The following is a 236,748-nucleotide window of genomic DNA, read 5'->3' as shown; positions in this document are numbered from 1 at the left end:
TCGGGATAATGTACCCACCACGGCAAGTACACCCTCAATAGCAAATGCCAAGATGTCTAGACAACCCAGTCAGTTTATCTGAGTTCATTACTGAGATCCACATAACAGAGAAACTGCTTGTTGAGCTGATTTGGACCAGTTATTTATAGAGGCACTTTGGAAATAGACCAGGATCTGGAGACAGAAATTCTGGAAATGAATCTTGATCCCCAATTTCTGTTTGTGTAATGTAAGCATTGCTTTTCAGCTCTAAAATGGGCACTCAGTTGGTTAAGCGTCTGACTCTTGATTTCTGCTGAGGTCTTGATCTCAGGGTCATAAAATTGAGCCTTGAATCCAGCTCTGTGCTGGGCATGGAGCCTGCTTAAGATTCTCTCTCCCTCTCCCTCTGTCCCTCCCATTCCCCCACTCCCAGGAGCGCATGAACACACATGCTCTCTCTCTCAAAAAAAAAAAAAAAAAAATGGGATGATAACTCTGTTTTGCCTGTGCCCTATAACCCAGCAAGGCTGCTCTTGAATGATATCCCAGGGAAATTCTCTTATAGGGAACCTGGAAGGGGATGTGTAGGAGGATATTCATGGTGGTGGTGTCTTGTTAGCAGAGAGCAAAGGTACTGAATGTTTTCCCTACCGGAGGAATAGATAGGTCAGCTGTGGGGGCTGCAGCTGTGGGATTCTGACAGCCGGCAGAGGCCGTGGCTGGACACACATACACCAACGGGGGCGACTGTGCAAAACAGTGTTGGCTAAAAACATGAGAAGCAGAACACTGGTATCACAGTACCGTGAACATAAACACAAAACACAAGCACACACAAAACAAGAGAACACACTTTACAAGAATACATGCCTACGTACAGATGGATCAAAGGAGTTAGAAGAGATGCCTGTGAGAGGAGGGGAAAAGGAGTGGAGATTAGTGGTGGGCGCGGGGGATCAAAGCAGAAAAGAGCATCACGGGGACCAATGACAGCAATGAGCTGTTAACCAAGAGGTGTGATTGATTCAACTTCCTGCATCAGAGGTTAAAGAGAAATGCCACCTTGATGTGTTTCCAGAATTGTACAAATGTCCCTAAAGGTCCCTGGCATGGTGCAGGGCAGATGGGGCATGGCCAGCAATGACAATGTTTTTATTATTCACTCATCAAACACTGAACCTATCAATTGTCTGTGTGGGAAGCTGTGCAAGGAGCTAGGGAAGAGACAAAGACTGAGTGTCTCAGGTGTGGGGGTGGAACAGCATCATGAGGGGGGCCCTCATCTGGGATCCCAGAAATTGTGCTGTCAGACCCCCTCACTTTCCAAACGAAGGCTGGAAATAGTCACTTTCTTGGGGTCACATGGCAAATTGGTGACTGAGTTAAGGGCAACTTTCCAGGTCTCCAAGGCTCTTTCCAGAGCTTTATCCAAGTGAGGACCTCTGAATCCTAGACCACTGGAAGGCTTGTATCTCTTTTACCCCAACATTCCTCTCGTTTATATCTCCAGGGGTGTGTGTGTGTGTGTGTGTGTGTGTGTATAATGGAAAAGTGAATAAACACTTTTTAAAAATGCAGTTTGGTAGCTAAAACCTTTGAGGTCTATGGGGAAAATATAGAAATGTTCTGAACCCTGGCAGAGCTGGACTCCAAGCATCTCTCTTGCTCTCCATCTCCTGGACCTTTGCAGTTGGGTTAGTGGGTCCCCATTCAGTCTCGCAATCAGAAGCAATCTCCACTCCCCACCTTCAAAATTGGCTCTGTTAAATTTTTTTTAAAGATTTTATTTATTTATTTGACACACAGAGAGAGATAGTGAGAGACAGAGCACAGGCAGGGGGAGTGGCAGACGGGCAGGCAGAGGGAAAGGGAGAAGCAGGCTTCCTGCTGAGCAAGGAGCCCGATATCGGCCTCCATCCCAGGACCCTGGGACCATGACCTGAGCTGAAGGCAGACGCTTAACTGACTGGGCCACCCAGGTGCCCCGTGGCCCTGTTAAATCTTCCTACCTAAATGCTACTCTGACGAGGGGGAGACATGTTCCTGTAATCCCCTTCTTTCCTTTCTCACCCTTTACTCATCTCTAAAATAGCCTGTTCCCTAAAAATGGCAAGAAGGCCTCCAGCCAAGGAGTAAGGACGTTTCTAAGGGAGTGCAGCTCTCTGAGACTCAGTGGAGGGGCGGGAAGAATGTATCCAGGGATGTGAGAAGGTGGTCAGAGAAGGCCAGAGAAGGAGGGGTGGACATGGCAAAGGGGAAGAACAGGTCCCTGAAGACTCTGCCAACATCTTGCCAGCCTTGATTCATGGGGCTATCACAGCCTTTCCTACGATTTCGGGAAAACTCAAAAGTTTTCCCACAGATTCCAAAATGAGATTGGCAAGGAACTAAATAACACGCTGATTTTCCAAGAAGAGTGTGGTTAGTTTTGTGTCAGATATGAAGAGAGATGAAGAGGAAAGAATTCTCTCTGATGGGAACTCTCCATCTCTGGGGGATTTGGCGTGGCCCTAAGCTGGGACAATGGCTCACTGAGGAGGAGTGTGGCTAATACTTAAGGAACACTTACTCTGTCCCAGACACTGTGATAGGCCCCTACTAGATTGTGTCATTTAGCTCTCGCATAGCAACTCTGTGAGCCAGGCCCTGTTTAGGGCCCAGTTTTCTGGTAAGATGTGGGGAATTAATGAGTTGCCCCAAATCGTGCTGCTGGGAAGTGGTGGGAGCAGGACTTGAACCCAGATTGTCTCTCCCTGGTCCATGGGCCTAACTGCTAAACGAACCAGCAGCTAAGCCACAGTCTGGTCACTAGGGATCTCTCAGAATAAGGCTGGGGATGTGCCCTAAACAAATGCTTTCCTCTCAGGGCATGAATCCAAGTGCCTGTCACTCACTGCTCATTTTCGCTGAAGTGTATTTCTTAGGGCAATGCATTGTAGGAAATGATCAATCATCAGCCTCTGTAGCATACTTTTGCTTTGTATATTCTCAGTATTATCTCTAATATTTTATGGTGTGGTCTCTGCTAATGAGCAAACAGCAGAGGGTATCATGGGGTTATACACAGCTCCCTTTATTATTATCGATATTCAGCTCTCTCAGTAGCACTGCCCCTGATGGAAGGTTTGGATGACATCGTTATAAGATATTTAAAGAGATTTTAAAGCACAAAAACTACATAAAAGCCACCACCATTATTAGAAGACACTGTAAATCCCAGCCTGGTTTAGACAATACAGACAGGACCCCGCAAGGGTTTCTGTTTACTGGCTTAAGTGGCGCCACCGTGTGGCAGGAATGTAAACACCATTTGCAATTTACCCCAGCTTTGAAATTATATCCTGATATATATATATATATATATTTTTTAATTCCAGTGAGTTGCTTTAAAGTTGTATATATAAAATCAGGCTTTATTGTTATCTCCTATTACACTATTTCAAATTTTTAGGGACCCTGTAACATACAAGGTCACGGTTCGAAATTGCTCAAGCCATGTGAGGTAGATGGAAATTCTGATAACCTGACATTAGGTGTATCACAGAGAGGCCTCGGCTGCACCCCACCTAACAGATCCTCAAAAATATGGTAACGAACTGACTTAAAGTAGCACTCTGAAATTGAACCAAAGGACCTTGGGATCTCTGGGCCAAAAAGAAAGTGTCAGACAATATGGTGACCCTTCCAGAAGGCACATGTTAATCGTGTGAATTTAGTCACAGTCACAAGCTTGTTCTGGCTCAGTGGGGTGTCTTCAGATCAGTCGGATTTGATACTTTTATCTGCCTACCCAGTGCCTCCACCATTTACCTTCTATGTGGCATTGCTATCTGTCTATGTCCTCTCCCTCTCCACCTGTCAGTCATCCACCTATATAACCTAATAGCTGTCTCTATCCAGGGGTCTGTCCCTTTAACCTTTCTCAGATAACCCTGTTAACTGTGAATAATTAGAATGTGGATATTGACCAGCCATTTCTTTTATTTCAAACCAAGATTGTTCTAAAGGCCATCATTTTATTGGCCTGTCTGCAGATACTCACCATCTTTGATGGGCACCTTTGCTTCTGGGCACCCTTAGGAAGCACTCATCTCCCCATAGACCTGGAAGTTGTATGTGATTTTTTAAAAATGCCAGATTCTTGACATCAGCTCCTTTTGTCATTATTTGTTCTTTTCTCATATAATCTTTAAAAAAAAAAAAAAAAAGCTGACCAAGGTGTCTGTGTGGTTGAATTCTATGAGGTTTTTGCCAGAACGCGCACATGCACACACGTGCGCGCACACACACACACCACACTCCCATAAAGGTTCTTGCCCACTGAAATTGGCAAAGGGGCACAAAAGAACTGGGGCCTAAGGACCCAGTAAAGACAAAGGTTTTCCTCAGAAAACGGTCTTTTATAATAATAATTGCATCACACCTAGGAGGTGGGACAAGGCAATTATTTTTGTGTCTTGAGAGTACCTTCTCTCTTTCGCTCCAGTGCTGACCTGTGTCTATGGGCAGAGAGGCCTGCTCCTACCAGAGAAGTCTACAGGGGAAAATGGACACATTGGGAAGCAGCTGGAGGTAAGCCTCACCTTCCGCACTTTGGAAGAAGAATGCACGCAGGAGTGCCCCAGAAGTCAGGACTCTATTGCCGTGGGGTCCAGAGAGGGGAAGTCTCCCTTAGGAGGCGTGCTCAGCTGTGGGTGCAGTTTCCACCTCACCCTGGCCCCGCTCAGGCCCCTTCACAGCCCCTTCTCCAGTGCGTTCTTGTACCCAGGGACCTAGAGGCCTGCCAGCTCGGATGACCAGAACCCATGTCTGAGATGCTTGAACTCAGTCCTCTGGACCCCTCAAAAGGTGCACCTTCCAAATTACCTGGACCTTGTGAGACCTTTATGCTCTGGCCCTCTGTTCTTTTCCTCTGGTAGTTCTGATGTGGAGAAGAAAGGCAAAAGAAAAAGAATTAAACTTGTTTATACCTTACTGCCCATTCACAAGTCCCAGAGACAGGCAGAGTGACCGTCTCAGAGAGCTCAGCTGCCTCCATGTTAACACATTACTGAGGCAAAAGGCAACTTTAGCTTGACATTAGCCCAACCTCCAGGATCCTGTAAAAATCTCTCTGGAAACTTCCTTTACCCCCCCCCCCCCCCCCCCCCCCGCCCCAAGATGTATGTTAGCAATCATATGCCCCATTGGTACGCATCTGAAGGGTCTCAGGACCAAGGTTTTACTAGATAGTAAATGACCTTTTTCTAACAATGGCTAGCCCCTCAAGGTCGTGGAAACCTTGCTTCCAGATTCCTTAGAAACTTACACTATCCCTAACCCCCTCCCAACTTAGAAGTATGTAATCAGTCACTCCTCACAATGCCAGTGCCCCTCTTTCTGCGTATAGGTCCTGTCCCCGTGCTTTAATAAAACCACCTTTTTGCACTGATCTGGGCAATGCTTCAGAAAGTGAATGTTAGCTTAATTATAAGTTGAAAGGGCAGATTTTTTTTTCACATACCATGAATTCCTCATTCATTGGTTTTATCAAATATCTAGTGTATCCACACATGAGTTTAAAAGGTCTTTTAATGAGTGTATTGGTCAGGGTTCTCTAGAGAAACAGAAGCAATAGAATATATATATAGATAAACAGAAAGAGATCTATTATGAGGGATTGGCTCATGAGATGATGGAGGCTGAGAGGTCTGTCTGCAAGCTAGAAGTCCAGGAAAGCTGGTGAGGTAGCTCCAGTCCAAACCTGAAGGCCCGAGAACCAGAGATATTGATGTTCTTAGGCAGAAGATGGATGTCCAGTTCAAGCAGAGACCCTTCCTCCACCTGTTTGTTCTATCCAGACCCTCAGTGAATTGAAGGATGCCCCCTGCACTGGTGAGGGCAATCTTCTTTACTCAGTCTGTTGATTCAAATGCTAATCTCTTCCAGAAACACCCTTTCAGACACACCCGAAGTAATGTTTTGCCACCTACCTGAGCACTCCATAACCCATTTAAGTTGATGCATATAACCAACCATCACAATGGGGCAGGGAACACATTTTTTATACTTCAGTTTTTATATTTAAATACTTTTTCACATATTGTTTCTCTTTAAAGGTTTGGGGTTCGTTACAACAAACTGCACTAAGTCAATTTTGAAGCCTGGCTTGTGAGTTTCCCTATTTTAAGCAATATTTGGTCCAGGTAAGAGCCAGTAGAGCCGAAGAACATGGGGCTGACAGGCCAAGTCTAGGTACTAGTTCCTGTCATTTCTTTCTTTCTCTTTCTTTCCTTCTTCCTTCCTTCCTTTCTTTCAGATTTTGTTTATTTGTCAGAGAGAAAGATAGAGAGAGAGCACAAGCAGGGGGAGCGGCAGGCAGAGGGAGAAGTATGTTCCCCACTGAGCACAGTGCCCAGTGTGGGACTCAATCCCAGGACCCTGGGATCATGACCTGAGCTGAAAGCAGACACCTAACTGACTGAGCCCCCCAGGCACCCCTCCTGCCATGTCTTTAAATACCTAGATCTCTTTTCACCCAGATGTGAAATCTTCTGATGTTTCTTTAAAGTTCATTGTCCTTAAGAACTTTGATTTTGAATGAGAATATTACTTTAAAGGCCGTCAGTGTGGCTCAGTTCATTAAGCATCTGACTCTTGATTTTGGCTCAGATCATGATCTCAGGATTCTTGGATCAGTCCCCATGCTGGGCTTTGTGGTCAGTGCAGAGTCTGCTTAAGATTCTCTCTCTCGGGGCACCTGGGTGGCTCAGTGGGTTAAAGCCTCTGCTCAGGTCATGATCCCAGGGTTCTGGGATCGAGCCCCGCATCGGGCTCTCTGCTCAACAGGGAGCTTGCTTCCTCCTCTCTCTCTGCCTGCCTCTCTGCCTGCCTCTCTGCCTACTTGTGACCTCTGCCTGTCAAATAAATAAAATCTTTAAAAAAAAAAAAGATTCTCTCTCTCCCTCTCTCCCTCTCCCCACATGCACACATACTCTCTTTCTCTCTCTCTCTCTCTCTCTCTCTCACGCACACACACACACAGACCCCCCCAAAACTATTTTAACTTGATCACCATGTTCTGCTGTTTCATATTAATTTGAAGCAGAGCAGAACTCTGGGATTACTTCAATACAAACAGTGTACTCTTTAGGATTTTTTTCTCTAAGCAGAGAAAAGCAGAGAAGCTTTCTTGACCTTTACATAGCCAAAGCTGATGTTTCTAGTCTTCCAGCTCATAGTTACCCTTAATGTGAACCGGGCACCAAGGCCATCCCAAAGAAAAAAGAAGGAAAGCAACCATCCATGACAGGCCTTGTGTTAGGCACCTGGGTGCATTAATAAAAGCAAGAGCCTTATCTTAGAGGACCTCAAAGTTTTGGGGGGAGATGCACTATAATGAGATTAGTCATAACCTAGTTAGGGTTTACAGACACGACAATAAAGGAGGGTGAATGTGCAGTGAAGGGAGGGGTGTGTTCTTGTGAGAAAGAGGAGAGATGAGGACTGAGGAAGACTTCCTAGAGGTTGTGGGTTTGGAAGTGGGATTTGGAGGATGTTGGGGTATATGAGGCAGAGATGCATGGAAAGAACATCCTTGACAGAGGCACAGCTAAACAAAAGGCACCGAGTAAGGACAAGGCTGGGAATGCAGAGTGGTTCGATGTTACTAGGGCATAAGATCCCTGGGGTGACATGATGGGCTTGAGGAGAAAGAATTCCTCTCCCTTTCAAGGGTCTTTCTAGTTGGACTAAGAATCAAATTGACATGAGACAGAGTAACAGGGGAAAATCAGATCTAATAGGAATCCACACAGACATGGATACCCCAAGGACAGTCAGGCAAAATGAGGTATATATCTGAACTGCCTCATGTCACATAATGTGAAATAACTATCAGGTACATATCGGAAGCATCCTGAACTAAGGAGAAGTAGGATAAGAGTCTTGGACTTCAGAGGAAAGGAACACAATTCACAGGCCAATAAGAAGAAGAGCAGATGTTTGGTAAATTAGATGTATGTTCTGTAACACAGGTGGATCACTCAGATAAAATCTCTCTGCTAATAACCCTCATCCTGGGAAAAACTGCTAATTTAGATTCTTCTACATAGTTATAGGAGGGGCGAAAGTTTCTCTTGAGCCTGCAGGATCTTTAAAAAAATTTTTTATTGGGGTGCCTGGGTGGCTCAGTGGGTTAAAGAGTCTGCTTTCGGCTCGGGTCATGATCCTGGGGTTCTGGGATTGAGCCCCCCATCGGGCTCTCTGCTCAGCAGTGAGCCTGCTTTCCTTCCCCTCTCTCTGCCTGCCTCTCTGCCTACTTGTGATCTCTTTCTGTCAGATAAATTAAAAAAATTTTTTTTTAATTTAATTTTTTGTCACAGAGAGAGCGCACAAGCAGATGAAGCAGCAGGCAGCGGGAGAGGGAGAAGCTGACTCCCTGCTGAGCGGGGAGCTTGATGTGAGACTCAGTCCCAGGACCCTGGGAACAAGACCTAAGCCAAAGGCAGCCGCTTAACCCACTGAGCCACCCAGGCATCCCTGAGCCTGCAAGGTCTTGTTGCTTTCAGCTCAAAATAATTTTCATGTCAGAGTGGCCCGTCTTGCGGTGGCCTGCCTTCAACCCTACAGTGGGAACTGGAAAAGCAAGTGAGGGCCAGAATTAGAAGGCCTTGGCTACTGGTGTGAGTGGTTAGATTTATTCCTATCAGCTATGCACCTATGGAAGGCTTTTGAGCTGTTATATTGGATGCACACCCTTCCTTGACCCTCTGTCTCTAGAAGGAAGCCTCTGTTCTTCTGCTGGGCCCACTGATCCCCTTAGCTCTACATAGCTCCTAATGATTGCTTCAGGTTTCAAGGCTTTGAAAACTCTCTGGATTTGGTGGAATGATTTTTATTATTATTATTATTATTATTATTATTATTTTTTTTTTTTTTTAAAGTAGACTGCATGCCCAGTGTGGAGCCAGTACAGGGCTTGAACTCACAACCCTGAGATCAAGACCTGGCCTGAGATCAAGAGTCGAAAGTTTAACTGACTGAGCCACCCAGGCATGCCTGGTGGAATGATTTTTTTTTTTAAGATTTTATTTATTTATTTGACACACAGAGAGAGAGAGAGAGATCACAAATAGGCAGAGAGACAGACAGAGAGAGAGGGGGGGAAGCAGACTCCCTGCTGAGCAGAGAGACCGATGTGGGACTCAGTCCCAGGACCCTGAGATCATGACCTGAGCTGAAGGCAGAGGCTTTAACCCACTGAGCCACCCAGGCACCCTGGAATGATCTAAGAAAAAATTTGATATTCTCTCTCTGGCTCTATACACTGTAGGCAAATAGTACCAATGTTTTAGGTTTGGGTTAGCTTTGTCTGTTCTCCCCTCAGGGAAGGAGGCTTGGATATTCAGTATTTTTGGGTTTTATGTTCAGTTCTTTTTTTTTTTTTTTTAAAGATTTTATTTATTTATTTGACAGAGATCACAAGCAGGCAGAGAGGCAGACAGAGAGAGAGGAGGAAGCAGGCCCCCCGCTGAGCAGAGAGCCCGATGCGGGGCTTGATCCCAGGACTCTGAGATCATGACCTGAGCCGAAGGCAGCGGCTTAACCCACTGAGCCACCCAGGCGCCCCATTATGTTCAGTTCCGTAGGATTTGTAGTCACCACCAACTGAGTCAGAGGTGGTTGGTGATCTTTCTGTTCAACCAGGGGCACCTAACGAAGTTAAAGACAGAGCTGAGACAAAAGCTCAGGTCTTTTGACTTCCAGTCCAGTGCTCTTTCTGATGTGCTCCAGCTTCTGCCACTGCTGAGCCGGCTGTGGGACAGACCAAACGTGCTCAGCTACCTCAGACACACAGGGCCATGACTGCGAGAGCTAAAAGTAAGAAAATCCAAGTTCCCACAATGGAATTCTGTACCTCAAGCCAGCCAACGTCGTTTTATGTTTTTTTTTTTTTTAAAGATTTTATTTATTTATTTGACAGAGAAAGTACAGCAGGGGGAGCAGCAGTCAGAGGGAGGAGAAGCAGACTCCCCACTGAGTCGGGAGCCCAATGCAGGACTTGATCCCAGGACCCTGAGATCATGACCTGAGCCAAAGGCAGCCATCCAACTGACTGAGCCACCCAGGCACCCTGGTTTTATGTCTTTTGATACTCCTCCTTCTTCTGTGGAATGGGAGCAGAGCCTACCTAATAGTTCAGCTGCCACTGAGAGCAGGGATTGAAGTGTAATAGGGTTATTTGTTTTGTGATGGGTGAGGGACAACAGATCTCTGTTCCAGTCCTATAATCTTTTTTTTTTTTTCAAAGATATTTATTTATTTATTTGAGAGCGAGAGCGAGAGCGAGAGAGAGAGAGCACGAGAGAGAGCAAGCCCAAGCAGGGGGCAAGGGTGGAGTGAGAGGGAGAAGCAGGCTCCCCGCTGAGGAGGGAGCCCCATGCATGGCTTGATTCCAGGACCCAGGGATCACGACCTGAGCCCCAAGCAGACGCTTAACCGACTGAGCCACCCAGGCGTCCCCAGTCCTATAATCTTAGAGTCAGAGTTGGAAGGAAACTCGGAGGTGATTGGTGGTGACAGGTAGCTTCATGTAGTTCACAGAGCCCAGATGTCTCCCTAGAACCAGCGGCAGAGCTTCCTGCCTTTGGAAGTATTCAAGCTGAGAAAGCATGTTCGAGCAGAAGAGAGCCTGCTCAAAAGGAGCGTTCTGCACAGAACAGATGACTGGGCAGGCGACTCCATGGTTTCTGGCTCCTGCACACATTTCCTCTAATAGCTGTTATGCCCAAGTTTTCGCGTCTGAGAGACCACCAAGGAGCCAAGCACCGATGCAATCACACGAGGGTTTATTTGACAAGCTTAAGCTTGGGCCGAAGTATACCTGACACAGCAGAGTAGGGACTTGGACCCGGAGCCGGATTACAGTCAGAGTTTTTAAAGGCAGAGTAGGGGTTATGGATGATGTAAGTCTCTAAGGAATTTTGGATGAGAGGTCTCCAGGACCCTGAGGGGCTAGCTGTTGTCTGGGGAAAAGGTTATTCATTACCAATAACAAAAATTTCCTGTGAGACCCTTTAGATGTATAATATCAGTGGGTCATATGCTTGGGAATGATCACTGACACTATCTTGGAGGTTTAGAGATAAAGTTTCACCTTTCTCCTATCAAGTGTTCTTGTGAGATTTAGGTTTAGAAGAAATTTAACTTTATTTAGGGCTTGAGGAACTGAGTTATTTGCCTCTGGAAATTGTACTATTGTTAAGATAGCTTCTTTGTTGTAAATCTCTGGGACATTGGTAAAGCGAGGGAGACTCCTGTCTTGCAGGATTGTGATCTCTGCAAGTTAACTATTTGCTTTTCCCCCAGGGCAGCCAGGGATGGCCGAGGAATGTCACACATACTACCCAGGGGAGGGGAGCAGGTGGAGAGGGGGTGCAAGGTGCCAGCCTCCGCTTTGCCAAGATGGCTGTACTTATGTCAGGGCTAGGCTCGAGGTGGGTACAGCCTTGTTTTTCTTGGCCTCCACAGTAGCAGCCACAATAGCCACCACTCACAGCAGCTGGGCTGTGAACCGTGGTAGGTCAGGGATCTTCCACAGGGCGAACGTCAGGGGTCACTAGTAACAACAGCCCTCATCACCATCTACCGCTCACATGCCAGGCACTGCACATACCAAATTACCTCATTTCATATCTAGGATGGTGAAAAGTACGTTGAATGATCAATCACAAACCTCTGTTTCTTAGACGAGGAAACGGGTTTAAAAAACGTGCCCACAATCTCCTTGGGACAGACCCTAGATTAAATTTAGGTTTGTCAGATTCTTTCTTCCTTCTTTTCTTTCTCCTTCCTTTCTTTTCCTTCAGCTCCAGTTTCTGTCTTGCGCGGAAACAGAAGGGAGTGGCTTGGAAGGTCCGCTTCCCGCCGTCCTGGGAGCTGAAGGATGACCCGCAGAAAGACCTGCGGAGGAAGAGGCGGGGACGCTCCCTGCCCGGAGCGGGGCTGAACCCGGCGAGCCGCGGGGGCGCCCGGGGCGGGGCCAGCGGCGGGCGCGCCCACCCGTGGGCGGGGCCAGGGGCCGGAAGTGGCTCGGGGGACTGACGCGAGCGGGAGTGGAGTTCTTGACGCAGCGACCTGGGGACAAAGTGGGTGGCGGCCTCGTCTCCGTCCCCGCCAAGTCCCATCCCCCCGCCTTCTCGCCGCCTCAGCCTCCCGGGACGATGGTGGCCCGCCTGCTGCTGCTGCGCGCCTGGCCCCGGGGCCCTGCAGTTGGCCCGGGATCCCTGTGTCGGCCCCTTAGCTCAGGCTCGGGGTCCCGCGAGTACCTGCAGCGCAGCATCGTGCCCACTATGCACTTCCAGGACAGCCTGCCCAGGTGAGCCCGGCCTCCCGGTCCCCGCCGCCCGCTGGGATCGGCCCCAGCCTTCACACCAGTCACTCACGACTCGTGCTGAACCCGCTCCCACCCCCCCAAACACTTAACCTGGGACGCTGTTACAACTCGGAATCTGGAAACCCTGTCACTTTGAGAATCTCCTGACACAGGAACCTCAGAACGTTTGCATTCCCTTCCAGAACGCCCCATTTCTCGTTCAGATTCTCCGTCTGGAGCCCTTTTCAGATTCTCTCCAGTGACCCAACTCCCATCCAGATACCGAGGAGTCCCTCACAGTTCTTCCTGAAAAGTGCTCACCCTGGTATCTCCAGCACCACCCTTACCTCTCCAGCTAGGGTGTCCCCTGAAGTACTTTAATGACTGCCCCTCCTCTTTGCCCAGAATATAGACAGGCCAATTCCTGATACACAGTAGCTCCCCTCCCTCAACTTTTCGCAGCACTCCCACCTTCTTCAGGCCTGTTTCTCAGCTCCACTCACCATGCCTCCAATACTCTGCTCTTTTAGCAGCCCACCCAGCACACTCCTCAAGGACTCACCTTACCCTCCTCCGGCCTCAGCACTCCCAAGTCCTGTCTTCACCTGATGGCCTTTCACCCCTTCCAAACCTTCCTCAACTACTGACAAGGTTTCTCTCCCTAATATATCCTCCCCAACCCACAATTAACTTCTGCAGCTTCAACCCCCTCACAGAATTCTAGACACCACCCTCAGTGCCCCTCCCAAACTCTAATTCAGCTTAGATCCAGAAACCCCCCTTCCCCAATTTTTCTGTGTTCATCTTCACCTGAGCTACCCGCTCCTTCTAACACTTCCCTGGGAGTTTCCTCTGTTGGGAAAATAGTCCCAATAAATCATCCTCTCTTTTTCCCTCATGCGGTATTTTCTTTTCTTTTCCCACCTGGTATTTTCTTTAAGTCGACTTTAAGTTTTCCTAATCTTTGAACTGCCAGCCTTAATCTGAGCCTACCTGGGCTCCTTTTCCAAAGTTAGAAATTTCCTGAAATTCATTTACCCTCTAAAACCAGACTTTAACTTCTCTGCTCACTCACCGGTTAGTTCCTGGTGCCAAGTCCCAAAATTGCCTCAAAGACCCTTCTCACTTCCTTTCTCACCAAACTGCCACCAGGGATCTCCCAGTCCAGGGACTGGAGGCCGGGGCTTTTGTATCATAGGGGTAACCCCAACTAGTAGGTTGCTGTTTTCTCCACATCCAGCAACAGTGTAACCCACAGTCATCTTTGCCCACCCCCACCCTCTCAGGAATATCATCTGAGGTGACACTTGTGAAATAACCTCGTGCAGACATCTAACGTGGACAAAAATGAGATTATCTAGCTCCAACTCCACTGCTTCAATTTAGCAGGAGGAAGGGAGGAAAAAAAGTTGCCTTTATGCCTGTGGGCGAAGTCTCCTTAACAACCTACGGGTGAGCTGAGCGAGCCTGTATGTGGGGGAAAGGTGAGGAATGACAGAACCTGTCTTCACTTGCCAAGCCCGGGAGCATTTGACCTTCTGGCAGCCCTGTGCTCCACTCGGGTTTAAGATCAGAGGGATTTTCTCCATTTTAGAATCAGTAAGCTGGGAATAATATGCAAGATCATTTCCTCCACTCTGCGACAACAAAAGGCTGTAGGAATTGAGCTACGAACAGTAGTACTGACTCATCACCTGTGTTTAACTTGGAACAAGGACCACCAGGCCTCCATTACCTTAGCTGTAAACTGGTGGTTAGATAAGATGAGATTCCTTTTATCTCGGTTCTGAACAGGTGAAATGTATTATCTTTGACATTCATTTTGATGTTCTGCTTGGTGAAAAAACCCTGGCTTTAAAGTCTGGTAGAACTTGTTTTCAGAGTCTAGATGTGATACTTAGCAATTTCAGGCAAGTAACTTCTTTCAGCTACAGTTCTTACCAGCATGGAAACGAAACACATATTTCATAGGGCTATTGTGAGCACAGAGTGAGGTAAGATGCCAAAAATAGGGAACTCTTCTAATTAGTTTTCCTGGGAAGGGCTAGTCTCTTTGTGGTAGTTCAGCTGGATCTCCTTCCCTCCCTCTTCCTGTTCCTGTCCTATCACTGCTGCCTTTTTTTTTTTTTTTTTAAGATTTTATTTATTTGAGAGTGAGGAAAAGAGAGCAAGAGCTGGGGGAAGTGGCAGAGGGAGAAACAGGCTCTCCGGTGAGCAGGGGGCCTGATGCAGAACTCGATCCAGGACCCTGGGATCATGACCTGAGCCTAAGGCAGATGCTTAGCCAAGTGAGCCACCCAGGCACCCCATCCCTCTTTCCCTTTGGCCGCTTTCATCTATGTACCCTTGCATGGTCATTTATTTACTTTTTAAGTGTTAACGATTTTTTCTTTGCTCCTTTTTAGTGTGCTCAAATATGCATCATATAAAATTTAGCATTTCAACTGTTTTTAGGTGTATAGTTCAGTTAGGTGTTATTTTAAAGGGCCATATTTATATACACTGAAGAGTTAACCTCAGAATGTAAAACTGCAAGTCCTGGGGGGACAAAGGGTGGGCCAGCCTGACCCACTCATTCACAATATTAATTTGAGAAACATTTATTGGTGTGGATTTATTTTTATTTATTTATTTTTTAAAGTTTTATTTATTTATTTGACAGACAGAGATCACAAGTAGGCAGAGAGGCAGGCAGAGAGAGAAGGAGAAGCAGGCTCCCCGCTGAGCAGAGAGCCTGATGCGGGGCTCGATCCCACAGGACCCTGAGACCATGAGCCCTGACCTGAGCCGAAGGCAGAGACTTAACCCACTGAGCCACTCAGGTGCCCCTATTGGTGTGGATTTAGAGACCAAATTGGTTATCGTAAGGAGCACACCACACAGTGGGGAAGATTTGACAGATAAACAGGTAAAGATAAAATGTGATAAATGGGAAGCAGCATTTCCTGATGGTTAAGCTTGTCATCCTGAAAAGAAAGAGCTACAACGGGAAGCAAATGAACATTTATTTGGATCAAAGAATCACCATGTGGGGAGCACAAATTCAAGTAAATACCCAAATAGGGTTCCCACCTGTAGGGTGAAAGCAACAAGTTCTTATGAGGAAGAGAAAGGGGCAATTACATGAGTTGAATAAAAGGGGAGAAATTTTTTTCTATGCATGTTTATAAGTCAAACTACTCCCGGTTATACATTAACTGCTGACTTTTTTTTTTCTAGACAGTCCGTATCCACCAGTCTTATGATCAGGATGTCTGTTCTTCCGTTGACTTCTCAAACAATTGCTCAAAGACAGTTGCCATTTTGTCCAGAAGGTTTCTGGCCAGTTCAAATAAGAGCAAGTAAGGCAGTTTCTCTACAGTGGCTGCTCCAACTCTATTTTAAAATGGCTCCAGCCTTTCAGTTTTCCACAAGATCATGAGTCAGGAGTCAGATCTGATTTTTAATCCAACTCCACTTCAGACTAGCTGCATGGCTATGAGCAGGTCTTCTAACCTAAACACTGGGATAGTAATATTACCTTTCTCTCAGGATTGTTAGAATTAAATGCCCTGATATGAAGCACTTAGTACACATCTGGCACTTAGTGACAAGTACTCAGTTGATATTCACAAGAACTATAGCTGCATCAGGAGTGTGTTTGCAGGTTACTGTGTTATGTCTGTGTGCAGGTCAGGGTGACAGTGCCTGTGCGAGCAAGGGAAGCTTCACAGAGGAGGTGGCATTTGAGGACTTTGAAGATCCCTAAGTGAGAGGCGTGAAGGAAGGGTAGAGTAGCTCATGCCCAGAAACAGAAGCCTGAAAATACATGGCATGTTCAGAGATGTTGGGAAGTTTCTGGAGGGTCCAGCTCAAAGTAAAGAATCACCATTTGGGCCCTAAGTTATTAGAATTGGCTGGGTGTATGTGTGTGCGTGTGCACATGCGTGCTTGTGATGGGATCATGGGATCATGATTGGGGGTGACCCATTGTGTCTTTTAAAAAAATACCAGTCACCATTTTAGGCCTATAGTTGATTCACAATAAATGTCAGTCTGTTTTTGTCTTTTACTCCTAATCACTTTAGATGATAATTGGTGTTTCAGACAGAATGGGCAGAATTCAAATGGGAGGCTAGGGAGGCCAGAATTTCCAGAGTGTGGAGGATAACAGGGCCCCAGAGGCTCGTCCTTAAGATAGATTGGCCTTATCTCAATGATAACTAGATTGTGTATAAATACAAAAGGCTGTTTAGCAATGTTCTTTTCTTCCGTCTCTATAGCAGTTCATGTTCAGATGGGGATTCTCTAGATGGCAGGTGGGGAAATGGAACCCATGTGGTTCAGCGGGGCCTGCCAGGCCTCTCTCAGGGCCCCATCTCTACCCACTTCAAGGCATCTGGTGCCTTACATTGCAGGGAGCACGAGGGACTGCAGGTGTACGTGGGCATGGGAAGCCACTTTTGGTGTTCTTTACAGAACTGCAGGGACACAAGGGGTGACCTCGCAACTTGATTTCTAAAGATTAGTGAATCAGTGTTGATTGTAAGGGGGCACTTACTGAAAAGCAGTAACTGGCCTTTTGGGTAACAAGTTATAGAAACCCCACTTACATTGACTTAAGCAAACCAGAAGAGAGGGACTCACAGACCTGAAAAATCTAGGCTGAGTTAAGGGCTCAAAGGATGTCATCAAGACTTTTTGGCCTTTCCATTCAACCCTTTGCATTGCTGTGATTTCATTCTTAGGCAGGCTGTCTCCTTATGGTGACAAAATGGCAGCCACCACTTACGACATAGTTTACACCCTAGCCTCTTAGTGACCTCAACTAGTAGGGATTTCCCCTTCCTGACAGTTTAAAAAAAAAAAAAATCCTGTAATTTTGTTTTATGGGTTCTTCCCGGTCTGAACCAGAACGCTGTAAGCCCACTCCAGGGTCGGCTGGTAGGTCAGCTCCATGTGAATCAAAGGGACTTGAGTAGGAAGGAGCGCTGTTACCAGAAGAAGAGAGAACATGTGGCAGGCAGGCAGAACAACAGAAATGGTGAGATGCCATGCTAGGCAGGGGCGATGTGCTAGTTCCCTGGGGATATCAACAGTCTAGTGGCAGAGTTGGGATCTATAAGACTTGAGTCCTGAGTAGTTAATAAAATGTAGTATTTATTGACTGCTTACTATGTGTCAGGCACTGTTCTAAGATAGTGACATGAATTGCCTCATTTAATCTGCACAGAACCTTAGGAGGTACATATTAATATTATCCCCATTTTATAGATGAGGACAATTACATAGAGGATGGTGTGCCCAAAGTCACGGAGCTGGGAAAGAAGAAGCGTGATAAACCACCATGCAGTTGTGCAGGCTCGCCAGGGGGCGGAGCCACGTGACTCCTGAGGCTGCAGCCACAGAATTGTGGAGGGGCCTTGGAGACCCCCCCTCTTTCAGTTCCTTCAACTTACTGAAGACAAAACTGATCACTAGAGATGAACTTTTTTTTTTTAAAGATTTCATTTATTTATTTGACAGAGAGAGATCACAAGTAAACAGAGAGGCAGGCAGAGAGAGGGAGAAGCAGGCTCTCTGCTGAGCAAAGAGCCCGATGCGAGGCTTGATCCCAGGACCCCGAGACCACGACCTGTGCTTAAGGCAGAGGCTTTACCCACTGAGCCGCCCAGGTGCCCCTAGAGATGAACTTCTTAAAAAAATTTTTAACAGCTTTATCGAGATACTGTTCACTTTTTAAAAGTATAAAAATTCAGAAATTTTTTTTGTATAATCACAGAGTTGTGGGACTATCACCACTGTCTAGTTCATTCATTCCCTTCTGCACCCTCCCCCCAGAAAAAGACCACCTACACAGTGACTGCACAGTAGCAGTCACTCCCCATCCCCCCTCCCACCCCTAGTAACCACTGATTTAATTTCTGAAAAGTGACTTGTTTATAACTAAACTCAGGTTTGTCTGGCTTCGAGGTTTCCCTGTCCCTAGACAGAGTCACTTTGCCTTTGGCAGGGTCACGCTCCCTTGCGTTCCTTGCATTTTCTCCCTCAGTCCCTGCTTAGAGGAGCCTATGGAAGTGTTAGAGTTGAAAGTATCAGAGCAGAGGGGCTCACTGACAGAGTGTACAGTCAGGAGAGGACAGAGGACCCAGTCTTGAGAAAACATGCACTTTTAAGGCAAAACGACATAATGAGGGGAAAGAGACTCAGAAGAAGATGATGAAAGAAACCAACAGGGCAGAAGAGAGAATAATTTCTAACTCCATCTTTGATGTCCTTCAGGACCTCACAGTTGGCTCTCTGGTGGGGGAGAGGGTCATAACACATAACCCATTAAATGTGATAGAGCAGAATCAAGGATGGGGAGTAGGGGCAAGGAAGGAGTGATTAGTGCCTATTCTCTGTCAGCCCATGTGCCGGTGGAGGTCGGAGAAGAGGTTTTGAGGAAGGATCTTGGTAAGTGGCGAGCTCCCCTGTGTGTGTCACCGTAGTCACGAGAGCCAGATCTGCGGTTCTTCCCAGCTCCGCGTTCAGTGACATCATGTTGGTACCTTGAATTTGGCCTGGTGGGAGATGTCTAGAAATTGGTAAATAATACAAACCAGTGCTTCACCCCCCTGCCCACGTGAGGGCTGGATTACTAATCCACTGGCCCTTGGAGCAGCAAAGAGATGAGGATGGGGAGGAGATGGTGCAATTGGCTTGGAGAGGAAAGAGGCCTGTTTAATGTTGATGGCAGGTGGTGCGAGCAGGAGGGTCCTGGGCCTTCTTAGAAGCTGAGGAGTGGCTTTTTTGGGAGAGAAATCTGAAAGCAAATGGTATTTTCAGAATAGTCAGATTTTAAGAAAGCTGAGGAGGTAGAAGTCCTAAGAAAGTTATAGAAATAGGGTAGTTTATTCAGAATGGAATGGGGGTTCTGAAATCTAGTGGAGGGGCACTGGGCTGGTTCAGTTGGAAGAGCATGTGACCCTTGATCTCGGGGTCATGAGTTCAAGCCCCATGTTGGGTGGAAAGATTACTTAAATAAAAATTTTAAAAACTTAAAACACAGAGGCTCCTGGGTGGCTCAGTTGGTTAAGCATCTGCCTTTGGCTCAGGTCATGATCTTGGGGTCCTGGGATTGAGCCCCACATTGGGCTTCCTGCTCAGCGGGGAGCCTGCTTCCCCCCACCCCGTTCTCTCTCTCCCTCTGCCCCTCCCCACTGCTCATTCTCTCTCTCTCTAATAAATAAATAAAATCTTTAAAAAGAAACTTAAAAAATACATAAAAGATCTAGGGGGAATGGCTAGGGAAGAATAATAGCTAGTCAGGGCCAAACTGGAAGTCGCTGAGCTGACGGAAGGAAATAAATAACACATCGCCAAGTTCCTGGATATTACTTCAGTTTGATCCCCTAGTAGCACAGTGAGCTAATATTTCACAAATGGAGAAAGAAGGTGGAAAAGTGGTAACAAATGTGCCTGAGATCACATGAATAGTAAGTGACAGTCCCGGGTGCAAACGCAGATCTATGGGATTCCAAAGGCTGTGAACTTCACCTTTCCATATGCTAGACATGTTGGTGATGAACTTGTGCTAGATGGAGCTGGAACTTGATAGGTAGGATTTCAGATGTCTCTGTGAGGCAGTTCTCTCCATCTCCTGCCTAGGACATCAAGAAATTTGCCACCTATAACCCTCTAATTAGAAATGATGTGGTAGAGTTATGAGTTAAGCCTGAGTCTCCATGTCAGTCTCTCTCTACTGTGCCAGTAGTTCTCACACTTTTTGCGTTTGATAAATCACTAAAATTATGGGGGAGAATATTGTTATTTCTTAAAATAAAGGACCACCGTGAACCAGTAACTCATAACCATGGCCATCATCTGCCAAAGAACTAGGTAATCCAGTGATGTGTTCGGTATTGCTATTTGGCATTTACACGGAAATCATTTTATACAAGGCAGAAATGAAAACCTGCTAAATTTTGGCATATTCTTTATCTTTTTAAAAAAGATTTATATAGAGGGATGTCTGAGTGGCTCAGTTGGTTATGTGTCCAATTCTTGGTTTTGGCTCAGGTCATGATCTTGAGATTATGGGATCGAGTCCCGCCTTGGGGCTCGGTGCTCAGTAGGGAGTCTGCTTCAGATTCTCTCTCTTTCTCCCTCTCATTCACTCTCTCTCAAAGAAATAAATAAAGTCCTCTTTTTAAAAAAGATTTTATTTATTTATTTGAAAGAGAGAGAGCGAGCACAAACAGAGGGAGTGGAAAAGGGAGAAGCAGGCTTCCCACTGAGCAGGGAGCAGGGAGCCCAATGCGGGGCTCCATCCCAGGACCCTGGGATCATGACCTGAGCTGAAGGCAGACTCTTAACTGACTGAGCCACCTGGGTGCCCCAATAAATAAAATCTTTTAAAAAATTTTTATATAGAAAACATGTGACTTACAAAAAACTGGTATCCGTGAAAAAAGTTTATACTTCCTTTATCCATACTTCCTTAATTTAGTTCCACTGAGAAAATTCAGTTTCTGTTGTATTAATAACCCCAAAATAAATAATCATCCTGAAAACGTGCTTTTCCCACTTTCATGACTGTCTCTATTGTGTAAAAGTGTTGAGAAAGGTAAGTAGGTAACTTCATAATTATGAGGTAGCTGAGGTAGTATTTGGGATTTGCTGTGTAAGTCCATGAATATAAGAGCAGTACTCGACCATGTTAAAATGTTGTGAGTGGTTACTCAGTGCAGCCCAAGTCCATATTGGCTGTAAATAATGCAGATTATTTTTGACATCCTGTTTTTGATAAACATGCATTGAAAAATAAACTGAAGAATCACAGTATATCTTACAGTGAGGTTTTAAAGTATATTTTATGGATAACTTTCCAGTTTCCCGAAATGGCTGCCATATTTAGATATTTTGACTGTATCAGTCTTAATTTTAAGTTGGCAATGCTAACTTGGCAACTCTGAGTATGTTTTGGTACAACAGGATTTATGGTTCAGTAAAATCACTGACATGAAAAAGCAAGTACACCTCACTAGGCTGTCCATGTGTTTTCATCTTGCTGTGGACCAGTAACTCGTCACCATCGCTGTGGTTGGGAATGCGGTGGTAGAGAATGATGAGTAAGGAAGCAAACGGGAAAATCTGGTTCTCCGAGTAGGACTCTTGGTGAGTGGGTTTTGCTTGATGGTCAGTCCCATATTTGGCTGGCCCTTGGACAGACCTGTGTTTCATTTCTGTATGATTCTCTGTCATAAAATGCCTAAGGAAATTTAAAAAGAGAACTTTCTTTTTTCATCTTGGGGGAGAAGAACACAGTTATTCATACTTCAAGTAGAATTAAAATCAGTGCGAGGACAGGCTTAGCAGAGGTATCATACTTGTGAGCAGGAAACAGAAATGCTTCGGGCAGCTTCTACTTCCCCATTTTGAATATATTTGAATATTTTGCTTGTAAAATCCATCATGAAGACATTAAAAAGTTCTTATTTTACTTAAAAAAGTTACCATTGATATTTGCATTAGTAAATCCTATTCTAATTGGCCTGTGGCATCCCATTTTTGGTTTTTGGAGGAAGGAAATTAATTATCCAGTAATTATTTATTAGTTTGGTTTATGAAGCTAACTGACTTCTTCCACATATTGTCACCCTTACACTTAACTTATTTTCTTCCCAGGCTGCCTATTCCCAAGCTTGAAGACACCATGAAGAGATACCTGTGTGCGCAGAAGCCTCTCTTAGATGATGACCAGTTCAGGTAATGCTGAGACCCCCAGAAGACTGTGGTTGGGTGGTTCAAGAGAGACTGGCAAGTGCTAGTGGGCCAAGCTTCAGGGAGTGTCTGTGATTTAGTCGGAAAGTTATCTAGGCCCTGGGACCTAGTCCTGCCCTTTTCAAGTTCAAGAAATGGGTTTTTGCTCTGGAATGACTGTGTAGACCCTGGAGTGAGATTCTCTTTGACCAGACACAACAGGCAATGGTTTCTAAGCCAGAATGCCAACTTTGTACTGTATGTTGTCAGGTGGACCTGGAGGCAGGCTGGCCCTGGTCATCAGCAGAGGACATGTGCTCTTGGTAGGGAGTTCATTGAGGAGAGCATATGGCAGGCCAGAAGTTTGCTTGGTGAGCATGTGCACTGCATCGGATAGTATGCCCTGCAGATTCATTCCCTTCTTGGAACCATGTATATGACTTTATTTGGAAATAGGATCACTGCACATGTAATTATTTAAGGTAAGGTCATACTGGAGTAGGATGGGTCTTAATCTGGTATAACTAGTGTCCTTATGAGAAGAGAAGAGACACAGACATGGCCATTGATGGCGGAGGCAGATTGGACTGTATCAGTAGACTAAGGAATGCCAAGGACAGCTGGTAACACCAGAAACAAAGAGAACAGGGTCTCCTCTAGGGTCTTGAGGGAGAATATGGTCCTGTCAACACCTTGGCTTTGTACTTCCAAGAACTATGAAAGAATAAATTTCTGTTGTCTTAAGCCGTGCAGTTTGTTGGTGTTATGGAAGTCCTAGGAAACTAATTCAGCTTAGAATTGGACAGTAGTATTGGATATTGTCAAAAGTGGGTTGTGTTAAGCTTTTATATCCCGGTGTAGTTCACGTGTTCCATATTGGAAGGTTTTATACAAATAAGTGGCATAGTTATTGGGATCACATCCTTCCCTGGGCAATGTTGGAAAATATAGATGGATTGTTCATGATCTAGTCCTCTAGTCCTTTGCTTTTAAATATTCTATTTTAGTCACTTGAAGCTTCTCTTGACATGGTAATGATTTAATAGCTACCAGTTAATAAGTATTATGTTTCAAACTATCCTGAGTCCTTAGCTTTAAAAGTATTTTTTATCCTTATAAGGTGGTATATTATCCCTGTTTTATACATAAAGAAACCACGACTCAGAGATGGAGTAACATGTTCAGGGTCACATAGTTTGATGGTGACAACGCTAAAATTAAGACTCAGCTCTTCTGGGGCGCCTGGGTGGCTCAGTGGGTTGGGCCGCTGCCTTCGGCTCAGGTCATGATCTCAGGGTGCTGGGATCGAGTCCCGCATCGGGCACTCTGCTCAGCGGGGAGCCTGCTTCCTTCTCTCTCTCTGCCTGCCTCTCTGCCTACTTGTGATCTCTCTCTGTCAAATAAATAAATAAAATCTTTAAAAAAAAAAAAAAAGACTCAGCTCTTCTGGATTCTAAGGCCCATCTCCTTTTCCTCATGCCAAGCTGCCTTCTAGATTACACATTGTTTTATGAGATGTTGATTGATCGTCCCAATCAGTCATTTTAAGAAGATATCTTAAATTTATCTGTTTGGATTGATTGCTATTCTTCTGATCAGAGGGCCTTTCTGATTTCAGTCCTATTTCTAGGCGTATGCTGCCTGGGACCCAAGTCTTAGTGTAAGAGTTCTTGGCCATGAGTCTAGAAATCATGTATTCCCTTCCATGGATTTATTCTGTCTTTTCGTGAACATTTCAGAAAAACAGAACAGCATTGCAAGAGTTTTGAGAACGGGATTGGGAAGGAGCTGCACAAGCAGCTGGTTGCTCGGGACAAGCGGAATAGACACACGAGCTACATTTCCGGTAGGTGCACCGGGCTGCAGGCGTGCTAGTCCCTGAGCCCTCCACAGTGGACAGGAAGGCATCTTTTCTCCTGGTTTGGTCTCAGAATATTTTTGGTGAGACCAGCCCACCAGTAGAAGGCCTCATCTGCTCTTTCTGAGGTAAACTTCAAGGCCGAGGGAGCTCCTCCTCCACTAAGATCTCACCTGAAGTTTGCCCTCAGGAGCAGTGTTTTGCCTTCTCTGCAGGTAGGACCCAGGCAGAGCCTAATCACTGGTTCCATGAAAAGGATGCAGGACTAAGTCCTGTGCCCCGTATGTGTCGCCCTGGATCCTTCTCAGTCTGGCATAACTGCCCTTTCCAGCCTCATCTCTTGTATTACCCTGATACTCTCATGCCTGACAAAACTCTTTGACAGCTCACCGTTCCCTCAACCCTTTAGTCTTTCATTCTTCTGTGTCTTTGTCCATGTTGTTCCCTCTACCATTTTTTAGCCTAACAAATTCTTTAAGACCCAAGTATGTGGTTGCCATAGGTGCTGGCAAGGGTTGGGGGGGCATGGGGAACAAATGGGGTGAAAGAGGTCAAAAGGTACAAACTTCCAGTTAGAAAAGAAGGAAGTCATGGGGTAGAATATATAGCACTGTGGCTGTAGTTGATGATACTGTGCTGTATATTTGAAAGTCGCTAAGAGTATAGGTCTTAAAAACTGTCATCACAGGAAAAGACAGTTTTGTGACTCTATGATGACGGATGTTAACTAGACCTATCATGCTGATCATTGTACAATATATGAAGATACCAAGTCACTGGGTTGTATACCTGAGAGTTGTAACATGTTTTATGTTAGCTGCATCTCAATTTTAAAAAGAAAAGAAAAAAAAAACCCACCCAGATGGGATGATTTTTCCAGGAAAACTTTCAGTCCTCCTCCTTCTCCATTCAGAGCTGGTTGGTCCCACCTCTGTTCCCACAGCACTTCTTTTAATTTACTGTGTATTTTGTTTATTTTTTTAAAGATATTTTATTTATTTATTTGATGGAGAGAGCACACAAGCAGGGGGAGCAGCAGACAAAGGGAGAGGGAGAAGAAGGCTCACCATGGAGCAGTGACCCCAATGAAGGGCTCAATCCCAGGACCCTGATATCATGACCTGAACTGAAGGCAGACACCCATCTGACTGAGCCACCCAGGCGCCCCTATTTTAATAAGGTTATACATGCACATAGTTTAAAGAATCAAAGAGTTCTACCAGGCTGGCCTGGAAAAATAGCAAGTTCCTGACCCTCCCCTGGTTTCCCACTCCTCACTTTCAGCTGCTCCCTCTTCTGACCTGCCCCCAAATCCCATGCCTGAACCACTGCGTCTTCGCTTGTTCAGTTGGAGGCGTTATCTCTGACGTCTCACTGTGGAAGACTAGAATCGGGCAGTCTGTCCTCTCCCTGCCACGTGCACAGGTCTCGTTCCGTGATGATCACGGGGCTCACTTGTCATTTTGGTTTGCTCCATACTTAGTGTTTACACTATTAGGACCATATAAACACTATCGTCAGCTGAGCTGTGGAGCCTATTGAAATTGTTTTTCCTGTTCCTGTATGAACTTGTTTCCCCTGAAGTTAATAATTATTTTATGCTTTCTTTTGTTTAGTTTTCTATGTGCTTAATAAGTTATAGGGGAAGGTTTTTAAAAAAAAATTTTTTTTAAAGATTTTATTTATTTATTTGACAGACAGAGATCACAAGTAGGCAGAGAAGCAGGCAGAGAGAGGGGAGGAAACAGGCTCCCTGCTGAGCAGAGAGCCTGATGCTGGGCTTGATCCTCGGACCCCAGGATCATGACCTGAGCCGAAGGCAGAGGCCTTAACCCACTGAGCCACCCAGGCACCCCAGGGGAAGTTTTTTTCCCCCCTTTTTTAAAGATTTTATTTATTTGACAGAGAGAGAGAGATCACAAGTAGGCAGAGAGGCAGGCGGGGAGGAGGGGGAACAGGCTCCCTGCGGAGCAGAGAGCCTGACTCGGGCTCGATCCCAGGACCCTGGGATCATGACCTGAGCCCGAAGGCAGAGGCGTTAACCCACTGAGCCACCCAGGCACCCCGGGGAAGTTTTTTTACGCTCTTTTATTCCTTCATAGTCTGTCTCCAAGGTGCATTTTTCTTTCCTGTTTGTTTTGTCCTCTTTTCTTTCTTCAGATCCTTCGCATTCCTTCTCTGATGCCTTGGATTTGAGTGAGATATTAAAAAGCTTTTGGAAGCTCTATGGATGAGGGTGGAGCCAGGCCGCCCCAGCTTCACTGTAATGGGACCTGGCTACACTGTTTCTTTGGAGGGCCCCTAATGTTAATGTTTCTGGATCAGACTCCCAGGAAAGGCTTTTCCATTTAACTGCCGGTTGCTATTGTTGAAGGAGTAGGGTACGGGAAGAGGGCTTGCGATCTCAGCTGTGACTTCTGTCCCCCAGTTGTACTTTCTCCAGAGATGAAAACTTAAGTCTTCTACTGGTGCAGGAAGGGAATCTGGGGAGTGGGAGTGGGGGTCTAATTAAATAGCCTTTCAACCAATTCCTGAGCCCCCTGGGGTTCTTCTGTGTACATCATGTTATCTCCTGACATTCTCGGCCACTGGCTCAGGCTTGGCGTTCTCGAGTCTGCCTTAGTCATTACCAGTTGTCTCAATGCTTTCCGACGGCCAGTATTCTCCTCTTTCATTCTCTTTGCCTTATAGCTCTTTAAAATTCTTTTACTGGAGGGATCAGAGACATAAATTCTTGTCTTCTTTCATCAAATGGATCTTACCCCAATACCTTTTCTCTTACCATTTCATTGTGTTACATCATGTTTTAATTCTGTTGGTGTCCTTCACTAGAGTTCATCCAAATCAGAGTCCTGGTCCTCTTCTCTCTATCACCTAGGCTGGGCAGGGCCTGGCACAGCATGTTCTCAAGCAATGAAACGGAATGAGTAGACCAACAAATGAATAACAGATAGATGTGTGTCCATTAATCCTGTCCCCAGTGTTTTACATGTGAAAATTATTTCCTCCAGTGGGAGATGGTTTTTATTTGTAGACTTTATCCATGCTTGCTAATCTCAAAGGAACTTTCCCCGAAGACACATTTTCTGATAAAACGTTGCTTCTGGAGTTTTTATAGGTAAAGAGTCCACAGGAATGCAGAAGGCTAGTTTAGATGATCCACATGAACTGACTATTATTTCTAATTGCTTTTCGGACATTTCTTAAGAGTGAGGGCACAAATGTACAGAGTATACAGAATGATGGTGAATACTCTCCCCCACATATGTGAATGTTGGCCCCAAGAGGAGATGAAACAAGAGAAACCTAAGGAAATGGGGTGGGAATGAACAACTATTCTGTTCGAGATTAATGCAAGTGAGGTATTACTTTACTTCTTTAAGAGTCAAGAAGGGAAACAGAATGAGGAAGAAAAAGTGATAAGCCTAGGAAATGCAAAGCCAAACCACAATGATACACCCACGGGAATGGCTCCAATCAAAAGGACAGACAGTAGCACTAATAAATGTTGCCGAGGACGTGGCGAAATTGGAACCCTTGTGCACTGCTGGTGCTAAATGGTACAGCCACTTTGGAAAACAACCAGGCAGTTTCTCAAAAGGTTAAACTTAGACTTACCCTGTGTTTGAGCAATTCCACTTGTTTCCCCAAGAGAATTGAGAACATCCATCCACACAAAAACTCATACAAACCAGCATTATTCATAATAACTAAGAAGTGGAAACAACCCAAAGTCTACCAACAGATGAATGGATAAAAAGAATATGGTGTATCCATGTAATGGGGTGTTATTCAGCGATGCAAAAAAGCGAAGAACTGATATGTGCTACCACGTGTCTGAACTTCAAAGACATAGTAAGTGGTAGAAGCCACATGCAAAAGACCACATGCTGCGTGGACCCATTTATATGTCATGAATTACTGCAGATCAAAAAAATAATTAGGAAGTTTCACCCTCTGAGATTGAGGTTTTTCTGCATCTGCTTGATTATTTTTCTTTTCTCAAATTTTATTTTTAGGGACTGTGTTAACTTCTTATGATGTTCTCTTTTTACTTTTTTTTTTTATCTTTTAGACCCCTGGTTTGATATGTACCTAACTGCTCGAGACTCTATCGTCTTGAACTTCAATCCATTCGTGGCATTCAACCCTGACCCAAAGTCTGAGTATAATGACCAGCTCACCAGGGCCACGAACATGACTATTTCTGCCGTCCGGTTTCTGAAGACTCTGCGGGCTGGTCTTTTGGAGCCAGAGGTTTTCCATTTGAACCCTGCCAAAAGTGACACTGATACCTTCAAGAGACTCATACGCTTTGTGCCTTCCTCCCTGTCCTGGTATGGGGCCTACCTGGTTAATGCATATCCCCTGGATATGTCCCAGTATTTTCGGCTTTTCAATTCAACTCGTTTACCCAGACGCACTCGGGATGTACTTGTCACTGATGAGAAGGCCAGGCACCTCCTGGTCCTAAGAAAAGGACATTTCTATGTTTTTGATGTCCTGGATCACGATGGAAACATCGTGAGTGCCTCGGAAATCCAGGCTCACCTGAAGTACATTCTCTCAGACAACAGCCCGGCCCCCGAGTTTCCGCTGGCGTATCTGACCACTGAGAACCGAGACGTGTGGGCAGAGCTCAGGCAGAAGCTGGTGAGTGAGGGCAATGAGGAGACGCTGAGGAAAGTGGACTCCGCTGTGTTCTGTCTCTGCCTGGATGACTTCCCCATCGAGGGCCTTGTCCACTTGTCTCACAGCATGCTACACGGCGATGGCACCAACCGCTGGTATGATAAGTCCTTTAACCTCATTATAGCCAAGGATGGCACTGCCGCCTTGCACTTCGAGCATGCTTGGGGCGACGGGGTGGCAGTGCTGAGGTTTTTGAACGAAGTGTTTAAAGACAGCACTCAGGCCCCTGCCATCAGCCCACAGAATCAGCCGGCCCGCACTGACTCCTCTGCGGCCGTGCAGAAACTTACCTTCAAGTTGAGTGATGCCCTCAAGACTGGCATCAGCACTGCGAAGGAGAGGTTTGATGCCATTGTGAAGACCCTCACCATTGACTTCATCCAGTTTCACAGAGGGGGCAAGGAGTTCTTAAAGAAGCAGAGGCTGAGTCCTGACTCGGTAGCCCAGCTGGCCTTCCAGATGGCCTTCCTGCGGCAGTATGGGCAGACCGTGGCCACCTATGAGTCCTGCAGCACCGCAGCCTTCAAGCACGGCCGCACCGAGACCATTAGGCCAGCCTCCATCTTCACGAAGAGGTGTTCCGAGGCCTTTGTCAGGGAGCCCTCCCAACACAGCGTTGGCGAGCTTCAGCAGATGATGGCTGAGTGCTCCAAGTATCATGGCCAGCTGACCAGAGAAGCCGCCATGGGTGAGCTGGGGGTGGGGAGACTGCCCTTGGGTCACGTTGCCCTCTGCTCTGGGGTAGGCCTCAGTAAGATCCTCCTCTGTGTCTGATTTCCACCACTTCACCAGTTCAGTCCGTCTGCCAACCCCCAGATGGTGATTATTCTCTGCCCTAGCAGTCTGAATGGCCAGATTAGCCATTAGGGATTAGAATGTTCTTTACTTCTACACAGGGATAGAGAAATGGATCTTTTTTTTTTTTTTAAAGATTTTATTTATTTATTTGACAGACAGAGATCACAAGTAGGCAGAGAGGCAAGCAGAGAGAGAGGAGGAAGCAGGCCCCCTGCTGAGCAGAAAGCCCGATGCGGGGCTTGATCCCAGGACCCTGGGATCATGACCTGAGCCGAAGGCAGAGGCTTTAACCCACTGAGCCACCCAGGCGCCCCGAGAAATGGATCTTAATTTATCCTCATTTAAAGTCACCTTTCAGCTGTGACACACGATTCTCTTTCTGTTGTTTGTTGGTCATCTGACTTGCTTTTGACAGGTCAGGGTTTTGAGGCCTGCAGCCCCTCTTACTTTGCCTCACTTGGCGTGTGTTGGCTTCCTAGAAAGAAGCCATTTCAAAAGCTCTTCCCAAATCCAAGTGTCATCCTTCCTTTGCCTCTCTGTGGTAAAATTTGAGACCTGGAAAGGACCTGGAAGGTCACACAATTCCGTCTTTTCCTGCAGCCAAAAGTCCTGGAAGGAAAAGAGATCTCTGTGACATTCTGGTCGGTAGGTAGCTCGGGCCATGGGCTCCACATTATCCAACACATGAGCAGTAAAGCTGAGATTAGAAGAGATTAGAAACCTCAAAACCCTTTCCATTTTGTTCCAGCAACTCAATCTTGTCTTTTACACTAGTCTTAGACTTTGGATTTTATTTTAGTTTTTGAATCCATAGCTCTCTTGTTTTTTTTTTTTTTTTTTGACTGACTAAACTGATTCAGTTTCAGAATTTTAAAAAATCATACTTTAATTTTAGGCTCAGCTGCAGAGGTTAGTGAGTTGGATGTGTGCATATGTAAGCAGACAGAGCCTTCTTCTACTCTCAAAGATGCTATGAAGGGGACTCCGACAACAGGCAGGGGGTTTTACTAGGATCCCTTTCCATCCTGGGATTCTGAGACTCTGGTTTTCTATATTTGTCTCTGACAGGCCAGGGCTTTGACCGACACTTATTTGCTCTGCGGTACCTGGCAGCAGCCAAGGGGACTGCTCTGCCTGAGCTCTACCTGGACCCGGCATATGGGCAGATAAACCACAACATCCTGTCCACGAGCACCCTGAGCAGCCCAGCAGTGAACGTCGGTGGCTTTGCCCCTGTGGTCCCTGATGGCTTTGGCATTGGGTATGCTGTTCATGACAACTGGATAGGCTGCAACGTGTCCTCCTACCCAGGCCGCAATGCCCGGGAGTTTCTCCAATGTGTAGAGAAGGCCTTAGAAGACATATTTGATGTCATAGATGGCAAATGCATCAAAACTTAGCATCTGGATGGGTGAAAAGCCTTCATCGCTTCATTGACATAAAAATTGGGGCCTAAAGGTGCTATTCTGTATATGAAGGAAACTAACCATGAGGTGCCTAGGCAGCCAGTGCTGTAAGGCTTGAGCTTTAAAATGCAGTTTTAAAGCTAAACATGTAATTGCCAAGTGGTAGATCATAACTAAAGAGAATGGGAGATTTCAATTTTAAGGGCATTTGATCAGGAGGTGGGATTTGGAAGGATAACTTAGGTGTATCTATTGTTGAAACAGAAATAAAAATTAATTGTTGCTTGGCAATGGTTCCTTTTAGTTGCTGTTGCTGTCCAGCCTACTTTCCTAATCCCCACAAAGAACTTTCTAACATTAAGTTCGGTAAGTTCAGGTAACACTAAGTTCCCACTGGCTCCTGGCTTTTTGGGTGAGGTGGGAAGTGCTGTTTCATCCTCGCTATTAACTTCTCTCTCTCCTGGGACATCCTTTGTAAAAATCCTCTTCATTTTTCTGGAAAGTGCTGGTGCTTGATTCTGATAGTCCTGCAGTAGTAAAAGGTATTCCTATGGATTTGGGGAGTACTATTTGACTATCCAGCCAAATGAAGATTTATAATTGGTGTGCATTTAATCAGTTGAATCTTTCCTGCCATCTATGGCCTAATGTACACATGACCACTCTACATTGCGGACTTGAAATCTCTGGTTTTGAGTGAACACAGAATTTTTGTTAACAGTCTGTTGTTGAACACTGCTATAACATGAAAGGAAGGGTGTTTGGTTCTGTTCAGTCTTGGGTTTTGAAAAGGAATGGTTTTTGTTTGTGTTTAATTTTAGCTGTGTTTATGGTGGATCGCCCAGGGGCTTACTGGACATCGGGATTTGAATTCTCATATGAGCCAGTCACAAAGCACTTGCAGTGTATTATCTCAGTTCCCCTTACAGTTCACATAAACCCACCTGCACGTCTTCTAAGTTGCCTCCACCTGTCCTTCACTCAGTAGTCATTTAGTGACTACCCAACAGGTACCAGGTTCCCTGTATTCCATGGTTTAATCCGAGCGGAACATCTGATAGCTGCCAGTGCACGTGAACATCACGTTGTTCTCATCTGTGAAGCACGATCAAGAAAACCTGATCAAGAAACCTGAACCAGATGTTGGTTGCGCATGCGCGCGTTCGTCACCCGGAAGCACTAGCCGGGGCCCCGCCCCGCCGCCTGTATAGCTGCCCTGGTGCTGCGCTTCTTGCACTCCCACTCTTAGCTCCTACTAGTGCCTACCTTATGCTCTCAGCTGCAGAACGACACTGTGGGGTTTGTCCACCTGTGCAGACTCAGGAAATGGTTGACAAGGCGACAGGCAAGTCCAAAGGTAAGTTTAAAACCTATGCTATTTGTGGGGCCATTTGCAGGGTGGGTGAGTCAGATGCCTCCTATTCTCTGGCTGAGGCTGACGGCGTCGTGTAAAAGAGTTTCTGACAGAAGAGGATCTTAAGTGTGTAATATTTGTCATAAATAGTGACCCTTCCCTCCAAAAACTGGTATCCTGGTTCTACCATGTCCTCCCTACACGACCAAAGGCAAGTTATTCCGCCTCTCTGGTGTGTGTTGCTCCTTGTGATTGAGGACAGTTCCTATAGCATGGAGATGTAATGAGGGCTAGCTCTAGTGATGCAGGGAAAGCACCTGGCAAGTAGTTGAGGCTCAGTTTGTGTTCCCTTGCTGCTCTGTGTTGTCTGTGCTGCTGTTGCTCTATTGCTTATCGAAGTAGTATGAGCTTTTATTATTTTTTTAAAGATTGTATTTATTTGAGAGAGAGAGAGAGAGCATGAGAGGAGAGAGGTCAGAGGGAGAAGCAGACTCCCTGCCAATCAGGGAGTCTGATGCGGGACTTGATCCTGTAACTCCAGGATCATGACCTGAGCCAAAGGCAGTTGCTTAACCAGCTGAGACACCCAGGAACCTAGTATGAGTTTTTAAAACCAAAACCTTGATTGGAACTTGCAGGGCTGAAATGTCATATTTCATGCATCTGTTCAGGGTGAATGTACCCTTCGGCAGTACACCTTGAGTACATGCAGTTCTTTAAAGGAATCTCTTCTATGGTCTGTCTCCTTGTTCAGCATTCCTACTTAAAACTTACCCCGCCCTTCCTCCTGGTCTTGGATTCGTGCTGTGAAGGCTTCTATAGTGGTACCTGGGATGGCAGAAACCCTTAAGTCTCAACCCGGTTGGCGCTCATACACGTCTTGCACATTTGTAAAGTATTCAGCTGATTTGATCCCCTCATCTCTGGAATGGACAGAAGTTACTGTCTCCAGTTTACGTATAGAAGATGGATAGTTGGGGAATGTAAGGTCATTTGATAAGTGGTAGGCTCAGGACAGGCTCTTTTGATTCATTGTCCAGGGCTCTTTCTATTATGTTTCTGTTCATCTAAGCTTCCAGTAATTATCTTAAACTAGTTGGCCTCCCAACTCAGGAGAATGAACTTTATTAAACACATCTGTGCTCCTCCTGACCCTAAAGCCGTTCCCATGTGGAGTTTCCCATGTGAGGAGTGGGCTTTGGGAAATCAGCAAGTTTTGTCCAGGTGGCTTTCTCTCTTCATGACTCCAGAACAAGTGTGGCACAAATTCAGATTCACAGCCATACCAGCCTCTCTAGAGATTATCTTCTTCTCATTGAGATTCATTCGCCCAGAAGCCCCAAAGCGAGTTTTGCAGATACCATGTAGCTTTTGTTTTTTTAAACAGCTTTATTGAGATATATTTCACATATTATATATTCCACTTATTTAAATGTATCATTCAGTCATCTTAGCATATCCACAGTTGTGCAACGATCACTACACTACAATGAATTTTAGAACATTTTCATCCCCAAAAGAAACTCTGTACCCATTAGCAGTCATTCCCCTTTTCCCTCAAATCCCTGTCCCGCAACCAAACACTAAAAATACGAATCTACTTTTTGTCCCTATAGTAATTTTCTTATCTTGGACATTCCGCATAAGTGGAATTATACTATATATGTAAGGCCTTTTGTGACTGACTTCTTTCACTTAGCATAATGTTTACAAGGTTTATCCATGCTCTATTATTTATCAGTACTTATTTTCTTTTTATTGCTGAATACTATTTCAGAATGTGGGTATATCACATTCATTCACCAGTTGATGGTCATTTGGGTTGTCTACCTTTGGCTATTATGAATAATTCTGTGAATACTAGTGTATAAGTTTTTGTGTGAACATGTTTTCATTTCTTTTGGGTATAGACTTAGGAGTGGAATTGCTAAGTCATGTAGTAGCTCTCTTTCGTCATTAAAGGAACTGCTAGGGTGTTTTCCACAGTAGCTGAACCATTTTACATTCCCACCAGCAGAATATGAAGGTTTTGGCTTTTCCCATGTTCACCAGCACTTACATCCATCTATTTTTTTTTTTTTTAAAGATTTTATTTATTTATTTGACAGAGATCACAAGTAGGCAGAGAGGCAGGCAGAGAAAGAGAGAGAGCAGGAAGCAGGCTCCCCGCTGAGCAGAGAGCCTGATGTGGGGCCTGATCCCAGGACCCAGGATCACGATCCAAACCGAAGGCAGAGGCTTTAACCCACTGAGCCACCCAGGCACCCCTCCATCTATCTTTTTTGCCATATAGCTACTCTGGTGGGTGTGAAGTGGTACCTCAGTGTGGTTTCTAATAGCTTATGTTTTAAGTTAGACCACATCAAGCATGCTTTCCAGATTACCTTTCCAGTTATCTTCATGTGACACAATGACAGAATGGGAGCCAGGATTTGAGGAGGTAGACACGAGATAGGTGGTAGATGGAGAAAGGAAGGTTATGGTGTTGCAGGGTCATCCTGCCCTCCATCCTCCTCCTCCTAGCTTGGACTTCTGTTTTAGGCATTAAGGAGCCTGACACAGGGTGGGTTATTGCTGGAGATCTGTCTTGTTCCCTCCTGGCACCCATACCTCTGAAGGTAATTTTGTAGCTCCTCCTATCAAGAGATGGAGTCTATTTATTCACTCCTCACTGGCCTTCCTGCCTCCAGATCCCACTCATTCCCTCCAGTCCAATCTCCCTCCTCACTGTAGCCAGTGATTTTTCTCATGTTCAAGCCTGATCATATCCCTGCGTAAAATTCTAAGATGGTTTTTCATTACATTGGAAAGAAGTTCACGCCCCTTAATGGAACAGTTGAGTCTTGGATGGAGCTGACCAAGTTCATGTTTTCAGCCTCAGCTCTTTTAAAGGCTTACACTCCCTCAGGGATGCCATTGCCTCTGCTTGGAACACAACTTCCTTCCCGCCCTTCTGATCATCTGCTCAACTTTCAGGTTTCAGCTAGATTTCACTTCCTCTAGGAAACCTTCCTTCACCCCATCCTTGGAGACTGAGTATGCCTAAAGCTTTTTGGCTGTCTCACCTTTCCCACAGTATTTTGCAGTTTCTGCAGCTTTCTCCACTGTTAGACTGTGGGCGACCAGAGGGGCCCCAGGGCTTGTTAAATATTTGGGAACTGACTATCCCTCTGAAGCCCGGTACTGTGATTGATTGTCGCAGCAAGCATCTCGAGGGCTGAAGGCCATATCCTGTATCCCCACGTTCAACACAGTGCATGGCATGGCACATGAACTGTGTAGTACGTGGAACAGCAGGATGGTGACTGTTGCTGTAGTTAGAGGTTTTGGAGCTGGGCAGAGTGAGCAAGCAACAGTGCTTCCAGTTAAATATGTAGAATGTACAGAAGCAGCCTCTCCACACCACTGCTGGCTGAGCAGGAAGAGCAGCAGCAGCCTGGTGAGTGCCCAGGTTGTCCAGAGGAGCTAGCGCATTGAATTGATTGCAAATTCATTTCCCTCTCTAGTCATTGTTAAAACATATTTCAAAAGGGAGAAAGAAGTTTCCAGTTACCCTCTGACAGTTCCACTGTACTTGTAGCAGTAGGGATTTTTTTTTTTTTTTTTTTTTTACAAATTAACATGTAATGTATTATTTGCTCCAGGCGTACAGGTCTGTGAATCATTAGTCTTACACAATTCACAGCATTCACCATAGCACATACCCTCCCCAGTGTCCATAACCAAGCCAACCTATCCCTCCCTGTCCCCTGCCCCCCAGCAACCCTCAGTTTGTTTCCTGAGATTAAAAGTCTCTTATGCTTTGTCTCCCTCCCCTGTCCCATCCCATTTCAAGCAGTAGCGATTCTTAACTGAAGGTTGTGGAATTCCTTGGATTGTCTAGCACAGTAATTCCTGCCTGGATGTATCAAAACCAGAATTCTGATGTGATAAATCTGGTCTTGTGTAAGTTACCTGTGAGGCCTGAATCCTCACAATCTTTTTCTTCTTGAATATCTCCAGGGATTAGGAGCTCCCCATCTATAATGTATCACATTCCGATTTTGGACAAACATTAGGAGAGTCTCTCTTGTATTGTGGTGAAATCTATCTTCCTGAAACTCTACACTTGGTGCTTGTTTGCCCCTATGGAGTGTCGCTGTCTTTGCTCTTGCCCAGATGGGACTCCTTCAGCTCTGTAAAAACTGACCATGTCTGCTGCGCACACACCCTCCCCGCCCCCGCCACCTCTTGCTTTCTTTTGGATAAACCTCTCCTGTTCTCTTGCTGTACCCCACAGGAACCATCTCCAGGCCTAGTGAGTTTTGTTTATAATTGCACTGAAATGGAGAGCACCAAATGAAATAGCCCCACAGCATGGACTGACCAATGGTTGGGGGCACTGCTCTCACCCCCCGTCTTGCCATTATTTCTTTTGATCTAGCCTGTGACCACTTTTAATTCAGTCAGTTTGCATTTGGCATAGGTTGAGTTTATGGATTAACCCAAAGCCCCCACGTCTTTCTCACTTAATCCATGTCTGCTGTAAATCTAAGTAATTGGCTTTTATAATCAAGCCTGGCATTTGTCCTGGCTCATGAGATTGTATCTTTTGGTTCCAAACCAATTCTAAGTAGGAAGCAGTAGGCTCAGAAGAGGGAGCTGTAACAGCCATACTTGGGGAATTAGGACATGGTTAGTTATTCACTGCTGTTTCCCAATTCAGGGAGCAGCAACATGTTTAGAGAACAGCACAGATGGTCTGCATTTCTAACCAAGTCATCACTGCTTCCATTCCCTCTGTATAATGCCCCTGACATTGTGCTGAACATGTTGCCTTCATTATCTCCTTTAGTCCCCACAGCAGACCAAAGCACACCCTGCTGTGAAATCAGGGTGTGCTCTGGTCATCTGGATACAGCATTCATTCGAGAATGCTTTTAAATTAAAGGAAATCTCAGATCTTAGCCCAGAGATTCTAATTCAGTAGGAATGAAGTAGAGACAGGAAATGTCTTTTTCAAAAGTTTTCCCAGTGATCCAGTGCACCTGTTTGGGATAACTGTTTTAGTTAGTGGGTTATAGTTGCTTGGCTCTTGAACAGGACAGCTTGGGTCTCATTCATCTTCTCCCTGTAGAGCCTATTGCAGCAGAGGCCCTCAGGGAAGATGGCGGAATCAAAGTTCAGATGCATAGTTAAGTGTCAGGAGTGTGGAAATGGTCCTTGTCGTGAGTCCCGAGCTTTCTGAAGGCCAGGCATGCAGCCTTCTCTGGGGCTCTGATGGCTAACCAGGGATAGGGCTTAGCCCAGGGTGACTTGGCTTACAAAGGAGTGGGGACAGCATTGTGAGATGATCAAGCTGCCTGGTCAGGCAGAGATCCTGGGTGCCTCTGCCCTTCCTGGGAAATAACGGAAATGACTGCTATACACGAGGGTGCAGCTTAATGTTACCCAACCTTCAACTTGTCATTCACCAAAAGCCAAGTTTAAAAAATTCTTTTGGATAAAGATGGCACCTTTTAAACAGCTGTGCAAGGATAGTGTTAGAAGGGCATACTGAGGACTCAGATGGTCTCATCTTCCACTTGTCCCTGCATCCAGCAGCTTTACCATCCACAATGTGGACAGGAGACCAGTCCTGGAGTGTGGGGCAGGGAACTAACTTTCCTGGTGATGTGGGGCAGGCCTCAGACATGCCACCACCATTTTGACTAATTCTTATTTAGTAACATAATGTCAGAGCTGAAATTGCCCTTATTTTAGATGGAGAAATTGGGGTCCTGAGAGGGACAGGACTTGCCCAGCGTTTACAGTGAGTCAGACACTGAGCCCAGCGTTCTTCTACCCCACCGTGCTGCTGCACCAAAGCACCCAAGATAACTAATGGCGGAATAGAATTTCATATGCAGAAACAGAGTCCCAGTATCTTTTACTGCTCATATTCAAACATTTGCCCCAGCACTGTTTATTGGGGAGTTAAAAATTTAACTGATCTGCAACAGCACCTTTCCTAAACCAGTTTTCACACATGCTGGGGTCTGTCTACTATCCCACTGGTCTGTCCCACTTGTCCATCACAAGGCCAGTATGGTGCTGGCTTCATTGCCACTGCTGTGTCACTACATCGTGGCATCCAGTAGAGGGCATCAGATTCAGAATCAACCTATGTTCTGTTAAAAAAAAAAGTTGAGATCTGAATAAGAACTTTATAAATACATTTGTTGAGAAGGATATACTACCAAGTCTTCCTATCCTCCAGTAATAGTATATAGGTCTCCATTTATTTAGGCTTTAACACCTTTCAGCAAAGTTTAATAATTTTCTCATATACTAGAGTCATGAACATTTTTGATAGATTTAACTCCCAGTTACTTTTGGAGGTATTTTTTATTACTATTATAAATAGTACTTTTTTTTCGATTTTTATTTTGCAGAATGTCATCGGTTTTATTTGATGGATGGATTTGATTTCTGTATGGATTTGATTTCTGTATATTGATCTTAAATCCAACACCTATTAATGCTTTTTTGTATTTTGTAAGTGGAAAATCACAATCCATGAAAATGAGTTTTCTTCCTTTTTGATACCTTCCCTTTACTTTTTTTGTTGTCTTAGGGCACTGGGTGGGACCTCAAGCGCAAGGAAGAGTAGTGGTGATCAGGGGTATCCTCAGCTCACCCTGACCCTGACTGGACTACTTCACACATTTCATTTGCTCTACATTTTCTATAAATCTACTTTGTGAGGTGAGGGTAGTTCCTTTCTATTCCCAGTCTGCTCAGAGTTTCTATAGTTCTGTTGTTTTTGTTGTTGAATGAGTATTAAATTTTAGTGAACACTTTTTCTGAACACTTGCATCTGCTGACATCATCTAATTTTTCTTCAATCCCTTAATGATTATTTGGGTTCTTCCACCTCCTGAAAAATGAGAAAATAATCTAAAATATAAAGGAAACCTTGAGATCCTTTTATTGTCTGTCATTGTGAGCTTCACACACATACTGGCTATTGCGTAAGAGACTAAAACCCAGAAAAGCTGCTTTCTCAGGCAGCTTCCACTTATTTGCTTTCAGGCTGGGCAGTGGACTGGACCCTGGGGGTGACAGACTGGACAGACCTGCTGGCGGACGGCGGGCCAAAGAAGTTCTACTCTGTCACATACTGGAAAGAGCAGGTCCAGGGGCCAGGAACATAGGGAACCTAGAGGAAATATGATGTAGATGCCAGACTGGAGAACGGACAAGGTTGGAATCACTTTACCACCAAATCTGAGGTAGTAGTGCTACTTTCTAGTGCCCCCCACAACCAGTCTGGAAGTGGGCATACTTTTTCCTAATGGGCCTCTCAAAAAATGAAGGTAATCATTTTTACTTCCAAAAGACTGACTCCAGCAACACTGGTGAAATAAGGTGTCTCACAACAGATTTTCCGAATGGTGGATTCACCAGTGTGAATGCTTGAGCATACCCTCACCATCTAACTGCACCGAACAACTCTCTCTACTCTGCAGGGGATCCTCAGCCCCAGGGAACCAGGCCTACGAGATTTACAGGGCCCTGACTCCTGTCTTCAGACCTCCACAGGGCTGTCCAGGGGCAGAACATGGAAGCGTGACCACAAAGGTGACAAACCAGGACAAGCAGCTTTAGGGAGCAAAGATGCTGACTTGGCAGAAGGAAGAACTTTCCTATTGATTCCCCTGGTGGGAGATGATTGCCCCATCACAGCAAATGGACAAAGACTTGATGACTGTCCAGCAGGAACTTCACAGAGCAGATTCATGCCAGTACTGGGCTGCTGCCTCTAAAGTCCCTGCTAGCCCTGGACTATGAAGTGACACCAGCTAGAAATGCCTGGGTTTGCTTGGGAGCCAAGGTGATCAATGTAGTGTTTTGGCTCAGGACCATGGGGCTCATGGCATCGTTCCACAGGCCTAGCTGCTCTTTGCACTGTTGGCTTTGACACCATAGGTCCGTTGGGTTAACCTACCTGCTCCCCAAGAGCTGGAGAGCCCTCAGAAGCTATGTGCTCCTGCATATTTTACAAATTGGATCCTCTACTGTGGGAATGTGCCAGGAAGCAACCAGAGACTTCCAACATGAAGTTCTTATTTGTGGCTGGCATTGCTGTTACCTGACTCTGCCTTCATGCACCAGTGCAGTATGAACAGGGGCTTTATTGGTGGGACTTGGGAAGCTGTGACAGAGCCCAGCATGCAGCGGTGAGGGCTTGGATAACTTCCAGGAAACAAGGGATGAGAGGACTCGCCTCAGTGGGCTCTGCTGCCTGGGGCACGTTGTCCCTTCTCAGTTCTTAGAGGCAAGTGTGCAGGAAGAAGGTTCAGCACTTCACAAACTGGTGGGTGACCTCGTAGATTCCCACAGATTCCTGAGCCTTTTCATCATAGTCAGTCCAATCCTGTGGGGAAAAAATGGCCCTGTCAGCCTCGTGAGATGGTTTAGGACAGTGGGGACTATGGCACTCTGGGACTTTAAAGGCCCAGTTCAGGCTCTTACTGAGACATTCATGAATACGTATGACCTAGAACAGAGCTAGAGGCATTCTGGGCAAGTTCACTTAACTTCTCAGAGCCGCAGTTCTGTCCTCTATTAAAAAAAGGGACAAAAACAGGTTGAATGTTGAAAGAAGCAAATGGGGAAACAGGTATAAATACTTAGCATCATGTCAGGCACATATAACAGCTCGGTAAATTCCAGTTGTTGTTGTTATCAGGTGCTATGCAAACTGAAGGAGGTTTCCGTCCTCCTTTTGAAGCCTGACCACAGGCTTATTTAAGGTAGTAACATGTTCAGTAATACAATTGATTTTCAGTATTCATGGTGGTTACATTCTACAAAATCACCACAAATTAGTAAATTAGTAAATTAGTAAATAGTAAATAGTAAATTAGTAAATAGTGAACCATTACCCCCAGGGGAAATACAGGGTTATGTTTTTGGAAGCCTCTGATCACATTTTCTTCAACCAATCAATATACAACTCTGTTTTGGGTAGGTTTCTGTTTAAAAACACCTTATATATAGTTGACTTATAGGCAACAGCACTAGAACTCATGCCTACACAAAGCTTATCTAACATGCATTTTCTCCATTAGGCATATCCAAGCCTTCTCACTTATGGAACACTAGATAACATTTTAGCACTATACTTGGGGCCATTTAAACACCAAAATCACCAACAAAAATAAGAAGGCAGAGTCAGCTTTCTGTTGATCTTTGTTCACCGAAAGGGTAGTTCCCACCAGGTTCCATACAGTGCCCCCACAAGGCCCCAAAGTCCTGTACCTTCTCCTGCAGATTAATATCACTGAAGACTGTCCCCGATTCCACACCCTCAGCAGCAAACCCAGCCTGGGGGTGACAGGAAGGCAGTGGTTAGTTACTCTGGGGGAAAGGGGGCAGAGGCCTGGCCAGGGAACTGGCTCTTTTCAAACCACCTTTGGGATGGGAGGACAGAGATGCAGTGTGAGCACCTGTTCTGGAATCATGTACTTCCCAGGCCTGGCAGCCTTCCCAGTACTACAGCAGTTCCTCTCAACTAGAGCCCTGGACCAGAGGCAGGAGGTGAAGGGTAAACCTTTCCACTACCCCTGAGCTCCCCAAAGACTTGGGGCACATCATTCCCCTCTCTGGACCTTAGTTTTGTTTAGGGATGAGAACGGGATCTGGAGTCAGACTGGGGTTCAAATAACTGTTCCCATGCTTACTGTCACCCTGCACAAGCTGCAAAATCTTTAAAAAAAGTTTTCACTTGTCCAAACAATAGGATGAGTAACTTCACAGGGTTACTGTGAGGATTTAAGGAAGTAATATGTAAACGTGACCAGCACAGTGCCCAATATACAGTAGGCACTTAATAAATAACAGTTACTACCCTTAGGAGAAGTCCTAGTCCACAGTCTCTGGATAAAGCAAAGTTCTATTATTACTTCCTGTATGAGCTCCCCACAGATAGCGGTTACACACCTGGGGCTGGAAATCAACTGGTTCAAGGCCTCGGCATTCAAACTCTACAATTGTCTTGAACTTCTCATTGTCTTCAGCCTAGAAAAGAAGTGTGTTGATGGCGCTTGGAAAGATCTCAGTGCTGCTGCCCTTCCTGCCAAAGGGGCCCTACAACCCGTTAGCCCAGAAGGGACTCGAGAGCAACTCCTCCTCTTCTGGAAGAGGCCTGCATTGGGTACTGCTCCTAATGAGACCCGCCTGGACAGAGCTGCTGCAGAAGAAAGACTGAGTACTAGAGTCGGCCTGCCTGGATATGATCTCAGACAGCTCTACCTCTCTTCCCAGCTAGGGCCCAAGATTGTCAGACTGGGCTGAGGTTCGCTGTGAAAATCTGAACTATGTGTAAAGTTCCTAGCTATAGTACCTGACACTGTGCTCAATAAATGGCAGATAAAGTTATCAAAATTAAAAAATGTGAACAAGAATGTTATACTATAAAGTTTCCAGATCTTCCCAATGGCCCGGACACTTACTACAGCCTTTGACTAAAACTCTGCCATATTGTGAGGCAGGAGGATGACTTAAATAAAAGCCTTTGAAAAGGGGTTTTCACGTGGAACAGGCACCTCTGAGGGGGCTGGTAGAACGAGGAAATTCAAGCCTCCCTGACCCATGGGCTCAGAGATACCAAGCACCACACCCACACATTCAATCTCATTCTGTCCTTCATTGTAAAATCATTTCCTACACACCAGTCATGTGCCCGGCACAAAGGAGGCACTCTCTGTCGGCCCTGGTTTGCTTTTTGTTTGCTGGTGTGTCTCATCTGCCATATATTATTTACTTGAAAGCAAGTCCTTGTGACTTCTCTAACTTCAGAACAAAGCTGAGAATTTGGCATAAATCAGACATGTTTCAAAAATACTAAGTAAGGGGGGCCCCCTGGGTGGCTCAGTTGGTTAAGTGTCTGACTTCAACTCAGGTCATGATCCTGGGGTCCTGGGACTGAGCGCCCAGTGGGGAGTCTGCTTCTCCTTCTCCCCTACCTTCCCCCTGCTCATGCTCTCTCATATAAATAAAATCTTAAAAAAAATACTAAGTAATGGGTGAATATAAGTAACTACTCTTTAAACAAAGAGACTTAAAAGCACACACTCCCTCTTTCCCCTTTGGACTAATTTGTTACACAGTAATGTAAAACTAACTAGCTAATGTCAATATCAAGGGTGCCAGAGAAGGCTCACAAGTCCCCCAGTATAGAAAGAGCAAGTGCTCCCAGAGATGGAACCTGAGTGGAAGGGTTGGGCCAGAGGTACCCTGAGCTCCCACAGCCCAGTGCTTATTAGAGAAGACACTGTAATAGCCTGATTATGAATCTTCTGCCTACCAGGCACTCAGCCAGTGTATGGTGACAGAGTGAGTGAATGAGTGAACAAGTGAGTATATGAATGAATATCCCACAGAAAGTCACTCTGGTACAGACAGAACTCTAGAACCCCAACCTCCTAGCTCCCAGCTTAGATTTAATCCCACCACCTGCCACCACAGCAGGAAACTTACATTGTAAGATCTGATGGTGCTGCTCAAAATCTCTGAAATGTAAAAGAGAAGACAAAGTTGACTTCAGTCCATATGCTGCCCCCATCCTGGTGCCCATATGTGGCTCTGGGGAAAAGAGTCGGCTGCCACAGCCTGGGCATCTCAGGCCTGGGTCTACCCACAGTAACATGAGCCTGCTTTGTATCAGGAAGATGTAGCCCCAGTTGGTACAACTCAGGATTTGTGACCTGACCTACCGATGGAGTTTTCCCTCGCACAAAGCTTGCACTTCTGGACCATGGAGGCGCTGCCACGACCTCCCTTCAGTGCCACACTGTCCTGGCAAGGGTAAACAGAATCTGTAGTCACACATTAATTAGACATGGATCCCGTCTACCACTTACTAGATAGGTGAAGAGATCAAAACCCAAACAGGGAATGCCATCAGCTACGACAAGAATCCTGAGGAGCTTCCTGAGATTGAGAGAGGGACTCCCCTTGATTTTGAACTCTGCCTCACATTCCGAAGAAGCCTGTTCTTCCCGGTGTTGACCATACTAATGGCTGCCCTTCCAAACCACAAAAAGCAGGGTCCAAAGACCTGAGAGATCAGGGCCACTGGTTCCTTCCCCAAATCCCTGAGGAGAGGCCTATATGTGTTTGTATGTGGGTATGGTGGTAGGGGGAGTAGTTACCATTAGCCGAATATACTGCCACTTCTCTGAAACCTCACCACAGTTGCCACATTTCATCTTGGGGGAGGAAAAAGAAAATTAGTAAAGTAGTTTAGCTCAGTCGGGCAGAAAGGGGAAAGACAAGAAAGTGTGACGTAGACAGGCTCAACCTATCTTCCCATCGACTACCGCACCTCATCCTTAGAACAGCCCCACCAAGGACATAACCAAAATTTCTCTTTGGGCAAAGAACAGGTCAGAGTTTCTCCTGCTGCTGCGCCCACCATCCTCTAAGAAGTACCGTCTGGCTGGAAATTCAAGGCTCCTGTAGTACCGAGATGGTCTCAACAACGCCAACCCCCACCCCTTCTTGAGTCTGGAACTTCCCTTGTGTTCTCACAGGCCTTGTAGGTTCCTAGTAAAAGTACTTATCACTGTTGTTACTCTATTTCACTGTCTTCTCCGCTAGACTCTGTGCTTTTTGAAGTGGAAGAACATCAACTTCTCAACTTCTCAACTAAACCGTTGAAACATCAACTTCTCAAATAAACTTCTCAAATAAACCGTACTTGAGCTTCAAAATATTTGGTAGTAAAGGTGGCGAGAAAGCTTCCTAAAAGGAATAGAGCTATTGCCAGGATCTGAATGATGCTGGGGTTCGGATGAGAAGGGAAACAGATGATGATCTGGAAGAGTTAAGGCCGTCTGTAGACGGAGCCACCAGAGTACCAAATTCACCAGTATGGGGTGGGGAGGGATGGAGGAAGCCACGATCAAAACTAAAGGGATTTCACAATAAATAAAGCCTGATCAACTAAAACAGAAGGTGAAATTCCCCTCCTTACTAAACAATCCCAAGACCCCTTCAAGTAGTCTCTCTATTACTGTTTTCAAAACAAAATATTTCACGGAGGAAAAATTACAAAAGATCTCCGAGATGTTAGTAATTAAGAACTAACCAATAGGGGCACCTGGGTGGCTCAGAGGGTTAAAGCCTCGGGTCATGGTCCCAGGGTCCTGGGATGGAGCCCCCCATGGGCTCTCTGCTCAGCAGGGAGCCTGCTTCCCCCTCTCTCTGCCTGCTGCTCTGCCTACTTGTGATCTCTGTCAAATAAATAAAATCTTTTTTTTTAATTTTTTTAAAGATTTATTTATTTATTTATTTGATAGAGAGCACAAGTAGGCAGAGAGGCAGGCAGAGAGGGGGGGGGAAGCAGGCCCCCCGCTGAGCAGAGATCCCGATGCGGGGCTCGATCCTAGGACCCTGAGATCATGACCTGAGCTGAAGGCAGAGGCTTAAACCGCTGAGCCACCCAGGCGCCCCCAAATAAATAAAATCTTAAAAAAAAAAAAAGAACTAACCAATACATTTAGAAAAGCGAACAAATTCTATTCAGGAAAATACCACTTGGCGGTTACACATGTCCGTTCTTTTTTTTTTTTTTTTAAAGATTTTATTTATTTATTTGACAGAGATCACAAGTACTGAGAGGCAGGCAGAGAGAGAGAGGGAAGCAGGCTCCCTGCTGAGCAGAGAGCCCGATGCGGGACTCGATCCCAGGACCCTGAGATCATGACCTGAGCCGAAGGCAGCGGCTTAACCCACTGAGCCACCCAGGCGCCCACACATGTCCGTTCTTAATGGTTTGAGACAAAGCGGCTCTCCGAGCCGCACTTCGGCACCGAAAAACTCTCTCTAGGCCCGGCCCCCTGGCGCCCCGCCCCCTTCCGGAACCTCGCAGTGCCTACCTCCCCTCCGTTGCCCCTCCCTTCTCCCGCCTAGGGTCCCGCCCCTCCAGTCGCACCTTCAGGTACCACCGGAAGTCCTCACCCAAGGGGCGGAGGTTGGTGACATTCTCCAGCGTGGCTTTGAGCTGTAGCGCAATTTTCTGTGGAGGGAGTGCCAGAGCAAGTGCATGAACCGCGCCTGCGCAGTCCTACCGAGCCCCGGCCCTGCCCCTCCTAGATTCGAGCTCTGCCTCCCCACTCCTCAGCGCGAGCCCACTTCTTTCAGTCCCTCCTGGCACGAACTCCCGCCTCCCAGGTCCTCACCACCTCCCCGTCCCTGCCCTGGCGGCACTTTGCCTGCGCCTCACCCCCATAGTGGCTCGGCTCGGCCCAGCCCCAACCGGGCTGGCGAAAGCTGCCGCCGCTACTTTCCGGCCGGTCGTAAACGTGGGCGACGCCGGCGCACGGGGTGCGGTCCTCCGGCGTGCGTACCTCCGGCGTGCGTCCGGCGGGGGAGAGGGCGGGGCGTTCACGCGCGGTGGTTAGCATCCCGGGCTTGTTTTTTTCTTTCGTTAAGTGGACCTGTGGAGGTCGCAATTAGTGGACGTCGCCGAAGCCTGCTTCCAGATCCTTGCGGAACGCCGATCTCGTGCCGGCACTATGCTAGTCTGTTTTTTTTCTTTCATTAAGTGGGCCTGTGGAGGTCGCAATTAGTAGGAGGTCACCGAAGCCTGCTTCCAGATCCTTGCTGAACGCCGATCTCGTGCCGGCACTATGCTAGTCTGAGGGATACCGTAGCAAGCACAGTCCTTGCAGGAAAGCTCTGCCACGGCTTCCTCCTGCCCCTCAGTTCTTTCCTGACTCTTCACTACTCGTTCTTCTCTCACCCAACTGCTTGGTCCCTGCTTGCCTTCTGAGGCTTCTTAGATCGCGTCGGTTCCGCCTGCATGCGACCAGCTTCGCAGATTTAGGGGATGGGGTCCAGGGCACATCTGAGACCATAAGGAAGCTGTGTTTCAAGGAACAGCTTATTTGCGACAATTACCGCCTTTGAGGTTCTCACGGCCTTTTAAAAATTGGAGTTACTATTCTTGTCTACTTTACCACCAGCTTAACTTCATTGCCCCAGGTACCCTTCTATAGAGGGGAATACACTGGATTTAGGAACCCTGACATCTCTGGTCCCAGATCCCGACCTAAGCTGCTGCTATCTTTGAAGGAGGCAGCGTGTGTATAGGGGCGGGGATTGCAGGGAACACTGGCCTAGGTGTCAAAAAAGACAGGACACGTCCCAGTCTGGCCTGTCTTGTGGGATGTGAGCTTATCCTAATCATCTCCCCACAGATGAGATTTACCAAGCCCAGTTCCTTTCAGCACCCACAATCTGGTCAACCGGCAATTTGCTGAAGGAAGCAGTGCAATTTAGTTTAGCAGCAAGGAAAATTCCTACAGATCTACTCACAAATTCCCACTGTCCAAACCAGCTAGGTCTCAGTTCCTAATGACTGTTGGTATTGATTTTAAGATGGATTATTAGAAAACTTCCTGAGGAATATATTGTACTAAAGCAAAATGTTATCCTTCATACTTAAATACCTACAGATGTATCTATAAAAGAGGACTTTAAAAAACCCCAACCTCAAGTCTCTCTCTCTATATAGAGATATAATATATATATATACATATTATATCTCTACCCAATTCTCTCTCAATAAAGGTGGAGAGGGAAAAACACTTCACACCTAAAAATTTAGCAATACTTCATTAATATAAAATACCCAGTGCTCAAATTTCTGTAATGATGTCAATATTTTTTGAATCATGATCCAAATAGGGTCCAAACAGTACACTGATTATGTGTTTCTTAAGTCTCCTTAAAAAAATTTTTTTTAATATTTAATTTATTTATTTGACAGAAAAAGATCACAAGTGGGCAGAGAGGCAGGCAGAAACAGAGAGAGGGGTAAGCAGGCTCCCCGTTGAGCAGAAAGCTCGATGCAGGGCTCGATCCCAGGACCCTGGGATCACGATCTGAGCCGAAGGCAGAGGCTTTAACCCACTGAGCCACCCAGGCGCCCCTTAAATCTCCTTTAATCTACCAGTTCCCACACCACCTCTATTTATTTTATGTTTGCAATTTGTTTGTTGAAGAAGTCAGATCCTCTGCCCTGGATTTTCCTTTGGATATTGATGAGATTTCTATTGCATTTTCTTTCTCTTTTTTTAATCTATTGTATTTTCTAACTTTTCTCTCTATTCTCTTATTCCTGTAAAGTGGTGGTTATAGCTACAGTGATTAATAGATTTTTGGCGATACTTCAGATTGGATGTTAGTGTTTTAAAAAATATTGAGGAGAGTTCACATGTTTAGGTCTTTATAAAGTAACAAAAAAATGCATTTTGCTATATATTTATTAAAGACAGTCATTTATGGTTTATAAAAAAAAAATATTGCCCTGATATACACAAAGACTTCCTGATAATGGTAATTAAAAACAGGTACTCCCAACCCCCCTTGTGTCCACACCAGTTTTCAATCTAGATTGGCTTAATCTTGAAGTGTAATCCAATAAGACTGAAGACCAAACACTTCAGGTCCTGGACAAGATAATAAAATACTCGTAAGCCTTCTGGATCCCTATAATGCAAAAGGAAAAACATGTTTAAAGAGCTGGAAAAAAGTGGCAAAAATACAAAAACATTAACTCAGATTAATTTACATAAAGGTATTTATAGAACTAAAACTTTAAAAACCACCAAGTGCCCATAAAGAAGGAAAAGGCTATGCGTTATATATTAAACAGGGAAGACAGTTACACCCAGCATGTACTAAAAGTGAGCCACAGAGAAGGCTGGATGGCTCAGTCAGTTAAGGTTTAACTCAAGACCTCAGCTGAGACCAAGAGTCAGTCCACAGCCATCCGACTGAGCCATCCAGGCACCCCCAGAGGTTACCAAATTCTAAGGACTCTTTGTAGCATAAAGACTCATGTTTCAACTTTATAATTTTCCCTACTCACAACATGAATTTTTAAGTTTGTATTCCATTTTTTTAAAAGATTTTATTTGGGGTGCCTGGGTGGCTCAGGGGGTTGGGGCCTCTGCCTTCGGCTCAGGTCGTGATCCCAGCATCCTAGGATTGAGCCCTGCATTAGGCTCTCTGCTTGGCCGGGAGCCTGCTTCCCTTCCTCTCTCTCTGCCAGGCTCTCTGCCTACTTGCGATCTCTGTCTGTCAAATGAATAAATAAAATCTTAAAAAAAAAAATTTATTTATTTGACTGACAGAGATCACAAGCACAAGATCACAAGATCTTAGGCAGAGAGGCAGGCAGACAGAGCGGGGTAAGCAGGCTCCCCACCGGGCAGAGAGCCAGTTTTGGGGCTCAATCCCAGGACCCTGAGATCATGACCTGAGCCGAAGACAGAGGCCCAACCCACTGAGCCACCCAGGTGGCCCTTAAGTTTGTATTCTAAATAATTTCAAGTTTCACCACTGTCAGAGTATAAGATGTGCTAGTGTGAATGGCCAACCCTGAAAAGCTGTTCAGATAGACCCAATGATTCTACAGTTTATCTCAGGCACCTGTTCTGGCATATTTCATTTTCTGTTCTGGCCAGGTTCTTATTTTGGCTACTCCTATGACACTACTCTGCATGTGTGTCACTGAGAAACTGTGTGGAACAGTGCCTAAATAAAACATCAAAAGCAACAGGACAAAGCCCTGGAGAATAATCTAACAAAGCCCTGGAGAATAATCTAAAGTTTCTCTCTAATGATGACAACAAAGTTGGCCCCTTCTTTTTTTTTAAGATTTATGCCTTTTAGAGAGAATAAGTAAGAAAGAGAGACCATTTATTTTTTAAAATTCTTTTCAGTGTTCCAGAATTCATTGTTTATGCACCACACCCAGTGTTCCAGGCAATCTGTGCCTTCCTTAATACCCACCACCAGGCTCACCCAACAACCTCCCACCGCCCTCCCCTCCAAAACCCTCAGATTGTTTTTCAGAGTCCACAGTCTCTCATGGTTCATCTCCCCATCAAATTTCCCCCAACTCCCTTCTCTGGGAGAGAGATTCTTAAGCAGACTCTGCACTGAGTACGGAATCTGACATAGGACTTGATCTCATGACCCTGAGATGACCTGAGCTAAAACCAAGAGCTGGACGCTTAACCGACTGAGTTACCCAGGCACCCCGACCCCTTCTGTCTTGTATTTATACCAGATCTTACCATTATGGTCCCAATTTGGTTAAGGGCTTCCTATTGGTCTGTTTCAAAACAGACACATCTGGCTATAAGGGTCATACATACTTACTTGGATTGATTGACATCAATAAGAGAACCAATTTTTGATGTTGTGAAAGATATGTGTTCATCTCCAATGACAATTTCAAGCTCCTAGAAACATTTAAAAAAACTAAGTCAAGCCAAGTTGGATTTTCCATCAACCACACAGAAGATATACCACCTGTCAAATCACACCAACTCTACAATATAAACAAGACCAGTTCACTCTACCCACTAACTTATACTGACTCTAGAAACAAAAAGAGAAATTAAATATTGGTTTAGTCCTTGAGTAGCTCATACTTTTATTAGAGGAAGATGTGTTTGTGAGACTCTACCATTTCTGGGATTTGGAAGGATTTACAAGTTTTATATAGGAGTTTTCATTGTTAAGAAAGTGGAGTAAAAAAAAAAAGAAAACAACAACAAAAAAGAAAGTGGAGTAACATGTATACATTTTGTGTTTGTGTTTTATAAATACCAAGAATCTAACCTTTCTGGGCAACATGGGACAAGGAGCAGTCTAGACCTTGGGTTTGATCCCAGCTTTGTCACTACCAGCTACTCACTGTTGTGCCTCCATTTCTAAAGAGTGATGCAAGTAGCATAAGTCTTTAAAAAATTTCTATGGGGGTGCTCACTGTGTACCAGCTATTGTTCTTGGTGCTTGGGACAGATCAGCAAAATCAAAGGTCTATGTCCTTGTAGAATTTACAATTTAGTGAGTCCCACTTCTTTTTTCTTCATTTTTTCTTATTTCTTTTTGATTTATAGTTTTCAATTATGAAAAGAATTCTAACAGAAAATATAGAAAACTATGAAACCAATGTTCTTAACACCCGGGTGTGAAAATGTTAATAGTTTGTCAGATTTTTTAAATAAGTAAAATATTACACATACAGGAGTTAGGTCCACCTCCAATTCCATTCTCCCTCCCGCATCCTGGAAGTTCAGGTGTATTCTTTACCACTCATGTTTTTAGATTTGGTAGTATGTTTTAAGATTTTTACATAAATGATCATACTCTATGCATCCTTTTGCTTTTTTCATTCAACACTGTTTTTGTAAGTGATCTAGTTCATTAGTTTTAAATTCTTTAGAATATTCCATTTATATCCTTATTGAAGCAGACTTAAGTTCCCAGTTTATTGTACTATAAACAATGTGGTGAGAATATTCTTCTATGCATCTCCTTGTATGCATGTGAAAATGTCTCTAGGGGTGTTCTTAGAAGGAAGGTATAAGGTTTTTTCAATTTTGCCAGTTACTACCAAATTATTTCCTAAAATAGTTGTACTGATGTTATTCCACTAGTATGTAAGATCCCCTTTTTCTTTCTCATATCCTTTTTGAAACTTGATGCCCCCTACCCCTATTTTTTGCTATTCTAATGGGTCTGAAATGGTATATCATTATTTTCCTAACATTCACTTTTCAAAATATAGATATTTATTGGCTATTTGTTTTCCTAGTTCTGTAAATTGCCTATGCAGAACCCTTACACATTCTGCCACCGGGCTGTCTTTTATTTTTTTCCAAGTTATCTTTTTATTAAGTTGTAGTTCTTGATATATTCTAGATATAAACCCTTTGCCAGATAGGTTTTGCAAATATCTTTCTTCAGTCTGTGGCTTATCTTTCAACTTTATCATAATGTCTTTAGCTAAACAAAAGTTTTAACTTTAAAAGTCAAATTTATCAATCTTTTCCCTTGAGAAAATATTCTTTCTCTACCCAAAATAATAAAAGATAGTCTGTATTTTCTTTTATGTTTTAAAATCTTGTTTTATTTCTACAAATGGTCTAACTTAAAAATATTCTATAAACATACTGCCAACTGATGTAATTTTTTAAACAATCCATGGTTGGGCGACTGCCTTCGGCTCAGGTCATGATCCCGGAGTCCCGGGATCGAGTCCCATGTCGGGCTCCCAGCTCCATGGGGAGTCTGCTTCTCCCTCTGACCTTCTCCCCTCTCGTGCTCTCTCTCTCTCACTCTCTCTCTCAAATAAATAAATAAAAAATCTTAAAAAAAAAAAAATAAATAAAACCTGCAATAATAAAGACAATGTTAGATAGAACATTCCAGGCAGGATGCAGCAAATGTAAATGTCCTAAACTAAGAACAACAACCTAAGTATGTCTGAAGAAGAGAAATAAGGTCAGTGAGGTCTGAACACAGTAAAAGATTATAAAAATGGTAGAAAATAAAGTGGGAGTTCGGATTTTATTTTATTTTTTAAGATTTTTAAAAATTTGACAGACAGAGAGAGAGAGAGTGCACAAGCACGGGGAACAGCAGGCAGAGTGAGAATAGGCTCCCCGCTGAGCAAGAAGCCTGATGCAGGACCCTGGGATCATGACCAGAGCCAAAGGCAGATGCTAACTGACTAAGCCACCCAATCATCCTGGATTTTATTTTAAATGTAGTGGGAAGGCAATGGAGAACTTAAAATCAGTGGACTACATCGACATTTTAAAAAGATTAGCCTGATTTCAGGACAGAAAAACAGGCTGTACAGGACAGAAGAAAAAAGGATATCAATTACAAGTCTAGATTAGGAAGGTAGCAGCTGAGGTGGAAAGAAACAGCTTCCCCGTTAACACAGTCAAATATGACAGTGGTTTTTATTTTAATTACAATAATGGTGTTCAGAATAAATATATAAGCCATCAATTTAAACACATATACCTAGCCACTTGCATGACTTTCCTTCTCTTAGATTGCTGAAATAACCATGTTCTATTTCTCTTTGTATATTCACAATACTTTGTCCACAGCAGTTATTCAGTAAGTGAGGTGGGCAGCAAAACCTCTGAGCAGGGCTGAGGGGAGAGGCACATGAGGAAATCCAGGGCTGGATCTAGGTGTTCAGAAGTACCACTGGCTCTCTGTTCCTCTCTGTGGGATTACTGCTTCCTTAGATAAAAGTGCTGTAATCTGCTTTGTGTAGGTCCCCCTCAGCCCACGAATTCAGTTGTATGCAGGGCAGTAAAACTCATCTTAGTTGTAAGATTTCTGCACTATAGGACAGTTGCTAAAACACTCACCTGCCGGCCCACTCGGTCAGGGGGAGGCCACAAGGCATCATCCTCTTTGGTAATTTCACTATCATCAATTATTCTCTTCAGTTCCTCCATTACACTTTTATGTACATAAGCCTGAAAGCAAATTTAAAAATGGAATTAAGCTGTACCCCTAAGCAAGTGTTCTCAGATAGTGATACAAGATTTAAAAAAAAAAAAAAAAAAAAAAAAGCCCCTTCCTAAAAACTAGTTTCTAGCACCTCTGTAAGGGGCGATGGCATTCAGCCGTGAAGAGGGCAAGGCCAGAAGTGCCCAGTGACTACACCTCAGACCTCATCTGTTTCTACTTCTTGGGACATGCTGTTCACTTGGACCTTTTCCTTGCTTACAGACCCAACTCACACTTGAACCCAGAACAAAAGATCTGTGAGAAACTCTGGTTATTCCTAACTAGATGACATGCTTATGAAGAGCAGAGACATGTCTTTTAAAATACCTTTTGCATATTAGTTCCCATTAAAGAAAATATAAGGAGGCTGACATGTGTGGGTAAACATAAAACCGAATGCTAGTTAAACATAATAGTCTGAAAATATATTGACAAGACATTTTCAAATGCGACAAAGTGGTTGAAAAGAAAGAGAAGCCTTGATGAAGCCTCAACAGTGTGGCAGAAGTTATACAAAATGGAGCACATGGACTTGACGGAGGCAGGCACGGCTTTGAGCTCCCACTCTATCTCTTGCTAGCCAGGGAGAGGTGACCTTGAATACATCTCATAATTAATATCTGGGGGCTCACTGTAAAGGGTATATAATACCACCCATCAAACAGGCTTACACTCAGGGTTACATAAAATCGTATGTGTGTAAAATACCAAGTGCCATGCCTGGCATCTAACATGCATTCAATGATGTGAACTGCTTTCCCACGCTCCCTTACCCTGTTCAAATGCAAATTAAAGAGCTCTAGTGAAAGCTATGCACCAGGGAATATACCAAACACTCTGCGTATAATGTATTTAATTCTATGACAGGACTGGACAGTGGGAGATAGGTTTTATTATTTGATTCTGCAGACAAAGAACAGGGAATTTGCCCAAGGGCACATAGTAAGTAGCAGATTCAGGGTTTAAACCATTTTGCAAGACTTTAAATGATTACCAGTAAGTGATTCAGCACTGTTAAAGTAAATATAAACTGAAAGATATGAGAAAAATTTTAGAAGGTTTCTACAGATATGTCAATACTTCTCTATTCTTTTTCAATACTACTCCCGGAAAGAACAAAAACAAGACAAAAGGCTAAACTGTAGTAAAAGAAAGGCTCTCAAAAGGCTCATTACCTCTTTTCTGATCATGACATCATTTTTGTAATTGCTGTTGTTGGCATATCTCAATTTCCCTATAAGAAACAAAAAACCAAATTCAGTGTATATTAAAAACATATGAAGAAAGTGTCATTAGTTCACAAGACTATCAGCTGTTGCTTAAAATGTATCCCAGCTTTCCCTTCAGTGTCTACCAGATTTATTATCTGTGCTCTGGTGTTCCAACAAGAGCAGTCTTTTCAGTTCTTCGCTATTAAATAGCCTCATAGCCGAAAATACTGCTGACACTGAATTAGAATCTTGCAAAAGGCAGCTCAGGTATGATTAAAGAACACAAGTAGACTCTTTTGTGACTCTGGCAAATCATATCTCTGCAGGTTAATGTCCTCAGCTGAAAACAGGGAGAGTGATGGTAGCCTACTAGCGTACACGGTCTCCTGAGGTTCAAATGAGTTGTGAAAGGAGTTTGAAAACTGTAAAATGCTGTTTACATACTATTCATGTGACCATGCAACAGTCTGAACTATTCCTGTGATGGAAAAGTTGTGATTTTATTATTAAGCATATTTGGTATACAAGGCCCTTTGTGTGTAGGTGCATCCACAAGGCTAATCTAGGTATATGCTGGGTATGAAGGAAAAGATAAAAGGAAATAGATGAGTTTTTAACCTCAGAATAGAAGGCATACATGTAAACACACTACCTTGTCACCATTTGTTTATAACCTGGGTCTGTCAGATTCATCTTTGTGCTCCCATTTAATGAGAGTTTTCTGTCATCACCACAGTGGCCCTTCCCCCAGATCTTATCAAACAGCAAAGTCATATTGGTTCTGCCTCCAATAGTATCCTAAATCCTTCTATCTGCTTTGACTGCCCCCCTAGTTCGAACCAACTTCCTTTTTGTCTTGACAACTATAACTGTCTCTTAATAAGCAGCCCTCTCTCCACCCTTGCCCATTCTGCACCCAATGATTAGAATCTTTTTCAGGAAGAGGTCACATCTTTCTCTCTTTAAAACTTTCCATTTGCTTCCTGCTGGATTTAGAATAAAATCCAAACTCTTTGTCATGGCCTATAAAGACCTACATGGTGTCCCCCTGCTTACTGATCTGACATTGTCTCCTACAATTCTCCTCAGAGCTCACTACTTCCTCAGCCATACTGGCCACCCGAAACATGCCTACTAACTCATTCATGCCCTACAGCCTTAACCCTTCTTACTCTCTGTCCAGAATGCTCTTCTTCCTGAGCTTCACAAGCCTGGTTCCTTCTTGTCAGTCAGGGTTCAGTTCAAACACTACGTTTTCAGAGAGCGCGCCAGTGGTCACTCTGCTTAAAAAAGCAGCCCACCAACAATTATTCCATCATTTTGTTTTATGTTCTGACCACTGGTAACTATCTGGAATTTTTTTGTTTATATCTCTCCCAGCACCAGAATATACGTTCCATGAGAGGAAGCTTGTCTGTCGTTCACTCCTGGATCCCAGATTGTGGAAAAGAGCCTGGTACGAGGTAGGTAGGCAATGTTTCCTGCGAGAAGCATTCTAATATTAAAAAAAGTCATCAAACAGAAGTCCCTGCACATGGAAAGAACCAGTGGAGCGGTCACAGGAGTGATTCTTTCTGATCCGCGCTGCAGTCATCAGTCCCTTCCTCTTCCAGCTCCTCGCACATTCCGGAATCCCGGCCTCCCCATTCGCCCGACCTCAGGCCCAGTCCTTGCTCCCCGGGTGCCAGGGGCCGCTCTTACCGTCGGGTCGGAACTCAAACTCCAGGAACTCGTGGCCGAATTTGCCCTTGTGACCCACGTAGTAACGCAGATAAAAGTCACTCTCCATGGTTCATAAGGAGGCAACCGAGACGAAACTTTACCAGCAAGCCACACCGTCGCTGTTTGCGCCCAACACTGACGTCTCCCTGGGCGCGCGGAAGTGACGTTAAGGCAAGGCCGTCGGCCGCGGCGAAGCTGCCCCGGTCTCCCCCGCTCCCGGAAGTGGGGGCAACTTTGGCCCATTACCCGGCGGAAACAAGGCTCCTTTCACCCGAAGGCGGGATCAGTGCAGCCCCGCCTCCTCAGCCCCAGGCGGGAATAGGGCTGAAGTTCGGCCTCGGAGTTTGCACCAAGCTTGGAGCGGCGGGTTTTCTGGCTCGACATCCATTTAAATACACCTGACTTGGAGTCGGACAAAGCTGATAACCGCCTCCGGACCTAGGTCTCAATAATAAAATGGGGTTAAATGAGCCGACCTCACAGAAAAAAAAAGAAAAAAAAAGTTAAGTGACCTGATTCCAAGGAACTCAGCACACGCTGTGTCAAAAATTGGCTGCAACTGAACTTTGCTGTTTATGGACTAGTTCAGGGAAAACTTTGGAGATTGTCATTTCCCTGGAACTAACTTATCTCCCATTTTATCTCTTTTACTTTTTATTTCTGCCTTTCCCTTTCTACTTCACTGGTCTCTAGAGTAGGTGCTGTGAGTAGAAGTTAAACGGAATATTTAATTTCCCATTCTCATTTTCTATGCACTGCTTACCAAGCAGTGATTCAGAGTCCTGGCTGCACAATGGAATTGTTTGGGAACATCTTAAAAATACTGATGCTTGAGGGACCCTGGGTAGCTCAGTTGGTTAAGCGTCTGCCTTCTGCTGCGTAGTGATCCCGAGGTCCTGGGATTGAGCCCCTCATCTGGCTCCCTGCTCAGGGGGGAGTTGGGATTGAGCCCCTCATCTGGCTCCCTGCTCAGGGGGGAGTCTGCTTCTCCTTCTCCCTCTGCCTTCCACTCCCCCCCACTTGTGCTCTCTCTCTCTTTCAAATAAATTTATAAAAACAAAAACCAAAACAAACAAAACAAAACTGATGCTTGGGCCATACCCCAAACCAATTAAGCAAGTTCTCTTGCAGTGAACCTAGGCGTTGGTATGTTTGTGCAAAGCACCCAGATGAGCTGCAGTTGAAGACTGATGCCCAAGAGGCCCTTGTCTTTTCAGGCCAAAGTGGTTGACCTCTATGAAGTCTTTATGGCTGTGGAAAATTTTTCCTCCTGGAGTAGGCAAAGGACAATCAAAATTCTAATTATTAGAAGACTGCTTTAGCTCATTGAAGTTCCAGCCAGAGCGGGGAATGAAATCAGTTCTAGAGACAGGGCTGAGATGGCATCATTCTTGGGGCCTGGCTACTCAAATTGTATACTGTTCTGTATAGAGGTCAGTGGTCTCTTGATTCTCACTCCCATTCTTACCAGTACTCCTCTTCTCCCCCTCCCAAAAATAATTGGTAGCACAGTGTAGAGTAGGTGTGACGGGGGGAAAAAAATCACTGGAAGCTTGTGTTAAAATAATCCTTGTGCAACTTGATTCACTGTGACTGAAGATGAACTGATTAACTTTTTGGACCTCAAGTTTATCTTTAAAATGAGAAAAATAATGTCATACATCTGGAAGGGCTGTTGTAAGGATAGGAAGCAATATCTTGGAAATTGTGAAAATACTTTGCAAACTGTAAATTGCTATTAAGCCATAAGGCATTTTATTAAAAAAAAAAATACTGGGGGAGGCCTAAGTGGCTCAGTCAGTTGAGCATCAAACTCTTGATTTGGGCTCTGGTCATGATCTTGAGGTCCTGGGATCAAGCCCTGAATCGGGCTTTCTGCTCAGAGGGGAGTCGGCTTGGGATTCTCTCTTTCTCCCTCCCATTCTCTCTAATAAATGAATAAATCTTAAAAAAAAATGTACTGGTATGGGGGGGGTAATAAGGGAACTGTATAAAAAAGAGAAGGGAACTACTAGGTATTAGGCACCTAATAAATGTGAATCCATTTACAAATATGCTGTTCTTTGAATCCTCACAACAATCAAGGTGGTAATTGCAATTAAGTATATAGATTCATCAGGCAAATGCTGTGAGGTTATTTTCCAAGAATGAAATTATAAAAATTATATGGTAACTGCTGAATCTGAGCATCTGCAGATGTGGCAAATAACAAAAGTTTTGAGTAAATGTAAAGGACACTGGATTCGTCAGGCTGTAAAGTGATCCAGGTTTGGGGGCGTGAGATTACATGGTATAGTTGAAAGAACATGGTCTGTGTATTTGATTTGTCTGAATTCAGCATGATTTACTGTGCATTTACTGTGCGATATGCTGGGAACATGTTGGTAAGCAATACAGACCTTTATAGAACTTGCAGAGGAGGCCATTAGGGAGCATACAAGCAATTATAATGTAAAGGTAAAGGTTGCAAATAGGGGAAACACAGAATACTATAGAAGCACAGGGGATGGTTCATAATCCAGTCGAGGGGCCTAAGGGAAGTCTTCCTGATGGAAATGGTCCAAACAGAGGGCCCAGAACCACAGGGTTAGAATACAGAATGAGGTTTTGCATATAGTATGAGGTTGGAGAAGGGGCAGAAGCCAAATGGCTTACAAGCCATATTAAGGAGTGTGGTCTAAAACAGAATGGTATTGGATTTTAATGCAAGAGAAACAGATGAAGAGCTTTAAGCAGGAAAGTAGAAAGAATAGTAGTGACATGACCTGTTGCATTCTAGACAAAATCACTCTGGCTGCAATACTGTAGAACAGATTGGAAAATGGAAAGATTGAAAAGTATGAAGTTCAGATATGTAGTTGCTAATCTACGATGACGATTGTCCAAAATAATGGTAACCTGTACTTGGGTAGTGGCGATGGAGATGATAAATGTGGATGGATTTGAGACAAGACACCATAATGTAAGGGATAGGTGAAGGAGATTATGATATGGCCAGAGAAGTAGGGAAAAACCAGGAATATGGCGTCATGAGCCAAAACTCCTTCCAAGGAGTGCCAACAGTGCCAACTGCTTCCAGGTCAAGGGAGATAAAAGACTGAAAATATTTATGATTTATAATCAAGGAGGTCCTTGGTAAAAACAACCTCAGCAGCCTGGAAGCAGGGATGGGGGGAGGGGCAGAAGTACTGGTATGCAAATAGGCAAAATTTGCTGTGGAAGTAGAAACTACCTAACCCTGGGAGTTAGGTCTAAGAGAACAGAGATTTGTGGAAGAGGAGTCCTAGTGGAGTATCTAGGACAAGCAGGAGTCAAACAGATGAAGAGCCAGAGAAGGACAATCTAGGCAGAGAATGCCACATGTAGCATGTGCTACAGGCACTTTGGGGATACTAAACATAATTGTGGGACTCTGGGTAGTCCCTCACCCATTTCCTCATCTACGTAATGGGGACAATAATATTGATATATATTTTTTAAGATTTTATTTACTTATTTGACAGGCAGAGATTACATACAAGTAGGCAGAGAGGCAGACAGAGAGAGGGGAGGAAGCTGGCTCCCTGCAGAGCAGAGAGCCCGATATGGGGCTCGATTCCAGGACCCTGGGATCATGACCTGAGCTGAAGGCAGAGGCTTTAACCCACTGAGCCACCCAGGCGCCCCAATAATACTGATATTGATAGCATTTATCCCATAGGACAGTTGAAAGCTAAAATAATTACTGGATACACATTAGGGACTCAATCAATGACAGCTCACCACACCCCCACCCCTCATTAAAGCATCACAATGGAACAACACTTTCAGATTTTAAAAAATGAATTTAATCTCTCTCTAGAAACAGTGCACTGATTTTACAAATGTTCACATTTGGTTTTTTGTTCACCAAGATGATGTCAGTACAGCTAGTGAGATGCAGCACACCACCCTCTCCTTCTGGAACAGAAACCAGACTGCAAAGGGCACTGAGTACACAAGCTAATGAAACTCGGAATGACAAGACAAAGAGGGCAGAAACTGTTAGTGTGACCCAACATTCTAACATGCCTGTTACATCAAATATGGTCATTTGAGGGTGTGGGGAGAAGACAAACGAGGAAAATTCATTTGGGTACAAGGTGATGGAGTCTGCAAACCAGTACTTCACCCCCAAATGAACAAGAGCTGTTTAGAACAAAATGCTATTTTAAAACACATGGTTTGTACAGGTATGTTTTCTCTTGTAGTTTTTGTAAAAAAGTATCAAAACCTCCATGTTTTTAAATATATATATACATATACAGGTGGCTTTTTTAAAATTACTTTTTATAGCACAAAGTGTTTGCAAATGCAGAGGGTTTCTGCTGATTCTTGACTATGCACATGGTGCATAGCCTGAATGAACAGAGCTTCCTGATTTCTTATATTAACTGAAAATTTGAAGCTATAATTCTTCCACCTCTAAGTTCTCTGTATCCTGAAAATCCCCAATACCCTAAAAATACAGTGTGAGAAGACTCCGATACTCTATCTTCATGCATTGATGGGAAAGGAAGTTATTTACTCTGAATGTTTAATTGCTAACTCATTTATATTCTGTGAAACAGTCCAGCTGGAGTTAGGAAGAGGAGGGAGGCTCACATTCCTGTGCTCTCTCCCGACTCCTACCAGCATCTGACTAGACAGTGCTTGGGGTTCCCTCTGCAGACTACCCATCCAAAATTTCATTTTCTCAATGTTGAGAAAAATCTCAGAGGCTCTTGACAACACAGAGTGCTTCTGTGAAATTCCATTACCCTTATATTCAAAAAAAGATAAACTCAAACATATGAAACGCAGTCACTACTTCCCTTTGGCCACTGGAAAGCTGGAGGCTAAAGACTGTCGTGTCTGCAAAGTGCTGGCGATGCATCCTGATGAACCCTCCACGATGCACTCCGTGCCTCGTATGCAATAAATGACTAAGAAATGTTTGCATAATGGAATCAGAAATTAAACAAAAGTATTCTATAAAGTGCTTACATTGAACCTGTCTTTCCATTCAGCCTCATTTCTTGCTAAGTCCCCTTGAGCCTTTCGCTCATTACAATGAATTACATGCAGTTCCCTACAGTCCCCATGCTGTTTCATGCCTCTGTGTCCTCCACGGCCTGGAGCAGCCCGGACACCCCGACTTAAGTTTTTAAGACTTAGCATAAGGTCACTTCCACAATGCCTTTCTTGACCCCATTCCTCATCTCCATACATAGAAATGACCTCTCTCTCCTTTGTGCCTTAATAGTACTCTGAAAAGAATCTGTTCCTTTTTTGTTTCCGCGGGTCTTCCTCTACTGTTACTGTGAACTCTGTAAGGGCAGTAAACACTTGAGTGCAGTGCCCGGCACTTAGCTGGTACCTGGCAAATGGTTTCAATGAATGGATATACTGCAACCGCAGAGAAAATTAGAAGGATCATAGTACTTATTGCCATAAATTTAATTCCGATCTCATCTTGAGGTTAGACGTTTCCTCAACCTATTTTATAAATAATCATGCCATCAAGAGTATATAAATAAAATTTTAGTTTTCTGTTTCTGGCAGGCTATTTCTACCAGCGTCTTCATAATTCCACTAGAAAGATAGGCCATTAGATAGGTAGCAGGTTTGGTACAATGCTCAGGCAGCCCAAAGTAGTCTCTTGGAGAAGGAAAGGGAGGATAAGGTCTGGGACCAGTTTCTCTGAAACAGAGGGGAAAATAAGTTTCTGATAAATCTTCTACCCTCCAGGCCTTATGTCTAGATTTCCTTCCAGCTCTACAGTCCAATGACTCTATGATCTGATATTGGCTGTAGATACATGATAGCACAGAGGCAAAAGGCAACAGAAATGCAATTATACCTCAAAATGAGGTTCAGGAGCCTCCAAGACTAGAGAGGGAGGATGGACCTGACCGCCTCAGATTTCATCCTACGGACTACCATCGGACACGTGAGGACTCTGCAATTTGTCTTCTGTAGCCGCTCCCAGAGCCGCCTCTTCCAAACTGCACTTGTAGCACATTCAGGAAACATGGACGTCTCTGAGAAAGCTGTGTTTCATCATCATTTTGAGATCTCAGGCTGAACCATCCTGACTCCATTTCTGTTTGTGTTTGTTTTGCTTTGTTTGTTTGTTTGTTTTTTCTGGGAAGGCCAAGATCTGATTCAAAGTTTAGAAACTACACATTAGTCACTGTTCTCATTTCCCCCAGGAAATTCTATTTCTTTGGAGGCAGGTCATAGAAAAAGTTGCCTGTTTTCTGTAAATCTCAATGACTTTTTTTTTTTTTTTGTCATTTTTCTTCAGTCAAAAATAATTTTACTTTCCATTCTTGAAAGAATAGTAGTAAGTGAATAAGCTCCATAGGAGTTGGCCACCTGTTCTTAAAATTCTATTTGGTATTGGTCTCTAGGTCAGTTGCCTCTCAATGAGTGTTTCAGGACCACAACACATGCATATCGTGAGGAAATTGCTTGTTTACGCAGAGCATAGGGCCGAGGCTCCAGAACACAGTTGATTTTCTCAGAAGTGAGGAGCTCACGAGTGACGTGGAGAAAGGTTCTAGGAGCAGGGTATTAGAACTCCTGAATACCTGCCTGGGAATGCGAAGGGTATCAAGCTGGTGAGATATCCAAGCTTCACTGAGTTGGGGGCTGCTGCGGGGAGGGGTGTCAGAATTTGTTCAGTTTGTTCACATGTCTTGTCCCTGGCTGTCTGGTGGGAGGGAAGTGGCAGAACAGCAGAGTTAAGAAAAGCTCAGATCTTGGATGAGAGAGCTGGCGGGGCCAGAGTTCCTTCTGGGACCATGTTTTCAATGGTAGATCCCACAAAGAGAAAAAAGCACTCCTCCCACCTCTCCCAACACCCAGGAAAAACAATGAAAAGTGTCCATAATGAAAAAAAAAATCTATACATATACCCAGAGTTTTTTTATTTACAAAGTAGTAAACCAAATCCCTGTGTGAACATATATATCCAATAGGCTATAACATTGTGTATGCCATTTCCCTCTTGTAGGACTTCAAGTTTGGCCACTTTTTCTGACTTCAGCCTAAAGCTACTTTCCTCTATATGAACACATGATGGTAGCAAGCCTGTGTTGTTTCCCCCACTTACAGGAAATGGCAGAGAATAAGGGAAAGGGAGAAACAGAGATGTAACAGAACCCACTCCACTGTCCTTATCCTCACCCACTGCGTGTCTCAGAGGTTCAGTGCCTGAACGAGTCTCTACAGGAAACTTGGGCTGTTCTAGAAATGCCTCCACTTAGCTCTCTATGAGTAAGGATGGCACTCTACCTGCGTCAGAGGAAACATAACGAATTCAACCCAAGCATCCTGAAGGAAAAGGAAGTTACTTGAAATGTCAAACTTTAAAATAAGCAGTAGCCAAGGTTCGGGCATGTTCTCGCCTGAGCTCACGAGAACTGGCACCGTGTGACGTCTGTGCACTGGCCTCAGCCACAGAAGAGAAAGCCCAAGTGGGAGTCATGGCAGGCATGGGTGAACTGAAAGGTTTTGCCTGACTGACTGGGGTCCCAGGAGTTGCCAGAGGTGGGGAAGACCTGCCTCTTCCACCACGTGTTTACCAAACCATGGCATCCATTTTTTTGAGCCAAATTTCCAGAGGCTTCTCTGAAAACTACAGATGCCCCTCCGTGGACTGTTTTCCCATGTATTTCTCTGTATGGATTCGAACAGCCCCAGGCACGCCTTTTTCTACAGATCTGTCTCTCTCACACACATACACATAGGAATATCAATGCACGCGGAGTCTGCATGGTGGGCCAGTCATACCAAAAATAAATACTCTCATGTCTCTAAATTATTTATAGAACTAATCTTATTTCTGAAATATGTTAATAAATAATCTAAGTGGGGGAGGGAGTTGAAGTGTTTTCTTCTTTTTTTTACTTATGTTGATGGAAGCCACAAAGCATCATCATTCTATATACTTGAAAAAAAAAATCAACCCCAAACTCCAAAACCTAAAAAAGCCCCCCCAAACCAAACACCCTCTGTAAATATAGTTTTAAAATGATGAGTAAGCTACTGTACCATCAGCCCCATTTGGTTATGTACATCGTGTCAGTCACTCGGCAGTAGCCATTCCATGAAGTCCCCATGGGCAGTGCAACCGGTTAAAAAGTGTATAAAACATTATACATATAAAAACTCTCACATCCTTTGGATGTTTGCAGTTCATCATAACTTTGTGGTTACCTTTCCGCAACATAAATTAAAAAGAAATCACACACGCGCGGACACACACACACTCACTCACTCACACAGACCCATATACAGAAACCCCTTCATGCAGGCATACACCATCCAGAAAGTGTAGTGGATGGGACTGAATTCCATGAGGCACGAAGGGAGTGGTCCCATCCTCAGGGCAGTCCATCATCTTCAAGGCTTAATGCCACTCGCTGGGGAGACAGAGCAAAGACATCACCATTAGACCCACAGGAGCTGTTTACTGAGTCCCCACAAGACAGCAGACAGGCATCAGCCCACATAATCTTCACACTACCCCGGGAGACAGGTTTGTCATATTTATTTTACAGATGAGGAAACGGAGACTCAATGAGCTTTAACAACATTTGTCCTGGATCACATAGCAAGTGGGTGAACTAACATTTGAACCCAGACCTGGGTGAATCTACAGCTGTCGCTTTCTCCAACATTCTTTTCTGCCTCATGGTAAAGGAGTGCTGCAGAGGTCTCAACTTTCTCAGTCCTTCCTTATAGGATTTTAAGTTTGTTCAACATCAGTGGGTTAGCTCTGGCCAATGTTTAATCCCAGGCCATTAGCTACTTGTCTTGAGCTTTTGAGTCACCAGTAGGCAGGCGATCTGCTGCACCCCTCGTAACTGATCATACAGAATTGGAAGGTGGTACAGGTCAATTAAATTCAATCCCTCTTTTTCTCAAGCCTACTTTCTAGTCATTAGATGCTAGAATTCCCCTGTCACAAATGGCTGACTGTTAGTGGGCTGAGCCCATTAAGCCCTGAGCTGGTTTATTCCACTGGAAGAGCAGACAGTGGACTTAACCTCTTTCCTCTACTGACGAGAAATCTCTTTCTCTAACTATTTCAATGTTCCCCGATTCTCTTAGATTCTGAGAGTTCTATACAGACCACCCTTGAATCTGCAGACAGTGTCTCAGTTCCCTTCCTTTCCTTCTGAGTGTTTTCTCCTCCAGGCTACCTCTCTAGCTTTCCCCAACTGGGTCTGTCGTAATCCTGTCTTCCCACTCTTCCATTTCCTGAGTACACTTATTTGGGCAGACCCATGTTTCAATATCTTTCTCCTAGCTAAGTGAACTGGGGTAACCACTTTACCTCTCTGAGCCTTGGTTTTACCATCTGTCACATGGGAGTAAGAATAGGACCTACCACAGAGAGTTGCTGAGAAACCAAATGAGATCATCTCCGTAGAGGGGGGCCACAGTATTCTAGATCAGCCTGACCAGCATAATACAATAGAACCAGACTATCACTTCCCATCCATGGACAGTCTACAGACATTATCAAGTGACTCCACTGCCTTTCAAATCATCTTTGGGTTATTTGTGGTTTGGGTGAAGGCCATGGCCTTGCTCTACTAGCAAAGACACTTGAGACCCTCTTCTTTTGTCCAGGTGCCCTCCCACTCTCTCCAAGACCAATCTCTACACCAAAGGCAGGGACGGTGGAGTGATCTGAGAAAAGGACAAGGGGGGACAACAGGCTGTCGAGGAATCTGATTCTCAGAACTCCCAGGCTATTTACCCCATGATGTAAGTGGAAAGAGCACAGACTTTTTGTGTGCATACAGACTGGAGTTTTTGTCCTGGTTCTGCTACTTCTTTGTTGTGACCCTAGGCAAGTTATTCAAATTCTCTAGTCTCAGTTTCCTCATCTGCAAAATGGGGTTAATCATCTCAACTCTATCAAGTTACTGTAAAGACTATACGAGGAAATGTACATAAAACACTGAGTCGTGTCTGACACACAGGAGGTTCTCACTAAATGTCGATTTCCTCCCTCTCCTGCTCTATTTCCCTGCAGCTGACAGGAGCTTACTCCTTGGGCCTAGATGCCTCAGGAATAGCTCCTCCAGAGGGGTTACTGGCCCCTTGGGATACAACGCCGCATGACATGTGTAGAGTGCTTTCTAACTCACAAAAGCTCTCTCACCTACGCTGTCCCGCCTGAACGCTAGGAATTCAGGAGGTGGATAGAATGGGGGTTATCATTCTTATTTTACACATAGAAGTGAGCAGAGAGAAGTGACTAAGACCACAAGGCTATGGAGCAGTGAAACTGGGAGCCACCTCTGTAAGCTGAGCTCCACCCTTCTTCCACTGGGCACCCCCCCACCCCCGCCAGGCTGTAAAACTTGGTCAAGCCCCTTCTTCCGTGATTGGCCAAGGTTAAGTCTCAAGGCCCTCTGCCAGCCCTCCTCACCTGCTCCACTTCATGTCCCCTGCTTCCCCTTCGTGAATACTGCTTCAGCGGCAAGGCAGTCTGCTCTGCCCCATACTCGATCATTTCTTCCACGCGCCATTTCCTCGGTCTACACCAAGCTCATCTTTCCTCTTTGTCCCAACACCCAGCTTACAATCGGCAGCCTTCCAGGACCAGAATGCCATCTAGGATTGGCTGCACCTGCCTAGGCTCATGCCCTCACTCACCAGCCCCTCAGACTCAAAGTGGCACTGCCCTACCTTGCACTTGACGACAGGCAGCTCGGAAAGAGAGTTCTTCGGGAGTTGGTGCAGCTGTGACCTTGGTTCCCCCGGCAAGACAAAAAGCTCCTTGAGGGCAGGGGCTGGGTCTTCCAGTTCTCTGGTCTCCCCAAGACAGGGCTCTGCCCACAGTGGGTGATCAAAGCTGCTGATTGCCTGACAGGGGGATGGACTGGATGACCTATGAGGTCACACTCAGCCCCCTGACTCTGCTATAGAACCATGACATCTGCTCCCCCAACAGGCCAGGCCCTATTGTGCCCCTCAGCCTTGGCACGTGCTTCTTTCTGGAATGCCATTTCCCTCCTCTTGCCGAAAAACTGCTATGAACCTTTCAAGGATACAGTTCATCTATCACAGCCTCTGTGAGACATTCCCTGCCTGGCTTCCCAAATAGAATTCACAGCTCCATGGATGGTCCCACAGCGTCTGTTCAGCTAATATCACCGGGAGCCAGCTAGGCAGACCTAGGCCCCAGGGAAACCAATGAATCGAACGAGCCCGCCCTCAAGGAGTTCATAGTCTAGTGGGGAGACCAATGAGCAAAAAGACAAGTTGACTACAGTGTGACAGGTGCTGGGACGGAGAGAGGCTGTGGAAGAACAGAGAAACTGGGGAAAGCTTCCTGGAAGAGACTCCTGAGCTCCACCAAGGCACTCCGCGCACAGCTGTACAACAGTAAGTGACTCTCCCCCCCACCAGCTCCTCAGAAGTGGGAACCTTCCTTCCCACCTTGTGAACACAGCGTATCTGGGACTGTGCTTGGCTCGTGTGCGATGAATGCATGTGAACTGCATGGCCACAGTTACCCTTCCAGGCCGAAGGTTCTGAAAACTTACTCAGTAGAAACAAAGACCTTGGCTTCTTTACTCTAGGAATAGCCTCTAGCTGCGGGGGGGGGGGGGGGGTCCTGATCCATTTCCACCCCAACCACCTGCCCTAGAGTGTCTGTGTCCCCAGGGCCTAGGATAGTGCCTGGCACACTTGAATAATGTGGGAAGGAGGGAAGGAGGAAGGAAAAGAGGAAGGAAGAAAGGGAGGGGAAAAAAGGAAGGGAGGGAGGGAGAGAGGAGGAAGGAGAGAAGGAATTCTCCAAACAAGGGATACTTACTGCAGGATAGACATGGCCAATCTGAGCAGTTCTCCCTATGTGGAGCTCATCTTCGTCCTCCTCTTCCGTTGTTTTCCTGTACACTGGGTTGTCAAAATTCATGCTTTTGGTGTTCTTCCGCTTCCAGTTTCTCCAGATCAGGTAGCCACTCATGCACAGCAGGGCTATTACCGCTGGAGAAAGGGACACAGCATGCTGAACTTCCAGGAGGCTCTAGTCCATTGTTCAGATGTCAGTGCATTTCACGCCCCCTCTCCAACTTTCCTGCCCCTGGTTCCTCAGGTGGTTCTGTGTGTCCTTTTTCTGCCGCTTGGAAGCCCTTCTCCTATCTCTTCCTTGGACCAGTCCGTTGCTCCCTCCTGTGTGTTCCCAGCCTGCGGTCCTGTCCTTTATATGTGTGTAGCCCCAACTAGACTGAGCTCTTTGTGGGCACAGACTGTGTCTTCACCTCTCTGTCCAGCTCAGTAACATGTACGGAGTGAATGACTGAATTTCCTCACCACACCTTTGTCCTAACGCTGCTGCCACCTTTTAATTCTCTGAGAAAACCGTTCTTACCCCAAATGGAGGGTGGATGGTGGGGTGGGGTGTTTCTTTCCAAAGCAGGGGCTCTGCAAGGAGAGGGCGCATCTCTGGAAGGGGACACAGGAGGGAGACCCTGGCTCTAAGGGGCAACCAATGAATGTATTAATGAATAAAGAAGTAAGTTCTCTAACAAGTCGGGCAAAAATGGGGCCTGAGGCTTCATGAGATAGTAGGTGGTCACTGTGAGCTTTCAAGTGAAGGCTACTGACAGATATCCAGGCTGCTTGAGAGGGAGTGTTTTACTTTGGTAAGACTGTGATCATCAATACTCATTAAAGATGGGGACAAGGCCAGGACAACCGTCACCACCATTTTATGGTTCCAGAGACCTAGCTCTGCTGTGAGACCAGAGCAGGAATGGAAGAAGACACACAGGGGAGTGCGAGAAACCAAAGTGTTAATATCATCAGTTCTGTATGTTCAGAAAAATCTGAAAAAAGCAGATGAAAAACTATTCGAAATAACTTCAGTTCATCAAGAATTAATATAAAAAAATCAATAGCTTTCTCATCAATGAGCAATAACCAATTAGAAAATGGAACATTCATACCAGCCCAATGGAAAACTACAAAATACCTCGAATAACCTAACAAGAAATGCTCAAGTCCTATTTGATCTATACAATTTTACAGAAGGATATAAAAGAAGACTCAAAAAAACTGGGAGATGTGTCATGTTCCTGGATGGGAAGCTTCAGTATTATAAAAATGTGACTTCTCCCCACATCAACTTATGTATCCGAAGCATAAGATTCCATCATGAAAAAAAAAAAAAAGATTCCATCATGATTTGGGGCACCTGGGTGGCTCAGTGGGTTAAAGCCTCTGCCTCTGGCTCAGGTCATGATCCCAGGGTTCTGGGATCAAGCCCCACACTGGGCTCTCTGCTCAGCAGTGAGCCTGCTTCCCTTCCTCTCTCTCTGCCTACTTGTGATCCCTGTCTACCAAAATAAATAAATAAATAAAATAAAACAAAATAAAAGAAAGAGAAATCCTCTTTTTAAAAGATTCCATCATGATTTTTGAAGAATTACGATGATTTTAAAGTTTATCTAGAAGAGAAGTTGAAAAAAATCTAATATTGCAAGCACAATAATGCCCTACTAGGTATTAAAATCTAGTGTGAAGTTGTTCTTGCCATATAAAGGAATGGACAGGTAACCGGTGAAGGACAATGAACAGCCCAGAAGAAGATCAAAGTATGGATAGGCATGTAGTTTATTTTTTAAATTTTTTTATTATTATTATTTTTTTAAGATTTTTTTTTGTTGTTGTTGTTTTTTGTTTGACAGACAGAGGTCACAAGCAGGCAGAGAGGCAGGCAGAGAGAGAGGAAGGGAAGCAGGCTTCGCTGCGGAGCAGAGAGCCCGATGCGGGGCTCGATCCCAGGACCCTGGGATCATGACCTGAGCTGAAGGTAGAGGCTTTAACCCACTGAGCCACCCAGGCGCCCCAGGCATGTAGTTTATAATACAGACGACAATTCAAGTCAGAGGGATGGATTATTCAATTATGGTCTTGGGAAAATGAAAAAGACCTGTAGAAAAAAAAAAATAATTAAATCTCTCACAGCATACTCTAAATAAATTCCAAATGGATTTCTGTCTAAATATAAAATAATGTTTAGTAGAAAAATATATGTGAAGATATTTTAACAATTTACATTGAGACAGACCTTCCTAAGGAAAACACGAAACCCAGAAATCCTAACATGAAAGAGGAAAAGATCGGACACTTCAAATTTTCAAATTTGTGTGTAGCAAAAAACCACAAACATTTAAAAATCAAGTGGGAGTAAGGAAGAGAATATCTGTAATGTATATTACAAAGGTTTAATATTCCTTATGTATAAATATTTCTACAAATAAGAATAAGATCAAGAACCAAGAGAAAATCAAGACAAGACTGGGAGTGAGCAATGCATTAGGAGGCAATGTAATTGGCCATCAAGCGTATGAAATGATACTCTATCTCATAGGGAAATGCCAGGGAAACAATACTCATCTTTCACCCCTCAGAAGAGCAGAAATTTAAAAAATATTAATTACATTGGAGTGGGTTCTATCAGGGAAACAGACTACACATGCCCTTCCTTCTATCGAGTAGAGGATGGCAGGAAAGGGCTTGGTTTCTCTTTCACTAAACAATGATCAGAGTATTTTCCATTCACTCTTCTCAAACTCAGCCTGCCATAGTCTCCCCATCATCTTTATGGGTAAAGCCTTACAAGGCCAATTCAGAGGGCCCCTTCTCCGGAAGGACCATTCCCTCTCCTCTGCAGGGCCCCACGTAGCTGTATGTATGTAGTATGTGGTAACACCTCTCTTGCATCACATTTTAGGACCAAGTCTGAGTAAAGACTGAAAGCTCTTAAAAAGTCTTTTTTATCTTTCTCTTCCCTGGACCCTTGGCATCCAGCACAGTCCCTTGCACGGTGTAGGAGTTTTGAAAACATTCACTCATTAGCTCACCACTACACTGGGGATTTCCAGGATAAATGGGCAAAGTCCTGGTCCCTGAGGTGCCCGTGGGCAAGCAAGGGGGATCAGCCTATGAATGGGCAGTCACAGTTCAAAGACCCCACCAAGAGATGAGACTAGAACAAGACAGCATATTCAGGATACCGTGCGAACCGCGGCGTAGGAGAGACTAAATCAGCCTCCGTGGTTCTCCGAGAGGTTGAACTCAGTGTTATATTTTGGCCATATTGGACTTCTGGTCCCAAGCCCACCCCCACCTTGCCCTCCCATGCTTGTTCCCCTTCCTGGCTTTACTTCATGCTGTTTCCACTGCTTGGACAGCTCTGGATTCTTCTTCATTGGGCTGACTCGGCGTGAGTCATTTCCTATCATTTCCACTCGGAAACCTTCCCTGCTCACTTCCCTTCTCTTCCGATTCCAAGTTAAGTACTTCCTTGGCACTTCCCCAGACCGCCTATGGCTTAGACTTCCCATGTCATGGTCAAATTATCTGCTATGTGGGTCTCTCCGACAATACTAAACTTTCTGAGGACAGAAACCGTGTCTTCTTCATTTTTAATCACCTTCTCTCTGCTTATCACAGAGTCTGGTACATTGCAGCTGCTTGATAAATGTTTGTTGAAAACCAAACTGAAAGGAAGCAAGATAGCATGATTTCCTAAAGGAATGGCAAGCAGCGCTCCTCATTAATTCAACAAATATTTTATATCCTACCATGTGGCAGCCACTGCTAGGAGCTGGGGAGAGTGGCAAACAAAGGGTGAACACTGGGGTACAGTGAGGCATTAGGACAGCTGCTGGGAGCCAGGTCCTGAAGGGTCTTACGTGCCAAGCTAAGATACCAAATGATCACACTGGGAAGTGGGCTGGAAATCTCCTGGGGCAGAAAAGTTCTCTGAGCCACAGTCTCCTCAATGCGACAGGTCAGTGTGCTCAGGGCTAAGGCTAGTGCTTTTCCCCAGAGCCTGAGCACGGTTGCTCTTGTCTCCCTGGAGACTTGGGGCCACACTCACCCATGGGCACGAGGATCCCAATGACCGCAGCGGTGACGGTTGAGTCCATCTTGCTGCCTTCGTTCCCATCTGCAAAACACAAACGTGCCTAACGATGCTCCATCGCCGTGAGCCCAAGTCCTTGCTTGCCTCAAGCTGTAAGAACTGCCAGCTGCTTCTTGCTCTCATTCCATAGTAAGGCGCCTGACTAATGCCTAACAATTCAGTCTCTCCAGTTCCTATCAAAACTCCCCCGACGTGAGCACAACAACGGTTATCTTCACTTCACACATGGGGAAACACAGTCTCACTGGGGTTCTGCGGGCTCACAGAGAAGCTGCAGAGCTGGGACCCAAACCCAGGATGTGTGCCCCACGTCCCTTGGCCATCCCACAGGACCACAGTGCTAGGAAGCTGGGTGGTGGTGGTGGGGTGCTTGGCAGAGTGAACACTTAGGTCTCTACATTGTTGACTAAGGCAACTGCCTTTTCCAGCCCGTACCTATTGCTTTGTCTCTGTTGCTTGGGTGGTCTCTCTGTCCATCTGATTATCAGCTTATTTTCAATAAGTAATTAAAATGGGAGGCACTATAAGTAGTGGAACCAACAGCACAGGCTCCTGGGGTCAGACATCCTGGGTTCAAATCCCAGCTCTCCTATTCCCTACCTGTGTGGGCCAGTTACCTACCTCCAAGGGTCACTGTGACGGTTAAGTGAGGTAATTTAGGCAGAGCGCTCACTACGCCCGGTGCCTGGCACAGCCTTGTGGGCTTCAGAGTGAGGCACTGCTGGGGAAGTCTGTGGCCGCAGCGCCCTCACTGCGCATGAGCACACCCTGAGCAGCAGGAGGTGGGTGCAGAGACCTGGATCAGAGGCTCTGCCCCGCTGGAGAGGTCCTGGAACTCACTGAGCTAAACCTCCAAAAGTCGGGGTGAGCGCTCAGCTCTGCAAAGCCAGCTTCTGCCGGCAAGATGGGCCCGATGAGAAAGGTGCTACCGGGCTGCTTGGTTTCTGGGCCACATATGGGAAAATGTTTTAAAGATGGTTTATCTTCTTAAGTGAACTTGCCCTGGCAGGTGACTTAATTAAAAAGGTATTTCCTGGCTCATGAGACAGAACATTTCTAGCCATGACAAGTATTGCTTCTGATGATTTCATAAGTGCTGAACTTAATTATTTTCATGCCAGGGTTTGGAAAGAGGCACAAGCAGACCATAGTGACGGGTGTTACTGGCTGGGGAACCGGCTAAGAGAGCTAAAAAAAGAGACCAGAGCTTCTGAGGTTTCCAGATCAGAGGGACACTCCCTCATCCCTGCGTCAGTAGTGAACCCAGGCCCATGCCCAGCAGCAGCAGAGGCTGTGCGCACGAGCCCTTACTGTTTACACCACCTCCTTTGTCTCTCTAGGCAAGCTTGTGAAGCAGGTGAGGGAAGGGCAGTTATCAGTCCCACTTTGTAGGTGAAGAAACTGAGGCTCAGAGATAGGAAGTGGCTTCCCACAAGATCCTCTACAAGTCAGGGGCACCTCAGACTCCTAAATCATAGGTGGGCACTTCTACCAGCTCCCTCAGAGAGATCCGAGATTCTGCTCCGGTGTGATCTCTTCTTCCACATATCTCCCCCCCCAAACCCTCTCAGCCCTCCCCAGCATCTCCCCACCCGCCCAGGCTTCCCGAAGGCCCCTCCCCTGTCACCAAAGAATGCAGAGCTCATTTCCTTACAGTGCTGGGAGTGGTTGCTGGTCGCAGGGCTTGGGGCAGATGGCTTGATGCTGGGAGCCCTGGGGACGCCAACTGAGCTTGGGACCACAGCTGCCAGGCTTGGTGTCTCTGTGCTGTGGTTCTGGTACGTGAGGCTGTGGACAGTGGTCCCAGGGGCTCTCGTGTTTTCCGCTGGTGTCCTCGCTGTGGTAGGAGCTAACGTCGTAGTTGAGGTAGATTGAGGTGCTGGAGGGGAAATGCCAAGGAGGTCACTTGCACAGAGAATTCTCTTGCTAAAGGCCTAACTCACTGCCTCTATAAATTATACTTATGAAGTCATTCTCAAGGCTCAGCTCAAATGCCACTTCCAGGAAGCCTTCCCTAAACCTCCTGAATGGGCTCTGACCTTTCCTCTAGCTGAATCCCAAGTACTTTGTGTTTAAACCGCACATTGATTTGATTAAGACAAGTCATTAAAACAAGGCTATAGAATTAGGTGTGGGCAAGACCACTGTAAAAGACTGGGGGGGGATACATAAATCTAGAAGAATTTTGCATGCATATTGTTACACTACTAAATTTAAGTTCTCACTCCACTTTAAAGAACTGGACCTGGAAATCATAATTCATAAATCTGATGTAGCAGATCTGTGCTTACGCCAAAGGCCTTGGCCCTGTATCAACACTGGACAATGAACAGAGGCTTACACGGCCCAAGTATTAACTATTAGTCCTAATCATATCACAGAAGGGCTTCTGTGTCATGTGTCCAGTTCTAGGTAAGGAATGGGCAAGCTCACAGTCACCTGCATAGAAATAGGAACTGAAGCCATAGGGAAAAGGATTCTTAATTTCAGGTCTTCAAGGGTCTCCAGAAAGCCCCTGAAACTGAGTTTAAAATGTTGTCTGTAAATGTGCATTTTTTCTTGGAAGTGAGAAGAGAAAGCCTTGGAAGGACCCCGTGGGACACCAGCATTCAAGGACGGTAAAGAAGGCAACACGCAGCCAGAAAAGACAGACAGAAACCGGGAGCATATGGCGTCCCGGAAGCCAAGGGAGGAGTTTAGCAGGAGGGGATCTCGCTTTGCTGGGGGCCTGCCCCCCCCGGAAGGTCTGCTTACCTCGGTAGCACCTCTTCATGTCTGGGCCCAGCCACATTGTGTCAGGACAGGCACATGTGTACTTGGGAGAGGGGCTGGAGATCTGAGGAGCAGGAAGGCACAGGTACTCACAGCCGCCATTGGGCTGGGCACTCAGCTCGCAGGCATCTGCAGCTAATGGCACAGAGAGAGAGAGGGAGAGAGAGAGAGTTGGAGCAAAGACAAGACATGCCAAGTCCTCCCTTCTCCCAAGGATGAGGCCCTTCCCAGTCGGCTTGCTCCAAAAGCTTTCTCTCCTACTCTTTTTGGGCATATCCCAGCCTTGGACCTGGTGTTCCTCCCCTCACCCCCAACTTCCCTCCAACCCTGACGACAATGTTGAGAGGTGGGTGCATGGCCCGGAATGACAGGTACCAGACGTCTGGGCTCACTGACAAACGGTCCAAGTTACAGTTCTAGTAATTTTACAGTTGGAATTTAAACTGAGGTCTATTGGATTCCAAAGTCCATGTTTCTCCCTCTATGCCATGTGCCATGTCTCTTTCTTATTTAAACTTTCAGGTCTAGAATCAGGCACCATGCTCATCCCCTCTTTCCCCTGTACCTTCCACTGTCACCCTGGTGGCCACAGCTGAGTTACAGGTAGCCTGATCACTATATCCTAGCAAGAGAGCCTGGGAGCCCGACGAGCAGGATTCTTGGCTTCTGGTCCCAACGAGCTGGATTGCTCCATGGCCCGGGGATATATTAGCTTATATAGCTGCAAAATGGGTACACATCATAAATGAGAGGTGATGTGCTCCCTCCCGGCAGAAGCAGTTCTTGGAATCAGACAGACCTGAGTTTGGGTTTTAGTTCTGTTGTTTTACCTTTCTGAGCCTCAACTTTCTAAATGAGAAAAGTAACACCCACTTCTTATAGGCACACATGGAACTTTATATTATAGTTTTTATACCCAGCCTTATTTCACCAAGAGCTGAAGGAAATGAGGTAAAATGTGTGACAGCAAAGCATACTCCCAACGAGAGTGGCAGTCTCCACGTGTCCTGGGAACGCTGGGACATGGCGTTAGGGGAACCACACAGCCCAACTAGTGCAGGGAGAGGGTGTGGGCAGGGGCTGTGGGGCCAGGCAAGGCTCACCTCTTGGCTGCTTCAGCTCATGGAAGATGACAATATCATGTGGGTTATTGAGGTTCTCAGCGAGGACAGAGATTTCCAGGCCATTGAGCCGATTTGCACTGAAAATGGCCTCATTCTCCAGGTCTGTCCAGAACACCTTGTCCTGTGGGGGTACAGATGCACAGGATGGGAGGCCTAGGGCCTAAACCCGTGACCTTAGTCTCAGGGCTTGGCCCAAACCATCATCATAAAAACTGCCCTAACCTCTCCCCTGAGCTCTCCTGCCCACAGATTCACAGGGGGCCCAGGGGATAGGCTCTCAGCCACTAATCTGTGGCACATACTCTTGTTCCCCTCTATCATGGAGGATTATTTGTTGGATCTGTGCTTTGGCCTGAAGACTGTTCATTAATGCTGAGCTAGGCCTGCTTCCTGGAGCCGAGGAGAAGCCCAAGGTCTGGTCTCAATGGCTGCTACCCCTACCGGGGCCTGGGACCAAGATTGGAGGGGACTATTCCCTGGTATGTCCTCCTACAGCTTCCGGGTACACACGGATCTGTATGCATCCAACATTCTGTCCACATAAGCCTACAGGTGCACCTGCAGGCAAGTCCACAACAACAGGTGCAACCATGCATCTCCATGCACAGATCTGGACACCTACCCACAAAAGCACACTTGGACCAGAACAGACACTTGGCCAAGTCTTGGTGTAAGTACTTACATATTCACAAGCACCAGCACATACCAGAAATGCAAGCTTGTAAATGGCTGGATTTCTGGAGACACACGCATACACTTTACACTATGTGTGTGTGCAATGCTACACACACGCACAAGCACCTACATGTGTCTGCACACACCTGTCTTTCCAAGCGGGCGCTGGACTTGGAGGTGGGGTTCTGCCCAGAATTTCAGAGCAGTGCTGAGTGATGTCACTCCAAGCAAATATGGCCCAATAGCCACCACAGACCATGGTCCCCTTGCTTTCCCTCCCCTTGGGGGCAAAGATCGACGTGGTGAGACCTGGGTTGGTTCTGGATTACTCGTTCTCCAAGAAGAAAGGTTGTTAGGGCCGAACACAGGCACAGGACGGGTGGGACGCTCCACCCTCCGGGGAGCTTCGTGAGGACTGAGTTAACATCTGATTCACTTCAATGACCCCAGGGTCCAGCAAAGGTCAGCCAAAGTGTGCTGAGCTGAATAGCATCTCTCAGGCTATTTCCAACAGCAGAGTCTAAGGAAATGTATATTTCTTCTTCCCTCCCTCCCTTTATTGTGTACCTTCTGTATAGGGGTACAGTGCCAGGCGCTGAGGGCACAGAAAGGGAACACACGTGGTCTAGTAACCTCCCTGTGACAAGTGCTCTGAGAGGGGTCTTGGGGAGGAAGCACAGGACAGTAGGCTGCGAGGCCTCTGTGTGCGCACAAGTCAGCTGGCTTCCCTCTTCCTTTGTTTCTGTTTGGACACATCTCAGAGAGCCATCCTATTTGAAAAGCCTTTTCTAGGCTTTAGTGTCCTGCTAGGGACATGTCTCCCCTCCCGGAGCTCACCTCAAACACAGCTATCCCGAAAGGGTGGCTGAGGAAGTCGGGGGAGGAAATTAGCATCTTCCTGTTGCCTCCGTTGAGGTCAATGCTGGAGAGCTGGTGAAGCTTGGAGTCTACCCAGTACAAGCGCTGGTTCAGCAAATCTGGGGACAGGGGATCAGGTCTTGAGTTTGGGATCCCAACCAGGGTCTCGGCTCCTCTGTGCCCACTTCCCCTACCCACATTTCCAGGCCAGGCCTCCCATGGAGGCGAGCCTGGGGCAACCATCCAGAAATACAGGCACAGGTACTCTATGGGGGATATAAACACAAGACCCGTGGGGCTCCAGATGGTAGTCAGCACTGGGTAGTGGAACAGGGCCCCAATCCAGGGAAGGCAGGCCTCACCCAGGGTGATTCCATTGGGCCATTCAATGTTGTCTGATACCAGTGTTTGCCGGTCCACACCATTGAGCCCAGACTTCTCGATCTTGGCCTGGTATCCCCAGTCAGACCAATACATGAACCTAAAAGAGAGAAGAACTCAATTGGAATTTTAGTCAGGGGATGGGGTTGGGGTGGTGTGGGTCAGAAGGCTCAATGAGCCACTGGATATTATGTTTGGTGGGGGCTGGGGGGGCCTCTGAAATCCATTGGAACCATCGAATCTTAAGAGTTAGCAGTTGCATTAGTTTCCCCTCATCTGAGAGCCCTGGGAAGCTTGCGTTCCCCAAGAGTCCCCCCAGCTTCAGCCAACCAGCCTCAGAGCCCCTCTCTGCCACTCTGGCAGCTCTAACCGGAGCCCCGAAGGCCAGAGCAGGAAAGGCCCTCGTCAACCCTCTCTTACTTTCCTGGTCTGCAAAGGGAAAAGTAGACGGCTTCCCCAGGGTCACACAGCTAGAACTCAGCCCGGGGTTTCGCTCGCTTCATTCTTGAACATTAATGAGTACCTACTGTGTGCCGGGCAATGAACTGAGAGGTTTTGCCTCACGTACTTATAAACACAGCCATCACTGCCCCTCTAACCCCATCCCTCTAGAGCAGGCAAAGGAACTCTCAGAAGCAGAAATAAATCATCACTCTCTGGTTTTTAAACTTTACGGTGGCTTCTCCTATTGCCCTTAAAACAAAATCCCAAATCCTTCCCACGGCTGACAGAGCTCTGCCTGCTCAGGCCTCTCTCCCACCACCACCCCAACCCTTCCCAACCCCACGGGGCTGCAGGTACCAAGCTTTGTTAGTTGAGAGCCTCAGGCCTCCACCCGTCCCCTGGCTCCTTCTCAGCGTGAATGTCTTTGCTGTACAGAATCATTCTCTGTAATAGGGCCACCCTGTTATTACCTCCGAAAGCACTAGTTCTTGCCTTCCTGGCACTTAAAAAATGGTTATTTCTGTGGGCATCTGGGTGGTGAGGTGTATTTTCCCATCTATTTCCCCCACTAGTCTGTAAGGTCCCCTGAGGGCAGGCTTGTCCGTCTTGCCCCTCGTTGTGTACCTGCAGGTTGCTCATGTGGGACCCGGAACAGGCTCTCCTTTAGTATTTGTTGGACAAAGTAATGTGTCCGTCCCAGCCCCACCAGAGCCCCTGGAGAGTGTAATTATTAGTCCCGGTTTATAAATGAGCACACTGTGGGTCACAGTGTTGACTTCCCTCAGATCACGCTGTTAATAAGCGGCGGAGCCAGCATTGTACTTTATATAAAATGCAAGCCAAACTCTAAAGCCTGAAGGTTTCCTTCTCCCCAAAACCGCCTCTGCTGGAATCTGGTGTCAGGCCAAGGCTGCCTTGGCCTGGGGGCCCCCTTCAGCTGGGGGGCTGAGTGATTCTGTTAGTGGCTTTGGAGTCACTCTCTACCCTTCCCCATTCTGCTCTGTACCCAAAAATCTGACCCGTGTGCGAACCACATCAGTGGGCTTGGCTCTCTAGTCTTCTGGCTTCCCGCTGCATTCAGTGACATGTCTGAGCAGGAGGACGAGAGACTGAGCTCAGGGTATTTGTTCCAGACTCCTCTCTACAAAGTTGCCCATGGCTGGCTACTGCTCTGAAGGTGGCCCTCTTTCCTTCCCAGCCCGAGTACCTGACCCTGCTCTTGCCCCTTGGGCCTAGTGCTGCTAAGGGCACAGTGTTAGGAACAGTGCATCAGACCTCACCCACTCCTCTGTAAAGAGACCCCCCGTTAAGCCCTCCCCAAGTCATCTGGATTCAGGTGTGCAGCGGGTTTCCTGCGGGGACTCCCGGACCCATCCACATTGGACTGGAGCTGGGCTGGGTGTCACTACACACAGGGAGCAGGGCTGAAGTGGGGATTAAGTGAGATGACTCATCATTGGTCGGGTGCCTGGTTGTTCCTAAGCGTGCCCAGTAAAGCACAGTGGTCAGTCCCTGCCCAAGGCCTCACACATTCTGTCAGGGGCCAGTGTGGCCCCCAGCCACCCTCACTGGAAGAAGAGGGTTTTCTTATCCTTGTTTACAATTAAAAAAACAGTAACAGGAAGAAGCTAGCGATCCTGGGAAACTTAATATGGCTACCGCTGCTGAGAAACCATGCCTTCCTGGGACATCCCTATTGGGGAAAGGAGGGAAGAGTCTTGCTCTGTTCAGAATCACTACCCCCAAAATGGAAGTGTGGCCACAGCAGGGCAGCCTGGGTGGTGAGGGGCCCAGAGGCTGTGCACCCAGGGATGCACCAGACCTAGTCAGTGGTCTCAGTCCTCGTTATCTTGCTGGCTGTCCTGTAGGGCAGGGAGTAGATGCGTCTGATGTAACTCCAGAGGCCCATGGAGAAAGTCAAAGTTGGGCAGATTTGGGGATATGAGAAAAAAAATAAAATCCTAAACACTCTCTAATGGGCAGAGCTGCCTTGAAATGAAATGGCCCCCGTGGGAAATAATGAGCTTTCTGTCTCTGGGAGTGTGGGAGCTGCCACCAGCAGCATGCAGCAACCTGAGGAAAGACTTCCTGCCCCAGAAGCTTCCACGAGGGCCATCCCTAGAGCCCAACTATGCTCTGCGATGCACTGATTCTGGGATATGAGTTAGTGGCAGAGTAAGGAGAACCCTGATGACCACTGCCCACAGAACCCTTGGTCAAGGGTTAATAGTCTGAGGACCCCACACAGACTTTCTTCCCTTGGGCTGTCTGAGTGGCCCATGGCCTTCCAAAGTCTCCAAGATAACTCTTAATGATAGACACGGTAGGACCAAGTGCCTCCTCAGGGAAAATGGGAAGTTTGGGTGGAGATACTCACCCTCTCAGGGGGTCAACCGCGATGGCCCGGGGTTCGCTGAGGTCCTGGCTGAAGAGAGTGCAGCGGCGGCCACCATCAATTGTGGCCACAGAGATGGTCTTGTTGCCTGAGTCAGTCCAGTAGATGTGCTTGTGGACCCAGTCCACTGCCAGGCCCTCTGGAGAGTGCAGCTGCTCATCAATGAGGACCTCCTGCTCTGCCGGGTCGCTGGCCTTGTCCATGTAGGCGCTAGAACAACCAGAGCTGGTCATGGGGCAGGGGTTCCATCCAGGGGTCCATCTGGTGCTGCCCGGGCACCCCTCCCATCTCTCTTTCCCCTCTAGACCATGGCAGTGGATTTTAGAGGAACTTGGCTAGTTTCTATTCTTCCCATTTCCTAGGCCACCAGAAGCAAGTATACAGGCTTGAGTCAGCCATAGTCCCTGGCCTGGAGGAGCTCAGTTTAGTGGGGGACAGGAATTTCTAGCCAGGTAATCACAGTACAACGTGATTATGGAAAGCATCAGGGACTCTAGCAGTCAAGAAACAGAGACTCCATTATCTTGGAGAACTGGAGAAGGCTCTGTAGTTGAGTCCTGAAAGACTAGCTCACCAGGAGCACAAGGAACAGAAAGCACAAGGAATGGTATGTGTGGGCACCCAGAGCTGTGTATTCTGGAACAGCGAGGCATTCGATGGGGGTAGAGCTGAGTATGCGGGACACAGACTGGAAATGAGTGTAGGCAGGGCCCTGCAGGCCAGGCCACGCAGTCGGGATTTTATTCAGGAGGGAGTAACTGAGCAGTTGAGAGGTCATGGTCAGATAGGCATGTTGGGTCACTGTGGCGCTGATGCATGGAAGGGGAGGGGAGGAAGGCAGGGAGGCCAGCTAGGGGGCCACTACCACAGCTGGGTGAGAGGCGAAGAGAATCTGCAGAAAGGCTGTGTCAGTGAGAATGAAGAGAAGGGGCTGAGAACACAGCAGACACGCAGGAGGCAACGCTACCAGGACTCTGTCTCCCAAATGCTGTTTTTCCCCAATGCTCTCTCCTCCCCCACGTTTTCCCTCTGGCTGATTAGATCCACAGTGCCCACTGCCACCCATAACTCTGATTCTCCCATCCTGACTACTCTCTGAAGCTCCAGACTGTAAAGCCGACTGGCACCCCTTGGATGTCCCATGGACCTTGAACTCAACACATCTCAAACTGCCCCCCATTCCTTTCCCCTCAGCCAGCCAGAATGGCCAACACCCCACCCCACCCACTGCTCCCATATCAGAAAATGGCAGGCTTCTGAGCCAGAAATCCGAACCTCCCAGAATGCACCTCCTTCGGCCCCATACCCAGTCTGTCATCAAATCTTGCCTCTTCCAGGCATACCTGGGGGGCAGACATGGCCCTAGCTGCTTCTGTGTGTGAGTCTAAACTGAGTATGTGTCTGTGCGTTCGGGGTGTGGTACGTATCTAGCTGTCTGTGAACAGCACTTGGTTTATCTCCATCCATCCATCCATCCATCCATCCATCCACCCCATTGTTCTTTCAACAGTCTACCCTGGGCCTGGTCATTGGCAGTCCTGCCACACAGATCTCAGAACAAAGAAAGGATATGACGTCAAAAAAGGGGCCCGGACACACAGGGAGGCAGGCTTGTGGGATTTGAGAAAGACCTACCAGAGGACCTCCTGGTGTGTGTGAGGGGCCTTCTAGAGAGTGGAAGTCCACTGACTATGGCGTTGGACAAAGGAAAGGGCTGGGCTGGGGGTAGTGCCATCCAGGAAGAGTTCCCTGACACCCCAGAATGGGTAAGGGGCCCCCTCTGTACTTTCCTCTTGGGAGCAGCGTAATAGACATCACTGTGTTATGAGTGCTGTCCTCCAGGCAGGACCAGGTCTCAGTCATGTTGGACTGAGTTATCCGCAAGATCTAACCCACAGACAGGTAAGCTGCCTTACAGTCCTCACGGAGGCTGGAGTGTCATCCCTCCTGGCCTGGTGGACTGGTTCTCAGGTCTGGTGCTGCCCCCCAGACCACCAGAGGTCAGTCAAAGCCCAGGAGTGTGGGCTCAGAGGGGCTCTCCCCACAGACCTCTCTGCCTGGCCAGCCCCAGGGAAGGAGACGGTCTGGGAGTTCCATATCCGTTGTGACCCTGTGTTTCTGCCCAAGTCCCTGTCTGTCCCCAGCGGATTCTGGAGGCGGAGCAGGTACAGAGGTCCCCCTTCCTCTCCACCTGTCAGGCCCCCCGCCCCTGCCCCAGCCTGGCTGTGGAACACCTGCCTCCACTCACCTGTAGATCTTGCGGTAGGAGAGGTCACACCAGAAGATACGATTGGTGGCCACTTCGACATCCAGCGCCACGACATTCTTGAGCATGGGGATGAGGCGGGAGTAGTCCCGCTTCACCAGGTCTATCCTCCGCACTTCGTGCCGGTTCGTGAAGATCAGCGATGGGCTTCTGCCAGCTGCGGTGCAGGAAGGGTGAGAGAAACGGTCAGTGCAAGGGGTGGGGTGGGGGGGCGGTGTATGGGGAGGCTTAAGGTGCAAAGTGCCCTGTGTAACGGAAGATCTGTATTCTTTGTATTAGACATAAACTCACCCCAAATCTTTTACGACTCCCCATTTCCTCCTTAGGCTTACACCTTCTGGGATGTGACCCTAAGCCCCATCTAGCCAACACACCTTGACTCCAGCCACCAGACCAGTATGATGACCAGGCAGAGCCTGGCTGCCTCGGGCCTTTGCTCAAGTGGTCCCCTCTGCCTAGAACGCAGGGCTCCCCAGCTCCCCTGCTTAGGGCCCCACTGCAATAGCTCACAACAGGGCAATGTGAGCATCAAGTGTTTTAGGAAGGGGACTGAGGTTGGAGTGTGAGGATGAACATGAGAATGAGGGTGAGGTTTAAAAGAGGAGATGCAGTGTGAGACTCCTCTCCCTGAAGACTCAGACTTTAGTTTACGCAGAACGTGTTTGGGGACATGACTAGAGATGATGTTTCAGGGACATGACGTTTCAGGGGCTGGCAGGGATCAGGAGGGTTCCTGTGAGCTGGGTGTCGTTTGGACTGGACTCTGAAACAGTAGCAGGGGTGGGGTACATGTAATATCAGCACGGGTCATATACGTGCAATGGGGACAACACAGGGCAACCCATGCACACGAAAAGCCATTTTTAAACTTAGGAGGCTATTTTAGGAAGTTCACTAGTGACCGAGACATTCCTGGCTACTCAGCACGAAGGTCACTACCCCAGAGGCCTGTGAGGGGCCAGCACTGAATTCCGGGTTTCCTTCCTGTGACCTGGTTCTACTCTCACGTCCCAGCCCCTGTACTTGGAGCTACCTGGGCCTTCTCCCCCGTTTTCCAGCGGACATTTCTGCAGGCCACCTGGTCCCTGTCACTGTGCATCTGTGTCAGGCTAACGAGTTCCCTGGGGACCAGGGAGGACCAGCAGAGAGTCCTGTGTGGCCTCGGCCTGTGACCTGCGTGTGGTGATGGGGCAGGGGCGGGGGAAGAGAGGATCTGGTACCCAAAGAGGGTCCAGAGAAAGAAGAACTCTGGGTGTAGGAAGGAGAAAGAAGGAGAGCCGAGGTCAAAGCCCTTCCCCTGACGGTTCCCTTTTCTTTGTCCCAAAACGAGAGCAGCAACACGATCCTCTGAAGGCAGGAGCTGGGTTACAGGGTATCTCGAGGTGCTAGGAACCCAGTGTGCAGGTGGCTGGGATTTAGTGTGACTGCGCTTCAGATGTTCCTCTGCGGGGCCTTGTGATGACGCGGCAGTCATGTATTGTCTCTGCTGCACGTTCACAGTCCGTGCATGGAGGACACGCGTCCCTTGGGGGGATGGGGGGGCAGCGAGAACAGGCAGCATGGGATGCATGACGCGCGAACATACATGTGGCATCGGGCACAGTAGGGGCGGTAGGCTTTGGGTTTGCAGGCTTTGTGTCCCTTACTGTGGCCGCACACCATGCATCGTGTGTGTGCGTCTGAGCTCCGCTTGTGCGTCCGAGGGCCTCCTCACAACCCCCGCTTGGATGTCAACACAGCTTTCTTGAAAACTTGACATGCTCAAATCAAGCTACTGTTCCCCCGACCCTGCTTCTTGCACCATCTTTCCCAGCTCCGTAGATAGCAATCCCGTTTTCCCAGGTGTTTGGCCAAAACCCTTGCTGTCATCTTCGACTCTCTTTTTTTAACTCTCACATCTTACATTCAATGGGTACGTGAATCCTGTTGCTTCAAAATAAGTCTTAACCTGCAAAGTACGTCCAGTCTGCCTGCTTTGTATCATTCACACTGCAGCACGATGGTCCTAGCCACCATCACCTCTTCTGCATGACGCCAAAAACCTCTTAGATGGTTTCCCTGCTTCTTGCCTGTCCCCTACAGTCTCCTCCCAGCACGGCAGCCAGAGGAAGCCTTTGGAAATGAAAGGCACAGCACATCCCTCCTCTACTCAAAGCCCTCCAAGGCTTCCCCCTGACGTGGGGTGACAGCCCTTATGATGGTCTAGAAGACTCTGTGATCTGCCCAGAGTCCCCTCGATGACTTCATCTCCTGTGCTCTTTGCTACAGCTACGCCGGCTTCCACGCTGTCATCGGAACACACCCCGCACGCTCCTGCTTTAGGGCCTTTGCACTTTCTGTTCCTTTGGCCTGAAATGTGGTTCCTACTGATAGCTGCATGTCTCCTTCCTTCACCACCTCCAGGTCTTGACTCAAATGTTACTTTCTCACAGAGGTAATTCCCTGACCACTCTGTCTGAAACTGTACTCCTCTCTGCCCTTCTGGACTTCCCTCTCCCCTTCCCCGGGTTGTATTCCTCCTTAACCATGACCACCATCTGCCATGCTAGTTCACTTATTTATCAGATTTCTTTTTTTTTTTTTTAAATCAGATTTCTTGTCTGTCTCATGCACCAGGATGTAAGTCCCAAAGAGCACGCAGGGATCTGTGTCTGCTTTGCTTACTGCCGAATCCCCAGTGCCTAGAACGATGTGTGGGTCCGTGCATGTCATGCCCTCTCCTGGGAATGCCTGTGCTGTATGCGTGGTCTGCACGGTCAAGCATGTGTCCATACATGGTGTGACTGTGAGTGCCGTGTCTGTGATATACTGGGTGGCTCTGGGCAGGGTCTGTGCAGGTGTTTGTGTGCAAGGTACACTTATAATCCAAGCAACGCATGTGCCCCCTGCTCCGTGTGTATGTGTGTGTGTGTGTGTACCTGCGTACCCATCTGCTCCTCACAGAGGTGGCAGCAGCCGGCTCTCTGCAACCCCATGGAGCTGTCCCCGTACCCCCACCTTGGGGTGCCCATACCGACAGCCTTGCAGTTCTTGGTCAGTGTGTCCATCTCGTAGCCGGGGTGGCACTCGCACTTGAAGTAGCCCTTGTAATTGACACAGATCTGGCTGCAGGCATCAGGGTCCTCACACTCGTCGATGTCTGCCGGGATGAGCACAGGTCAGAACCTACAGGGTGCTCTGCCTCTGTCTGGGGGAGGGGGAGGGTGGGGAGGGTCTCACCGCCACAGGTCTTCTGGTCCAGGAGTTGATAGCCTGCTGGGCACGTGCACTCAAAACCAATCTTGAGGTCCGTGCAGATGTGGGAGCAGCCACCATTGTTGTGCAGACACTCATTCAGCCCTGGGGAAGGACACAGGCTCCTGGGGGTTCAGGAGTCCTGGCTGGGGAGGTGGGGGCAGGACAGGGGTAGGGCCTAGAGCTGAAGCAGAGACTCCGGGCGGCAGGACCCCCGTGGGGCCAGGATGCTCTCCAGCTGCACTGAGCCGCAGCCTTGTTAACCAGGTGACTGCGCAGAGGAGGCTCAGAGAGAGGTGCAGGTCCTTGCTCCAGGCTGGACCCAAAGACAGGGACAGAGTGGAACTCAGTTCTTTGCCTCCCAGGCCAGGGCTCTGTGTACGCAGAGGCCAGAGGCAGTTAGGCCGCCTGAGGTCTCTCCTTTCACAAACACAGATCTCACAGCTCCTCCTTCCTCGTGACCTCATTGTGCAGGGACCACCCCTCACCCTCAGGATACCTCAAGAACCCCTTCTGAAATGCCCTTGCTTAAACATCTCCAGCCTCAAGGAGCCCCTTCCCTCCCAGGGCAGCCTTCCTCACTGGACTGGCCTTCCTGAAGCTTTTGCTCCCACTCCAGCTCTACTGGCTGGGGCTGGCCAGAGTCTGATGGTTCCCTCTGAGTCTCCTTGAAGCGCTGATTTCTGACGCCCTGCTATCCAAGTGCCTTCCTCCGGACACATCCCATCTGTCCATGTCCCGACCAGGACAGGGCCCAGGGCTAGTTCACTGCCGCCCAGAGGGAGTCTGAACAACAGAGCCTGACCCCACTGAGCCTGTGGTTATCTAAGACCCCAGGTGCTTTCTACACAGAGCTGCCGCTCTGGCACTTCTCTCCTACAGTGAAATATGATGGATTATTTCCACCTTCTCCCCTCTCAGCCCCATCCCTCCTTCTATACTCAATCATAGGTCTGGTCCCATTGCTGCAGGGGCTGAAGGAAGCCAGAAGCTCATCGGGTCTCCCCACCCTCTGCTTCCTCGCCCCCTTTGGCAGAGTCCTAGGGGAGGTTAGGGAGGCCGGCACCAAAGCTCACCATGTCCTCACAGCATCTTCTGAGCTTTGGGATCACAGGTTAATTCTGCAGGCCAAGAGAAGGTGCCCTGCCACCCTTCTACCCCCCAGGTTCATGCACCGCCACTGCAGCCAAGCCAAGCACAGCTGAGCCAAGCCAGTTGTGGCCATGCACACAGCTGGTCTGAGTGGTCCGCCCCAGGCCATGCACAGCGGCGAGTGCCCACCTCCAGCCCAAGCCATGCGTACGGATGACTCCCCTTTACCCCTGGGCCGCCTCCTGTTTCCCCGGGATGTTGGTAGCACTGAAAGAACAAGATCACAGCAACCCCATGACTGGAAGTTCTGGGGGGTTGGGGGTACTCAGCTGGGTCCAGCCCTGGGAAAAGGCCCAGTCCCCTGGGGTGGGCTGAGCCACGGCAGCTTTGAGGGGCACTCTGTGGGGCACCACCTCCGGGAATCTTCGGTCACTCCACGCCTCCCCTGACCTCTCCCACACTGTATTATTCCCTCAGTGCCGTCCATCCATCTGCTCTGCTCACCGCTCGCTCACTGCCTCATTCACGCACCCACTCGCTGCCCCCTCCCTCTGTTCGCCGCCCCCCTCCCTCTGTAGGTAGCAGCAACTCCACAGCTGTATTTACCAAACCCTTGACAGACTAGCATGTGTAGGATGGCTCTGAAAAGGGAAGAGGGAGAGCTTGAAGTGGCTCAGGTTTCTCTGATAGAGGAAAGCACAGAGTCCCTTCGGGGTGAGAGAATGAGTAGTGGGTCCTCGTTGACCGTGCATTGGAAGGCCAGTGCCAAAGCAGCGCCTGGAGGGGCTTCCCTGGGCCTTCCCAGTGCTATCTATGCTGGAGGCGATTCTGCTGGGTGCCTGCAGGGGAGGTGGGGGTGGTCCAGAGGCTGCCATGGAAGGGAGGGGCAGAGTCACTGTCCCCAGCACATGCGTGTCCCTGCGTACATGCTCCCACACACTGGCGGGCGCACAGACCCCACAGACAAATTCCCACGGATGCAGGGACGCACAGAGACACAAGATGCAGTCCCCTTGCCTTACTCCAAGGAGGAGCCGTGGACACAGACACTGGGCTCTCCAGCACACAGACACAAATACATGCGTACATACTTCTCTTAGATGTGTCGTGCAAAAGACCAGAAAGAAGAGATTTAGTAGGTTAGCAGCCCCTGGCTAACTCCAGATCTGTGAGGGGTGAGGGGGTTGTTGGTGGTGGAGGCTGGGCTCCGTTGTTCCCACTTCCCCATTATCTTTTGCTCACGTTCCTTCCTCTGGGACTTTTCCTGGCAGGGCGTCTGAGGGAGCAGGAAGGCCTAAGATGAGCGCGTTCCCGCCAGCTTCGGTGCAGGCTAAGTGACCTGCAACCGACCACGCTGCCTTCCAAAACCAATTTTTAAATCTCCAACAGGGGTGGAAACATGCTGTTCCTGGAGAGTTCTAGAGAATGAAACTCCCCGGAATCTTCAGACTGGCAGCCTGGTCTGCCAGAAAGGTAGGGTTGGATATAGGCTCCGTCCTCCCAGGAATTCTGGGCCCAAAGCTCTGAGCTCAGACATGAACCTTCCTGGAGCCCACAGTGGGTTTCTAGCATATTCTGTGGGCTGCTCACCTCACCTACAGCCCAGACTCTCCTGTTCTTTTCAGCCTGGAACCCTCTGTCATAGCTCTAGCTCTAGGACAGCTGCCTCATCCCGTCCTTTACTCATGTCCAGCCTGTAAGTCATCTCTCTCGGAAAGCCCAAGCTCCTTGGGGCTCAGGATGGTGTCGCCTTCCTGTCACCTTCTGCTGCTGGGTCTGCCTTACCCTCATTCGGCCTGGCCCGAGCCAGGTGGCTTTGGAATGTACCTCAGTTGGCTACTGTCTGCTGTCCCCTACCTCTCCCTCTCTTCCTGGATTCCTGCAGAGACTAGAAGGCCTCAGAGGCCAGGACCCTGGCTAGGTTAGCAAAGGTCTCAATGGGGAAGGAGAGAGGAGGAGAGGCCGAGTTTGTGAGAGGAAGCATAACTGAGAATCTGGGTTGGAAAGGAAAGGCAGCTTGATTTGTAGAGATGCAGAATGAGACCACAAGGCAGAGTCCCGCCAGAGGACAGTGCACAAGTCCAGAGAGAGAGGGTCAGAGCAGAACGTGTGCAGAGGGGCAGGTGTGGGCCTTGGCCTGGATGCCAGGAGGGGGCATGGTGGGGCTGAGTCCAGCAGGCAGAAGGAGACAGGTACTGTACCACACTCTTTCAGAGGTTCATCCGACCAGTCCCGGCAGTCTCTCTGAGCGTCACACACTTTCCCGCCGTCCACGCACTCGCCACTCTTACACTGAAATCTGCGGGGGCCCTCACATGTTGATTCTGTCGGGCCGGACAAGAGAGTGGACAGGGCCTGTGAGACCTTGGGCAGGGAGGGCTAGGCTGGTCTAGGTCCGTGGGAGGTGAGCGAAGCTCCAGCCCCAGTCCCCATAGGTCTCTAAAGGACCCAGGATAGACAGTGGGACACGGGGCTGGTGGGAGTTCTGCTCTCAGAAGGGCAGAACCCCAGGAATAAAGTCAGGATGCCCACATATCATTTAGCTGGGCAAGGCTGGTGGGGGGGAGGGGGCGATATGCCTGATCTGGCAGTTCTGGGCCCTGAGAGGAAAGGAGAAACCCTAGAGAGACCCTGGGGACTGGACTGACCATCTGAGGGGGACCTGTGTCCCAGAGGCCCTGTATAGGGGAGGCTGCCTCACTGCCCAACCCTTTATCCATTTTCCCAGATGACCTGTGGTCAGGGTCCTGGTTCCTACAGGTGGGGAGTGATGACCAGAGGCAGAGTCCCACCAGAGGACAGTGCACAAGTCCTCTGAAGTGCACAGAGAATGAAGGGAGCTCCCTGGGGACGGAGGTTACGCTTATGCTAGAAGAAAGCCACGTGGAGGCTTGGGCGTGGACAAATGGTGCGGGTGGACTTCCTGCAGTGCCTTCTCATGCCCCACCCCCCCAGGCCTCTTTGAGCTTTTGCAAAGTCCTTTAAAATCCTGTTCTGGGGCCAGCAGGACCTGCAGGGAGTAAATCTGGGTAATTTAGTGGCAAATGATGCTTTGGGGGTACACACATCTCAGGCACCAAGGGGAGACCTCTCTGAATTCTGCTCTCTCTGGAGTTGGGAGAGTTCAGGGCTCTTCTTCGGGGAGGGTGTCACCCCTTTGCCTCCAACCTCACGCACCCTGCGGGCAGCCGGCTTCATCACTCCCATCTGGACAGTCCTGTTCCTGGTTGCAGCGCTTGATTGTAGGGACACAAGTCCCTTCCCCACACTGGAACTCGTCCCCACGGCAGGTTCCCAGGGCTGCCAGGAGAAGGCAAAGCAGGAGGGTCAGGGCCAATGTGGTATTGGAACAGCCCTCCTCCCACAGACCCCAGCCCCAGCCCATATCCGCGCTTGGCAAGAAGAGAACCAGGGGCTGAACTTGGGAGTCCTCAGAGGACACCTGGCCAAGGCACTTGCAGTGTACAGATGGGGAGACTGAAGCTCAGAGAGGGGGGAAGGCCTCACCCAGGATCACACAGCACTCTGGCTGACAGAGCCAGGACTGAAACTCAGGTCTGCTGTTTTCTCATCCACTGCCTCTCCCCAGGGCCACCCACCCACAGCACACCGCCGCCTTCTTTTCAGAATCGGTGCTCATGTCTTAATGACTTCATCCCTTCCCCAAACCCTTCCTGAGCACCCTCTGCATGACGGGGACTAGGTGGGACATGGGGAACCCAGAGACGACTGGGAAGCTCCCCATCCTCTAGGAGCTCAAGGGGCAGAAGGGAGACTGAGGAATGAACAGGTGACATTACAGTGTAGTCTGTGCTGTAGGAAAGGGCGGCTCCGGGTAGGGGGGCGGGCAGGGGGCGGGGGTGGGGGGGGGGGAAGACCCAGCCCAGCTGGGAGGGTTGAGGCCTTGAAGGACAAGCGGGCTGGCAGGGGCGGGGCGCAGGGGCAGCTCCTAAGAGTACCAAGGTCTGGGGCACTGGAGCCAGTGGGTGAATGCCTGAAATGGGGAAGGGCAGGGGGCGGGAGGCAGGACTGGGAAAGCAGGACCAGGGAAGACCCTGGGCCTCTGGGGTCAGACCTGAGCTGGGCAATTTAGGAGCCTGGGGACCTCCAACCTAGGGACTCCACCTTCCTCAAGTCCGCGCCCCACCTTAACCCAGGTAACCCGGGCGGGCAGGACAGGTGGGTCCTGGCAGCCGGCGCCTCAGGCCGGCCGGGGGAGAGCAGTGGGGCCACGCGGTACGGGGGTGGGGGGCGGAGGCTTACGGCAGTCGGCCTCGTCCGACTTGTCCTTGCAGTCGCGGTCGCCGTCGCAGCGCCAACCCAGGTGCACGCACTCGCCGCTGCGGCAGGCGAACTGGGAGGCCGCGGCGCAGGCGGCGGGTGCGGCGGTGGCCCCGGGGCCCGCGCGGCCGCACAGCTCGGCCGCCTCGTCCGAGCGGTCCTCGCAGTCGAACTGGCGGTCGCAGACCCAGCGCTCGGGGATGCAGGCGCCGCCGCCGCCGCTGCAGCGGAACTCGCGGGGCCCGCAGGCCGGGTCGGCGCAGCCGCGCTCGTCGCTGCCGTCGCCGCAGTCGTCGTCGCCGTCGCACACGAACACGGCGGCCAAGCAGGTGCGGTTGCTGCACTGGAACTCGTGCGGGGCGCACACTGCGCGGGACAGAGAGCCGGTCGGCCCTGCTGCTGCTGCGGGCGGGGGGGCGGGGGGGCTGACCCTTGCCCACCCACCGCGGGCGTCCTGCGGGGGGAGGGGCGCCCGACAGCACAGGAGGCTTCCGATTCGGGGCCATGCAGGGGGACTCAGGGCACTGCGCCTGCCCACCCTGAGCCTCGCAGCCTCACTGGGAGCGAGAATTCCCGTCCCCGCGCCGCCAGCAATGCGGTGGGGCTGGGAGTGCTCCTGCCGCGGGGTGCTGCCCGTCTCCAAGGGCCTTGTGATGTTCCCAGGAAATAATACCGAACATGACCCCGACCCATCCCAAGGAACAAGATCTGGAGCTGTTTCCTGATGTCATGACTCAGCTGCCTCCCCATCCCCATGGGCCCGCACCAGCCAGGCTCAGTCCCCTGGCCTGGCATCCAAGCCACTGGCACAGAGCCACTGCTCCACCCGAGCTCCTGGTGCCCGCCATACTAGACCACTGGCCCCCCTCTTCACTTCCAGGCCTTCGCTCAAGCTCTCCCCTCTGCTGGGTGCTCTCCTCCTGCCCAGCACTGTCTCCGTATATCACAGTGACCAGTTCTCATCCTCCAGGGGTCCAAAGCCCACCTCTTTCATAACACACTTATGCTTTCCTACTTGGCAAGCCTCCCTCTACCTCTGTTCTGCGTGCCCTTCACAGCACGTTCAAACATCTGGGTTCACATCGTTCTGTCTCCCTCACGACTACTGCACGGGGACCACCTCCGAGACTGATCCCACTTGGTCTGGAGGGCCTGGCACAGAGCTCCCTGTGGGGGGCGGGTGTGAAGTAGATGGATGCCAGACAGGCGGGATGTTGAGGAGTAAGTAGGGATGGGCAGTAGGTAAGGACACAGGTTGCTGGCCCTGCCTGGGGCCCTGGGCTTCCTCTCTCTAGTGAGCTGCCCAGCTCAGAGGCTGAGGGCTTTGGAGACCACCAGCCCAACTGCTAGTTTATAGATGGGAAAACTGAGGCCCAGAGAGGAGCAATTTGTCCAGGGTCACACGTAGCCAGAACCCTGGTTTGGGGCTCTTCCCTCCTACTCTGACCACTCTCAGCTTTCTGGTTTGCTCCTCCTTTCCTGGAGGGTAGGCCATTTTCAGAGCAGCGACCTCCTCATCTCTCTGCTTGGTTCCTCACACAGAGGCTGTGGCTGGGGGATGGGGGGTGTGGCTGGGAAGGAGGCTGCAGCCTTGGGTAGAGCCCCCGTGGCGGCAGCACCGGATCTTTCCACGTGGGGGCGCCAAGAGTCTGTTTTTATTTGCTGATAGAAATATGTCATTTTTCATTGTTACTGGACATAAAATAGAATGATGTCTTCAGCTTCGCAATGTACGCAGCTCGTCATGTGTTGCTGACAGCTCTATCAAGTTTCTGACAGCTGCATTTTTTCCCCCTTCTGGCTTTTTGGGGCACTGGTGGGGAAAGCACACACTGCCTTGTGGTGTCTGCCCCCAAGATTACGCAGATGCATGCCCAGATTAGCTCCCCTCTTCCCTGCCAGACTCGGCTTGCACGTGTCTGGGGGGAAGGGCTCACTAAGTCATTTCCTTATACTGAGCTCTCCCTGAGGTCTGAAAGTTAACAACGGCTTCAAGAGTCCTATTCTCAGACCTGCGTCTAGAGAGTCCACTCCCAGCTCTCAGAAATGGAAGCAGCTCTGGGTCAGGGAAAGAAGGAAGAATTCTTTCTCCTCTGCCTGGGTGGTTGGGATCTGTAGCAGAGGTGTCCAGTAGGACCTTCGAACCACCCTCCCGTCACCCGTAATTAACGAGGACCATGCCTGCCACCACATGGCCTAGTTAGAGATACTCCTGCCCGTGCAATAGCGGCTGATGGCCCTTAGAAATGAGGAAACATCTGATTATGGGGAGGGGGGTAAGTAGGGAAGAGGATTCTCATTGGCCAGTGAAGCCCCGCAAAATTATCACAGCTGAGGAGACAAGCCAGTGCCATCGCTAGGGAGCTGCTGGCCGAAGCCAGGATCTCCCCCATACCCAGATGCTTCCTGCTTCAGACACGTCAGAACTCCAGACTTGGAATCTAGAGTGCTGTGTGACTCAGAAGGCTCCAGAGAGATGGCATTTCCCCTGGGCCAGGGAGGATGGGTAGGATGTAAATATAGAGGCTGGAAGAGGGAGGGGGGTGCGAGGCAGCAGTGGTTGAGTTCCTGGCAAAAGCCCCTATCATACCCCAAACCACCCACATCTCAGCCCAGCCTTGCAGCTTAGTTATCGGCAGCCAGTCTGTCTCCCCTATTAATCACGGGCTCCCGGAGGAAGAAGCGTGTAAGATTCACCTCATCATCCCTTCCAGAGCCTGGCTCCAGGCCTGGCACACAGTAGGTGTCCATCCAATTGACACAAGCATAGCCCCACTGGCCCAGGACCCGCTGGCCTGGTCCCTGGGAAGGAGATAATCCTGTGTTTGAAGCTCAGTGATGTGGAACTGCCCCGGTGACCACTTCCATCTGTTCCTGCTGAGGCTGCTGGGGATGTCTTCCCGCCCTGTGACATTCGTGCTGGAGTCTGAGATTTCAGCATCAGACGTCCTTCACACTTCAGGAGTCTGCCCCTCCCCTGCCCCCAGCCCCACCAGTACCCCCCACGCCTGAGCCCTCGCCCCCTGCCTTGGCTCAGAGGTCGGTGGAGACGGATGGAATGGATGAGCAGATGTCAGATATGATAAAAATACTCCTGGGCTTGGCTGTCCATAGCCGGATTTGAATCTCGGTTCCACAACTCAGCTTTGGGTGCTTTTCCTCGCTTGTCTGAGCCTCAGTTTCCTCACCCATAAAATGGGGATGACAATGGCTGCTCGTGCAGTGGTTGTGAGGATGAAAGCAGGAAACGTCTTTCTAGAGCGCCTGGCCATTACTAGTGTCCTGATCATTACTCTTTGCTGTCCACCCACCAAGCCCCGAGAGAAGGCCCCTCCCCAAAGTGGCTGCTGCTCCCCGAGGCTGCCCAGCCACCTTGCAGGCCCCGGACCTAACCCGACTCACAGGTGGCACAGCCGGCCTCGTCTGCTCCGCTTTCACAGTCCTTCTCCCCATCGCAGCGCCACGAGGCGGGCACACACTTGTGGCTGGCGGGTCCACAGCTCAGCTTCTCTGCAGGACACACCTGCTTGGCTGTGGAGACAGACACACGCACATGGCTTAGCCAAGGGGGGACACAGGGCATTGCGCCAACCAGTCCTCCTGCCTGCCTCAAGCCGCCTGGCCCGAGGCCCTGGGAATCCGTCAGGCCTCCCTGTTCTGGGTCCCGTTTCTTCATCTGAGAAGCAGTTACTATCTAGCCCTAAGGCCCTTGGAATCCTACATCGGATCCCACCACTCCCTGTCTAACACCCTTGTACGGGCCCCTGGCCCCTGGCAGGCAAGTCCCTCCTCCATCCAGCCACTCTTGCCTGCCTTACCGGCCCCACCTCCCATCCTCCAAACATCCCCTTTGAGCTCCAGCAACAGGAAACTGCCATGCCCCGCATGCCTCTCTGCCATTTTCCCGCCATGTGCCTCGGGGTGGAACATGCCCCAGTTGGGCCTCGGTTCGGCTTCCACATCAGTGCCTCAGTGATCTGAACCTGTGGATTTGGAGGCCTTGCCAAGGCCCCAAGAGCAGCCTCGGTATGCCCCGTCCCCCTCCCCCTCCCCCAGCAACAGTGCCGGCTGTGGAGAGCAGGGCTGTGCGTGCGGCAGGGCCCAGCGGGACCACACAGCTATAATTACTCCAGCAGCAATCAGAGGCTGACTCAATCAGGGGCCTGGAGCCCCAGGGCTGATTCTCAATTTGGAAGAAAGAATGAGAACCCTGATCAGGGCTGGGGATGGCTCTCATCCTGAGAGTCCCAGGATGACCCACGTGACAGACCCAGCTGTGGAAGGCGCGGTGTAGACCTCTGCAGCTGGCTCCCTGCTACCTGCCAGGGTGTGAACTCTGTCGTTGCCCGGAGCTGCCAGGCCCGGAGCGAGAGGCTCACTTACTTAATCCACACAACAGCCCCTGGCAGGATGAGGATAATGTCGAGGCCTCCATCCTGGAGGTCGAGAGGGCAGGGGCTCTGGAACCTGGCTTCCTGGGCATCAATCAGGTCACTCACTGGCTATGTGACCTCAGTCAACAGCCCTCACCTCGGTGCCAACAGAGTGGCAATGATACTATTCCCTAGCACGTGGGATTGTTAGGAGTCCCAAGTGAATGTCTGTAAGGCACTTAGAACGCCCAGCCCAGGGCTCACTAAGGGTTAGCCACTATAATTCCCCAAATGAACAGACGAAGACTTGTTTGTCCACTCAGTGAGTTTCTACCGAGTGCGGCCGTGTACAAGCCCTTGTGGTAAGCACTGGGGTCTAGTCACACAGCTGCTAAGACTGAGTGAGGGTTCTAAGTCAGCTGTGTCTGACGCCTCACACTTGGCATAGTCTGTTGCACCTGCTGGTGGGGGGGTCACTCGTGTCTCCCCCTCAACTCGGACCAGTTTCCCCTTTTCTGACTTTCACAGCTGGGATGACAGGGCACCAAAGACAGAGAAAAGGCTAAGTCGGGGGAGGGGGCAGGCATTGGAGGCAGGGCCCTCAGACACTACTATGCGAAGGGAGAGGTGTACCTGGGACCCCAGACTTCTCCCTAGGAATACATTTTGTGAAATATGAGGCAACCCGCCAAGAATACAGGATTCATGGGATTCATTTTCTAGAAATTCCCCTTCACAAATAACTGGTGTGTAGGGCCCTAGAGAGCGCAGACACACAAAGATCTTTTACAAAGGCTGCCTGGGGGCCATAGTGCAGGGTGGTAAAGGAGGTCTGGCAGCTGGGAGGTGGGGCCCTTCCAGAGCCCCTCCATCACCCGCACACCACAGGACCCCCGGAAGCACAGGAGGGAGCTGAAGTCGGCCAGTGTTGCCCAGACTCCTGACTGCAGGGTGGGCCATGGGGGCTGCCGGAAGTGCAGGTTCCTGGGCCCGGTTAATAGCAGACAGAATCCAGACTTTGAGGGCAGAGCCCAGGAATCTGCATTTCAGTAACTCCCCTCTGCCCCTGGGAGAGTCCCATGCACCCCCTCTGAGAATCACTGGGTTAACATTCTGCAAGTCTAAAAGATACAGAATATTTTGTCTCCTTTAAATTCATTCCCATATAAGCAACAGAGGCTTCCTGCATGCCTGCAAACTCCTGAGAGAGCAACGAGACAGAAGGACAAGGTGACCATCTCCCCCTGAGCCAGACCGCAGGAAACAGAACTTCGCAGCGGAGTTGGAAGGAAGCCATGTTTGCTGAACACCCATGCTGTGTCAGGCGACTCCATTTCCCATGCGGCCCACCACCTCCCAGGTGAGCAGACCCTTCAGGCTATGTGTGCCAACTCCAGGGGTGCCCTTCAGGTAAGCACTCCATTTGACAGAGGAGGAAACAGGCTCAGAGAGACCAAGGAACTGGTCCAAAGATGCACAGCAGGTGAAAGGCAGAGTCCAGGTTCCTCTGATGGTGGTGCTCTTTCATCAAAACCAACATGCTCCTGTGGGTAGAGGAGTAGCCTGAACCAGCCCCAAACTCTACACCCAAATGCCCAGGTGACCGAAAAGGCCCTTGACCATCCTCCCCACCTCTTGGGGCCTACTTCTGCGGACCCCAGTGCAGCAGGCAGCCGCTTGAACTTTTAATGAATATTTATATAGTTAATTGCATAACCTTTCAGCAAGGACAATGATTAAACAATCCGTCTGCTTCCTTTCTTTATAATTAATAAGACATTTGCTGTGTCCTTAAATAGACAGCTCTAATTACAGGCTCTGGAGGATTCCGCAATGCCTGACAGCAGCCCCTCCTACCCTCACAGAGCCAAGGCACCATCCTGGAAGGCCAGGACACAGAGGTCACATCGAGGAGTTCCCACTAAAGTGATAGGAGACAGAGGCCCAAAGAGGGGAAGGGACCGCCCAAGCTACTGGATGCCCAGTGTTCCAACCTCCTCTCTCTCCTAGAACCTGACCGTCTCTGCTGTCACACAGCTCTTCCCTGAAGCTAGGATGGCAACCTCACTCTGCAGGCTGTGGGGTCAGGCCTTCTCACTGCCTGCCTCTGGAAAGCTGGCCCGGGTAAGTGCTGATACGCTGTGTCTCCTCATGAGGGAGGAGAGAGCCATGACTACCTCCATTTTACAGATGAGGCCAGCCAAGCCCAGAGAGGGTAAGGTGTTTGCTGAAAGTCCTGTGGAGAGAGGCCAAGCTGGACTTCCAGCCTAGATCTCTGATGTCTAAACGCACTGCTTAACTTACCCCATGTAACCACTGCCCATGAGAAAAGCAGGCCCTGTTGGTGCTCCCAGGACCTCTGGGCTGGAGAGGGGTCACCAGAGGAAGGAGGCTCACTGGGCCTCTACTCAAGTAGGGTCTGCAACACGGCTGCCTAATGTCCACGTTCAGGACAACTGAAGCCGAAGTCCCCTCAGGCAGCGTGATGCAGGAGAAAGAGCATTAGTGAGTTCTGGAGTTGGGCCCACCGGGCCTGTGCCCATCTACTAGCACGCAGGTTCCTCGGCCAGTCACTTAATCTCTCTGCACCAAGGCTCCCTCTGACAATGGGGCTATAGAACCTCCAGAACCTCCTCTAGGAGGTTTAAATGAGGAGACATGGAAATCTCCACACACGGGGCCTGGAACAAACTCAGAAACCAGTTGCCCCTGTTTCATCTCATGAAATGAAAACGCAAGGGGCTCGGCCTTGGCCTCGGGGATGCATGCACAGTTCACAGGACCCCCCCACGGAGCCTTTCTCCGAGACAGACGCCCCGAGGAATGCCCTGGCCTGCTGTCAAGTGTCCCCGAGGTTCTGAGAGGCAGGCGTGAAGAACCCTGCGGTCTCTCAGACTCCAGGAATCCTGAAGGGTCGGTCGGCGAGGTCCTGGAATGGCATGCCGGAGTGGCTGGAGGCATTACCCGTTCCCGGAGAATCCTGCCCCAGAAATCCAGTCCACTGGCGTTCTCTAATTTATGAGTTCACAAATTAATAAAAAGAGAAATGTCTGTCGAGTAAAAGAATTGAAGCGTCTGCCGGCTGCTTAGGGAGTGGGCTCGTCTGCAGGGACGGGACATGCGAGGCTGAAGGGCAGACGACGTCCAGATGGGGAAGGCCAGCTCCAGGAGGACCAGGGAGCCAGGCGGTGGGGCTCCCAGTGTCCGGCTGCTGTCCAGGAAGCATGGCATGGGGCCGCCTCATGATGCGGGTAGTGAGGGAGTGTGCAGTCACACACAGCTCCTTCCTGAGGGCTCGGGCAAAGTACTCCTAGCTGGTAAGCCTCTAACTTGCCTCTGGGCCTCAGAAAACCTCTGGACCTCCACTTGGTTCATCAGTAAGGTCCCCTTTCCAGTGGAAAGGCTCAGAGATGATGAATAAATTCCCATTGCCAATGAACAGTGCCCAAAGTTGCCACTCACTCACCTTGAACCAACCTCCCCTCCCCTACACCGTACCCCTCCCATCGGTTGCGTGAAGGTGGGTCAGAAGCCGTCCCCAATCAAGGGAGCTATAATTAGACCTGAAATGCCACTTTCATTAGGCAAATGTCCCAGGCTTTCCTACTGTGACTCCTGGCTGTATCTGACAGACACAAATCCCAGAACCAGAAGGAAACTGAGCCTGGAGAAACCCCAGCTAGCTAGGGGCAGACTTCACAGTGGGGAAGCACAAAAATGGAACATCCTCCCAGACCCCTTGCCCTCTCCATGCAGACTCCCTCCCTTATTCTAAAATTTTAAATTGCTGTATGTGGAAGAGAGGGCCTGGAATCAAAATACAGCAATGAGAGTAACACTGCCAGTTACTTGTGCCCTGACAGTTTGCCATATTTTTTCCATTTCATCCCCGTAACCCCTGCAAGGCAGGTGCCATCACTCCGTTTTACAGATGAGCAAATGGAGGCTCAGGGAGACTGGGCAAACTGCCTGAGGTCTCATGGGACCTGGACCCAAACAGATCACATACCCACCAAACCCACTACACTTTACTGCTTCCTGTAATCTTTGAGCTGGCAGATGTCCTAGGAACTTGGTAGGTTATACAGGTGAACCTGGTAGACTATAGGGGTTGCTATGGCAACGCTAGTTAAATGGGCAGTGGGTTGGCTACCAGCTTCCCAGCCTGTTGCCAGGTCCTGCTGCCCCAAATTTTGCCAGACCCTTGAGGTCCCATTCTGACCCACCTCCTCCAGGCAGTCCCCTGCCCCCCACAGGCCTTGCCCACCTCTGAGCAGTGTAACTTTGCACAAAAAGTGGGATCCTGGGCCTTATGCCCTAGCTGGAAGAAAGAAGGTCCTAAGTGTACAGGAACTCTGAAATGTTAGAAACTGGGGTCCAGAGACAGACAGGAAAGTGTGCAGGATCTCACAGCAAACTCACTGGGAGAGCCCAGGGCAGGGCTGGGTTTTCTGACTCCCAGGGTGCCATCTTGACTCCTGTTCCCAAGGGCATTCTGTCAAGCCTCAGGGAGAGCCTGATGAGCCTGCCTTTTATCACAGAATGCCGATCAGTCACAAACACCCTGTGTGTCTTGTAAGCAAGGCCCTTGACTTCTCCAGTTACTCAAATGTCAAATAACAGTGCTTTACAGTGGGTACAAAGCAGTCCTGGGAGGTAGGAGGGGTGAGGCTGGAGGGCCCTGCCCCGCTAGGGGATGGGAAGGCAGCAACTGCTAGGAAAAACGAGAGGGAGAAAGACAGAGGGAAATATGGGGCATGGCATGGAGAAGAGGGCTGGTAAGAGGGAGGCTGGGCAGGGGCACAGATAGGGGGTGGCCGTCCAAGAGAGCAGGGTGGGCAGGGCCCTGGAGTTGGAGCCAGGAAGATGAAAAGGGACATCAACACAGAGAGACAGAGATACAGGGAAAGGGGGAGCCCAGCTCTCAAGCAGTAGGACATACCCCAGTAATAACTGTGCTGAGGCTCCCCTTGTTCCCCTGCTGCCCCCAGTGTCCAGGGAGACGGCTAGAGTGGGTCTGGGACAGCCCAGCTGGCTGACTGCAGGTCTCCCTGCTCGGCTCCCTATGGCTATGGCCCCCTCCCCAAACACCCACTCCTGGCTGTCCACAGCTCTGCCCCTCCTTAGCAGGGCAGCCTTGGGCAAGTGGCCAAACCCATCCTGGCCTCAGTTTCCTTCTTGCTAAACAGAGATCCAAACTGGCCCTGAGGATGAGAATCCCAGTGGGCGTGGCTGGGCTTTGTGCCTTCTGCAGCTCAGGACAAAGCTCTGGACTGCCCCCGGGACAGGTTGGCTGCCTGTGGCTAAGAAAAGGACAGGGCCTGTGGCCTGGCCAGGGGGGGCAGAGGCAGCTGTGCAAGGAGACAAGGGGGCCTCCTGTCTGGGGCCGGGGTCGCTCCTGCTCCCCCTTTCTCTCCCCCTTTCTCTCTTTCACGGGGAGACTGGTGGCTCTGTTGCCAGGAGACGAAGAAACCCAGTTATCACCAGCCACAGCCCTAGATGGGCTATGGGCCTCCATTGTCCCCGCCTCTGCCTGTGGGCTGAGTGTGACCCCTAACGAGGAGGACGAGGAGGATGGTGATGGTGACTTGTGGGTCCTCAGCAGCCCTCTCCGTCTCACTCAGCTGAGGCTCTGCCTCGGGACCTGCTGGGGCCTTCCCCGCCCCTTTCTCATCTCCTTTTTAATTTAACAAATGTCACGGAATGACCCGCTGGGTGTAAGTTTGCTTTGAGGATTAGGGCCTAGAAAAGAAATCAAGGAGAGACAAAGCCCAGAGTGTAGGAGGCGGGCCTGGGGCTCTGGCTCGGGCCCTGGGCCTCACCCCTGGCTGCCTCTGCTGTCATCCAGCCTGCCATGGATGCCGGGGCTCCTGGGCTCAGCTGGCTCAGGGCAGGGGAAAGAGCTGGGGCCTCAGAGTCCTGGCTGGGTGGTCTTGGGCAAGTCACTCCGTCTCTCTGAGCCTCAGTGTCCTGCTTTGCAAAATTTAGAAAGTGACAGGACCTGCCTCATGAGGCTGCTGTAGGAAGATGAATTAGTGCGTGCAAAGAGCCTAGCACTCTGTCTGGCCCAGAGTAAACACTTAATAGGCACCCACTGTTAGCAGTACTGCTAGAATTATGATCAGAATCCTCCAGAAAAATAGTTGGGGAGGCTGCAGGGAGACCCAGAGGATACGCTCTGGCTGCTTCTGGGCAGAAGGGCTGTTTCTAGCTCCTGGTGCTCTAGGAGCAGGGCCTGAGCTGCAAGAGGCCTGTGAGGAAGTCAGCAGAAACCAGGACTAGATATGCCTGGCCGTGCCCTGGGAGCTCCTGACAGTGTGGCCCAAGGTGGGTCTGGAGCTGTGTCTGACAGATTGCAAACCCTTGGGCTTCCCAACCTCCAAAGAAGGATCTGATGAAGAAGCTGAACCCCCCCCATCCCGGCCTGGCCCTAGCTTCAGACTCACTGCATGTGGTCTCGGACTCATCAGAGCCGTCAGGACACTCCTCCTCGCCGTCACACTTCCACCGCTCTGGGATGCAGTGGCCGTTGCCACAGGTGAAGTCGCTGTCCGCACAAGTCTTCTTGGCTGTGGGGCAAGGAGAAGAGCATGAGGGGGCCTGGTGGGCCAAGGCAGCTTTTCTAGGCTAGGGTCAGGTGGCACTAGGGCGACCAGGATGAGCACTGTCGGAAAGCAGGACGGTGGGACCACCCACTACCCCCACCGGGCCACAGGGGGAGAGGACAGGAGAGATGTGCTTATTCCTTCCTCTGCTGAGCACTGTTGGAGACAGGTGACTCCTGACCCTGCCTCCAAGTTCAGGAGCTCAGGTCCAACAAGGGTACCAGGATCCATGCTCCAAGGGAATGCCTATTCCTCTGTCTTACTCCTCTTCCCCCAAAGCCCAGTTCCACAGCCACCGCCCCCGGGAAGCCTTCCCTGATCACCTACGGCAGTTACTTTAGCCCCTTTGGCCAGTTCTCAGTCCCTTTACTGGCCTGTCCTGCTCCCCAACACCAGGCCTTTCTGGAAGCACCAGGGAGCTGTTGCTAACGAATCCTAAAAGCCAACGATTACTCTGAGACAAGATTAATGAGGTAAATTCTGTTTGGAGTGATGAAAAGAGCGTCTGCTGGGTGAGACACCCAATCAGTCTCTGGAGAGAAAGTGCTCTCGAGGCACTTATAGCCTGGAAGGGAGGCTTCTCGGGGGGCTCTGAATCCCAGCTCTGCCTCTCTCGGTCTGAGAGACCCTTGCGGGTGCTACTTAACCACCAAGCCTCTGTTTTCTTATCTATATAATGGGAACAAGAAAACAAGGGCTCTGAGGGGGAGTAACAAGTTACAATGTATGAAGAACATGGACAGAGGTCCTGGCACCTAAGACGAAGATGAAGATGCAGTCAGCAACAGCTACTGCTGTTTGGATGGTCTGAGCCTTAGCCAGAAGCAAACACCTTAGCACAGGTGTTCGTGCCCTCACAGGGGACCTATGTAGCAGACTGAGATCTCACAGCTGATAACAAAACTGGGGGTGATAAGGCACAGGCGACATGGTTTGCTTTTCTCCCAGTCCCACCACTGGCCTGAGGCTTTCTTTTCTGGGGTAGGAACACTGTCAGATTCAGCACAGGCTCAACTCAGGCTGGATCTCCGTGGGGACACTGGACCAAAAGGGGGCGTGGCTGGCCAGCCTCTGCTCCCATACCTCTAGGGCTGGGCTCAGCTTCTCCCAGGGAAGCCTTGGATTATGTAACTCCTCCCACGGGCCCTCAGGCTGCCTCTGGGGCCATGTGACTACTCTCTCTGGCTTGAACAGCCTGGTTGGGATATGGGCACCCGACACTGGGTCTCCTGAATCCAATCAATCTATTTTTGCCTTTCAGTGGAATCCTTGCAGGACATCTGCATTCTAAGATGAGTTCTCTTCACGTTTTCTTTAGAAGAATACCTCTGTCTATGCAGGGCTAGAAGAAATGAGAGGAATCCATCTAGCTACACAGTTGGGGGGGGAGGGGTTCTGAGGCCCAGAGAGGGAAAGGGGTTAGCCCAGGGAAACACAGCAAGGCGGAGATCAGAACCACTTCTGCTGCCTCCCAACCCAGGCCCCCCAGCAGCCCTCCCTGAGCTCAGCATGAGCAGCTGGTGTGGGTAACAGGCACCAATAGCACTTTTTGATAAATCACCACCTATAATCCTCTGAAATTAAGCACAGTTACAAACCACAGCACCCGGGGCACCTTCTGACACAGGACCAGAGCATTCCTTCCACGAGAAGCTCCGTGTCCACAGAAAAGAGGAAGTGTATATCCCAATGTCTTCTTTACCATGTTCTAACTTCCTCCAAGCACACTCTGTGTGCCAGTTTCCATGCTAGGCATTTTACCAGCAAACCCCACGACAAAGGGCCATGCATGTCCCAACTTGACAAACGAGGAAATTCCAGCCCAGAAGTGTTAAGTACATGCCCAAGATCACATGTGGGTGGGAGCAGGTCAATGAACTGACTTCACAGTCAGATCCCCTGCCACCCCACCAAGGCTCCCCAAATAGTACACTCAGCAGCCTCAGACAAAGAAGAAGAGAAAAATTCAATGAGCCTGCATCTGTGCCGGGCTCTGCACGGAGCACACGGAAGCGATCCACCCAACCTGCCCCTCAGGGACTTGCGGCGAGTGAAGAACAGAAAGAACCACAAAGAGCCAGGCCAGCTTGATGAAGAAGGTGATCAGGGGGCTCTGTCACTAGTCTTGGCCAGCCAGACACTATTGAAAGAGCCCTTCCTCCCTGGCATTCTGGAAGCCTGGGAGTGAGCTTGGCCTCCTGCAACGTGTCAAGCCCTGCTCGCACCAGGCAAGGAGGCCGGGGCAGCCAAAAGCACCCACTGCGGTCTTGAAGGGCAGCCTCGAGGCCACCCAGGCTCAGGAAGTGGCAGCCTCAGGGATGGATGTCCCATGGCAGTGTTCTGGAGGAGACGTCTGTTCATGGTCATGACCGGGTTTGGACATGTTCCACCCTGGCTCTGGCCAGGTGAAAACCCGATATTCCAGTGACTCCTCACATCCATCCTGGCAGTGCTGTGAAGCCCATCTTACTACAGAAGAGGAATCTGGGGGTGGTAGGCAGCAGAAGTAGGATTTTAATTCCATGTGGCAGCTGCTAAAGTTTGGGTTCTTTCCACGGAGGCCCTCAGCCACTTCCGTATTGTCAGGCTAAGAGGACCCCAGAAAAGTAAATGCAGTGCGTGACCACCAAAACACCTCGCGGGTCCCCAGGGCCACGGGACCAGGAAATGGGGCAGATCAGCCACATTGTTCAGAAGGATCACATCAAGTATTCCCCTGGAATGTGCCCGGACTGCGTGCTAGAATAAACACGGGCCTGTCACTTGTGTCTGCTAATGGACCACTCTGGGGAAACTGAGGCAGCATGCTCACTTTCAGGTTGGGCACCAGATTCTATCACCTTAATGGGCTATGTCTGAGAGTGTAACCCCAAGGAAAGATCTGGAGGAGGTGAGACTGAATCCTGGCACAGTCGCCTCCTCTCTGAGTGACTTCAGGCAAGTTCCTTCCCTCTCTGGGCAAGTGGTGATGCTGGCTTTCTCATGCAGTGCCGATACAAGGACAAAATGTAAAAGGGCTCTCCCAAGGGATCCCAGTGGGCACCCCCCGTGTTGGGTTGGTCACCGTGTTGGGTGAGCCCACCAAGGCAGAGAGCCAAGCAGTCTTTCAACCCCATCAGAGCCAGCCATGCCAGACCCCATTCCTGGCCTTGGCTCTTATTCCCAGGGCAATTCCCTAGCTGGGCTTGAGGCCGTGGCCCCCGTTTCCAGGGATTTCTCTCCTCCCATGCCCATCTGCCCCTTGGACAATGCCCACCTCTGTGAGCCCCTGGACCCCATAGCCCAAGAGCTGGGCATAGTCATCCAGGATCTGTGACATCATAATCTGCTACCATGGCAACAGATGGGCCATCACGGAGGATTTGGGATTCCAGAGGGTGGTGGGGAGGAGCCCACCCCCAGGGCAGAGTTGGGGAGAATGGGAAGTCTGGAACAGAGGAGGTAGGTGTTGCTGCTTATAACAAGAACACAGGCAGAGGAAAGCCTCCGACACTCGTGGGCAAATTCTGCTCTGCTATATATGGGCTGTATGACCGTTTGCAAGTTACACAACTTCTCTGAGCCTCACTTTCTTTACCGATCTTCAGAGGTCATATCGCTGCTTCCCCAAACACACAAGGTTGTGGGCAGCACATGGGCTAAGGATGGTGTCAGGGCTTTATAAACTGGAAAGCATAAAGGTGCAAGTTTGTGGCATGAGAAGTCAGCAGCCCTAGCCGCTGTGCGTGTGACCTTGGGCCCACCAGTCACATAGGGCCTAGCTTCTCCTTGGGAGATGGAGGTGTGGTGCACATTGAATCTTAAGTCCCGCTCAACACTCAGAGTCTATGATCTTGGGAATTATGATTCCTCAGCACCTCCCAGCTTCTCCACCCCCAGAGGCCCCCTTCCTGAGACAATATGCATCCTTCAGCTGCTGTTTCCCCATCCTACCCACGCTCAGCCAGCAACCCTGGGGCAGATGGAAGGGTTCGAAACAAAGATCAGTTGGGCTGCCAGGTGGAGCTGCCTGGTGTGGAGTCCTCCTGGCAACCACATCTCTGTCACGTCACAGCCCAGGGGCTTGACGGTCCCTGGGCAGGTCTCTCACTCTGTCAGCCAAAGGACCAGGGGCCAGAGAGAACAGCACATGTCTACAGGAGGGCTGCCACTGCCATTCTCTCTGGGTGACTGAGGAGGGCTGCCATTCTGAGGCTCAGTCCCACTGTGCGGCCAGGAAGCCGGGGAGGGTCACCTGACCCAGCCCAGGAATCAAGGAAGGCTTCCTGAAGGAGGGGAAAAGGAAGTCAGGGGAAAGGAGTCAGCCAGACCATGGGAGTGATGAGGGCACAAGCGACAAAGGCATTCCAGGAAGTGGGATAACAGGGCCTGGGGTTGTGGAGGCAGGATGGCAATTTGGGGCTGGTAAGGAGGCAAGTGGCAAGGGACCTAGGAGCTCCTCTAGGCTGGCGGCCACCTGACCTCACCTGGCACCAAGCTGCCCCTCAGAGGTCCCCTTTCCCTGAGCTCAGCCAGCTTCTGCTAAGTACAAGGGCTGCTGCTTAGCAGCCAACAAAACCCATGTCTGTAAGCTCCCTGGGCTTCCTTTAGGATTTGGAGAGACTGTGTGAGACGGATGACTGACCCCTAGCAGAGAAGAGAGAGGCGAACAGTGGGACAGAGAGCAGGGGCAGCCATCCACCCAGAGGTCTCAGAGAAGACTTGCTATTTTCCTCCTTTGTAGATCCATGATGCCTGCCGGCTTACAAAAGGTCGGAGAAGGTCTGCAGAAATCAGATTCACTTTGTTTCTTCCCGCATTTCCCTAACCTACTTATGGCCAAGAAACTTCCTTTTTAGATGCCATGTCTATTAATTTCCCAAGAAACAAGTGGGCCAATGAACCACACCTGAGGAAATACAATGTCATGCAAGTCCCTCATCCTGTAGGTAAGGAGATGAGGCCCAGGGAGGGGAAGGATAGGTCTATGGTCCCACAGCCGAAGCTACTACCCAGTCTTCCGTCTCCGGGCCAGCTCTACCAAGCCATGAAAAATGGAGGTATTCACAGGGCACTTGGCCCAGGGTGAAGCTAAAAGGAGACCCCAGTCCTCAGAGTAGCGACTAGTGCAGAGAAGAGCAGGGGAGACTGGTATCAGGCCACATGGGACAGGGAGACAGGAGAGATATCAGGAATGCAGGCCCTTAGGTTTCTGCAGACAGGTTGGGAGCCCCAACCTTGAGGGCCTGACCTTCTTTGAGAGCAGAGCAGAGACCCATAGGCAAGGTGGATTCTGGCTCAATGCAGTTGCTGAGGCTCCTGGGTAGGTCCCTTCCCCTCCCAGGGCACGGAGGGACTAGTGTGCTCCCAATTCCTCTCCCAAGCCTGGACCAGCACTGGCTGGCTTGGCTCTGGCCCTGCAGCCCAGCCCTAAGGCAGCTGGGCCACTTGTACCAGGGTCGAGGAGATGAAAGGCCTCCTTCCCCCATCCCCCGCCCGCCGTTACCCCACTGCAGAACTCGCCAGGCCCTGGCATTGCCAAGACAACCAACGGCTGCCAGCAGAACGAAGATCCGGGGTGGGGGCAGGGGGCGTGCCGGCCCGCCCCTGGCCTACTAACCTGGCAGGCAGATTTAAATGACAGTCCAGGAAGCTACTATTAAACTGTCACCCCAGCCGATGGGACGACAGACCCGACAGACCCAGAGTGTTCTTGGGCTGCAGCAACAACACAGTAGGAGTGAGAGGGGGAGGAGACTGTGGCCTAGAGCAACCCGCAGCCCCCTCCCCAGTCTGCCTGCCTGGTCACTCGCTGGCCAGAGCCACCCTCTCAGGCTGTGGCGGGCCCTGGCATGGGAGCAGCTGGCAGTGCAGGGCCTGGAACACTTTATTCTTTATTTTTAAGCAGAGGAACCCTTTTTCCAAGTAAAACCACAACGTATAAAACAGGCAAACATGAAGCTGCACTGCTTATCAGAAACGGTAAGGGCAGAGCCCTCTGACCTTTCCCCATTATCCCCTGAACAGTTCTGCAACAGGCCCTGGGGTGGGGGAGGGGGGCCCTGGGCTCAAAGCCCATCCCCAGCAGCTTTGGGGCCCAGCAGCACTGGGTTCAAGCCCCAACCCCTCTCCGGATTTGTGAAGTTCCTCAGAATCCTCTGTGTAAAGATTCCGGTGGGTCTAGGCACCTGGTGAGTTAGTCGGTCTTTATCTCGGGGTTTTAAGTTCGAGGCCTATGTTGTATGTAGAGATTACTTAAGAATAAAGTCTTAAAAAAATAAAAATAAAGACCCCATGGGTCCGATCAAACATACAGAACAGCTTCGGAGGATTTAAGATTCTAACTCTCTAAGACGCCAAGGTTCTAAGCACACTCTGATCTGCTCACCCTCAGCCCCAGGGACAGGACTCTAGGACAGTCACTGCAGGAGTCACACATGCCCATAAGCCTGGGGATGGCCTCCGATTCCATCCCTGCAAAGCGCTGTGTCTCTGAAGCCAAGTGTCCCCACATGCTGACAAGCAGACTCAAAGCTCTTGGCGATGCAGGAAAGGGGAATGGTTCCCACAGGGTCCCCACACCCACAAAGTGTGGTGGGCGGGGGCTTGGCTACCCGCTTTGTGCGGCCCAGCAGGCTCCTGGGGCTTCAGGCCACCACCATCCATCAGCAGGTGACATCTGAGTGTGCTTTCTCCCCCACCCTCTCATCCCACCTGGGGAGAAAGAGGAAATGAAGCAGCAGCAGGTGCCCGGGGTGGGGGCTGGGAGCGGAGGGGCGGACTCCTGAAGGGTCTGAGGGAGAAGACTGAAAAATGAAGCAGTGAGCCCCAGAGGACCACTCTCTGGCGACTGCATCTTTGCTTTTTTAAACTAGGCAGTTTCCCTCAAAAGTTTCCAGGTTCTCTTCTCCTCTTCCAACCAGCTCCACTAAGGAGCTACACATTTTTTAACCTGTCCAGATAGTAAAACCAAACCAAAACAGAAACAAACACAAGGTGTGGCAATGAGGTCTGGAGGGGGACTGGATGGGAGGCCGCCACAGAGAGGTCTTCCTGGAGGAGGTGGCATTTGGGCTGGGCCAGATTCCCCGGCTGGAGGCGGGGCGGGTGAGGGAGGTGTCAGGGTCAGCGGAGTATCCCACAGTCGGCTGTGGCAGAGGACACAGGTGGTGCTCTGAGTCACTCATGAGCTGCCCCTTGTTCTTTTTTTTTTTTTTAATTAAGATTTATTTATTTGACAGACAGAGATCTCAAACAGGCAGAAAGGCAGGCAGAGAGAGGGAAGCAGGCTCCCTGCTGAGCAGAGAGCCTGATGTGGGGCTCGATCCCAGGACCCTGGGATCATGACCCCAGCCAAAGCCAAAGGCTTTAACCCACTGAGCCACCCAGGTGCCCTTGTTCTAAATGAAGAGACGGGGTCTCCGTTTTACCCTCTGCTGGGGGTCCTTGGAGGGACATGCCATCCACTTGGTGAGGATGAAGAAGGAGCCCCAGACAGGGGGAGGGGCTTGAGCAAGACTTCCTGGCCAGACTTGAACCTAGCCCTGTCTCCCCTGGCCCAGGGCTCATTCCTCAATGTCCTCAGCCTGGGCGTTCACCTGGCTGCACACCAGTATTTCCCCATCATTCTCATCTTTTCCTTCATCCCAGTGTCCCGCTTACATCAGGTCTGATGCCAACTAGGTGCTCAGAGCGAATCTACGGCCCCACTCCTCTGATGGGCCCTGTGACCTCCTCCCACCCTGTGCCTCAGTTTCCTCATGGGAACCAATCTTTAATGACACCCTCCAGCTGAAACTGTGGGTCTGTGGCTCTATGACAGAGGTGTTGCTATCCCTCCAGCAGGGTCACCTGCAGCCTTCCACAGCCCGGTCCCTCCTCTGGGCCCCAGCACACCATAGCTGCTTTCAGACACTGCCGGTCTCCAGCTCCACTGTCACCAAGGGAGGTCCAAGCCCTTGCTGGGGTATGTGGGACTCCCTGTCGCCACGGGGAAGATGAGCGTCTCCGAGGGACAGACGACAAAGGGGTCTAACTGTCACAGTGATTTGTGGACACAGGAGGTATTGAGCTGGTGACAGCTGTAGGGGGTGGGGGAAGATGGGTGTGGGGGAGAGGTGAATGGGATCCACAGGGGTCCCGGGCTGGTGCCTGCAAAAGGACTAAACATCACAAGAAGGGGCTGCTTAGGTGATAAGCGCAGGCCGCTCCCACCCTGGATTTGGGCCACCCATTTGGCACTGAGATTTTAGGGCCAAGGAAAGAACTAGAGGAAAACTCATGGCACCCCCAGAGTAGAAGCCTCCAGAGGGTAGGTGGCATGCTGGGAAACTCCCTCTGACCTCCGGGCGAGTCCAGCCTGGCTCCCAGCTGCGCACTGCCCCTCCGTGCAGGTGCAGAGCCGAGAGTGGGGGCTCCACCTCTTCGCAGCAGGGGGCTTTCGGGTCTAGCCCCAGGCAGGCCTCCTGACCTGGAGGTCCATGGGTCTCCCTCCCTCGAGGAGACCTTGGAGCCCACCAAGGACTCCCACCTTTCGGACCCTGTTCTCCTACCACCAGCCCCCCTGATAGAAGGGACAGTTCTTCTGGGTCTTCCTCTGCTGCTGAAGAAAAGACTCCAGATCTGTCTCCAGCCAGGCTCTGCTGGAGTGACACCCAACAGACCGCTCTGGGCTCCACTACCTTCACCCACACAGATTTCAAGTTGGGAACCCAGGACTCCCTGGGCAGAACTCTGCAGCCAGAGTCAAGAAAGCCAAGCCAGAGGGGTCTAAGAACGCAGAAGGGGCTGCCGCTGCCCAGGGAAACAGCCTGGGCTTGCTGGTAGTCAGGCAGTGCATGACGGAATTTGGACGCTGGCCTGTCGGTGGTGGGGGGCAGTCAGGGCAACCCCGCCCCCCACCAGTCACGTTGATGTAGCGTCCTCTACCTACCAGGGGGTGGCCCTGGCTAAGGAGCAAATGCCAACACTTTCACCGATTAGGCTGCTAGGGGAAGTCCTTCCTGAGAGGTGCCCCACTGGGCCATCCCGGTGACCACCAGGCAGCATATCTCCTCACCTCCGGCCTGGGAGTCCTGGCGGAACTCCTGTATCCTCAGTGCCTTCTCCCTTCCTCCATGGCATGGCTGGGTTGGATAGAGGATCCCTGCATGCCTTTCCTTCAGAGGCACGGGATTACCTGCCACAAGGTCCCAAGCAAGGTCACTAGACAGAGGGACTCGCAGTTCTGTCCCCAGGGGCTCCCCACCCACAGCGAGGCTCAGGTGGGGAGCCATGAACCAGAGCCGACAGCCACGGCTCCACTGGCGGCCTCCCCCTGCCAGGCTCCCATCTCCCCTAGAAGACGACCCACTGTCTCAGCAGAATCCTCATGAAGACCTTAAGCTCCACCGCTCCCTGCTCGGGCCGTCCCTGGCTCCCGTGGGCTTGCACATGTACTCAGAGGTCACAGGCAGACAGGGGGCTTTCCCACCAGCAACACCAGGCAGGACGTGCTTCTTCTGTCTCCACTGGGCAAACTCTCCCCACCCCTCAGGACCAGCTCTAGCACCTACTATTATTTTTTTAAAGATGTGTTTATTTATTTGAGAGAGCGACAGAGCGCAAGCAGAGGGAGGGGCAGAGGGAGAGGGAGAATCCCAAGCCGACTCCAAGCTGACGGCAGAGCCTGACACGGGGCTCCATCCCATGACCCTGAGATCACAACCCTAGCCGAAATTAAGAGTCGGACGCTCAACGGACTGAGCCACATGGGTTACCCCATGCATCTACTACTGATCTACGAGGTCTGACGATGCCTTCTACCTCCAACAAGGCAGAAAGGAGTGGAGGCCCAGCCTGGGGTTTACTGGGCCCAGAGCACTAAGGGAGAGCATTCACAAACTCCCTCCCCACAGGCCGCTTATTTTGCTGCTGTGTTTTTGGCAGGCCACATGTGGGCAGTGCCGTAGCAAGGCCCTCCAGGCTACACCCACCCTGGCTGTCAGCAACACCGGGAAGATCTGCAGCCTTGCTGGACAGCAGGCATCTCCCTTGGCCCAGAGAGGCCTTCCCTCCACTGGACCAGAGCACAGCGAACTCAGGAAGTCATCCCAATGACTCGGTCCGCCCATGAGATGTGGCTCAGCAACCACCATGCAGCCAGCCTCAGGGAGAAGCTAAACCCGCCCCGCAGGCCATAGCGGGGCCCTTGGCTGTAGGAAAGCCTGTCACAGGGCCTCCCTGGGGGAGAAGTTCCACAAACCCAGGCTTGGGCTGGGGGTGTGGGGAGGAGCCTCTGAGTGGCCTGGGTTGGAGCCCTGGACACACTACAGCAGGCTTCCCCTATAGTGACCTTGGACAAACCCCGGACCCTCCCGCCATCTCAGGCTCCTCATCTAGACACGGGAAGAGAAGGGAGGCAGGTTTTCCACGCGTGTCATTCATGCGCCTGCCTTAGGCACCTCCACAGGTCCAGAGTGGGAGGCACAGATGAAGGTCTCTCCAGACCTGGGGGAGGGCTGAGCACAGTTAGCACCTGCTTCCAGGAGGGGCGGCAGGGCTGTTGCTGGGTGACAAGGACAGCAGAAGACATGCATGGCTCTGGGCAGGTACTCCACGGAGAGAGGGGAAGGGCCCTGAAAGTAGGGGCCACAAAGGAGCAGCAGCCCTGGGAGGGTGGACCGGGGCACCGTTCCAGGAACAAGGAGACTGTCTGGTTGGAAACTCAGCAGAGTCCAAAGGGAATCTGCAGCACTAAGATCCTGAAGGGCACGTTCATGTCCCCCACCCCCTACCCCCAGCTCTCTCCTGGGGCACATTCCCCCTCCCACCCCCAGCTCTCTCCAAGGTCACTTTCATGCCCCCCTTGCCCCCACGCTCTCTTGGGGCACTTTCACGACCCCCACCCAGCTCTCTCCTGGGGTATGTTCATGTCCTCCCCCTGCCCCCAGCTCTCTCCTTGGGCGCATTCACCCCCTCCCCGCCCCCTGCCCCCAGCTCTCTCCTGGACCTGGCTCTCCACAGCAGCGCTAGGAGGTGGGTAGAGGGTGGCCAAGGCATCACTCCCTTCGAGAGATGAGGCAGCAAAATGCTTGAAGGGCAAAGGATTGTGCCAAGGCCACAGGGCTTGAGCAGGACTGGAACCCAGCCGTTTTATCCCTGATAATGTACAAGGAAATCAAGGGTGGTAAGGTTGCTGTGTGGCCTCAGACAGCCATCCCCCTTTGCTGAGTCTCAGTGCTGCTGCCTAACACAAGGACACTGAACTTGGGGGTCTCAGCCCTCACCAGCGCCCCCCTCTGCGCATGGGGGCTGTTGGCAGAGCAGAGGGCAGAGCTGGGAGCCCAGAGCTGGAGTTCTAAGAAGGGGTGATTTCGGTTGGCAGCAGCTGGGGAAGCCCATCCTGGGAAATCCAGAATTTCCAGAATTTGATCCAGAAGTAAAAGACAGATTCTAAAAGCAGATGGAGAAGGAGGTTTCTGTTTTGGCTTCTTGGTGCAGTTGGAAGGAAATGGGGTTCACTCTCAGAAGGCCTTCAGCATCCCAGGGGCTGGGTCTAGCGGGAAGGGGGAAGGAGGAAGCCACAACCCTGTCCAGCAGCTTCCTGGGGGAGATGGCTCCTGGGTCCCCAAGCTCCATCATCACACTGCCCACTGCGGGCTGCTGACATCCCATTCGGCTTCAGCTGGCGGGGAGCCTGCGCTGCACCAACAGCAGGCCACCCAGCACCCCGGAACCCCCAGTATGACTATGGGTGAGTTACTTAACCTCTGAGCCTCCATTTCCTCACCTATGAAATGGGGGTAAGGGGAGTTACACCCCTTGGGGGGCACACATCATGGGACACTGTAGATGTGGAAATTATATGGGGATGCCTACAGCCCACAAAGGCCACGGAGCTCTGGTCAACGATGGTCTTGTGTCTTATCATCTCCTCTCTGGACTTTCCTGCTGGGATTCTGGAGGAGAGCTTGGGTTGCCTTCCTGCTGGAAGGGGAGAGGGCTAGGGGCAAGTAGACAAGAAGCTTGGTTCAGAAGGGAGAACATTCTGGGTCACCTGAAGTGCTGGGAGCCGTGGGGGGTTGGGGAGGTGGTGGTTGTTAGGCTCACCAGGAACCAACTAGGACTACAGGCAGAACATACCTGGAAGTCATACCTTCGAGGCCATGTGGTCTAACACTTATATTTTGTAACGGGGGAAAATGAGACCAGAGCGGGCCTAGGCTACCTGGCGATCACACTCCCAAGGCAACCTCAGGAAAGCAATTACACTCCTTCCCAAGATGCAGTCATGGAGCAAAACTGCAGCTTCAGAGGCTCATAAGAGTCATGAAATAGACTTAGAATCACTGAACAGAATCTTTAATTCCAGAAGAGGACATTAGAATCTCAACACACACAATCTAAAAGTACTTAAACCCAAACGACCCCATTTCAGGACCATGGATGCACAGAATCTGTCCCACTTTGAAATCACAGAGAGAATCTTAAACTCCCAGACAGAGAACAGAACCCTAGAAGGTTCTGATCCAGGTGCCAGGAGTGGCAAAGGCCTGCCCCTTCCCCCAGTCCGTACAGGAATCCTCTGTTCCCAGCACTGACATATGGCTATTCTGCCCTCTTGAATGCTCTCAGCGACAGGGGACTCAGTCAGCTGTGCCGGCTGGAGGCTGGACACGTTCCTTCCTCTTGAACAGAGAGGGAAATAAGTTCTCAACAGGGGATCCCCACTTTGTACAAATGGGTTTTTCACCCCTCCTTGTTTTTTGGCTCTGGTCGGAAAGATTCCTAGGGAAGTGGAAAGGAGCCAAGAGCTGCCACAAAATGACTTTAACCACCAGACAGGCTGGTAATAGGTTTCGGTGGGAAAAAAGGAAGGAGAGGGGCGATTAATTCCAACTTGCTACGCGATAAAGGAAATTAAGGCATAATACTGAGAAGGCAGCAAATCTATTAACCTGTACGGAATACCAATTACTTCAGTCTTCTCAAAATTGCTAGAAATAAAGAGAAAACCCCAAAAGAGAATGTGATTGTGGCTCAGGGCTCATCTGGATTAGGCTGTTTGTTTGCCCTGGCACCCTAATGATGGGAATGAAGGAAAATTCCCCGTTTCCTGGGAGACGGCTGGGCCAGAGTCGGGGAGGAAAGGCAGGCCCACGCGTTGCCACTGGACCGCCTGGCAAAGAGCTCAGGGCAGAGGGGATCCCCAGGCACCCTTTGGGGAGATTTTGGTGCAAGGGCCCCCAGGGCCTCCCCATTCCAGCACATACCCTTAGACATACCCTGTTCTGGAAGGGACCAAGGCAGAGTCTGATGATCCCCCTTTCTAACTGGAAACTCTTAGATCTCTGTTGCTGGAAGCCAAAAGAATCAAGCAGGGGGCCTATGGCATACAGGTGTCCTGCTAGCTACTGGCAAGCCCTGCAGTTTGGTTAAGACCTTCGGAGTTGGCCGTGTCTCAGGGTGCCAGTCCTGCAGAGCAGGGTCTCAGAGCTCTGGCCGAGACCACCCACCTATTCTGAGGCCGGCCATGGGGGATGCAGCGTGGGCAGAGTTAATGGCCATGGGCCACAGCTCAGTGTCTCTGGCCAGGGGCCCCACAGGAGAGCCGTAAGTTCTCTAGGCCAGATCTGGGCAGAAGAAGACAGACAGGGCCATGGGAGGCAAGTAGAGAGAGGGAGTGGGGCAGGTGTCCAGTAGATCCTCAGATCCCAGTGGCATACTGGCCCAGACCTTGGCCGCCTCTGCCTCTTCTCAAAACCCCTTACCCTGAAGTTCTGAGCCAGGATGGGAACCCCCAACAAGATAGGTCCCAAGACAGCCTGTGTGTAGGGGAAGACACTTCTGGAAGACCCTGCTCCTTGAGCATGCCCACGGCCCCAGGATTTCCACCCACTTCTGTCTTTTCTTCAAGTAGACAGTTTTTCCAAGTACAGGGGTTTGGCAGACACTAGTCTGCTGCCCACTACGCACCTCCTCCCACCAGGAACAGGTTAAGGAATGGCGGCTCAAATCCTAGCTTTCTCCCCCTGAGTAGCTGTGTGACCACCGGCAGCTTACTTGACCTCTCAGAGCCTGCGTTTTCCTCATCTAAAATTGCAGTGGTGAACCCTGACTTGCAGGGTAGTTGGTGAGCTATGTCTATTAATTGACATAGGGCCTGGCACTTAAAAGATACTCAGAATATTCTAGTATTTCAGAAAATAGGAATATTAGAAAACGTTCAGTGATGGAACTTCCAGCTTTTCTCAGCTGCTCCCCCACTCCCAGGATGTGTACACAGTAGGCCCTCAAGGAGTTCTTGTTACAGTTCTTAAGGGGGCCTCAGGAGGCCTGGCCTCTTGTCAACCTAGGCCTCCTGGTTCCTCCTTACTTGGGTTTTTCCATGTATAAGTAGAAAGGCTGGGCCTTGGAGAGCTGCATAGCGGAGGGCAGCTGGGAAGTGCTCTGTTGCCCATTTCTAGGTGAATGATGAGCTTGTCCAAGGTCAAGCCCAAGGGAAGCTGGGAGGCCAGGGGGTCATGCAGGCATATCTTCCTCATTCTTTGCAAGTTCCCCCACTCTCCTGTGAAGTCTTCCACATCCCCACATAGGATCCAAGGCTTCTTTCGGTCACAGATTCACTATGATGTATTGTCACTTGACTATCTTTCCCCATCAGACTCGCAGCTCACTGGGGATGGGACAGGCCTACTTGGCGGGCACCAAGGGGACACGTGGGAAATGTGTGCGGGATGAACGAGCAAATGAGCACAAGCAGTCTCGAGGCTGGGTCTTTTCTATTTATATAGAATTTACAGGCCAAGGAACAACCATATTCACCATAGGGCATTCTGTATACACAGTCAAAACAATAATCGGTAAACCATTGTTTTGAAAGTCCTTCGTTCATGCATAATGACCCGGGGCTTCAGGGGATCCCAAGTTCTCTCCTGTGAGTTGGTGCTCTCAGATCCTTCCCCCGCCACAAAAAACTCCTCCAGGTCCCTTTTTGCCCTTTCTAAAGACACAGAGCTGTGGGTCGGGAGGTCTGGGTTCTGGTCCCAGCTGAAGGGTCATGCAGCCTTGAACAAGGCACTCACCATCTCTGGGCCACCATCTGTTGTTCTTCGAGCCCTGTTCTTGCTCTGCTTCATTGTATGAGCCACAATGGGAGGCCAGAGCTGGAGGACAGTGCTAGAACCCAGGCGGATGGTTCTGGAAAGGCTCACAATCTGTAAAGCTAGGGAGGGCACCGGCCTCCATCTAGGATGCTGCCTCCCAGCCTTCTCCTCAGGGGGCCCTGGGGACATGTGACCCTGATTGCAGTGTGATAGCCACTTCTGGTCCAGACCCTCATCTCTCCAGAGCACCTTGGAGTTTACAAAGCTCTTCATCCACACCTCCTCATTTAGTTCTTACAACCGTCCTACGAGGCTCAGAGAGGGACAGGCTGGGCCTGGGTCAAACAGCTTTCTATCTGCCCAGTGCTCTGCCAGTCCAGCAGCCTGGCCACCTCCTCCACAAAATGGGAAGGATGCAGGGGCTACGGTGCAAGTCCTGACCTTGCCCCCGGCCCCACCCTGCTCCCACCCAAGCAGCCCTGAGAAATGGGGCCAGTTCTCTCTCAAAAACATCTCCAAACCACTATGAAAATCTGACAGCATTACAGATGCCACAGGCAAGAAAACGCTGACCAGTGGAGTGGAAAGAGTACAGCACAGGGAGTCCCAGAGCCTCAGCTTCAGTCCAGGCCCCTCCACACTTTGGCTCTGTGCTTGCACAGGCCTGGGTTTCCCTATCTATCAAAAGGCGGGGTGTGGGGGGGTGGATATGAATCCCACACTGCCTGCCCCCTGCAGGCCATGTATATACTTGCCAGAGCTCCCCTTAGCCCACCCGTGAACGCATCCCCCCCACCCCCCATCTGTGATCAGCATCCCAGCCAGGAGGGGTCAAGAGGTTGCCCCTCTCGGCACACAGCCCAGCTTGACTTGCTGCCCCTAGCAGCGAGGCCCAGAAGTGTGAGACAGGCGTGCAGACCCTCGGGGTCATGCACCCAGAATGTGTCCTTGCACAGGAGCACATGCGCACACAGAAGGACACACACTGTCCACCTACACACTCAGATGTGCGCCAGATGCCAAATACACTCACACGCATGCCACACTGTGCCCATGCCACAGCACCCAGACAACACAGCCACACACACACAGGTGGCTTCGTAGAACATTTGCACACTACAGACAAATATGCATAGATTTTTCTGCTTCTCTTGTGACAGCCAGATGGTGGGATTCTCCCAGAGGGCTACCATTTAATGCTCTAATTAATTAAAAAAAAGTCTAGGTACCCAGAGCCTGGGTTTGTTCCAAATGTCTCAGGCATGGCAAAGCTCAAAGCCAAGGAGGGTAGCAGGTCCTAGGGGGAGGGACTGTGAGACCAGGGAGCGGGAAGGGCTCGCACTGAACTCAGGAGATGCTCTACCCTTACCTGGAGGGCTGATGCCTAGCCTGGCAAGGGGGGCTGGGCTCAAGGGCCATCTGCCCAGATGCAGGCCTGGTCCTGGTTCCAAGAACGCCCCATGATCCAGGACAGAGACAGATCCCTTCATGGCATCCCTGGCAGGGCTATCCAGCCTCAGTAGACCGGGAGCACAGTCCCAGCGGAGACTGTCAAACCACCCTGCAGTTCTGGGGCTCATGTCCAGATCCACACTCAGTCTTTAGGGGCCCTACTGTGTGACTTCTGGACACCACGGGATGACACAAAGCACAGAGCCACTGCAGTCTGCGGTGTGAGATGCATGAGGTGGAAAGATGATGGGCAGGTCCGAAGGGATTGGCAGTGCTCCGGGCCCTCCTGCTTACATGCCTCCAGGGAGGGGGAGCTCACCACATCTCTCAGCAGCCTGCTCAGATGGGCTCAGTGTCTGTCCTCTCCAGGGTCTCCCCTTGAGCCCTGGCTGTTCTCTGGGCCACAGGGCCCAGGTGGGTCAGGTTGGCGGGAATCGTAGAGGACGCATCCCCGGGCCTCTCCTCTGACTTTCCCAGGGGCACGTGCTTTGCTGCTGGGTGTTTGGGAAAACGAAGCAATAAATTTACTGCCTCACTTATGAGTAATTTGCTGTCAGGAGCTCTGCGTAAGCAGAGGACTGAATTAACGAAGCTTAATTAACATTAATGTTGTGACAGATCTCAACCCTACACGGAAATCCCTCATCCCCGCAGCCCAGGCCCTTGCCTGCCGCTTCCGGGCTCCTGTGGGAGGTGACTGGCCCAGGGAGGGCTCTGGGAGCTGCTGATGGACGTGGTGGGGGTGGGAGACTACCTCTTTCCTAGGATTAGGACGGATTTGGGATCTGGGAGCTGGAGGCTTGCAGGAGATCAGCATGGGAAGCCAGAAGCCTTTGCAATTCCAATTCCAAAGGAGATTTTGGGCTAAGTCCTTCGTCCCTGCCTGGTGCAGTGGCAAACACACAGACCTCAGAGCCTGAGCAGCCAGGGCTCGAGCCTGCCACTCACAAGCTGAGTCACCCCACCCCTTCGCACCTTGCCATCCCTGTTAGTAGAGGGACAAGGGTGTCAGGGGATTCATGGGGTCACACGTAGAGAACAGAGGTATTCTGGGATCTTCATTTCTGCCCTTCCCTCCTGAGCAACTGACTACTGGGCCCTGTGGCCGTCACCTCTTCTAATGCTCCCATAGTCCTTTGAGGACAAGACTGCTATTGCCCCATTGTACAGATGAAGGACTCGAAGTATTAAGAGAGGCAGTGATTTGCCCCAGGTCATGCCGAGAGTCTGGGGTGGGCGGTAAAGGGAACCACAGCTCCCACTATACTCACTGGGGAGCCCGTGGGGATCAGAGTGCTGAGGTGAGGGAAAGTTCGGGAAGTAGGGACATGCTGGGGTGGGCACAGGGCCTGGCAGTAATGTTTGTGGAATCAGTCTGTGAATGACAGAGAAAGGGGAGAAGTGTGTCCCGCCAGAGGGGCCCAGGAACGTGTTTCTCAACCACTAAGACTTATTAAGTTGCCCCCCTCCCTCCGCCAAGTGTCCAGCCTGTGACGTGCTCTGGGGAAGAGAGAAGGTACATGTCCTGCTCTCAGGATAGACACCACCATCTCCTCTTGGCTTTCCCCCAGAGCACCCAACTGAGGTCTGGCACAGGAGACACATACCATAATTTATCATTAATGACTGCCATTTTAAATATTAATGGGGAGGATAATTCTGACCAGGAACAACTTTAGGGAGCAGCAGGAGGCCCAGCTCCCACCCACCTACCTGCCAGCTCAGGCCCTAGCCATCACCACACACGTCTCAGGGCACTGACCAGGACGGCCCATGGTAAGATACATCCTTGGGCTCATGGTGAGCCTGGTCTCTAGCTGAGGATGGGCTCTGGGCCTCAGGTCCCTGGGTCTCTCCTGAAGGACTGCCCAGTTGAAGTAGTGTGTCAAGGATCTGCCTGAGAATAGTGTGGGGAGGAAAAGAGGGGCGGAAGCTGGGACAGGGGTCTGCCACAGCCCCCTGCTCCAGGAGGCCTTCCTGGCCCACTGGGCCAAACCCTCACCTCCTGACTTGGACATCAGCTCTGATTACTGATGACCCAGAGATGAGTCCAGTGGAGACCCAGACCTGTCAGATGCCATGGAGGAGAGGGGTGGGCTTGGGGTGTTTCTGGTCTAAGACTGCTCTAAGGCAGCAGGATCAGCAAGGGGCTCTGTGGCCCCAGTAATAGGCCTAGGACCCATAAGGCCTCTCAGAATAGAGTCTGAAAGAACTCTGTTCAAGTGGGAAAAGCTGCCGTATAAGGAAGTGAGGTCTCCTTCACCCCCATGCATTCATTCAACAGGCACTCCCTGGACCCCTTCCTCTGTGCTGGGCCCTGCGTGGGACCGGGGCGGGGGGGGGGGTGGTGTGCTAGAACCGACAGCATGAGACCTAACCCCGCCTGGGGAAACCCACACCCTAGAAAGGGATGCCAGAGGTCCCAAACCCACTCTAGAGGCAACCTCCCTTCCCCAGTCAAAGCCTAGAGAAAAATCAAGAAACCTTGCAAAACCTCTGGGCAGCCCAAAGAGGGGGTGAGTTCTGGCCCTGCAGATACGAGGCTGGGCCCCACCTGCTCTGAGCCCCCCACGGCCATGATCCCAAGGAATTCCAGGTCCTGATTCACCATGATCACAGCTCAGCCCTAGCCACCCTCCCTCCTGGCCCACAGCACCTGCCCAGTCCAACAGCCAGTGAGGGCCGAGTAAGAGGCATCTTTTGAGGGAGGGCCCTGCTGACACAGGGTATGGAAAAGGAAGGACTGGCCATCTATACTTGGGCAGGGGCAAGGGCACAGCCATTCCCAGGCAGGTGATGGCTTCACCCCTTGCCCATTTTCCTGCCCAGCAGCATCCACACCCCTCTAGCGCCGCAGTTCCTGGGGAGCTGGCTCCGAGGAAGCCCAGCAGCCAGACCACCAGCTGCTGCCCCCTCCCCATGCAAACCCTGGCCACAAAGCACCCTCCCCCCAGCTCTGCCCGCCTGCGGTGACAGCCTCTTGGCACCAGCTCTCCCCTTCCCTCCATCTGTCAGGAATTGGTGCAGACAGACTGTGAGAACCACAAGAGGAAGTAGCAGCTCTATATGGACCCCTCCCCCTCCCCTGCCTCCCCAGCGCTCTCCCCCTACCCCCCTACCCCACGGCGGTCCTTTCGTTTCCCCCCTCCTCCTCCCTGTGTCTTCCTTTCCCTTCCATCTGTCTCCATCTTTTCCTACTGATGAAGACACTGACGAAGTGGGAATGGAGAGGGAAGAGGGCCATCCAGCTGGTGACCCCCAGTTATCTGTCCCCCCCCAACACCATGGTCCCGTCTCGGCCAACCACTTGCTTTCATCCCTCCATCCTGTGGGTGGGCCTCTGGGCTCCGTGTCTCCCTCTGTGTAGTAAATCCTGCCGGGTCCACCTTCTGGGGGATGCCAGGAGTCCCGAGGCAATCCCCACACGGGATGGGCCCTGTAAACTGTAGGGCCTTGCGGTCTCACCTCATTTCTATTTAACGTGGGGCCACTCCTCTTGGGAGTAGCAAGGCCAAATGGGATGCAGACAAACAGAAAAATGCCTGGAAGGATATCAACGGCAACAGAAAGGCAAGACGGGGTCATCAGGGCAAGGATCCTCCCCTGCTGGGAGGGGAACTGGGAAGAGCTATGGAGACTGAGGCCCAGAGAGGGCAGTCGCAAAGCTGAGTTAGAGGGAGGATCAGAGCGATGGCCAGGAGCCCAGGCCTAGTCCATCTCGGTGCCCCGAGCGGGCTGTTCCTAGCTCCTCCACACCTTCCAAGGGGTCTCTGTGTCTCCTGAATTCTCCCAAAATGTGGAGAAGGATCAGCTTTTTCCTTATTCTCAAGTGAGCTGTGCCCAAGTGGGGCAGCAGAACCCACAGGTCTGGGCGTGGACCCACTGCAGACGTGGAGGGAGTCTGCAGGATGCAGGGAGGCTGGGACTTTCAGCTGGAAAACCAGGACAGTAGTGAGCACTCCAGGACCAGTTAGTCACGGTGGGTAGGAGTCAGCCCTTGGCAACACCAAACTGCTGGGCAAATGCGTGGGCATTCTCCCGAAAAGACAGTAAACCCTATGCTCACTCTTGCCCTCTGTGGCCTGGCCCACAGCCCCAGAGACCAGATGGAAAGGAAGTTCTGGTCTCGCTGCAGTTTCGGGGCCCTGCAGGGCCCGTCTGACCCCAGACAGAGCACAGCTAGGCCCAAGGGTAGGAGGAAGTACCTTGGGCCCACCACCCCTTTCACAGCCAAGGTAACACGAGGTTCCGAGGCGGAGAGCCAATTACTCAAGGTCACACATTGAGTTAGGTGGCCAACATTCAGAAGACAGGGCCTGCTTTCCATCTGTGGATTCCCCCAGGTCCTGGCAGGGCACGGGCACAGAACAGGCCTTCAGGGAACACTAGAGCTCATTCTCAAAGGCCGCACACCAGGCACTTCCCCAGGACTCATAGAAACACCCCGGCCTGGCACGTGCCGCGTGAGGAGTGGAAACAGGGTGGGAGGGGCTCTGGGCACTTGCAGGCCAGACAGAGCCCCACTCTTGCTGCCTCCCCGTCTCCCCTCCTCAGGCCCGGGCCCCAAGCCCTGAGGCCTGTTGTCTGGTATGAACCAGACGCTTCAGTGGACCAGCTCAGGGCAGAGAGAAACACAGGGATGGACACTCTGGAAATGGTGACTCCTGACATAAAGAGTCATTGGACAAGCAGAGGAAGAACCTTCCAGGGAGAGGAACCACATGTGAGAGTATGATGCCCCTGGGACACTCCTCCTTGTTTTGGTTCCTGCTAGAGAATACAGTCATGGCGTTCGGGAGGCGAGTAGAGATGAGGTCTGGGGCCGGAGAGGTGTAGGTGCAGGTTAGGTCTCGAAGGCCCTGAATGTCAGTCAAACAGATTCCATCCTCTGCGTGGTGGATGTCCCTGTGGGATGCTGAGCGGGGACAGGACAAAGGTCTGCATGCTTGATAGCCTTTGGCTGCAGAGAACGGTCTGGAGGGGAAGGGCAGAGATGAGGCTGGCACCCCTCTAGTGGCCACAGTGGGATGGGGAAGGGCCTGGACTGGCCGGTGGCAGCGGAGGAAAGTAAGGAGCTAGCAGCCTCTACAAATGAGGGAGACAGGGGCAGCGACAACTCTCAGGTTCCTAACTGAGGCCGGAGAGGTGCCTGTGCTACGCTGAGAACTTGGTCTCAAGGGCAGAAGAGGCCCATCCACAGCCCTGAGGGCCTGTGTGCTGGGCTGTGGGTCATTGTGGGGTCTGGGAACTGCTGCCCTGCTAACTAGAAGACCGAGGGGTCTGTGGAGCTGTCACTTGACCTCTAGGCATGGCACATCTGTCTTCCCTCTTTACTTCCCTGGGAAGCAGGTCACAGTGACAGGAGGGGGCTTATAGAGACTGAGAGCATGCAGCCTGCCAGGCCCGGAGAAGCAGCGGCCCGAGAGGGGACCGGGCCTCCCCCGAGGCCTCCTAGGATGTCAGTGTCATAGCTGGGAAAGGATGCTGAGCAGGCTTGGGAGGTGAAAGTGGAAGGCAGTTTCTCTGAGCAGAGGCCCCAGAAACAGAGCGGGTCACAAGACGCAGGCCTGGTCTTCCTGTAAAGGAAGACACATTTCCTAACAGAAAGAGCTACCCAGAAACAGAAAAAGCTCTCTGGTCAGTTGTGAGATCCCTGTCCCTGGAGGTGTTTAAGCAGAAGTTGGACATCACCCACTCAACCTGCAAGGCTGCTGAGGAAATTCCTGTACTGGGATGGGGTGGGAAGGCTCCTTTGGCCAAATGAGGCTGTAGCTCCAGCCCCAGGAGCCAGAGCTCACTCATTCATTCACTGAACACATACTAACAAGGCCTGCTCTGTGTGAGGCTGGGGACAACGGGCACCAGAAGTGGCCAGAGCAGAACCAGAGAAACCTCCTCTTTCAACCTTTCCACCCCCATCTGGAGTTGGGGGGGGGGTGAGGCTGGAGCTGGGCAGGGGACAGAGGATGGAGGCCCTGGCGGCCTGCCCTCCACATCATGGATCTGTGCCCCGCCCCCCGCCCACCCCAACAGACCCAGCACCCATATCTCCCTGGGCACATCTGGAGCATAGGGCCAAGGGCTGGGCAGGGTCAGACACAATGCAGCCTCCTCCTGCGCCCCACCCCTCCCCAGAGGTCCCTGAGGCTCTGGACTCATTTCCTAATGAAGTCCCTGGAAGAGCTCTTCCTAATTAAACTAGGACAGTAAGTTCTGGCCTGGGGCCACAGGGAAGAAGCAGGGACAAAGGAGCCTTTTTGGGGGCTCCCTGACTCCTCCCATTCCACAAGGCAGTGCAGCAGCCCAGCCCAGGAGGGGATCCTAAAGGACCAATGGGAGATGGAGGCTCAGAAGGAGGTCAACACCAACCAAGCAAATTGAGCACTGACCATGGCCTGGCACTGCTCTTCCTAAATTAACTCACATGGTCCTCCAACCACCTTGTCCGTTTGGTATTGATGCCTTCATTTGACGGATGAGACAAGGGATCAGAGAGGTGAAGTAACTTGCCTGAGGTCCCCCAGCTAGGAAGACATGAAGTATGAACTTGCCCTCAAGCTGCCTGGCTTAAGGCTCTGCTGTCATCCGTGTCACACTGAAGCCTCGCACGGATGACACAACACACGCAGGGGCGGTCAGAGGTAGGAGGGCCTGAGGGGTCTTCACATCTGGCGCTCTCCCCTATCTGCACAGCCAGCAAAGCTTTGGACCGAGACAGGGAATATGAATTTTAAAAGCTGCCCAAAGGGATTCAAACTCCAGATCCAACCCTAACTCCCTCCCAGTATAGATGGGGAGACTGAGGCACAGGGGAGGGCAGAGACATCCCCCCATCACTCAGCGAGTCGGTGACAAGGAGAGGCTACCTGGTTCCTGGTGTGGTTGCATGAGAGCCTGGAGGGACTGGCTCTCAATGGGGTTCAGTTAACCAGCAGAGCCCTCTGCTCTCAGCAGAGAACCTGCAAGTGTGGGTGAGGCCAAAGGCCAGGGAAGGGGAGTGCAAGGGGCTGGGAGAGGAAGTGGCAAAACACGGGAGCAGCAACCACATCAGCTGGCAGACCTCTGGCGCTGTGGGACCCACAAGGTTTCAGGCACGACACAAAGGCCAGGAATTACTTAGCACTCACTGTACGGACGTGTGAGGTTCAGTTTGGAGGGACAGGTCTAAGGGCCCCCAACTAGGATGTGGAAGAACTACAAACGAAAGCCAGGTCTGGGGGGACTCTGGAGAGTGGGGCACACACTCTGCACCCTTGAGAAGCAGGCAGGGATGGGGACAGGAGACCATCAGCCATGCCACAGAAACAGTCTGTTCCGGCTAGCTCACGGGTATTAAAGAATCAGTGCAGTCAGACTCAGCAAGAAAATAAACAGGCAGAAACCCCCAAGGGGATGTAGGGTTTGCTGATAACCAGTCAGCTCAGGCTTTGTGTACAAGGTTTAGGCTACATGCCCTGCGGGAGAGGCTGGATTTCACAGGCCCTGCTCTTGAACTCTTGGCCTCAGGGAACAGGGGCAGCTCCTTGTACCCGTCCCCTTGTCCCCCAACACCTTGGGCCTGGCCATAGCAGACTCCAGCTCCTGTGAACACACTGGTTCTTAAGGGAGAGAAGTGGGTCCAAGAGGAGTGCCCTACTCCCAATGAGCAGAGACCCCAAGAAGGGCAGGGACCTGTCTTGTGTCTTGTGTCTCCACTGTCACTTGGGGAGATGGGAGCTGGGGTGAGGCAGAGGTGGGCCCATCGTCTGGGTCACGGGTTTATATCCACCGCAACTCTCTGGATGGGGGACCAGACAGAGGGCTGCAGGCTGGGGCTTAGTGGGGAGAGGCTGCTGTGGCATGGCAGGGGGCAGGCTGGGAACAGAGGCTGCTGGCGCCTCTCCAGCTACAAAGAATTCCCTGCCACAAACACCCAGCGGGGGGCTTTGGCTTTGACTCCGCTGGGCTGCCCTGGCGGGCGTGGGAGGAAGAACGTCACCTTGACCCTGCAGCTTTTAGTGCGTCCGGAATAGTCACCTGCCTCCTGAGACACACCCGGTCCTGGAGCACACACACCCTACCTACACACACACACACACACACACACACACACATGCTGGTGCACAAGGCTAAGGGAGGCCTCTGAGGGTGATGGGGGCCACAGAGGGCAGCGTGCGGTCCAGGAAGTAGAAGAGGGAGGGACCAGCACTGGCCTGAATGTACCTGGCATCAGGCCGCCAGGAAAGCCCACCCTTGGTCTCCAGCTATTCACTTGAGCAGCTTAACCTGGCCCTGACCGGGCCTTCCTGCCTCTCATCTATCGCCAACTCTCTGATGTTAACCTAGACTTGCTGGCGGAGTAAGACCCTGTCTGGATAACGAACATGCCAGGCCCGCAGTAAACCAGTCTCCGTGGCCTCGTCTGCATGGCCAGCACCCCCAAGCCACCCAGAAAGCTGTCACCCTGGGGCCCCCGAGGCAGACAGGAGCAGAGTGAGAGGGTTCATACATACCCTCCCGGTCCACAGAGCTGCTGTCGTCCCAGGCAGTTCATTTCTCCCCACCGGCCAGTTGACCTATATCTCCTTGCTGCCATTTGAGCAGCTGCCCCTCTTGTGTCCTTGGTGGAGAAGGAGGGAAGCTGCTGACAGTGCCTTCGGTGGGGCTGCTCCCTGTGCAGGGATCCCAGGGAAGGGGAACAGGGATGCTCATTGTCAGGGCCAGGTTCTGGGCTGAACATCAGCCTGCACAGCTCTGAAAGGTGGGCTTATTATCCCTGTTTCAAAGACCAAGGACCTAAAGCTCAGAAGACCCAAACCAGGAACCCCAGCTAGTCACGGGGCTGGTGAGCCTGTTTCTCTCCATTACTCCAGTGCCTCCGACCCGATCATGGGTGCAGGAAGAAGCAGAAAGGAAAGTGGCCCAAGGAACCTGGGCCTCAGGGCTGAGTTCTGGAAGTAGACCCTAAAAGTCCAGCTAGCTTCCATCTGCCTGCTCAGAATCCACCCACGGAGCCAGTTGTGCTCCCGCTAACCCTTACCAGGAAGTAAGGAGCTTGAGGGCTGTAGGTTCCCCACCCCCAGGCCAGGACCGGGCCCTGAGCCAACTCCAGGGAGAAGGAGTCTGCTCAGAGGGCTGGCTGCAGTGCAGGTGGAGCAAGGACTGATGGGAAAAGGGGAACTAAAGTTCAGAGAGGGAGAGACACTTGTGCAGGGTCACTCAGCATGTGACAGGCAGAAACGGAACAACTGTTACAATGCTAGGGGGATGGATTCTACAAATATCTGGAGAAGAATGAAGACCAGTTTTGTTCCCTTTTGTTTTCCTTGTTGGGGGTGGGGAGTCCTTGGGGCCAGAACACAGTTGTCCTTTCTCCTTGCTATGCTTTCTGTGGCCTAGATCTTTCTACTTTGTCTGCCCCATGAGGCCAAGATGAGGGGACCCTATGCTCAAGGAAGAGGGAGGTCCTGCGGGCTGCCAGCCTGGCTGGGAAGGACCTTGGGGAGTTAGGGGTATGGTGGTGAGGTGGGAAAGCGTCACCCAGAGAGAGCAATATGGCAAGGGTGAAAATGGACACTCAGCAGTATCTTTCCTAGGAATTCATCCTAAGAATGAATGCACAAAGGTATATAGTGGAGGTTCCATACACCAACACTGCAGATTAGGAGAAAAAACAGAAGCAACTAAACACATGGCAATCCATAGGAGACTGTGTCATTAAGTTATAGAAGATTCTGGCAATGGGTGACTCTCTAGCCCTTGAAAACGATGACGGGATACTACTGTAATTGACAAGAAAAGCCATGTTTGGTGTGGGGTGAAAACAACGGGCATTAACACAGCCTCATTTTTGTTAAAAGGAAAAAATACATGTGTCCATGCATGCCAGCTCCCATGCTGGGAAACACCTCTAGCAGGAAATGCCGCTTCCACGAAGGCAGAGCTGAGAGGGGCTCTTACCGTCCTCTTTTTGCTTTTCTGTATTGCTGGTGATTTTCTTAAAATTCTAAGTATGAAATTACCTTTACATAATTGAAGTTCTTTCTTTCTTTGTTTTTTTAAAAGATTTTATTCATTTATTTGAGAGGGAGAGTACATACAGGTAGTGGGAGAGGGGCAGAGGCAGAAAAAGAAGCAGACTCCCTGTTGAACAGGGAGCCCAACACTGGGGGGGGCTCCATCTCAGGACCCCGAGGTCATGACCTGAGCTGAAGGTAGGCACTTAACTGACTGAGGCACCCAAGGGCCCCCATAATCAAAGCTATTTCCATTGGAAAAATAAAATCAGCTGAAGTGGGTTTTGGCTTCGGCACTGCCAGCAGCTAGCTTGGTGGCCCAGTGGGGGGGAGCCCCAGGTCTTCCCTAAGCCTCAGTTTCTTCATCAGGATAATGGGGATGATAATTAACTCCTGTACCATCTTCTTCCGAGGATAGCCATGAGGCACAAAATGAAAAAGGCCATACTGTGTGGTTCTCACAGGGCGAGAGGGCAGATGCTGAAATCATCTCCACAGAGGCTGGGATAAAGTTTCTTGTGGTACCACAGGGCCAGTGACCAGGGGATCTTGGCCACATGACCGCTCCCATGGACACAGACTGGTAGTCTTCCAGAGAGGCTTTGGGCCATCTGTCCTGCCATATTCCAAGGGGCTGGTGTGTGGAGGGCATGAGGGATCCTGGGAACCGGGAGCCTCATGGCCCTTCTTCTCTCCATGAGTCTTCCAGTCACCAGAGGGCATTCTGTGGGGCCTGATGGTAGGATGAGTTCTGCAGCCTAAAAGCAGCCAGCTTGTGGGCATCTGGGTTGGGCCCTTCCAGGGACACAGAGGACAGACCAGTCAAAGCAGATGGGGAGCTCACAGGGGGGCCCCCTTCCTAAACCACTCAAGCTACACGGTGATTCCTGGGGTCTTGTGGGAGGTCCCAGGCAACATGGCTGGGGGTTAAAACTATGGCTCAGGGCCCCAGCTCATGCTCGAGGGCACCCAGGGGCCGGCAAGAGGGATGCCTGGGGTGCCTGGAAAGGAAACAAGGTCCTCAGGCCACTCTCGTTGTTGTGACTGGATGTGTGAGCACCTATCACTTCCTTTCACTTGTGATAGACTGTGGCCAGACAGGCGTGGCCCAGTCCTGCCACTGACCTGCCAGGTCACCTGGAGCAAGCGACCCCACCAAGAGGTCTTTGTGAAGGGCAGCGATGAGGAGGTCCTGCCTCACAAAGTCCTCAGTGGCAAGCATACTCATTGCACCTGTTACAGTTAACATCCGGATTTTAGAGGAGTTCCCGCAATCCAGGGGAAGCCTGACAGAGTCCAGCATGGGAGCCCCAAGCCTCTTCCTGTGCAGGAGCCTGTGCCTAGCCTTCATCCTGAGAACACCTTGTTCCCTGATCCAGCAAGGGAAGAGAGAGGACAGGGGTGGCCGACGGGAGTGGGCAGCATGCTGTCCCGACTCAGTCCAGCACAGGAACTAAGGACACTCTGATTCTGAGAACAGGTCCCTGATGACATCTAGGGCCGATTTCTGGATACCAGCGCCTCGGTTGCAGCTTCTGAAGGCTGATCTGGAAATCTCCCAGGCTTGCAGGGTGAGCACTGAGGAGCCCCTGTGCTGGTGCCATAAGGCAGCCTTGGCCCTGCATAACTGCCAAGAAACCACCTGTGCTCTCCGGTCTCCAAGGGACCCAACTCACAAGACAGAGTCTGACTAAGGTCCCTACAGGATACAAAGATCCCTTCTTGGGCCTTAAGGGCCCCCAATCTGACCAGTATCAGCTTCCCACCCTCTTAAAGTGGGTGACATTTCCTCAGTCATGTTTATTCATTCATGTGCCATCCCCCAAATGCCTCCTCTGTGCCAGGCCTTGTGGTTCACCGCAAATCGCTCAGGTGCTCCAAACAACCTGGAGCTCCCATGACACGGATGCACAAAGCTATGGGCATCCAGACCCAGCAGAGGTTAAGAAAGCTGGGGAAGGCTCCATGGAGGTGGCAATGAGCTAGGTTTTGAAGGCTGGGTAGTAATCAGTAAGTGCAGAGATCTAGAATCAGGGGCATGCATGGGAGGTTCAGAGAAATGAAGACCACACCCTGGTGGCCTCAGGGGATGGTTCTGATGGCTTGGGCTCTCGAACTTTCCTAGAGGAAGCATCCTTCCTCTCCTAGAGTGACTCACCTGTATCAGCGACAATTTGCCAGTCCTCAGTTTCCCTATCTGTATGGGTAGAAAAGTAATCCCCCACCTCATAGGCAGTGGCCAAGAGAGGCCTTGGAAACTGTGTAGGGTCATACCCATGGGAGGCTGCACATGGGGCATCTTATTCTGGTGGTTCCATGGGGTCTCCAGAGAGGAGAGTCCCTCCCAAGCCAGACACTTGCAGCCCGGGCAGGCACTGCTGGACATTGTCACCACATCCCCACTTTCTCTACATCCTCTAAACCCCGGGTCCTCTGACCCCAACAGAGTAGATGAGTGCTCAGAGAGGAAGAGTGTGAGGAAGAGTCCAGGCTTCAGAGCAAAGAGAGTTCAGTCAAATCCTGGCTCCACCATGTAAGCCTCAGACATTGCCAAGTCACTTCTCTCTGAGCCTCAGTTTCATCATCTGTAAAATGGGAATAATAAAAAACCAGCTCTCCCAGGGCTGTGAGTAGCAAAGCTAATGAGAGCAAATTTGCAATGTGGTGCCAGGCATGGGTTAAGTAGCCAATATCTGTTACGAGTAATTCCTTCCTTCCAGGGAACTACTTCTTTTAGAACCTCCCGGCACAGGGCTGGAGGAGCGGACAATGCAGAGGAGAATCCAAGACTGAGGGAAGCCCAAGGACATGTTGTGGGAGCTCACGAACAAGGGGTCAGGGAAGGCAATCAGAGGGAGGTGGCATCTCCACCAGGCCTTCAAACATGGGGTGATCGGATAAGCAAGATCTGTAGGGCCCCAGGTCTGCCTTCCTGGGGGCGGAGCGGGCCAAGGGCTCTGACTGTTAGCCCTGGAGCCAGGAGAGCGTCTGCTTGGTTACATCCCTTGAGGGGGACACAACCAACTCCATACACCCTCCTGTTCCTTATCTTCCCCCCAGGGCGCTTCTCTCAGCTTCACCTGCTGCTGCTATTTCCCCAAGGAGGGAAAAACTGTCAAGCCAGCTACCTGCTGACTCCTAGGGAGGACAGGGCCAACCCTCCTAAGGCCTACTGCACTTGCATCTCCACAGGCCTGAGAAAGCCAAGGAGCTCTTGGGGCAGAACTCTGTCCCAGGAGTGCCCGTGGGAAGACCCACAGGAGAGTCTATGGCAAACATTCCCAAGGCCTACAGGCGCCAGCCCCAGGGGGCCAGCCCTGGATCTAGAAGAGAGGGAAGCTTGGGGCCTGCTGGGCAGAGCCCTGGGGGCTAAATGGCTTCCTTCCCTTCCCGGGCACAGCCACAAGAGCCAGAGAAGACAGAAACCAGCCTCAGGATGAACACAGGGCCTGAGGGAAGCCATCCTCTGCCCCTCTCAGGGCCCCAGGCCACTCATCCACTGAGACCAGTCAGGCCTGTTTGATTCATTTCTTCCCTCAGCCGCTCCCTGTCACTTTCAGGTCCCTCTAAGTGGCCTTGGGGCCATATCTACCATGGGTGGGCAACCAACTGCAGGGCCCTTCAGACATCTGGCTAAGCAAATGGGGTCAGGGGCAGCAGGGGGCTCTTGGGTGGCCTGCAGAGGCCCCCCGACAGTCAGGTACCTCGAGACCTCAGTGAAGCTCCTCCCTCTGAGAACAATCACACCTATTACCATTCATTGAACACCTACGGCTCATCAGGCACATTCTCTCCTTTAATCCTCACAGTATCTTTGGAAGGGAGAGATTATAATCGCCCCAAGGACCTATCAACCCAAGGACACAGCTGGGATAGAATATCTTCTGTGTCTGATTGAGAGCCCCAATGAGTTATGATTTCACCATGGCTCCCTATGTCCTTTCTCTCTCTCAACTCCTGTATCTTGGCCTTGGGCTAGAGGGTAGCAGGGAGGGCTTCCTGGAGGAGGCGATACCTGCACTGAATCTTCTAAGAAGGGGATAAGATGGTAGTCAGCAGAGGGAACAAAAAGAGTGTCCCAGGTCGATGGGGTGACGTGTGCTAAGGCCCGGAAGTGAGAAGCAGTAGGAAGGCCAGAGTGAGACAGAAGCTACAGTTCAGTGTTGCAGGTTCATAGGAAGAGGCTGGAGGGGAGTGGCCACAGGAGCTGGTCACAGAGTTGCTTTTACCCCATGGGTATGTGGGAGGCTCAGGAAGACTCTGAATGGTGGAGTTGCCTGGACAGATAAGAAATCACAGTTCAGAGAGGAGTAATACTGTCTGTCCAATGCCTCGATCCAAAAAGAAGATGAAGCTGGGCCTGGGGTCAGGAATGTGAGAATGGGGCCTGAGGCCAGGCAGTGCTCTGAAGGCCAGATGCCAGCTATAAGCCCCAGCTGGGAGCTGTGGCCAAGCTTTAATTATTTACAAGCCTGCTTCCCAGAAAGCCCTGGCCCTCCTGCAGCCTGGCCTTGCCCAGATAATGAACTCTCAGCCATGGGAGACTTCGCTGTGCCCACTCTTTATTAGACCTGGGATGGAGGGCTGATGGGGGCTGGGAGAACAAGGGCGACCTAAAGAAGCCTGAACTAAGTGGAGGAATTTGAGCACAAAACCAGTCTATGGGTATCCCCAGCCCAGCCATAAAGAGAAACACAGAGATCTTCCCGGAGCTGGGGGGTCCTGAAGCGAGGAGGGGGAGAGGGAGGGGGGGTTGACGTCATCTCAAGAGAGAGAAACTGTGAGGACTTGCTGGAGACAGCACAGGTGCTGTAGTTGGGCGCCTGCATTCACACCCCAGCAATCTCACTTAAAAATCATATACCCAGGGCACCTGGGTGGCTCAGTCGTTTAGGTGTCTGCCTTTGGCTCAGGTCACGATCCCAGAGTCCTGGGATCAAGGCCCGCATCGGGCTCCCTGCTCAGCAGGCAGCCTGCTTCTCCCACTCCTCCCTGCTTGTGCTCCCACTCACACTCTCTCTTTCTCAAATAAATAAATAAATAAAATCTTAAAAAAAAAAAAATCAGATGCCCTTAGGCTAGTTACTTAACCACTCTGTCCCTTTGTAAAATGGAGCTAATGCGGGCAGTTCGGAGACTTGCCCCATTTTATAGATGTGAGGAGCTCAAGGTGACACATCTCAGGAGGCCGGGGCCAACACAAGTGCTTAGTAAGTGGTCGCTGCTGTTGTTGTTACTCTGGGAGCAAAGGGCTGGCCAGAGACCAGAACCCCTGTCTCTGCCCCCAGACACTAAGAAGCAACAGGAAACCGGCCAAGGAGCCAACTGGCCTACGTGACCAGGTCCACACCCCAGGATCTCACCCCACTTAGCCTGGCTGGGCCGCCCTTAGGCTTCCTTGAGCCTGGGCCTCAGGCTCCCAGCCTTTTCCTCCACTTTGAAGGTCTTCTGAGACTGGAACTGAAGCCCCACAAGCATTTCACTTCCCCATCCTCCCAGCTCTATCGGTGTCTCTGGTAAGTGCCAAGTGCTAACCACTGTGGATGAATATCAGGACTTAGTGGCCCTTAGTTTGAGTTTTTGCTCCAACCCTGAGGAGCTATGTGACTTTGGGGGGAATCATTTCACTTCTGTGAACTCCTGTTTCCTTCTCCACACTATAGAGACCATACCACCTATTTTTAAATGGTAAGCATTGTGGGAATGATATCAGTTATCATCTTTCAAGGCCTGGCTTAGCTATTTCCTCCTCCAGGAAGTCCTCCTTGGCTTCCTCAACATAAAAGCTTCCTCCCTCTAGCCTCCATCAGCTTTTGATATTCTTAGGCTGCATTATGGCCCGTTTGGGAGCTTGTACTCATTTTGCCTCACCCAGACTTCACTTAGAATTGGAATGCCCATTTTGCAGGCCTATAGAGGTAGAGAGGTGGGGTGGTTCCGGCTCTCTCATAGGGTAGAGGGGTTGGAGTGCCAAAGGAGAGGATCTGATATAAGGCAGAGAGGCTGCTCAGGGAGGAAGCAACAGACTTGAGGGAAGGGTAGTTCAAGGAAATTCAGTTTGGGCAGGCAGCCCAGCATGGGGCAGAGGTGGGGAGCAGGAATCTCCCCACATGGGGAAGGAGGGGATGAGGAAAGACCACTCTCAAACACATAGCCCAACTTAGCTACCCAAAGCCCCCACCCACATTCTTCAAGATTTCTTTGTGGCTCCTAGGGTCCCTTTCTAAGGGGCTCATCCGTTCCCTTCTCTTCGCCCACCCTGTCTGAAGACTTTCCACACATTAACCTAAGATGGAGAAACAGCAGCCCTATTTGGCAGATGAGGAAACAAGCTCAGAAAAATTAAGCCATGTAGGACTGGTACTGGCCAGAGCTCCCACCTTTTCCACTCCAAGCCATCTACCTCAGAAGGAAAGCAGGAGCCCAGATTGGCCAGGAGAGATCCCCTGGTCCATCTTCCCCAGAGCCTCCCATGGAGATGAGAAGCAACAGGCCCAACACACAGATCATGGCTTTCCAGCTCCTGGATCACATTCTTGGGTCCTTCTGTGCCACACTCCCCACTGCGACAGATAGTACCCAAGCTAGGAGGCACATGAACATCCTGACCAAGTTCTGTCACTCTCAGCTGTGTGACCTTGGGCAAATCGCCCCACGTCTCTGAGATAGCATCCCTATCTACAAACAGGCGTGACAAGAAAAACCCGCACAAGACTGTTGTTCTATAGAGCCAGGAAGATAAGGTGAAACCAACCCAGAACTGCAGTTTCAAGTTTCCTGCCTCATCCTTGGCACTCCCGAGGTCAGGCAACTCCCAGAGGGGAGACTCTATAATATTTTACCCCAGCACTGCCATTTTCACCGTTTCAGTAGCACTGGGGAACCAATGGTGAGGTTATGATTAGGCTTCTGAAATCGTTAAATTCAAGCTCCTACTTATCAACTCAGGAACTGTGGAGCAAGTAACTTAACCTCTCAGTGCCTCAGTTTCTTTAGCCTGTGAAACAGGCCTGCTGAGAAGAGTGGAGGAGTTCACCAGAGATAAGCACTCACCACAGAGCTGGCACATGGCGAACAGTCAGCATGTGTCAGTTGCCTGACTTCCAACTACATTACTAGAACTGGTCCTCAGAAACAGGCCAAGGATCATGAGCCAAAGCGGTCAGGTGAGGAAATGAAGACAGGAGGAGACGATGAGCCCAAGAAACAGAGTCAACTCCGGACTGCAGCTGAGAATGCATCCGGAGGCTGACCAGCAAGCCCACAGAAAACCTCAAACACTCCACAATGCCTGTCCAGGTGTTCCTCCCTCTTCCGCTCCTGCCACTGTGTGGTGCTGTGGATCGGTCCACCTGTTGCCCTCCCGAAGACCCTGTGGGGCCTCCCTGCCCTATGGAGTGGGCCCCTGCTCCAAAGTGCCCTGGGGCTGGCACCGAGCAGGCATTCCAGGACCATGAATGTACGACCCCCTGCATCTGTTTCTAAAGAGTCCTGTTTTTCTTTCTGCTCCTGGAGCCTCACTTCATGGCAATCAATGCCTGCTAGCTCACTTCTGCCACCACAGACATCAGAAACCACAAGCATCGCAAGAAAGAACCTGCAAAGCTATAGCGCCCAGGTGTACAAGCAGCCCATCACCAAAGGCGGCCCGCCACGTGCACACCCGTCACCAACTGAGCGCTCACGTGCAGTCTCGGAATCCTCGGGCCCTCTCCAGGAAGCAAACTCTTTCTCCCGGCCCCCTCCTTCCTGGTTTGCCCCATTGACTCATGTCCGCGCCCAGCTAGCAGGAGAGCGTGGTCCGCTCGCCAGGGTGGCACAAAAACCTCTACACCATGACTAGGCAGAAAAGCAGCGGGTGCCAGCCAGCTCCCGGGCCTCACAGGCACTTAACTTCCCAGGAGATGCGCGCGGGGGTGTGGCCGGGGCGGGGCCAGGGCAGGGCCCTTGCACCCCCGGCGCCCGAAAACGGCACACCCGCCCGCTCCACGATTGGCCGCTCTGGCCACGGGGGCCTATGGGGTGGTCCTCGCTGGCCAATCAGGGGCCCCGGGGAGCCCATTCATTCACAAAAAAACAGCAAGACAAGGCCCGGAATTGCCTAGAACTTTGAAACACCGGCGCGTTCCGTGGGGCCGACGCAGGAGTCCAGGAGGGCTAGACGCAGGAAGCTAGACGCTTGCAGGGACGGTTGTGTCCCTGCCCACAGTTCCGGCCCGGCAACCCGGGCGTGGCGCGCCCTCCTCTTGGGCCACACCAGCGCCGGGCCCCGCCCTGGACCCCATTAGGACACGCCGGCCAAGCCACCCAACCCCCGAGGAAGGCGGCGCCAGGGCAGCTTCCCGGCAGTGAGGTCCAAGCAGGTGGCCGGCGGCCCCCCATCCCCGCCCCGTTCCCTTCCTCCCCAGCCGCCCAACTCACGGCAGTCATCCTCGTCGCTGTTGTCAGAGCAGTCGTCGTCCTCGTCGCATCTCCACACGGAGGGGATGCAGCGCTCATTCCGGCACCGGAATTGGTCCTCTTCACACTCTTTGACCGGCCCTGCTCGGGGGAGAGGGGGGCGTGAGCCGTATGCACGGATAGTGCAGTCCTGGCCGCAGGGAGGGGTCTACTGGGGCGAAAGAAAGGAGGCGATAATGGAGCCGACGACCTCGGGGGGCCTCGGGCGCCCTGGATCCGGAAGGAGGGCAGAATGGTAATGGGATGGCGGGCTGCTCCGTGGCATTACGAGGCCAGATACAGTCGGTGTCACACGACTTGGGTATACCCCCCACTGAGAACACTCACCCGCACTCACGGCCCACAGTCAGAGATCTACGCAGACACAGACACACAGGGAGCCCCCGCATACGCCGCGACACACGCAATGGGCGCTGCGGGCTCAACCCCTTAGCATGCAGCCCCTCTTTCTCCGCCGCGCGCAAGGGTCGCCGGAAACGCATTGTCAGGCTGGGAAGTCGCCCGGCTCAGCTCATCGCCGCCGCGGAGCGCGCGTGTCAAATCAATCCCGCTGGCTGGAATCATGCAGCCCACCCGAAACCATCAATGACCACCCCCGCCCCCTCACAAAGTTCCCGACCCGCCTGGCCCCCACTGGGCCCATCCCCCAGTAGCAGGTGCCAGAAGGCAGAGCCAACGACTCCGGGAGCCGTGGGGGGCGGAGGTCGAGGGCAAATTAAAGGATAGCTGGGTCCCGAGAAACCTATCCCCACCCCAGGCCCGGGCTCACGGAGCCCAGCGCAACCCGCAGCCCGGTCGCCGGGCCGCGCTTTGTTGGCGGCTCCGGCCGCGCAGAGCCGGGCGGGGGAACCAGCCTCACGCACCTTGGCCGCCGCGCTGTGGATCAGCCGCCGCCGCCGCCGCGAGCTGTGGGAGCCGCAGCGGCAGCAGCAGCAGCAGAAGCAGCAGCGGCGCCAGCGGCCGGAGCGCGCCCCGCTCGGGGCGGCCCATGGGCCGGAGCGCGCCCCGCTCGGGGCGGCCCATGGCGGGCCCCGTGCTCCGGCCGCCGCGCCCCGCGCACCCCGTGCGGCTGCCGCCGCTGCGCGTCAGCCCGCCGAGTCCTCGCCGCGGCGCCGGGGCTGCCGCTGCCCCCGCCGCCGCCGCCACCGCTGCCGCCCGCCCCAGCTCCTCGGCTGCATTTCAAGCAGGTTCCGTGACGCTCGGCGGCGGGGCGGGCTCAGGCTGGGCGCGCGGCCCCGGCCCTGGGCGGCCGCCGCCGGCGCGCGCGCCCCCTCCCGCTGCCGCCTCCGCCCTCACGCTCCTCCCGCCGCGGCCGCCTCTCCCTCCTCCCTCTAGTCCTAGGTCCACTCCTCCCTCAGCTGGTGCTCGGGGACCTAGCTGAGGACCCGCTAGGCGCCGCAGATGCTGGGATGAGCCGGGCGAGGTCCCTGCCCCAGAGGAAGCAGACAGGCCAGGGGAAGCACCACTGGGTGCCTGGAGGCTAAGAGAAGGCTAAGGGGTGCGTAGGAGTAAACCTCGGTGGGAGGCGAGATGCTCCCTGGTGCGCAGGCTGTGCAATGTGCACATGGGGCAGAGGTGATGGTCGTGGATAAAGGTCAGCATACCGGGACGTGTGAGATCAGAGAGAAGCTCTGGGAGCTGCACTGGCCCTCTGCACCCCTCATCCGCTGCCCCCCAGATACGATGCATGCGTGTAGCAGGTTCGTGTGCTCATGTGCCTCTGTGCATGTTATGTGCTCATGTGACCACGGCTGAGGACGTGAGGCAGGTGGCTTGGTCCTGGCACACATACTTTATACATTCATCGTCTTTAGCATTCTCCGTCAGGCAAAGGGGTGATGAGGGTCACCTGCAGGGCAACACGCAGTGTTTGCTGTGATAGGGAAGGAAGGGGACTGGGGCACTCTACAAAAGGGATGTGTTATCCCTGCTTATAGGGAACTCAGATCCAGGGCCTTTGTTCACCATTTGTATAAAGGAGAATTCCCCTTCTCTAGAAGGTCACATCCCCAACCCCCCCAGGACACGGTGCAGAGAGCCGGCCTGGGACTAGATTTTCCCTGCCTGCTGGTCAGTGAGGCTGATCCCGCACAACCTTCTTTGGAGAATGAGGTTTGAGGGCATTGGCCACTAACAGAGACAGACTGGCAGGTGTCTGGGCCCAGTGTAGGTCCACCCTCCCATCTCCTCCTGCCACTTCACCTCCATGGCAGAGGTGCAGAAAAAGGAGCTTTGGGAGCTGTTCGTCCCAGTCCTGGAAGCCACTGTCTGCCAGCAGCCCTGTTCCTGAGCTCTATTCCTTCCCACAAAGGACAGCCCTTTGGCAATGGCTGCGACTACCTCATATGAGAGGGGCGCAGACCCCAGAGAGCCCAGCAGGCATTCTTGCCATTAGCCCTTCTAGCTTTTGTTCATTCAGTCATTTAACAAGCATATTCAGCCCTGCTCTGTGCCAACACTTCATGGGTTGACACGGTACCAGGATAGTGAAGTCCCTGACTGGAAGGGAGACCAGCCATCCACACGCAGGCAACGAAGGACATCACACTTTCAACAAAAACTTAGGGAGCCCCTCTTCGTGCCCAGCATTATCTGCGGCCCAGGGGTAGAGTGTAGAAATACAGGAGGTCCCTCTTTGCTCTCTTGCAGCTTACAGCTTACTTGGGAGACACAGACATGAAAGCAAGAAAACAAAAAAGCATAATTTCAGATAATCATTACTGCTATGAGAAAAAATAAAACAGGGTGATAGGATCATCTAAAGAAATCGGTTCCTACCTCTGGTTCAGTTTCTTCATCCAAAATGGGAATGATGACAGAATTCCTCTCACAGGGCTGTGAGGATTATAGTCAATGGAGAGATTATGCATGGACAGCATGAAGCATGAAGCTGGTACATTATAACTTAGGTATGTTACTATTATTCAAACAGAATTCCCTGTTCGAAACCCCTGATGACTTCCCAATACTCAAAGAATAAAGATTGAGCACAGGCGGTCATTGACCTCCCCTCCAAAGGAGGACCTTTGCTCATATGGTCTCCCCCAGATCCAGTTGTCTAGATGGACAACCCCTTGTTTCTCAACAGCCCCTCATCAGAGCTCCCTTTTCCCCACATTAAATGAAGGACCCAGAGCAGGGGACCATTAAAGAAGCAAGAACCATCTGGATGGACAGATAGAGGAGCACTGTTTATTGGAATAGCCATGAGGTTCTTTAATGTGTATTGGAAAAATATAATTAGTATCTCAAAGCTATGATTTCATGGAGGTTGTTGCTTAGTATGAAGCTAAGTTTATTAAGTGAGAGGATTTAAAGGAAAATCGAGGCTGGCAGGAGAGAGAAGTAAGTGAAAGGGAGGAAGTCATTTGGGGAGGGTGAGAAGGAGTGGTCATGGAAAATACTGACTTGTCGGTATGTGAGGGACGGGGATGCCAAGCCCAGAAAGGGAAAGGTACCTGCTCAGTGTCCAACAGCAAGGCAGTAAAGGAGGGAGAAGTGACTCTAGCTCTCCTAAGAGCACATGACCAGGAGGTAAGAAACCCAGGCTGGGCTGGTCCTGCTCGGCCTGTGGTCTGCTGTGAAACCCTGAAATGCCTTCATCCTCTCAGGTCCTGGGTGTCTTCGTCTGCATAACGAAGGGGTTCTGCAGCTAATAGCAACGATGTTCCTGGTAAATAGATAATCATTATGCAGTGTGTACTCTGTACTCTTACTCACAGAAGCAACAACAACAATAACAACAGCAAACACTCACGTAGGACGTGCTATGTACTGAAAACTCTTCCAAGCACTTTATATATGGTAACTTAGTTCATCCTCACTAACTCTGTGAGGTAGTGTAGAACCTGTCTCCAGGAGCCCCATGGTGATTTTTGTCTTCTGGCCATCATACTCCTGTATATACCCTTCCCACAGGGACGAGAGCGCATCTGGTAACCAGTAGGGTATTCCAGAAATGATGTGGTGCACCTTCCATAGTCAGATCATAAACCTCCTTGTTTTCTCTGTCTCTCTCTTGTATCAGTAACTCTGGGGAAGCTGGCCGCCATGTTGTGAGAATACTCAAGCAGCCCCATGGAGAAATTTGTGTGGTGAAAAACTGAGTCATCCTGCCAACAGCCAACATGAACTTCCCAGCCATGTGAGTGATACGACCCCAAGCCTCCAGCCTCAGTTAAACCTTCAGAAGATCACAGTCCCGCTAACACTCTGACCCAACTGAGCTCCTCCCAAATTTCTGACCCACAGACACTGAGAGAGATAATAAATATCTGTTGTTGTTCTAAGTTGCTCATTTTGCGTATATTTTGTTATGTAGCAATAGATAATTAATAATATTAAGTAACATTGTGGCCCCCATTTCACAGATTAGGATGTTGAGGGTTCATACAACTTGACCCATGTCACACAGTTAGCAAGGGATTTAAACTCTAGCAGTTTGGATCTATATAAAGTTCATGTAATGAATTAGAATCTCTTTTTCACAGGAATGAAGATATTCTGTCTAGTCAAAAAAAGAGAGAATGAGAAAGAAATACAGAGAAACAGGGGCAAAGAGAAATGCTCAGTTGGCTTAGGCCAATATGAAGGACTGGGGCTAGACTTCTGTGAAGTGAAGGTGACGGACAGTGGGAGAGCCCTGGTGCCCTTACAGTTCAGCTGTGATTAACTCAGGTCGCCCGTGTGTTTACCCTAGCTGGGTGGAGGACCTAGCCTTGGGTACCTGGGTGTGGGAATCTGACATCCCTGAGTAGCCCTATCGGAGGTTCCCATTACCCTGCACACTCACCGTCTGGCCCCAAGATCAGAGATCCTCAAAGGCAAGGACGTAGTCTTGTTTATCCATGCCCCTCACCTAGCATAAGGCCAGTCAAGGGAGTCTCTGGAGGTTTATAGAAAGCCCTGACTGGGACCTCTTTAGAAGAGGCTGGAAGGCTTCTCGGGGGAAGAAGCATTTGAACTCAGGCCCAAAGGATGAAATAGAAGTCAGTCAGTGCACAAGTGTTCTAGACAGAGGGTACAGACTGTCAAAAGCCTAAAACTCCGGTTTTGAGGGGGGCAGGGTAAGGGAGTGGAGTGGGTGTGGGCTGGGCCCCTAGCAATTCTGTAAGCAGGACATGGAGGCTCCTGGAGACAGGTTCTACACTACCTCACAGAGTTAGTGAGGATGAACTAAGTTACCATATATAAAGTGCTTGGAAGAGTTTTCAGTACATAGCACGTCCTACGTGAGTGTTTGCTGTTGTTATTGTTGTTGTTGCTTCTGTGAGTAAGAGTACAGAGTACACACTGCATAATGATTATCTATTTACCAGGAACATCGTTGCTATTAGCTGCAGAACCCCTTCGTTATGCAGACGAAGACACCCAGGACCTGAGAGGATGAAGGCATTTCAGGGTTTCACAGCAGACCACAGGCCGAGCAGGACCAGCCCAGCCTGGGTTTCTTACCTCCTGGCCATGTGCTTTTAGGAGAGCTGGAGTCACTTCTCCCTCCTTTGCTGCCTTGCTGTTGGACACTGAGCAGGTACCTTTCCCTTTCTGGGCTTGGCATCCCCGTCCCTCACATACCGACAAGTCAGTATTTTCCATGACCACTCCTTCTCACCCTCCCCAAATGACTTCCTCCCTTTCACTTACTTCTCTCTCCTGCCAGCCTCGATTTTCCTTTAAATCCTCTCACTTAATAAACTTAGCTTCATACTAAACCACAACCTCCATGAAATCATAGCTTTGGGATGCTAATTATATTTTTCCAATACACATTAAAGAACCTCATGGCTATTCCAATAAACAGTGCTCCTCTATCTGTCCATCCAGATGGTTCTTGCTTCTTTAATGATCCCCTGCTCTGGGTCCTTCATTTAATGTGGGGAAAAGGGTGGAGGGCGGGAGCTCTGACCACTCTGTCCATGATAATGAGTTTCTCAAGGTGACCTGGAGGCCACCCAGGACTTGGGTGCCCACTGCCTGAGTCACAGGGCTTTCTAGGGGAGGCTCAGCAATTTTCCCTGTGCTTTTGGGTTTTGTTATTATTTTATTTTTTCCTATCAAAGTTTTACTTTCCATAGTTTCAAGTATCAAACAGTTTTGCAAGACTTATCATGAAAAGTCTTATGTCTTCTCTCCCGACCTCCTTTTTCTTCTCCCCGAGCCCCCGCCCTGAACCCCCGGGGCAAACATTTCCAGCCCTTCCAGCTGATTCTTTTGCTATTTACCTCCTATCATTAAATAACACACGTATTTCTATGTCTTGGTCTCTCAGTTTCAGGCATTCTCTTTGACTTCCCACCGTGAAGATAGGGATTTGGCTCTCTCATACACACCAGCATCCCCAAAACAGCCATACAGACACCTGTGCACTCACTCTCTGAGTCAACCCCTGCCCATCCTTCCAATATCATTACAATTATGTGATTTTAAAAGTTTTTTTAAATTTGTAAATTACTTTTAATTGCGATAAAATACACTTGGCTGCAAAATGTACAACCTTAACCATTTTCAAGTGTACAGTTTGTTAAGTGGCATTAAGTACACTCACACTGTTTTTTACCCTCACTGCCGTGCATCCAGACCCCTTTCCATCTTGCAGAACTAAAGTTCTGTACCCATAAAACAGCAGCTCCTCATTCTCCTTTCTCCCCGGCCCCTGACAACCACATTCTACTTTCTGGCTCTATGAATTTGACAACTCCAGGTACCTCATGTAAGTGGAATTATAAAGTATTTGGTCCTTTTAAAAAAGTTTATTAGTATTGTTGTTATTATTTTTGTTGTTGTTATTATTATTTTTAATAATCTCTACACCCACCATGGGACTCAAACTCACGACCCTGAGATCAGAAGTCTCCCGCTCCACCCAAGGAACCAGCCAGGTGCCCGTAGTATTTGCTCCTTTAGGACTGGCTTATTTCATTGGGCATATTGTCCTCCGTGTTCATCTGTGTGTAACATACTGCAGCATCTCCTTCCTTTATAAGGCTGAATAATATTTCATTGTGTGCGTATTCCATATTTTGTCCATTTATCCATTGATGGACATTTGGGTGTCTTCCATCTCTTGGCTCTTGTGAATAATTCTGCTATGAACATGGGTGTACAAGTATCTCTTCCGGTCCCTGTTTTTCAATCAATTTGGGTATATACCCACAAGTGGAATTGCTGGATCACGTGATGATTCTACTTTTAATTTTTTTAGGCACTGCCGCACTGTTTTCTACAGTGACTGTACCATTTTATATTCTCACCGACAGTGCACAGGATTCTGAGTTCTCCACATCCTCTCCAACACACTATTGTCTGCTTTTGTTTTTACTTTTTTTGATAGTAGCCATTCTAATGGGTATGCAGTGGTCTCTCATTGTGGTTCTGAATTGTATTTCCTTGATGATTAGTGATGTAGAGCATCATTTCGTGTGCTTATTAGCTATTGTATATTTTGTTAGGAAAAATGTCTATTCAAGTCCTTTGCCCATTTTTAAATCAAGTTGTTTGGGTTGTTGTTGTTGCACTGTAGGCATTCTTTGTATATTCTGGGTATTAGCCCCTTATTGTATGTATGATTTGTGAATATTTTCTCCCATTGCATCTGTAGCTTATTCACTCTGTTGAGTTTTTATTTTTGATACAGCCCAATTTCTCTATGTTTTCTTTGTTCCATGTGCTTTTGGTGGCATATGCTGGAAGGATTTGATGTGATCAGAACAACAAATGCTATTCCCAGTGTACCATGATGAATTTTTGTCTTGCACAATTTTGTGTCTTTCCTGGAATTAATGATTGATTTTTTGGTTTTATTGTTTTATTCTTCACAATTAAGTATTTACTGACTTACTCATGCAGAATAAGTCCCTGCAGATCTGTGACTACTCTGCAAAGACAGGTGGATGGCAAGTCCAGCTGCTCAGCTCTCATCCTGGATTGTCCCTTCACTGTCACCTGGAAGCTCCTCTGCACTTCTTCTATGTTGAATCTCTTGCTTCCCAGATCCCACATCTTCTTTTTCTTATACTCACTGTCGGATTTGGAGGAACATCATAGCTTTCTAGAAGGAGACATTTGAGGTATATTTTTGGAGACCTTGCATTTCTAACAGTGTCTCACATTTAATTGATAGTTTGACTGGGTACAGAATTCTAAGTTGGAAATAATTTTCCTTCTGGATTTTGAAGGCTTGCTCTATTGTCTTCTAGTCCCTGTTGAAAAGTTCAACGTCATTCTGTTTCTTAATCTTTTATAGGAACCCTGTTCTTTCTCTCTGGAAGCTTTTAGTCTCCAATATCCTTGATATGTCTTGGAGTAAATCCATTTCCATCCATTGTGCCGAGCATAAAGTGAGCTTTCTCATTCCGGAAACTCATCTTCAATTTGGAGACAATTTTCTAGAACTACCTCTATGATGATTTCCTCAGCTCTATTTTCTCTGTTATTATTGTTGGTTTTTCTTCTCTTTCTGATTCTCCTAAATTATTTCAATGTTGGTCCTCTTGGACTGGTCTTCTACATTCTTTTTTATTTTTTTATTTTTTTAAGTAATCTCTACAGTGAATGTGGGATTTGAACTCACAACCCTGAGATCAAGATTCGCAGGCTCTGCTAACTGACCCAGCCAGGACCCCTCAAAGTCTTTATATATATATATTTTTTTTTCTACCTCTTTTTGTTCTCTATTCTGAAAAAATTTCTTCAACCCCCTACAGAGTTGCTTTTTCTTTTCTTATCATAATTCCAAGAGCTCCTTATTTGTTCTCTGACTGCTCCTTTGTTATAATATCTTGTCGGGGTGCAGTATATTTTCCTATTTCTTTGAGGATGTTAATATTAACAATGTTTGTTTTTGTTTTGGTTAAGGTGTTTAGCAGTATGCACAGTCTCTGCTTCCTTCAACTTAACTTTTTTCTGACTATTGAAAAGACTAGTTAGAAATCAGGAGAATATATGACATCCCACAACAACAAACAAACAGCACTACCCCGAATACATAAAGAATTCTTTGATTAATTAATTAATTAATTATTTTTAAGATTTTATTTATTTATTTGACAGAGAGAGAGATCACAAATAGGCAGAGAAACAGGCAGAGGGAGAGGGGGAAGCAGGCTTCCCACTGAGCAGAGAGCCCAATGTGGGGCTCAACCCAGCACCCCGAGACCATGACCTGAGCTGAAGGCAGAGGCTTAACCCACTGAGCCACCCAGGCGCCCCAAGAATTCTTAAATTTAATAAGAGAAGACAAACAACTCAATTAAAGAAAAGAAAGCTACAAGCAAGCATTTCACAGCAGGAAATATGAATGCGACATAAACCGGAAGGAAAGATGCTCAACACTGTAATCATTAGGAAAATGCAAATTAATACCACAATGAGATTTTCTACAGAAGAGTAAGTAGTGACAGTGACAAGTGTTGGTGAAGGCTTGAAGCAAACAGGGATTCATTTATGCTCCTAATGCAGTGAAAACTGCAACCGCTTTGGAACCTTCGATTTCGTTACTGAGTGTAAACCCTAGAGAAACTCACGCATCCAAGCACCAGGAGAACGGTACCAGGGCGTTTGCAGTAGTGCCGCTGAGAATGGCAAAAACTTAGAAACCAAGCTAATGCCCTTAGCAGGAAAGTGAACTCATAAATTAATAAATTACTTGCCATGTCCATATAATGAAATCCTATGCGGCCATGCAGATGAATCAAGCATGGCCGCAGCCAGCTGTGCAAAGGAATCTTAGAAACATAATACTGAGTGAAAAAAGCTTGTTGCAGAAGACTGCATACAACATGATCCGACATTTGTAAGGCCCCCAAACAAGCAAAAATAAATTATATTTTTCAGGTTTTCATATACATGTGATCTGTAATACAAGTTTTTTTTTTTCTCCACTGAAGAAATAATTCGCACAAAATTCTAGAGAACAGTTACTTCTGTAGGGAAGGCAGGGGGATGGGATAAGGTTGAAGCCCATATTTTAGTCATGCTCTCATCGTTTCATTGGGTTCAAAGGTTTCCCTTATTATGTTTCATATCCAAGATGGTCGTATATCCTGTATTCCCAGGACAGTCCTGATTTACACTTGTTGTCCCAACATAATTATTTATCACAACCTCTTTCTCATAGAGGTCCTGATATGGATAATAAATTATATGACTAGCCTATTTACTTCTTTTTAAAGATTATTTATTTATTGGAGAGAGAGAGAGAGAGTATGGGTGGGGGCAGAGGGAGAGGGATAAGTAGGCTCCGGTCCGCACTGAGCAGAGAACCCGATGCAGAGCTCTATCCCAGGACCCTGGGATCATGACCTAAACTGAAGTCAGATACTTAACTGACTGAGCGACCCAGATGCCCTTAGTCTACTTATTTCTTATAAGAATGCAACATACATCCGGTTTGTATGTATCCATTATTACATAATATATGCAGTTTTAATGCCAGGGCCATGGTCTGGCCATAGTCTAATAGGGGTATTTGTGGTTTGGCCCTGGCATTCTTCTGAACCAGTCTGGATATCTGTCCTCGGGACCTCAGAGGAACCCCTCTGGCCACTCTGACTTCCCTATTCCTTGGTCCTCACACCCCACCCTACACCAGGTCCCACCTTGCCCCCTTGTCCACCTGTCATTCAATGTGGGGTCATCCTCTAGGGATCGCTGGAATTTCACTCACAATGCAAGCCTACCCAGGATGGCTGACATCCCCTCGGTGCCAGACCCTGTGTCAGGCAATGGTGGGGACCCAGCCTGGTCTTGCCTTTGAGGAGCTGTCAAGGTTCAGGGGGAGGTGAAGGCTGTGACAAGCCAGCATATCATGGCAGTCACATAGCCTGTGGTGTGGTCCTGCAAGGGTGAGAACATAGTCCAACCCCAGGACTCAGGAAGGCTGCTGGAAGATGGGGGGTGGGAAACAAGTGGGGAAGAACAGTCTCAGTAGAGAAGATGACAGATAGAGAACACTGGGTGGGAAAGAGCCAGCCAGACTCAGAAAGGGCAGTTCGCACAGGTCACTAAGTGGAGCTCAGAGCACAGGACAGCACTTGGGGCAGGAAGCAAGACTGCAAAGAGTACCTCCTGGGAGCCTTGAATGCCAAGTCCAGGCAGTGAAGGGCACGGAAAGAATCAGTGAGGCACAGAGAACTGTGAAGCCAGGGAGCATTGTACCAAATGAGGTTAAGAAGAAAACTGGGGAGAGTCAGAGAGACAGGAGGAGACAAAGCAACAGAGAAATTTTACTATTGTGCTAAGCCTTGGATCCCCAGCGCATGCCAGCCTCCCCTCCCCCATCCTTGTGGCCAGTGCACATCCACGCAGACGCACGCTACAGAGGCAGTAGCTACAGAAATGCTCAGTAATTCTGTGCCTGGGCCCTGCTGTAGGGCTTCCTGGGGTCACACACAAGCCTTACCATGCATCCTACTTCTGTAACCTTGAGCGAGGGACTCAGTCTCACTGTGACTCCAGGTTCCTACTCTAAAATTTGGATGGGGGATGCCTCTACCTCGTGGAAGCCTAATGGACTCACAAAGGGCCTGGAACATAGTGAATTCTCATCCTTGTTAACGGAGCAGAAACAGTTTGACTGTTTGACACTAGACTTGCGGCCCAGGATGCAGCACAGAGCAGGACGTGTCCCCACCCGGATGCAAGGACTTCCCGTGTGTTGCTGCTGGGCCCTTGGCAGCTAGAGCAGTGGCTTATTCAGTGACTAGATGAAGGAAATTTCAGGAGCCCAGATACCCCACTTAGAAATAAAGCCCTAAAGTCTCTCCCTGCCCTTGCCTTGGCGGGGGGGGGGGGGGGGGGATGTGCATAAAGAGGTAAAGTGCATTCCCTGAAGCACCATCTCCCCCCTCCACAGTTTACAGTTCCTTTTGGATCCTCCCCGCACCCCTGAAGATGAAGCATCACGGCCTCCACTTTACAGGTGAGGACACTGCATCTCAGAGAAGTACGTTACCTGCCCAAGGCTACAGAGCCAGGGTCCGTGAGCATGCTCGACACTCTTGGCTCCCACTGCCCCACAGCTGTCTGAATACAGACTCTCAAAACATCAGAGCAGGGGACCTGGAGACAGGACATCCTGGATGTGGGGTTTTAGTCACAGACTTCTTTCCTCAATAAAAATCTGGGGGCCGTCTGGCTGACTCAGTCCGTAGAGCATAGAGCTCTTGATCTTGGGGTGGTGAGTTTGAGCCCCACATTGGGCATAGAGCCCACTTAAAAAAAAATCAAATTAAAACTAAAAAATAAAAATCTGCAGGAAACCTCGAGATGTGAAGTCTCTCCAAGAGGAATATATTAGTCATGCTAGTCTGGGTTCTTCTAGAGTAACAGCCCCTGAAATCTCAGAGGGTAACACCATAAAAGTTTATTTCTTGCTCTCACAATGTGGGTCAGTGGCTCTCCTGAGCATCTCTTTTCCACGTGATGACTCAGGGACCCAAGTTCCTCCCATCTTAGAGTGCCACCGTCTGTAAGGTAAATCTGCCACACTGCCATGGTAGAAGGAGAAGGAGAGAGCAGAGTGCCACCCCGGGGGCCTTAAAGCTGGGCCTGGGAGCAACGTGTGCTCCTTCTGCCTACACCCTTTCCAAAAATCCCAGTTCCCGGTTTTTGTCACAGTGGCAAGTTAGGTAAGAAATTCAATCTTCCTGAACACCCAGGAAGAAGAAATAAGGCTGGTGAGCCCGTGGTTGTTAGGCCGAAGAGGAATCCTAGGGCCCCGCGTAGCTGGCTCGGCTCCACCCAATCCTGCTCCCTAAATGGGGAACATTTAGGACCACAGCCTTCCAGGACTGGGGCTGAAGTGGGGTTGGGAGACGAGCTGTTCACTGATGTCTACAGCTTTCCCACCTGGATGCCCTATCCTGGTGTGCAAGGAGGTGGTGTTCCAGAGCCAGGAAGGCCAGGCTGTTCCCCAGCAAAATCTACCCTGCTGCCTTCCCGGACCCAAAGAAAGACTCCATCCCACCCAACATCTCCCTGCACCTGCTGCTTCTCCGGGTGGCAGGGGAGGGCTGAGAGGACCCAGTGCCGACCTGGGGGCCTGGGGGCCTGGAGACCAGGAGCTACCTTGGGAAAGCGGGTCCATATTTGCCCCATCACTCCCTGGCTGTGTCACCTCTGACAAGTCCCTTCATCTCTCTGAGCCTCCATTTCCACCCCTTTAAAATGAGCAGAATGATCCTTCGTGCCAGAGGTGACAGGAGGATCCCCTGGAATGCCATCAGTGCTGACAGGGCCAGGACCACAGTGAGGCCTGGGGGGCCCCTGGCATGGAATTCTCCCCATCTGGCCTTGTGTTCAGCAGATGCTGGTCAATGCATGTTCTTAGTATTTAAGGACAAGACTGCCAAGGGTGGCTGGAGCAACAGCTGGAGCCTGGCACGGGGGCCATGTGTGGTATGTGTGGGGGGCTTGGTGGTCTGAAGGCACAGCAACAAGAAGAAAATGGGAGCCGGGAATCAGCCCAAGAGGACCTCTCCCGCCCAGGACCCTCCACCCAGGACCCCAGTAGACACATCATTTCTCTTCCCGTCTAGTCCCGAGCTCTGGCAGGGGATGGTGGCCTGCTTTCTCAGGCCCTGCCGGGGGCCTCCAGCCTGTCTTCGGGGAGATGTCCTCCCAGCCTCAGCCAGAGCCGGCCAGCCCACCCTGGGAATGACTGCGCTTCTGCACGACTGTGAGTGAGCCCACTGCTGGGGGGCGGGGCGCGTTTCTGCATGACTGTATACTGCTCTGTGTGCTTGGGTGTAGAGTGTAGGCCGTGGAGGCAACTTATGCAAAGACGTGATGCTGCAAGGGGAGCTTTACCCCTGTGCACTTGGACGCATGCTGTGGTGCGTCTGTGTGGGTGTGCGTGAGTGTGCGTCCATTCTCGGACCTTACCTTGTGGCTGGCTTGAGTGTACGTGTGAGCCTGGGGGCCCTGGTTAGTGGGTCAGACATGCCTGTGGTAACTGGGGTTTAGGTGCCTGTGTGTACCCATGAGAAGAGAGCTGTGGTGCATTTCTGTGTGGCTGTGTGTTTCTGAGACTGTTGCTACGTGTTAGGAGGGGATTGTGTGCTTGCATAGAACTCATAGGTAGGGGCGCCTGGGTGGCTCAGTGGGTTAAAGCCTCTACCTTCAGCTCAGGTCATGATCCCAGGGTCCTGGGATCGAGCCCCACATTGGACTCTCTGTTCAGCAGGGAGCCTGTTTCCTCCTTTCTCTCTGCCTGCTTCTCTGCCTACTTGTGATCTCTGTGAAATAAATAAATAAAATCTTAAAAAAAAAAAAAAAAAGAACTTATAGGTAGGGGCACCTGGGTAGCTCAGTTGGTTAAGCATCTGACTCTTGGTTTTGGCTGGGGTCATGATCTCAGGACTGCAGGATCAAGCCCCACATTGGGCTCCATGTCTGGGGGTGGTGTCTGCTTGGGATTCTTTCTCCCTCTCCCCCTGCCTCTCCCTTGCTTGCTCACTCTAAAATAGATAAATCGATCTATTAAAACAAAAACGAAAACTGCTAGGTACTCAGACCAGAGTTTGAGATAGCCAGGCACACAACTACAGTGGTGTGTGATGGGGGGCATGATGGAGGCCATGGGGGCCATGGATTTCAGAGGCAGTTGGGAGAAACTCTGCTCACAGCAAAAGAAAGTCTTTCCAGAGGGAGAGTATTCAGGCAAAGGAGATAGTTTGAGCCAAGACTCAGATTTGGAGAGGATGTGTTGAAATAATGTATTAAAGGTGTCTTCACCTTTAAAGAGGACTTAGAGGGGTGGGTTATGGGACAGGAGAAGGCAAAGGGTGTGGCTGTGGTTGCCGTGGGGCCTGCTGTAGGGTTACAGGTCTGGCCTTAGAGACCTGAGAGGGAGGGGGTCCCTGGGTAAGGAAGCTGGGCCAGCCCTGCCCCGGGTGGTTTCTAGGGAGATGGATGGCGTGTCTCCTGTGCTGTTCTCAGCTTGTTAACTCTCTGTCCTGGTGGTTGTGGCCTGTGCACCGGCCAGACTCTGGGATGGGGCTGCAGTGAGAGTGGCTGAAAACAGTCCCGAGCCCTGTGTCTACCTTGCTGGGAAGAGCCCATGTGGCTTTAGGATCCAGCATGTCCCATCCTGTGTGGTGCTGGATGTGTTTAGGGAAGGGGGTAAAGGCAAGGAGTCTGGAGCCAAAGGACTTGGATTCCAATCCTGACTCTACCACTCACTAGTTTGTTACTTTGAGTATGTCACTTAGACTCCATGCCTCAGTTTCCTGACCTGTAACAGGGAAATGGTAATAGTAAAATTGGTGTCTCCTGAGAGCGTTGATGCATGGATTAATTGAATTATATAAGTGAAGTACTTAGAACAGTACCTGGCCCAGCCATTAAAGGCTAGGGAAGCCATAACTACTGTTTTACGTTTTATTATCTCTATGTTCTCACAAGGACTGGATGAGGTCCAGATTATTTTCTTCATTTCAAGAATGCAGGCTTTGGAATCACCCAGACCTGAGTCTGAATTTTCACTCCAAATCCAACCCTCCAACACACACACTGTGTGACCTGGGGAAAGATTGAGCTTCCATCTCCGCATCCAGGAAATGGGACTGTTGTCAGGAACAGATGCACTGGTACATCCAAAGCCTTCAGCTCGGTGCCTGGTACAGGGTAAACACCTTTTTTTTTTTTTTTTTGTGAGAGAGAGAGAGAGAGGGAGAGAGAGCGAGCACAGGCACAGGGCAGACAGAAACAGAGGGAGAAGCAGGCTCCCCGGTGAGCAAGGAGCCCGATGCGGGACTCGATCCCAGGACGCTGGGATCATGACCTGAGCCGAAGGCAGCTGCTTAACCAACTGAGCCACCCAGGCGTCCCCAGGGTAAACACCTTTGAAAGATCCTAGAAAATGAGGAAAGGGAGAATCAGGGTAGGTAACAGGCTTGGCCAGGAACTCAGAGCTAGGAAGGTGGGCAGGGCTGGGTTGAGAATATGGTGGGTCTGATCAGAACACAGGCACCTCCTGCCATCCTGTCGGGCCTTGGTTTCCCCATCTGTAAGGCAAAGAGCTGGACTGGGAGGGGCCCGCTGGGTGGGTAAGCAGGGATGGAGGGCACTGGGTTTAGGCTGCAAAGCTGGAAAGGAGTGGGGAAAGCCCAAATTGCCAAAGCCCAAACCATGGCCTCAGCCCTCTGTCCTGCTGTCTCCCTGCTGCTCCCTGGAGACCCTCTCCTGAACCCAGCCCCTTCACCAGAACCTACATCATGGCGTTGTCCCAGCTACCAGAAGTCACTTGTATCCCATCTCAAGAATCATCTCCAAGCCATTTGCCCTGTGACCTTGGGCAAGTCTCAATCTCTCTGTGAGCTTTGGTGGGCTCATTTTTCATTGGGGGAGCTCATTGCTGGTAGAAGTACTTGACTTGTGTGTTGATGACTACCACTCGGCGAGCACCCGCTGGGCACCAGGCTCTTCCAGCACTCACCTGCATTTAATTAATCCTCCACAAGCCCTGGAAGTGGCATCCAGTTTCCTGTTAGCCCTCCTCCCTGGGGAAGAAGAGGCCCCACCTCCTAGGGCCCTGTGAGGAGGGGCCTAGTATTTAATAAACTTTGAGTTCTAGGGGGCACCTGGGTGGCCCCATCGGTTGGGCAGCCGACTCCTGATTTCGGCTCATGTCATGGTCTCAGGGTCCTGGGATGGAGCCTCACACTGGCTCCTTGCTGGGCAGAGAGTCTGCTTGAGGGTTCACTCCCTCTGCCCCTCCCCCTACTCAAGCTTTCTCTCTCTAAAATAAATACATCTTAAAAAAAAATAAAACAAACTTTGAGGTTCTGGGAATAATAATAACAACAAATACGTACGTAGCTCTTAACAGGGCTCAGCCTGTGCGAAGTAAGGCTCTTCCGTGACCTCATTTGCCCCTCACATGGCCCTTTGAGTCAGCTGAGCTTCCCCCACTGGTTTAATTTGCCTGTCCCACGCTTGACATAGCAGACACGAGGTGGGCAATGGTGGATCCAGTTTCTTGCCATTCACAGAAGGTTCTGGGCCTCCCTGGAGTCCAGGATGGGGCCTCCAGCTCCCTGGGCCCCGTAGGGGCAGCCTCTGGGTGAGGCTTGCCAGGCGGACAGCAGTTCAACAGACTGTCCACTGGTCTGTCCTCAGCCTGGCCCTGGCCTCCTCTTCCCTCTCACTATTCCGCCACGACTCTCCCCCCATGTTGCCCACTGTGGGCTAGGTGCCCACCTTCCCTCACCTGGCAAATTCCATGGCCTCCTCACTGTTCTGTCTGCTTCTACTCTTCTCCCCCATAGTATTTCCTCTTACCCAGCCAGAAGGGTCTTTCCAAACCCAGAGCAGACCTGTTGCTCCCCCATCTAACACACTGCCAAGCCCCCCACACCAACCTTGGGTCTGGCATTCACAACCCTTTCAGTTCAGGTCTTACTACCATCCCCCCGCGCCCCCCCCCCCCCCCCCCCGCCCCGCGCCTCTCGAAGATCTCACTTTTGCCATTTTATACTCTGTAGCACCTTCTTCTTCTGCTCCTGGGCGCTGCTTAGGCACAGAGATACAAAAGCAAACCAAACAGACAACGCCCCTCCCCTCGCAGAGCTTGCAGTAGCGGGAGAGCCAGAAAATAAACAAATAAGCAAACTGAAAGTGCAGCAGATGGCGATAGGGACTGTGCTTCGAAACAGAAGGGGGTACTGGGGGCCGGGCGTGCTGAAGCCAGGGGGATGCCAGAGTTTCACATGGGGTGGCCACTGAAGATCTTGGAGGAACCAGGGAGCTGAATCCCAGCCATTCCAGCAGGGCTTCCTGGAAGAAGTGTCCTGACACTGACCTTGAAGGCTGAGTGGTTATTGTGCAGGTGTGAGAGTCCCAATAGGAGAGATTCTTGATTGAGCCTGGGAATTAATTCTCTCCTGAATTTTGGATGTCAAGGACAGTTTTCACCCCAAGTCTGGGCTTTGAGCCTAGACTACTGGCTTGGGTACCTCACCTCCAAGAATGCCTCGACTCCCAGCCAGACCCCATTCTCCTGGATTAGAAACCGTAGGGCTAAGCCACTCAGGGAAAGCAGGTCAGGCAGGAGCATGATGTCAGCAAAAGCCTGGTGCCCAGGCTCCGTGTGGCCTGTAGGAAGGTCAGGTGGACACGGCAGACACTGGACTGGGCCTTTCAAGGGGCTGCCCTGCTAGCCCCCGCTTCAGGTGGCCAAGGAGTGGTTTGCGGTCAAGTTGCCACAGCCCTCTCTGATTATATGAACTTGATTTGTTCTCTGCATCACATGGACAGCTCGGAATTGGGCTGCTGTGGGGTCCCTCGCCTAGTTCCTTGGCCGGAATTCTGTCTGTGCTCAGGCGAACCAGGCTGTGGTGTTTCTCTGCTGCTGATCTGCGCCAGAGGCCTTTGGGGATGGGGTGGTTTGGCTGCTATTTGCAGAAAGTCCCTGGGGCTTGGAAACCTGACCTAGAATGTTTTCTTATCCCTGGGCTCAGAACAAGTTCACTGTCCCCATTTTACAGGTGTGGAAGGCAAGGCCCAAGGTTACACAGTGACTCACAGAGGCGAAGAACCCAGGACAGCTGTTCTCAGCTGGAGCGCTTTCCACTGCCCCACCCAGCCCAAGGATTTTGTTAATGAGGCCTCTAAGCCGAGAGGAAGACGTTCCCATCTCCTCACCAGTAGAGAAGTGTGGGGAGGAGGAGCAAGCTGTGGGGGACATGAGGAACCCACAGGCCTCGAGCCTGCTGGGAAACTGGACTTCTGCTCAGAAATATGCAGAATGGGGGTCAGGAGAAAGCAGAGGGTCCTTGCCTTCCCTGCCAGGCTGTCTGTACTAGGCAAAAACTCCCTCTTAAGTTCCTCACGGAATAAATCTAAGTCTCAGCTTTTGAAGTGGCATAAAAAAAATCATATCTACAGAGAAAAGTCTAGAAAGAAACCCTCAAATGCAATCACCTTTCAGGAGTGTAGGGACCGAGCTCCCCACCACAGAAATTCTGCAGACAAGGGCTAAATGGCCCCTGGTGTTGGCACCAGGCTTCGAGTCTGAATCTGAACTTCAGGCCAGAGGTTCCTTCACCTGTTCCTCCAGCAATCGTTTATTTAACACGTGCTGGTGTCGGGTCTGCACCAGGCTGGCGACACAGTGCTGAGTAAGGAGGCACATGTCCCCGCCTGTGTGGAGCCGACAGCCTCATGTAGGAAACAGCATAACCGTCTGAAGCACCTTGAAGAATGAAGCCAGTGAAGGGGTGGGGAGCACTGCGGCTGGCCTCTCTGAGAGTGACATCCAAGCAGCCACCCAACTAAAGGGAGGGAGGGGGCCTGCACATAATCAGGAAGAGTGTGCAGGCACAGGGAACAGCCAGTGCAAAGCCACCTCCGCACTGCTCACATCCCTCCCCTGGCCTTCTCCGCCCAGAACCCACACTATCCTCCCCATGCAGTCCCCAGCCCCGTCCCTGGAGGGAGCTGGTGGGCTTGGGTGGCATCTGTGTTGAAAATAACCATGGAGATCCCTGGCCATCCCTCCTATTTCAAGGCCCAGTTTTCCCAGGATATGGCGGTCATACCTGTAGGAGCACATGGGATGCTTTTAGGAGACGCATGAGCAAATAGCTCCTTGTTTTCACAGTAAGGTATTTATTCTTGAATGCATTTAGAAAAAAAAAATCACAAGCACGCCAAACCTGGTATTATCGCCAAGGCCACGTGACGGAGAAGCTTTGTTATCTCAATTCAAAATGGAAAAACACATACGGAGATAGAGAGCATGTTAATAATCGTTTAATCTTGGAGAAGGATTTAGGGTGTTCATTTCTAGGCTTTCCCCTTTCCATATAATCAAGGAATTTCAGAGTACAAAGTTGGTGGAAATAAAGCTAAGGAGATCCTCCTGGAATCCCCTTTTATTTTATTATTATTATTATTTTTAAAGATTTTATTTATTTACTTGACAGACAGAGATCACAAGTAGGCAGAGAGGCAGGCAGAGAGAGAGGAGGAAGCAGGCTCCCTGCTGAGCAGAGAGCCCAATGCAGGACTTGATCCCAGGACCCTGAGATTATGACCTGAGCCGAAAGCAGAGGCTTAATCCACTGAGCCACCCAGGCACCCCAGGAATCCCCTTTTAAAGACAGTCTCTGCCTTCTCTGTTTTCAGGAATAGGGCACAGCTGTTGCAAGTGTGAGCTTGCCTCCACGTCCCCCCCTCCCCACGCTCCAGCGTGGCTTCTGCCTGTGGCCTTGAACCGGCTCTTCGACCTGCTTCCATCTCTCCATCTGAAAAGTGAGATACTGATATTACTCAGATTGTCCTGAGGCTCTGATGATCTAACGGATGCAAGTCCTCAGAGCATTATCCGCCCCCACCCCCACCCCACCCCACCCCCAGAGGCAGGTGTTCCATCAACGCTGGCTGTTCTATGGGCTGGCTCATTCCTCCCAGGAACTCTCAGCAGGGCCATTGAGTGGGTCGGGGTCGAAAACCACCTGATGCCTGGCCATGGCCTTGCACCGTGAAGGGCTTCATAGCCTGCCTCTACTTTTGTCTACACGTGCATAGAGATTCTGTCCAATTATGCACAACAATGCATTTTAATAAATCAATAAGATTTATTAGTATTCCTCTGGCACTGTTGATTTTTTACTCCAATTTTTAAAATTTAATAACGTTTTGTTTTCACTGTTCATTTTTAAGATTAAAGTCAATGTGAGGCAAGTTGTGCTGCTTTTCCATTTGCAAGAATCATGAAAAGTTCCCCTTTAAAATGAAGTTTAAGAAGTGAGTGGACCTCTGATGCACCTTCACACGATTTCTGTAAATCTAAAACTGCCCTAAAATAGAAATTTTATTTTAAAAAACCAGATTCAAGTTTTTTAAAGACAAGATTTTACAGAAAATTGAACTGATTAAGGGAAAATGCAAGATACTGGCTCTAGAGATTTACAGAGACCGACGGGTGGGAAACAGCTTTTCGGGGAACCAGTCTGATCAGCCAGCTTTGCTGGAGGGAGCAATCTAGTCCAACAGGAAGGGAACCCAGCTACAAATCCCCAGCCTCTCTCTCCTCCCACCCTCCCAGCAACTGCTGCTGCTTCCCACCCTAGGAACCAACCAGAAGCCAGAGGGCATGGGTGCCCCCGGGATGTAGCTGCTGGAGCAGAGAGCAGGGGCAAATCCAGAACGTGCAGTCCTGGGCAGTTGGCAGTGGAAGGCCTGCCACCAATATTCAGCAGGTTTGTGGAAAGATCCTGGAGACCCAGGCCTGAAGACCTGTGCCTCACACCTGCTGTGCCGTACAGAACACTCACTCCCCTCCATCCACGGGGGTAGCAGACGTTCCCCCAGGAGTGCCAAGAAGCTAAAGTGAGTCAGTGCTGACTAAGGGCCACCAGCACAAGTAGGATTGCTGGGCAACCAGAAGATCATCTGCTTTTCTAAGAGGATAGAGCCCCTCCCATGTCCTCCCTACTCTGCGTGCCCTGCCTGCTTCTCACAGCCACCTCCCCACCTCTGAGGCTGCAGTGCACTTGGCAGAGCCATGGTGGGTCTGTCCATGGCCAGTGCCAGTTTGTCCACACAGTCTCCTTGCTGTCTCAGATCCCACCACACCGCTTCTTACTTTGTCTACCCTTCAGGGTGCAGACCAGGAGCTTGAGGCCTGGCAAGGTGAGCAGCTAGTCCAAAGCCACAAGGTTAGTGGCAGCTGAGGGGCTTTACAGGGACCCAGTTGGCCAGGACATCGGCAGGGATGTTATTTCCTTTCCCTGAAACTGGCCTGATTTCCTGGCCTGAGGGCCTCCTCAGGAGGCGAAAGAGTCCTGGTCAAGGCTCCTGGCTGTCTATAATTTTCTAGCCTAATTAAACACCTGCAAATCATTTGCTGCTAATGATATAGAGGGAGCCCCAGGGAGTTTTTGGAGGAAAGAAAATAATCATTCAAATTGAAAGAATAAATAAGTATAGTCCTGTAGGAGTGTAAGTGCCAAGGGGAGTTTTGGTGATCTTAGCACCCACCTGTGTCCAGCAGGCCACCCCTTCCCCGTTCTTATGGATGTGTGATGACCTTCGGGTCTTAAGTATAGAGACCATGAAAGGACCTTTGAGCCCCTCTTCCTCCCCTGGCTTTTCTGGGCCCAGCAGGGAAAGCCCTGGTTCCAATCCCTGCCTGGGCAAACTGGCTGTGTGCCCTTGGGTGCATTCCTGCCTTCTCAGGGCCCCAGTCTTTCTCATCTGTATGAAGTCGTTATCACCTGTATAATGGTCCCTCTCCTGTTGTCCCCATCCTTCCAGTCCAGGAGACGAGAAAGCATGTCGACCCAGCCATTCTTATGTCTCTCCCCATCTTTTGACAGCCTACCATGCTGCAGCCACATGGAACTCCCTGCTACTCCCCAAATAGGGCCCATGTGATGGAGAAGGTGTATTGGTCAGGTTTTGCTGTATAATAAACCATCTCCCAAATTGAGTAGTTGGTTTAACACAACAAGCAGACTGTGGCAGACTGATCACAAAATTGGCCCCCGTTCTCCACCCTTGCCCCCATTTCTGTGTCCTTTGCAATAGGACCTTACAATTAATCCCATCAAGTAAGAGAGGTGTTCCCTACCCATTAATCCAGCCTGGTCTTATGACTTGTTTTGATGAACAGAATGTGGGCAGAAGTGATGATGGGCCACTTCTGAGCTTGAAAGGGCCTTAGGGAGCCTTGCATGCTTCTGTTCTCTCTGGGCCCCCATCACAGCTGCCATGAGCCTTGGCTAGCCTGCTGGAGATTGAAAGACACGATGGAGGGAGACATCTTGGCCCAAACCAGTCAAGACCTGACTGCCCTAGTCAACCAGGGCGGCTGACTGTTTCAGTTTGCCCAGAGCTAACAGGTTTCCCGGCATGCAGGTCCAGAAGTGCTGTTCCTGGGACAGTTCTAGCAAATCAGCATGGTTGCTCAGTCCACAGCTATCTCGGCAGCTGACTGGGATAAGGAATAGAGGAATAAGTAGAATAATAAGCCCACCTGGGGTTAGAAGAAGTCACCAGCCAACCTGTAAATGTTTATTGTTTTAAACCACCTGCTAAATTTGGGAGGTGGTTTGTTATACAGCAAAATCTAATTGTAGCATCTTCTCCATTTCTGCGTGAAGAACCCAGAGCCGTGGCCCAGGCACAGCACAATGGCGGGGGAAGCCAGTCCCAGAGATTACCTTGTGAATGGCAGTGTTTGGGGTTGTGCAGGACAGAACCCTGGATAAGCTCTTCAAGGCCCCGGTTCAAACATCACCTCCTCCGTGAAGCCTTCCCAGACTTCCCTGGATCTAACTTATTAGGAAAAAGGAGTCTTTTGTGCTGAAAAGAATGTAGATATTGGAGTCAGACAGGCCTGGTTCAAAGGCCCTGCCACTTACAACTTGGGCAATTTCCTTAAACCTCATTTGGGAAGGGGATGACATTGAGTGGGTGTGTGCCCAGTGCCCAGCAAACAGTGTGCCCTAAGTCAGGCTGTGTTTCGGGAAAGAATGAAGTGCACGCTTTTCTCCTGTACAGTTCTGAATTCTCTTCTATCTGTCTCCACTACTGTTGCTCCTTCCCTGGGCTCGAAGAGTTTCTTTTCTTCCAAAATGCGATCACCTCCTCACCAGCCTCCTGGCCTCCAGGCTCTCTCTGTATCATGCATTGGAGCCAAAGGGACTTTTTTAAAACAAAACTATTTGACAGTAAAATTTGCTTTTTTCTTTTAATGTACAGTTCCATGAATTTTAACACACATATAGATTTGTCTAACCACACCCCAAACAAGGACACAGTTCCATCACCCTAAGGGACTTTCTTTTCAATATATGTATTTTTTTAATTTTAAAATTTTGGAATAGATCATGTGTACACTATATTAAAAATGTGTTTAAAAGTATAAAAGTTACTCAGTAAGAATTGCCTCCCATTCCTGATCACTCCTCAGAGACAACCTCCAGTTTCCGGTTCCTCCTTCTAGAGATTTCCTATGCATACACGAGTATGAATATTTAGAACTATTTTGCACACCCCAGTTTTATACAACTGGGACAGCATCTTGGTTTTTTTGCACTTTGTTTTTGAGATTGTTTCATATTTGTAATAATTATAGTCTATACTTACTTACCATGCGTCAGGCAATGGTCTAAATGTCTTAAAACTTGTTTTTTATTCATTTACCCTCAGCATAACCTTTTGAGGTAGGTGGCATTATTATTATTATTATTATTATTGTTGTTGTTGTTATTATTAATGCTAATTACTAATTCCACTTTAGAGATATGGAAACAGAGGCACAGACAGGCTAGGTCGGATAACTGGCCCCAGGTCACATAGCCAGTAAGTGGAAGAGCTGGGGCTGGGACCCAGGCATTCTGGCTGCAGAGTCCGCATTCGGAGGGACCACATTAATCCACTTGGGTGCACTTCAGGCAGTTTCATGGATTCCATTATATCCAGACACGGTCATTTATTCAACCAGCCTCCTTTCGATGTCCATTATTTGCCACTGCGAACAAGGCTGCACTGTATATCTCTGTCATTCGTCTTTCTGGACATGTGGAAGTGTATCTGTTGAATTAATTCCTGGAAGTTGAATGGCTTGGTCACAGGGTATGTGCAGTTTTATATTTGATAGATCTCTCCAGATTGTCTTTCCAAGAACTGTAACAATTTATACCATCGTCAACAATGCATGAGAGAGCTTGCTGCCTTACACTCTTACTTATGTGGGATGTTACCAAAAAAAAAAAAAAAAAAATGTGGCCTAGATCATCCAATAGGGGCAAATGGTAACTTGACTTTTTTTTTTTTTTTAAGATTTTATTTGTTTATTTGACAGAGAGAGACACAGGGGGAGAGGGAACACAAGCAAAGGGAGTGGGAGAGGAGAAGCAGGCTTCCCGCTGAGCAGGGAGCCCAATGTGGGGCTCAATCCCAGGACCCCTGGATCGTGACCCGAACCCAAGGCAGATGCCTAATGACTGAGCCACCCAGGCACCCCTTGACGTGGTTTTTACTGGCATTTCTTGAGCCATCCTTGAACATGGACTTAGAAGCCATTGTATATACACTCTGTGAGCCATCTGTCCACGTCCTGTGCCCATTTTCCTTTTGGAAAACTTTTTAAAAAATTGACCTGTGGGCTCATATGTACATAAATGTGTGATTATTTTCTTCTAATTGTATTTGCAGAATTTGTTTCCAGTCAGACCTGCTCGATTTTAGAGGCCGTGTTCATATTTTTGTCCACAGCTTCTGCGTGTGAATCACTTAGAGAAAGTTCCAGAGTCAGAATCATGAATTACCCATGTTTGCTTCAGTACTTAGCCAGTTTCATTTATTTACCTTTAAGTCTTTGATCCATCCACAACTGGTGCTGGTGTCAGCAGTGACAGCTGCTTCCAACCTGCTTTTTCCCCAGTTACCTCAATATCATTTATTTAATAATCCATTTTCACCCACTTACTTGCAGTGACATCTTTATCAAATTAAAGTTTAATATGTGTTTCTGTCTAATTCTGGATTCTTTTTTATCTTCGTCCCAGCTTTTCTTTTTGGGTTGGTTTTGTTTTTTTGTTTGTTTGTTTGTTCGTTTTTTGATTTTGGGGTTTTTTTGGTGGTATAATTTTTTTTTTTAAGATTTTATTTATTTGACAGAGAACACAAGTAGGCAGAGAGGCAGGCAGAGAGAGAGAGAGAGAGAGAAGCAGGCTCTGCACTGAGCAGAGAGCCCGATGCGGGGCTCGATCCCAGGGTCCTGGGATTATGACCTGGGCCGAAGGCAGAGGCTTTAACCCGCTGAGCCACCCAGGTGCCCCTTGGTGGTATAATTTAAATATAATAAAATACACAGATTTATTTTCCTTTCCCTTTTTTATTTTTAAGATTTTATTTATTTATTTGACAGACAGAGATCACAAGTAGGCAGAGAGGCAGGCAGAGTGAGAGGAGGAAGCAGGCTCCCCGCTGAGCAGAGAGCCTGATGTGGGGCTCGATCCCAGGGCCCTGGGATCATGACCTGGGCGAAGGCAGAGGCTTTCCCACTGAGGCCACCCAGGCACCCCAATACACAGAGTTCTAGTGTTCAGATTATACATTTTGGCAATTGCCTACATATGTGACTACCACCTAGAATAAGACAACATTTCCATTATCCCAGAAGATTCCCTCATGTTCTGTCCCAGTCTCCACCCCCACCACTCCAGAGGCCACAACTTTTGAGTTTTTTTCATTGTGGATTTGTTTTGTTTGTTCTAAAGTGTCACATAAATGGGATTAAGTGGTATGCACATGTTTATGCACGCCTTCTTTCATTCAGCATAATGTTTCTGAAATTTATCCAAGTTGTTGGGGTTATCCATAGTTTGATCTTTTTATTGCTCTGCTGTTCTACTATATGGGTATTCCAGTTTGTTTAGTCAATCTCCTATCAGTAGACACCAGGGCTATTTCTAGCTTGGGACCTACTATGAGTAGAGCTGTTAAAAATATTCTTTATATTTTTAAAGATTTTATTTATTTGATTGAGAGAGAGGCAGAGCACAAGCAGGACGGGGCATGGAAGCAGAGGGAGAGGGAGAAGCAGACTCCCTGCAGAGTGGAGAGCTCCATGTGGGGCTCGATCCCAGGACCTCAAGATCATGACCTGAGCTGAAGGCAGCCCCTTAACCAACTAAACTACCCAGGCTCCCCGCTGTTATAAACATTCTTATGAAATCCTTTTTATGAAGACATTTTTTCATCTCTCTTGAACAGAATTGCTGGGTCAGAGGGTTGATGTATGTTTAGTTTATAAGAAGCTATCAGACTTTTTTTCAAAAGTGGTTGTGCCATTTTACATTCCCACCAATAGTGTGTAAGAATGTCAGGGGAGCCTGGCTGGCTCAGTCAGTAGAGCATGTGACTCTAGATCTCAGGATCACAAATTCAAGCTCCACGTTGGGTGTAGAGCTTATCAAAGGGAAAAAAAAAAAAAATTCAGGAGCTCCACAACCTTGCTAATTGTTGGTGTTGTCAATTTTTAAAAATGTTAATTATTCCGGTGGGTGTGTGATTGTTATCTTATTGTGGTTTGATGGTGTCAATGACTAATAATGACTAATGACTGATGGTGTCAAGCTCTTTTTCATTTGCTTTTTGGCCATCTATGAATCTTTCTTTGTGAAGTATCTGTTCAAATTTTCTGCTTATTTTAAAATTTGGAGTCTTTTTATTTATTGAGTTGTAGGAGTTCTTTATATTTCCTGGATACCAACCTTTTTTTCAGATGTATATGTTCACAAATTTTTTTTTTTTTTTTACCAATTTGTAGCTTGCCTATTAATTTTCTCAATGATGTCTTACAATGGCAGAAGCTTTTAATTCCCAAGTCTATATCAATTTTTTGCCTTATGATTATTTTATGTCCTAAGAAATCTTGGCTTACCTGTACAGTCCCCCCAAATATTCTATGTTTTCTTCTAGAAGCTTTATAATTTTTATATTTTCATTTAGGTCTATAATCCATATCAAACTAATGTTCGTGTGTGGCATAAAAGTAAGGCTGAGTTGAGCTTTTTCTCATGTAAATATCCAGTTGTTCCAACATCATTTGTTAAAAAACAACTTCCTGCTCCAATGAATTGTTTTGGTGTCTTGACTGGAACTCAGATAACAAATATATGCAAAGTCGACTTGGATTTTCTATTCTGTTCCTTTGATCTATTTGTCTACACTTACATTGATACTGCATTGTCTTAATTACTACAGTTTTAAAGTAAGTCTTTAAGGTGTATTAATTCTTCAGACTTCTTCATTTTAATAATATTTTAGCTATTCTAGATTCTTAAATTCTCATATGAATTTTAGAATCAGTTTGTCAACCTCTTCATAAAAGCTTACTGTGATTATGATCGAGGTGGTGCTGAATCTGTCAACGGGGAGAATGGACATCTTAAATATATCAGATCTTCCAATCCACGGTCATGTCTCCATTCATTTTGTTACACTTTAATTTCTCTCAGTCATAGTTTGCTGTTTTTTTTAAATTTTTATTTGTAAATTTTTAAAATAAACATATAATGTGTTTTTATCCCCTGGTATAGGTCTGTGTCTCGCCAGGTTTACACATTTCACAGTACTCATCATAGCACATACTCTCCCCAATGTCCATATCCCCACCACCCTATCCCATCCCCACTACCCCCAGCAACCCTCAGTCTGTTTTTTGAAATTGAATCTTTTATGGTTTTTCACCCTCCTGATCCCATCTTCTCGCTAAGCATGATACCCTCTAGTTCCATCCACGTCATCGCAAATGACAAGATTTCATTTCTTTTGATGGCTGCATAGTATTCCATTATATATATTATATATACATATATATATAATGTATATATATATATATATATATATATATATATATATATATACATACACACATATATACACCACATCTTCTTTATCCATTCATCTGTTGATGGACATCTAGGTTCTTTCCATAGTTTGGCTATTGTGGACATTGCTGCCATAAACATTTGGGTGCACGTGCCCCTTCAGAGCACCACGTTTGTATCTTTAGGATATATACCCAGCAGTGCAATCGCTGGGTCATAGGGTAGCTCTATTTTCAGTTTTTTGAGGAACCTCCACACTGTTTTCCAGAGTGGCTGCACCAGCTTGCATTCCCACCAGCAGTGTAGGAGGGTTCCCCTTTCTCCGCATCCTCGCCAGCATCTGTCATTTCCTGACTTGTTAATTTTAGCCATTCTGACTGGTGTGAGGTGGTATCTCATTGTGGTTTTGATTTGTAATATTTTGCTGTTTTCAGATACAGGTTTACATAGACTTTGTTGGATATATTCCTAGTATTTAATGTTTTCTGATGACAATGCAAATGGTATTTTTAAAATTTCATTTTCCAATTTTTTTGCTAACATATAGATGTAACATTGATTTTTATCAACTTACCTCAAATCCCATAACCTTGAAAATTTACTTATTAGTTCCTATAATTCTTTATAGATTCCATAGAATTTTCTATGTAAATACCGTATCATCTGCCGATTCTAAGTTTAGATTATTCCTTTCTAGTCTTTATGACTTTTGTTTCTTTTTCTTCTTTTATTGCACCATCTTGAAATTCCAGTTCAATATCAAATAGAAGTGGTGAGAGTAGACCTCCTTGCTTCATTCCTGTACTTGGGAAAAACTTAGTGTTTCACCATTGCTGACAGTTTTTATCATGAGCAGTTTTTTTGAATTTTTTCAAATGATTTTTCTGCATCTATTGGAATGGTCATGTTTTCTCCTTTGTTAATATGAATGATATTAATTGATTTCTGAATGTTAAACTAGCCTTGCGTTTGTGGAACAAATCTCACTTGGCTATGATATATCATTCTTTTACTATATTGTTGGATTCTACTCACTAATATTTTGTTAAAGATTTTCACATCTGTATTCATTGTCTGCATTTTCTTTTCTCATAATATCTTCATCAAGCTTTTGTATCAGCATTATGTTGGTCCCATATAACAAGTTGAGAAGGGCTCATACTATTTTCTCCATAGGTGATAAAATTCATAATTTATTGCTGATTTTAAAGCTCTATTTCCCAAAGGTGTTTGTGTAGAGTTGGTGTTATTTCTTCTTTATTTTATTTATTTATTTGACAGAGAGTGAGAGAGAACACAAGCAGGCAGAGCAGCAGGCAGAGGGAGAGGGAGAAGCAGGCACCTTGCCAAGCAAGGAGCCCGACATGGGGTTTGATCCTAGGACCCTGGGATCATGACCTGAGCCGAAGGCAGTTGCCCAACCAACTGAGCCACCCAGGCACCCCTACTTCTTCTTTAAATGTTTGAAAAAATTCACCAGTGAGCCCCGTCTGGGCTTTGAGTTTTCTTTGTGGGAAGAATTTGTACTACAAATTCCATTTCTTTTCTTCAAAAAACATTTATTTATTTAAGTGATCTCTACACCCAATGTGGAGCTTGAGCTCATGACCCTGAGATCAAGAGTCTCATGCTCTTCCAACTGAACCATCCAGGCACCTCTACAAATTCCATTTCTTTAACAGGTAATGGGTCTGTTTAGGTTTTCTGTTTCTTCTTTTGTCAGTTTTGCTAGAATTGCATTTTTAAAGACTTGTCCATTTCATCAAAGTTGTTGAGTTTTGCATAAACTTGTTTCTAATGTTCTGCTATTCTTGCATGTTTTTCATGTGAACTTCAGAATTTTTCTGTGACAAAAAGTACTTTGAACTCAATTCTTCTATTTCCTGGCACTCAGACAGACTATATAGGCTAGACTTGTTTGAAATTAAACGTGGTCATACAACGGAGGACTAGCCAATGGCATGTGAGTGGAAGAGGTGAGTACCACTTCTAAGACTGGCCCATGAAAGTTTTCCATGCTTTAAAAAAATGTCCCATGCTTAAGCATTCATGTTTCTCTGCCAGCTTCAGGCACATGAGCACAGTCACCTTAGAAACTATGTGATGAAAATAGCAGAATGAAAAATTAAAGAATTCTGATTGAGAGAAAGACACACACACACACACACACACACATACATCCACCAACAGGAAGATCTATTTTGTTTCAAATAAACATCCATCATTTTCTAGCTATTAAATACTTGGGTTTATTTGTTCAAGCAATTGGCTTACACTAATTAATATACAAAACTAAAAATCCTATCTTTATTTTTACTGGAATCATTTCAAATATATAAAAATATATTATATATTATAATATTATAATATATATAAATATATATGTGTGTATCAATATGGGAAAAACTGATTTCTTTTTACTGTCTTCCCATCCAAGAACTAAGTGTCACTTTCCATTTACTTCTGTTTTGTTTCAGGTGTCCAGTAATATTTGCATTTTTTTTTCTTCTAGATCTTGCATTTTTCTTATTAAATATATGACTAGATATTTTATCTTTTTTATCTTGTCTTCTTTGCTATTTTTGTAATTGCTATTTTTCTTTAAATTTTATAATTCACTGTTCATATACAAGAAAGTTTTTTTTTTTTTTAAGATTTTATTTATTTGACAGAGAGAGATCAGTAGGCAGAGAGACAGGCAGAGAAAGAGTGCGGGGTGGGGTGGGGAAGCAGGCTCCCTGCCAAGCAGAGAACCCAATGTGGGGCTCGATCCCAGGACCCTGGGATCATGACCTGAGCTGAAGGCAGAGGCTTTAACCTGCTGAGCCACCCAGGCACCCCGAGAGTTATTATTTTTTATGTCTTAATTTTGTACCAGGTTTTTCTTACTGATTCCTACACAGAATCAATCCTACCCAGAAAAAATATTTTTGTCCCTTTTTTCCTCTCTTTCTTTCTTTCTTTCTGATATTATGCCCCCTATTTCCTAAGAAATTACAGTGGCTCGTATCTTCAGAGTGATGGTAAACAAGCCTAGTGAGAAGGAACATCCTTGTCTAGCTCATGAATTTACTGGCCATGTTTCAAGCTGTTCAATTATACATAGTGATGCTTTTGCCCTTATATATGTATTATCCTATTAAGGAAGTAGTCTTCTATTTCTATTTTATCAAGAGGTTTTTAAAAATCAGGAATTAATGTTGCATTTTAACAAATGCCTTTTCAGCATTTAGATAGAGAATAATATACTTTTCTTCCTCTTTTGATCTATTAATGATGACATTTTATAATATTATATTCGTGATATTCATCTACATTAATAGGTTTTTCTAAAATTGAATCATGCAAAGATTAGTTATACACACCTGCCGTTTTCTTACTATGCTCCAGATTCTAAACTATATTCCCCTATTAGGATTCTCCAGAGAAGCAGAGCACAGAACAGGGTGTGTGTGCGCTTGCGTGTGTGTAGATAGAGATTTATTATAAAGAATTAACTCATGCAGTTATGGGGGCAGAAATTCTGGAACCAGGAGAGCAGATGGTGTAGTTCTAGTCTGAGTCTGAAGGCCTGTGAATAGGAAAGCTGATGGTTTAAGTTTCAGTTCTAGTCTCAGCGTGAAGGCAGATCAGTGTCCCAGACACTGGAAGACAGACCGAAAGAATTCTCCCTTTCTCAGCCTTTGTTCTATATAGGCTATCAATGGATTGGATGAGGCCTACCCACATTGGGGAGGGCAATCTGCTCTACTCAGGCCACTGATTCAAATGTCAATCTCATCCAGAAATACCCTCATAGACACACCCAGAATCACGTTCCACTATGTATCTGTGGCCCGGTCAAGCTGACACGTAAAACAAACCACCATAATTCTTAAAACCCATTTTATTTAGGATAGTTGCACCCCCAATATTTATGTGAGACTGATTCTTATTTTCTATGTTGTGTTTTGCTGGGTTGTCAGTATTAAATTGCCTTCACGAAAATAACTGGAAGCTCTCCTTCCTCTATGTTCCAGAACAGTCTACCTGGCATTAGCAGTCTATTCCTTAAAGGTTGAGAAAAAACCCATCTTTAAATGTTTAGGGGAGGGGCGCCTGGGTGGCTCAGTGGTTAAGCTGCTGCCTTCGGCTCGGGTCATGATCTCAGGGTCCTGGGATTGAGCCCCGCATCGGGCTCTCTGCTCAGCAGGGAGCCTGCTTCCTCCTCTCTCTCTGCCTGACTCTCTGCCTGCTTGTGATCTCTCTCTGTCAAATAAATAAATAAAATCTTTAAAAAAAAAATGTTTAGGGGAGCCTGGCTGGCTCATTTGGAGCCAAACATTTGGGAGCATGTGTGACTCTTGATCTTGTCGTGAGTTCGAGCCCCGTATGGGTATAGCACTTACTTTATTATTTTTTAAAGATTTTATTTATTTATATGACAGAGAAAGAGCACACGTGCACAAGGAGTGGGGGGTGGCAGGGAGATAGAGAAGCAGGTTCCTCACAAAGCAGAGAGCCTGACTTGGGGCTCAATCCCAGGACTCCAGGACCATGACCTGAACTGAAGGCAGATGTTTAACCAATTGAGCCATGCAGGCACTCCAACACTTACTTTAAAATAAACATATTTTAAATAAGTAATAAAAACATTTAGAGGATGGTGGTCTTGGAGAATAACTCTTTAACAATGTCTTTGGTTTATTCTGTGCTATTTGGTCTTTTAAAATTTTCTTTTAGGAAAGGCAGATTTCATCCTACTCCACACCTGTTTCGACTGTAACACTTTCAGTGACTGTTCCTCAGGGTAACCTAATAGCTGATAACGGGAAGTTCCTCTTGGTAGAAATATTCTAGCAAAAAAAAAAAAAAAAGAATAATGGAATCAGAGCATCTTTATTTTCCAAGCCCTAATGAAATAACAGTTTGGGTTAATGTTCATCAGTGACTGTTAATATCACAAAATGACAACCAGACATTTTATTCTTCCTGATGGAAGCTCACAATACTACGTATGAATTATTCTTTCTAGAAAATCAGCATGAAGTTGATCAAGGAGCTATAGCTAATCATCAATGTACAGGAAATGCAGGGGACAGAGGAACATGTTAAATAATGTAACTGGAATGCAAATAAGAAAACTCCAGATGGTGAGGTGAGGGGATAAAAAGGGGAAACCCTCAGATCAAGAGATTTATAGAGATCTAGTAATCTAATGCAATGTATGGGCTTTATTTGGATCTTCAAACCAACTGCTAAAATTATGAGATAACAGGGATTGGATTCTTGACAATATTAAGGGATTCTGATTAATATTTAAGGTGTTGTAATAGTATAACCATGTTAACACCTAAATAAATAAACAGAAATCTTCCATAGTTTGCCCGGCTGCCACAGCAAAATGCCACATAGACCAAGTGGTTTAAGCATCAAAAATTTATTTTCTTAGTCCTGGAGGCTACACATCCAAGATTAAGGTGCCAGCAGGATTGGTTTCTTCTGAGGACTCTTTCCGTGGCTTATAGATGGTCATTTTCCCCCTGTGTCTTCCTATCTTTTTCCGTCTGTGTGCATCTGTGTCCTATCTTCTCTCTTAGGAAGGACTGCAGTCATACTGGACTAAAGCTGCGGTAATCCTCAGTTTAACTTAATGACCCCTTTCAAGACCCTATTGCCAAATACAGTCACATTCTGAGGCACTGCGGTTAGAACTCCAACATATGAATTCAGCCTGTAACAATTGTGATTGGGTTTCTTTTTAAGGAATCCTTACTTTTGAAGCTTTACACTAACATTATAATGTATTCGTTGATATGCTATCCAGGGTTTGCTTTTAAAAAATCCAGTGTGCAGGGGCGCCTGGGTGGCTCAGTGGGTTAAGCCTCTGTCTTCAGCTCAGGTCATGGTCTCAGGGTCCTGAGATGGAGCCCCGCATCGGGCTCTCTGCTTGGCAGGGAGCCTGCTTCCTCCTCTCTCTCTCTGCCTGCCTCTCTGTTTATTTGTGATCTCTGTCTGTCAAATAAATAAATAAAATCTTTAGAAAAAAAATTTTTCATTTATTTCTTGGACAGAGAGAAATCACAAGTAGGCAGAGAGGCAGGCAGAGAGAGAGAGGAGGAAGCAGGCTCCCTGCCAAGCAGAGAGCCCGATGCGGGGCTCCATCTCAGGACCCTGAGACCATGACCTGAGCTGAAGACAGAGGCTTAACCCACTGAGCCACCCAGGCGCCCATAAATGAAAAATCTTAAAAAAAAAAAAAAAAAAAAAAAAAGAGTCCAGTCTGCAGAGGAGGGTGGCTGTAGAGGTAAAAAACAAACTCGGCTATGAGCAGGTAACTGTTGGAAGGTGAAAGATGGGCACATAGGGGCTAATTATCCCATTCTCTTTACTTGTATATATATATTTGAAATTGTCTATAACGAAACTTTTGTTTTTTAAAACACACTACTCCTTAGTGGCTTCCTACTTGCTGACTAAACTCCAACTGTCTGACCCTTTTTCATTCCACCTCTCTGCCTCCTCCCTACCCACTTTCAGCCTAGAGCTTCCACCAAACTCACCACTGTTGCCCAGGCACAGCAGGCTAGTCCTCAAACCCCAACCTTTGTTACTGTTCTTCCCTTTGCTATTGATGCTCTTCCCCTGCTTTTTTTCTCCTCCTCCAGAGTCTCCTCCTCCAAGAAGACTTCCCTCATCTCCAAGCTGGGAAGTTTGCCTCCTCCCAGCTTCCTTACCTCCGTTTCCTGGTGCTGACCCACTTTCGTAGTGACCATGGGTATCTTTGCTCTTCCTCTCTCCTCCACTCTCTGATCCCCGTCTCTCCCCACCTCCATCTACATGCACACATGTGTCCCCTTCACCAGGAGTAAGGGACAGGCCAGGCTAGGGCGGGAGAGACAGGTAGTGGGGGTTCTGACTAGGCTCACAGAAATCCCAGATGTGGAGAAATGTTATAGAGGAGATACTAACCAGAGAGAAGAGAACATCTTGTTTGTTCTCATGACTGTTACAAGTCTACCACTTTAGTTCTAAATATAGACATGATATTTACAAATCTGCCATGATATTGACAAGAAAATTACCAAGTTCCCTGGTCAGTTTCCTATAAAAGACTTAGCATAAAGCCCCTTGGTGGCAACCAGTTCTCTCACTCTAGAGAGGTTTCTTTTTTTCCTTTCTGTTCTCATCTCCACTTAATAAACTTTCACCTCACTTCATGTTTTTCTCCTGGAGAATCCTTCTTCCACTCCTGAAACCCTGCAACACCTCCCCCTCCCCCACCCCACACACAGTGAGTTCCTTAGGACTGGGACTCCTCCCATTGGTTTAAACATGGTATTGGTTTCAGGGCCTGCATGAGTGTTTCGGGGCCCCCATGAGTGTTTTACATCAGGGAACAGGGATGACTGGGAAGCATAGGCCTTCTTATAGAGGCTATCAACTACAGCCCCAAGGGCAGCCACTGAGTGCTGGGGGTGACTTTAAAGGAGCAAGAGTCTATGTAGGAGGGAAGAGGCTGTTCCCTGCCTCTGTCCCAGGGACAGGGAGATTCTGGCTGGGTGCCAGGGCCTGGTACCACTGGAACTCTGCTTTCCAAGAGGCTGTTCTCATAGACAATGTGGAGAGGTTTCCAAAGCCCTCTTTGCTCCTTGGGACCGTCTTCCAGCCTGATCCCCCCACCTTGTACAGATGAGGAAACAGGCTCAACAACGAAGTCACCTGCCCACTTTCTACCTGTGTGCCTTTGGGCAGGGGCCTTAGCTTCTCTGAGCTTGGATGTCACTGTAAGTAGTCAGGATGGACAATAATGCCTGCTCCACGGGCCCCTGACGTGTGCCTGCTCGCTGATAACTGTTCTTCTCCCCAACGGGAATGAAAATGCCCATCCTAGATCAAGGTTTTTGGCCCGCCACTCCTCTCATTTGTTGTACAGCCTGGGGTATGTCCTTGCCTACTGCCAGCCTCAGTGATCCCATCTGCCAAATGGGCATTCCTGAGGGCGTGCTGGTCGCTATCTTCCTCTCTGTAACTCCATCCTGGGGCCTGGCAAGTTCGAGGCACCCAAGCTAGAGAGGACAGACCCAGGGGCTTCTGGGTCTGCTCCCACCTGAATCTGTTGAGGAATGAGATTTCTGCAGACTCCTGATCCAGGGCCAGGAATTAATTGGCAGGGTGAACTCTGCAGAAACGGGCCCTTGATGATCTCCTTTGGACACTTGCAGATGACCTACGTCTGACCCCATAGCTTTTCTGCAGCTGAACTGGTCCTGATCCTTGCAGCTCAGAGTGGAGCTTTCTGCCTGGTCCTAGCTTCCCCCCAGGGGCTCCAGCCTGCCCCCATCTAGAGCTTTCCTGGCCAAGATGGCTGAGGCAAAACTCTTCAGCCTGGCTGCTGCCCACCTGGGTATCCCTGCTAGAACCTCAATTCTACCAGGCCCTGTGGAGAGACCAACCCGCCACGACTGGTCCTCCTCCACGCTTTTGCTCAGACTGCTCTGTGACACTGTCTCCTGGAGAGAGTGGTGTGAAGCTTTCAAAGACAGCTTACACGTCTCTCTTCCACTGCCTCCAGGAAGCCTCATCTTACTACGCTAGCCCCCGGTGACCTCTCCTTCCTCTGAGTTCCCTGTAGGTCTCAGCCATCAGACAGTGAGTGCCACAAGGCTGGTAATAGGCCCTGATGCACTCCGAGGCGGGGGCAGTCTCAGGGAGGCAGTTTGGGCCAGAACTAGTTTTAATCTGCATCTCAGCCAATTTTAAAGAGTTTTGGCCTCTCTGAGCCTCGGGTTCTCATCTGTACAATGGGAATAATACCAATGATCTGTCCCAGATTGATTGTCTGGAGGGATTGTACTTTGTGAACTCCTTGAACTTCAGCCACACTTAGCAAAGATTTGGGTTTAGAGCCTGGAGCCAGGGGCCTGGCCCCCGATAGTAATCTAATAATCCTCACCCCTGTCATAGAGCTTTACAGCTGTTCTCTGTGAAATCTCCTTATCACCTTAATCTTCCTTAGTCTACCATTCCCTCTGCCCTTCCCATTCATTTCCATTCTCCACACACACACATACACACATGCGCTCACCCAGAGAAGGAGGGAAGCCTGCCTTGTCTTGGTCCTGGGTGAGCCTGGCAGGAAGCGCTGTGTCTGAGATCTCTCCCTGCTGTGCCCCAGGGGAGCCAGAGTGGGAGAGGGCTTTCAGGCTCCCCAACGTGTCCTCCCGGGAAGACATGCACTTCATCACTTACAAATACCCACAGGCCTGTGCTGGGCATGGGGACTCTGGAGTAGCCCCCTCAAGAAGCCTCCAGACAGCCAGTGAAGATGCCTCTTCCCCCAGCACTGCTGAGGGACCCCCCCAGGGGTTGGGACCTATGGGACCACGCAGGATGGCGTGCACCATGAGGAAGGGGAGAGGAGTAGCAGCGCTAAGCTGTTGAGCTGGGTGTGGGGTGAGGGCCTGCTTCCTGCATTTTCTGCCCTCAAGTCAGAGGGGTTAGGACTCTGTAGTCAATCATGAAATTCTTTTTCTTTTTTTTAAAGATTTATTTATTTATCTGAGAGAGAAAGAGAGGGAGGCAATGAGGCGCAGAGGAAGAGAAAGTCTGTAGCAGATGCCATGCCCAGTGTCGAGCCTGACTCGCGGCTTGATTTCACGATGACCTGAACTGAAACCAAGAGCAGGAAGCTTAATGGACTGTGCTACCCAAGTGCCCCTTGAAATTTTTTTTTCTTTTTTTAAAGATTTTTATTTATTCATGGACAGAGAGAGATCACAAGTAGACAGAGAAGCAGGCAGAGAGAGAGAGAGAGAGGAGGAAGCAGGCTCCCTGCTGAGCAGAGAGCCCGATGCGGGACTTGATCCCAGCACACTGAGATCATGACCTGAGCTGAAGGCAGAGGCTTAACCCACTGAGCCACCCAGGCATCCCTGCCCCTTGAAATTCTTAACGACGTTTGAATGAGGGGCCCTACATTTTCAATTTGCACCAGGCCCTGCAAATTAGGTACCAGGCCCGTATGGAATGGGGATGAGGCCCCCCAAGGGGCCAGGAAACAGCATCCCACAGAGAGAGGGCAGAATTGAGGGCGTGACTTATCCCTGACACTGTGAGACCCTGGACAAGTCCACCCCCCCACTGGGTCTCAGTTTCCCCACATGAATGTCGAGGAGGGCAATTTGGTGAGATGTGAAGATTTAGAAGGGCGTGGTGGGGAGGCAGAGTAGGAAAGTTCCGAGGGAAGGCCTTCTCCTGGCCCACTTTCTCTCCCCACCTGTCTTCTCAGCCCTCCCGGACCCGCCTGGGAGCTAGCTAATCTGATTATAGAATCCTGTGGAATGTGCTGCTAGTGCCAGCGGGTTCCGGTTCTCCGGATAAACACCCTGTTTGCACTGTTCTGGGATTGTCCTCCTCCCAGGACTTGGTGGCCACTCGATCCCTTAGAGGCTTAGGTGACTGTGCCCCTCCCCCACTCTCTGCAGCCAACCACTCCGCAGAAAACCAAACTGTCTTTAAAGATCTTTCCCATCTGGGAATAATGGGGTGACCCAAGACCTCCCAGCCCAAGCCAAGGCTGGTCTGAGCGAGCTTTGGGTAAGTCCCGCTCCCCAACTTAACTTAGCTTGGATCCCTCAAGCCCTAGGCTGCCTTCGCAAGGCCTGGCCAGACCTACAGTACTAGGTACAGTACTTGACCCTATAGTACTAGGGGAGACCCAACGGCTCTGGTGTGAGCCCCCCAACAGAAGTCCTCTAGATTCCAACCCTGCGTGCCAGGCAGGGCTCCAGGCAGGTAGAGGTGAAAGATGGGTGATCTCCAAGGGGCCAGGGACCACCACAGGAAGCTAGACCGTTTGGCGTCTAAGCTCTAGCCCAGCATCTCATTCGGCGGCTGTTAAGCAGGTAACTTACACTGCCTGAACTGGACGATAAATTGAATTCTTCATCCTTTTGAAACCCTGTTCCTCTTTCTGGGCCCCCCTTCTCCAAGGGGAAGCATCCATCTATCAGGCACCTAGGCCCCCTCCCACCCTCCTCTACCCTGTTCCGTACTTGCCCTCTGGCTTCCAGGTGTGTTTGGCCAATGGGAGGTACCATCTGAGGAAGGAGGTGAGGTTGGGGTGTTTGGTCCCCAGGCTTCCTCCCCGCCAGGCTCCTTGGAGCTGCAGCTCTGGCCAGGCACCTTCTCCCACAGTTGCCCTGTTCTGTTCCAGCAAGCTTGCCCTCCCACTACCTCCAGGCCGAGGGGTGATGATGGCTCCCAGATGCGGCTCACCTGGGTGCTGTGTCACCCCTTGAGGGCTTCTGTAGATTTGTAAGCAGCCACTTTGTTATGCTCCCCTCCCCCTTGTTGAGCATGCCCTCTGCTTCTAGCCAAGCCAATGCTGGAAACACCCTCACCCCCCCCCACAGTCACCAGTCCTCCCCATTATACTCCATCACTCCCAAACCCACCCCCTTCTCTCGTCTCCCCTTGTCATCTGCAAACTGGATTCTCCACCCCATTCTGGTTCCCCCGACTCGTCCTTTCCCAGCAGCCACAGTGGAGTCTTAAAACGCAAATCTCAAAGAAGATATTTTGAATATTGAAAACATTTTCTCATGAAAGCAGGACTTGCTTACCATGCAAAATGTCAAAGAGAGTTATAGAGTGAAAAGTAAAAAATCGCCCTCCTTCTCTGGCCCCCACGGCATCCCCTAACCTCAGAGCCACCATGCTTGAGGGTTCCTGTGGTTCCTGACACACATTTTCTACTCATACGTGCATATATAAAATCACGTCTTTTTTACTCATGCAAATGGAATCATATCATAAATAAGAGCCTGCCAGTATTTTTCATTTCTAATGCATCTTGGAGAACGTCGCACATCACATGCATAGATTACCTCTTTCTTTTTAGCTGGTTGCTTAGTCTTGTGTGACAAGACTCTACCATGACTTTTGCATCTATTTCCCTGTCCGTGGGTGTCTGATAATTTCACATTTTTGATGGCTACCGATATTGCTGGCACGGGCTTTCTTGTCCAGATACTGCTGTGCTCATGAGTGCGCATTTCTGGAGGGCTGACTTGCTAGGTCAGAGAGTATGTGTGCTTGGACAGATGTGTCCAATTGTCCTGCCAAACACGGTCCAATCTACATTCCCACCAGCAGAAGGTGATGGGGTCTGTTTCCCCACATCTTTGTCAAAACTGGGTTTATTTATTTATTATTTTTTAAAGATTTTATTTATTTATTTGACAGAGAGAGAGAGAGATCACAAGTAGGCAGAGAGGCAGGCAGAGAGGGGGAAGCAGGCTCCCCGCTGAGCAGTGAGCCCCAAGTGGGGCTCAATCCCAGGACCCTGAGATCATGACCCAAGCCGAAGGCAGAGGCTTAACCCACTGAGCCACCCAGGCGCCCCAAAACTGGGTTTAAAGAAGAAAACCTAGCTGTGTGAATTTCCTGCTTGAAACCCCTCACTTCTGAAAAAGGCCACAGGTGTGGGCTGGGCATCCTAGCCGCCTTCTAAAAAGTACAGTCTGGGAAGGAGGGGAGGGTCTCTTCTCAGTGACAGTAGGAAAACCTGATGAGCATGGCCGCAGCCAGATGATGGTCAACATCAAGAGAATAGAAGTCGGACGGAGAGTAAGGACTCTTGTTACACAGTCATGAAAATGGCCTTTTATCTCTGTGCTCTTTCTCCCCAAAACCCATAACCCCTGACGAATCATGAGAAAAGCATCAGACAAGTCCTAATTGAGGGACGTTCTACAAAATACCTGACGAGTTCTCCTCAAAACTGTCAAGGTCATCAAAAACAAGGAAGGACTAAGAAACCATCACAGCCAAGGCATGCCTAGATGGACTGGGACAACCAGGATAGCCTGGATAGGATCTTGTGGCAGAAAGATGACATGAGGCAAAAACTAAGGACAGCTGAATAAAGTATGGACTTAACTTAATAATATACTGATACCGGTTTGTTAGTTATAGCAAATGTACCATACTAAGAAAATAATAATTGGAGAAACTGGGCATGAAGGAGCTCTCTGTATTACCTTCACAATTTTTCTGGAAATTTAAAACTGTTCTAAAACATAGTTTAGAAATACAAGCCTTGTGTGAGCGTCAAGTGACCTCTGAGATCAGGCCCTTGTCCTCTGTTGTGTCTCCCTCCTCTCTCCTCCTGGTACATTCTGCTCCCATCATATCTCCAAGTCGAATTTGCTAGAAAGCACCATGATCAATTCTTTCAGGCAAACGATACCCGTCTCCCTGGATATTCTTCTCCCTTCTCTTCCTGATGAGTACTTCCTACTCAAAGTCAAAATCCCAGGTCAAGAAGACTTCCTCTGAAGAGCCAGTGTCTCTCTCCTGCCCCCCAGCCTGGGGCTGGCATAGTGCCTGACCCCAGGGGCCTCTGGGGATTCCCTGGAAAGCCTCCCAAGGGAGTGGGATGGGAAATGAATGCGGGGCCTGTATCCTTGCCTGTGGCTACTGTAGCAAAGGACCACAAACCGTGTGGCCTGAAACAACAATATGTTCCCTCTCAGTTTGGGAGGCCAGAAGTTCAGAAATCCAAGTGATGGCAGGGCTGCCTCCCTCCGGGGCTTTGACACGGTTTCCCTTTGATTCTTCTGGGGGTTGCCAGCTTCACTGGCTTGTGGCCCCATCGCTCCCATCTCCATAGCCCCTTCTTAATGCATGTCTCTCTCCTTCCATCCCACTCTCATTGGATTTAAGGTCCACTTGAATAATCCAGGGTGATCTCTATCTCAAAATCTTTATACATCTACCAAGACCCTCTTTCCAAATAAGGTAAAATTGATAGCTCCTGGGATTAGGTTATGGACCAATCTTTTGGGGAGTTACCATTCAGCCCACAACAAGGCCCAAAGTGGCTGGCTCCAAAGACCCCTTCCTGGCTCAGCCGGGTCCCCATTTCCATAGATTGGTCCTTGCTCCTCCTTGTGGTGGGAGGGAGGACATCTTAGCACTGGCCTCTGAGGCCACACTGTTCACAAACGCAGTGCCTGTGCCCCACCCAGGGTTTAGGATTGTCATGCAGGCTGGAATATCAGTGAGCCCGGCGGCAGGTGGGGTTGTCCAGGAGCAGACCCCAAGAAGGGCTTTGATGCGGAGGCTCTTTATTGGGGCCAGCACCCAGGAAGGGAGGAGACAGAAGCGAGATTAGATAGAAGAGAAGTTGAAGGGCAGTGCTGGCCCAGCAGAGGGCTTCAGCCACCCCTATCCAGCCCCTCTATGTCATCTCCTTGCGGGTCAAAATTCTGGACCTTTATGTCCTAGCCATGACCAGGCATGGGTTTGCCCCTCCATGACATGGGGGTGATGCGACCGCCTACCTCCTTGGTTGGGAGGGTTAAATGGAAAGCCGTGGGTTCACAGCGGCCATCTACAATGGCCCCAGGGAGGCTGTTCTTCACACAGAGGGAAGCCAAGGCTCAGAGAAGGCAAGTAACTTCCCTGAAGCCACCTAGCAGTAGGGGCGGAGCCAGGACTCAAACCCAGATGTACTGGGTGCCAGAGCCTAAGCCACAGACAACTGGCCCAGCTGACCCCAGAGTCCCATGGGTGCCTGCCTCCGTGCCCAGCTCTCACTTCTCTGTGGTCTGTACCCTGCTCCTCTTCCTTGCAGCAATGTCCCATTGGCCTTCCCTGGCTTCAAACCTCAGAGAGGCTCTCCACTCTCTGTGGGACCCCCACCAATGGCGGGTGCTCCAGCCTCCCCGGACACTGCACATTTCTCAGAGCCCTGCCTTGACCTGCTCTGCCTCCGTGCTTTGTTCCTGCTGTTGCCATACTTGAAACGCACCCCCCACCTTGCTTTTTAAGCTGGTGCATAGCGTTAAATAAATAAAATAAAATAAAATAAAATATCACAAATTCTTTGTAAAAAAGGCAGGGGAGGGGTGCCTGGCCTGGCTGGCTCAGTCAGTACAGTGTGATCTCAGGGTTATGCGTTCGAGTCCCGCCTTGACGGTAGAGTTTACTTTAAAAAATTACAATAAAAATTACAAATTCTTTAAAGTAAACAAACAAACAAACAAACACGGCAGCCCAGATGTCCCAGTCAGACACCTCCTTCTCCTTCATGAAGTGCTTTTTTTTTTTTTTTTTAAAGATTTTATTTATTTATCAGAGAGAGAGAGGGGGAGAGAGCAAGCACAGGCAGACAGAAAGGCAGGCAGAGGCAGAGGGAGAAGCAGGCTCCCTGCGGAGCAAGGAGCCCGATGTGGGACTCGATCCCAGGACGCTGGGATCATGACCTGAGCCGAAAGCAGCTGCTTAACCAACTGAGCCACCCAGGCGTCCCCATGAAGTGCTTTTTTTTTTTTTTAAGATTTTATTTATTTATTTGACAGAGAGAGGTTACAAGTAGGCAGAGAGGCAGGCAGAGAGAGAGAGAGGAGGAAGCAGACTCCCTGCTGAGCAGAGAGCCCGATGCGGGACTCGATCCCGGGACCCTGAGATCATGACCTGAGCCGAAGGCAGCGGCTTAACCCACTGAGCCACCCAGGCGCCCCCCCATGAAGTGCTTTTGACAGGCACCCCAACAGGCCCATTCTCCCAAAGAAATCAGTTTATATCTCCATCACAGCTCAGTTGCCTTGGTTCTGGTATGAATGTCTCCCCCAGCTGATTCAAACTTCCAGGAGGGCAGAGGACAGCTTCAAGTTAGCTGTCAGCAGTCAGCAGTGCAACTAGGGGTGGGGAGGGGCGGCTACTTCCTCTTTCTGAACCTCAGTTTGCTCAACTGTAAAATGGAGCTAATGGCCCCCGGGCGTTGCCAGGCACACAGTAGGCGCTTGCTAACTGCGGGTGCTGAGCCGTTCACCACATTGCCACCTTGTACCACCTGCGGGGACTTCAAAACGTGCACGTTCAGCTGCCCCCTTTGCTGTCCGTTGTGTCTTTTTTTTTTTTTTCTCAAGATTTTATTTATTTATTTGACAGAGAGAGAGAGACATTGAGAGAGGGAATACAAGGAGGGAGAGTGGGAGAGGGAGAAGCAGGCTTCCCACGGAGAAAGGAGCCCGATGTAGGGCTCGATCCCAAGGCCCCGGGACCATGACCTGAGCCGAAGGCAGATGCCCAATGACTGAGCCACCCAGGCGCCCCTATTGTGTCTTTTCTTCCCACGCTCGCTAGTTTCTGTACTGCTTCAGTTTCTGTACTGCTAAATGGGTTGTCATCACAGTCGCAGGCTGCAGGTGGTTGTTGGGAGTAAATGAGCAAAATGAGCCATGCGTGCTGGGGCCTGGCCCAGCAGAGGTTCGGTGGGAGTGGTGCTTCCTTCTTTTCACCCTGCCAGCAGAAGCCAGGCGGGCCCTGATGCCCCGGCCTCCCACGTGGCACCAGCCGCAGGCCTGCCTCCTAAGGCAGCCGCCCCTCTTCACCAGGGAGCAATTGTTGGGTTCTGGCAGGAGGTGGGAGGCCCTGCCTTTGACACAGATCTGCGCCTTGACGGGGGGTGGAGATGAGGGGGCTGCCTGCTGACAGTCTGTCCTCCCTCCACCAAGACCTCCCCTCCCTACTCCTCCCTCAGCCCCACCCACCACCCCAGCTGCCTCAGTCCCTGCGTTCAGCTCACCCAGGTCCACTTCGAGGGGGCCGAGCAGAGCTCACCACCAGGCTTTGGGACCTTGGCAATTCCTGCCAGTCTCTGGGTCTCAGGGGGTGTCCAGGGCCAGCTCTGACAACCCAGGAACTTGGAAAGCAAATCCTTTCCCTTCTTCCCCTGCTCCCAGGGCACACTGTGATGGTTCAGGGTTGACTCTGAAGCCAGCCTGGGCCACCGTCAGCCACTGTTGGCTGCGCCTTTGGGCAAATTATTTCACCCTCTGTGTCTGAGCTCTCGGCTGTAAAGTGGGATGCTGGCACCTACGTCAAAGGGCTGTCTGTGGACTAAATGCGTCCCACGTGTATGGTGCTCAGGGCCGAGGAGCCTCCAGCTTGAGGAGGAGTTGTTACTATTCTGTGTCCTGTGAGTGGGCAGGGCAAGGACTGCGATCCCCGCTAACAGAAGGAAAACTGAGGCCCAGACAGGGGCAACAGCTTCCTAAGATCACCACACCACACATTCCTGGCCTCCTCATTTTCTAGAAGCACATCGACCACCACACCAGCTCTCTACCTCACCGTCCTCTGGGACTCAACAGCACCTCCAGGGTGCTGAGCATTGGAAAGACTCACACAGCCCAACTGGGCAGGTCTAGGCCCACAGGAGGAGGAGTGTGACAGTGGCTTACATAAAAGTCACATACGAGGTGGTGGAGGCTCAGAGAGGTCAGAACGCTGGTCCAAGGTCACACAGCTGGCTCATGACAGCTTAGGGTTTAAACCCATTTGGCTTGAGTCTTTTGCCTCAGACAATCTCCCAAACGGAAACTTTTCAAGGATATCTTGACTAGAGCCTATCAAATAGGCACCCACTTCCCCTGACCCTCAGATAGAAACCTAGGGCTTAGGTGCCCATTCCCTAGCCAAGAATCCTCTTCTTCCCACCAGTACTTCTGCCCAGGGCCAACCTTGCAGCCCCCAGGTTGCCCTGTCACCCACCTCAGTGCAGAGGAAGGATGCTGTCTGGGCCGTCCCCAGATGATGCTGTTCTGGGTGCTTCTGGAGGGCAGGAATAGCACTTGAGGTACTGGTGTCTGTCTTTGCCCTGCTCTCTCCATCCTTCAGTCTTTTGAACAAAGACTCTCTTCTGGCTCAGGGGGGGTTTGTGGCAGGGCCCAAAGCAGAATTGGCCTGCCAGACATTTCCTTTCCTGGCCTGGATTTCAAAAGCTTCTAGGGAAATTTTGCTTGGCAGGGGGTGGGCTGTGAGGGAAGGGTAGGGAGAGGGAAGGAAGGAATTTCCACAGAGGGAAGAGAGAGCAGCCCTCACGGGGGGACATGTGGGCCCTGAATCCACAGGACCTCAGGCAGGAGTAGGTACGTGGTTCTAGCCCCTTTCAAGGCCTAAGGACCCACATGGCCCAGAGCCCTGGGGCCAGCTGGCACCAGGAGCTGGGGACAGAAGGACTGGGTAGTGACAGGTGTGGAGCAACTTATACTTCAGCCTAAGCCACAAGGCCCTTCTTACAACCTCATGCAGATTAAGTTGATTCTTAGGGAAAAAAACAGGAAGGTGCTACTCACACACCTGGGCATGTGGGCTGGGCCCGAGCTCCACTCAGTGGTCCCCAGGCCGGGCTTTACATCACCTCCCCGCACTGGGTGACCGGAGGGGACTGTGCTGTTATCCTCCATGGACAGGGAGCAAGTCACCCGCAGGCCTGTTTCCTGGTTAGGCGCCCCCGCGGGTCGCGCAGAAGGACTGCTAGCATCCCACAGGCACTCATGGTTCCTAACTGTAACAAGGCCAGGCCCTGCAAGGCCCAGCTCTATTTCTGCCCCTGATTCAGAGGTTTCCTCTGGCAACAACCACATCCCTGTTGGAGGTCCTCCACTCTCCACCCCTCCCTGTACTCCACTCCCCCAGGGGCTCTCCACCCCAAGTCTTCTGGACCCAGGCCAGCTCTGCCTGTATCAGGAATCTTTTCCCAATTGGGGGGCTTCTGGGGGGCTCCCTCTGGTTCTCTCAGCCTGTGACCCCGGTTTGTTCTCCCTGGCAGGTGGCTGGCCCGAGGTTCTTGAGCCCAAGAGTGGGGACCATCATCACCATGCCACCTCCCCCACCCCACCTGCCCTGGTTTAATTAACACACGGAGGCTGGGGACCCCCTGCATCCACCTGCAGGGGGCGTGGGGCGCGTGGTCACGGCCAGCGCAGGAGCCCTGAATCTCCCCTCCAGCCCCCACTCGGTTATCAGCCTGGAGTTTCATCCCTGCCTCGCGGAAAGTCGCTTAAATAATTTATTCGGACGTTATCACAAACCCACTTCTGGCGCGGTGGGAAGCGCGCGAGTGAAGGAAGCTGCGGCTGGAATGACAAGCAGGGCAGGCCCGCTCCTCCGACCAGGGGAGCACCTGGCAGTGGAGATGGGAGTTGGGAATGTCGGGGGAGGGGAGCCAGGGCCTGTGCATCTCCTCCTTCCAAGGCTCTCTAGAATGGGCCAAGTCTTGCCTGTCCCATTCCTCCCTTGGGATAAAGAGACCCTACAGGCCAGGGCACCACAGGCGCGTGCAGCAACCTTCCCTGCCCTTCCGCACAGCCTCTGCTGTCTAGACACTCTCAGCTGTACCCCGGAGGGCAGGCTCCCAGAGAACCTGTTTGGTCTGGGGTCCTCCCTCCTTCCCCTTTGTCTTTTGCAGTGCCAGTTGGCAGCACGCACGCTGGGGGTACAGCAGGGAACCAGACTAGGCCCTGTGCTCATGGGACTTTGAAAATCAGCGTAGACACCAAACAAGTAAATTACCGAAAAAGGATTTACAGAGAAACTAAGACAGGGTACTGGGGTAGAGTGCAGGGGAGCGGGCAGGGAGGCCATCTCCACCAGGCCTGCCAGGGAGGGGGCGCTGGGCTGAGAATGAGGAACTACTGACGAAGTGGGGAGGGGACCTTCAGACAAAGGGAACGGCTGATGCTAATGGAGGTGCACAAAGACAGCAGAAGGAGGGCCAGCGCGGATTACACATGGCCTGGTAGGCCAGGGAAGGAGTTTGATTTCTATTCTTTTTATCCCCCCCAAGATTTTATTTATTTATTTATTTGACAGTGAGCGGGAGAGAGAGTGTGCACAAGCAGGGGGAGGGGCCGAGGGAGAGGGAGAAGCAGGAAGCCTGGGGCAGGTCTCAATCCCAGGACCCTGAGCCGAAGGCAGATGCTTAACGGACTGAGCCGCCCAGGTGCCCCTTGATTTTTATTCTACGTGTGGAGGAAGTCACTCCCGGATTTAAGGCAGAGAAGAGGAGAGACATTCTGCTAACTCTTAGCCTGTCTGATGAAGGAAGGAGGGAAGGAGAGAGCCAGTGACCGTGTGTGGGAGAAGAGGCATAAGGCTATAGCGATCTCGTTACTCCCACCATGACGAACACCGCTGTGTTCATGGTAGTACCACTTGGTATTCTGGGGACATGAGGGGGGGCATGTGGGGTCACAGAGAGAGCTGGAGAGCATGGGGAGTAGGACACATGCGTCGGGAGGCTGTGCAGGGTGACGAGATGGTGACCCTTCGATGGACAGTGAGTCCTGGCCTCTCCCCTTGGTCACTTGTAGAATAGATGTTCACTCTTCACTGGGACTCAGGACCAGGAGGCCTCATCCGGAGCTGCCGGCCCTGTATTCGTGCTGCAGCCCAGCACATGGCCAAATGTGGGCCAGCTCTCTGCCTCGGCCTCCTCCATCACCAACCTCTGTACTCTATCACCCCCCAGTCATCCCCACCACTCACTCTTGCCTTCCAGGACCTTGTCATCCAGGCCTTGGAGTTCCATAATGGGTGAGAAGTCAGATGCCTGCTTGAGGTGTGAGTGCTTCTCTGGGAGAACAAGGGCTTCTCTCAGAACCATGCCTATCGTGTGAGGCAGGTCCACTGGCCCTGGGGCTTGTCTGCTTCTTTCCCTGTAGCCAAGGCTGGGCAAGGAGCAGGTGCTGGGGTCGTGAGGCTGGAGCCAGGGCCACGGCATTCACGCCCAGTTCTAGATCTAGAACAAATGGTCGGGGTCTCTGGTCAGCCTTCCGGCTCCTTAGCTAAGTCCCTGAGCCTCTGTTTCCTCATCTGTAAACCGGGCATAACAATCATGCCTCCTTCGTAGAACTGAGATACTAAATAAGAGTAACAAATAATAGTATTTATATGTTATTATTATAATAACTAACCCTTTTAAAACACTGCGTGCTAGTCCCCCTTCTAAAAGCCATTAAAATAATCACTGCCAAGTGCAGAGCATGGAGCGTGGTACTCAGTAGGGGCTTAATAAGCAGCGAGTAACTGAACCGAATGAACATTCCCATTTTCCGAAGATAAGCCATATACCCTCAGACGATCACACACGGGGCCTCCTGCGCTGGGTGTCACGGACCCTGCCTTTCCTTCCCACCCGAAGGGCGGGACGCTGTTGCCAGCTGTGGGATGTGGAATCAAAGAGCAAACATGGAGGCGGCTGTGATGCGTGTCATTATTGTTAACCTACCTTCCCCACAGCAAGTCGCTTTCCACCGACAGCTGGCCACACTGTCCGATGGTGGCCAGGCCTCACGCCACTTGGGTACCGCGCGAGGGGAGGAGGGTCTCATGTGCTCCAAGTGTGGCTCACTGACAGCCCAAACACACTCTCTGATCAAATATTTAGGACCTCGGGAGTCCTGCCTGCAATATTAATGTGGCTGGTCAGAGGCCTTGGCTGGAGCTATGCTGAGGGCTGGGGCTTCAATAATGAACGAGGTCCTCGCCCAGAGAAACGCGAGCCGTTCTGGCCTGTGCGTAGGACAAAGACACCACAGTAAGACATCTGAGATGACCACCGCACACACAAATTCACACATTCGGAACCTTCCATCAGAGATGTCAACATAGTGTTCAGGGACAGCCAGCCAGAGACTCTCTAAAAAGTTTATATGACTTGACCCCTGGGTTTCCCTCTCCTGAAATCTAAATTAAGTAAGTAACAACAACAACAAGAACAACAACAAGGAAATGTGGGAAAGGCTTAATGCTTTTTTATTTAAAGTAATAAAAAGTTAGAAGTAGCCAAAATTCTAAACAGTGAAGGAGTAGTTAGGGAAATGATAGCATGTCCTCTGGGAAGAATATTTTGTAGTCATTGATAATTAGGTTTACAAATAGTGTTAGTGACATGGGACATGATCGTGACATTGTAAAGTGAAAAGGACAGAGTAAAAAATGCTTTATCCAGTACTAACACAATCATTAAGATAATGTTTAAAGTTGGGGGCAGATTTCTTCATCTCTTCCAGCCTCTCTTTCCTCCTCTGAAAAACAGGAGCAATACCTATCACATGGCTTATTGTGAAAAAAGAATGAGATGATCTTGGGCTGCCTGGGTGGCTCAGTTGGTTAAGTGTCCGCCGTCAGCTCAGGTCACCTGGGATCAAGCCCTCAGTCTGAATCTTTAAAAAAAGAACAACAAGATTATCTCTGGATATGGTCTAGGATAGTGTCTGTAGGAGACAAGTAATTCATGGGTCTTGCCATAAATAGTTTAGTAAAACAACTAGAAGATAGTATCCCAAAATATTAATGACAAAGCTGTGTTTAACTGGTAAAATGATGTGTAATTTTAATTTTCTTCTTTCTTTTCCATTTTTTATACTTTTTATAACACGGTTGATTACTTATACAGTGAGTACATTTCTAATGACTTTTATTTATTCAACAAATATTTATTGAGAGCCTACAGTGTGCCAAACCCTCTTCTAGGCTTGGAGATAAAACGAATGAATGAGACAGACAAAGCCCCTGGCCTCTGCTTTACCTGACCAGGAGAACCATGCAAAATAGACACAGTCAGTAAGTAAATGATGTAGCTGTTAGAAGGGGCTAAGAGGAAGAGGAGAGCAGGTGAAGGAGATTGGGTGTGTTGTGTTGGGCCGGGGGAGGCGGGTGTGGCGGGCGGGTTACGTTATCGAAGAGGGTGGTGGGCGTTCCAGGCAGAGCCAGGGTGAAGACCTAAAGTGGGGGGGGGGGGGGGAACATGTGCCTGGAGAGCACCAGGAACGAATAGGAGGCCAGGGATGTGAGAGCAGAGTGAGCAAGGGGCAGGCAAGGGGGAACCAGTGAGGGGATAGGACCGTGTCATGTGGGGCCCAGGGTCCATGGTAAGGATTTTGGTTTTTGCTTGAATGAGCTGGGAGCCCCTCAGGGTTCTGAGCCCAGGGGGGACGGTGATCTGATGTGGATTTGATCTGGCTTGTTCTTGACACTAATCTGAGCAGAGACTGCAGGGGACAGGGAAGAAGCAGAGAGACCAATGGGCAGCTAGGGTGGGTATCTGGGCCCAGGTGCGGGACTGAGCCGTGGTGGGAGTGGGGAGAAATACTGGGACCTGAAGGAGCCACAGATCTGACCCACTGGATGTGAATGGGAAGGACAGAATCTTCCAGGATGATCCCAGCGTCTAGCCTAGGCCACTGGGAGGAAAATCCTGCAGGTAGGATGAAGAGAAGAGGAAGCAGAGGAGGGAGAAGAGAGAGAGAAGCGTTGGATGTGAGAGTCTCCCAGGGTGAAAGGAGCCAGGGGAAGACTGACCCAGGGGCATGTGGTTGTGGGGGGCCAGCCAGCCTGAGGAGATGTGGAAGAGGCTGCAGGCCGCCAGGGTAGAAATAGTTCTGAGCTGGATCGGTCCAGGACTCCCAGAGGACCCTTCCCCCTTAGGCAGGCATCCTCTATTCTAGCAAGAGCAAGGCTGAGAATGTTCTAGAAGACCAGAATCCCTTTAATATGACTTCTACCCAGGAGGAATTTCCCACTACAGCATTCCCGCCCACCAGTCCCTCCACCTGTATGTACCCTCACATCTCTGGGGACAGGAGGTAGGAGGAGGGGGAGACCTTTCCAGTTTTGGTTGGACTGGAAAGAAGTCAACCCCCTCTACTGTTCTTGCCCCCACCCCTCCCACCTCCCTTGGGTCCCCCCAAGCTTCCTGGAGACCGTGCCCAGGGAAGGACCTCTCCTGCCCTGGACTAGAGGCCCCTCGGAGCCCAGACTGGAGAAGTCCGGAGAACACGGTGCTGGGGTGTGAGGCCTAACCCAGTCTGCCACCATTAACTCATGGCTTAAGCTGCACCTTCCACATTGGGGCCCTCGTGGTCCACTGCCCTTCCATTCTCATCTCACCTGCCCATTCACATTTCCAAGACCCACCCCCACCTCAGACAGAGCAGATCTAAATACTGGTGTGGCCACCTCCCAGCCTCTGGTGGGGACATGCTCCCTGGCCTCTCTGGGACTCAGTTTCTGCCTCTGTAAAATGGAGCTACTCATCCGTTTCTACCTGGGACTGGTTGTTGGGAGCTTCACATGAAACTTGGTGAAACATCCCACACATACCTGGGAACAGCTGGCCTTTGAGAGATGTTTCCGTCTCCGTCATCCTCCCTGGGGTAGAAGAGCCAGCTTCCTCTGTGGCATCCCAGAACCCCTGTCCTGACCTTCTAACCCCCAGAGGGAGGCCCCCAGCCCCCCCCCGCCCTCCCCCCCCCCTCTTCAAACCGATGGAAAGTGACCAATGGAAAGTGACCGGCCGGAGAGACACCAGCTCCTGCTTCAGCTTCTCCTCCCCGACGTTCTGTTCCGGGGCATGGAAAGTGCTGCCTCTGGGAAGGGGCAGGAGGGGAGCAGTAACGGCTGGAGCAAGTTGAGTTTCACAGTGGAATCCAAGGCAGCCGCTCACAGGTGGGGGGAGACTAATCTGACTGAATCAGATTGCTGGCAAGGAAAGGGCCTTGGTAAACTGTAGGATGCTGTACGAATGCAAGCGTTGTTCCGATCATCATGACATCTGCTTGTGCGATCCCCGGAATTCTGCAGTGAAATGAGAGAAACCATTGCACTTGTTTGCGAGAGAGGGAAGCTAAAGCTCGGAGCTAGCAGCGGGCAGCCAGCACTGGTTCCTGCAGGGCACCTCACCTACCTCCACCTGCGTCTTTGTTCACGTCTCCCTCGTGGAGCCCCCCGGGCTGATGGCCTCGGCCCTGGGCCAGTGCTGGGAATAGCAGCCAGCTGCCGCTGCGGGCTCTCCGTGCCAGTCAGCCCCAGCCCTGCCTGCCTGGAATAAAGATTGCACCTTCCGAATGTCACTCGTCACAAGACAGTGGCTCCCCCTGGACTGCCTCCTGCCTGAGTTCGTGAAAAGCAATTTACTGTGTGTCAAGTGACCGCAGGAGTTACACGGAAGGCCCCACCCTGCGCCGCCTTGGGCATCTTGCTGAGACGGTGGGCTGCCAAGCAGGGCGACTTGCAGCCTTTGATTAAATTTGGAAAGGAATGGTGCCCACGGGCCCAGCTGAGATGAGAACCAGAGACTCTGAACAGCTCTGCAGATTCGAAGGGGCCCAGAACCTCACCCCACTCACACTTGCTAGCAGAACCTCCCCCCTCTCCCAAATCTGCCTCAGTTGAACTGCAAAGCAGGACTCCTGGCACCTCCCAGAGCCATCCCCACCCTCCATGGAGGCCGCTGCTGTGCCCAACTCAGGGGGTGGGTGACAGGCCTGAATGGGCCTGAGTGCTAGGGTAAGGATTTGGGACTGGATGAGGCAGAACAAAGTGAGAGATGTACCTGAATCCGTGTAGTGCTGCTGACGAGTTTGGGAAGAGTTTGGGGAAATTCTCTAATGGTGGGTCAATGATGGGTTACTGAGGGAAGCAGGAAATGTCCCTTTTGAGATTGATGTCAGTAAGAACACACTTGAGCCTTCTCAAACCCCTGCTTTGATGCTTTCCCAAAATAGAACCTAGTCAGACATCCTTCCATCTAGCCCTTCACCTGTCCACTCATCTACCTACCTATCCATCCATCCATCCATCCATCCATCCATTCATCCATCCATTCATCCATCTATCCAACCATCCAACCATCCACCAATCCATCTCCATCCATCCAACCATTCATCTACCCAACTGTCCTTTCATCCATATCCATCCACCTATCCAATATATTCAGAGTCTATCCTGTGTCCAGTCATGGGCTCTGTGAACCTCAGCCTGGAGGCATCTCTGCAGGCCCCAGTGGACTGGTCCATCACCCTGTGTCTGGACAAAGCCATGATCATAACTGTCATGCTTAAAGTCTTAACTGGATACCATGAACTTTGCTAAGTGTCAGACACATGTTCTCAGCATGGACACAACAACCCCACGAGGTACATGTCTTTAGTCCATTTACAAATAAATGGACTCTCTGAGAGAGATGAAGTGCCTCCTCCGAACTCCCACCATTTGTAGGTGTTGGGGTTAGTATTCCAGTTCAAGTCCGCATGACCCCAAAGCCTATGCTCCCAACACATTCTTATGCCTAAAATGTGATGGGGCTTTGGAGAAAGGAGTGTGGATATGGGCATGTGTGTGTGCTTGATATTAACTTACAGACCATATGTCAAGTGCTCCACCTTCCCTTGCCAGACTTGTCCTCGTGTTTAGTCCCCACAGTAGGGTCACAGGTTAGGGAAGCAGCCATGGGAACCATGCCAAATCTTGAGAAAGACTCTTGGCATACCAAGGTTCTTTAAGAGCCTGGGTTTAGTGTTTTCCGGGTTGGAGAGAGCAGACAGGGCACATTAAAAATGACAGTGAGAAGAGTAAATTATCAAGCATGACTGCTTGGGTTTGTGCAATTTGTCTGTAATTCTTGTTCTGTTCCAGGGTGATCAGAAAAGAAATACGTCCAAGCTGGGCTGGTTACCGTCTGTGGGACTGGCATCTTCCGGCTTATGTATCCTTCCTAATCCATTTGGCAATCTACAGGTCCGCCAAAAAGCCATCCTGTCACGCCTCCTGGATTTCCACAGTTGGGGATTGTCTCTCCTCCCTGCCTGCCCTGGGGCGGGGAATGGACAAAGCTGAGTGTTCACCTGTCCATGCAGGGAGGCGGGTTGGAACGGCACACAGTACACCCGGGCTCAACCCCTCTGAGGTCTGTGCTCTCTGTGCCTTAAGGAAGGAGTCAGGAGATTACCTTGTCAAATGACCTTCAGTGTCCCTGAGCCCGAGTCTCTATTCCCCAACCCAGGATTGAACTTGATAAAGAACAGACTAACTCCAGATGTATGGTATGGCTGCTTGGAACAGTGCGGACATTGACTCAAAGGTGCCCCAGGTTGATGGGGAAAGCCTGTTTGATCAGGAATGTCTGCCACGGTCATGGACTGGGAGAGGACATGCTACATCGGCCACATATTTATCATCCTTTGTTGATGCCACAGAATGAATGAATTCCCACCTCGCAGAGTATTGGTGGAGATTAACTCCATGTTGCTAAAGATCGTGGGAACAGGGAAGGGAAATGAAGTATGCCAGATAAGATGTCCAGAGTGTTCAGGGCAGTGAGCAGGAAGAGCAAGGACACAAGGCCAGAATAGGGAGGGAGTGTGTATGGGTCTGCACCCTCTCTGAGAGATAAGCAGCCCTGGGCTCCAAAAGAGGGACATCGAGCAGGTCCTGGGCTGCCTCCATCAGAGGTCACTGGGACAGGTCAGAAGCACTGGGGACCTGGGTTTTGGTTAGCAAAATATAATTGCTCTCATTGCTTTCTCTGATGACATATGTAATACATTCTCCCGGTAAAAATATCTATGTAGATAAAGTGACCAGGAAAAATAAAAAATCCCCGCAGATCACCCCACTTCCTAGCAAACCGCTGGTAAGATTTAGGTGAACCTTTCTCAGACATAGATGCGCCCAAATACATATGCACATGCATATATTAATTAAATATGAATACAAAGCTGTGAAAATGAGATTCCACTCTCCATGCTGTGCCATAACCTAATTTTGTCACTCAACAGCATGTTAAAACATATTCATCTGTGTCATCATTTTAAAGGTGAAGAAATTTCAGCTCAGAGATGTGAGGCCATTTGCTCACATGTCCACCCTCTGGATCCTCCCCTCCTCCCTACCTTCATCCCTCCCTTCTTTCCTCTTTATTCGCCTTTGTACCCCAAAAGCAGTCTGAGTGGAACATGTGTTACTGCCGTGCTGATATGCATGGGTCTGGCTGTTTTCTTCCGAAGAGCCCAAAGCCTTAATTCACAACGCAGAGTACTAACCACTATACGATCACGGCCCAAAGCCTTAATTCAAAGTGTACTGGTGCCTCCCCGTGACTCGGAGGTCGGCAGACGTGAAGAAAGCAGGAGCTCGAAGTGTGCTTTGCCATGGGGCTTGCGTGTCTCCACCACGGCTGGGAAGAGGACATGTCCTGGCGGGCCTGACGTCGCAGGCCAAGGATGAGACCGTGGGGTGGGGCCGCTGCAGCCAACCCCCATGGACTGGGGAGGGCAAAGTAAATGCTTATTATTCCGCAGCACTGAGATGGAGAGGTGGCGAGTTCTATGGCCATCATTGACGGGTACATTGGGGATGCCCTGCTAAGTCACGGGAGCTCTCCGGGGCTCCGTTCCCTCCTCTGAAAAACAGAGATAGTAAGGACCTAGCAATAGGGCTGTTGTAGGAATCATATGAGTTCCTAGCTGTACAGTGGTTGACTGCTCAATTAATATTAGCTGTTAATTATAGTATGACCTTACAGTGACGTTTCTCAAATCACACAACCCACTTATGGGCCAGGAAATCAACTTCGTGCATCACTACTAGCAATGTCTTTGGATAGAACAGACTAGAAAATCATCACAATACTTGGCAATGAGAAAGGGTAAATATTGTTTTGCAGGACTGTTGTTTCAGCGTGTTTATGTAAAACAAATTTCTTTCTGTGGTCGCAGTCAAAAGGACTGAAAAGCCGCTGCCTGAGCGTGGTCAGGCTGTTCCCTTCCCCTGGCGGCTGGCTCTTGCTGGTGAGGTGGGAGGGGAGGTGTGGGGGCACCGAGGGCATGGCTACACTCTGTGCCCCCCATCAGCACCCCAGCCAGGCCAGGCAGAGCCAGAACCAGATGCAGATGACAGAAACCAGGAGGAGGCCCCAGGCTACTAACTGGCTTTTCTCTCAGCTACTGGGGGGGGGGGGGGGGCTGTTCCCCAAACAGGTTAACAAGGACACACCCGGCTCCAAGTTCTCCAACTACCCTCTTCCTGGGTCCTCCCCTACCACTTAGGTTGAGTCCAGAGCAGGCAGGACCCAGCTCTGCTCTTTGCTAACACAGGAAACTAACTGGGGGCACATTCTCCCTTAGATAAACTGAGGCCATGTGGTTCTTACCTCAGAAAGGTGTGGGGTTATTGGATGAGACAAGTATTACTATCACTTTTGAACAAATATTTAGTGAGCTCCTCTGAGTTGGGGGGCTTGGGTCCATTTGGCAAACAGTAAGCACTTAATAAATGGAAGCCACTTATTGTCCTTATTATTGTCTTGTTCCTCACAGTCTGGTTTTCACTTCATTCATTCATTCATTCATTCATTCATTCATCTGCTGATTCGACGAACATTTATTGAGTACAGAATGCTGGGACCTTCAAGGTGATCTGGTGTGCACATCCGCCCCCCCCCCCCCCATCCCATTCAGAGGTTGGCTCTTTGTTGCCTGACCTAACTCGTCGAAAAGGGTTAGAGCTCAGAGTCTTAACCCGATGACATGAGTCTGAATCCCGACTCCTCTGCTTACCAGCTGAGTAACCTTGGGCAAGTTCCTACCCCAATCTGGACCTCCTCCATAAAGTGAGGCAGCGGTAATAGTCATGACGTAGTCCTATGGGTTAAGTCAGTATTCACGTAGACCTGCCCCCAGGAAGCACATAGCGAGGGTCTGGTGCCTGTTGCTACTACTCTCAAAGTTCAAGTGCATGACCAGGAAGACACCCAGGAGCCTCTCCTAGCCCAGCGGTAGCAATGCCCTTCATCTCAAGTGCCAGTTTCCTGAAGTGCTATGTTGAGGAGGATTCGGAGACCAAATCTGGGCTCAGTATAGAAATCTTTGAGCACTTAGAGACGTGGACATAGGCAGGAGAGGGCGATATGGGGGTATAAGCTTCCCAAACTCACTCCTCCTGATCCAGCCTGACTTCTGATCTTCCAGATAAAGAACCAAACCTTGGAGAGGGCAAGGGATGTGTCCTGGGTCCGAGCTGGCATTTGGGCTAAGACCTCTGACTCAGTCCAGGGCTCCTGCTAACTTTCCTTCTGCCCATGAGAGGGCGGGGTTACCCAGAGCAGCCAGCCAGCCTTTCCCAGGGAGCTGCCATAGCGTCTCCCTCCACGCCGCTCTGCCGGGGTCCAGGAGCTTGCAGTAGGCCTAATTGGGCTTGGGAACATTTGAGGCGAAACACAGGCCTGTGGAGAGCGTTCGCTTGAATGGCACTTTTTACGATGATGAATGTGCTTGTTTGGATTTGAATGAGGCCGAATCAGCAGATACGGTACTGCGCTGGAAACTGAAGGGGTGGGGACTCTCCTTTTTTCCCTTGAAAAAGCATGATTTTTTATATTGCAATTAAACAGCCCTTTGGGCTGATTTTGCTTCTCTACTGCTGACATTGAAAAATGCCAAACAAAGATAGCAGCTCTGCTGTCCTTGAGATGTGACTCCAGGGATGGGGAGGCAGCCGCCGCCGCTTCTCAGGAAAACAGGGTAAAGGATGCAGACACCATCCTGAGAACCATGGCTCCCAGCTTCTATGGAAATAGCTCCAGGAAATGGCTCCTAGACATCGAGGGGACCCAGTTCTACTGTCACCACCAAGGACCACCAGCCCAAGCTCCAAGTTACCCACTCTACCCCAAAACCCAAAAACGACCCTATTTGCTAAGGAGCCTAGAGTCTGTGTGCCTAGCTCCCCACCTGGGGGCCTAAGGTTTTGAGGGCCGTACATGGCAGACAGTCTTCATTAGGACTGTAGGGGCCATTGATCCTTGAGGATTAGCCAGTATCTGAAGCACCTTCCACATGTGGGGGCCTATCAAGACAGTCCCAGGGCCATGCCTCCCACTGTGGAAATCCGGGCAGAACAGATGATCCCTTCTCCTCTCCTTGCCGTGAAAGGCGGGACACGGACTTAGCTCCAAACTCTGCTGGGACCTTGGCTCCTGAAGGAGGGACCCAAAGCAGGAAGACCATCAGAGATAATAGCCAGAAAGCCAACTGTGGTTATGAAGAGTGTGGGCTCCAGAACAAGCCTGCCAGATGGAATCCTGGCTCTTCCGTGTACGAGCTGTTAATCGTGGGCAACTTGCTTCGCCTCACCATGTTTTGGTTTCCTGATCTATGAAATGAATTACTCGGGTCAAGCATTTGGTATGTGCCTGGAGCCCCCGGTGAGGGCTCAGTGAGGTCAGCTATTACTATAGAATATCCTTCTAACAAACCCCTTTCCTGCTCCAGCAGCTCAAGTCTATTTTTGTTGTCCTGACCGAAGACCCTGAAGGGTACATGTCATAATTAATCCACAGAGTGGTTTAGAAGAAGCCTCAGAATCAATTTGTGTGGTCAGGGCAGCCTTGGATTAAGAGTATAATATCCGTTATCTGTCTGATCCTCCATATCCCCTCTCCCCCCAGGAGGGACAGAGCGCCTTCTGTTTTCCACTCGGTAAGTATGTGTAGAGTCACACAGGAGACGATAAATACAAAGTCTGGCCACCGGTGGGTCGTCTCTTGGCCTTGTATGAGGGGGTCCTCAGCAGGCCTCCGTTTAACCCGTTTCCTTTTACTTTCTTTGGACAAATTATCCCTCACCCCTGGGCTTGGTTTCCTCATCAGTAAAGTTGGAAGAATGATACCCAGAGGATTCTAAGAGAGCCTACACCACACTGGGAGTGTCGGTTAGCAGGACAATTGACAGACTTCACTAAAAAATTTTCTGGTTCTTTTAGAGCTCAGGGCAGTTGAAGGGCTCTGGGACCTGGGGGCAGGTTGTGGGTACGGGGACGGGAGAGATCTGCGCTGGGCAGAGGACCTACTCAGGCCACTCACAGTCAGGATTTCTTAGGGCTCGGTACTTCTCAGACTACCCCAGCCACCTAAGCTCCCCTGGAATTCTTGTGGGGGAGAAGGGCGGGTGGGAATTGGGAGTGTGTGTGGGGAGACTTCTATTAGCTAAACAAATCACAGTGCTTCAGAGAAATGTTTGTGGAGTTAGGCCATCCGGGAATTCCACCAATTTGCTGTGTGACCTTGAGCAAGTTACTTCACTTCCCTGAGCTGTAATTTCCCGATCTAACCCTCACATCGTTTTTGTAAGGATTACACACTGAGCACTGAGTCAATAAATGATCGTAATTAAGTATTGCCTGCCTGCTGAGTTTATCTTATCAACCCCCTCATAACGTGCTCCTTTTATCTTCTCCCCCAGGCCTCCACCAGCGCCACAGGAAACAAAAGTGGTGTTGGCGTTGGGCTAACAACAGGCCTTGGCCTGCTCCAGGCTCCCAGAGAGGCGTTCTTGGGGTTCACCAGCCTCTGGAGCAAACCCCTGCCCAGCTCTGGTGCCCAAGAAGTTGCCTGGTGGGAGCTCCAGTTATTATTATTTTGGGCACAGGGCCTCATTCAGAAAGTGGATGAGTTTAATTACAGGAAAACTGTGAATAATGTGATCCTTTCATTCCTGTAACTGTGACTCCCAGACACCTGCTCCATTCAGGAAAAAAATAGGTTTAAATTGAAAAACGCTTCTTCTGCAGTCTTTAATCACCACCTCATTGAAGTTCGTGGCACAGAATGTGTTCTGTTAGGAAGTGCGTCAGAATGGTGGGCAAAGTCTGAGGAGGGAAGGCAGAGTCCCTGCTGTGGGAAGGGTCACGCCTTTTCTACTTGGCGGGGGCTGGGGATTATCCAGACTCAGGGACAAGATCGATGAAACTTGGCCATGCCCTTGACAGGAGATTTTTGTCTCCCTCACAGTGACATCTGTGGACAGTTTATGGTCCCATGAAAATGCTTATGTTAAAATGCTGAGTAAGAAAAACAGAGAATCCGGACTACCCAAAACCAGTTCTCCATGAAAAGAGGAACTTTGTGTCCAATTGAGACAGAAGAGCGAGAACCTGATTTACCCTTCCACCTGACCGGTGCTGGTAGAATATATGAAACAATGGATTTCTGAGAGAAGAACTGCCCTGAAGAGTGAGCCTTTCTTACCTCAGCATTCCTGTCTGGAAAGTGTGCTCAGGCCGCAGTACAGTTAGAGGAATCCAGGCAGAGCCTGGGCCCCCCTGAGCTGAGGAGACAAAGTCTAGAGAGCCGTGACACTAATGTCCACTGGCGCCAGAGGAGAGATGTCCAGAGAGAAAGTTCTGGAAATCTGTTTCACTCATGCTTTCAGCTGAGAACTGACCAGGGCTTGTGGCATAGGAACAACCCAAGTCTAGGGAAAGAGCCACCCACAAGGAGCAGGGGACTTGATGTTCCTCATGTACAATAGGGAACCATTCGTGTTCCCCACCAGCCGTGGTTGCAAAATTCTTAACAATCCAGCAATATATAAAAAAAGGTTAACGTCATGACTAAGTGGAGTCGATCCTAGGAATATAAGGAGAGTTTAACAGAGTAACAGACTAAAAAAGAAAAATATATGATCATCTTAATACAAGAAAAATGTTTTGACAAAATCTAGTCTCTGCTCGTGCTCTCATGCAAGCTAAGGACAGACAGCAATTTTCTCAACCTGATATGAAAGGCATCCACAAAATACCTTCAGCTGATATCATATGTAATGGCAAAAGTCTGAGTGATTTCTAAGAAAGCAGAATCCTTCTAAGATCAGGAACAAGGCAAGGATGACCTCTCTATCACTTTTGTTAAGTATTATCCTGGAGGTGTTAGCCAGTATGATAAGGAAAGAAAAAGAAATAAAATGCTGACAGACTAGAAAGGAAGAAGTTAAACTTCTTTATTCACAGATGACATGATCGTTTATGTAGAAAATCTTACACCGCCTAAAAAAGCTACTAGAAATAATAAGGGAGTTAAATAAGTTTGCAGGATACAAGTCCAATGGAATCAACTGTATTTCTTTTTTTCTTTTTTTAAAAGATTTTATTTTTTATTTGCTAGAGATAGAGCGAGAGAGAGGGAGAGAGAGAGCGAGTGCAAAAGCAGGAGGAGCAGCAACCAGAGGAAGAAGCAGGCTCCCTGCTGAGCAAGAAACCCGATCAAGGACTCAATCCCAGGACCTTGGGATCATGACCTGAGCCGAAGACAGACTCTTAACCAACTGAGCCACCCAGGCGTCCCCAGCTGTATTTCTACATACTAGAAATAAACACTTGGAAATTGATATTTGGAAAGTAATATGATTATAATTTCAAAAATGGGAAACACTTAAGAACGAATTTGTCAAAAGATATTCAAAATCCAAATATTGAAACAATATGGAGAGAAATTAAGACCTAAATAAATGGAGAAATAGACTGTCTATGGGTCAGAAGACTGTATTGCTAAGAAGTCGGTTCTCCCCTGGGCACGTGGGTGGTACAGTCGGATAAGCATCAGAATTTTGGTTTCGGCTTGGGTCCTGATCTCCGGGTCATGGGATCGAGCTACTCATTGGGCTCCGCGCTCAGTGGAGAGTCTGCTTAGGACTCTCTCTGCTCCTCCCTCAATCACTCCCTCTTTCTTTCTTTTCATAAATAAATAAATAAATAAATAAATAAATCTTTAAAGAGAGAGAGGGAGAGAGAGGAATCAGTTCTCCCCAAAATGATGTACAGATTTGATGCAATTCCAATAAAAACCATTAGGATTTTTTGCAAGTGTGTGGAAATTGACAAGCTGATTCCAAAATGTACATATAAATGCAAAAGATCTGTAATAGACAAAACACCTTTGAAAGGCAAGAACACACCTAAAGTATATATACTACCTGATTTCAAGACTTACTATAAAGCTGCTGTAATTAAGACAGTGTGGTATTGGCATTAAAATAGACAAATCAATGAAACAAAATAGAGATTCCAGAAAAGGGCCCATGCATAGGTGGTCAACTGATTTTCAGTAAAATGAAAAAGGTGAATGGATGTTTTTTTCCACAAATGGCGGCATATGACCAAAGTGACAACAACAACAACAAAACCTGGGCTCTTATCTCACACCACATACAAAAATCAACCTGAAGAGACAATAGACCTAAATATAAGAGCTAAAAACAGTAAAACTTTTAAGAGAAAACATAGAGGAGAAAATCTTCATGACTGATTTTTGCCAGGATTTCTTAAACTAAAAATTACAAAAGAAAAAAAATGAATAAATTGGACTTCATCAAAATCATAAAGGTTTGTTCTTCCCAAAGACTCTGTTAAAAAAATGGAAAAGCTGGGACACCTGGGTGGCTCAGGGGGTTAAGCCTCTGCCCTCGGCTCAGGTCATGGTCTCAGGGTCCTGGGATTGAGCCCTGCATCGGGCTCTCTGCTCAGCAGGGAGCCTGCTTTCCCCTCTCTCTCTCTGCCTACTTGTGATCTCTTTCTCTGTGTCAAATAAATAAATAAAATCTTAAAAAAAAGAAGAGAGGAAGAAAAAGAAAATGGAAAAGCAAGCCACAGAGGGAGAGGAAATATCTGTAAGCATATATAACCAACATAACGATGCATAACTTTGTGAATATGCTGAAAGCCACTGAGTTATAACATTTTAAAAGGATGAACTTTATGGTATGTGAATTATATCTCAATAAAGTTATGAATGAAAACAAAAAATATCCCACGAAGGGCTTGTAGCTAGAATATATAAAGAGTTCTTGCCACTCAATTACATTTTAAAAACTCAATTTTAAAACTTGAGCAGAAGATTTGAAGAGACACAGCCGCAAAGAATATACAGGAAAGGCAGGAAATCACACGCCAACATGCTCCAGATTCCCTGTCAACAGACACAGGCAAGTTAAAACCACAAGGGGACGCCACCACCACCGCAATGGCTCCAACTTCAGTTGTCATGTTGGCTCCCAGGCAGTGCCATCAGTTTGGCTCACCAGCTCCTAGCGGTCTGAAGGAGACTGTTTGCCCCACCGTCTGTCCTCCACCTACAGCTTTCAACCCAGCACCCCCAAATACCCACCGTGTTTGGGAGCTCACTTAACTGCATTTGGGCTGGCCAGCACCCGGGGCAACTCTGGTGGTTGACAGCTACAGCCCCTGCCGTCCAGGGACGGGTGTGGGCGAGGCTGCCCCCTGGCTGCCACCTGTTGTATCATGGGGGAAGCTTGGGGATAGAGGAAGAAGGGTAAAGAATGAAGGCGAACCAGGCAGTTTCAAGGGTGTGAAGTCAGAGAGGGATCCAGGAAGAGCAAAGCGGGCAGAAGAATTTAGCAGTAGCCTGAATGGTGGTGGTGGGGTTGGACGACAAAGTCAGGAGTGAAGATGAACCAGGGGCTGGGGTCATGCTATTCACCAAGGCAGAGAGTATGAGGAGAAGGAAGTGGCACACGGAAAGACACCAGCTACCACCTTGCAAATGTGTGGTTTGGGTGCCTGTGGGCAGGCAGGCACCCGTCCTGCAGGCTGCTGGCCGTCTGGGTCCAAGCAGGCACTGTGGTGGTCCACAGAGGGAAGTGTCTGGAGAGGGCAAAGTTGCTGGGGGGTGGGGTGAGGAGGACAGAGGAGCCAGGGCCAGGTGACGAGATGCACCTACGTTAAGGGAAGACCAAGCGCTTGCAAAGGAAAATAAAAACAAGTGGCCTGTTCGCCTGCCAGCTCCCTCCTGGCTGTGACTTGAGATGGCATAAGGGAGAGAGGGGAGTGGGGGAAGACTCTGGCCTTGAAATTGGAGGACACAGGCCCTCTAGGAGGTGCCAGACAAAGCGCTCATCCCAAGGAACAAGCCAACCTGGTGTTCTAACGTCCCAATCTGATTTATTTATTTATTTAGTAAGAAGTTGGACCAAATCCCTATCTGCAGTCCACCAGCCCCGCTTTTTCCTTTGTCATTCCCTCCTTCATCGAGCAAGTAGTCACTGAGCTCCCATCACCACACCAGGCATAGCTTAGTGCTGAGGATACTCGGTCCTCCTATCCTCATTCCTTGGCAACATCTCCACTCTTAAGGCTTCCAGAAGCTCCCCTCTGCTGACCTAACACGGTGCCTACTCACCCCCACGACCCCCAGCCCATCTGGCTGCCCACAGGCACGTGAGCCATGCATTTGCAAAGTGGAAGCTGGTGGCTTTCCATGGATCTCCTCCTCCTTATACTCTCTGCCTTGTGAATGATGTCAAAGCTTCAGAAACAGCCAACATAAAACCAAAGAATCACTGAAATAGTAATTAGTAACGAATTATTGTGCATACATCGAAAAAGACAATTTGCAAACTGGGAGCATTCAAACCAAAACATGGAATGAGGCTCAGGGGTATGTCGTTATAAAACAGCTTATCTTAGCGAGAAGCCATGACTGTTTATTATTCTTCACAGCAACTGGTTATAATATTAGAATGTTCTTAAATGATAGGAAACTGGTGAGTGGTTACTTCATATCATCCTTGGAAAACAAGTTTTGTTTATGATTTTCAGAGGCATAAGCAAGAAATGACCCAGGTCATGTTAGTCTTGCAAAATAAACTAAATGAAGCTTTGTTTGTGTGACTAAACTGGTTTTGTCCCCTCAGGAAATTTTCAAGGCTGGACTCCTTTTGGTTTTGATTGTAACAATAGCAGGATGTTGGCCCCCGGCTCATCCTCACTCCTCTCTCTCTCTCAACAAATCTATTCATTTAGGGAGTCCCATTGGTGATGTCTGTCAAGTTCTTCTTGAACCTGTCCACTTCTCTCTCTCCCTAATATCTTCCCAAATTCAGGCCCTCTTATCTGATTGGTTCCCTCTCATTCCCCACCTATCTTCCTTCGGCCTTAAATTTCTCTACTGTGAGATATTTTTACTTGTAAGTGGCATAAACCTAAGTCAAATTGACTTAAACAAAAAATTGAGGGGCGCCTGGGTAGCTGAGTGGGTTAAAGCCTCTGCTTTCGGCTCAGGTCATGATCCTAGGGTCCTGGGATCGAGCCACGCATCAGGCTATCTGCTTAGCGGGAAGCCTGCTTCCCTCTCTTTCTGCCTGCCTCTCTGGCTACTTGTGATCTCTCTCTCTGTCAAATAAATAAATTTTTAAAAATTGAATTTATTGGCTTTCATAACATAAAAGTTCATGGTGGCTTCAGGCATGGCTGGATCCAGGAGATCAACGATATCCATAGGACCTGGTCTCTCTGCTTTTTTCCCCCTCTCCTCAACTAGCATAATGGGTTGATGTCACTTTCTCCACATTGAGGCCCCCAGAAAGAGAGATTTCTTTCTTCTCTAAAGATCTAACCAAAGTCTAATGGTTAAGTGTCACTGACAATGACTGGGTTGCATGCCCATTTCTAAGCTAGTCACTGGGGCATAGGTGTGTGTGGTGTTCTGACTGGGTATATCTGGGTCACATGTTCACTCTTGAAGTTGGGCATGGGGATGGCACCATCTAAACCACGAGGACTGCAAGTAAGAGAAGGAAGATTCCGACAATCAATGTCTCTGTCCAGGTGGGTAGGCTGGACATGAAACTAGGGTCAAGAGAAACCATCACCTCTACTTTAGCAAGGAAAGCACTAGCAGCGGACGGGAAGCTGGGAAAAGGTTTGCTGAGCAAATGCAGGATTCATTATAGTCCTTTACACAGCACATTTTCTATTTCTGTCCAATTATCATGCCGCACACGTGCCATCACATGTGTCTTCATGTAGGTGTGGGATTAACTTTGTTGTGCGTAGTACTTAATTACAGCATTGAACTCTGCTTGCTTGAGGCTTATCTGCTCAGCACACGGCACGCTCCTGAGCAAGGCTGTCCGCCCTCAGCCTGCAGTAACTAAAGAAGACCTCCTCCAGCCCCATAGTACCCTCTGCCATCCAGGGCAGTTTTGGGCTGCCCTTAGAACTAACTTCAGGATGAACCTGACTCAAACCCTCAGCCTTGGGTCAGAACTAAACCTGCCCAGTGTGGGTATTGTGGGAGTAGGGTCCCAAGATTGTGACCCCCCCGCAGATCCCTGGGGGTGGGGGCCTAATGAGAGAACAAGTTGAATGGGCTTTGAGAAATGGCTCTGGTGAATGTTAGTAGGGGCCCCTGGGAACCTTGTCCAATCAGCAGCTCCCCACCGCCCAGCCTTCACCCTACAATTATCCGTCTGCCTTACTTGGTTAATGAGACTGTCCAGTCGTCTTGGAAAAGCTTCTCCTGGTGAGCAGGACTTGTTCCAGAGGGCTGGTGGGCCTGGAGAAGAGTGTCACGTGCATAAGGGCTCGTCTGAACATGATTTACAGAAGACATCTGACCATCTGGGCTTTGGGAAAAGAGGAAGAGCAGGGACACTCCTCTTGAGTGTGTGAAGGACAGGATTTCTGGGTGATCCTTGTGGACCCGTCCAAAGAAGTCGGCTGTCCTGGGGCGCCCCCTGCTGGTCATATCCCCAAATGGCATCCAGGCGAGCTCAGGCCTCTGCTGTGTGGACAAAGGTTCAGAGGATGGGGGCAGACCTACTCAGTGGGTCAGGCCCAGAGCTTTCCAGGCTGGCCTGGCAGTCTTCCCGGGCACAGGCAGGTGGCACCCCATGGGAGACGGCTCAGGCTTCACAGCCTCTGACAACACCCAACCACTGAACATAGAAATGTGTGCATGATGTTTTCTCCTCTCCCTCTTTTGCAGACCCCGTGAGGAGGAATGGACCAGGCTCCAGTGTGGGCCGCCACACAATGGCTGGGAACCTGTGAATGACTCTTCATCATGCGCCCACCCGTAAGATGGGGTTCAAACACGTGCTGGCTTCCCAGGGCTGTCTGAGGCGGGTCATCATAGCTGTGCCTCTGTGTATGTTCCTTGAGACGGGGCACACATGAGTGCCCTGTGAGAGCTGTGCATGTCTTCAGTGTGTGGCTGTGGCTCACAGAAAGCCACCACGAGGGTTTTCCTCCAGTGCCAGTCTGATGACCTTGCTCTCCAGGGGCCTCACCACCACCCTAGGAAAGTTCAAAGTCCAGGGGTCTCAGAGCCTTCAGACCCAACAGGGCCCTTACCAGCTGCCTTTTTTGGGTCATTCTCCAGCAAGAACCAGTGGTGCTCCCTCCCCAGGCTCCCTCTCCAACCTCCAGCTACCTCGTGCTTGTCCTGGTTCACAATGTTCTCCTGGCCGCTTACCAGCTAAGTCCTCCCATCCCTGTCTCATTCTAGCCTGAATGTCACTTCTGCCAGGAAGCCTTCCTTTCTGATCTCCCATCAAGATAGGCTTCTCCTTGAGGAAGTCAAGGAATTCCCTCCGCCTTGCACTGCCTTAGGTGTCTGCACCTGGCTCTGTCACCCCCACTAGAGTGTGAGTGCCTTCAGGGAAGGTTCCTGTCCCCCAGCATCTGCATGGGGCTTGGCACCCAGGAGGGGCTCAGTGGGACCCGGGGGTGAAGCAAGCAGGCAGTCCTCTGGAGCCCAGCCATGATGGCATCTGCCAGGGAGCCTGCTGGGCAGAGGCCAGAGACCTGCCATTCCTCTCATCTGTGGGAGGTGCCCCTCCTGGTGGGGTTGTCTGTGGATTCATTCGTTCACACATTAGGGTGAGTGCTGGGTCCAGGGCCTGCTGTGAACTTCCCATGGGCGCTGCTCTTCCCCAGAAAGATACTGACGGAACCCCTCCCAGATGACTGTCAAGGCAGGGACAGACACCCAGCCACAGTCAGTGGCTGCCACCCTTCCCTCTTTCCCTTCCTTCCTTCCTTTTTCAGTGATCTTCAATCAGTTGTATTGAGGGATAATTCACATGTGATAAAATTTACCTTTTAGCACAGTTTGAGAAGTTTTGGAAAACAAACATAGAGCATTTCCATTGTCCCCAAAAGTTACCTGAGGACTCTATGCCATTGATGCCCGCCCCCCCCCCCACCCGCCAGCTCTGGTCCTTCTACACTTTCTATCACGGTAGCTTTACCTTTTCCAGAATATCACAGAAATGGACTCATGAAGTATGTGTCCTGAGATTGGCTTTCGTCATTTAGTATTTTCTTTCTGAGATTCAGCGGTGTTGCTGCGTGTGTGGCTAGTTCCCTCCTTTTTACTGCTGAGTAGTATTCCATGGGAAGGACAAACCGCAGTTCGCTTAGTCCCCAGCAGAGGGAGCACTCCCCGCCTTGAGAGAGAACAATGAAAGGTCTTAAAGAACTGTGTAGATGGTGTGGTTCCGGGACAAAAAGTGTGGTAAGGACCCCTTCCAGGGAGGACAGTCAGGGCAGGCCCCTCCCAAAGTCTTCTCGAATGGGGTCATTGTCTCTATTCCCAATGGCGCTGTGGAAATAATTCTTTCCTGGCTTGCATTCCCAAATTGGATCAAAAGCTTTCCTCAACCAGTCTTTTTTGATCAGTGCGTTCATTTAATTTTCTCTGTGTGGGTGTTCTTCTTTTTCCAATGGGCAGGTATTAAAGGTCTTTAAAAAAGCTGCATCCACTCTCCTGGATGATGCCTGTTTTTCCTGAGCCCAACAGAGAAATCGGGGCATCAGAAGCACCCCTGCTTGTCCAAATGGGTGGCAGCTACAAGGGTGTCTTTCTTTACCCTGAGTGTGCGGCCGTAGCAAGAAAGCCCCTTCACTAGCAGCCTGCAGTGTGGCCCTGCAGGAGTCAGGAGACAAAGGAACAGGACTGGAGAGACAGAGAGACCTGGATCCCTGGCTCCGGCCAGCAGTGCCCTCAGCAAGATCCTCTCGGATCTGAGTAAGTGGGGACTCATGGTTCTTAGAGAGTCGTGGGCAAGTCCCAGCTTGTACTCGCTAGTGTGTGTGGGGGGGTCCTAGCCAAGTTGTACCCCTTGTTCCAAATCTTGTACCCTTGACTGCATTAATACATTTCTTAAACGCGGAATCTTCTTTGGTTTTTTTTTTGGGGTGTACTCTTTGATGTTTTGACATATGTCTATCTTCTGGGAAACCATCTCCATCATCTAGAGAGAACGTACCTATTGCCCCCCAAAGTTTTCTCTTGCCCCTTAGAAGTCACTTTCTCCCAACTCCCACTTTCTCCAGGCAGCCACGGGTCTGCTTTCTGTCACTATAAATTAATCGGCGCTTTCTCGAGTTTTATGTGTACCCTTGTTTTGCCCGGCTTCTTTCACTCAGAATCACAATTTTGAGATTCGTCCCCGGTGTGGTGTGCTTCAGGGGTTGGGATCATCTTTGAGTTCCTGTGATAAGCCCTACTCAGTCATGGCCTATTTTTAATCTTCTGTTAGATTTGGTTTTCTAATAGTTCCCTGAGGACTTGAGCATCCGTATTCCTTGGTGAGGGCAATGAACCAAGACTTGGATCCAGAATAGACCAACCAGCTAGACAGGGGCAGTCTAGAAAAAAAAAATGTGGTTTAGAAGCTTTAGGGCACTAAGAAGGACAATTTAGAAAATGCTGGGATTGCAGGATCCTGTATCTGTGTGCAAACCCCACAGAAGAGGCCCACGGTGGGCTCCTGTTAACAAGGGACCAGCAATTGTCTCCTCCACTGGGCACAGAGCGGGCTCATGCTGAATTAACTGACCCATCTCCGTTTGGGGCTTCCTTAGAAGAAGGAAAAAAACAGTCTTTTTTTTTTTTTTTTAACTTTATTAATTCCGGAGAGAATGCAGAAGGGTGAAAAGCCAAAAATTATTATAAAACACTTGAAAAAAGCAGCCCCAATCTATGACAAGCTGGAGAGGAAAGCCTTCATGTGCTCACTGGAACAAAGCAGACACTCGGGATTTTTATAACAACTGAGAAACATTCTCCCTGGTCATCGGGTCATCTGTCTTCTAGGCAGGTACCTAAGCAAGGTGGAACAGGGAGAGAGAGAGACCAAAAAAGGACAGAATAAGAGAGGGGGAAGGGGAAGGAAAAAGAAAAGAGATAGAGAGAGGGAGAGGAGGAGAGAAAAGGGACCAGGAAAAGAGAAAGATGTTTGTCATTTAAAAAAGTATTGAATAAGGGGAGGTCAGTCAATGCTCTTTCTGAATCTTTTAGCAAAATAATTGTCCCTGAGCATTGCTAAGGCCAGGAGGCAGGGGAATAAGAAGAGGAGGTCTGTAATGGGTTGGATTTTGTCTCCCCAAAAGATATGTTCAAGGTCTAACTCCCAATACCTGTGAATGTGACCTGATGTGGAAAGAGAGCTCACAGGTAGAATCAAGTTAAGGGTGCTCATGCTAGATCAGGGTGCCCTTCTAAGGAGAGAGAAGTTTAGACACACACACACACACACACACACACACACACACACACACACACACCCGGAGAGGAAAGTACCATGAGACGTGGAGGCAGAGACTGGAAGGACAGTTCTACAAGCCAAGGAATGCCAAGCATTGCCAGAAAACACCAGAGCTGGGACAAGCAAAGAACAAACCTGCTCTGGAGCCTTTGGATACAAAACATGGCCCTGCCAACACCTTGATTTCAAACTTCCAGGCTCCAGAACTGGGAGAAGATCAGCTTTGGTTATGTCAAGGCACTCACTCCGTGGTCATCTGTTATGGTGGCCCTAGGAGCAGGGTCCCTAGGAAAATAAAGCATCCGGAGCTTCCTGTCATGGTGGAATGGTGTCCGCTCCAAGTTCTCATGTGGATGACCTCAGAACACAACTGTATTCTGAGAGAAGCTCTTTAAAGAAGGGATTAAGTGAAAATGGAATGATTAGGGTGAAGTTTAATCCACCTTAGGAGAGGATATTGGGACACAGGTGGCAGGAAGACCATGTGGAGACAGGAGGAGAAAATGAGCCAGCAAGCCAAGGAGAAGAGCCTCTGGAGATGGACCCTGCTGATACCCGGATCTTGGACTTCTAGTCTCTAGAACTGTGAGAAAATGAAGTTCTGTTGTTTAAGCCACCCAGCCTTGTGATGATAGCTCGAGCAAACTAGTAGAGCTCCGCCATCCTTCAGCGTTCCTCAGTGCCACTGAGTGGGGAGGGTGACTGGAGCCTCTCCTGTCTGCTTCTTGGGGCTGGCTTCCAGGACGGCCATGGCCGCCGCCTCAAGCTCAGATGGAGGAGCCAGCACACAGTGCTGTGGGCTCTGCCTGGTACCTGCCCAGCCCTGAGGGAGCACAGAATCGCTGTCTAGCTCCCATGTCAGCAGCCCAAGGTGCACCCCTGAACAGTCTGCTACCCCAGGTCACTCTCCTGCCCGATTCCCTACAGGCCTTGGCCTGAACCCTTTCTCCCATGACCTGGAGCTTCTTCCCTCACATGGTTTTGGACACCTTTCCTGCCACCCCCCCACCAGCCATTAGCATGAAGTGACAAGATACTAACAGTGACAGACTGGGGTTTCCACACCTGGGTGAATGATCCTTAGGTTTATAATTTTATCCCTAATCCTTCACTTTCTGTCAGGTCCGGGAATTCACCTTTCAGAGCTGCCGGCTGTTGAGTGGACTCAAATTCCTGAGGAGAATGTCAGAGCAGAAGGGTCTAGCCTCCTTGTGTGTTTTTATTTTTGTTTTGAACAGATGAGGAAACCAAGGCCCAGAGTTGGGGAGGAACTTGCCCTAGGTCACACAGCTATTTGAGGGTGAGCTGAATCCAGAACACCAGGCTCCTGAGGCCAGCCAAGCCCATAGCATGCTCAACACAAGTAGCCCAAGAATTCTTAGATAATACAATTAGGTCACTGTTTTTTTTTTTCCCCTGCCTCACACTCATAGTAAGATTTGGGGTGGGCTGCAGAGGTTGTGTTTTGTTTTGTTTTATTTTTTAATTTTCCCAATTTTAAAAGCACTCAGCATCTTATTTATTACAGCAAAATCCAGTTCATGTCACTGTTAATAAAACTGTGATTTAACAAAGGGCTTTTATTACAAAAATAAATTCCAGTAATAACTGCTCAACCAGACACTTTGCAATTAAAAATAAAACTGTGCAGTAAAGAGAAATGCAATTCACAATAAACTAAGTCGTTCCCTCTCCCTGCTCTCCACCCGCCTGGCTTCCACAATAGTGCTTCTCAACTGCGAACCATTTTCTGGCATTAGGCTGTTTAGTACTGCTCTGTTCTCCAAATAATGAAACAATTTCATATTTTTAGCTTGGGGCTGATTCCCGAACAGATAGTCACACTTCCTCTCAGTCAATAACCAGCTCTAAGGAACCAGGAGCCAGCAACACCTGCCCTCACCAGCCCGGAAAGCCAATAACACACCCCATCCCCCTCCCTGCCCACGGCTGCTTGAGTGTGTCCCTTTGCTTAAAGCAATCCCAAATTTTGATCTCATCACTGTCTAAGATGAAAGCACGGAGTGTAGGAAACCCAACGTAGGAGTCAGCTAGGGCTGCCGTAACAAAATACCACAGACTGGGGGCTTAAACAACAGATATCTAGTCTCTCGCTGTCCCGGAGACTGAAATCCAAGAGCAGGTCGAGTTCTACTGAGCTCACTCTTCCTGGCTTGCAGAGAACCCCTTCTCGCTCTGTCCTGGAGGGGCACAGAGAGAGAGGAAGCAAGACCTTTGCTGTTGCTTCTCGTAAGGGCGCTGATCCCATCATGGGCCCCACCCTTATGGCCTCATCAGAAACCTAATTACATCCCAAAGTTCCCGTCTCCAAATTCCATCACACTGGGGGTTAGAGCTCCAACGTATGAAGAGGGGGGCCCACAATTCAGTCCATGGTCCCCACCTACTTAAACAGCTGACTGGTTGTGTTTGCAGGGTGCTTACGGGCAAATTTGCACCTGGAATCATATTAACGGGGATAGTTTTTCCCCTGGCATGTCTCCTGTGCAAAAAACCTTTTTGCCTCCAAGCAAATTCCCCTTTAGTCTGTTGGCAAGGACAATTGAGAAGGAGTGGACTGTGTCTGAGTCCCAGGAGTTAAAAGCAAATGGAAGGGTTAATTGCTCTTCACAGCTCTGGAACTGTTTGGTTTAGCTGCAAAGGTTCTGATCCACTGGTAGTAGGAGACCCCAGGGAATTCCTATAATTCCCCCTTGATTATCGTTGCATTAATTCTTCACTCCTTCAACCTTTCTGTAGTTTATGGGTGAAACAGCTCTAAAAGAAGAGAACAAATTAGGCAAATGCTTTTGATTGTAAGAGCAGATGATACACACCCCACAGGCTCTCTTTTGTGGGTTTTTTCTATATATATTGACACAGCTAATCTTTGTTTCAGCAGCATGCATATAAATATTATCCAAGATGACTGGCATATGGAACTGTTATGAGTCTTTTAAGAAAATCTCCAACTGAATCCGATGTTTCCCATGTGGCACCTGATCCACAGTGGGTGTGGGATATTTATAGAACAGTAATAATGATATTTGAAAACACTGTAACGTCTAAAGCCTCTATTTCCCTGCAAATTTCATCTAGAAGGCTGCATTTTGCAGACATAAGCTCCTGCCAGCCATTCGCGCTGATTGCTGGAATGCGGGGCATTGTTGAGATTCACAAAGCGGCTGTTTTGAGCATTATTGCCTGTGAACCCTTCAGAAGGAAAGTCACCTTCTCATGTGGATGGAAATGTTTGCAGGTAAGGACTTGCCAGCTGACTTGGCCTTCCAGTGCTGGTATTTTGCTCTTCAGGAGAATTCCATTTTGGATGCATGTGCCCCTAAAAGCCACAGTAGGGCCTCAGGCTTCGTACGACAGTTCATGAAATTGCAGAATCAAAGGATCTTATGATCCGACAATCTATAGGCTGGGAGGGCGACTAGCTCCCATTTTAACCAATTTTCCTCCTTTTAAACCAACGAGGGTGTCCACAATAGCCAAACTATGGAAAGAACCTAGATGTCTATCAACAGATGAATAAATAAAGAAGATGTGGTATATATATATACAATGGAATACTATGCAGCCATCAGAAGAAATGAAATCTTGCCATTTGTGATGATGTGGATGGAACTAGAAGGTATTATGCTTAGTGAAATAAGTCAATTGGAGAAAGACAACTATCATATGATCTCCCTGATATGAGGAAGTGGAGATGCAACAGTGGGGGGGCAGTTAGGGGGGTAGGAGAAGAATAAATGAAACAAGATGGGATCAGGAGGGAGACAAACCAGAAGAGACTCTTAATGTCACAAAAGAAACTGAGGGGGGACGGGGGGAGGGGTGTAGGGAGAGGGTGGTGGGGTTATGGACATTGGGGAAGGTATGTGTTATGGTGAGTGCTGTGGAGTGTGTAAACCTGGCGATTCACAGACCTGTACCCCTCGGGCTAATAATACACTATATGTTTATTAAAAAAATAATAATAAAAAAACCAACGAGGGTATTGGTTTGGTGGTAGAGGTGGAACTGATGCCTTTTTGTTCCTCTCCCAATGCTCCCTCCATCACCCCGTAGCTGTTTCTGTTGCTTGTGTCATAGTGTGTGTCCTAGTGGATTCAGACCTATCATTTAATACATGTTTACTAAAAAGCTCACTGGGAGAATAACCTCTACTTTTCAGTGTCTACTATGTGCAGACCCTCTACCAGGCCCTTATTTGCAAACCCTCATTTCGTTTTTTTTTTTTTAAAGATTTCATTTATTTATTTGACAGAGAGAGATCACAAGTAGGCAGAGAGACAGGCAGAGAGAGAGGAGGAAGCAGGCTCCCCGCTGAGCAGAGAGCCCGATGCGGGACTCGATCCCAGGACCCTGAGATCACGACCCGAGCAGAAGGCAGCGGCCCAACCCACTGAGCCACCCAGGCACCCCCCTCATTTCATTTTTTTTATCAGAACTTTATGAGGCAGGCATTAACGTCCCCATTTTACACATGGGAAAACAAAGGTTCAGAGAGGTTGTCCAAAGTTCCCTGACTAGGAAGTGGCCAAGTCAGTGTGGGAAGCTGGGACTGTTCGGCCCTGTAGCCCCCATCTTGCCATTGGAGCGGAGGAGGAGGAGAAGGTGAAGCCGGAGTAAGCAAGACACGTTCTTCTCTCTGGACAGACCGGAGGCCTGGGCTTTGCATATTCACAGCTGGGGGGCCCAGAGGCGAATAGATAATGCCCTCTGCCTGGGAAGAACATTCCAGGTTTGTGGGAGACACAGGTATAAACAGAAGCAACAGCTTGTGTTCCAGGCTGGACAAAGAAGTGTTGGCAGGGGGTGCGGGGGATGGCAAGGAGTCAGCCAGCTACGAAGGGGGCTGGGAGGGGAGGTAGGCCTGCAGGCAGGGGACCTGCATGGAGAAGGCCCAGGAAGTAGGAAGTGTAGAGGGAGAGGACCGTGGTAGAGCGACTGACAGACACCAGATCACAGAGGGCCATGGATGTACTGACAAATTCGGGGGTAGACCTCACCCAGGAAGCCTGAGGGTCACAGACAGGGAGGGAATCTGACTTGGACAGCTAACCTATTCAGTGTCGGGGAGGCCTGAGCAAGGGGTCCAGGCTGGGGGCAGGGTGATAGTGACCATGGGAAGTGACAGAAGGGAGCCTGACAGGAAGCGAGATGGACAGGGAGAGCAGAATCAGGGGCGACTTCCAGGTACCAGAAGAAGGGGGATGGGAGGTGGCGGGCATTGCCGGCAGTTTAGAAAATGTGGAGGCTGAGATTCCCCTGAGAGAGAGCTAGAGCCAGAGGATGGGGGGAGTAGGCAGGGGCTCCGGAGAGGAGTAAGGGGCTGAGCAGCCGGTGGGCTGGAACAGGGAGAGTGACAGTCGGGAACAGCCCAGCAGTGCTCGGCAGCCTGGGTAGGCACAGAGGAGGGGGACTGCGGGGTTGTCCTTGGGGTGGGCTTGCCAGCAGGGTGAGGGAAGGACTGGGGCCCAGGTATGTGAGTATGTTTGGGCATGGCAAGGAGGGGGGGCCAGGATGAACTCCCAGCGCACAAACCCCACAGGACCTGAAGAAAGCCACAGGACAAGGTCACGTAAGTCTCTAGACAGTGGTGCCAGGGTGACTTGTGTCAGATCTTCCAGGAAGCTCCCCAGTCAACAGCGGCCAGACCCCAAAACAGCTGCTCTAAGCACAGCGTTTGCTGCCCACCTTCCTGCCGGCGTGAGGCTGGCTGTGTTGCCAAGGCAGCGGGAGCAGCACATCTGAACAGCGTCTCCCTGGCAACTCCACTCAGGTCACACATGCCCAGGGCAGCATGGGGAACAGAAGGAGCACTGGATCGGGAGTCTGGGGAGATCACCCACGGGTCTGCCATGGCCCTCCGTTACCCCATCTGGGAGCCAGATGGTCAGTCTGGTCCCTTCTGGCTCTTTGAAGCCATTAGTGCCAGCTCAGAAGGGGGAACCCGCAAGAGGAGAGGCAAGCGCCTTCAGGAGAAGCCCTTGCAGGGAGGTCGGCGCACCCTGTCACAGACAAGCTAAGGAAACCCACGGGGAATTTTAGCCCATGTCCCCGGGCCTATGTGGGAGTCTACATACTGTTGGGGAGCTCAGCAGAAGGAAAGTCTTGGGCGCTTGGCAGTCCCTCTTGGCTCATGGCGGCTTCAGACCTCAGGACAATCTCTTACATGCCTCATGGGTGGCTGTTTCTTAAAGATAGTCACCATGAACACACCCTCCAGTGAACAGGACACCCGGGCGTGGTGCTTCTGCACCTGTGAGCCTGGCGACAATGCTTGGAGGTGGACATTACCACGCCCACTTTCCCGGCGAGGAGATCAAGGCTCCCGTTTGGTTAGGGAGCTTGCGCAGGTGGCTGGGCCGGAGTCTGCCTCCAGATCCGTCTGCGCCCACACGGAGGCGCAGGGACCTCAGGAGACTCACCCACTTGTCCAGGCAGAAAGATGGCTGCTTTGGGGCCACGGCCATTTTGGGGGATGTGCCACATGCTAAAAAGTCACCCTGAGGGTCCAGGTGGCCACTCTCAAGGAACTTCCAGTGTGATCAGCAACCTTAGAGAAGGTTTAAGGAAACTGCTTTTATGGGATTTAGACCCGTGGGAAAGATGAGCCCCCTAAGCAACCAGTGGCATGGCCTGTCTGGAAGCCACTGGCGACCAGCACCCCCCTGCCCCCCGCCCATCAATGCACCCCAGCAGCTTCCCACCGAGGCTGCACACATCTGCCCTGCCGCTCTGGGGCAGACAACAGGAGATGACACGTCTACACCAGAGGGAGTGTGAGCCCAACGTGTCTAGGAGGAGAGGTGCTGGGGGCTCCTCCTCTCCTCCCGGGCCCCCCCCCCAGCCCCACAGTGCGTGGACTTCCATCTGTGCTGGCATTTTCTAATGCAGCCTGGCAGGTGCTTGGGCTGCGGGGCAGGAGGATAAGGGTCTGGATGGAACGTTGGTTCATTTTTGTGGCAGGAGATGGATGAGATGTTTGAGGGTGGCAGGATGCACTCTAGTTCACCACCTTCAGGAAAGGATCAAGCTGGTGGAAACAAATTCAGTCATTCCAATTTAGAAAAAGGCATCTTGAGGCCTTTTCCTTTCTTTTTGTATCACCCCTGGAGTCTCTCTTTCTTCTTCTTCTTCTTCTTCTTCTTCTTTTTTTTTTTTTGTAAGATTTTATTTATTTATTTATTTGACAGTTAGAGATCACAGGTAGGCAGAGAGAGAGGAGGAAGAAGTCTCCCCGCTGAGCAGAGAGCCCGATGTGGGATTTGATCCCAGGACCCTGGAATCATGATCTGAGCCGAAGGGAGAGGCTTTAACCCACTGAACCACCCAGGCGCCCCTCTCTCTCTTCTTTTTTAAGATTGTATTTTTAAGTAATCTCTATACCTAGTATGGGACTTGAACTTACAACCCTGAGGTCGGGTTGCACACTCTTCTGACTGAGAAAGCCATGTGTCGCACTCCTGAAGTCTTAAATTTTAAATTACTTTTTCATTCAAAACACATTTATTTTTAAAGGACTGGCCCATTGTCATTTTAGAAACCTTACCCAGAGTTGAGTTTAAGGAGCTCATCGGGTACCTTTAACTACAACTTGGGCTTGCCAAAGACATAGTGCACTGCGTATATTTTGTTTTTAGAAGGATGGGTTTAATGTTCAGACTTCATCTGACTGTCATGCCCACTACAATTATGGATAATTATGCTGTCTTGCTGAGAAATCACAGCAAGATATGGGCTGTGCAGAAGAAGACAGACTGACACACAGGGTCTGCCTGATAGATTCAGACCTGAAATCGCCATGTTTAGGTTTTAGTAATGGCGCGGAACACGAAGAATTCTCTCATGCTGTGTGTGTGTCGTGGGGAGGTGGAGAATGAAAATTACTTCCAAAAACAAAAAGCCCTTTCCAACAGTGCAAATGGAGGTAATCAGTCATCTAAAAGGAGGTAAGAAACAGGGAAATAAATAAAGGACTGAAAAATTAGGATACTTTAAGACTGAAAATGAGGCTTTGTTTGTAACATGCTCACAAAAAAAAAAAAAAAGGGAAAAAAAACCCCATCAATCTCTCCATAAAGGAGACAATTACTGGCATGTAATTACTGGTGTGACAAGCCTCTGTTTCTCATTCCTCAATGCAGCAAATATTGATTAGGTGTCTACTATGTACCAGATTCCAAAGATGCCAATTAAAAAAAATTAAAAATCCTTAAATGTCAAATTCTCTTGCTATCCATGTTACAGTCACTGGATGATAAGACATTTAAAAAAAAAAAACCCTTATAAACATTAGATTTCTAAATGTTAGTATACTCCTTTCTTTTCATGATTTAGATCCTGAAACAGATCCTCCAAAGGACAAATAGTTTTAAAATATAGTGGAGGAATTTTTCATCTAGAATGAATTTGGGCATTTTGTATCCTGGTGCATTTCTGATTTGGGCCACAGACTCTTTGGAGCCAAGAGGGGGGCTGCACAGACAGATGGGGGCTTGAGGGGGCCAGGGTGAGAGCCCAGAGGGCCAATGGAGAGGGCGGGCCTGGAAACCAAGGAAAACAGGGCAGAAAGGAGGAGAGGAGGCTAGTGGTGGGAATTGGGGCCGCTGGCTAATATGAGAAAGGCTCCTGTGTGGTTTACCTGTGGCTTCCAGAGCCTCAGTAGACAAGGACTGACTTCCGTCTAAACCACGCTGGTGAAGCTTGACTCACAGTTCTGTCGCTTCCTGGCTGTGTGATCTTGACTGTGTTACTCAGTTTCCTGTGCCACGGTTTCTCATCTGTAGAATGAAGACCCCTCACACAGGCTCGTGGTGAGGACTGAATGAATTCATCCCTTTCAGTGCGTGGCACAGTGCTCTGTAAATGTTAGCTCTTACTATTGGAAGGAGTGATGTGGACATTTTCCCTCTTTTGACTACCCAACATCCAAATCTCTTCCTGTGTGGGTCCTGGAGGAAGCAGGGCTTACTTTGCCCAGAGGACACAAGAAGGTGGGCCTAGGGCAGATAAACACACAAGACGTCCTGGGGTTTTAATCCTGAGCGAGGGTAGAGGTGCTGGCCCACACTTGGAGATGATTGGCAGAGCTGGTAGCCATGAGCAAGCATGGCTGGGTTGACATGCTGGGGCGGCTGGACTGCCCCTGTGGTAACTTAGCATAGTCTGGGCTGCCAACCTCCTTGGCTCCTGCCCCTTCTCTTGCAATAAATTCCCTTTCTGCTGTGTTAGCCAGAGGCCGTCCTATGGTTTGCAATCGAGAACTCTTAGAGGAGCCATGCTCCACAGTGCTGTCAAATACCACCTCCTGCTAGAGACCACAGGGAGGAAGCACAGCCCCCTGGACTTCTCGCAGACTAGAGAGAGAAGGCAGACCTCAAAGTCCATTGCCGAATCCATTGCGAATCCAGAATGACTCCAGAATGGAACAGCAAGACCCCAGGGCAGCTATCCCTCATAGGGAGAACTTGGTAGACTGCCCAGAAGGGCCAGAAGCATCACGATGGAGCCCCTAGGAGGGCAAGGCCAGGAGCGATGACACACCATACCTCTGAACTTGAAGATGGCAGGGGGCTGGGAGGCCGTGGAGGTAGGGAAGATGAGCAAACATTTACCCAGGGCCTAAACCATGGCTTTTGGGTCTCTAATCCTTTATTACTATTTTTCTGCCAACTGCTTCCTTGCAGGGAGCGGGAGATTTTTCTGCAAGTGGGGCAGGGGTGTGTTTATCCGATTGTTGCAAATTACATGGTAAACACAGATCCCCCCCGGTTGAGGCAGTCACCCAGTCTCTTTGTTAGATTAATAAGATTACAACAATCTGGGCAGACTTTCAAGTGTTTATTTTCGAAACCTTACTTCAGGGGGTGGTAGTCACATAGTACCAGACCTGACTGGCTTCCTCCTATTTGGGTAGAGAGTGTTTCTGTTCCAAGGGCTTATTTTCCCACATATGGAAGGGAAAAAAGATCATTCACCCTTAACTTCTACCAATTTATAATCAGTACCCTATAGCCTGTTTTGCGATCGACAAGTTAGTGTTTATTTTAACACCTACATGGCGGTTGGCCTTTTCCTGCAGATTTTAAAGGGAATCCCTGTTACAGGGAACGATTTCCTGCAACTTGAAAGCCTTTCGGCAGACTGGCCTTCGGTCTGTTAACTGTACGCATTTCAATAAAATTGACTCAAAGCAAAATTCTGTAACACAAACCCTGTTGACTTGCTTTATGACATTATGGATGTCGCAGCTCCTTGGCGAAAACACACCACTCCTGCCACCCAGGGCCAGGAAGGAGGATTGGGGAACTCAGGGGGCACAGCTGGGCTGGTGGCTGGAGTGGTGGTCTTTGCTGCCCTTTGGTACTTCCCATCATGGTCTGCCCTTCAGACTCACGGCTCAGCACTGTGGGCCACGGGCTGAGTCCTGAGAGCCGTGCGGGAATAAGAGGGACTGATTCTGATCTTTGCCTTCAAGGAGGTTTCAGCTCAGCTGGGACCAGAACCCTTGGTACCATCCCAGCACACAAGCACAGAAAACCTTCATCCCAGGTCAGAGTTGTGTGTCCTGCCTCTGGTCCTACCACAATTTCCCTAGGTCCACCCTGCCCCATTCCACTCTCCTAACCCACAGCCCCAGACCCAGCTCCTTGGCCCCCACTGCAGATCCCCCGCACCCTAAGAAGTCTCACACTCCCTCCATCAGCTTCCTCCACCTGCTACGTCCTCTTTCCCTCACCGCATTCTTCCAGACCCAAACACAGGGCCTGCGTTCTGGAACTCATCCCTCAGCCTTCTCACATTCTGCAGCACCCACCTGGTTTTAGACTTGACTGCCTCCCTGTCTGATTCTCCCATGAGGCTCTCTGGGAACATTTCAAATTCTTCTTGATATCCCCACATGCTGGGCTTGTGATGTACCAAATACTGGGAATTTTTAATAAATGTTAAATGAATAACTAGATGAATGAATGAAAAAAATGATGACTATGCTGGTAGAGATACCAGTAATAATTAGCTTTATTTAAAGGCTTTTCAGTTTATAGGGGTTTCCTACTCATCAATTTATATAATCCTCATAGCAAGTTAGAAAGGTGGTTACTCTTGCCTGAATTTCACAAAGAGGTTAAATTATTATGACAATAATAAGAGCTCGAATGTCCAAGGGCTGACTGTGTGTCAGGTAGGCAGTCATCTTTTACCATTGGGGAAACTGAATCTCAGAAGCTTGTCTAAAGCCAGAGCCAAGATTGAAGCCCACATCTTGGGTCTCCAAAACCTTTGTTGAGTCCCTGACACCACACTGGCAGACAGGGTAGCGGAGCCAAATCTGCACAGATAAAGGGCACCTGAGCTAAATCTTAAAGGACTGAAGTGAAGATCAGTGAGGGTCGGACAACGTGGTCAGTGGGACTCACCTAGGCAAAGGAGGGAGCTGGAAGTCAGCAGACCAGACTTGGGGCCTGGCCCCCAGGAACAGTGTGTGAGCAGGAAGCGATCAATGTCAGTGGCAGGGGGGTGTGGGATCAACTCACCACAGGCCTCAATGCTCTGGGTAAGCTGCTCAGACTTCATCCCGCAGTGGTGTGGGGTGTGTGTGTGTGTGTGTGTGTGTGTATAGAGGGGGCAAGGATGAACACTGCAGGAGCTTTTGAAGTATTCTTTTTTTTTTTTTTTTTTAAAGATTTTATTTATTTGACAGACAGAGATCACAAGTAGGCAGACAGGCAGGCAGAGAGAGAGAGAAGCAGGCTCCCCGCTGAGCAGAGAACCCGACGCGGGGCTCAATCCCAGGACCCTGGGATCATGACCTGAGCCAAAGGCAGAGGCTTTAACCCACTGAGCCACCTAGGCGCCCCACTTTTGAAGTATTCTTACATGTTAGTAGGGGAAGGAGCTGAGAGCAGCAACATCAGTTACAAACTATGACAATAGTTCGGTCAAGTTATAAGATGACTTAACATGAAGTAGAAATACTAAAGGGTAAACAAATACAGGACATATTGAGAATATTTCCCATCCCTCTCCCGTTCTCTGTTCTTAGGCCAAGGGAATTTCTTCTATGAAAAACTTCCCCACACTCTCCTGGTTCGGGCCCCTGTGCCTCTGTATGTACTGTTGGCCCTGCCTCAGGTTCTCTCTCCCCTACACACCCCTACCCCCCTGGAGAATACCTATTTATTCTTCAAAATATTTCATAGATGTAACTCTTCCAAAATCTTTCCTCACTACAGGCATGATGGAGCTAATGACCTCCCCTTTGTAGGATGTACATACTTCTGCGGGGACATCGGTGTGAGTGGAATTGTTTCTACATCTGCTTCCCCTGAGAGACAGTGAATCCTGCAATGGTTGTAACCGGTTTCTGGTTTGGGTTCCTGTGCTTCCGGTAATGCCTGACCCACGCTAAGCATGATGTTGAATGAATGAATGCATGTGGGCATAAAGGAGGAAATGAATGAGTGATGCTATTATTCCCCTCCCTCTTTTCCAGCCATTCCTGATGTCCGATAGAAGAAAGCTAACTTGTCATTCTCTCTCAGATGAGGTGTTTTATCTTGAAAAATGCCCCGAACTTAAGCTTTGTTTTTGTGAAATTAGTGAGTGTCTCATTTGGCATCCATCACTAGCAAAAAAGGCCTGGGTGGAAAAGGAAAGGAAGAAGAGGAGAGAGGGGAAGCATGGTGGGCCATTGGCTGACAGGTGCTGTTTGATAAAGAAAAACAAAACACCCAAAGGGTGGTGGGCCTTTCATATAAGTGACCTCCGAGGAACTTTTTCCTCCCAAAAGGAGCCAATAGGAAAAGACTTTGAAAACCGTAAGGAACACTGGCAAAAAGATGTATTATTACCTGACTGGATGGTAAAATATTGCCTTGCTAAGTAAGAGCTAGCTTTCCATGTTCCTATCCTTCGAAAAGGATGATTTTTAATATTAAATGTACTCTTTTCACTTACTAAGACACACATTAATTATGAGGAAAATGTTTCCAAAACATAAATTTGAATCTGTTGATAAGCACACAACTTCACAGAAAAGTAGGAAGTAATGGAGACCAGCAGCTTAACCTGCGCAGGGAAGCCATCTGTGACTTTGGAACAAGCACCTTTACTAACTGGAGGGGGCACGCCATTGTGAAATGCTAAATTAAATACCACTAAACATTATTACGGCTTCACAAAGTAGTTACAGGCTTCAGTAAGCGCACTTTTATCACAAGGACACACAATCGAAAGCCAAATAGTTCAGTTTAATGTGCCAAAAATACGCTCACTCCATACATTGTTAGAAAGAGCAGTAGGAAAAGAAATCTGAAATTTGCTGCTAATTCATTTGATGGCAGCCAACATCGCCTATCTTCCTTGGCAAGAGGGCCGTTTTTCTATGCTGTATTTTGCACACAGAAATCTGCATAGAGTGATTTGCATACCAAAAACACATTTGTAAAGGAAACTGTTTGCCTAGAAGCCAGGGAGAGATGGGGTTGCCTCTGTTGGCTTTTACACACACAACACCCCCAGGCTACTTGCTTTTCATTTCCCTATACACGGCATTTCCACAAAGGGTTATGTACTTTATGAAGCATTAAAAATTAAAGCAAAAAATCTTGTATATATCCAAGAACAACCATAAGAACAATAACCATACAGGCTACATTTCTCTAGGCTAACAGACTTCAGTGTTGACTAAGGAGGGGGTAGTCGCAACTAATAATAATATAGTGAGCTTTTATTTTATATCAGGCATTCTGCATAAATTATTGCAAATTCTCACAGTCTTCAAGATAGGTGCTGTGGTTCCCCATCTCACCCAGGACGACACTGAGGCTCGGTAACTTGGTAAGGTAACTTGCCAAAGCCACAAGAGCCAGCACCGGTGAAGCCAGGTTTGGGAATCTGTCTCCTCGCTCAGCCCTTTCCTGCCACACCCCTGCTGCCTCTCTTGTTCCCCAGTTTTGCTGCATACCGTTGTCTCATTTCCAAGGGCTGAATCTATCAGTCTGGGGTGGGGGGTAGGGAGTCATGCTGGGAGAGGTGCACCCCTTTGGTTTCCTGGCATTTTTTCTGACCAGCGCTTGGAAGCAGGACAGCCCATCTCAAGGCCCAGTGAAGGTGCCCAGTAAAGCAGCTCAGTGACGGACACGGGGTGAATGGGCAATGGCCTGCGATTCAGAGGGTGTTGGGGCTGTGAGGGAGGCAGCTTGGTCCCCTCACAAAGAAGGTACATGGTATTTGAGAGGCACTGGAACCCTCCGGCTCAGTGCCCATGCACTATTGCCCATTTGGTGCTAGCCCAGCTGTATTCTTGGAAACACAGAATGGTTTTGTGTGTGCTTAATTACAATGCTACTTACAGAGAATTGATCAGCAGTGAATCAGATGCTTGATGTATTTCTTAAGGAAAAAAACTTGGTGGTGGCACTTTGGAATTTGTTTGTCTGATGAATCCTTTGGATTCCTCCAGGGTACAGCCTTCAAAAGAAATTGGTCATTTCTGGAAAGTCAAGAGAAGGAAAAGGGCAGGATGAAAAGACAGGATGACTGCAAAGCAGGATTATAAACTTTTGCTGTCTTTTCAGATGTTTCTTTGTGTGTATTTTCTCACCTACTTTCTCTTTTTCAGGGGACAGCAAAATTTATCCCTAATCATCTCTCGTTATTTGTGGATTGCCATTGTCCAAAGATTCCTGGCTTTGAGACTTCGTTATGATTTAGTCACTGTTAGAAAGCAGTTTTTCTGATACTTTCAGTAATAAATCTCTTTTAATCTGATCTATAGTTGCTCTGCGTCATAGCAAGTTCCGGGCTAAAGCAAGTAAAGGGACAGCAAACTGCTGCGGGGGCAGAAAGTCCCGGTTTAAATCCTGGTTTTGTCACTATGGTTTTTACCTCACTTAATCGCTCTGAGCCGCTGTTTCCTCATCTGTGAAATGGGGGAGGCTATAAGGGCAGAGCCTTCTTGGCCAACAGCTAGTCCACTCTCCTTCCTTGCTGACAGCAGCAGCAACAACGAACCCATGTTTATTTGGCTCCAAGTGGACCTAATCCCAGCAGATGCATTGCACCGACCTAAGTCCCCTGCTGTTGCTGGTGAGCCGTTTATGGAGGCCACAGGAAAGCAAGTGACCTAATTCTGGCCAATGAGGCCAGAGGAGAAATCTGGCAGAAGCTTCTGAGGAAGATTTTCCTCTCTGATAAGAGAGACAAATGAAGAGAAAGCCCCCCTGCCTTTGCCCTTCTTGCTTCCTGGTCTGGATGCTGTTGCCAATAAATGACATTTGGTGCTAAGGCAGCCGTGTCTTCAAAATATGGGGGAGCATCACATATTAAAGATGGCAGAGCCAAAGGACTGGAAGAGCTTAGGTCTTTGGAGTAACTATTGAACCATCTTGGTTGAATCAAGATCTATTGAACCAAACTTGGTTTACCTATCTCCAGATTTCTCCTTAACAATAAACGTCTTTTTTTAAAAAAAAGATTTTATTTATTTATTTGACAGAGATCACAAGTAGGCAGAGAGGCAGGCAGAGAGAGAGAGAGAGGAGGAAGCACGCTCCCCACTGAGCAGAGAGCATGACTTGGGGCTTGATCTGAGGACCCTGGGATCATGACCTGAGCCAAAGGCAGAGGCTTTAACCCACTGAGCCACCCAGGCACCCCCAGTAAATGTCTTTTATTGTTTAACCTGTTGTGTGTTGGGTTTTGTGCTGCTGGCAGCGGGCAAAACAAAATCTTAACTTACACAAATACCAATCTCACAAAATGGTTATAAATACAGGATACGATGGATGTAATATATTTAGTATAATACCTGGGCCAGTGAATTGCTGCTATAATTATTAGTAACAACAGTTAGTAGATACAGGTGATGATCGAAGAGAACAAAAGTTTCCAAACACAACAGGCGAATCAAATGAATGGTACTGATTCAGCACAACAAAAAAGCTTTGTACTTTTGGTAAGGGTCGGGGGAGACATCGAAGTCTAAGACAATGACTGCAGCGACAAATCCTCGTGTCTGGGAGTGAGATGTAAGTACGGGCCTGAGTGCAGACGTTAATAGAGATGAAAGGACTGGGGCTCTTTGCCAGGTTTCCGTCCACCCTCTTACAAACGGACAATCGCCCTGTCAGCAGCTCTGATTCATGTCTGAAGACTAACAATTACGCGTATGTGAATTACCAGCCTTGCGAAGGAGCAGAACGCTTTCAACCCACAAAATCTCTTTCCAGAATACCAAATTTTACTAGCATTTTCCAAAAACACGTTTTATGTCTTTGAGGCAGGAGAGATAGATATACTGACATATATTAAACATATAATAACTTAGAAATATCATTTCCTTAGATATAGCCTGCCATTTCTGAGTGCTGTCATAACTCACAGGACAACATCTAGTTTACACATGAAATCACTAGTTTTTGAAACAACCTAATAGAACACAAAGGATAAACCAAGATAACATGCGAAAGTACCTAGCATAATAGCAGTGATATCATAGATTGGACACTCAGTAGTAATTTTATTTTATTTTTTTTTAAATATTTTATTTATTTATTTGACAGACAGAGATCACAAGTAGGCAGAGAGGCAGGCAGAGAGAGAGGAGGAAGCAGGCTCCCCACTGAGCCCGATGCGGGGTTCCATCCCAGGACCCTGGGATCATGATCTGAGCCGAAGGCAGAGGCTTTAACCCACTGAGCCACCCAGGCGCCCCACAGTAAGCAATTTTAAAGTAAGCCAGATTTCCCCCTTCACTCTGCTTTAGCAAAGAAGCAAATGACAAGATATCAGTCAGTGAGGATTAAACACACACATACTCACATCCATATCCACTTATGTATAGGGTCAGTGTACCTCTGTCCAAAAGCCTTATACTTTCTATGGCAAGACAATAACATTGATTTTCATAACCGATAGACACGAAGCTTTCCGAGTCTCTGAATTATTCATCATATTTGGCAGAGTATAAAAAAGAAGTACTCAGGCATATAGACAAAAGTTCATCAAGAACTGAAGACAAAAAAGGATTTCTGGTTATCTTGCAGTTAATTAAATAAAACCACCAATTCTTGAACATTTTGGTTAACTGAGATTTTCTTGTACTTTATACACACATCTGCTTTTCTCAAAAGCCATCTGCTCCTCTTTCTTTCTTACAGTAAAGGGCAAAACTGTTGGCAGCTCAACTCACATTGTGAGGTGATTCTCCAAAATGAATGATCTCTGTGTCATTAAGAGATGGAGATACCATTCATTCCTTAGAGGCGATTTCCAGCCTTTAGGATGACATACTGGGCTTTTCCTTACTCACTTATATGGAATTTAACATGACAATGACACCAGCTAGCGGCTTACTTTTGCAGCTGTTGTCTCTGTGGGTTTTTTTTTTTTTTTTTTTAACCCTAGGTTTCTTATTGTTTGACTTGAAGTGTAATTGACATAGAACATCATCTTAGTTTCAGGTGTACAACATAACAATTCGATATTTGCGTACACTGTGAAACGATCACCACAGTAAGTCTAGATTGAGAAAGACAGAAGTAAGGTCTGTATCTTGAAGGAAAAGATATCTGAGGTGTATGTAATAGTCTCAAGACATTTTTTTTATTATAACAGCTTTATTGAGATATAATCACATATCACGAAATTCATCTTTTTAAAGTGTATTCACAAAATTGAGTGTATTCACAAAATTGAGCAACCATCACCACTAATTCCACAACACTTTCATCATATCAAAAAGAAACTACCCACTACACATGAGTGGTCACTCCCCATTCCTCCCTCCCAACCCTCCAACCCCACACCAGCCTCTGGCAACCACTGATCTACTCTCTACGGGTTTGCCTATTCTGGACATTTCATAGAAATGAAATCACACAGTATTTGGCTGTGTCGATCCTTAGCATATGATTTCAAGTTTCATCACGTTGTAGCATGTATGTTATTTTGTCGAATAGAGTTGTATTCCTTTTTATGGTGAAAATATTCCATTGTATGGATATGAAATATTTTTAATCTATTCATCAGTTGATGGGCAGTTGGGTTGTTTCCACTTTGGGACTATTGCAAATAAAACATCTCATATCTTGATTGAGGTGAAATTAATTTAGCACACAATTAATCATCTTTAAGTGTATAATTAAGTGTCATTCAGTGCATTCAAAAGGTGGTTCAATGACCACCTCTCCCTGCTTTCAAAACTTTATCACCCCAGAAAAATACTCCATATCCAGTAAGTAATCACTTCCCTTTCCCTTCACCCTAGCCCCTGGTAACCACTCATCTGCTTTCTATCTCTACGAATTTGCCTATTTTGATGTATTATAGAAATCATACAATATGTGACCTTTTGTGTCTGACTTTGTTCAGTTAGCATAAAGTCTTTGAAGTTCATCCATGCTGCAGCATATATTAGTACTTTGTTCCTTTTTATGATTGAGTAATATTCCATTCTATGGATAGACCACAATTTATCCATCAAACAGACATTTGGGTTGTTTCCACCTTCTGACTTCTCATGATATTTTAACATCCCCCATTGTCATCATCCTAGTCCGGGCTTCCCTAAATTCTCTCACTGAATTACAGCAACATTTTAACTGATCTCCTCTCCCCCTACTCCATTTGTTTCCTGAAAGTCATTCCAGCAACCTGAAAGTCATTCCATGCTGAAGGTCAGCATTCCATGCTGAAGGTCACTCCATGCCCTTCGTGGGTTTTCCAATGGCTGTACGAACGATCTAAGGAGCCCAGATTTTTAAACATGAACTACAAAGTAGGAGTCACCCCCCTCCTGTTTACCTTTCCGACTTCATTTCATACCCCTCCCCCTAGAACTGGAAGGCTCCATTCAAAATAAACTTCTCAGTTCCTCAAAACCATCAGCCTTTCTCTTTCTTCAGGGCAGGTGCACATGTTGTGCCCACTGCCATATACCGTCTCTTTGCCGGTCTAACTCCTACTTATTCTCTAGGTCTCATCTCAAATAGCAGATGTGCAATCTTACATATACCCTGTACTTCTTCGCAGCACTTTGCAGAACTGTAAATTATTTTTCCTACTAGACTGTGAGTTCCATAACGGCAGGAAGCATGTATTATGCTCATCACAAAAACCCTTCTGCCTAGCCCAAAACTAGGCATATGATAGATGATGATTAATAGTAGTTATAGACTGGACATGGGCAGAATTATCAAATTGCCCCTAGAATTTTAGATACTCTATTACTGAAGGTCTTGAAATACATGAACACACATACACACAAATCTTAGTTATAATTACATTGTCAGAACTCTCCCTACTTATCCACTCACTCAAATACAGCTTTCAGAAAAGACAAGACCGTGGTGCCTGGGGCGGGGAGCTCATCAGCTGAGCATCTGACTCTTGACTTTGGCTCAGGTCATGATCTCGGGGTTGTGAGATCCCTCACAACCCCTCAGTCGGGCTCCACACTCAGTGCAGAGTGTGCTTGTCCCTCTCCCTCTGCTCCTCCCCCTCCTCACTCTCTCTCTCTCTTTAAAGAATACATTTTTAAAAATTCTAAAAAAAGAAAAAAAAAAAAGCAAGATGAAGCCTTTTAAATAATATTAAAATTTAAATTCCCTTTCAGGGATGCCCAGGTAGCTTAGTCAGTTAACCATCTCACTCTTCATCCTAGGTCAGGTCTTAATCTCTGAGTTGTGAGCTTAAGCCCTACGTTGGGCTCCACACTGGGTATGGAACTTACTTTAAATAAATAAATGAAGAGATAGATAGATAAATAAACAAATAAATTTCCTTTCAAACTGTTCTTTGTTCATGATTTTTGAAAAAATGATCTTTTAAAAAAATATTTATTTGACAGAGAGAGAGAGATCACAAGTAGGCAGAGAGGCAGGCAGAGGGGGAGGGGGAAGCAGGCTCCCTTTCTGAGCAGAGAGCCTGATGTGGGGCTCAATCCCAGGACCCTGAGATCATGACCTGAGCAGAAGGCAGAGGCTTAACCCACTGGGCCACCCAGGCCCCCCTAAAACAATGATCTTTCAGAGCACATAGAACAAGCCTACTATAACTGAATGGCTGCCTATCAAAATGTGATCTTCTGACTTCAGAGATTATTCTTGCTTTTGAAAGGCTCAAAAGAAATACTTTCTAAAGACACACTTAAACAGTAAGGAAAAATACTCGTAACATTAATACCTTGATTCTTTCTAATCTTTATCAGTGTGGTTTAACATGTAAATATGGCTTTTGTTTTTCAAGATTTTACCTACTCTCTTTATTCGCTTCTCAGAGAACAGATCAATGGATGAGATTACAGCTCCCGATCATGAAATTAATTTCATATACTTGAAAAAGCTACTTTGATCACCACCTGGGGGAAAAGATAAATAGCCTAAGCCAGCTTTTTTAGCTGCAGGAACTGAAGATTAGAGGAAAGAATTAGAAAATGTGATAAAATAAAGCCTTGAAACTGAAGTACCACAAGTTACAAGAAAAAAATTAAGACACACTGTTTTTATGACCATCAGTCCTCTCAAGTTAGGACTGACGCACTGACCTGATGTGGAAAATGACTTAAATATTAAATTAAATGTATTTAAGTATTTAGCAGTTTGATTACTTCTAAGCAATTATGCCATAGGTTTTTCCACAACTGAACCATGTTACAAACTTTCCATTAGTGTAAAATTAGGAAAGCTTTATAGTACAAATAGAAATCCTTTTTTACAAAAAGAAATGTAAAAAAAATATTTTTGAGGGTTTATAAAAAGCAATTTATGAAAAAGATAATTATTTGTTATGTCAAGGTGCTGAGCTTTAGTGAAGAAAATGTGAACTCTGATTCAGACTGTATCACTTATTAGCTATATGATGTTGAGAAAGTTACCTAGCTCCTGAGTCCCAGCTTCTTTATATACAAAATGTACAACTTCAAGGATTGAGATTATGAGAAAATGCACATAAATTGTCTCACAATACCAAGGCACCTGGGTGGCTCAGCCATTGAGCATCTGACTCTTGGTTTTGGCTCAGGTCGTGGTCTCAGGATCAGGGGGCAGAGCCCCTCATTAGGCTCAGCTCTCAGTGGGGAGTCTGCTTGAGATTCTCTCCCTTTCCCTCTGCAGCTTCCCACCCCCTACCTTCCCACCTCCATTTGCGTGCATGTATAGGCTCACTTGCTCTTACTTAGGTAAATAAATGAATCTTAAAAAAAAAAAAGTCTCACAATACTAGACATATACTATGGCTTTTCTAATTCTAACAGATTTGCATAATTTCACAGAACAGTAATTACAAAGTAAAACATTGAATAGAAGTTTAAGTTGTACCAAAGGAATAGTAACTAGGAAAAAAATCCCCAATGACTTTGAACGTAAAAGAGTCATTAAATTATTTAATTAAATTAATTTTTACTTAGTAATCTTACTTAAATGTATTTGTTTATTAACCTTTATTAACCTTACTTGAATTAATTTTTATTCTTTATTGTTAGCTACTGTGGCCCCTATTTAGTCAGACATTTATAAATCAGCAACCAAAAAAAAGTGAATAGAAATCTAGGAACTGAAGAGGAAAACTGCTGACCCAAACTAAATAAATGACCATGTCCACGATAGTCAAAATCATAGCCAAAGAGTTCTCCTTAGATTATAATCCTGTAAGCATACGCAGTGTATACTGCAGAAATCATCTGGTGTTCTCAACAGAACAATCAAGAAATATCGCAGAACAGAACAAGTGGTATCCTGAAACTCCACAAAGATTTTGCAGCAACCCCCTAAATTATAGTACAGATAGAACTTTACTTAATAAATTGTTGACCAAAGAAACTTCCTACAAACATTTTACAAGGCAACACTAGACAGAAAGACACTTGTCTTAAAAATTTCCAAGAAAGATCCCACACAATTTAGTCCCTTGAAATTTATCATTCTCCTTCACTGAGAACTTCTCTTTTCAAAAACCTGGACACTAAGTGCCTACGGAAAGTCAGTGTCTTAATAATATATAGTATCCTTCCCTTGCGTCCTCCCCCAAAACAAACAAAATAGGACTAAATATAAATTTGATTCTAGTTCATTCACAAGTTCTGATTTTTCCAAGTTCTTTATTATCAAATCAAGACAATTCAAATATACTTACTTAAATTTAGACATTTTTAAACTTCTGTTAACCCCTAAACAGTTTACTATTACACAGTTAAAACATCCATATATTTTAAATTTGCTGTCCTTAATACAAGTTAAGGCAATCATGTAACACTGTGAAAAATTGCAGCAAATATCACATTAAAGTTTATTTCTTACTTACATTCTACAAACATCTCTAATTCACAGTTGCACTAATTTTATAATTTCCCCAATGAGAGATGTGAAGGCTACAGAAAACCATATGTGCTTTATAACTTCAGTAAATTTTATGAACCTCAACCATCATAAGGATCATGGAAACATGTACCAAATTAAATGAAGGCATTTGTGACATTAAAAGTGAGATTTTCCTTCCAAAGTCACCAAAACCACTCTTTAATATTCAACAAAAAATTGGAATTGCAGGGTTTCGTGTGTGTGTTTTTAAATGTCAGGGTGGTATGATCTTCTTTGGATGTATGGCTGTTGAAAGCTGACTTGTACAAAAGAAATTTTTAGAGAACAGAGGCTTTTCTTTACATATTTATTCCCAGAGCCTGCCCTTCATCTCATTTTGGTTTTCCACATTGATCCAATTGTAGCACTTCCTGGAGAGAGCTATGTTCTAATCAGCAACATCAGGAAGAGAATTGGACAAAGCAAAATGAGAAAATGCAGATCTTCTCATGTCACGTCTCTTTGAAAACAGTGAATACATTCTAAGTTACGAGGCAATAGAAGCCACCATTTATTTAACTTTTAATAGTTTTTTCCTGTGATGGACATGAACAGGAAACATGGAATGAGTCCTTCATCTATTCAATAGGTGCACGATTTCTATTGAGGTGAGTAGCAGAATTTGACTTTGTTCCCTGCCCCACGCGGTAGTGCTGACCTTCAAACCTCATTAGTCGGCTATTCAGTAAATCTCCACTGAATGGTGACTCAAAGGAGAAACAATCTAGAGACCCTAAATTACCTAACATTACTTCCCGTTAAGAATTTTCTCCTTAAAGTTGCCGGAAAGCTACCGAGTTAAAGCAGCCGTGCCGATTCCCCAAAGGTAATGGTTTGGACTCCTACTAATTGAAAAGGCTGCAGTTGGCAAAAAAGGAAGGAATCAGTCCTTTAAAGAGAACTCTGGACTACATTTCGTCACCTCTCCAACGCTGGAAAACGAAATATGTGATACGCTAGCACTGCCTGGTCACTTGGGCCCAGGGTGGCCGCACGAGCTGCCAAATCCACGCCTACTCCTGCTGCTTCTGGGTTGGGGGAGCTTGGGCGGCCGGAGGGCGAGGCAGCTTGAAATAGACCTTGACCGAGTCATAGATGAACCACTGCAGCGCCGTCAGGGTGCCGATCATGATGATGCGGGCGAAGAGGCCCTTCCAGACACCCTTAAAGCCCAGTCTGCGCAGAACCTCGAAGGCCGTGCTGCCCTTCTCCTTGTTCAAAACGGACACGACGGAGTCGGCCGGGTGGGACACGACGGCGCAGAAGATGCCGGCGATGTAGCCGGCCACGAAGGTGACGGCTAGCTGCTCGGCCTTGGTGCACTGGCATTGGGGCTTGGGGACCACATACTTGTAGAGAGCCTCCACCGTGCGCTCGAAGCAGGCGAACTTCATCATGGTGTAGGGGATCTGCCGCAGCCACAGCGGCGCCACGCCCTTGTAGAAGGCCCACAGGCCCTCCTCGGCGAACATCCGCGGGGCGGCGGCGCGCAGCATGCGGGAGAAGCCGGGCTGCGTCTGCATGCGCACCTTCACCGCCTCCATGGGGGCCAGCGCCACGTCGGCAAAGAACTCAGCGCTGGCCGACGCGGCCAGGTACAGGCTGGTTCTCCACTCGTACGCCCCCTCCGGGCCCAGCAGCTCGCTGTAGCGGATCTTGAAGACCTCGTAGAGCCCGAACTTGAACAGGCCCTGCAGGGAGTACCCCAGGAGGGTCGGGGCCCAGCCTCGGGCCAGGCCGCGCAGCCCGTCCTCGCGCACCGTCGCACTGAAGCCGCTGAGGATGCCCTTGTACTTGCCGGGGTCCGCCTGCATGCGGCACTTGACCAGGTCCAGGGGCACGATGGCCGTGTGCGTCAGCCCGCAGCTCAGCATGCCGCCCAGGCCGCACAGCAGCAGGTACCTCGTGGAGCCATACTCGTAGCTCTGCTTCTCCTCCTCCCCCGCCGCCGCCGCCCCCCAGAGCCTACCCCGGAGCGGGCCCGTGCTTCCCGCCTGCCGGCCTCGGTAACCGTCAGCGTCACGCATGACCGCGCCCGCTCCGGTCACACACTTTGGTCTCCCGAGCTCTTTCCTCGCAGGGGCCGCGGAACAAGTGCGTGTGCGTCGTGCGCTTCCCCCGCGCGCCCGCGAGCCCAACGGTCGGGTCGGTCGGTGGGTCGGTCGGGGTGGGCCACAGGTGCAGCCGGGAGCCCCCAGGCTTCTTCTGCCCAAGCTCCAGGTGCGCCTGCGCAGGCCCCACCGGCGGGTGAAGTGGCTGTCCCGAGTCCCGCTCCCGGGTTGGGGGAATCAAGGAGGAGTGTCCCCTTGCCCTTCACCACCAGGACCGTCCTCCATCCCTCCCTCACGCCTCCAGGGCCTCCCGTCAGTCCTCCCTCACCTGAGGGGCAGTGGTCCCCTCACCTTGAGTGGTAGGTAAGGCTTTGCTCTGTCCAGCCCAGCTACCTAGTCTTCTACTAAGATGCTAAAGAAATAAATCAACAGGTACAAACAGGAGTACACACAGGAATAGGCAAGCAGATAGATCAGGAGTTGGACGAGGGGACAAAGAGTCGCCATGCACTGCTGCCTTCCTGAGGGGCCTTTCTGGAGTCCGTGCCTCACTGAGCCTACTTAGGACAATGGTCATCTCCATAGCAACGGAGGGTTCTACGGAGGGAACGGCTAGAAAGAATCGGGAACATGGTGTTGGAGGCCAGTCCTGCGGCTTCTGGCCTGACATTCTCATCTGTTAGATAGGGACATCTGCCCCCAGCACTCCCACTCCAGGGCTGTTTCTCGCCAAGAGTTGCAGTGAGGGCCTAGGAAGCATGGAGGTATTCACTAAATTGGGGGGACAGAGAGTCTGTTGATTATTTTCGTTCATTAGGTATTTTTTCATTGACTGCTGAGCTCCTGGCATAATTTTGGAGTTCACAAAGTGAGTCAAAACCCCTCACTTCCCTGAGGGAGACTGCGGTCTCACTCGCCTGGGAAATAAGAGCTAAGTGACTCCACTGGTAAATCAGTAGCATACCTTCACTCATTCACCCACTGTGTGTCCTGCTGTGTGCAGAGCTGGGGGTTTAAGAAAGAGTTAGACATAATCCTGCTTATATCTAAACAAGGAGATTTAAAAATCAGCATCGTGTGGTATGTAGTATAATAGGGGTCTGAATAAAATTCTGGATGAACAATGAGAGCAATAATACTGCATCATGAGGTTGAGAAGACTTCCCAGAGGAGATGACAATGTATCTAGGTTTTGAAAGATGAGTAAGAGCCCATCACTCACATAGAGTAGATGGAAAGGTAAGTCCAGGTTATGGGAAACATGAATACGTGAACTACTGAGGAGAGGTGACTAATTCAACATGGTGGAAACTAGCCAGGGTTGAGTCCAGAAAAGTAGAATTGGGTCAAATTAGGGAAAGCCTTAGCATCCTGTTCAGTATCTTGCCTTTTATGCTCTCGGGAGGCCAGCGTTTCTCAAAAGTGTGATCCATAGACCGCCTGCGTCAGGATCACCTGGAATGCTTTATTTAAAATCCAGGATCATACCCCCAGGCCCTCTGAATGAGAATCTCTGAGGGTAGGAATGTGCCATTTTAATAAGCTTCCCTAGATGGATTCGTCATTAACTTCACTGAAGTTTGAAAACCACAGTATGTGGATGAGGGGAGGTCAAAGATTTTTTTTTTTAAGTTTCTCTGATCAAGAATTTAGTACTTTTATCTGGAAGTAGGTGTGTATACAACTCTGCAAATTCATCATGAAGCTGTACACTTAAGATTACTGAACACTAGACACTTTATGTATGTTATACTACTTTTTAAGTTGATGGTATAAAATTCTAATCACAAACTGAGGATGTTGGCCATTGGGAGAGCAGAGGCAGATACAGGTTTTCTCGATCACCCAGTCTTATTGAACTCCTGTCCTTACTGTAATCTTACACCAGTGTTAAATTAATTAAACAAAGCAAATAGACTAGGGTGGCTTTAATGCTTTAGCAGTCTATGTAAGGAAACCGAAATCTAAGCCTGCAAATCTATCGATGTTAAGATATTGAAAGCCAAGGACAGCCTATCACAAATGACCAAGCTGGGCTTTTCCAAATAAGGCAACCACTTAAGCAACAGCCTATCAAAACAAATCATTTCTTTGGTCTGTTTTGGCATCTTCTCTATAGAAGTCTTTCCCTAGTTCCTGTCATTGGAGTCTTCTAGCTACTTCCGATTTGGTTGTTGCTGCCCAACTGAAATTGATCTTTGCACTAATAAACTCTTAAAACTTTTAATATGTCTCAGTGTATCTTTTAACGTCAGGAATTTTGGTGTGAAAGAGAAGATTCTCTCCTTGAGTCATAAGAAAACAACAAAGTGTTAAACTATCTCATTCTGAATAAATCGGGATTCCTAGAGTCTGTTTCTGGGAATATTGTTCCATTTGAAAAATGTCAGGGGTTGGTCAAACATGTCTAAGGAGCATTTCCTACCAGAACCTACATTCTCAAATGAAGCAATATCATCCCCAAGGGTCAAAAATTAGTTCTTAGGGAGCAAAAAACTCTCCATACAATGGTTTGTGGCCCCCCAAAACTCAACTTACTTACCAAAGTCTTATTCCTTAGTATTTAGTCTGGCGGAGGGTGGGGACAGGTGGATGGAAAGGAGCGATTAGGGGATTGTCTAAAAAAACTTCTAGAGATGGAGGGCTAATAATGAATAACAGGTTGAGAACATAGCACTAGCGTTTCCTTGTGGAGATTCACTGGGTTTGTGAACATACTATAGAGTGAGAAGTTCCATCGTAAAGAACTTGAACTTTGCTAATGTAGGGTGTGCTAATTTTTACTAGATTTCAGAACACCTTTTATATACGATACCTAGTCTCATGTCACAGACGTATTCTTCCATGGAGCATGTTTCGGGAAATGCTGAACTCTATCAAATATAGAGCTTAAAGAAAATAAAGAATAAGGAAAGGCCAGAGTAATAATAGCAGGTACAATTTACTTACACCTCTATTTCCTAAACGTATAATGTAGATTTTTTATTTGTTTTAAAGATTTGATTTATTTGAGATAGAGCAAGAGAGAGACAGCTTAAGCACATGTACAAGCAGTGGGGAAGGGCAGAGGGAGAGGGAGAAGCAGGTTCTCCGCTGAGCAGGGAGCCCAACACGGGGCTCGATCCCAGCAGCGTGGTAGGATCATGACCTGAGCCGAAGGAGCCACCCAGGCGTCCATAATTTGGAAGTTTTGCTAACACGTAGCATGTGTCACTGGCTACTTTATGAAAACAGAGGTTAAATCAGTTTATCTCATTCATAGGAGATACATGTTCTGTACCACTAAAATATTGGTAAAGAAAATATACAAGTTG

At 49.1% G+C, this 236,748-nt stretch overlaps 5 protein-coding genes and 3 long non-coding RNA genes across 32 annotated transcripts; 2 read left to right on the top strand and 6 right to left on the bottom strand.

The window, feature by feature from the left end:
• The first annotated feature begins 12,031 nt into the window (after nt 1-12,031).
• On the top strand, nt 12,032-43,084 carry CPT2 (carnitine palmitoyltransferase 2). Of its 9 annotated transcripts, XR_004289850.1 has the most exons (9): nt 12,032-12,340; nt 21,986-22,066; nt 23,800-23,906; nt 27,994-29,298; nt 30,477-30,669; nt 31,119-31,180; nt 31,825-32,171; nt 38,764-38,894; nt 39,659-40,401. XR_004289850.1 is itself a non-coding variant. In XM_032361398.1 (7 exons), the coding sequence occupies exons 1-7, from the start codon at nt 12,186-12,188 to the stop codon at nt 42,214-42,216; spliced, it is 1,908 nt and encodes a 635-aa protein (XP_032217289.1). In that variant the 5' UTR covers nt 12,032-12,185; the 3' UTR covers nt 42,217-42,237. The 9 variants fall into 9 exon arrangements, 5 of the variants coding, with proteins under 5 accessions (XP_032217289.1, XP_032217287.1, XP_032217290.1 ...); XR_004289851.1 differs by lacking the exons at nt 38,764-38,894; nt 39,659-40,401 and adding an exon at nt 42,212-42,288; XR_004289849.1 differs by lacking the exon at nt 38,764-38,894.
• On the bottom strand, nt 38,060-46,587 carry CZIB (CXXC motif containing zinc binding protein). 7 transcript variants are annotated; one of them, XR_004289857.1, is made up of 9 exons: nt 46,423-46,587; nt 46,132-46,215; nt 44,348-44,404; nt 43,910-43,991; nt 43,674-43,705; nt 42,135-42,212; nt 41,454-41,519; nt 40,417-40,566; nt 38,060-38,317 (listed from the first exon to the last, which is right to left on the bottom strand). XR_004289857.1 is itself a non-coding variant. In XM_032361401.1 (8 exons), exons 1-8 carry the CDS (start codon nt 46,426-46,428, stop codon nt 40,489-40,491), a joined length of 483 nt encoding a protein of 160 aa, XP_032217292.1. In that variant the 5' UTR covers nt 46,429-46,587; the 3' UTR covers nt 39,095-40,488. The 7 variants fall into 7 exon arrangements, 3 of the variants coding, with proteins under 3 accessions (XP_032217292.1, XP_032217294.1, XP_032217293.1); XR_004289854.1 differs by having other exon boundaries at nt 38,084-38,317; nt 39,266-40,566; XR_004289856.1 differs by having other exon boundaries at nt 38,084-38,317; nt 40,282-40,566.
• Nucleotides 46,588-48,448: 1,861 nt separating this feature from the next.
• Nucleotides 48,449-56,640, bottom strand: MAGOH (mago homolog, exon junction complex subunit). The gene is made up of 5 exons (XM_032302794.1): nt 56,453-56,640; nt 54,716-54,774; nt 53,396-53,506; nt 50,373-50,455; nt 48,449-48,692 (listed from the first exon to the last, which is right to left on the bottom strand). The coding sequence occupies exons 1-5, from the start codon at nt 56,538-56,540 to the stop codon at nt 48,593-48,595; spliced, it is 441 nt and encodes a 146-aa protein (XP_032158685.1). The 5' UTR covers nt 56,541-56,640; the 3' UTR covers nt 48,449-48,592.
• Nucleotides 56,641-60,277: 3,637 nt separating this feature from the next.
• On the bottom strand, nt 60,278-139,111 carry LRP8 (LDL receptor related protein 8). 10 transcript variants are annotated; one of them, XM_032361793.1, is made up of 20 exons: nt 138,776-139,111; nt 137,874-137,993; nt 102,782-102,904; nt 95,365-95,493; nt 91,945-92,328; nt 90,859-90,981; nt 89,883-90,005; nt 86,575-86,694; nt 86,369-86,494; nt 83,338-83,512; nt 81,072-81,299; nt 78,232-78,350; nt 77,849-77,988; nt 76,316-76,457; nt 75,195-75,347; nt 74,095-74,319; nt 72,396-72,464; nt 68,319-68,491; nt 67,187-67,363; nt 60,278-64,902 (listed from the first exon to the last, which is right to left on the bottom strand). In XM_032361793.1, the coding sequence occupies exons 1-20, from the start codon at nt 138,933-138,935 to the stop codon at nt 64,864-64,866; spliced, it is 3,048 nt and encodes a 1,015-aa protein (XP_032217684.1). In that variant the 5' UTR covers nt 138,936-139,111; the 3' UTR covers nt 60,278-64,863. The 10 variants fall into 10 exon arrangements, with proteins under 10 accessions (XP_032217684.1, XP_032217685.1, XP_032217686.1 ...); XM_032361794.1 differs by lacking the exon at nt 89,883-90,005 and adding an exon at nt 87,871-87,948; XM_032361795.1 differs by lacking the exon at nt 89,883-90,005 and adding an exon at nt 87,910-87,948.
• Nucleotides 106,304-109,111, top strand: LOC116601112. Its single transcript, XR_004289923.1, has 4 exons — nt 106,304-106,381; nt 107,664-107,691; nt 107,779-107,868; nt 108,436-109,111. It is a non-coding gene; the product is annotated as an uncharacterized LOC116601112 (long non-coding RNA).
• A 51,277-nt stretch (nt 139,112-190,388) lies between the features above and the next one.
• On the bottom strand, nt 190,389-206,898 carry LOC116568041. Its single transcript, XR_004276483.1, has 4 exons — nt 206,707-206,898; nt 204,931-205,235; nt 190,788-190,922; nt 190,389-190,678 (listed from the first exon to the last, which is right to left on the bottom strand). It is a non-coding gene; the product is annotated as an uncharacterized LOC116568041 (long non-coding RNA).
• A 1,480-nt stretch (nt 206,899-208,378) lies between these two features.
• LOC116568040 lies at nt 208,379-233,986 on the bottom strand. 2 transcript variants are annotated; one of them, XR_004276481.1, is made up of 3 exons: nt 233,786-233,986; nt 223,380-223,519; nt 208,379-208,564 (listed from the first exon to the last, which is right to left on the bottom strand). It is a non-coding gene; the product is annotated as an uncharacterized LOC116568040 (long non-coding RNA). The 2 variants fall into 2 exon arrangements; XR_004276482.1 differs by lacking the exon at nt 208,379-208,564 and adding an exon at nt 209,229-209,292.
• LOC116568039 (phosphate carrier protein, mitochondrial-like) lies at nt 231,111-233,647 on the bottom strand. The gene has a single exon (XM_032303489.1). The coding sequence runs from the start codon at nt 233,408-233,410 to the stop codon at nt 232,397-232,399; it is 1,014 nt and encodes a 337-aa protein (XP_032159380.1). The 5' UTR covers nt 233,411-233,647; the 3' UTR covers nt 231,111-232,396.
• Nucleotides 233,987-236,748: the final 2,762 nt, after the last annotated feature.

The sequence above is a fragment of the Mustela erminea genome, chromosome 10, assembly GCF_009829155.1.
Source record: "Mustela erminea isolate mMusErm1 chromosome 10, mMusErm1.Pri, whole genome shotgun sequence".
Taxonomy (NCBI): Eukaryota; Metazoa; Chordata; class Mammalia; order Carnivora; family Mustelidae; genus Mustela; species Mustela erminea.
Note: the sequence above shows the minus strand (reverse complement) of the source record. Positions and strands in the feature narration are given on the sequence as shown.

Coding starts and splice junctions, on each gene's coding strand:
- LOC116568039 (XM_032303489.1), bottom strand. CDS start 233,410: ATGCGTGACGCTGACGGTTACCGAGGCCGGCAGGCGGGAAGCACGGGC.
- CPT2 (XM_032361396.1), top strand. CDS start 12,186: ATGGTGGCCCGCCTGCTGCTGCTGCGCGCCTGGCCCCGGGGCCCTGCA. Junction 30,670..31,118: donor CCTGATGGCTTTGGCATTGG/GTATGCTGTTCA, acceptor GGTTCCTTTTAG/TTGCTGTTGCTGTCCAGCCT. Junction 31,181..31,635: donor ACTTTCTAACATTAAGTTCG/GTAAGTTCAGGT, acceptor GTTTAATTTTAG/CTGTGTTTATGGTGGATCGC.
- CZIB (XM_032361401.1), bottom strand. Junction 43,706..43,909: donor TGCGAGGGAAAACTCCATCG/GTAGGTCAGGTC, acceptor TTTACATTTCAG/AGATTTTGAGCAGCACCATC. Junction 42,213..43,673: donor GCACCATCAGATCTTACAAT/GTAAGTTTCCTG, acceptor CTTCTTTTCTAG/GCTGAAGACAATGAGAAGTT.
- MAGOH (XM_032302794.1), bottom strand. CDS start 56,540: ATGGAGAGTGACTTTTATCTGCGTTACTACGTGGGTCACAAGGGCAAA. Junction 50,456..53,395: donor CTGACCGAGTGGGCCGGCAG/GTGAGTGTTTTA, acceptor AAATGTTTCTAG/GAGCTTGAAATTGTCATTGG. Junction 48,693..50,372: donor ATTGATGTCAATCAATCCAA/GTAAGTATGTAT, acceptor TTTGCATTATAG/GGATCCAGAAGGCTTACGAG.
- LRP8 (XM_032361793.1), bottom strand. CDS start 138,935: ATGGGCCGCCCCGAGCGGGGCGCGCTCCGGCCCATGGGCCGCCCCGAG. Junction 90,982..91,944: donor GTCGGACGAGGCCGACTGCC/GTAAGCCTCCGC, acceptor TTCTCCTGGCAG/CCCTGGGAACCTGCCGTGGG. Junction 86,495..86,574: donor GGACCAGAAGACCTGTGGCG/GTGAGACCCTCC, acceptor TCATCCCGGCAG/ACATCGACGAGTGTGAGGAC.